Source organism: Pantherophis guttatus, chromosome 13 (genome assembly GCF_059756535.1).
Source record: "Pantherophis guttatus breed Tessera chromosome 13, ASM5975653v1, whole genome shotgun sequence".
Taxonomy (NCBI): Eukaryota; Metazoa; Chordata; class Lepidosauria; order Squamata; family Colubridae; genus Pantherophis; species Pantherophis guttatus.
The window spans coordinates 11,197,800-11,486,157 of NC_142075.1; the positions used below are offsets into that span (position 1 = coordinate 11,197,800).

General features: G+C 41.8%; 2 protein-coding genes across 2 annotated transcripts; both read left to right on the plus strand.

The window, feature by feature from the left end:
* Positions 1 to 22,064: 22,064 nt before the first annotated feature.
* ALDH1A3 (aldehyde dehydrogenase 1 family member A3) lies at positions 22,065 to 72,704 on the plus strand. The gene is made up of 13 exons (XM_060694811.2): positions 22,065 to 22,870; positions 34,417 to 34,521; positions 46,935 to 47,075; positions 48,663 to 48,792; positions 49,480 to 49,541; positions 55,708 to 55,836; positions 56,595 to 56,708; positions 61,333 to 61,435; positions 62,883 to 63,067; positions 64,600 to 64,764; positions 66,576 to 66,733; positions 68,042 to 68,116; positions 71,546 to 72,704. Exons 1-13 carry the CDS (start codon positions 22,769 to 22,771, stop codon positions 71,616 to 71,618), a joined length of 1,542 nt encoding a protein of 513 aa, XP_060550794.1. The 5' UTR covers positions 22,065 to 22,768; the 3' UTR covers positions 71,619 to 72,704.
* Positions 72,705 to 79,091: 6,387 nt separating this feature from the next.
* LRRK1 (leucine rich repeat kinase 1) lies at positions 79,092 to 177,822 on the plus strand. The gene is made up of 34 exons (XM_087878330.1): positions 79,092 to 79,365; positions 93,315 to 93,517; positions 97,980 to 98,143; positions 99,646 to 99,817; positions 101,586 to 101,765; positions 101,932 to 102,080; positions 104,027 to 104,253; positions 105,341 to 105,468; positions 107,027 to 107,190; positions 109,488 to 109,625; positions 111,922 to 112,034; positions 112,119 to 112,195; positions 115,720 to 115,849; positions 119,192 to 119,304; positions 121,064 to 121,278; positions 122,329 to 122,493; positions 124,972 to 125,144; positions 125,700 to 125,820; positions 126,966 to 127,125; positions 129,078 to 129,354; positions 134,738 to 134,909; positions 140,454 to 140,617; positions 144,768 to 144,907; positions 149,571 to 149,820; positions 152,425 to 152,591; positions 155,311 to 155,508; positions 156,289 to 156,566; positions 158,016 to 158,210; positions 159,951 to 160,099; positions 164,170 to 164,287; positions 166,317 to 166,433; positions 172,795 to 173,612; positions 174,978 to 175,079; positions 176,591 to 177,822. Exons 2-34 carry the CDS (start codon positions 93,451 to 93,453, stop codon positions 176,766 to 176,768), a joined length of 5,979 nt encoding a protein of 1,992 aa, XP_087734456.1. The 5' UTR covers positions 79,092 to 79,365; positions 93,315 to 93,450; the 3' UTR covers positions 176,769 to 177,822.
* The last annotated feature ends 110,536 nt before the right edge of the window (positions 177,823 to 288,358 follow it).

The window sequence follows — 288,358 nt, forward strand, 5'->3', positions numbered from 1 at the left end:
ATTCAGCCGGTTCGGATCAGTTCAGGTGAACCGGTAGCTGCAACAATCAGCTGAGAGCGAACCAGTGATCAACTGGGCCCACCCACCCGCTCCCGCGCTATACCGACCTATATTTCCTTTGTTTGAAGCCCAGCTGATAGGCGCGGGCAGAATGGATTGCCAATCCTCAGCTGTTTTACTCACCGGGGCTGCAGTAGAAGGTAAGTTTTGGAGCTGTTTTCAAATGCACTGCATGTGTGTGGAGCGTGTGTTTTGCACACGTACAAGCGAAGCGACCTCTCAGCGAACTGGTTGTTACACCAGTTGAATCCCACCATTGGGGCAGGACTGTCAAACTCAAGGCCCGGGGGCCGAATCCATCCAGCAGGGTGCTTAGATGTGGCCCGTGGGGCCACCCTGGAAACAGCGAAGGATTGGCCGCAGTGGCTCTGCCAGTGGCAGAGGGTTGCAGAAGGCAGTTGCAGATTCAAATGGAGCTCAGGGACCTGTTTTTGCTGGCAGAGCCCTCAGACCATCACAGGTGCCCTCAACACAAGTGATGTCAAGCTGGCCATGACCACCCTGGCCATGACCACCCTGCCTCCCCCCGAGGTCAAACACAACTCTGATGTGGCCCTCAGTGAAATTGAGTTTCACACCCCTGCTCTAGGATAACTCTGGATGGCTTACAAATTACATATACAGTTAAAATATAAAAAGTTAAAATCAGACATTAAAACCAAGGATATATGGCAGTGGTGAAATTCAAATTTTTTTACTACTGGTTCTGTAGGCATGGCTTGGTGGGCATGATGTGGCTTGGTGGGCGTGGCAAGGGAAAGATACTGCAAAATCCCCATTCCCTCCCCACTCCTGGGGGAAGGATACTGCAAAATCTCCATTCCCTCCCCACTCTGGGGCCAGCCAGAGGTGGTATTTGCCGGTTCTCCAAACTACTCAAACTTTCTGCTACCGGTTCTCCAGAACCTGTCAGAACCTGCTGGATTTCACCCCTGATATATGGGGAAAGCAGATTTTATTTTATAATATACAAAAATTCCAATTTCAATTGAACAGTGTGTTGTCTGAGTACAAATCATTTTAGGAAATAATAATAAAGTGTTTACAACAATATTCCTTGCATTAATATCAATTATATTAATAATAATATTATCAATAATAATATTAATACTAATACTAATCATCATCATCATCATCATCATCATCTTGTGGGACTTTAGGATTCAGACTGACAGGCACTTGGTCCACAACACACCTGACATAACAATAGTTGAAAAGAAAAAAGGATGGTTCATTGACATTGCAATACCTGGTGATGCACGGATTGAAGATAAACAGCAAGAAAAAATCACAAAGTACCGGGATTTGCAAATTGAAGTTGAGCGACTGTGGAAAAAGAAATCGTGTGTTGTCCCGATTGTAATTGGAGCCCTTGGAGCAATACCCAAAGGGCTACCCCACTATTTAGAAATTCTAAAATTGCCGGACTTGAACATTTTGACTCTACAAAAAACCACCTTACTCGGAACAGCTTACATCCTCCGACGATACCTTAACAGTTCCTAGGTCCTTGGTTAGGGCTCGAGCTGCTGAGCTATTAACCAGCCTCAAAGGCTGTGAATCTCACCAAAGATTTAATAATAATAATAATAATAATAATAATAATAATAATAATAATAATAATAATAATAATAATAATAATAATAATAATAATAATAATAATGTAACAGTAATACCCATTGTCATCGGGGCACTTGGTACCATGTCCAAGAATTTTACAAAACACATCAAGAAATTGCAGCTTCCTGCAAGCAGAACTGCAAAAAAACACGCTACTTGGAACATCACATATTTTAAGAAGATACTTGGTTGATACCTAGGACGTTGGCAGCAACCTGTACCAACCATTAGCACCAGTCAATGGTATTTGTGACACATTTTTAAATGTTCAGTTGACTGAGTTTCATGTTTAATGAATAAACGAGATCATCATCATCATCATCATCATCATCATCATCATCATCATCATCATCATCATCTTTGTTTAAGTTAACATATCTTCCTTATATCACTGATCCTTCCATATATTTCCCTGTTTCTAGTTCCTGTTTTTGTCAGTTAGTCAATGGTGGGATTCTACCGATGTAGCAACCGGTTCGCTTTGCGTGCACTTTCAGCGCACTTCGGGTGATCAGCAAGTGCACAGTACATTTGAAAACAGCACCTTCTACTGCAGCTCTGGTGAATAAAACAGCTGAGGTGGGGCAATCCGCTCGGCTGCCCCTATCAGCTGGGCTTAAAACAAAAGAAATATAGGTAGATTATAGCACAGGGGCGGGCAGGCGGGCCCAGCTGATTGTCGGAGCGAATCGGTTTGCTCTCAGCTGATCATCGGAGCGAATCGGTTTGCTCTCAGCTGATCGTCGGAGCGAATCGGTTTGCTCTCAGCTGATCATCGGAGCGAATCGGTTTGCTCTCAGCTGATCATCGGAGCGAATCGGTTTGCTCTCAGCTGATCATCGGAGCGAATCGGTTTGCTCTCAGCTGATCATCGGAGCGAATCGGTTTGCTCTCAGCTGATCGTCAGAGCTACCGGTACGCCTGAACTGGTCCGAACAAGCAGAATCCCACCCTTGCAGCTAGCCATTGATAAAATAAGTGCCAAGTCAAAAAAAAAAAAAATCAGTTTCTTTCATTTCCTAGGTTGACTCCCTCTTCTTTGTGGCAACACCTCAAATATTGTAACACTTACTATGAAAAGGTAGCTCAGTCTGCTGGGGCCATGTTTCTCAATCTGGAACCTGAAGATGTTTTAAACAGCTTCATGCTGACCGAAAATCAAAAGGGGTGTCTTTTATTCAGATCTGGCCACAGATGATTGTGAAGGTGCAAAGTGGAACTATTGGCACAAAAGCGACAGAGGTACCGTATTTTTCAGATTATAAAACGCTCCGGACTATAAGACGCACCTACCTTTTTTGATGAGGAAAACAAGAAAAAGAAATCTGCCTCTGCTTCCCAGCAATTTGCCTCCTTGCAGCAAACAGCAAACAGCCTTCTTTAGTTTCATTTTCAGCACAGTCTGATTAGCACAAGGAAAAAAAAATCTGCCTCCCAGCAATTTACCTCCTTGCAGCAAACAGCGGAGGCCCGCACGGCAATAGGCAGTGGCAATCCCTGCAGCCTGAAACAGCTGTGGGTCGGGAGGCCGATCCAACCGACAATCAACTGGTTGTGCTAATCAGGCTGTGCTGAAGCTGAAATGGGCTGTTTCTTCTTGCTGCTTGCTGCAAGGAGGTAAATTGCTGGGAGGCAGTGGTCAAAGGGTGGGGGTTTGCAGGTGAGCAGGGCTGTATAAGACACACCCAAATTTTCACCCTCTTTTGAGGGGGGAAAGTGCGTCTTATACTCCAAAAAGTACGGGTAAGTAAAGAAACAAGTATAGGGAGAGTCAGGCAGTGCCACTAAGAGTTGCTCAGCCTGAAGCACAGAGAACAAATCCTTAAACTGATTTTAAATTGGAATTTTTAATTACGGCCAGAATATTTAATTATTTTAAACAGTTTTTAGATTTTGTATGTCTTGTTTTTACTTTGGCTGTTCACCGCCCTGAGTCCTATATTGGAGAAGGGCGGTATAGAAATTTAAACAAACAAATAAATAAATAAATAAATGATGTTTTTATAAAATTAGGTTGCTTAAGACTGTGGATCTTGGAATTACTCTCTTTCTTTTTACAGTGCAATAATGCATCTGTTGTAGAGTGAGTGGCCTCTTTATAGGAACTAGATCCTATTTCCATGATTCCTTCCAAAAACATCTAACATCCTAATGATGCAATTCTGCAATATGACCTTTGGCCAGCTGCTTTAGCAATAACAATAACACTTAGACGTATATATTGCCCCATAGTGCTTTACAGCATTCTCTGGGAGGTTTACAATATAGAAGCATTATTTGCATTTTATCCCCAGCAATCTGGCTCCTCGTTTTACCAACCTCGGAAATGATGGAAGGCTGAGTCAACCTTGAGCCCCATCAGGATTGAACTCCTGACTGTGGGCAGAGTTTGCCTGCCATACTGCATTCTAACCACTGCACCATCAAGAGTAGCAGAAGCTTAATATGGGGTCCTCAATAGTCCGACTTTTGTTAATGACCTGTACTGAAAGAAGGAACTTAATACTAGAATCCAAATATTTCGGAACCAATTTCATATCATATACAGGAGTGGTCAAAATTGTAGAAGCCTTTTGGGAAACGTGTATTTTCTAAAATTAGCTAATAACACCACTTTTTTGGGGGGGGGAGTAGTACCATAAAATTATATATCAATGGAAAAATAATTGAATCAAGAATGTAATGCAATAGCTTTTATGAAGGATTTGCTATTAGAATAGCAGTTATGGTATAAAGAAGAAAAGTGAGACACATAGAAAAAAAATGAAATATACAAAAATGATCACCATAGAAAAAATGAGATATACAAAAATGATCACTATGTCAGTTAATACTTCGTTGGGTAACCTTTAGCATGAATTACAGCCTTACAACGTCTTCCCATGGAGTGAACCAAGTCTTTTAGTTCTGCAGCTGTTCTAATGTGAAACCAAGATTGAATGGTTGCTTCTATTAACTGGGTTTTATTGCTGGGTCGCTTCTGACTAACAAGTTTCTTCAGTTAGCTCCATAGATTTTCAATTGGGTGAAGGTCTGGGCTATTTCCCAGGCCATTCTAGTAGTGGAATAGGATTATCTTGAAGCTCCCCCCCCAAAAAAGTAGTATTATTGGCCATCAAACTTCAAAAATACACTTTTCCCAAAAGGCTTCCACAATTTTGGCCACTACTGTATAGTGCTATTCCCCAGGAAGTACCTGGTATTCCATGAGACACGAAGAAGTCTGAAAATATTTCATAATCTCACTAGCACCTTCTACGTTAGCTATGCAGGCAACAATAAGTTTGATGTTGTAGCTAATGAGCCATTACTCCTTGGCAGCAAATTCTGTAAATGGGACGTCCGCTCTTTCCCTCCAGCTCTTTCCTTAGAAGAGTGGTTGGCAAAGTGACTCAACTGATTGAGTTGACTCATTCCCATGACATTACTCTCTGGGTCAATGGCTCCCTTTTTGGTGTTCCCACAACACACTGACCAACCCTTCTCCTACTGACCCAATTAAGTATGTCATTGAAACAAGGCCACCGTAATTTTGCAAGAAATTAGATTCTTTTACCACCGCCGTCATCAATTTCAACTTTTTTTTTTTTCCTAAGGAGGCATGGAAGAAGTTGGTTAGGAGTATCATGTTTCTATGATCCATCCTTTTTCTTTTTGAATGTGCGTTGCTGTCATTTTATTGAAACAGAAGACCTTTAAAAATGTGGAGGATTTTCCTTTGTCTCCCTTTGGGTCCTACACAATACAGTATGTCTAGTTTTTTTTTTTTTAATTTGATTTGATTTATATGCCGCCCTTCTCCGGAGACTCAGGGCGGCTTACAATGCATTAAGCAATAGCCTTCATCCTTTTGTATATTTATACAAAGTCAGCTTATTGCCCCCACAAACTGGGTCCTCAATTTACCCACCTTAGAAAGGATGGAAGGCTGAGTCGACCTTGAGCCTGGTGAGAATTGAACTCGCAGTAATTGCAGGCAACTAGATGTTAAATGCTGCCTTGGGAGGCATTAGCCTCCTACGCCACTCAGGCTCCTTTTTTAGTTTAATGAAAAGAAGGACTAGGGGAGACATGATAGCAGTCTTCCAATATTTCAGTGGCTGCCACAAAGAAGAGGGAGTCCAGCTATTCTCCAAGGCTCCTGAGGGCAGGACAAGAAGCAATGGGTGGAAACTAATCAAGGAGAGAAGCAATTTAGAAGTAAGGAGAAATTTCCTGACATTGAAAACAATTAATCAGTGGAACAACTTGCCTGCAGAAGTTGTAAAGGCTCCAACACTGGAAGTTTTTAAGAAGATGTTGCATAACCATTTGCCTGAAGTGGTGTAAGGTTTCCTGCTTAAGCAGGGGGTTGGACTAGAAGACCTCTAAGGTCCCTTCCAACTCTGTTATTCTAATTTTAATTCTAATTCACTACATGAATAATATTCCGAATGGCAAAGATGGTGATTTGGGTTTTATAAGAAACAGGCACCTTGTAGAACTGAAAGTTTTTCAATCACTTTATTGAAAGTATTGCAAGGGGATCCAAGCTAAAACAACAGTACCAAGGACAGCAGGACGATGGTGAGATTTTCATTTGAAACACAATATATTGTCTATCTCTTTATCTGCCAGGACTTATTATTATTGTATAGTTTGTTTGTTTGTTTTATATGTAATATCTAGTATCAAGAAACTTGATGGTCCAGACCACAAAAAACAAAGAAGGAAGGAGATACATCCAGCTCAACTGTTAGATTTAAGGTTGAGGCTGGCAAAGATCACGGACTCCCAATTACTGTATTTTTCAGAGTATAAGACACACCTTTCCCCCCCCCCCAAAAAGAGGGTGAATATCTGGTTGTGTTTTATACTCCGAATGTAGCCCCACCCAGCTTCTCAAACGGAGGTTGCAGAGGATGAAAAAAGTATCAGAAATGAAGCTTCAGAAAAGAAGCCCGCACACAGAGTTTCAGAGGCTTTTTTCTGAAGCTGTTTCGGAGGCTTTCAGAGGCAGAAAACAAAGCTTTTTCTGAAGTGGAGTTTCAGAAGTTTCAGAGGCAGATAAAAAAGAAAAAAAAAGGCAAGGCACAGAGCTCACAACCAAGGAACCGGTTGCTAAAATTCACTTTTGGGAACAGCTGATTGGGGGTATTCCTGGAGGCCGATCCACCTGCCAATCATCTTTTTTCTTATTTTCCTCCCCAAAAACTAAGGTGCGTCTTATACTCCAGTGCATCTTATATGTCGGAAAATACAGTATTTAAAAATGCTAGCTACAAAATTATTGCCTGGTCCCCAAAGCAAACATCAAAAAGACACTTACAAAAAAAACAATATTTTGAGTAAACTGGAGATGATTTTACTGTAGAGAGGCTCTGGGTTTATATACCTCTTCTACACATTCAAAAAAAAAAATGATTAAGTTCAGAATTCTTTCATTCCAAGGCTGCCATCTTATGGCCCTTAAGAGAGAAAGAGGCCTGACCTCGGTAGGAAAAAAAATATATCTAGAAATGTTAGATTAGGAGAGTTGCTGCTGTAAATCCTGCTGGGCAACTCAACAGCTGCATAGTGATGTTGCCTTAATGACCTTGGATTGATGTCAGTGGAAGTTGTGTCCAGGATCTTTGCAACTATTGGCCGGACAATGCTTTATCTCTCTGTCTCTCTCTCTCTCTGTCTCTCTCTCTCTCTTTCTCTCTTTCTCTCTCTCTCTTTTTTTTTTTTTGCAGCATTTGATTTTTCTTGCCAGACCGCAAACTTCTCTTTAGGCTTACGAATGCAATTACTGGTAGTTACTAGAGGTGTGGGAAACTCTTTTTATTGGAAAGGGGGGAAAAAGCTGGAAATTTTTGCATCTAAATCTTTTCCATTTTTGTTAAGGGATTGGATGATGACCAGAGTTGTACATGCTGTTGAGCCTTGGGGAAATCAGGAGATTCAGGCAGTTCAAATGAGTATAAAGATGTATTGCAACGTTAAGCTCTCTACAAAAATCTGAGCTACTAATGGTCAAGGGAAATGAGCAGGAGATAAGAAAGGCATTCAAGGTGGGCTAGACTTAGACTTAGGGACTTAGACTTAAATTTAGGGATGCGGTGGCTCAGTGGCTACGATGCTGAGCTTGTCGATCAAAAGATCGGCAGTTCAGCAGTTCGAATCCCTAGTGCCGCATAACGGGGTGAGCTCCCGTTACTTGTCCCAGCTTCTGCCAACCTAGCGTTTCAAAAGCACATAAAAAATGCAAGTAGAAAAATAGGGACCACCTTTGGTGGTAAGGAAACAGCATTCCATGCGCCTTTGGCATTGAGTCATGCCGGCCACATGACCATGGAGACGTCTTCGGACAGCGCTGGCTCTTCGGCTTAGAAACGGAGATAATTTTATAATCCGGAGCGTCTTATTCTCTGAAAAATACGGTAGTTATGAGCCTGTTTATCCAATTTCATCCTGTGAATTAATTCCCCTTCCTGGCCGCATACCATTTTGTTTTTCAAAGGTTTTAATCATCTTGCTTGCTAATGAATTTCTGGAAGTTGGAAAGTTAGCACATTCCCTTGTGCTTTCTAAGATTTTATTAATTTTCTATTGCTTACATCTTGTTAGTGCTTAATAAACATCATGTTGTCTGGGTTTATGCAATTGTTTAACAATACAGATTACATTCTTAATCTCCACCTCTTTTTTCCAATCCCTGGTAAAATAAAGTCTGTATTTGATCATCTGTGTCTTCTTTCTGTTTGATTTTCAATATAAATCTGTCCATTTCTGCACGGTCTAATATCTTAATTATCTCTTCATCTTGAGATGTTTCTTCATCTTTCTAATATGGTGCGAAGATAATCCTTGCTGCTGTTAAAACATGAAATATTAAATACATACTTCTCTTATCAAATTTTTCTGATATCATCCCTAATAAAAACAGTTCACGTTTAAAATCTCCATGTTTCCCTATTATCTTTTCTATCCATCTATGTATTTTTGCCCCCAATTTTTTTTTTGTTTTAGCACAAGTCCACCCCATATGATAAAATGTGCCCGTCTTTTGATTACATTTCCAACATTTGCTAGACGTATTTTTAAACATTTTAAGCTCACCTAGCAGGTGGTACATGCCATCTGTAAAACATTTTACATCAATTTTCTTTATAAGAAGTTGCCATTGTTAATCTATAGTTCCATTCCCATAAATTTTGCCCTTTCTCTAATTCTACATTATAGCCAAGGTTTTTTTCCCCCCGTTGTACCACTGTGTCTTTTATTTGTTCATCCTCCGTTTTTAAATTTAGCAGAAATTAATTACTTTCTTAATTAATTTTTCACCAGAGTTCAACAGCGTCTTATCAAACGGTGTTGGTCCTTTATAGAAACCATACATTTTCATATCTAGATTGAGTTTGCATTCTGTCTCCTTCAACCTATGAGCCATCAATCAGCTGACTAGACTTTCTTCTCCGTGAGTCTAATTCTGTTTTAGTCAGAATTAGTGGTCATCTCTACGTCTATAAAAGCTAACAATGAACAAACCTTCAGAATCACTTTCTATTTCACTCCTTTTTTTTTTTAAGCCCTTTTCATTCCATTTATGGAAACATTTGCCAGTTTTGGTTAGGGTAGAACAATCTCCCGCTCTCCCCATCGGCTAAAAGAAGGAATTTCTGAAGTTATGTGCTGTGTGAACAAAGGGGGGGTGGGGAGAGAATTTCCTTCCAGTAAAACACATGTAGGATTTCACTTTTTGTCATCTTCCTTTCCAAATGGGAAACTCCTACATTTTTTAAACGTTTCCTCAGAGTGAAAGTATTTTCACGCTGCAGAAATTCAGCTTATCAGGCATACAAAATGTTTTCTCAGACAACTATAAGGATGATCCCATTTGCATACCCTCATTCACTAAAGAATCCTATGGTGGCTCATCAAACATTCCATTCCATTCCAAAACACCCACTGCGAAAGATTAAAAACCCGACACCTTAAACATCAGCAAATGAATCACGACAATCCACAGACTCCTTATTTTTTTTTTTTTTTTAAATGGGGTGCCGGAGAGGATTTTCAAATGCTCTTCACTGAGCAGCACCCCAAAGCAAGCGTTTTATTTGCCAAAACCCATTCTCCCATAATGAGCAAGCGTCTGCTACCTATTTTCCATTGTGCTCAACTTTTACAAGACTTTTGTTTTTTTTCCCCTCTTCTCCTCTCCGCACCCCCTCTACCCTCATGGCACATAGTCCAGGGCAACACCAAACACCCCCCCCCCTTTCTCCAAAGACTCTGAGCTGTCCCTCGTTAGGGGAAGTGTTAGGAAGTAGCTGAAGTGAGAAATGAGGCTGCAAAAGCTCGTTGTCCTAATTAAACTTTGTCAAGGAGAGTGACAAGACGCATCAGAAAGGAAACAATGTGAACAGTGTTTGGGAATCAGCCTTAAGCTGGGAAAAGGCTTTTGTCCCCAGACAAAAGCACTTGTTTGCATGTATTAATGTCCATTAAACTTCATTGGGTCCAGGTGCAGTTCCCCTTCTCCTCCCTCGGGTCTTTCTTCAACCACTCCAAGTCAATCCACTCCCTCTACCAGCACCGAAGATACTTGAAGCTGGACTGGGGAAGAGGCTGGGTGGGAAGAGGCAGGAGAATTAGAATAGAATAGAATAGAATAGAATAGAATAGAATAGAATAGAATAGAATAGAATAGAATAGAATAGAATAGAATAGAATAAATAATAAATATATTTCTATACCGCCCTTCTCCCGAAGGACTCAGGGCGGTGTACAGCCTATTAAAAAACACAAAGACAAACATCAGTTAAAAATAATTAAAATTATTACATAATTCGGCTGAAATTTAAAACCCCAAACATTTAAAACACCCAATTTAAAAATCATTAAATTGATAGCCCGGCTTGACGGAACAGCAGGGTCTTGAGGGCACAGCGAAATACCCGGAGGTCGGAGATCTTGCGCATTTCCGGGGGCAGTTCATTCCACAGGGCTGGGGCTCCCAAAGAGAAGGCCCTCCCCCTGGGTGTCGCCAGCCGACAGAACTTGGCAGATGGCACCCTGAGGAGACCCTCTCTGTGGGAGCGAACTGGCCGGTGGGAGGCTGTTTGTGGGAGAAGTTGGTCTCGAAGGTACCCGGGTCCTATGCCATGGAGCGCTTTAAAGGTGGTGACCAACACCTTGAATCACACCCAGAAGACCACTGGGAGCCAGTGCAGCTCGCGCAGGAGGGGTTGCACCCATAACAAATAGAATAGAATAGAATGGAATGGAATGGAATGGAATGGAATGGAATGGAATAGAATAGAATAGAATAGAATAGAATAGAATAGAATAGAATAGAATAGAATAGAATAGAATAGAATAGAATAGAATAGAATAGAATAGAATAATAAAATAGAATAGAATTTTTTTATTGGCCAATATTTGGCCAATAATATTTTTGATTGGACACACAAGGAATTTGTCTTTGGTGCATATGCTCTCAGTGTACATACAGTGGTTCAAACGTGTAAGGAGTGGATCAAAGCTGAGTAGAAGGGATGGTCCACAGCACCATTCCATTTAGGGCTGTAAAGGTCAACACTTTGACTTGAACCTGGACAGTGGTGGGATTCAAAAATTTTTTACTAGCAGTTCTGTGGGCATGGCTTGATGGGCGTGGCATCGCTTCATGGGTGTGGCTTGGTGGGCATGGCATCACCTCATGGGTGTGGCTTGGTGGGCGTGACAGGGGAAGGATACTGTAAAATCTCCATTCCCTCCCCACTCCAGGGGAAGGTTACTGCAAAATCCCCATTTCTTCCCAATCAGCTGGGACTCGGGAGGCAGAGAATAGATGGGGGTGGGGCCAATCAGAAGTGGTATTTACCGGTTCTTTGAACTACTCAAAATTTCCGCTACCGGTTCTCCAGAACTGGTCAGAACCTGCTGAAATCCACCTCTGCACCTGGAGATGAAAAGGCAGCCAGTTCAGAGCCCGGAGCACTGGTGTCACGTGCTTATGTTGGCATGTATTCACCGACAACCGGTCTCTTACATTTTGGACTAATTGATGCTTCCAGATGGTCTTCGGAACACAATATGTTTGAGTGCCTTAATAATATAATCCCACATCAGGCAAAACAAACTTGGATTGATGCATACTGAAAGGGAGGGATTTTTGTCAGCACCCAGTCACCTTGGTTGACCGATAGCATCCCAGCAGGGTCAATGGCAGCCCTGCCACCTCTCACAACTGCCCTCTCTCATTAAATCTTGGGGGGGTTTCTATTTTCCTTGAACCTGCTGTGCACTGGAGGAATGCTGAAATGAGGACGTTGTGGGAAATTCCCAATTAATCCTCGGATTGAACTCTGAACTGCTTCTGTAAATAAACAGTGATGGGGTTGTGCTAGCTGTATAAGGGAGAGATTTCTCAGATATGAAGATACCGGAGTGCAAAATCTAACCCAATGAAAAATGGACTTTCTGTTGAATATTTTTATTTTTATTATTTTTGGGTACCCAGGTCATTGACTGTTGTTCCCTTGTGCTGCCAAACCCTAGGTAAACTGGGGTTAAATCAAGACTCCTGTTGACTGATGAGGGGCCCATTTCTCAGACTTCAATTACTTCTCTGGCTGTTTTTGTGCCTGCTCGTCCAACAATCTTAGTAGCAGCAAAATTGAATGTATATCATTGCTTATTGCAATGTGAGGCTTACAGTAAAGAATAGCAACAGCACTTAGACTTATATATCGCTTCATAGTGCTTTTGCAGCCCTCTCTAAGCGGTTTTACAGAGTCAGCATCTTGCCCCCACAATCTGGGTCCTCATATTACCCACCTTGGAAGGATGGAAGGCTGAGTCAACCTTGAATCGGTGAGATTTGAACTGCCGAATTGCAGCTAGCTGTCAGCTGAAGTAGCCTGCAGTACTGCATTCTAACCACTGCACCACCTCAGCTCTATTATAAAGGGCATCTCCTCTTTCTATTTCCTAAATACTTGGGAAATGTAGACATAAATCTCCCCAACTCAGATGACATCAAGGAGCCTGGATAGCTCAACAGACAGAGCACTGTAATTTAACACCAGCTGTCTACAATTAAAGTAAGATCGAATCTCGCCAGGCTCAAGGTTGACTCAGCCTTCCATCCTTTCTAAGGTAGGTAAATTGAGGACCCAGTTTGTGGGGGCAATAAGCTGATTTTGGATAAATATACAAAAGTATGAAGGCTATTGCTTAACGCATTGTAAGCCGCCCTGAGTCTCCGGAGAAGGATGGCATATAAATCGAACTAATAATAATAAATAATAATAATAATAATAGTACAACATGAAAGGTAGAAGGTTGCATTTACTTTTTTCTTTTTTTGCAGGACTATATTTGCACTCTTAGTTGTACTTACTAACTCCTAAGTAAATGCCAATAACTGTTTGAGAATTATACTTTCAGGGCTCAGAAGTTAACCAGGGTCAACCCTGATTACCGTATTTTTTGGAGTATAAGACGGACCTTTTTCTCTCCTAAAAGGGGGAAAAATTTAAGTACGTCTTATACACTGAATGTAGCCCTGCCCACCCACTGGCCCCCACCCTTTGGCCTCTGCCTTCCAGCAGTTACCTCCTTGCAGCAAGCAGCAAGAAGAAACAGCTCCTTTCAGCTTCAGCACAGCCTAATTAGCACAAGTTGATTGGATCAGCCTCCTGACTCTCAGCTGTTTTGCTCTCAGCTGTTTTGCCCCAGCCTCTGCTGCTTGCTGCAAGGAGGTAAATTGCTGAAGCAGATTTTTTTTTTCTTGTGCTAATCAAGCTATGCTGAAAATGAAAATGAAAGTAAAGCAGGCTGTTTGCTGCAATGAGGCAAAATTGCTGGGAGACAGAGGCAGATTTCTTTTTCTTCTTTTTCCTCACCCAAAAAAGGTAGGTGCATCTTATACTCCGAAAAATACGGTAGTTCTTGGACAAAATCCTCCAGGGAATGCCAACGTTATAGGCTAGACAGCAACGCTGAAAAAAGTGCTCCAGAAAGTGACGATATAGGTAGTCCTCAAGTAGTGACTGCCTCGTGCAGTGACCATTTTCAGTGATGACGTTGATGAAAAAAGCAACGTTATGATCGATCTTTGCATTTATGACTTTTGCGGGTCTGTAATACAAAGGAAAACTGAAGTTAGATCATATGCCTGGTCATGCAATTCAATTCAATTTATTACAGTCATAGACCAGAGACCAGAACAAATAAGAACGCTCAGTAAATATATACAATTAAAAATTCTAGTGTAAAATCATAAATAACAGCTAAAATCTATGATCAAATCCAGTCTGTCAATTATACATGGTCTAACTATACTAAAATTACAATCCATAAACTGTGACGCCCGGAGTCAGTTTAATACTAAAAGGGAAAGGAATAAGCAGGGTTTGACATATTCATTGTATAAAATAGCTATGGTGGATTAGATACATGTTTCTGATGAATCCCCAGTGGTCATGGTCATGGTTTCATTTAGTGACCACCTCACTTAATGACTGAGTGACTGGTCTCAATTGTGATCATTATATGAGGACCATCCGCACTAAATCTGGATGTCGGTCAAAACAAAATACATACAGATGTCTACGTAGACCCCAGAAACAGAACACCAACTGAATCTGGTACCAGCCAAAAGATCATAAAAAGGTAAAGGTTCCCCTCACACATATGTGCTAGTCGTTCCTGACTCTAGGGGGCGGTGCTCATCTCTGTTTCAAAGCCAAAGAGCCAGCGCTGTCCAAAGATGTCTCCGTGGTCATGTGACCGGCATGACTCAACGCCAAAGGCGCACGGAACGCTGTTACCTTCCCACCAAAGGTGGTCCCTATTTTTCTACTTGCATTTTTAACGTGCTTTCGAACTTTTAGGTTGACAGAAGCTGGGACAAGTCACAGGAGCTCACCCCGTTAAGCGGCACTAGAGATTCGAACCGCTGAACTTGGTTCAAGAGCCTTGGTAGCACAGAAGTCTAAGGCACCCTGTTATTAAGCTGGTTATTAAGACCAGCTGCCTGCAATGACTGCAGGTTCGAATCTCACCAAGGCTCAAGGTTGACTCAGCCTTCCATCCTTTCTAAGGTAGGTAAATTGAGGACCCAGTTGTGGGGGCAATAAGCTGACTTTGTATAAATATACAAAAGGATGAAGGCTATTGCTTAACGCATTGTAAGCTGCCCTGAGTCTCCGGAGAAGGGCGGCATATAAATCAAATTAAAAAAAAACAAAAAACTGCCGACCTTTCGATCGACAAGCTCAGCGTCTCAGCCACTGAGCCACCGTTTACTTGATCTCCAAAATAAAAGGGGCGGGGAGCAGGATTGACTTCAGTCTTACTTGGATGGAAACGCCCAGGAAAGTGCAAATTTAGCATAAAAGGTTAGAAAAACATCCTGCAAGACGAGGGCACCAGACATTTCAGTGTCATTGCTAGGAAAAGCACATGGATGTGTCCATATCCTGTCACCGGGAGGCACATTCAACCTTCAAAAGCCCCCTTTTTTTTAAATGGCAGAGACTTCAACTGTTAATCATGAATCATGTGCCCCTAATTGGACTTTTGAAAGAAGGAAGGACAATAGGCACCTTCTCAGAACCCATGGCTCATGGAGATGCATTGAAACAGAACCTGTCCCTTTGAAACTCCCAAGGAAAACTTGCCAACGTTTGCTAAATCTTGCAAGTTCTGCCTTTTGGATTTGAGGGGCTCTACATTTTTAGCTTCCTGACCACCTTCTGTTTTTCAAATGCAGCAAGAAAACGCAATCCCCTTGCTCTCTCTATAGCAGCCACTCCCCCCCCCCATGGATGGAACCCTTCTGACATTTTAAATTGTTCCTTGGCATCCCAAACGTTTATGATATAGCAATAGCACTTAGACTTATATACTGCTTTACAGTGCTTTTACAACCCTCTTTAAGCAGTTTAGCTGGCTCAGCTAAGGAACAGACATGAGTACCAGAGGTGGGTTTCAGCAGGTTTTGATCAGTTCTGGCGAACTGGTAGCGGAAATTTTGAGTAGTTTGGAGAACCGGTAGTAAAAATTCTGACTGGACCCACCAGTACCACCCACTAGAGTTAGACACAACTTGTGAGGGGAACCTTTTACCTTAATTTAACTAGTAGTACTGTGGAGGAGGAGGAGGAGGAGAAGAAGGAGAAGAAGGAGAAGGAGGAGAAGAAGGGGAAGGGGAAGAGGAGGAAGAAGAAGAAGAAGAAGAAGAAGAAGAAGAAGAAGAAGAAGAAGAAGAAGAAGAAGAAGAAGAAGAAGAAGAAGAAGAAGAAGAAGAAGAAGAAGAAGAAGAAGAAGAAGAATGATCCCTTGGGTAGTCTCATCAAGAGTTGGGGGTTGATACAGGTAGTCCTTGAACAGTTACAACAGTTCATTTAGGGACCGTTCAAAATTACAATAGCACTGAAAAAAGTGGCTTAGGACCGTTTTTCACACTTATGACTATTGTAGCATCCCCATAGTCACGTGATCAAAATTCAGGCGCTTCGCAGTTGACGCATATTTATGACATTTGCAGTGTTCCGGGGTCATACAATCCCCTTTTGTGACCGTCTGACAAGCAAGGTCAATGGTGAAGTCAGATTCATTTAACAACCATGTTACTAACTTAACGGTGGCGCAGTGGTTAGAGTGCAGTACTGCAAGCTACTTCTGCCGACTGCCTGCAATTTGGCAGTTCGAATCTCACCAGGCTCAAGGTTGACTCAGCCTTCCATCCTTCCGAGGTGGGTAAAATGAGGACCCAGATTGTTGGGGGGCAAGAGGCTGACTCTGTAAACCGCTTAGAGAGGGCACTGTAAAGCACTATAAAGCGGTACATAAGTCTAAGTGCTATTGCTATAACGCCAGGGACTCACTTAACAACTGTGGCAAGAAAGGGCATAAAATGGGGCAAAACTCACTTCACAAATGTTTCACTTAGCAACGTAAGTTTGGCGCTCAGTTGTGATCGTAATTTAAGGACTACCTGTATTAGCCAATTTGAGGAACCTTGGTACATAATAACGGTGTGGTTTGTAGGGAGAAGTTGCTGATAAACAAAATGACTGGAGCGCATCCCTCCTATTGTTTAAAAACCTTAAGGCAAGTGTCTTTAAGGAATAAAATTTCCATCTTTTTTTTTCCAGTCTACATATGGGTGGTAGAGGGACGCGGAGGCTCAGTGGCTAAGATGCTGAGCTTGTTGATTGAAAGGTTGGCAGTTCAGCGGTTCGAATCCCTAGTGCTGCATAATGGGGTGAGCTCCTGTTACTTGTCCGAGCTTCTGCCAACCTAGCTGTTTGAAAGCAGGTAAAAAATGCAAGTAGAAAAATAGGGACCGCCTTTGGTGGGAAGGTAACAGCGTTCCGTGTGCCTTTGGTGTTGAGTCATGCCGGCCACATGACCACGGAGACATCTTTGGACAGCGCTGGCTCTTTGGCTTTGAAATGGAGATAAGCACCGCCCCCTAGAGTCAGGAACGACTAACACATATGTGCGAGGGGAACCTTTACCTTTACCTTATGGGTGGAAGTCAACATGAGCTAAATTTGTGGTAGAGTTTATCAGAGCTCACCTCCAACATCTGTTTTCCATTCTAACCGCTGAACATAAGAAGAGCTGTTAAGTTTGACTTCTGAGCTGATGCAGAGTGTCTTTCGCATCCCTGCTGAGACGCGAAAGCAATAATTCCCCCAACTTCAAGCGAGAGCAACATGTGTGTCTCCAAGAGCTGAAATTAAGTGCTGAGAATCCTTCTCTTCGTCCAACTATAGAAAATGCTCTTTGGGTCTCTGCCCGATTTACTGTTCTCGGTTCCACCATCCAGCCAAAAGATTTTGTCGTATGCCTGTTTCGGATGGCAGGTTGTCTGAGATCTTTGTCTGGGTCAGAGGTCGGCAACCTTAAATGCTCCAAGAGTCATTTGGACCCCTTTCCCACAAAAAAGAAAACACCGGGAGCCACAAAACCCTGTTGACATCTAAAATGAAGATAACACTGCATATATCGTGTTTTTTTTACCTTTATACTATGTATAAAAAAACTATAGTGTGTTGCATTTATGAAATCAATGACCTGCTATAAGAGAAAACACATTTTTATTTCTGCATGCAACAAAAAACATTTTGAACTCCGAACAAAAAAAAGATGGGTCAAAAAACTCAATAAATCACGTGCCGGTGGGTGTCGCACATTGGCGTTTCTGATGTATATTTTGAGCGACAGAGAGCTGCAGCAGAAGGATGAAAGAGCCACATGTGGCTCCAGAGCTGCAGGTTGCAGACCCCAGACTCGGGGTCAATGCTTACATGGTGCTGGAACGAGGGGGAAGGTCTCCTCTTTTCATTTGTGGAAATCTTAGAGGGAAAGTGACTTTCAGCACTGAGGAGGGGCCTTCTGTCCAGATTCTAGAAAGCAGGATGTGTATTTTCTGCACCCTTCCCTTGTTCTTCTTGCCTTGTTTTCTTCTGATCACTCTGGTGAAAGTTAGTTCTGCCTCAGTTAAAATGTGTTTCTGACATCCAGCCCCCAGGCACTGCCTGAGTCACCTACCCGGAAAGCTGATTCCGGACAGATTCTTTAAGGACAAAGGTGGGTTTTTCACTTGAACATGTGCCAGAGTGAATGGATTGAATTTGGAGTTGGGGAAAACATACATTATTAAACATCATTTATGTATACATGGGAGTTTTAATTTGATGGCAAAAGAATTCCCTTCCCTCCCTCCCTTTTCCTTCCATTCTTCCTTCCTTTCTCTTTCCCTCCCTCTCTCTTTTCTTCCTTCCTTCCTTCCTCCCTCCCTCTCTCTCTTTTCCTTCTATTCTTTCGTCCCTCTTTCCTTCCTTCCTTCCCTCCCTCCCTTTTTCTTTTTTCCTTCCTTCCTTGCATCCTACCTTTCCTCCTCCCTCCCTCCCTTTTCCTTCCATTCTTCCTTGGTCTCTCTTTTCCTTCCTCTTTCCCTCTTTCCCTCTTTTTTTCTTCCTTCCTTCCTTCCTTCCTCCCTCTCTCCCTCTTTTCCTTCTATTCTTTCTTCGTCTCTCTTTCCCTCCCTCCCTTTTTCTTTTTTCCTTCCTTCCTTGCAGCCTACCTTTCCTCCTCCCTCCCTTTTCCTTCCATTCTTCCTTCCTCTCTTTTTCCCTCCCTTCCTCTTTTCTTTCTTTCTTTCTTCTTCCTCCCTTTTTTCTTTCTATTCTTCCTTTGTCCCTTCATCCCTTTTCTTTTTTTCCTTCCTTCCTTGCATCCTCCTTTCCTCCCTCCCTCCCTCTCTTTTCCTTCCATTCTTCCTTAGTCTCTCTTTTCCTTCCTCTTTCCCTCTTTCCCTTTTTTCCTTCCTTCCTTCCTTCCTTCCTTCCTTCCTTCCTTCCTTCCTTCCTTCCTTCCTTCCTTCCTCCCCTCCCTCCCTCCCTCCCTCCCTCCCCTCCCCTCAATCCAAGCAGGCTATTTTTATAGGGTCACAATTCTCACTAAGCCACAATTTGTTTCAAAGAAGTCTGACTTTTGAATCACGCTCGACTCCCGCTGACTACATGGACCCAGGCTGCTCACTTAGCAATGGAACAGACCGCAGCATCTACAGCAGTGATGGTGCCCGAATGATGAGCCTTGTGCAAGGACATGGTGATGCATAGGCCCCTTTATGTGTTGCATCATGATGCCATGATACATGTTTTATCATTCCATACCACTCAGCATGAATAGGGTTTCTTATCAACTTCTTCTGAATTGTTTCTTTTTTTAAACTTTCCAGTCTGGCTCATGGATTTTAATCTCCCATCCAAATATTAATCAAGCATGACCCTACTTAGCTTCCAAACCCAGACAAGGTATTTTCCTCTATAACTGGTTTATTGAATAACTCATATCTGGCTTGGTTCATATGGCAAAGTAATCTATTAAGGTAAAGGTAAAGGTTCCCCTTGCACATATGTGCTAATCGTTCCCGATTCTAGGGGGTGGTGCTCATCTCTGTTTCAAAGCCAAAGAGCCAGCACTGTCCGGAGACATCTCCGTGGTCATGTGGCCGGCGTGACTCAATGCCAAAGGCGCACAGAACTCTGTTACCTTCCCACCAAAGGTGGTTTCTATTTTTCTACTTGCATTTTTTACCTGCTTTCGAACTGCTAGGTTGGCAGAAGCTGGGACAAGTAATGGGAGTTCACCCCGTTACGTGGCACTAGGGATTCGAACCGCTGAACTGCCGACCTTTCAATCGACAAGCTCAGCGTCTCAGCCGCTGAGCCCCTGCATCCCTTTTACCAAAAAATGAAAAGGGCTCCCCAAAACTGGGCCAACGCTATTCTCTGGCTTGCACAGGCATTTTACGGTGTCCTCAAGAGAAGGGGAGATACAATGGACTGGGGGTGTGTGGGGGGGGTAAGGAAGGGAGGGGGGGCATGGGGAAATACTTGTAAAAAAATTTTTTTCTCTTTTTGTAAAACTCTAATAAAAAAAAGAGATAACCATTGTGCATATACTGTACCCACATACACGCACATATATGACAGAGAAACATCACAGTCTAATTCAAATATATACATATAAATAGCAAAATAAATAAATAAATAAATAAATAAATCCTGCGTGTTTACAAGACAAATGGCATAAGGAACAAAGCTGTTACAGAGTCTGGTAGTCCTGCTAGAAATACTTCGAAACCTCCTCCCAGAGGGGAGCAAGAGAAACGGGGGTTAATAAGCCCCACTGGCTAGCTAGACTGACATAATATTCCCCCACTCACAATCCAACACACACTGTAAGGCTTACTCGAGTGGGCAAAATCAGCCATCTAGTCCCCATTTAAAACCCAACCTTTGACCAAATAGGAATTTCTCTCTCCCCAGCTGGTCCCCCTAAAGCAGGGGTCTGCAACCTTAAACACCCAAAGAGCCATTTGGATCCGTTTCCCACAGAAAAGAAAACATCGGGAGCAGGAGTGAAATGCTCCTGGTTCAGACCGGATCAGCCGATCCGCTAGTGATGGCGGCGGGTGGTTCGGAGAACCGGTAGCAAAAATCCCTGGCCCCCTGCCCATGCCCACCCAATCGCCCGGTCGCCCGCTTGCCGCTTCTTTCCGGCTTGCTCGCTTTTCCCGCCCGAATGGTAAAGATAGGTTGTAAAAAATACTTTTAAAGGTTAAAAAAAAGGCTCTGAAGATCACAGCTGAGCCGCACGATCATCAGAGCCTTTTTGTTTTTTAACGGCCTTTTTTCGGCCGAATAGGTTGTAAAAAAAATGCTTTTAAAAGGAAAAAAAAAGATTGAGTGCCACAGCTGATCTCACACACACACACACACCAGCACGCTGTTCTACTTACCCCATGCCTCCTTTTGGTGTGCACTGCACCTCGCATTGGCGCGCAGTGCTCATGCGCATCCAGCGAACCGGTAGTAAACCGGTTCAGATTTCACCACTGATCGGGAGCCACAAAACCCTTCCTGTGCCTGACTATTTCTTGAGCGGCCACAAAACTAGCACATGTAGTTGAATTAAACGTTCTGTTTTCTTCTGAAACTTTTCTTTTCTTGGATTTATCCATGGTTGGCCTACCGGGGGTTGAAAAGCTCAATAAATCGTATGCCGATTGAGTAACAGGAAGCTGCAGCAGAGGGGTGAAAGAGCCACATGCGGCTCCAGAGCCGCAGGTTGCTGACCCCTGCCCTAAAGCAAGGGTGTCCAACCTTGGCAACTTTTAAGACTTGGGGACTTCAACTCTCAGAATTCCCCAGCCAGCCGGGCTGCATTGGCATTCTTAAGAGTTGGTGTCTACAAGTCTTAAAAGTTGCCAAAGTTGGACACTGGTGCCCTAGAGCCAAGGAGGCAGGAAGGCTAAAGCTGAGAGCGCAAACACAATGTGCCAGTGGTGAAATTATTATTTTTTACTACCGGTTCTGTGGGTGTGGCTTGATGGACGTGGCTTGGTGGGCATGGCAGGGGAAGGATACTGCAAAATCTCCATTTATTTATTCCATTTATTTATTTATTCAATTTATATGCCGCCCCTCTCCGAAGACCCAGGGCGGCTCCATATTCCCACCCCACTCCAGGGAAAGGATACTGCAAAATCTCCATTCCCACCCCACTCTGGGACCAGCCAGAGGTAGCATTTGCCGGTTTTCTGAACTACTCAAAATTTCCACTAGCGGTTCTTCAGAACCTGTCAGAACCTGCTGGATTTCATCCCCTGCAATGTGCCCAACACAGAGGAGGTGTTTGAGCGCTCCTTCCTCCATCCATCAGCCCTTGGCAGAAAATAGTTGTGCAGTGATGACTCCCCAGTTAAGTTTATGTTCCAGGAGAACCCTGGACCTTCCAAGGGCCGTTTTTGATTAGGAGTTAATCTGACGTGAGCTCATTCCTCCTCGCGAGGAGTCCGCCTATAGCTAGCCCCCCTCTCTCTCTTCCCACCCGGAGACTTGAACGCCGCGTTGTAACGCAGCTGATCTCCTCCGAGGTCTCTCTCTCTCTCTCTCTCTCTCTCTCTCCTGTTTTTTCGTTGGACGTCTGCGCGTTGCAGGCTTCTTTCTCTTCCCACCCCCCACCCCAAAACCCGTTGCAACGGAGAGGAAGAAGTGGGGTGGGTGGGAAGAAAGGGAAACCTTTAACTCTTTCCCATCCCTTCTTGGCCACCCCCAAGCCAGCTTTTGGCACAATCACCCGCATTGTTTGGGGAAGGGGAAGGAAGTGGAGGGAGGGAGGGAGGGAGGGATGGTGGGGGGGGGAGAGTCCAGGGAACCGCAGCTGGGGATCAACGGGACAGCTGCTCCGCTTGGAGTCACCAAGGGACTCCGCCTGGCCATGCCTTGCGCTCTTGCTCTCGCCTCTTCCGACAGCCTCCCGGAGCAGGAGCAGGCGCTGGCTCGCCATCCTCCGCTCACCTGCAGCTGCTGGTCCAGCGCGGCCAGGACTCGAGTGGGCGTGGATAGCAGCTGGCCAAGCCTCTAGCCCGGCCCTCCACCCGACTCCCCAGCCCCGGAGGCGAAGCGCTCTTAAAGGCAGAGCGCGGCGGGGCGCTTGACTTTCTCTTGCTCGGCGGCGCGTCTTGCGGGGCGCGCAAAAGCAAAAGCGGAGCAGCATCCGGAGAGAGGCTCTCGCGTGCGGGATGGCAGCGCTGAACGGAGCTCTGGAGAACGGGCAGACGGAGAAGGCGGCTCGCGGGGCCCTCCCGCATCCGATAAGGAACTTGGAGGTCCAGTTCACCAAGGTAGGGAGAGGGCTGGAATACGCGGGTCGTTGGGTTCGCACGACTCGCTCCACCTGAGCGGTCGCGTCTGGGTTTAAACTTAACCGGCTTGAATGGGGGGTGGGTGGGTGGGAGGGAAGCCTGTGGAGTCGATTCCTGGGGCTCGTGGGCTGCCCCACCGAATGCAGAGAATGGGTTCATCGTTAATTCAACAATCAGGTGAAGCGTGTTGTGTGAATGCGCACCTGTGGGGTTCCCCCCCCTTTAGAGTTGTGTTGCTTAACTATTAAGTAAAACTTTTTTTTTAAATGTAGAGTTTGGGAACTAGTTCTAGTTCTTATTAACGAACTAGTTAATTAACTAGTTATTAACTTATTCTTAACTAAACTAGGTCTTATTAACTAATTCTTAACTAAACTAGGTCTTATTAACGAACTAGTTAATTAACTAAACTTGTTATTAACTTGTTCTTAACTAAACTAGGTCTTATTAACGAACTAGTTAATTAACTAAACTAGTTGTTAACTTGTTCTTAACTAAACTAGGTCTTATTAACCCATTCTTAACTAAACTAGGTCTTATTAACTTATTAACTAAACTAGTTCTTATTAACTAACTGCTTCATTAAGAAACGCTTTCTAAGCGTTTGGAAAGCCAGTTTGGTTAAGGCGCCATGTTAAACACCAGGTGACCCTGAGTTCTAGTCCTGCCCATAGGCAGGAAAGCCAGCTGGGTGACTTTGGGCTAGGCACTCTTTCTCAGCCCAACCCCACCTCGCAGGGTTGTTGTTTTTGTAGGGAAAATAGGAGGAGGAAGGAGTATTAGGTATATGTGTTGCCTCGAGTTATTTACAAAGTAATAAAGGTGGGATTTTAAAAAACCTACTAATTTTTTTAAAAATAATTTTTAATTGAATAAATTAAAATTAAAATATCTAAAGGGAAAGTGGGAGAGGGAATGGATTCATTTGTTCCAGCTGCCTTTTGGGGGAGGCGAAGGGACGGCAATTATCCCCAAGGCATCACAACTAGCTAAGCCCTACCGAATTTTTATTCAAGGCAAAGAAACTCATTGGTTAATAGAGAATGTCAGAAGTCATTGCAGAGTGGGGGGGGGAGGATTTCCTCTCATTTATTCCACTGAGAATGTAAAAGGGGGGGGGGTGTGGAAGTTCCCAAACATATTATATAAAAAAAAGCTTATGTAGGGCTTTTAAAGATTTAATTTCATATCCATAAGTCATTTCCGGACATGAAACATGATGCAAGCTAAACATCTTACTATTAAGTTACTTTTTTATATAATAAGTTTGGGAGCCTCCGTTTTTGGGTTTGTTTGTTTGTTTGTTTGTTCTGTTCCACCTCTGCATCCCCAGTGGAGTTAAAGGAAGGGAAACCTCAGCGTTTTCTGCAAAAGAAATAAATAGGGTTGCAATATCATAGAAGCTTCGCTTTTAAAGAGGAGTTCATTCTTGACTTTTTTGGGGTTTTAGGCCGTGGTGGGATTCAGCCAGTTTGCACCAGTTCGGGAGAACCAGTTGTTAACTTTCTGAGCAGTTTGGCAAACTGGTTTTTGGAAGAAATTATTAGGGCAGAGAACCAGTTGTTAAATTACTTGAATCCCACCACTGGTTTTGGGCAGTGGCAAAAGAGGCTTCCTGGATTTTTTTTCTTTTTTTGCAGCCCTGAAGTCACTAAGGAAAGTGAAAACTTAAAGCAGCCTCTTTCGGGTGAGGATTTCCCAGGGGGGGTCTTCCTTAAACACCTGTCCACTGAGTTTTGCAGGTCCCCCCCCTTTTATATTCTTTTCCAGGAAGATGAATGGCATCCAGGTTTCGCTGTTCTTTTATAATCCTCCTATAGGGCATCACATTTTTTTATTTCTTTAAATTTATTTTCCACTTATCTCGCTGTGGCGCTACTCTAAGTGGCTTGCAGTAATAAACAAAAAAGGAAGAAAAATGAACAGGTGTGTAAACCGAAGTAGAATAACACAACAAGAAAGCAAATGATGACAAAGGAACGCAATGAGAAATGAGGTATCAATATGTTAACCCAAAAAGATGGAAGGAAAGAAGAGGAGGGGGAATAGGTAGAGTCTAACCATTGTTCCAGCAGTCACCTCCAGAGGTTGGAAGTTCTCCATTTAGACCTGAGGCCAATCAGCAGCGCTAGGTCTTTGGGGGTCTTATGAAAGGATGGTGGGAGGGCTTTCTTTTTTTTTCTTTTTTTGCACACTTCCAGAACACGCAAAGTGTCGCATTTGTGTGACCCAGGTAGCTTTCGCATGTTAAGAGGCTGTGAAGACGATGAGCAATTTTTTTTTTTTTGCAAGACTTCTAGTTCTCCACGATGTAGCAGTGCTGGGGGCTGATCTTAAAATGACTTGTTTCACACAGCTGCAAAGAACCACTCAAAACACATTTCAACTGGAGGCAAAGCGGGGGAGGGGGTTCCCCAGAATTATAGAGATATGATGACCTGACTTGGATAGCCCAAAATGCATCTTTTTTAAAAAGTCTTTAATGACAATAGAAATATTCCTGCTCAGTCTCACGTAATGTATGCATGTGAGAAAAAATAAAAAAAGGATCATAAAATGTGTAGCACTGTTAGTGAGAAATGAGAACTCATTGGAGGGCATGAGGATTGCAATTATTCTGTATAGCTGTTTTGGACATTGCATCCTGAAGACCGTTGTGTTAGGACAAAATGCCTTATTCCTATCATACAAATGAAGGAGAATATACGTATCCCAGGATAATGTTGCAGGAACCAATTTGATTCGGTCACCGAGAACCAGAGATTTAATTTTCTGAACTTTCAAACTTGTGCTGGAGCCCATTCCTGGAGAAATTTCTCTCTCACCCAGTATTCCTATTTCATACTTTGGGATTGACTGGATTGCGCTGTTTTTATCATCTGTACAGTGTTGTCCCGTGCTTTTTTTTTTTTAAAGTTTAACCAGCCTGTGATGGATGCTTACAGTTCCTGAGATATGCTGCCATCTTGGTTGTTTTAACAAAACAACGCATTGGGTCAAACGATTTTGGATTCGCTTTCTCTCCCACGTCTCTTCAAAAATTTGGACCATTTTAAAAAGTGGATTAGTTGGAACGGCTCCATTTCCTTTGGCCGGTTTCAATCTTTCTAATTTCATTTTTTTCCCCCTTTGCGGGGGTGGAAGAAGGTAGGAAGTCGGGGATGCGTTTGAAATTCAACTCTTCATATTTAAAAGATGAGGACTGTCCTCCTTCCCTCCCTTCGAGCAATGATCTGAAGTAAGAAAATAAAAACCTGAAAATGAACCTAGACTAATTACGAACAGATTAATCATATTTACATGACTGTTCATCTCATAAGATGTTACGTTTATGTTCACTACCCAGAGTTACAACTGGGAAGGTTGCAAAATCAATGGCTAAGCAGAGAAACTAGCAAAGTAAAACTATGCAAGAAAGAAATTAAGAGTTCAGTTAATGGCTTAAATGGAATATAATACATAATATAATATAAATCACATTTGTATAATGGATTTTCTCTCTATTTAGTGTAGCAGATTCTTACATTCTTCCTTTCTTTTTAAAATGTGCTTAAGGCTTTTTAGGTTTGGCTTTGAAATCCGATTGGTTTATTTGTACTGTTTTAGGCCACCTGACTACCAATTAACTCTGGGCAGCTTACAAATAATTTTTTTTAAAAAGACGAATATGATACAATGCAAACAATATAAACCAAAACTTCAATTATCGAATGTGTTGTATGCATGTTTGCATCTATTTGGAAACGATAAAAATACATCAAAAGGTGGCATTGCATGCAACGTTTGCATGCATCTTTTAACTATAGGATTTCCCTTAACAATTATGTCAAGAAAGCTGCCATATAAAAAGCTGCTTGGGTTTTAGATCTCCCTAGCATAGGTGTCTGTTCTTAACTACAAAGATGCCAATATAACGAAATAAGTGTTGTGAAGTCATAATACAAATATCCTTTTGTTATTTGCCGCGTAGTGGTTTTCATTTGGTCACGTCACTGCCTTAGACCCCATGGATGTACATTTATAATTATACAGAAATGTAGAATATGGAGTTTTGTAACAAAACCCGTTTATCCATAATTCTACACTTTCCATCAGCGGAGTAATGGTAAACTTCTCACCCACTGACTGGATGAATTTCTGTCTTGCAGGCTTGGGAAGAGACGGCGATGTTAATAAATGTACCTAACCTATTCATTCAAATTTTAGTTCAACATTGTTTAGTGCAGTTGCAGAGATTCTTAGTGTGAGAGAAAGAAACTGATTTTTCTCAGACTAAAATTTCCCTGCCCACATTCCAAAATAGAAGGAAAAAAGTCATTTTAAGATTAACTTTTATCAGATTTGGCTCGCTCCAGGGCTGTCGTTATGTGATTTCCAGTCTCTGAATTGTTTTTGCTAAGATGGCTCAATTAAGGATGCTTAGCGTAATAACGTTAACATTTCACTGGAGCTTGTGATTCTCACTTTGGCATCTGGAAAAACCCATGTGTTACTTGAACTTTTACTAGAATCTTTAAAAGGCTATTTATTTTGAAGTGGTTTGAACTGTTCTATATTTTAGAAATTGTAAGCCTTCCAGAATCACTTGGCTGAGATGGGTGGCTGCGGAAATTGAATGAATGAACGAATGAATAAAATACAGTAGTAATTGAAAATAAGGCACATATAGCATCTCTCCTTAGACACACAAACACATGCACACATGGTGTACATACATGCACCCAAACACAGAGACATGCACACTGTTTGTTAATCTGGTTAAAAACGAGAAAAGAAACTTATCTGATCCAAAGGGAGAATGTGGATTTATATCCCTGCTGCAGCAACAAAGTGGAAACAGATTATTAATCCATCATCCCTATTTTACACAATTAACGCAGCAAACCTTTTTGTATTATTACTCTCTTGCATTTTAGTATTGAATGACTATGGGCCTCACAGTTTAAGGATTGATATTATATTATAGTTGGGACGTGCTGTATTTTGTTCGGGTGCAACTGACCGATTAGATGCCAAATTGTGATTTTAATATGGATTTTATTTGTTATTTTAGTCTAGAATTTTTTAACTGGATATTCCTTAAGTGTTCTTAACTTGCTCTGGTCTTTGACTGTAATAAACATTGAGTTGACCTGACTATCCCTGCCACTAAATGAATTTAGTTAGAATGAATTAGTTAGAACTGTTCTTAATTGGAACTAGAAAAATAGGACGAAAGAGTATTATACATTTTTATGGCCTTGAGTTATTTGTATAAGAACAAAAGCTGAGATAAGACTCAAATAAACCTTGACTCATGGCAAAACAGAAACTGGCTTATGAATGGGAATGACTGCAGAGTAGGAAACCAAAGGTTTTGTGACATTATTTCCTCCTTAATCATCAGAGAGAAAATTTCTACGAGTTGTTAAGATTTAAAATTAACTTGATGGCACATAATCAATTGAAAATGTTTTGGAGCAGTCCGGAGATGTAGCTCGGGATGGTTTCAACTCAGAATCTGTTTTACATTTCCATACATTTAAGATGATGTGAGGTCAAAAGCGAATATTTAAGCAGTTATTTTGAGTTTTCTTTAACGACAAGTCTCTGTAAGATATGGATACCCTCCATGGTGGATATCGTCCCGTCAAATGTAATTGTTTTTGTATTCAAACAAGGATAACATTGGCATTCTGCCTATAAAAATCTAAGCAAATTCTAGCAATGCTAAGCGCATTCTCTGGTTTAAATGTCTGAAAAATTTCCAGATCTTCTTTAAAAGGGGAAAAAAGTTGCTAATTGGTGATGTTCTTCTTAATATAAGCTTTCTAATTTACTTTCCATGCGCTTAAACTGTTTTAATCATTACTGATAGTTGTCTGGACTCTAATAGGAGCAAGTTCTTCTAGACAAATAGGCAGATTTTTGTAAGAAACACTATTTTTTTTTCTGTCCCTATTTTTGAATGTAATGCAGAATCATGCTTTCCAAGGGTCCTACATGCTTTGCTAAAATGAAAGAAAGTTCTTTGAATTTGATGCCACTAAAGGCTCATACAAATCCATATATAAATCAATTTGCATAAATTCCTGATTGACCTCACCATATCGTTTATTTTCAAGCTGGTCAGAAGTAGTATTTTTTTTTTCTTTTATCATTTGCAGTTCTGCAGGTATGCTGCTGAATTTTGAAATGATCTAGCAAATTTCTTTTCTTTGGGATGGCTGTCTGCTTAATACAACCTGAATATGCTGTCTTAAATAGAAGTTTCATTCCTTTTAATTGCATTTTAGTCCAAATAACATTTAACAAATGAGGTTTTCCTCTGTGACCTGAATATCCTTAATTGAAAATATCAGATATCATTGTGTTTTGTATATTTCTTAATGTACAGTTTGCTTAAGGCGCCTGATTTAAGAGTTTGGAAAGTTTGCCAAATGTATATTGTTCCACAATCTAAACTCTTTCTCTGGGCTTTACAACAAAGAGTAAAATTCAAGCATGTAATATCACCAAGTACCTAAAATGCCCCAATGACAACAGTTGTGAGTCATTACAAAACATCCTTCGGCGTATTTCTGTCTTCAATTTTTTTTGTTTTTTCTGGATATTGTCAGAAACCAACTGAATTCCCAATAGGAAATAGGAAACCATTTCAAAGATCTAGTTCTACAATAGAAAAACAACACTTTTGAATTTTAGCGCTCTAGATTTACAGAAAACCGAATAGCTAAGTCTTCTCTTTGGTGTTTAAATTGGTCAGACCAACTCCTATAGAGAAATAAGGTCGTGCAAGTAACCAAGAGATGGGTCAAAACAGACATTATCATTAAAACTAACACTTATAATTTTTAAAACATCTACCTTTATTGTAAACGTTTTTACGATGGGGCTCAGTGGCTAAGACACTGAGCTTGTCGATCGAAAGGTTGGCAGTTCAGCGGTTCGAATCCCTAGTGCCGCGTAACAGGGTGAGCTCCCATTACTTGTCCCAGCTTCTGCCAACCTAACAGTTCGAAAGCACGTAAAAAATGCAAGTAGAAAAATAGGGACCACCTTTGATGGGAAGGGAACAGCGTTCCGTGCGCCTTTGGCGTTGACAGAGATTTCTTCGGACAGCACTGGCTCTTAGGTTTTGAAACGGAGATGAGCACCGCCCCCTAGAGTCGGGAACAACTAGCACATATGTGCGAGGGGAACCTTTACCTTTATCTTTAGTTTGAAATACCACCAACTGAATTAAAACTGAAAGGGACATGTGCTTCAGCCTGCAACATTAAATGCAACCTTCAGAAATCAATTATACCTTCTTATGGTCTATTGGGAGAACTGAGAATTTAATTGCTTAATGCATTGTAAGCCGCCCTGAGTCTCCAGAGAAGGGCGGCATATAAATATAAAAATAAAAATAAAAATAAATAAATAAATAAATAAATAAATAAATAAATAAATAAATAAATAAATAAATAAATTTGGGTAGCTAATCTTTACAGTTTTCTGACCTCTACCAGATTTTCATATTTATTTCTTTTTATATTTTCCATTTCAGAGCGCTCTCTAATCCTCACAACCTTTCTTTGGCATCCGATAATAACACCGTTATGAATTCGGAAAGGGGGTTTTAAAACTGTGAGCTTTGCAAAACAATTGGACCCCCGATGCAGAGCATTCAGAAAGTTTTTCAGGGGAAAAAAATCACCCCTCGCCCTCTAATTATGACCCACCTTTTAGTCAATAGAATCGGGTAAAATTCCATTGGGTGTGCAACTGTTACTTTGGCTCTGACGTTTGATTTATGTCCATGTTTGTTAATGTCCATAAGGGACATGGTGGCTCAGTGGCTAAGATGCTGAGCTTGTTGATCAGAAAGGTCGGTAGTTCGGCAGTTTGAATCCCTAGTGCCGCATAATGGGTTGAGCTCCTGTTACTTGTCCCAGCTTCTGCCAACCTAGCAGTTCGAAAGCACATAAAAAATGCAAGTAGAAAAATAGGACCACCTTTGGTGGGAAGGTAACAGCGTTCCATGCGCCTTTGGCATTGAGTCATGCCGGTCTACCACCACACTGCCTTTTAACACTGATCAGCTCTAGGGCAGCCCTTTGAAGCCCTGTGGCAAGAGTTTAAACAGTTTTTTTCCTTCTAGCCCATCAACTGGGATTCAGGAGGCAGCAATAGATTGGGGGTGGGGCCAAATAAAAGGTAAGAATAACGCGGGCGGGGCAGCTCCTGAACAATGCGTGTGCATTGCATTTTGGAGATTTGCGCGCATGCAGTTTGGGCACTTGGTCCGGAAAATGTTAGCCATCACTATAGGTTCTATAGTGAACCTATCCTATACCCTATAACCTATAGGGTATAGGTTCTCCTGCATGAGCAGGGGGCTGGACTAGAAGACCTCCAAGGTCCCTTCCAGCTCATTCATTTTATTCTATTCTAAATTGCTGCAAGGGATTGTAAAGACCACCTGTATTCTGCAACCTGTAATTCTCCAGACATGTTTATGTAGGTTTCCTTTAAATTATAAGACCACCCTTTAAAACAAAATTCTTCCCCCCTTCCCCACCATGGTGATTTACAGGCCCTTTAACTTTCCAAACACACCAGCATGTCAGCTACAGAACATACACATCAAAATGCCATAATGATAGTAATTAAATCTACTACTGGGCCACAAAAACCAGTTAAAACTAATTAGCAGGCTCAATGGCAACGAAGAGAAATAACATCCAAAGTCCTGGGAACCACTTCTTGTTTTTACCTGCAAGGAAAGATGATTGAGTGGATCCCAGTTCGGCCCCTGAAGTTAAGCACCATGGCTGAACAAAGCTTTTTCCTGGGGGATTTTTTGGTCCAATCCACCTCACAGGGTTGTTGTTGTTGTTGTGGGGAAACTAGGAGGAAAAAGGTGTTTCGGATAGATTCGCCACCTTGAGTTCTTTGTAAAAATAATAATTTTGTAAAAATAACAAAGGCAGGATACAAATGGTCACCCCTTGCTTTTCCTCTTGGAAGGGTTATAAACACTTAATATTAATTATCATTAATAATAAGCCTAAACTGGGCACTAATTTAATCAAAAGCAAGATTTTACTTATCGTTACCCAACTTCTCCATTTGACTTCAAAATGGAACTTTTATTTATTTATTTATTTAATTGGTCAAACGTGTACAAGATAGCAGGTATGAATACGACCGTAGACATGAAGGAAGGAAACGAATACAGATACATGGGGATAAGTAGGACTGTTTGGATTGTTTGTATTAAAATAAAATTAATTAAAAAAAAAGAAGAAGTTACAATTAGTACAAAATACGGTAGCCAGATTACCTGGAGCATGGAATATAGACTGTGAGATGTTGGAACATAGACAGTTCTGCTGACTTCTTGACTTATTTGCTTTGTACTTATTGCAGTAAGCCCCAAGTTAAAATCTGAAAGGTACAACGTATTATATGAATCTGTTTGGAGACTACATTCATATGAGATCCTATTGTGTGTTCCACTTGAAGAGAAAGAGCTGGCGTAGAATTCAGGATGAACCATTTAATGTAGCCACTCTGTTTGTCTCTAAAGATAAAGGTAAAGATTCCTCCTTGTACATATTTGCTAGTCGTTCCCAATTTGAGGGGGCGGTGTTCATCTCTGTTTCAAAGCCGAAGAGCCAGCGCTGTCCGAAAATGTCTCCGTGGTCATGTGGCCGGCATGACTAAACGCCAAAGGTGCATGGAACGCTGTTACCTTCCCACCAAAGGTGGTCCCTATTTTTCTACTTGCATTTTTTACGTGCTTTCGAATTGCTAGGTTGACAGAAGCTGAGACAAGTAACAGGAGCCACCCTGTTTCACAGTGCTAGGGATTTGAACCACTGAATTGCCAACCTTTCGATCAACAAGCTCAGCTTCTTAGTCACTGGGCCACCACGTTCCTTCTGTCTCTAGGAAGAGACAATTAGTTCTTTGGTTTTTAGGTAGATGGCAAAATTGTATTGTTCTTTCTTCCTTTTTAGACCCCCTTCCTTGTTCTGTTTAATATCTCCATGGCCTTGTTTTCTTTCTTTTGATTTGCCCATTTTATTGTAAAGAGCTATCACTAATGGAAGGGTTAAAAAAAAAAGTAAAGGAATCCTTGTGGATTTTACTCTGCTAGTCATTTATGGGGGCAGTGGTCATCCCTGTTTCAAGGCCATTGAGCCAGCACTGTCGGAAGACATTTCCATGGTCATGTGGCCAGCATGATGTCATGGAGCACTGTTTCCTTCCCACCAAAGTGGTACCTATTTATCTACTCGCATTTGCATGCTTTCAAACTGCTAAATTGGCAGGAGCTGTGGCAAGTGACGGGAGCTCGTCCATTGTGTGGCGCTTGGGTCTCGAACCTTGGCTGTTGGCTCTCAAGCCAACAAGCCCAGTGTCTGAATTGCTGTCCCAATGGAAGGGGGCAAATCCATATTGCATTAACTGAGCAGTGATATCCATCGCAGCAAAATAACAGAGTAATCCCTTGGAATTTGATAATCATGGATATGGAATTGTATTGTGAATCAGCCTCCTGGACTGAAATTCAATGTGATTTACTTTTTCTGTTGGAACTGCATCGATAAATATTGGTGTGTTTGCCACATCCATTATTACTCCTTCCCACTGTGATGTGCAGCTGATGGCTGGAAGTTTCACTATTTTAACCCACCTTGTTTCTGAGCTCCTCCGTATTCTATTATTGTTGTGGCTCCGTTACCTGAGCCTGTGTCATCGGCAGGAGAGGACTCCGAGATGAAGGAGAGGAGTTAGCAAGGCCTCCCTCTCCAGGACCCTCCTCTCTGGCAATGTCTTCGGTGTCCGCCGAAGGTCAAGAGATAGGGCCGGGGCCAAGCACGTCCACGCAGCCACAGATGGACAGTGATGAGGGTAATGAGTCTTGGCTGGATCCACATCAGCGTCGCAGAGATAAGCGCGTGCAACAGAAGAAAAGGCGTGCCCGAGATTAGGCTGAGTCATTGGACCACACCCCACAGGATATAAAAGGGAGTGTGGTGGCCAGTCAAACCTTGTGACGAACAAAGCTGAAAGCTTCCATGCCATTCTGCATTGCCGGACTTTTTGCTATAGACTTTGCTGGATTATCTCTTGACTTGATTGACTCCGTAATTATTGAGCTGTTTCTTTTGATGTACCAGGAGTGGGGAGAAGTTATCTCTCCTCTTCGTAAATAATAAACTCTTGGCAGGCAGCCACTAGGTTGTTGCCAAGTTCTGTTATCATAAGGAAAAGGATTTTGCCGGCTGGTTTGGTCTTTAACTCTTGAACGTCTGTTGGTGTGTGTGCGTGTGGTTGGGGACAGAACAATGATGTCCGTTGGGAAGTAAGTGCCTGCATCTCACTGTTACAGCAAACCTGTGTCTTATTTTGATGGGGTGAATATGATACGCTACTCCTGAATATGATAAATATTAGAGCTATGCAGGCAACAAAGGAGACAAGCCAAACCAGGGATACAGTAGCCTTATCAATCCTTCTTCTGATCTGTTTGTTTTCTCTCTCTTTAGATATTTATTAACAATGAGTGGCATGAGTCGAAAAGTGGAAAGAAATTCCCTACGTTTAACCCCTCGACAGCTGAGAAGATCTGTGAAATTGAAGAAGGTGACAAGGTCTGTCTTTCCACATTCTTTAATTCATTTGTCTTAGTCAACGAGCAAAAGTTCTAAAAGTTGGAGATGATTTGGTGGGGGGCGGAAAATACGGGGAAGTGACTTTCCATTAGTTGCTCTAATCAGTTGGAAGGGACATGCTCAGCAGTGACATTCATTTTTTTCCCTACCGGTTCTGTGGGCGTGGCTTGGTGGTGGGGGTCCTGTGAGTGGGCGTGGCCAACTCAGTGTCACTCATAGCCATGCTCACTCAGTCACATGACCACCCACCAAGCCACGCCCACAGAACCCGGTAGGAAAAAATGTGTGTATGGGCACGAGAAGGGCTCATAGTAAATGCTGTGGCAGAGAGAAGCCAAACTTTTCTCCCTCCATTCACAGCGGAGCTGCTGCTCCCTTTATGGTCCCCCCCTGGCCCGCTTCCTTCCGGAGACTACCTTAAAGGGACAGGCTACAGCAGCCAGAAGAGGTGAGCGGCAGGTGGGCGTGGGTGGGGCCAACCAGGAGTGATTTTTACCAGTTCGACGAACTAATTCAAATCATCCCTACCTGTTCGCCCGAACTGGTTTGATCTGGTTGAATTTTACCCCTGGAGATGTTGCTTTATACCTGCTCTGCTGTCGTTCAACCGAAAGGATAAATTTCACCTTTTGGGGGGAGGGAGATGTGCTTCCAAATGACCAAAATGACCAAAATGTCAAATCAAGCCAGAGCCAAAGAGCAAGTGCCAAGTGCCTGGATTTTGATCATGTGACCATGGGAATGCTGCAATAGTCATAAGTGCGAAGACCAAACATACAAAAGTAAAGATTAGGTGAAACCTGACTCAAAAACTGTTAATTGTGAGAGGGACCTTGGAGTCCTAGTAGACGATCACTTAAATATGAGCCAGCAGTGTGTGGCGGCAGCCAAAAAGGCTAATATAATCCTTGGTTGTATAAACAGAGGCATAGAATCAAAATCACGTGAAGTATGAGTACCGCTTTATAAACCCTTAGTAAGACCACACCTGGAATACTGCATCCAGTTTTGGTCGCCACGTTACAAAAAAGATGTTGAGATTTTGGGGGGGGAAATGTGCAGAGAAGAGCAGCTAGGATGATTAAGGGTCTGGAGACTAAAACATATGAAGAACGGTTGCAGGATTTGGGTTGGCTAGTCTAGAGAAAAGAAGGACTGGGGGAAAATGATAGCAGAATTTCAGTATTTGAAGCGCTGCCACAAAGAGGAGGGGGGTCAATTTATTTTCCAAAGCACCTGAGGGCAGGACAAGAAACCATGGATAGAAACTAATCAAGGAGAGAAGCAACCTGGAATTGCAGAGAAACTTCCTAACAGTGAGGACAATTGACCAGTGGAACAGCTTGCCTCCAGAACTTGTGGATGCTCCATCACTGGAGGATTTTAAGAAGAGTCTAGACAGTCACTTGCTGAAATGGTATAGGACAGTGATGGCTAACCTTTTCCGGATCAAGTGCCCAAAGCGAGCGTGTGCGCGAATGCATGTACACCCATGTGAACCCCCCAAATGCAATGCATGCCCCCCGTACGTGCCCTCGTGCATTCACCCCAGCTCCCACACATGCACATGTGGCCCCCACACATGCACACACAGCCCCCATGCATGCGCCCCACCCCCTGCGCATGTGCAGCAGAGATCCCAAGACTCGAAGGCCGGTGGGAAGCCAGCACGCATGCACAGCAGAGCTGAACTGGGCAACGGCTCGAGTGCCCACAGAGAGGGCGCTGCGTGCCACCTCTGGCACATGTGCCATAGGTTCTCCATCATGGGTATAGGATCTCCTGCTTGAGGAGGGGGCTGGACTACAAGACCTCCAAGATCCCTTCCAGCTCGATTCTGATTCTGACTAGTCATAAGTCACCACACCGCTGTCGTTAACTTTGAATGGTTGCTAAACAATGGTTGAAAATCAAGGACTCCTTGTCAGCCTCATGGCTGAGGTAAATGTTGTGACCCAGGCCCACTCAGTTAATATTAAACAGATTTTATTAAAACAGCTGAGAATTAACTCATGCTCAGCTTATTCCAAATTAAATGAAAGCAAAGTTTTCAAAACTCCTTCAGTTTATCTCTGACCTTAGGATAATTAGGCAAACTGCCAAAGGCTTTTCTTGGTGACAGTTCAGGAACAGAAGACGCTGACAAGAAAGAAATACAGCCAAACATGAAGCAAATCTATCAAAGTTGTTTTCCGGCAAAGAGGCCAAGAGCCGTTGCTGGTCTTTTAAGCCTTATGGGAGGGGCCAATCATCTCTTGGCCTTACTCCTGAGTCGTCCTTTTTTCTTTAGCTGCTCTTGCCTTCTTGCAGCTCTTCTCATGAATGCACTAGGAACAGGCTCCTCCTGTTCCTCTGCCTCTCTGCTGTCAGCCTCTGCTGTCAGAGGAGACTCCGGAGTCCGCACATCACTCCCCGATGGCCCTGGCCCCATCTCTGCCTCCTACGCAGAGCCCTCATCCCAGCCTTCCCCAGCCTCCAGGACTGGCCCATGTTCTACCTCAGCCTCATTGCTGTCCGACTCCGCTGCCAGCTCTTCAGGCTGCTGGCAGACCACAACACTAAGATATTTGCTGACTTACATCAAACCGGTTACATTATGGCTTGTTATCCAGCCACCTATAGGTATATTTTTTTTTAAAAAAATGCTACTTTTATCTACCTATTATTTCTCTTCCCCCACCCACTTCTATGCAGTCCTCTCTTCCTTCATCTTCAGTCTCTTTAACTTTGTGCATTTCAATCCAGGGCTTGGCATGGAATTATGAAAAGCCATAATCCTGTAATTGAAGAGACGTGAGCTCATTTTGAAACATTGCAACTCTGAGGTGGCTTTCTCCTCTATGGGGTGATTATGTTAGCTGGCTCCCTTGCTTCTCAAGCCGTCATTAGAGTAAAAACAGATGATCTCTCTTTGTCTCTGGCTGCAAATCTTGAGCCCCGAGGGTTGTATGCGAGAGAGCTCTGTGTGTCTCATGCTATGATACCCTACTTGCTTTTCTCCCTCTCCGCCCCAAATGGATTGTAAAGTATTTTGACCAGTAAGATGAGTTCTTGGAGAGTTATTTGCTCCTTCCTGTCAGCCGTCTCCCCGTTAGAACTCATACAAGATCATTTTGGGATTTGCAAAGTAGAGCCCCACAACAGATGCAATATAACACAACAACAGAGTTGGAAGGGACTTTGGAGGTCTATACCAGGGGTCAGCAACCCACAGCTCTGAAGCCGCATGTGGTTCTTTCATCCCTCTGCTGCAGCTCCCTGTTACTGGTCTGCTCCACAATTGATAGGGCTTTTGGTTAGGACAGGTAGAGCAAAAAGGACACTGTGCTAGGAGGAGACTCTATGGTGGGGGAAACTGACCTCCAGTTAGCAGAGGAAAAAGGATGCTGCGCTAGGAGGAGACTCTATGGTGGGGGAAACTGACCTCCAGTTAGCAGAGGAAAAAGGATGCTGCGCTAGGAGGAGACTCTATGGTGGGGGAAACTGACCTCCAGTTAGCAGAGGAAAAAGGATGCTGCGCTAGGAGGAGACTATGATGGGGAAACCGGACTTCAGGTTCTGGAAGCCCCCAGAATTGAATGGGGGCTTCCAGTTAGGACCTTTGTGACTCTTTGAGTGTTTAAGGTTGCTGACCCCTGACCACTGAGCCATAGTGGCGCAGTGGTTAGAATGTAGTACTGCAAGCTATTTCTGCTGACTGCCAGCTGCCTGCAATTTGGCAGTTCAAACTCAGCCTTCCCTCCTTCCGAAGTCGGTAAAATGAGGACCCAGATTGTTGTGGGTAATATGCTGACTCTGTAAACCGCTTACAGAGGGCTGTAAAGCACTGTAAAGCGGTATTTAAGTCTAAGTGCTATTGCTATTTCAGACAAATAGCTGTCCAGTCTCTTCTTAAAAATCTCCAGTGATGGAGGCACCCACAACCTCTGGAGGCAAGCCGCACTGCTGAATAATTGTTCTGTTAGGAAATTGCTCTTTAGTTCTAGGTTGGTTCTTTCCTTGATTGTTTCTTCCTTGAACTGAATTCCTGATTAGAATTCTTTCCCTTTTGCCAGTCCATTGTGTCTGTAATTTTCACACATCTAGATCAGAGGTGGGTTTCAGCAGGTTCTGATCAATTCTGGAGAACCGGTAGAGGAAATTTTGAGTAGTTCGGAGAACCGGCAAATACCACCTCTGACTGGCCCCGCCCCCATCTATCCTCTGCCTCCTGATTGGGAGGAAATGGGGATTTTGCAGTAACCTTCCCCTGGATTGGGGAGGGAATGGAGATTTTACAGTATCCTTCCCCTGCCACGCCCACCAAGCCACGCCCACAGAACTGGTAGTAAAAAAATTTGAAACCCACCACTGATTTAGATGCATGCACATTCTTGTCACACTCGGACCCAAACTTTCTCTTGGATTAAATCTGCCATCGAGTTTACCTGCCATAACTTGGATTGCGTGAATTCTACTCTGGAACTGAATTGGGCTGGAGAAACCAGTTCCATGAAAGGTGCTTGAATTAATGCAGCACAGGATCTGTAATGTGGACCAGATCAATCCAGAATGATCCCAAGCAGAGTCTTACAATTACGGGAAAAAGAATCCATGGATTACAAATATCCCCAGGTTCTTTTTATAGCAGGCACATTCAGTACTGGTTTAGTGCAAAAAGCACAATGAATTTATTATTTCAGCTTCCTTTTGTGAAAGTTGTAAATTGTCGTTGGGGCCGTGCAGGGCTTTTTTTTTTTTATTATTATTAAATAAATGTTGCCCAAGGTTTTAAAATAGATTCAAAGGTTGGCCAGCTTCTCTTGCCATCAAAGGAAATAGAGGAGAAAGGTGAATTTCCTGTGCGAAGATCTCTCCCCTTGTCTCAACAGTTGGAGAAAAAAATGTTACAAAACTGGTTTTATAACTTTAAAGTGTTCCTACCCGTAAGAAGTGCAGTACCATTAGACTGGAACACACAATTGTGGCAGATAGATAGATAGATAGATAGATAGATAGATAGATAGATAGATAGATAGATAGATAGATAGATAGATATCAAATTTATATTTTGCTGATAAAAAAATAAAGGGAGACTAGTATAGATCTATTTCAAGCTTTTTAGCTTTCATCAGCTAGCCGTACCCTTACTCAGATTTGAACTTGGGCTTCCTGCATGTTAGGCAGTTGAATTAACCTTCTGAGCCACAAGTTCTTCTCTCTTTACCAGCTTGAGCCAGGGGAAAGATTAAGTGTTTTTCTATCGAGACACCTGGTCTACCCCAACATGTGGGAGGGGGCATTCTGCTCCCTTTCACCTTTCAGCTCCAAAACAGGAGCCCTCAAGCAGTCGCATTCACAACAAACTATTTTATACCAAATTTATATTTTGCTGATAAAGAAATAAAGGGAGAGCTGAAAAGTGAAAGGGAGCAGAATGCTCCCTCCCACATGTTGGGGTAGACCAGGTGTCTAGATAGAAAAACACTTTATATATATATATAACATCAGAAGGGAGGGTTGGGGTATACATCAGTCCAGAGGTGGTATTCAGCTGGTTCAGACCGGTTCGCCTGAACTGGTAGAAATCGCGGGTGCCCCCTCCCCCAGTTCTATGCCGTCCTATTTAGGCATGTTTTTGAGGCTGGGTGCATGTGTGGAAGGTGTGCATGAGAGCAAAGCGCATACACAGAAGGCACATGCGCAGCAAACTGGTGGTAACAAAATGTGAAACCCACCGCTGCATTAGTCATTAAGGAAGGGAGAAGAAAATCCTAGTGTTGTGCTGATTTTGATCCATAAGCAAACCTTTAACTGAATTTCACTGAAGTAGATGATTCAGCCATAACTTGGTATAGAAGAACAGGAGGAATAGAATAGAATAGAATAGAATAGAATAGAATAGAATAGAATGGAATGGAATGGAATGGAATGGAATGGAATGGAATGGAATGGAATGGAGTGGAGTGGAGTGGAGTGGAGTGGAGTGGAGTGGAGTGGAATGGAAAGGAATAGGAATAGGAATAGGAATAGGAATAGGAATAGGAATAGGAATAGGAATAGGAATAGGAATTAATTAGAATTAGAATTTTTTTATTGGCCAAGTGTGATTGGACACACAAGGAATTTGTCTTTGGTGCATATGCTCTTGGAGTACATAAAAGAAAAGATACACTCGTCAAGAATCATAAGGTACAACACTTAATGATAGTCATAGAGTACAAATAACCAATCAGGAAACAATATCAATATAAATTGTAAGGATGCCAACAACAAGGTTACAGTCATAAGTGGGAGGAGATGAGTGATGGGAACAATGAGAATATTAATAGTAATGCAGACTTAGTAAATAGTTTGACAGTGTTGAGGGAATTATTTGTTTAACAGAGTGATGGCGTTTGGGAAAAAACTGTTCTTGTGTCTAGTTGTTCTGGTGTGCAGTGCTCTATAGCGTTGTTTTGAGGGTAGGAGTTGAAACAGTTTATGTCCAGGATGCGAAGGGTCTGTAAATATTTTCCCAGCCCTCTTTTTGACTCGTGCAGTATACAGATCCTCCATGGAAGGCAGGTTGGTAGCCATTGTTTTTTTCTGCAGTTCTAATTCTCCTCTGAAGTCTGTGTCTGTCTTGTTGGGTTGCAGAGCCAAACCAGACAGTTATAGAGGTGCAGATGACAGACTCAATAATTCCTCTGTAGAACTGAATCAGCAGCTCCTTGGGCAGTTTGAGCTTCCTGAGTTGGCTCAGAAAGAACATTCTTTGTTGTGCTTTTTTGATGACGTTTTTGATGTTAGCTGTCCATTTTAGATCTTGCGATATGGTAGAACCTAGAAATTTGAAGGTCTCTACTATTATGTGATGTCACCTATTCTTGTCATTGTCTAATGGGAAAGAATTGGGAAAACTACAGTTAGAGAGAGCCAGTTGGGTGTACTGGTTAAAGCTGCTGGACTAAGAGCAGAGAACCCAGAGTTTTAGTTCTCCAAAGCTCCACAGAGCCCATCTGGGTAATTTTAGAAGGACACATTTTAGCATTTGGGGGTATGTATCATTTGTGCCATTGGTCATTACAGAAGGGAGTGAGAATATAAGTGTGTGCTGATCTCAGTCCGTAAGCAAACCTTTAGCTAAATTTCATTGAAACGGTATATGATTCAGCCACAACTTGATATAGAAGAACTTGCTCTCTGGAGGAGAATTGAGAAAGCTACAGAAAACTCTTAACTGTAATTTTCCCAATTCTCCCCCATTGGACAATAAAAAGAAGAGAGTCAGCTTGGTGTAGTGATTAAAGCTGCTGCACTAAGATAGCACTAGCACTTAGACTTACATACCACTTCACGGTGCTTCACTGCCCTCTCTAAGCGGTTTACAGAGTCAGCCTCTTGCCCCCAACCATCTGGGTCCTCATTTTACCCAACTTGGAAGGATGGAAGGCTGAGTCAACCTTGAGCCGGTCAGGATTGAACTGCTGGCAGTGGGCAGAGTTAGCTGCAATATTGCATTCTAACCTCTGCACTACTGAGGGAGGGAGGGAGGGAGGGAGGGAGGGAGGGAGGGAGGAAGGAAGGAAGGAAGGAAGGAAGGAAGGAAGGAAGGAAGGAAGGAAGGAAGGAAGGAAGGAAGGAAGGAAGGAAAATAGCAATAGCACTTAGACTTGTATACCGCTTCACAGTGCTTTACATACCTCTGTAAGCGATTTACAGAGTCAGCATCTTGCCCCCAGCAATGTGGGTCCTCATTTTACCGACCTCAGAAAGATGGGAGGCTGAACTCAACCTTGAGTCGGTGAGAATCGAACTGCTCGCAGTAGGCAGAATTAGCCTGCAATATTGCATTCTAACCACTGTACCACCACAGGCTCTTTTTAGCCCCGAGTTCTAGTTCTCCATTAGACACAAATGCCAGCTGGGTAATTTTAGGGCAGTCACATACTCTTAGCTCTAATCTGGGATGTCAGAAAACATCCTGGAAGATGCTAATGGTCAACTTACTTCTGAAATATTGCTGGGAGTCATGATTGACTTGAAGGACCATAACAGGGAGAGCTAAAACAAGACTGCCAACTCTTGACTCTTGGCTCTTGGCTGCCTGCTGCTCAAGATTTTTGTATGCATTTTCTTAATAAAATTACATTCATTGTGCCTCACCCATGTTTTATTGAATAAGGCACAGCTGGCTGGTTTTAAGCCATCATGCCCAAGATCTCAAAATGTGCAAAGCTTGAACAGAACAGAACAATCAATGGTTCCAGGTTTGTAATAATACTTTCATTTTATGCCATATTAGAGAGGGCAAAGGAAAGGGAAACTGTTTCACATCATCCCCATGATATAAGGATGGGCTAGTCCAACTGGACGTCCTGCCTGATTAAATATTTGACATTGGTCCAAAACTATTATTTAGCTAGTTTTGATGCTTTGCAGATAGTTCTGATGACACTTCAATGGTCCAATCTAACACAGCTTCATATGGGACCCTTAGTATTTATGATGCAAAGAAAGTACAGTAGTGGCCAAAATTGTGGAAACCTTTTGGGAAAAGTGTATTTTCTAAAACTAGCTAATAACACCACTTTTTGGGGGGAGAGTAGTACCATAAAATTATATATCAATGGAAAGATAATTTAATCAAGAATGTAATGCAGTAGCTTTGATGAAAGATTTGCTCTTAGAATAGCAGTTACAGTTACAGTTAAAGAAGAAAAGTGAAATACGTAGAAAAAACGAGATATACAAAAATTATCACGTCGGTTAGTAGTTGGGTAACTTTTAGCATGAATTACAGCCTTACAATGTCTTCCTATGGAGTGAACCAAGTCTTTTAGTTCTGCAGCTGTTCTAATATGAAACCAAGATTGAATGATTGCTTCTATTAACTGGGTTTTATTGTTGGGTCGCTTCTGACTAATACGTTTCTTGTCGCCTCCATAGATTTTCAATTGTGTTAAGGTCTGGGCTATTCCCAGGCCATTCCAGGAGTGGAATGGGATTATCTTGAAACGCCAAAAAAAAAAAAAAAAAGAAAAGAAAAGAAAAAGAAAGAAAGAAAGAAAAGAAAAGAAAAAAGAAGTGGTGTTATTAGCCACTCAAAAATACACTTTTCCCAAAAGATTTCCACAATTTTGGCCACTGCTGTACATTGGAATAAAATCCACATAACCCAAAAAAATTCTGTATCTTTTGGCTAAAATCGCACTATTCCTGGATCAAAATCTGAACTAACTATGGTGGGATTTTATAAGACTATATCACATTCAGAATGATTTACTCTGTATAGAGTACAATAGATGAGGTGTTCAATTGTGACTGGTTGTGCTGGTGTTACAAATGAGTTGGATAATCCTAGACCAGTGATGGCTAATCTTTTTGCCATCATGTGCCAGGAGGGGAGGACGGGGGGGGGGTGTCGCAGCTCCCCCCACTCCTGGCACACAATGGCCTGGTAGGCCGTTTTTCTTTCTCAAAGGAGAAGGCAAAAACGGTCTTCACCACCACCCCCAGGAGGTCCTCCGGAGGCCGAAAACGACCCATTTGACAACTTCCGGTGGGATCGGAAGGCCTGTTTTTTTGCTGTCCCCAGCCTCCAGGGCCTCTCTAGGAATCTGGGGAGGGTGAAAACAGCCTTTCTCACCACACTGGAGGTCCTCCGCAGGCCAAAAACAGCCCATTTGACCAGAAGTTGTCAAACGGGCCGTTTTCGGGAAACAGCCTGTTTTCCTACTTCTGGTGGCCCCAGAAGATCCGAAAATCAGCTGGCCCGGAGCTGAGCGCACGTGCCCACTGATATGGCTACGCGTGCCACCTGTGGTACGCATGCCATAGGTTCTCCATCACGGTCCTAGACTGTCCAAACTGGAACATGGATTTATTTGAAAACATCTTCTGAAAGATATTTTCCCTATCTTGAACGTATGCATGATGTTTTGCCTTGTGATGGATAACAATTGGAATGGATTTAATTCTTCTTTCTTCCTGACCTTGAATTTTAGCTGCCCTTTGATGCCTTTGTATTACAAAATCTCTGTAACGCAACACTGATTAAGCATTGGGTGGATTCAGATTGGAATTTCAGCCTTGCCCATTGAATTTCCTTGTTCTCAATATTCTTGTAACTGAAAGAGTTTTATGTGAGCCCGGATTGACCTTTCCATTGGAAAAGCTTCAGCCAAGTATTTCCACTTGCGTAAATAAATGTGCGTATCTCAGATCACATGGAGGAGGGTTTTCAGAGAATTGTGTAGCCTGAATTCATGCCCCTGTCCTAATATAGTAAAGTAAAATATGATATAGTAAAAGCCGTGGTGGCACAGCAGTTAGAATGCAGTACTGCAGGCTACTTCTGCTGACTGCCAGCTGCCAGCAGTTCGATCCTGACCAGCTCAAGGTTGACTCAGCCTTCCATCCTTTCCAGGTCAGTAAAATGAGGACCCAGATTGTTGAGGGCAATAGGCTGACTCTGTAAACAGCTTAGAAAGGGCCGTAAGGCTCTGTGAAGCGGTATATAAATCTAAGTGCTATTGCTATTGCTATACCAGAGCCTGGCTAGACTGAGAGGGTGCTCCAGTTTATCTGGAGCCTATCAGATTTGAGAAAGTCTAGTATCACATCATAGTGTTCATTGGGCTTGGTTGAATCTATGGGGCTGGAGTTCAATCTAACAATCTAATCAACGAGAGAAGCAACCTAGAACTAAGAAGAAATTTCCTGATAGTTAAAACAATTAATCAGTGGATCGACTTGCCTCCAGAAGTTGTGAATGCTCCAACACTGGAAGTTTTTAAGATGAAATTGGACAACCATTTGTCTGAAATGGTATAGGGTTTCCTGCCTAAGCAGGGGGTTGGACTAGAAGACCTCCAAGGTCCCTTCCAGATTCTATTTGATTTGATTTGATTCTACTCTACTCTACTCTACTCTACTCTACTCTACTCTACTCTACTCTACTCTACTCTACTCTACTCTACTCTACTCTATTCTATTCTATTCTATTCTATATTCTACTCCACTCCACTCCACTCTACAATGTGCATCATTGCCAGATTCTAAGCATTTTAAAACCATAGTTTGAACAGATTGTAGCAGCTAAGGTAAGATCTAACTGTTAGCCTCACTGGAATGATTTGCAGAAAGTGCTAAGTAGCGCTGTGGCTTTCCAAGTAGTCCCTGACTTATGACTTCAATTGGGAGAAGAATTTATGCTGCCAAGTAAGGCCGTTGTTAAGTGAGTTCTGCCTGATTTTACAACCTTTTTGCTACAGTTGTTAAGCAAATCCAGCCTCCCCTATTTGATTATTATTGAAAGCCAACTGGGAGAGTGGCAAGTGACAATCATATTCTTTCTAACCAAAATTCTACTGGTTGTCTGGACTTTCTTTTAAATAAGTATTTATTTGTGAGTGTTACTCTGTTGTACCATTGACACCAGAAACCATTACTCTGTTCCTAAAGAAAGAATAGAAATATGATAATTCTTGTGATTGTTGACTGTTGAGCATACTTGACCTAGTCTAGTCTAGTCTAGTCCAGTCCAGTCCATGTTTCTTCCCTCCAGGAAAAATTGTACCCATTTATATTTTAGTGTATTAATCACTTGATGTGATGGTTGACTGTTGAGCATACTTGACCTATTCTATTCTATTCTAGTCTATTCTATTCTAGTCTATTCTATTCTAGTCTATTCTATTCTAGTCTATTCTAGTCTAGTCTAGTCTAGTCTAGTCTAGTCTAGTCTAGTCTAGTCCAGTCCAGTCCAGTCCAGTCCAGTCCAGTCCAGTCCAGTCCATGTTCAGGGTTTCTTCCCTCCAGGAAAAAATTGTACCCATTTATATTTCAGTGGTATTAATCACTTGATGTGATTGTTGACTGTTGAGCATACATGACCTATTCTATTCTATTCTATTCTATTCTATTCTATTCTATTCTATTCTATTCTATTCTATTCTATTCTATTCTATTCTATTCTATTCTAGTCCTAGTCTAGTCTAGTCTAGTCTAGTCTAGTCTAGTCTAGTCTAGTCTAGTCTAGTCTAGTCTAGTCTAGTCTAGTCCAGTCCAGTCCAGTCCAGTCCAGTCCAGTCCATGTTTCTTCCCTCCAGGAAAAATTGTACCCATTTATATTTTAGTGTATTAATCACTTGATGTGATGGTTGACTGTTGAGCATACTTGACCTATTCTATTCTATTCTATTCTATTCTATTCTATTCTATTCTATTCTATTCTAGTCTAGTCTAGTCTAGTCTAGTCTAGTCTAGTCTAGTCTAGTCTAGTCTAGTCTAGTCCAGTCCAGTCCAGTCCAGTCCAGTCCAGTCCATGTTCAGGGTTTCTTCCCTCCAGGAAAAATTGTACCCATTTATATTTCAGTGGTATTAATCACTTGATGTTTTCCTCTCTTCTTTCTTACCTTTACCTGTAGCCCGATATTGATAAAGCAGTAGAAGCAGCAAAAACAGCTTTCCAAAGTGGATCTGTGTGGAGACAAATGGATGCGGCCAACCGCGGGAGACTTCTGAATAAACTGGCCGACCTGATCGAGCGAGACAGGGAGGTGTTGGCAGTAAGTGAAGCTGGTGCATCAGCATGCCTGAAGGATCAACCAAGAAGGGTTGGGGTATCCCATTTAACCCTGAGCTTTTTGCTCCATTATTGGCCTATCAATTTGTGGGGGCATTTAGAAAGAGAAGGAAATTAAAAAGAGGCTGGAAAGTTACTCTTCTTTGCTTCCATCATGTAGACAAGAGAGCAGAATTTAGTAATAAGCAGGAGGGTCAATTGAAACAGGTAGGTGTAGAATCTGGCTTTGCCTTTCCTGCCATAAAAAGCCTTGGTAGTACAGTGGTCTAAGGCACCCTGTTATTAAGCTGGTTATTAAGACCAGCTGCCTGCAATTACTGCAGGTTCGAATCTCGCCAAGGCTCAAGGTTGACTCAGCCTTCCATCCTTTCTAAGGTAGGTAAATTGAGGACCCAGTTTGTGGGGGCAATAAGCTGACTTTGTATAAATATACAAAAGGATGAAGGCTATTGCTGAGCACATTGTAAGCCGCCCTGAGTCTCCGGAGAAGGGCGGCATATAAGTCAAATTAAAAAAAAAAATTAAAAATAAAGAAGAGACGCCCAGTAAAATCTACAGAAGGTCCTTGTTATTGCCATAAATGTCATCTTCAGTCCCAAAGGTGCTTTTTCAAGAGGTAGCTGGATTTTCTGGGTTTTCTTTGAAGACGTTTCGCTTCTCATCCAAGAAGCTTCTTCAGCTCTGACTGATGACCCCACACCATCCAGTCAGAGCTGAAACAGCTTCTTGGATGAGAAGCGAAACATCTTCAAAGAAAAAACAGAAAGTCCATTTGCCTCTTGGACAACCATGACCTGGATGATTTTCATCTTCAGTTTTGCAGAACAAAATGCAGGAAACAAATTAACAGAAAACATGTGTAGTCCTCGGTGCTCTCTAGCTTGGTTGTTTGCAGATGTTTCATTACCCGACTTGATAACCTCACTAATATGATTGTGGGGTTTACTCCCTGTTGATATATATAGTAGTTTACCCTGCCACTCTGCTGGGACTGTGGTTTTCTCCTCAGTAGTTCCTTAACTTAGGTTCTTTTTGTTTTGTTTTCTGATGGATTGTTTGTCTGGTGTTAATCCCTGCTTATCTGGGTGTTGGCTGCTGCAGGGGATGTGTTTTGGTCCTTTTTGTTTCCTTCTTAGCTTTTTTGCTGTCTCATGGTGTGTAAATATGGTATTATTTCTATAAAATGACTGCCAGCAAATAGCCAAACCCAGAAAGCACCGAGGATTCCATAGTTCGATCCTGAACCACATATATTTTCTTCTGTTGGTAATAGAAAGCATGCATGTGGGAGCCTTCAGCACCTCAAGCAAGTGTAATTTCCAAGTTTTCCCATTCAGGACTCTTGAGCAAAACCAATACAACTGGGATTGATTGACCCTCCAGGAAGAGTTTGAGAGGACTGGAAAGGATTTGCAGATAGGGTCCCTCCAACCTACTTGGTTGACCAACTGATTCTTGCCATCCTGTTGTTCCCACTAAAGATTTGGTTGGGAAAATATGTTCCCGGTAGAGATTGGCATGAAGTGTAAGCTTCAAATACAACGTTCTTGTTACCTTTTTTTGCTCTCAGACCCTGGAAACTTTGGACACAGGGAAACCGTTCCTCCAGGCTTTCTTCGTTGACCTTGAAGGTTGCATAAAAACCCTGAGATACTACGCTGGATGGGCAGATAAAATCCAAGGCAAGAATATTCCTGTGGGTAAGTTGCACCTGATATCTCCTCTGCTGACTTTCTTACCTTATGTCTGCTGAGTAAAATTAACTTGAATCTATAAACTGGAGAGAAGTTATGAAAACCCAATAATAGCAGTAGTAGTAGATCACCGTAGATGGGGACTACAACCAAGAAATTAAAAGATGCTTGCTCCTGGGGAGGAAAGTTATCCATTTCAGCACATTCTAATATTTTTTTTATTACAATTTCATCTGTAAGAATCTCCTCATTTTTCCATTGTTGTGCAAACACAATTCCAGCTACTCTCATTGAAGAGAGAAAGAATCAGTCACTGAGTCTTAAACAATTTAAAATAAATGTGTTTTTTTTTTCTTCCACTGTTCCTATATGACTAAAGTGTTTGCCAGGAAAAGTATGTGTGGAAAGTCAGAGGCAAAATATCCAAGCTGCATGATTCTTAAGTCTTGATAGTCAACTTCTGTTTGGAGTTTCCTCTGTTGTTTTTTTTTAAAGGTTTTGCCATCTCTTGTTACTGCGTGAGAACGTACTCTAAATAGGCAAGTCAGTTATAGTTGGCAAACGCTAATGTTTGTTTCTGCTGAGCCTTTAGGAAAAGTTTTCCAGCCACCCTGTTTGTCTCCGTCCCCTAGTATGATTCATATCAAAATCATCCTTGCTTGATAACATATCGTGTTCTCAAACCTTTTGCAGATGAAAACTACATCTGTTTCACCAGGCATGAGCCAGTGGGAGTTTGTGGAGCCATAACACCAGTGAGTAAGACATTTTGGATTCTAGTTTCTGTGTGGGCCTGAGAGTGGAGAGAAAAAAAAAATTATCTAGATCCGTGATGGCGAATCTGTGGCACATGTGTTACTTGTGGCATGCAGAGCCATATCTGTGGGCACGCAAGTGTTGCCCTAGTTCAGCTCCAGTGCGCATGTGTGTGCCGGCCAGCTGATTTTTGGGCCTTCCGGGCCCACAGGAAGTCAGGAAATGGGCCGTTTCCAGCCTCCAGGGGGGAGGCTGTTTTTGCCCTCCCCAGTCTCCTAGAAAGCCTCTAGAGCCTGGGGAGGGTGAAAAATGGGCGTACCTGGCCCACCGTGCCATCGCGTGCCAAAAGCGGGGGGGAGCCCGGGGGGGTGTCACACGCGCATGCATGGAGGGGTGGGGCGCATTGAATTAAGGGTGTGGGCACACGCGAGAGAGACCTCCCCCTGCACTCCCCCTGCTTTTGGCACGTGACGGCAAAAAGGTTAGCCATCACTGATCTAGATGGTCTCTAAAATCCCCTTCTTTCCTTGGATAATTAAGGTCAAGAAAAGGATTCTAGAGTACTTAGAAATCAGAGGTGTCCATGAACTCACCAAGAGTTGAGTGTGATTTCAGGGAAACTTGACTTTTGAAGACCACTTCTACAATGTCTGATTTACCCCAAGAATTTGGCGTCTCTAAGGTTGAACCGTTCCTCTGCTAAATGTTACCCAGTGACTGCCCAAATATTAAGAGGGCATTCGGAGTTGCAATAGTTGCAGTTGCAATAAAATGCAAGTATTTCTCTCTCTGGGCACAATGAGAATATATCTGCTGAATATAACTCCACACTGGCAACAAGAAGGGCATTTGGCCAATAAACACTCAGCTCCATTCAGTTGCCCAGACTCCACCTTGCAAGGGATTATGGGAGTTGTTAAAAGATGATGATTCGGAGTTGCAATGGCACTTTGTGGCCTATAAAATGTCATTTGGCCATCATAAAATGTCTCACTGCACATAAACCATTTCCACATGACCGCATTTGGGTGCTTGGCAACCAGCTCATATTTAAGACTGGTTGCAGTGTCCCACAGTCATGTAAGAATGATTGGCAATTTTTTTTTAATGCTTTCTGGTGGGTTTCGCCAGTTTCAGGCAAAAAATGCCCCTTTGTAAGAATGGTTTCAGCTTATGAACATGTGATAAACTACCTTGACTTACGACGATCACGATTTACGACCTAAATTTCAGTCCCAATGGCACTTGCAAATCGAGGGCTACCTGTAGCAGGATTGCTATCCGAAGGCAGCAGGGGATTCAGAATTGCTCTTTGTGCCCTGGGTATTTATGCAGCAACGCGAAAGAGCCATCGCTCGCTTTATTCTGCTTTAGTGAAGAAATCCTAGTGATTTCTGGTTTCAAGCCACGTTAGGCTTCTGAAGGTGGAGGACATCACCTTCACTTCAGCCAGCTTTAGAAGATCTGATCCTGGGATGGCGAAAACTCCATTGGAGGAGAACATCTTAGCAGTGGATTGTCCATGTGCGTGTTGGAAGAAATGTCCATCTGGGTTCAGTTCCAAGTGGGGAGAAAGACACTGGAAACATGGAGGCTGATTGGAAAGATGGTTTATGGGTGAACGGGACCTCATGGGTTTGAAGTCCTGGGTAGCTGACCACATGGAGTGGAGAGCGAGTGTTATTTATACCCTCTCTTGGGCTTTGAACTTGAGCTTCCTGTTCTATGTTTTCTATTGGCTGTCAGACTCTATGGGCTCTATGGGGGCTATGCAGGGGTCACAGCTGAGGTTGTCTGAATTAATGTTGGTTGAACCTTGCTGGGTGATGCAATGAAGGGCAATTCCTATTGTGGCTGAATGGCTTTGCCCTGAAGGATAATCCCATCATCCTGGAGCTGAAGGTCTTTTGTTTTGTAGATAGGTTGGCCCAGTTTTTTGTCTTGTAGATAAGCTGGCACCAAAATATCTGCTAGGGGGGCAGAGAGCTGGGGCTGAGTTTCTGTCTCCAGGAGCATGTTACTCAATTTCTCATCCAGGGAAATCTAATATTCTGCCTTTTTAATATTTCCTATAAACATTTCATTCTTCTAGGAAGAGGGGTGGCTGCTAACTTTCTACATGCGCTATTTCCCCCCTAATTTACAAATCCCAGGATCTAGGTTCAGCCACCGTGCTAAGAGAAAAACAAGCGATGTCTCATTTCACCCAGTCTGTATTTAGAGTAATTTAAACAGACCTCCTCCCAGAACAAACTGCTATTTTGGAGTTGCAATAGACTCGTCGTAGTTGGAGTTCTCCTCTTCCTTGGTGGGGGAAAGTTCCTTTATCCAGATCTGATGGAAATTATACAAAATATGCAGGGGGGGGGCTTCAAAAATTTTAGCAAGGGGTTCTCTGCCAAGTTGCTGGGTGGGCGTGGCCATGGTGGGCATGGCCTAGTCAGCCTCCTGCACCATAGCAGGGCGGGTGTTTTTGCCCTCCCCAGGCTCTGGAGGCTTTTTTCGAGCCTCTGGGAGGGCGAAAATGGCCTCCCCAGGCTCCGGAGGCCCTCTTGAGGCCAGAAATGGCCCCGTTTCTGGCCTTCCTGAACTTCTGGTAGGCCTGTTTTTCACCCTTCCTGAGCCTCTGTGCACGCCTTGCACTTACCTGCATCCAAAACGGGCCACGTGGGGAGGGGCAGGGTGGGTGGGGCCAGCCAAGAGTGGGATTTGGGGGTTCTCACAACTGCAGAGAATCTTAGCTAGAGGTTCTCTCGAACCCTTGCGAACCCTCAGCAGCCCACCCCTGAAAATATGTCCTAAATCCAGAGGGCCTTGGCCCTCCCTTCTGCACAATGAAAACTCCCAGTTAATTATGCCACAGCGGGAATCTTGGGGTTGGTTGCGGTGCTCCTCTGTAGTTTATTTTACATAATGGTTAATCCCAGCGTATCATGGGCCATTCTGTTGATTACCCTGCAGGGGAAGATTGCCGCTAGCAATTACCTCTCCTTAATCTACAGCAGGTATTTTCGTTGGCAGAAAATGATTTGTAACTAGGCTGAGAATGTTTACACAGCTGTCAGAATAAAATACCACCCTGGGATATTTCCTTACCACTGCTGGGATTTAGCCAGCATCGCATGAAACTTTGACGAGATACGGCATCTGATGTCTCCAGGAAAATAAAAACAAGGCCCATTTTATCTAGGGGAAAAAAGAGATTCCACCGATAGGAGAAGTTTAGAAGATGTTACGGACAATCCGGTACATTCAGAGCAGTTTACGATGTCCGAATGGGAATGCTGGCACACATGGCCATGGGGATGCTACAAAGATTGTAAGTGTGAAAAATGGTGCTAAGTCACTTTTTTCAGTGCCTATGTAACTTTGAACACTCACTAAAAGAGCTGTTGTAAGTCGAGGACTACCTATGATGTAAACTTTTATCAAAGAGTGACTCCCTAGTGATCCACCCACCCAACAGAAAAGATAAACCCTCTGTGAGTGTTTTTTAAATTGTCAGCTTGAACTTCATCTTCAGCTCTCTTGTATGGTCAACATACTTATTTTATTAATGTAGAATTAAAATGTATTGGCCAAGTATGATTGGACACACAAGGAATTTGTCTTTGGTGCATAGGCTCTCGGTGTACATAAAAAGACAAGATACATTCATCAAGAATCATACAGTACAACACTTAATGATAGTCATAGGGTACAAATAAGTAATCAAATCATACTAGGAAACAATATCAATCGTGAGGATACAAGGAACAAAGTTACAGTCATACTGTCATAAGTGAGTGGAGATGGGTGATAGGAACGATGAAAAGATTAATAGTAATTTTAATGCAGACTTAGTGAATAGTTTGACAGTGTTGAGGGAATTATTTGTTTAGCAGAGAGATGGCGTTCGGGGAAAAAACTGTCCTTGTGTCTAGTTGTTCTGGTGTGCAGTGCTCCATAGCATCGTTTTGAGGGTAGGAGTTGAAACAGTTTATGTCCAGGATGCGATATCTGTAGATATTTTCACAGCCCTCTTTTTGACTCGTGCAGTATACAGGTCCTCAATGAAAGGCAGGTTGGTAGCCATTGTGTTTTCTGCAGTTCTAATTATCCTCTGAAGTCTGTGTCTGTGTCTGTGTCTGTGTCTGTGTCTGTGTCTGTGTCTGCCTTGTTGGGTTGCAGAACCAAACCAGACAGTTATAGAGGTGCAGATAACAGACTCAATAGTTCCTCTGTAGAACTGGATCAGCACCTCCATGGGCAGTTTGAGCTTCCTGAGTTGCCGCAGAAAGAACATTCTTTGTTGTGCTTTTTTGATGACGTTTTTGATTTTAGGTGTCCATTTTAGGTCCTGAGATATGATAGAACCTAGAAATTTGAAGATCTCTACTATTGATACTGTGTTGTCTAGTATTGTAAGAGGTGGTAGTATGGGAAGGTTTCTTCTAAAATCCACCACCATTTCTATGGTTTTGAGTGTATTTAGTTCAAGATTGTTCTGGTTGCACCACAAGGCTAGTTGTTCAACCTCCCGTCTGCATGCAGAGTCATCGTTGTCTTGAATGAGACCAATCACTGTTGTATCATCTGCAAACTTCAGTAGTTTAACAGATCAATCATTTGAGATGCACTCATTGGTATATAGAGAGAAGTGGAGAGAGCACACATCCTTGGGGTGCCCCTGTGCTAATTGTACAGGTATTCTATGTGATTCTACTTAGCTTCACCTGCTGTTTCCTGTCTGTTAGGAATATGTATTAATTAAATGTATGCTGCAATCATGGGATCGTTAATGGCCTGCAAAATAAGCTAATAGAATTAAAACTCAGAGACAAAACACAGCATTAGAGCCCCAAACTCTGTCTTCGACATTTTCTAGGAGGTAGATAACATTGGAGACAGCCATATCTCCAGTGGGAAGGAACCCCAAATTTGGCCCATCATCAGAAAACGATGCTACATTTCTCTATCTCCCAGAAAAGGGGCAGTCAGCTATTTCTCTGGGCATGATCGGAGTGGTCCCTGGGGAAATGCGGTCTTGCAAGTAACTTGCACAAATCCACACAAATGTCTCTGGCTGTGTGTGTGGACACACACTGGCTGTGTTTAAGCAAAGCGCAATTCAATCACTGCCGTTTGGAAATGACTTGGCCAACACATGCGGGACTGATCTTATTTTTAGACCTTTTTGGCTCTTCTCATCGTTTTCTTCTGTGTGCATGTGCCAGCACATAGCTGACTTTACCTGATTTTTTTTAAAAAAGAAAGAAAGCTGGATTGGATCTGGTTTAGTATTCGAGTGGGAGATCAAGGTTAAAAAAATAAAATAAGGTAATTACAGAAATTTTTATAATGCTGTCGGGAAAACCGCACGGCTATGTCCAGGTAGTCACCTTTATGTCTTGACAACGGTAACTCTTCCCTGTTTTTAAAAAATCTTTTTAAAAGGGAACTTTTTGAAAAGGGGTCTACGAGCCGAAATTTAGCAGCCGTCAGTTGTTTCTCCTCCGGTCATAGCTAAAAAATTGGTGTACGCAGCCCCACAGCGACACTTAGAGATGGGATAAAGTATTGCACCATGATAAAAAGGATGTGCTCCTGTTAGAACCTGTAGGTCCTGTTCTTCAAAGGAAAACGGATAAATTCCACATTCTATGTCATTAGAAGCATGGATATTAAACTGTAGAATATTTAATTTAAGTAGTAAATACTATTGAATATGGTGGTTATTTAACTGAGTGGTGTGGTGACGTAGACGGGAAGATGCTCTCTCCTCCCACTTGGAAGGTTGAGAGTTCAGTCCTAGGTAGTGGCAGATGTTTATTTCCTAAGACGTAAAGAAAAAAATATCTGCTGCGAACTCCATGTAGGCATCAGGAAAGGCATCCGGCCAATAAATGCTCAACTCCATCCAGTTGCCCCGACTCTACACCAAATTGAGGGTCATAAAAATGGGAGTTTATGATGGTTATTTAATGGACAGATTTAGTTTTATCTGGGAGTAACCATACTGTAGTTCTCCAGCTCTTTAGGAAGAGCATCAAAAAGGGAACTGGAAGAATGACAGGGATGTCCTTCTTACCATCTCTGGGTCACTGTTGTTTGTTTCTGTACTGGAGACAAATTCCTTGTGTGTCTAACCACACTTGGTCAAATACTTGGTCTTCTTTCTTTCAGTGGAATTTTCCTTTGCTGATGCTGATCTGGAAGATGGCCCCAGCTTTGTGTTGTGGCAACACCTTAGTTGTGAAACCTGCTGAGCAAACACCCCTCACCTCCCTCCATCTGGGCTCTTTAGTCAAGGAGGTAAGTGCCACGAATAAATCTAAGAGTTAGAGCTGGGGGGTTAGAGGAGGGACCCTCCCTAGTTTTTTCTGGAAGGTTAAAGGAAAGGAGAAATACTTTGAGACCAGCAAAACGAATATCAGGTAGTGATATTTTGAGGTAGTGCAGACAAGAACCAAAACCGTGAATACTTCTAACACCACCTTTTACTGTAAGGCAAAGGTAAAGGTTCCCCTCGCACATATGTGCTAGTCGTTCCTGACTCTAGGGGGAGATGCTCATCTCCGTTTCAAAGCCGAAGAGCCAGCGCTGTCCGAAGACGTCTCTGCGGTCATGTGGCCAGCATGACTCAATGCCAAAGGCGCATGGAACGCTGTTCCCTTCCCACCAAAGGTGGTTGGTCCCTATTTTTCTACTTGCATTTTTCACGTGCTTTCGAACTGCTAGGTTGGTAGTAACAAATTTTACATTTCACCACTGAAGCAAACCCTGTTCCCTTCTAGCATTGATGATGTTATCTAGCTTGGTAATCAAACGTCTGTAAGAAAACCGTTAGGTTCAGAGAGCTGCAAGGATTCAACAGACCCTTCTGAGTTTATTAACAATCTTGAGTTCCAGATAACCCAATGCAGAATTTCAAAAACGTTATAGTAGTTTTAGCAAATAGGTCTGTCGCAACTTCCCCTTTGTTTCTGCCCCTTTCTTAACAGTTCATTTTAGAGAAATGCTGGTTTTTTTTCCCCCCTCCTTGCAACTCAAAACATGTTATTCCTTTTTAGGCAGGATTCCCCCCAGGGGTACTGAACATCGTGCCAGGATATGGACCTACGGCAGGAGCTGCTCTTTCCTTGCATCCCAAGGTTGACAAAATAGCATTCACAGGCTCAACAGAGGTCAGTGATGGAAATGTTTACGTACAGTGTAGTTCCACGTCTCTTTTGCTCCTCCACAATCCATTACTTGGATTGGACCCATTACTATTAAAAAAGTTGTTGAGAAATAACCGAACAACAGATAGAGATGAGGCCAGAAACATTTTTACTAGGAATGAGTTCCCAGGGTCACATGAAAAAGAAATACAATATTTAATTATCCATATTATCACAGCAGCAAGAATAATCTACGCTCAGAATTGGAAAAATAATAATATACCATCCGAAGATAACTTGATTAGAAAAGTTTTAGAATGTGCGGAGATGGACAAATTAACAAAGGAGGACACAAGAAAAAGAGGAAACAGAATATTACTTAGTGTGGGAGAAATGGTACGAACGGCTGGAAGGGAGAGATAAAAGGCAAGGAAAAATTAAATAATGGTCGAAATAGGAGTAGGAGTATAATAGCAAATATGAGGAAACATAAATTGTAGAAATGAAATTGTGTACAAGGGTATTTATATGTATATATGTAAATAAATAAATTAATATTAGAAGTATATGTACAAAAGAGATAGTAGAATAAGGGAGAAAAAAATGTATATGTAAGAAATTCTTGACTGACGCGAAATTGTTTGAAAGGGAAAAGTGTTAAAGCTTTCTTTTTGTTTTTAAAAAATGTTTAATAATTAAAAAAAAAAGATGCTGAGACTCTAGAAAGAGTGCAGAGAAGAGCAACCAGGATGATTAGGGGACTGGAGGTTAAAACATACGATGAACGGTTGCAGGAACTGGGTATGGCTAGTCTAGTGAAGAGAAGGAGCAGGGGACACATGATAGCAGTCTTCCAATATTTGAGGGGCTGCCACAGAGAGGAGGGGGTCAAGCTATTCTCCAAAGCACCCGAAGGCCAGACAAGGAATAATGGATGAAAACTGAACAAGGAGAGATTCAACCTGGAAATAAGGAGAAATTTTCTGTCCGTGAGAACAATCAACCCATGGAACAGAAGTTGCCTTCAGAAGTTGTGGGAGCTTCATCCCTGCAAGTTTTCAAGAAGAGATTGGACTGCCATCTGTCAGAAATGGTGTGGGGTCTCCTGCTTGGGTGGGGGGGGTTGGACTAGATGACCTCCAAGACCCCTTCCAACTCTTGTTAATCTGGAAACTTAAATCTACAAAATACTTCATTTTCCAGGAGAGCCACAAAGAAAATTCCCAGGCATATTTGCAAGTATTTCCAGATAGTCGGTACAGATGGTTGCAATACAGATTCCTCACTTTTTTGTGTTTTAAGTATTATAAAGAAATGACGAAGGTGAGAAATAAATCAGGTCTGTTGCTGTTAAAGAATAGGAAATCAGAAACCCCCAGGGGTCTGCTGTCCGTCGACAGAAATTCTACCTTATGGCTGTTTTGCATCAGGAGAGCCCATTTGGTCCATTCTTTCACCCTTTATGGAAATAATCTTTCCAAAATGTTTGGCATTGGATGCAGGAAGAGGTTATTTGCTCGTCAAGTTTCTGCTTAACTGAATTCACCTGTAGGTAATGCTGATAGAGCTGCTGATCCAGTTCTACAGAGGAACTATTGAGTCTGTCATCTGCACCTCTATAACTCTCTGGTTCGGTTCTGCAACCCAACAAGACAGACACCGACTTCAGAGGATAATTAGAACTGCAGAAAAAACAATGGCCACCAACCTGCCTTCCACTGAGGACCTATATACTGCATAAGTCAAAAAGAGGGCTGTGAAAATATTTACAGACCCCTCGCATCCTGGACATAAATTGTTTCAACTCCTACCCTCAAAATGACGCTATAGAGCACTGCACACCAGAACAACTAGACACAAGAACAGTTTTTCCCCCGAATGCCATCACTCTGCTAAACAAATAATTCCCTCAACACCGTCAAACTATTCACTAAGTCTGTAATACTATTAATCTTCTCATCGCTCCTATCCCTCATCTCTTCCCACTTGTGACTGCATGACTGCAACTTGTTGCTTATATCCTTGTGATTTATATTGATATTGATTGTTTCCTGGTATGATTCGATTGCTTATTGCACCGTATGACTGTCACTGGGTATTGTGCCTTGTGATTCCTGACGAATGTATTTTATTCTCCTTATGTACACCGAGAGTGTATGCACCAAAGACAAATTCCTTGTGTGTCCAATCACACTTGGCCAATAAAGAATTCTATTCTGTTCTATAAGCTGACACGTGTGTGTGGTTTGATTCAAGTTAACCTAGGCTCTGAAGAAGGGTGGACTCTCAAATGTCCTTTCCAGAAACCTCATCCACTCTCCGCTGACAGTGTTTGGAGTTGAGGATTTAATGTCCTTGCCAGCCTCCTGTCAGTTCTCATCTGTTACGGTCTTTCTGGCACGCTCGAGATCCCTGCCTGTAATTATGAGAAATTGCTGTCAGCACCAAAGGGTCTGGCAAATGCCTTTCGGTTGGGAATCTTGGCATGTAGCAGCACCATCTATTGGCTGAAACTTGGATTGTTGCAAAAGAGGCTTTGTTTCTTCCCCCCCCCTCCCAGTTTCTGGGGTGTTAATTGTGAGGGTTTCCCAAGGTAATTATTAGACAATGTCCAGGATCTGACTGAGAGGCCAGTGATGGGATTAATGGTCTAATACAAATATCTGAGTTGACATGGACATGTTTGGACCTAGGGTGGCTAAGGATATTTGCAAAGTGTTCTTCCTTCCTTCCTGCCTTCCTCCCTCCCTCTCTCCCGTCCTTCCTTCCTCCCTCTCTCCCTTCCTCCCTTCCTTTCTCCCTTCCTCCCTCCCTCCCTCCCTTCCTCTCTCCCTTCCTCTCTCTCTTCCTTCCTTCCTCCCTCTCTCCCTTCCTCCCTTCCTTTCTCCCTTCCTCCCTCCCTCCCTCCCTTCCTCTCTCCCTTCCTCTCTCTCTTCCTTCCTTCCTCCCTCTCTCCCTTCCTCCCTTCCTTTCTCCCTTCCTCCCTCCCTCCCTCCCTCTCTCCCTTCCTCCCTCCCTCCCTCCCTCCCTTCCTCTCTCCCTTCCTTCCTTCCTCCCTCTCTCCCATCCTCCCTTCCTTCCTCTCTCCCTTCCTCCCTCCTTTCCTTCCTCCCTCTCTCCCTTCCTTCCACCCTTCCTCCCTCTCTCCCTTCCTTCCTCCCTCCCTCCCTTCCTTCCTCTCTCCCTTCCTTCCTCCCTCTCTCCCTTCCTCCCTCCTTTCCTTCCTCCCTCTCTCCCTTCCTTCCACCCTTCCTCCCTCTCTCCCTTCCTTCCTCCCTCCCTCCCTTCCTTCCTCTCTCCCTTCCTTCCTCCCTCCCTCCCTTCCTCCCTCTCTCCCTTCCTTCCTCCCTCCCTGCCTCCCTTCCTCCCTTCCTTCTCTGGGACGTCTACCTTTCTCCCATGTGGGAATCTGTTCCTGCTTAATATTTTTGAGACTTTCATCAGCCAGCTAGCTGGGCTCATCCACCATGGAACATACAATCAAATATTCCAAAAGGGCTGCATGCCATTTCTGCTGGACTTCATTAAAAAAAACAAAAAAAAAAAACATTGAAACTGTGAGCATAGGAGCATATGAGGAAGACAATGCGTTTTTTCTTCGGGAATGTTTTTTGTTCCTTTTACATATACAGAATGTATAAGATGAATGACTGAATTATAGCGCGGTTTTAATGGTTTATAAATTATAGGAGGGAGGCATGTTAGGCTATGATGTAAAAAAAAATCCCTTCCTTCCTTCCTTCCTTCCTTCCTGCCTTCCTTCCTTTCTTTCTCTTTCCTTGCTTGCTTGCTTCCTTCCTTCTTTTTCTTTCTTTCTCTTTCCTTCCTTCCTTCCTTCCTTCTTTCTTTCTTTCTCTTTCCTTCCTTCCTTCCTTCTTTCTTTCTTTCTCTTTCCTTCCTTCCTTCCTTCCTTCCTTCCTTCCTTCTTTCTTTCTTTCTCTTTCCTTGCTTCCTTCTTCCTCTTTCTTTCTTCTTTCTTTCTTTCTTTCTTTCTTTCTTTCTTTCTTTCTTTCTTTCTTTCTTTCTTTCTCTTTCCTTGCTTCCTTTCTTTTTTTCTTTCTTCTTGTAAATAACATTTATATGAAAAGAATTTTTAAAAGAGGAAGTACAATACCATCCTGGTCCAATGGTTGCCCAGTTTCTTCTTGAAAGCCTCCAGTGACGGAGGACCCACAACTCCTGGAGGCAAGCTATTCCGTTGATTAATTGTTCACCATCAGAAAATTTCTCCTGATTTTCAGGTTGGATCTCTCTTTAACACTCTTCCACCTGTTGTTTCTTGTCCTGCCCCTTTGGAAAATAAGTCAATCCCCTCTTCCCCGTGACAGTCTCTCACGTACTGGAAGACAATCAGCATACCCCCACCCACCCCATTCCCAAATCCTTCTCTTCAAGAGGTTGAAAAACTCTGAATAGTTTTCAGGTTGATTCTGCCTAATATTAGAAAACGAACATAGACTTCGTCAGACATAAATACCAATATTTGGGGGATGTCGGCTGTTTTTGGAAAACAGTCTTAGCAAATTCCTAATTAGTGCTTTCTCTGACTGAACAAACTATTCGGAACAAGGTTTTCTCCTCTTTTTTTGGGCAGAGGCTAGGAATCTCACATTCCCTCCCCCCCTTTTTTCCTTTTTCTTTGCCACAGGTTGGAAAGCTGATCAAAGAAGCCGCTTCGAAAAGCAATCTCAAGAGGGTGACTCTGGAGCTGGGTGGGAAAAATCCTTGCATTGTCTGCGCAGATGCTGACTGTGAGTGGGATCCGGTTGGGAAATTTCTGTTACCCCTAGTCTATGTTTCTCCTGGTCTTTCAAGATAGCATACAGAAGAAGAAGGGGGAAAGAGGAGGAGAAGGGGGTAAGAAAGGGAGGAAGAAGAGAGGAGAGGGGAAAGAGGAGAGGAAGTAGAAAAGGGAAGGAGAGGAGGAATGAGGAAAGTAGAAAGAGAGAGAAGAGGAGAGAGAAGGGAAGAAGAAAAGGAAAAGGTTGTATTAAAATAAAGGAAGGAGATGGTAGAAGAGCAGACCCGCACAACTAATTAGCAAATGGAAGTTAAAGAATAAGATGAATGAATAATGATTAATGATGGACAAAAGACTGTACATTTGAATATGTTGATACAAAATTAAAATATAAAACTTTTTTTTTAAAAAAAGATAGCATGCAGAAGCTGTGGAGTTGTATTGTTGGGGTGGGGAGGAGTTAATAGTGGGGACAGGTGAATGATGATTATTTAGACTCTGTCTATCTGTCTACCCACCCACCCACTTATATTATCTATCTATCTATCTTATCTATCTATCTATCCATCCATCCATCCATCCGTCCATCCATCCAATCCATCCTTCCTTCCTTCCTTCCTTCCTTCCTTCCATCCATTATTCCTTCCTTCCTTCCTTCCTTCCTTCCTTCCTTCCTTCCTTCCTTCCATCCTTCCTTCCTTCCATCCATTCTTCCTTCCTTCCTTCCTTCCTTCCTTCCATCCATCCATCCATCCATCTATCCTTCCTTCCTTCCATCCTTCCTTCCTTCCTTCCTTCCTTCCTTCCTTCCTTCCTTCCTTCCTTCCATTCTTCCTTCCTTCCTTCCTTCCTTCCATCCATCTATCCTTCCTTCCTTCCATCCATCCTTCCTTCCTTCCTTCCTTCCTTCCTTCCTTCCTTCCTTCCATCCATTCTTCCTTCCTTCCTTCCTTCCATCCATCCATCCATCCATCTATCCTTCCTTCCTTCCATCCATCCATCCTTCCTTCCTTCCTTCCTTCCATCCATTCTTCCTTCCTTCCTTCCTTCCTTCCATCCATCCATCCATCCATCCATCCATCCATCTATCCTTCCTTCCTTCCATCCATCCATCCTTCCTTCCTTCCTTCCTTCCATCCATCCATCTATCCTTCCTTCCTTCCTTCCTTCCTTCCATCCATCCATCCATCCATCCATCCATCCATCCATCTATCCTTCCTTCCTTCCATCCATCCTTCCTTCCTTCCTTCCTTCCTTCCTTCCTTCCTTCCTTCCTTCTTTCCTTCCATCCATTCTTCCTTCCTTCCTTCCTTCCTTCCTTCCTTCCTTCCATCCATTCTTCCTTCCTTCCTTCCTTCCTTCCTTCCTTCCTTCCTTCCTTCCTTCCATCCATCCACCCACTCGCCCACCCGCCTGTGTTAATATTTTTCACCTCTTTCTCTCTGACATCTTTCCAGTGGACTTAGCTGTGGACTGTGCCCACCAGGGTGTCTTCTTTAACCAAGGTCAATGCTGCACAGCGGCTTCGCGTGTTTTTGTGGAAGAGCAGATATATCCAGAATTTGTCAAACGCAGTGTGGAATATGCAAAGAAGCGACTCGTGGGAGACCCATTTGATTTCCAGACGGAGCAGGGACCACAGGTATTATATTACCTTTGCAGAACTGTCTATTTTATCCCAGGCCTTTGGTGCAGTTTGTTAACTTATCCATTGTGTTTACAATGTGGTCATACATAAATAAAGCAGAACTTCTTAACCAGAGGAAATATAGAAATATCTGCTGAGATAGAAGGCTGTAGGTTCAAGCCATAGGGACTAGTATATTGGTCTGCTTGTTTATAAATTCATTTCTGTCTGTGAAAACGTGTGACTTTAACACTCTTTGTGTTTGTCTCATTTATTTATTCATCCAATTTATATAGCCACACATTTTTTTTGAACATTTTTTTTTATTTTTAAACAAACATACATAAAACCATCTTCAATTGCAAACAGTGTGTTGGTTGCTTACAAGTCTTTTGTGCATCATTCACCAATTCATAGCTTTACAATTTACAGTTTACCTAAATTCTCATATCATTGACCTAATAAATATCTATATATTATTATCCTCATTAATCATTTATTTGACTATGGCTATTTCTTCCCTCATTATTATTTAAGATATTCTAAGATTTGAGTTAATTTTTATTATAACATTCATTTCATCCTCCTGAACCTATCCAGTAATAATACCTCTTTATGTTATATTTCACATAGTTCTACAATTTTGTATTGTGAAGATCTCTACCATATTTCAATTCCATATTTTTTTATCTAACCATTGATAAAATAGGTCCCATATCTTATAGTATTGTTTGTCTTCTTGTTCTCTAATTTCAAATGTCAATTTACTCATTTCAGCACATTCCATTATTTTCTTAATAACTTCATCCTGCATTGGTATTTTCTCATTTTTCCAATTTTTAGCAAACACAATCCTTGCCGCTGTTAATACATTCATTATATAGCCACACATTGTAAAACATGATTCTGGGTGATGTCCATTGTTTTTATTAAAGTTTTTAAACAATCCAAGGAAGAAATAGATTCTGGAAAAGTAATTGTATCTGGACTAGACTGAAACAAATATTTTTTTCCCTGTTGTATACATATAAAAACATTGTAAAAATGTTTTTACAAACAACTCAGGGTAATGAACATATCCAACATACCTTCCTTCCTTCCTCCTATTTGCCTCATAACAACCACCCTGTGAGGTGAGTTGGACTGAGAGAAAGGAGCTGGCCATGAACAGCCATCTTTCACCGCAAAAACAGGACTAGAACTCACCATCTCCTGGTGATAGGCCCCCAGAGTCATCCAGCTTACTTTCATGGCTAAGGCAGAACTAAAACTCACCTTCTCCTGATGTTTGGTGCTCAAAGTCACCCAGCTGGCTTTCATGGCTAAGGTGGAACTAGAATTCACAATCTCCTAGTTTCTAGCCCAGTTTCTAGACCAAACTGGCTCTCTTAAATAATTTTTAAATGTTAGATGTGTTATGTTTTCCACGAGGAAGACTCTTAAAGCATGGATGAGAAATAAGCCCCACATTGATCTGTGTGTCACACTGTTAGCATCCATTTCTAGTTCTCGTAAGAGCAGTGCAACTTGTGTTTTTATTTGGATAGATCGATCAGCAGCAGTTTGACAAGATCTTGGACCTGATCGAAAGCGGGAAGAAAGAAGGTGCCAAGTTGGAGTGTGGCGGTTTAGCGATGGGCGATTGTGGCCTGTTCATCAAACCCACCATTTTTTCAGAAGTCACCGACAATATGCGAATTGCCAAAGAGGAGGTATTCATTTATCTGCTAAACAAATTTATGTAACCTCCCAACTCACACACAGAGACAAGGGCAGTGGTGGGATTCAAATAAGTTAATAACCGGTTCTCTGCCCTAATGACCGGCTGGATGGGCGTGGCCATGGTGGGCGTGGCCAGGGGTGTGACAGGCAGCACTCAGCCTCCTGCAGCCCCCTGGGACCAAAAACGGGCCACAGGTGGGGGACGCATAGCCTCCCCCGCACCCCATTTTGGGCCTAGTAGGCCTCCCTGCAGCCTCCTGGGACCAAAAACAGGCCACAGGTGTGGGATGCGCAGCATCCCCCATGCCCCGTTTTGGGCCTAGTAGGCCTCCCTGCACTTACTTGGGAGCCAAAATGGGGCCCGGGACTTCTGGAAGAAGCGGGAAGGGGCAGAGCCAGCCAGCAATTTAACTACCGGTTTGCCCAAACTGGCCCGAGCCAGCTGAATCCCACCACTGGACACGGGTGATTGTAGATGTATATGAACCACTTTTGTTCATAATCGTGTCCATTCCACCCTTTATAAAAAATAAAGAGGCACGTGGATCAAAGTAAAACATTAGGTGTTCCTCACCGGGTGCTCTCCAAAATGTTTTGGGACTTCAGTTCACAGAATTTTGTCCTGTTACGACAACACAACTGAAGGACGCCAAATGGGAATGCCACACAATGTTTGGACAAATGGTTGCAGAAGTTGACGGAGTTGGCTGAAATGGCAAAATTGACCATTCTGGTTAAAGAAAAGAGCATAAGTACTTTTGTTTCCAAATGGAAACCACTTCTGAACTTTGTGCTTGAAGTGGAAAAAAATGAAACTTTGATTTTGGGTTTTACCGATTAGATTGATAGATCCTTATAGAAATGGCTTGTTCGTATTATTATGAAGAAAGAAAAAGTTGTGATTTGATGTTAATGCTTTATTTGACTGCAACAGACGGAGTCAGGAGTCCATGTTTCTTTTTCTCTTATCCTCCCTCACTTCTTGTTCTGACCTAGGCTCACTTAGTCATTACAGGACACAATTAGTCTCAAACAAAACTATTTTATTATAACAGCTGAGAATTACTTCATTCCAACCTTAGTCCAAATTAATTCCAAAACAAGTCCTTCAGAAAAAGTCCTTCAGGCTTATCACAAACCTTTATCTTCTTTGGCACCCTGCCAAACGCCTTTCTTGGCAAAGCCCCACGAAGTTCAGAAACAAGAGACGCCGACTGGAAAACAGATTTAGCAACGTGGCTTTCCTACAAAGAGCCCAAGAGCCTTTCCTGCTCTTTTAAGTCTTATGGGAGGGGCTAATCATCTCCTGGCCTTACTCCCGAGTCATCCTTTTTGCTTTAGCTGCTCTTGCCTTCTGGCAGCTCTGCGCATGTGTGCACTAGGAACAGGCTCCTTCTGTTCCTCTGCCTCTCTGCTGTCCAACTCTGGAGGCTCCGGAGTCCGCACATCATTCCCAGATGGCCCTGGCCCCATCTCTGCCTCTGATGCAGAGCCCTTGTCCGGGCCTTCCCCAGACTCCAGGACTGGCCCATGGTCCTCCCCAACCTCCACACTGTCTGACTCCGCTGCTAGCTCCGCAGGCTGCTGGCGGACCACAACACTTCTCTTCCCCCTCTTCCTCCCCACCGTTTTCCTATTTACTTTTGTATTTCGTATCTTATTTTATCTTATAACCCAATAAAAATATTAAACACAGGAAATGCAGCACGATGTGATTGCTGAATATCCTGGTATAAAAGGCGGGTGCTTTAGGTAATTCAATTGATTCATCTTCTGATGGCCATGATTTTGATGTCAACAGATTTTTGGACCCGTGCAGCCCATAACAAAGTTTAAAAGCCTAGAAGAAGTCATACAGAGAGCCAATAATACAGAATACGGACTCACAGCAGCGGTGTTTACAAAGAACTTGGATAGAGCGTTGACATTAGCATCAGCGCTACAATCGGGCACTGTCTGGTGAGGTGCTAATTTTGTTTTCTTTCATGCAGAAAGTCACTTCGTTGAGTAATTGCACTTCAATCTTCAGTTTGCAGGCATTGTAGACAAAGTACTGTATACCGTATTTTTCGGAGTATAAGATGCCCCGGAGTATAAGACGCAGCTTAGTTTTTGGGGAGGAAAATAGGAGGAAAAAAATCTGCCTACCAGGTATTCATCTAGCTAGCGTCCTTAGTCTAGTCAGCTTCAGCACATTAGTTTGCTGGTTTTTAATCCCCTGCTTGTGGATAAAAAACAGCTTCTAAGGCACAGCTGAGAGGAAGAAGCAATGAGAAAAGCAGGCAAAGCACGGGGGAGATCGCTTGGCTTGGCTAGCGCCTAGTTAGGGCTGAAAAAAAGCTTCTAAAGAACAGCTGAGAGTCGGAGCAAAGCATGGAGATCGCTTTGCTCACTAGCGCCTCCTTAAAGCACAGTGGAGAATCGAGGGAGCAGGCAAAGCTGGGAAGATCGCTCGCTAGTGCCTTGTTAGCGCCTCATTAGGGCTGAAAAAAAGCTTCGAAAAAGCTACATTCGGAGTATAAGACGCACCCAAATTTTCAGCCTCTTTTAGGGGGGGAAAAGGTGTGTCTTATACTCAAAAAAATACAGTAATTGCACTTCAATCTTCGGTTTGCAGGCATTGTAGACAAAGTCTAAGTCTAAGTCCCCTCCTCTGACCTTATCTTCTGACCTTAGAGTACATTAAGCTGTTTTTCATTTGCCTAGTTAATGCATGAAATAATACTAGTTAATACTTTATAAAGGAATAGGGACGTCGTGTTAACGCAACATAGCAAGTCAGGGGTGTCAAACACAAGGCCTGTGGGCCGGATCCAGCCTATGATGTCAGATCTGTCCCGTGGGGCTGTCCTGGAAAATGTAAGGGGCCAATCCACATGGCTTCGGCCCAGTCTACCCAATGCGCTGTTGGCCCAGTCTACCTAATGCGAAGAGGAAACATGCCAGCAGTTTGGGGAGTGGCATCAAGCAGGCCACACCCATCCTGTCGGCCACACCCAGTGAGTGGCATCAAACTGGCCACACCCCACACAGTCAACCATGTCCCCCCGGGCCCCCTCCGAGGTCAGCCATAGCCCTGATGCGGCCCTCAATGAAATTGAGTTTGATACCCCCGCGCTAAATCACTCTGTGGCTTGTTTGGCTGCGTCTATGTTGCCAGCTGTGGTTCCTTCAGAGAAACCTAGTTAAGCACACCAAGGCTTAGCTCAGAGTGTAAGCTCTTCCCAAACAGTAGAGCTGTATTATTCCTCTCTTTGTTTTCCACAGGATCAATTGCTACAACTCCTTCTTTGCACAAGCTCCCTTCGGTGGTTTTAAAATGTCAGGAAATGGCAGAGAACTGTAAGTCTGGTTTTTGTTTTTGAAGAAAATTAAGCTTGCAGAGTGGCAGGAACAAGAATCTAATTTTCTTCTGTCTTGGCTTGGAGGGTTTTGTTTGTTGCCTTGCCTGGACTTCTGGTGTTCCTTATTCCCCCCCTGTGCCTCTGGATCTTGCAGTTTGGATGAGCCGTTCATATCTTCCCAAAGAATGCCAATTATTTCTCTTTAAACCTGTACTTAGGCCATATTCCTGTGATCCTTAGGGTGGTATTTCTTTTTTATTTGTATCCCATCCTTCATTTCACCAAGATAATATACAGAAAAATAATCGCTCCTAAAGATATAGTTTGATTAAACCAGTTTGATTAAGGCACCAGGTTAGAGACTGTGAAATCAACTGGGGGACCTGGAGCCAGTCCCTTTCTCTCAGCTCTAGGAAAGAGACTGTAAGGTCCAGCTATATGCTTAAGCTCTCAGTGAACCAAAAAGAAAGACTTAAACGGAGGCTTGAGTAAGAATCAACATTTAATCTTTGATCAAAGACAAAAGGCTGGGTAAAACCATTCCAAACACATACAAAGAGATATGTATGTGGGAGGGTTCACATCTTCAGAGAAGATGTAACCACTTTTATACCTTTAAAGCACCAGTTCGGTCCCCAACTCTGTCCCCTGATTTATGTTTGTGTATTCTTTGTTGCCCTGCAAAGGAATCTAAACTTCCAATTAGTCTTATCGTAAGCATTTATTTGTTTACTTAATTGGCTACTTAGCCCCTGGCTCTGGAAGACCAGATCTTATCCAGATCAGGCATAAATTAGGACTGAGGTGTAGTTTATCCCTTTGTTGATGGCTAGTTTCAACTGAGATATGTACCATGCTTTTAGATGGCACAGAAAGAGATTGATATGAGTTCAGGTCAAATGGCAGGGACCTACGTTTGACAAATACCAGATACATTTTAGAGGCCTAATGACAATATGTTTGTACCAGGAGATACAAATAGAAAGGAATAATATATGTGATACAAATACAAAAGCACAATATATATGTCACAGGAACCTAACGATTACAGAATAACAAGCTTTTACTAAATCTAGTATATCAGTATTTTATATTCTATCTTTATTATTGTTTCCCTACAAGACAATGGCAAACCACTTCTCAAATTTGCCAAGAAAACTAAAGGGGTTCTCTAGACAGGAGACAGGCTTCAACAAAACTCAAGACTGATTTGAACTCTCTCTCTCCCTCTCCCTCTCCCCCTCTCCCCCTCTCTCCCTCTCCCTCCCTCCCTCCAGAGCTAGGATTCACTTACTACGAGTTTGCAAATGGTAAACTCAGGCTTCCGTGCATGCTCTTTGTTCACACTCACACGCCTTCCGCACATGCACACAGCCTCCAAAACATGGCGAAATAGGACGGCATTACTTCCAGGCGGGTGGGTGGAGCCTACCACAGTCAGCGCTACCAGTTTGGACAGAACCGACTGAATCCCACCACTGCCCTCCCACTCTCTCTCTTACACACACACACACACATTATTTACAGCAATAAAGGCAGGAAATAAACATATTATCATATTATTCACTGTAATACACCAGTTTAAAATATCCAGGCAAATAAGATTTTCACCCGCTGTTCTCCAAATAACTAATAAACAAAAAAGGCTCTTGTCACCGTGTAAGGAACCAACAATACACGGAGAAAAAAGTTGTTGTTGTTTTTTTTTAATTTGATTTATATGCCGCCCTTCTCCGAAGACTCAGGGCGGCTTACAATGTGCTCAGCAATAGCCTTCATACTTTTTGTATATTTATACAAAGTCAGCTTATTGCCCCCACAAACTGGGTCCTCATTTCACCTACCTTAGAAAGGATGGAAGGCTGAGTCAACCTTGAGCCTTGGAGAGATTCGAACCAGCAGTAAATTGCAGGCAGCTGTGTTAATAACAGGGTGCCTTAAACCCCTGTACTACCAAGGCTCTTAAAGTAATTGCCCCAAATTGGACCCTTCCAGATTTGTGAATTGGGATGGTTGAATTTCCTTGTGAGCCATAACCCTTGCCAAGAATTCTGGGAGTTGACATCCCCACATCTGGGCAACATCAGGGGAAAACCAAGGAGAAGGAAGTTAATTTAGTGAGGCACATGTTCACACAGGTGGACTCTGAGACAGATAGGAATTTTAAAGATAATCATATTTGGAGCTGGATGCACAAGCCAAGGTAAGCCTTCATGTAATTTATGTACATGCATCTGAGTGGTGGGTTTCAATTTTTTTTTACTACCAGTTCTGTGGGTGTGGCTTGGTGGACGTGGCATGGCTTGGTGGGTGTGGCAGGGGAAGGTTACTGCAAAATCTCCATTTCCTCCCGATCAGCTGGGACTTGGGAGGCAGAGAATAGATGGGGGTGGGGCCAGTCAGAATTTTTACTACCGGTTCTCCGAACTATTCAAATTTTCCACTATCGGTTCTCCAGAACTGGTCAGAACCTCCTGAAACCCCCCTCTGACGCACCTCAGTGTCAGAGAATAGACCTTTGTGATTCCATCCTGTTCTGGGATGAAAAGTCAGATTTATAGTTAGATTTTCAAGAACACAACCATTATTTGACCCTCAGGTTTCTGAAAACAAAAGGAGTTAAAATATGACACCAAGACAGTTTATTTTCCTCTTTGGTTCTTAAGGATTGTCATCCAAATCCCATTTGCCTTTTCATGTCATTTCTTTAAATATATCTATCTAGCTACCTACCTATCTCTTTCTTTCTATCTATCTATCTATCTATCTATCTATCTATCTATCTATCTATCTATCTATCTATCTATCTATCTATATTTCAAAATACAAACATTCCATCTTTCCTTAAACACTGTGTCGTCTGGGTTCAAATATCTCTATGTGCCAACCTTCAACATTTACAACATCATTCACTTAATATCATTCTCTAATCTTAAAATTATACTATGTTAATCAGTTAAACATTGTAAGCCTGTTCATTTTTCCTCTTAACGTGTCTTCAAGTGAAAATACAATAACACTAACATTACACATAATTATCCTCCTCATCCTAATACTAACAATTATCATCTTATTTATATCTCTATCAACATATTTTCTTTTCTTCTTTAATCTTCTTCTTTTATTTCCAGTTTCCCTTCTAACCATTGATAAAAAACTTCCCATTTCATACAATATTCAGTTTGTTCCTTCTCTTTGATTGCCAATGTTAATCTGTTCATTTCTGCACATTCTAATATTTTCCTAATCACCTTCTCCTCAGTAGGAATCTCTTCACTTTTCCAATGTCATTTCTGAAAAGTTTACCATCTCATGAATGGCATTTAAGCTTACGTTAAACAGGTGCGGGTGGGAAGTAAACAGAGAGCGGCTTTTTGGCGTGCTGAAGCACTTGTATCTTAAACTCAATATTTTTGTTCTTCCACAGAGGAGAATATGCTCTCTCAGAGTACACAGAAGTGAAGACGGTCACCATTAAAGTGTCCCAGAAGACTTGTTGAGCTACGGATGTGCATGGAGGCTAAAATAAACTCTGACACTCTGAATGTTGACACATAACACGGATTGAGGGGCACATGCTAGAATTGGAAAGGGGGAAATTGCCCATTTTCCTTCCTTTAAAAAAGGAAACCAAACAATCTTTTTTTTTTTTTTTAAAGAAGGTTTTGTTGAGCTGGTCCTTCTAACTCAAAAATTAATTATCTGGTTTTCTGAAACAGATGTAGTCTGCAAGATCTTTCTTCCAGTCTGGTTATCTTCCAGATGGGTTAGGACCTTGATTTCCCATAAATCCTAGTCTTTGGTGGTTGTAGCACTAGGAACTCGGGGAACCGAAGCCGAAAACATCTGGAAGAATCAGACGAAGAATGAAAGACCATTGTGTGAAAGTATTTTCAGGTAGCCAAACTCCAGTCAATCCAAAGAGATACTGAGGTTAGGGAAGGGATTTGCAGATAGGAGTCCTGAAGCCGTTCAACATTTTCATATTTCTTCACTTAGGACAGTTTTCCAAATCTCTCAAGAAAATACTTTCATCCAAGTGTTGGAAGGCTAGATGAAGGCAGTTTCTACTTGCAATTTTTTTCCTTGTCTCTTAGTCTTATAGTCCACATTACTTAGGATTGCATTTTTGCAATTTAGTAATTCGTTTTTGGGGGTTTCTGGCAAATATTTCACTATTGGCAAATACTAAGGTGTTTTTGAAATGTTTCACGAATACAAATAAGGAAGGATCCCAGATGCTCTTGGGAGTTTCTTGTCCATTAACTTTTTCCCCAAGTTCTTGCACAGACATTTTTTCCCCTTCTGGATGGTGTACAAAAGCATTATAAGACAGCTACAGTAATTGCCTCTCTCTTGTGCATTGAATGATCACTGTCTACAGTGCAATCTGGAATCATTGGTTTATTTTTCTAGAGACACTCTTTTTGAAATAAATATATTCCTCATTGTGATTTCAAGCTTATTCAATGTCTTGTAATTATTGACGGTAACCGTATTTTATTATGGTTTTGTACACACTGAATTTTTCTTTTCTTTTCTTTTTTTTTACTTTGGAAATTAAAATCTTAGGCACTATTGTAAAGTACAACCTCGTAGAGTCTTTATATTATTTCATTGCATGTTAGTGCTGTCTTTTGGTATGAAGTATCATTAAATGTTTAAATATAAATAAATATAAATATATATTTATAAATTAGAATGCAATTAATCTAATGTATATTTTATTGCTGATTGTACATGGAAATAATTTGCTTATTTTAAAAGTTATCTCTTGTAATAGTAGCACTACAGTTAATAAAATATAATTTCTACGATCCCACTTGCTCGTACTTGAGGGGAAATTCCATATACTGCAAAATAGTTTTTTTTTTAAAAAAAAAGAATATTTAAACAATAATTAAAAAACAACGATACAAACTAAACTCAGAAAGGAAAAGAAAAAAATATAGAAAGTCTTGACCCTGCCTAGTTCTCTTAAGGATAAAAGCAAGAAGAGAGAGAGTGATTCAGATTTCCAAGATTCTGTTACTGTATCTCTAAGGAAAAGTAATAGTAGCTTTCATAACTTTTGTTTCCCAGTCTGATCTCTTGATATCACTCCTGCAAGTCTGACTGTGCACTCTTGCAAGACTCTCAATGCAGCTGTGGTGAGTGGAGGGCTATATAAGAGGGGAAGGGAAGGGAAGGGAAGGGAAGGAAGGAAGGAAGGAAGGAAGGAAGGAAGGAAGAAGACAGAAAAAGAAAAAGGAAAAAGGAAGGAAGGAAAAAGACAGAAAAGGAGAAAAAAGGAAGGAAGGGAGACAAAGGGGGAAAGAAAGAAAGAGAGAGAAAAGGAGGGAAGGAAGGAAGCAAGCAAGGAAGGAAAGGCAAAAGGAGAAAAATAAAGTAAAGGAAGGGAAGGAAGGAAGGAAGGAAAAAGACAGAAAAGGAGAAAGAAAAAGGAGAAAGGAAGGAAGGAAAAAGACAGAAAAGGAGAAAAAAGGAAGGAAGGGAGACAAAAGGGATAAAGAAAGGGAGGGAGGGAAGGAAGCAAGGAAGGAAAAAGACAGAAAAGGAGAAAGAAATAAAGAAAAAAGTAAAGAAAAGGGAAGGGGGAAAGGAAAAGAAAAAGAAAAAAGAGAAAGAAAAGGCTGTTATACATAAATGGGCAGTTCCAACTGCCCATCTATGTACCAACTGGTATAATATTTAACAATTTGTTTTATTAGATTTCCATCCCAGCTTACTTCCAAGAACTCAGGGTGACTAACATCCCAACATCCCATGATTTCATTTATTCACAAATCCCGCGAGACTTCTTGTGTGAATATAACTTTCCCAGCATTATCCAATGGGTTTCTCTGGCTGTGGGTGTTCTTGTTCCTGGTCTAATAATGGATCCCTCAAGAGTGGATCACAATTCCCTGGGGAAGAGGGGAGGTGTCTTTTTCTTTGTTAAAGCTTGAACCACCTTATTTCCAGGCAAGATAGGATGACTGTCAAAACTCACACCTGCTGGCCAGGAATTGGGCAAGTCCCACAATTCTATTGTCAAGTATTTGCAAGTATTTGCAAGCCATTGGCACGTGTGTCCTACAGACACCAGTGGAGGCAGAGAGTGTCTCCACCCCTATGTGGAAAGGAGGGGCTTACCCTGAGTATAAAACCCCCTCCAACCTTTTCCACCTTGCTCTCTCCATCTCTGTCTTTTCATGTTTGTTCCTCATGAGACTTGATCTCTGTTGTACATAGTTAATATGATTTATCATATGAATAAATACGTTTAAGACATTTATTTATGCATCTGCCTCTGAACTCTTCTATGCTCCTGGGTGTTTCTACGATCCCAACTCCACATCTATTGACATGTTAGGGGCTTACATCATTTGCAAAGTTCAAGGAGTGCAATACCATCCCACCTCTTCTGATTGCACACTTAATAATGCAGGCTCTGCTTCTTCCCTCCTAAGGCTGAATTGAAGACCTTTTCCAACCTCTCAGCATGAGGAATAGAATAGAAATAATTAGAATAGAATAGAATAGAATAGAATAGAATAGAATAGAATAGAATAGAATAGAATAGAATAGAATAGAATAGAATAGAATAGAATAGAATAGAATAGGAGTTGGAAGGGACCTTGGAGGTCTTCTAGTCCAATCCCCTGCTTAGGCAGGAAACCTTACACCACTTCAGACAAAAGGTTATCCAACTTCTTAAAAACTTCCAGTGTTGGAGCATTCACAGCTTCTGGAGGCAAGTTGTTCCACTGATTAATTGTTCTGACTCTCAGGAAATTTCTCCTTATTTCTAGGGTGGATCTCTCCTTGGTTAGTTTCCACCCATTGCTTCTTGTTCTGCCCTCAGGTGCTTTGGAGAATAGCTTGATTCCCTCTTCTTTGTGGCAACCCCTGAGATATTGAAACAAAGCTATCATGTTTCCCCTAATCCTTCTTTTCATTAAACTAGACATACCCAAGTCCTGCAACTGTTCTTCATATGTTTTAGCCCCCTAATCATCTTTGTTGCTCTTCTCTGCACTCTTTCTAGAGTCTCCACATCTTTTTTACATTGTGGCGACCAAAACTGGATGCAGGATTCCAAGTGTGGTCTTACCAAGGCATTATAAAGTGGTATGAACACTTCACGTAATCTTGATTCTATCCCTCTGTCTAGGACTGTGTTGGCTTTTTTTGGCAGCTGCTGCACACTGCTGGCTCATATTTAAATGGTTGTCCACTAGGACTCCGAGATCCCTCTCACAGTCGCAATTTGGGTGGGTCAGTGCTCTACTATGATCTCATAATAACAGTTGCTTATTTAGAGAATAATTTAGACACGATGATAGATTTGGGAGATGCATTTGAATTGTTTGAAAACACTGCATGAGACTGATGGCCTTCAAATATCCAGCATCTGGTTTGCAAAGATGTATAGCCTCCAGATATGTTGGTTTGCCTTAGGTCTCCTGACTAGTAGTAGTAGTAGTAGATCACGCCCATCTGGGAGTGATGCACAGACTCCAGAGCTTCCAGAGTCAGACAGCAGAGAGGCAGAGGAACAGGGGGAGCCTGTTCCTAGTATGTGCATGCGCAGAGCTGCCAGAAGGCACAAACAGTTAAAACAAAAGGGACAACTCGGGAGTAAGGCCTGGAGATGATTGACCCCTCCCATAAGGCTTAAAAGAGGAGCAAAGGCACGTGGGCCCTTTGCAGGAAAGCAACATTGTTAATTCTGTTCCCAGTCGGCATCTCTGTTTGATTCTGGACTCCGTGTGGCTTTGCCGAGTAGGTCTTTGTCAGAGTGTCAAGGGAGATAAAGGTTGGTGATTATCCCGAAGGATTGCTCCTGAAGGACTTTTTGCAACTAATTGGGACTCAGCTGTGAATGAATGTAATTCACAGCTGTTGCAATAAAAGAGGTTTTTGGGACTACTCCTGTGTTTTAATGACTCAGGAAGCCTAGGTCACAATAGTAGTAGACCCATCCTCCTCCTTGGTTTGTCTAATCCAACCCAAGGGCATCCAGATATATTGGGATGGCTTCTTCTTCTTCTTGCGCCATATCCGTCATCCGACATTGGCGATCATGTTGGCGATCCTATTTTTATCGACAGCCTCACGAAAAAGGGCTGCTGAGTTTTGTCCAAACCAGTCCCTTAGATTTTGAAGCCATGATCTTCTTCTTCTTCTTCTGCCTGGACCTTGTTTGCCTTCAAACTTTCCTTGGAGAATTAAGTGAGGTATGCCGTATTTTTCTGGGTGTCCCATCACATGTCCAAAATATTCTAACTTTCACTTTTTTATGGTTTTGATGATTTTCCTTGGCATTCTCAGGCTTGGGAAAAGGTGTGGGGCATTAAAACAGCTCAACATGATCCCTTGTATGTCTTAAGAATCAGAACTTGACATTTCAGTTGTTAAACAGTTGCCAAGTTGATGCCCACTCAAGATTTCCAAAGCTCCAGGGTACATTTTCCTGGGGCAGCCATCTGCAGCAGCCAGCATCTGTTAACTGTCAAGAGCAGCAGTGTGGTAAATGACTTAATGCTAGAAGAAGTAACTGCAGTGGTGAATTTGATTTGCTCGCCACTTGTAATAACGCCTGCATTTACTGTAGTTACTGTAGCAACATTCTCCACAATTCTCACTTCTCTTGCTTTGATGGCAAACAAGGCATTGCAAATAAGAACATGATTGATTCACGTTGACTGAAAGGTTTTTTTTTATTGATTTACATTGAGACAACATAGTTATGCTTCCCTTGCCAGGAATTAAATTCATTTATTTATTTTTTTGTACAGTGTCCTGATTTGGAGATCTGCAAAGCCTCCGATTTGAGGTCTGCAAATTTTCTTGAAATTATATTGACAAATTGCTCTACTTGCAGAGTAAGTGGTAACACTATCCCAGTTTTGAAAAGTTGCTTACAACCTTCATTAGTGCTTCTTTTATATGTATGTGTATAGATATATGTATGAGGACGCGGTGGCTCAGTGGCTAAGACGCTGAGCTTGTCGATCGAAAGGTTGGCCGTTCAGTGGTTTGAATCCCTAGTGCCGCGTAACAGGGTGAGCTCCCATTACTTATCCCAGCTTCTGCCAACCTAGCAGTTCAAAAGCACGTAAAAAATGCAAGTAGAAAAATAGGGACCACTTTTGGTGGGAAGGGAACAGTGTTCCGTGCGCCTTTGGCGTTGAGTCATGCTGGCCACATGACCATGGAGACGTCTTCGGACAGTGCTGGCTCTTCGGCTTAGAAACGGAGATGAGCACCGCCCCCTAGAGTCAGGAACGACTAGCACATATGTGCAAGGGGAACCTTTACCTTATATGTGTGTGTGTGTGTGTATGTATGTATGGGAGCCAGAGAAAACTGGACCGTTAACACGCATTCAGGCTGCAGCTAGTATAATGAAGCATGACCCACAGCTTCTAAACTGATAATAAAGGCCCGAAGATGACAAGGTAAGAGCTTGTCGAAATGTTGCCTAACCTTAAAGTGTTGGTTAGGATTTCAGCCAGAGTTTTTGAAAGACCTTAAAAAGGTTTTTGTTTGGGAATTTAGAGGATTCTGAGCTGGGATCTTAGCCAGGATTTTAAACATTTTAACTAACAAACTTATAATGATGCGGGAAAACACCCGAGATTTTAACTTGTGTGTGTGTGTGTGTGTTTGTGTATGTGTATGTGTATATGTATATGTATGTATATTTGTTTTCACAGATTTTCACGGGTACAGGTATGCGTATTCGGGTCTTTTCCCGTGTAAGATTGAGAGTAGCCAAGATACTCTCAATCTTACACGGGAAAAGACCTGAATACACCAAGACAGACAGACAGACAGACAGACAGACGTACATACATACATATACATATACATATACATATACATATACATATACATACACACACACACACACACACACACACACACACACACACACACACACACACACATATATATATATATATATATATATATATATATATATATATATATATATGCACACACATGTGCACACACATATTAATTATATGTTATATCTTATATGTTATATATCACCAAATGCTTTCCGTGTCTGATCATATATTCTTGTGAATATGAATCCACCCTGGTTGGGGAAGCCACACACATGCCAAATTCTTGCTGGGATTCTTAAATTTTAGAGGGGCGGCTTTTTTTTTTTTATTAACCTTATGAGTAATCCTGGAGGAACCCTGCTCTGTACAAGATCTCCAGCTGTGCAAATTCTCCCAGCATGGGGGGGGGGAATGACCCTCGGGGGATGGAGAAATCAATGTTGCCCGAAAGATTCCTTCGCCAAACCAAGAAACAACCCCGAAGGCCAAGAGCGCGCGGATGCTAAGAAAGAACAGAAGAAACGGAGTTGGAAGGGACTTTAGAGGTCCTCTAGCCCAACCCCGTGCTCAAGCAGGAAAGTCGGAAGTGATGCGGGGGGGGGCAGCCAAACCAATGGATGGGATGGAGAAAAAGATGGGACGGGGAGGGCGCTTGGTGGTAGTGATGGGGTGTGTGTGTGTGGGGGGGGAAACCTTGGTAGTACAGTGGTTTAAAGCACCCTGTTATTAACACAGCTGCCTGCAATTACTGCAGGTTCGAATCTCGCCAGGCTCAAGGTTGACTCAGCCTTCCATCCTTTCAAAGGTAGGTAAAATGACCCAGATTGTGGGGGCAATAAGCTGACTTTGTATAAATATTGTATAAATATACAAAAGGATGAAGGCTATTGCTTAGCGCCTTGTAAGCCGCCCTGAGTCTCCGGAGAAGGGCGGCATATAAATCAATTAAAAAAAAAAAAAGAACCTTCCTGGCGCGCGCGCTCAGGCTCCTCTCCCCGATCCAGCTGAGTTGCGCCGCCCGCGCTCCCCTTCCGCAGAACTTCCACAGCTGCGTCCGCCCGTCCTCGCCTTGCGCCGCCCTAGAAGCCGGAGGCGGCCACTCAGACTCGCCTTGCCGAGCCGGAAGACCCCACCCCCGGCCGGGCAATCGAGGAAGTGGCGGGGCTGCTCTAGCAGGGAAGCCGAACGCGCCTCCTTCTCCTTCTCCTTCTCCTCCTCCGGGTTTGGCTCCGTTTCCCCAGCGCGCAAGCAGGGACGGGCATCCCACCGGGGGATGTCCCGCGCCCTCGGTCCTTCTGCGCCCTCCCCGGTTTCTTCCTCTTCCTCAAGTCCCAAGACGTGGAGGGCGCGCCGAGGTTCCCCCGCGAGCCTTGCCCAGATGGAGGGCGCGGGGAGCGAGGCCCCGGTAAGTGCGCGCAGGCTGGAAGCTTCGTGGCGCGCGTGTTGGTAACCAAGCCCGAACGATTGCGCTCGGTGGAGGCGTCTCTAGGGACCGAGCGCAGCCCAGGAAGACCAAGAGGAAGAGTGGGGGGGGTGGGGAATAAGCGGGGGGGGCACAGGCTTGCCACTGGCGTCCGGGGCATCTGGGCGAGGCTGGCTTGCCCGTTGCCAAAAAGTTGCAGCCTGTGGGTGCTGTCCAACATTCGCTGCTTCGGCCAAGGCAGGCTTGGCTTTGCCCCGATCCAGACCATCACCCTGCAGCCAAGAGCCGCTTTTCTGGATCTGCTGCTGCTAATCGCTTGCTCGTTAGAGGGATCTTCAAGATTCTGGGGGACCTGAAGGCAGGTGAAGTCAGCTCTGCCCTCTCTGCCTTAGTACAGGTCTCCTCCTCCTTGATGACTTCCAAGGTCCCTCTTCCAAAACTCTGTTACTGTTACTTTTTATTTTTTTTAAATATTTTTAAACAAAACATAAAACAATTGTAAATTGGTTTTAAAAAATGGGATTTTAAATTTGGGGTTTTATAACTGAGCCTCTTATTTAATCATGTTAATTATTTTTAAATTTTGTCTGTCTTTGTGCTTTTGAATCAGGCTGTACACCGCCCTGAGTCCTTCGGGAGAAGGGCGGTATAGAAAATAAATAAATAAATAAATAAATAAATAAATAAATAAATAAATAAATAAATAAATAAATAAATAAACAAACCATCATCCATAACAATTGCAGAAAGTGTGTCGATCGGTTACAATTCTTTTGTGCTTAATCCCATGTCCAGAATTTACAAGTTATTGAATTTCTCTCATTTGTCAATTTATTATCTCTCTCTGTGTTATTGTTCTCATTTAACATTTATTTAACAATGGCATTTATCCCATTAAAAAAAAAAAACGTTTTTACTGTTACTTTTAAGGGGGTTGGGAGACGTCACTTTCTCTTCCTCTCCAGCTCGCTTTCACGTACACCCCCCCTCCCTTTCGGCAGCTGCAAATGGGCAGGCAACGGCAGGTTCAGAGCAGATTAACAGAGTTGGAAGGTACCTTGGAGGTCATGTAGTCCAACCCGCACCCCCCCCCGCCGCCGCCCAAGCAGGAGACCCTACCGACCCCGTTTCTGATTTAGGTTCTAGCCCTTTGGGGAAACCCTTCGCCTAAAACCTCTCTCCAACGTGCTGACTTGACAGGCGCTCTTTTGAGATTGGAAAGTTCCACTGGGACGAAATCGGACCTTTTGGGAAAGCGGCCAGTTTGTGGGAAAGCGGACGCGCTTCTGTTTTTTTTTTTTTCTTTTTTTATCTGCGAGGTCGGGCATATGCTGCCTGTTGCCATTTTCCAGTCCAAGAAAACCTTTTAGATTTGCAGAATTTGCATTTTTTAAAAAAGATTTTTTTTAAAATTTTTAAACAAACGTACATAAAACCATCTTCAATTGCAAACAGTGTGTCGGTTGGTTACAAGTCTTTTGTGCATCCTTCACCAAATTCATAGCCTACAATTTACAGTTTACCTAGATTCTCATATCATCGACCTAAAATAAATAAATAAATAAATAAATAAATAAATAAATAAATAAATAAATAAATAAATAAATACATAAATAAAATCCCCATTCCCTCCCCACTCCAGGGGAAGGATACTATAAAATCTCCATTCCCACCCCACACCAGGGGAAGGATACTGCAAAATCCCCATTCCCTCCCCACTCCAGGGAAAGGATACTGCAAAATCTCAGCTTCCACCCCACTCCAGGGGAAGGATATTGCAAAATCCCCATTCCCTCCTCACTCTAGGGGAAGGATACTGCAAAATCTCAGTTTTCACCCCACTCCAGGGGAAGGATACTGCAAAATCCCCATTCCCTCCTCATTCTAGGGGAAGGATACTGCAAAATCTCAGTTTCCACCCCACTCCAGGGGAAGGATACTGCAAAATCCGCATTCCCTTCCCACTCCAGGGAAAGGATACTGCAAAATCTCCATTCCCACCCCACTCTGGGACCAGCCAGAGGCGGTATTTGCTGGTTCTCCAAACTACTCAAAATTTCCGTTGCCGGTTCGCCAGAACCTGTCAGAACCTGCTGGATTTCACCCCTGCTTGGAGGTCTTCTAGTCCAACCCCTTGCTTGAGCAGGAGGCCATATATCAGTGGCCCCCAACCTTTTGGGCACCAGGGATTGGTTCTGTGGAGAGAGGTTTTTCTGTGGACCAGAGGGGGTGTGGATTTGTCTAACTGCCTGCCATCCCGTGGATGGGACTTTGCTTGTGTTGAATGGCCCGGTTTCTGACATGCCATGGCCTAGTGCTGGTCCATGGCCTGGGGGTTGGGGGCTCCTACCCTATTCCATTTCAGACAAATGTCTCTCCAGTGTCTTCTTAAAAGCCTCCAGTGATGTAGCACCCACAACTTCTGAAGGCATGCTGTTCCATTCATTAATTGTCCTCACTGTCAGGAAGTTTCTCCTTAGTTCCAGGTTGCTTCTCTCCTTGATTAGTTTCCATCCATTGTTTCTTCTCTTGCCTTCTGGTGCTTTGGAAAATGGGTTGACTCCCTCCTCTTTGTGGTAGCTTCTCAAATATTGGAACACTGCTGGGGGGGAGGAGACAAAGAAATGTCAGGAACAGTGGAAGCTTAAGTCTGGTTAACCCCCTGGTTAATGTATTGTGTCTGCTTTTTGCTTCTTTTTTTTTTATTTGATTTATATGCCGCCCTTCTCCGGAGACTCAGGGCGGCTTACAATGCGTTAAGCAATAGCCTTCATACTTTTGTATATTTATACAAAGTCAGCTTATTGCCCCCACAACTAGGTCCTCAATTTACCTACCTTAGAAAGGATGGAAGGCTGAGTCAACCTTGAGCCTTGGCAAGATTCGAACCTGCAGTAATTGCAGGCAGCTGGTCTTAATAACCAGCTTAATAACAGGGTGCCTTAGACCACTGTACTACCAAGGCTCTGCTTAATGATGGCACCCATATTTGGGTTGCAAAAATCCAGATGATCGCTAAAAAGCAGCAGCTTCTTGACTTCCTTCCTTCCCTCTTGTTGTTAATCTGATTTTTGCAGCCCAAATATAGTTCTACCTTAGTACATTGTGTCATCCCAACAGTGTAGTTTCGTTGAATCACAGTTGGAACATCATTGTTTACGAGATGTCCAAATCACACTTAAGTAGCTCTATTGAGTAAACTATGGGCTTGAGTGGGTTTTAGCAAGTCATGATTTTTTTAAAAATCTCATAGATTCCTGCAGGCCTACTCCATGTATGATTTAAGACCATCAATAACTTCCAAATGTTATTTGCAAAAACTATGTTTGTTTGCTGCTTCTCAACCCTGGAAAAAATGCCTGTTCTCCAGAAACCTTGTTTCATTGCTTTAAATTCCAGGGTTTCAGGATTTCCCAGCAGATTTGTAACTGTAAAATATATTGCAAATTCCTTCTTGACATGCTATGTTTCTTTGTATAAGGAGCTGCTTCAGGGATAGGTAGATGTTGTGGTCCACCAGCAGCCCGCGGAGCTAGCAGCGGGGTTGGACAGTGAGGAGCAGTGCTGTGGAGTCGGAGTCAGAGTCGGAGGAGTCGGAGTCGGAGGAAATTTTGGGTACCTGGAGTCGGAGTCGGAGTCGGCAAACAATGCACCGACTCCGACTCCTACTAAATTTAGATTGGAATTAAAAAAAAGCAAGTTTAAATGTCCCAATTCACAAAAAAGTGAATACATTCGCATATTAATACAGAGGAGTCGGGGAGTCGGAGTCGGAGTCGGAGTCGGAAGTACAAAAAACTGAGGAGTCGGAGTCGGAACATTTATCTCCTGACTCCACAGCCTTGGTGAGGAGGCTGGGGAGGACAATGGGCCAGTCCTGGAGTCAGGGGAAGGCCTGGACGAGGGCTCTGCGTCGGAGGCAGAGAGGGGGCCAGGGTCATTTGGGAGTGATGCGCGGACTCCGGAGCCTCCAGAGGCAGATAGCAGAGAGGCAGAGGAACAGGAGGAGCCTGTTCCTAGTGCATGTGTGCGCAGAGCTGCCAGAAGGTAAGAGCAGCTAAAGTATAAAGAACGACTTGGGAGTAAGGCCAGGAGATGATTGGCCCCTCCCATAAGGCTTAAAAGAGCAGCAAAGGCTCTTGGGCTCTTTGTAGGAAAGCAACATTGCTATCTCTGTTTTCCAGTCGGCGTCTCTTGTTTCTGAACTTTGTGGGGCTTTGCCAAGAAAGGTGTTTGGCAGGGTGCCAAAGAAGATAAAGGTTTGTGATAAGCCGAAGGACTTTTTCTGAAGGATTTGTTTTGGAATTAATTTGGACTAAGCTGGGAATGAAGTAATTCCCAGATGTTATAATAAAATAGGTTTGTTTAAGACTAATTATGTCTGCTAATGCCTAATTGAGCCTAGGTCGCAACAGTAGCTGTATAAAAACGCACATCTAATTCTAAAATAGTACAGTCCAGGAAGTTGTATTTTTGCATGTTCAAAAATAATTTGAAATATTGATGTTTTCTCTGATTGTGTTTACATATTTCCACGATGTATTTCCATTGTAAGACAAATAATTGTTTTTCCTCCTCTTGGCAAGATTTTGGTTTAAAATAATGTCTGCGTTTTTAAAGTATAGTTATTAGCTATCCGACTGTTGTGCATTGCAGAATAGTCTCAGAACAAATGAAGCAGAATAACAGAGTTGGCAGAGACCTTGGAGGTCTTTTAGTCCAACCCACTCCTCGCGCAGGAGACCCTATACCCATGATGGCGAACCTATGGCACACGTGCCACAGGTGGCATGCTAAGCCATATCGGTGGGCACGCCAGCTGATTTTTAGGCCCACCAGAAGTCAGGAATCGGGCAGTTTCCGGCCTCCAGAGGGCTCCAGGAGGGTGGGGAAGGCTGTTTTCGCCCTCCCCAGACTCCTAGAAAGCCTCTGGAACCTGGGGAGGGTGAAAAACAGGCCTACCATGCCATCATGTGCCAAAAGTGGGGGGAGTGCATGGGGGATTGCATGAGCATGCGCGGGGGGGCAGGGTGCATTGAATTATCGGTGTGGCACACGTGTGCGGGACCCCCCCCCACACTCCGCCCCGCTTTTGGCATGCGATGGCAAAAAGGTTAGCCATCACTGCCCTATACCTATCAACTCGTAAAGCATTCCTGGTCTGCTCTCGAGTTGCCATAAGCAGGCAGTGTGTGTGTGTGTGTGTGGGAACTGACGGAGCAGCACAGCAGCCACAATCAGAAGCACATTCCACACATACCTTTCTCAAGGCTGTATCTCAGGTTACCCGGAGAGGCGTGATCTTTATAGCCCACAAAAGTGCTCTGTTGGAGAATGTGATTTAGGACACACCCTGGGAGGAGGGGGGGGAGGAAAACAGGGTCATAGTTGGGCCGTAAATTATGTGGGGCAGAGCTGACTTCACTTGGGTAGTGCTGACATGTTGCTCCTAATAAATAACTGGATTTCTTTTGAAACTTGGCTCAAGGCTCATGGCTTAATTAGGGCATCCGTCGGAACCCTGACAGCACTATTCCAGAAAAATGGCTGCTCTTAAAAACCTCCAGTGATGAAGCACCCACAACCTCTGAAGGGAAGGTGTTCCACTGATTAATTGTTTCTGTCAGGAAAATTTCTCCTTTCGTTCTACGTTGCTTCTCTCTTTGATTAGTTTCCATCCATTGTTTCCTTGTCAGTTCCTGCAAATTGCAATGCCTGCAAATTTGAATTGCAGGAAAATATTACTTCTGACTTTCTTCAAGGCAGGTTATTTTGAAGATCTAAGAACTCTCCCAAGAAATCCTGGCTGAATTCTATAAAATAGTTTGCTAGGGAAAAAAAACAAAACCTTACTCTGATATAAACATATCCAGTGTTTTTACTCTGGGCATGAAAGGGTGTTTTGTGCACAGTAATATACTTTGTCTTCCCGTAAAATGGTAAACTCATTTCTGACCCAATCCCTTTAAGGCAAAATTTAGGCTATGACTGGAAAGAAGAAGCAGACCAATCAGAAAGAAGAGGGAAGATCCCAGCATTGGCATATTTGGAGGAACTGAGTTTTTAGAAGTATGCTTTTTAAAAAAAAATGCAAAGAGCAAAAGCAAAACAATTTAACTCAAAAACAATCCAGAGAGGGTTGAGCTTGTACAGAGTATCGGCTGACAAAACCAAGACATGATGGAAAGCAAGCTAGAACTTTAGAAAGGAACAATTCGGTAGTAAAAGAAAGAAATAGTAAAATGTTTGGTCCTCTAACTTGGATCTAGACTAGTCAAGCTGGAAACAAATTCTATCTTTAGCTGCTGTCAAAGAATAAAAGTATTTTTTTTTCCTTCCAGAAGAGTTGAAACAAAGATCTCTTTCATAATACAAAATACTTTTGTATTACTTTTACTTTTACTTTTACTATATTTACTCCTGTCCCCTTGTAACCCTGCCTTGACTTCTGATCACGTGGAGTGGCACCCCTTATCATGGCTCAGTGGTTAAAGATGCTGAGCTTGTCACCTGGAGAGCTGACAGCCCGGGTTCGAGACCCAAGCACTACACGATGGCATGAGCTCCCATTCTTTGCCCCAGCTCCTGCCCACCTAGCAGTTCGAAAACAGGCAAATGTGAGGAGATAAATAGGTACCACTTCGGGAAGGTAACAATGTTCTGTGAACCTTTGATATATAGTCATGCTGGCCACATGAACACGGATGCATCTTTGGACAACCCTGGTTCCCCTTGGCCAAGAAATGGAGATGAACACCATGCAGGGGTGGAATTCAACCTGTTCAGACCAATTCGGGTGAACCGGATGTTAATTTTAATCTGGTTCGCTGAACCGTTAGTTGCAAGGATGGGCTGGCCCCGTCCATCCTGCCCCTCCCCTCCCAGGAGTCTCCAGGTGGCCCAGTTTGGATGCCAGGTAAGTGCAGGGCCCATGTGGAGGCTCTGGGAGGGCAAAAAACGGGCCTACTGGAAGTGCGGAAATGGCCCCATTTTCAGCCTCGGGAGGACCACCAGAGCAGGGGGAGGCCATTTTCGCCCTCCCTGAGGCTCAAAGAAAGCCTCCAGAGCCTGGGGAGGGCAAAAACACCCCCAGTGCAGGGCCATGCCTCTATGGCCACACCCACCCAGCAACTGGGCAGAGAACCGGTTGCTAAAATTTTTCAATCCCACCCCTGACATCATGCCCTAGAATTGGGGAACCGACAAGGAACTGACGGGAAAACCTTTACCTTCATCTTATCAAAGCTACAGTTGGACTTTGAGAAGGATTTAATATTTGCCTGGAAATTCTCTCTGCCAGTTCCAGGCCGTGCCACCTGGAAGTGATTGAACCATCTGTGAGTCACAGATATTAAAGTTATAGTTCAACTTGTGACTGAATGTATAAAGGAGATAAACAACAGGTATATATTTTATCAAGGGCTGTACGTTTGTGGACTGACTGCTTTTTCAAACTTGATACCCTTTGATTGCTGAGATAATAATTAAGCTTGTTGTAAACTTTGACAAACAGAATGGTGTTGGTAAAAATTCTCCTATTCTGGGAAATGTACAGAAAGAAACTGGGATGTAACTTTACCTGTAAGTTGCATTCACCAACTTTATTATTTTGCACGGCGTAACAGGATACAGCATTAGTACATAAAAATTCAGAAAAATAGTGCATCAAATGTGCATCAAAATATAAAATACCACAACAGTGAATTATTTCAAAAACATAGAGTATGAGTTGATAATTAAAATTATGAATAGAATTAAATTACTGTATGTACTAGTCACTAGAATGATTAAACCTATGGCCGGATCTCTAGATTGTTTAGCCATTGGACAGCACTACCATGGAGATGATGTTTTTCATGCAGGGGACATTTTGAGGAGGCCAAATTTGCCAGATTGATTCATGCTGATCAAACTAAACCAAGTTTGTTTTTGACAGCGAATTATTCAATAAACCAGAAGGGCTGACTTTGCCAAACTCAGAACCAAAAATCTGGCTTACCATAAAATGTGAATCCAGGCATCACATGGTATTCTCTCTGTTATCTGTGGCCTTTATTTGCAAAAAGGTGATGATGAAACAGACTTACTCTATACTTCTGTTGTATGGATTATGAGTAACAACTCAAGTGTATATAAATGGTGTGACCCAGGCCCACATAGTTAATATTAAATGCAAAACAGTTCCAAAAAACAGATTTTATTAAAACAGCTGAGAATTAACTCATTCTCAGCATATTCCAAATTAAATGAAAGCAAAGTCCTCAAAACACCAGTCTTCAGTTTATCACCTGACCTTGGGATAATTAGGCAAACTGCCAAAGGCTTTTCTTGGCAACAGTTCAGGAACAGAAGATGCTGACAAGAAAGAAATACAGCCAAACACGAAGCAAATCTCTCAAACGGTTGTTTTCCGGCAAAGAGGCCAAGAGCCGTTGCTGGTCTTTTAAGCCTTATGGGAGGGGCCAATCATCTCTTGGCCCTACTCCCGAGTCGTCCTCTTTGCTGTAGCTGCTCCTGCCTTCTGGCAGCTCTTCTCATGCATGCACTAGGAACAGGCTCCTCCTGTTCCTCTGCCTCTCTACTGTCAGCCTCTGGAGGCTCCGGAGTCCGCGCATCACTCCCAGATGGCCCTGGCCCCATCTCTGCCTCCGACACAGAGCCCTCATCCAGGCCTTCCCCAGCCTCCAGGACTGGCCCATGTTCTTCCTCAGCCTCATCGCTGTCCGACTCTGCTGCCAGCTCCGCAGGCTGCTGGCGGACCACAACAATAAACAGAGGAATCTCTCACATTTATTTTTCATTGTTGTAATACAGGTAGTCCTTGACTTATGACCACAATTGAGCCCAAAACTTCTGTTGTTAAGCGAGACATTTGTTAAGTGGGCTTTGCCCCATTTTACGACCTTTTTGCTACAGTTGTTAAGTGAATCACGGCAGTTGATAAGTTAGTTACACGGTTGTTAAGTGAATCTGGCTTCCCCGTTGACTTTGTCAAAGGGTTACAAAAAGTGATCACACGACCATGGGAACACGGCAACAGTCGTAAGTATGAACCAATTGCCAAGCATCTGAATTTTGATCACATGATCAGAGGGATCAGACATGGGTTTCAGCAGGTTCTGACCAGTTCTGGAGAACCGGTAGCAGAAAGTTTGATTAGTTCGGAGAACCGGTAGTAGAAATTCTGACTGGCCCCACCCCCATCTATTCTCTGCCTCCCAAGTCCCAGCTGATTGGGAGGAAATGGGGATTTTGCAGTAACCCTCCCCTGGATTGGGGACGGAATGGAGATTTTACAGTATCCTTCCCCTGGTGTGGGGTGGGAATGGAGATTTTACAGTATCCTTCCCCTGGAGTGAGGTAGGAATGGAGATTTTATAGCATCCTTCCCCTGCCATGCCCACCATGCCACACCCACCAAGCAACACCCATAGAACTGGTAGTAAAAATTTTTGAAACCGACCACTGATGGGGATGCTACAAAGGTTGTAAGTGTGAAAAATGGTCCAAAGTCACTTTTTTCAGTACTATTGTAACTTTGGACAGTCAGTAAATGAACTGTTGTACGTCAAGGACTACCCGGTAATCTGAACTCATAAACACATGACTATTAATGCGCTAAACATCTTTAGTCAACCCCGTCTTGTAGTAAAGAACAGCAGATTTTGTCTATGGAGATTCTCAGTCATCCGGGTCATGGCTGTCCCAAAGGTGCTTTTTCAAAAGGCAACTGGACTTTCTGGTTTTTCCTTGAAGACGTTTCACCTCTCATCCAAGAAGCTTCTTCAGTTCTTCCACTTCCGAACTGAAGAAGTTTCTTGGATGAGAGGCGAAACATCTTCAAGGAAAAACCAGAAAGTCCAGTTGCCTTTTGAAAAAGCACCTTTGGGACGACAGCAGATTTTGTAGCTGTAATATTGCAGCTGCATTTTCTCAAATCCTCTTTTGCTTAATAAAACAAAAATGAAAAGTTGTTTTGTGACTTACTGATTGCTCTTATTAATCATGGCATCCAAGGTTGATTGCAGTCCTGGGCTGGATTAACAGAGGGATAGAATCAAGATCACGTGAAGTGTTTGTTTGTTTTTTTAATTGAAAAAGTTTTTCAAATACAGATTTTTCCCCCTTTTCCCCCCCCTCCTCCCTAACCCCCCCTCCCCCTCCCCTCCCCCTGTGGCTTCTCCAAAATAAAACCCAAATTAATAACAGATTATATAATACTTTACCATCCTTTTTACTCCACTCCAAGATCACGTGAAGTGTTAATACCACTTTATAAGGCCTTGGTAAGGCCACACTTGGAATACTGCATTCAGTTTTGGTCGCCACGATGTAAAAAAAGATGTGGAGACTCTAGAAAGAGTGCAGAGAAGAGCAACAAAGACGATTAGGGGGCTGGAGGCTAAAACATCTGAAGAACGGTTGCTGGAACTGGGTATGTCTAGTTTAATGAAAAGAAGGACTAGGGGAGACAGGATAGCAGTGTTCCAATATCTCAGGGGCTGCCACAAAGAAGAACGGATCAATCTATTCTCCAAAGCACCTGAGGGCAGGACAAGAAGCAATGGGTGGAAACTAATCAAGGAGAGAAGCAACTTAGAACTAAGGAGAAATTTCCTGACAGAACAATTAACAGATAGAACAACTTGCCTCCAGAAGTTGTGAATGCTCAACATTGGAAGTTTTTAAGAAGAGATTGGACAATCATTTGTCTGAAATGATATAAGGCTTCTTGCCTGAGCAGGAGGTTGAGCTAGAAGACCTCCAAGGCCCCTTCCAACTCTGTTATTCTGTTATTCTTTTTCTACGGATTGTCTCAGTTATGTTTTAATCATGTATTGTCCTGGGTGAAGAATCTTGAATTCAAGGACAGGCTACAGGGAATGTGCTGCAAGGAATTGCTGAGTAGGTAGGTAGATATATCTAGAATTTCTGCCCTAGCAATTGAGAACTAAGGTAGTTTTTCTATCTCAGGAATTCTCAATTCAGTGATGATGATGTATTATATTTCTATCTGGTCTTTTCTGTGATATTTTAAGACTTTTATGGGGCTGACCTTTAACTTTATCATGTGGTAGGTTAATTTTATCATTTGGAAGTTCTGGAGGCCACCAAGCGAAGCCTTCTGGTTCCCAAAATTCAGGTCTGATGGCCATGGTCCACATATGACATGGGTGGGAGGCCCCTTATGCAAAGTGGATATGACTTTCTGTTTTTTTCCCTCCTTTGAATTGAAGGGGGAGAGTTTAAAGGGGTTTCTTTGTATTCTGAACTACTGCACAGTAACCTTACTTAAGGCTTATACGAACACTCTGTGACTGTTTATGGATCTCCAAATGGCAGGAAACTGCCGTCAGTGTTGAACTGTTGTGGTTAAAGGTTCTTTGGGAGCCTCTGAAAAATAATTTGAGAGCCACAGATCACCCTGTTTTACCCAAAACCAAGAAAAGAAAAAAAAAATATCTGGGTTACCAGACACATCATCTTGTAGTGGTCCTACAGAGAATAATTTTGAGTCCTTTTTAAGGTTGGTATTTGATGCGTCTTCCCTGCAGAGGTTCTTGGTCTGGCAAGGCTGTTTGAAAAACCATGAGCTGCATAATCTTTGAGCCTCTAAGCAATTATTCTTTTTTGTTTGATGAAGTGTGCTGGCATTTGCATAACGAAAGGGGAACTTCAGAAGCGGAGCTCTTGAAGAGGGTGGCAAAGATTTGACGTTTTATTGGTTATCTGCAAAATGAGCCTCTCAGGCCACCCGTCCAGTGCTGTAGATTCTCCGTACTTTGCTAAAAGGACCAATGCTTTTAAGCTTGAAGAGCAGATTTAGATAAGACCCAGTCTTTTCTTGACTTGAGCTTAAACAGAAACGGTTCATGTGATTGATGTTCTGAACTATTCTTTCCTATTAAAACTGTAGTGTTTGATTAACATTATCAGCGGCATATAAGGAAAACCAGTTGAAGATGTTTTATAGATGGCATTTACCACCGACAAGAATCGCAAAGATGTTCCCAAATAATGATCCAACATGTTGGAAGTGTAAGAAAACCCATGGAACCTATTACCATCTATGGTGGACATGCCCAGCGGTGAAAGAATTCTGGACAAATATAAAAAAAAAATGGTTAGAAAAAATAACAGGACAAATAATAGAAAGAAAACCGGAAACATTTTTTATTAGGAATATTTACGAGAACATATACCAAAGAAATAAAATATCTGATTTTACACATCATAACAGCGGCCCAAATAATATACGTACAAAAATGGAAACAGGAAGAAACACCAACGGATTAAGAAGTGATTAAAAAAAAAGTTTTAGAATGTGCTGAGATGGACAAATTAACAAAAGAAATTAAAGAAAAAGAAGAGACAGATTACTATACAATTTGGAATAAATGGTAGGAATGGCTTGAGAGCAGAAATAAAAAATAACATAAATAGGGGAGAATATAAAATGTAAAATAAGTATGCAACAAATATATATATGTATATTTATATATATATATAATGTATATACATTAGTTAATTGTTTTAAGGAGGGGGAAAAAAAGCATTAATGGTTTTTTCAGGTATCTGAAACAAATATATAGAAAAGTATAAAATTAAGGCTATTAGGATTAGAAAATGTATTGTAATCAATCAAAAAAGGGACAATGAAGGAAATGAAACAATATGAGAGACATGGGGGGTGGGAATTACAGTGGAAAGCAGACCACGAAGAAACGTTTGTTAAAAAGAGGATATATTTATATGTTGTATGTTATGTATTTGTCATAATGTGTATTAATAAAACAATAAAACTTTAAAAAAAACTGTAGTGTTTGAAATTTCTTATGCAATAGATCAGAATATCTAGCTTAATTTATCTTGTTGTTTCCTTTCTCCAGCATAATTCTTAGCTTTTGATTTTTTTTATATAGATTCCATGCGATTTCTAGGAATAGGGGGCTAAAACACTTCAGGGAAAATGTAATATATTTAAACCTTATGTTCCTGAATTACAAATTTACATATACTAGAAGTCTTAAAATTATTTCAGCAGCTAGAGAGTACAAAACCCATATAGTAATTCAGGAAAATCCATTCATTACAGTGTATTAATATTTATACAACACACTAAACTTTCCATTAAGAGTTTCAGAAAACTGGGGCTAAAACACTTTTTTGTTAGTTGCATAGTCATGTCCAACCCATGGACAACATTTCTCCAGGCCTTCCTGTCCTCTCCCCATCCTCTGGAGTCCATTTAAGCTCATGCCGACTGCTTCAGTGACTCCATCCAGCCACCTCATTCGCTGTCATCCCCTTCTTCTTCTTTTGCCCTCAATCGTTCCCAGCATTAGGCTCTTCTCCAGAGAGTCCTTCCTTCTCATTAGGAGGCCAAAGTATTTGAGTTTCCTCTTCAGAATCTGGCCTTCTAAAGAGCAGTCAAGGTTGATCTCCTCTAGGACTGACCGGTTTGACCACTTGCAGTCCAAGGGACTCACAGGAGTCTTCTCCAGCACCAGAGTTCAAAGGTCTCAATTCTTTGGCACTCAGCTTTCCTTATGGTCCAACTTTCACAGCCATATATTGCAACTGGGAAAACCATAGCCTTTGACTATACACACTTTTGTTGCCAGGGTGATGTCTCTGCTTTTTAGTATGCTGTGTAGATTTGCCACAGCTTTCCTCCCCTAGAGCAAGCATCTTTTAATTTCTTGGCCGCAGTCCCCATCTGCAGTGATCTTGGAGCCCAGGAAAATAAAATCTTTAAATAAAACACTTTAGAGAAAGTCCAATATATTTATTCCTGAAATAAACTAGATTTGAATTTTTTTTTTTAAAAAGAACACCTTAATCCTCACTATTACTGTTTTCTGATGATTTGTTTAATAAAGGAAAATTAATTTGGATTACTCTGTTTTACTCTTCTTTTTTTTAAACAGCCATTCCCTTCTGAGCTGTGATGTATAGCCTGGGTGCTTTGAAAATGGATATGCTAGCCTGGCTTTGCAGACGATGTTTCAGATATTAGATGTGTTGGAGTGTTGATGGTTTAAAACTTTCTGCCAAGCGCCGAGAATGTATTGGTGTGTCGGGAGACAGGAATCTGCAGAAAATGGCGAGAATCCCAGACAGGAGCAAGAAGGTAAGCATCAAATTAGCATGCCTGTTTTTTTTTTTTTACTTCTCCATTAGTCAATGGAGGGTTTGGTCAAGTGGCATGAATCCTTACATGGACCAGTGTGAAGAAGGATGGGGTAGATGGACATGGAGTTCTCTACTTGTGTTCTTCTCCATCACATCATCCTTCTTTTTCCAATTCAAGGAAGATACTTACTGACTATTGGCAAAACACACTCAACCAAGTGAGTGTAAGAGCTAGCAGCTGCATTCGCAACTGATGCAAGACTTGACTGCTATTTATTGTGCTTGGATTTTGGGGGTCATTATTCTATTGTGCCAAATCCAACTTTTTTGATGGTTCATGGTTGATGGACTGCAGAAACTCAGCTCAGAAACTTCATACACATTTATTTATTTGTTAGTTTGTCAAACATGTACAAGATAGCAGGTATAAGTGTGAACCTAGACATGAACGAAGAAACTGAATACAAATAAATGGGACACTAGGACAGGGAGGGTAGCCACGCTGGTGCACTTATGCATGCCCCCTTTACGGACCTCTTAGAAATGCGGTGAGGTCCATGGTAGACAGTTTAAGGTTGAAGCGGTGGGGATTTGAGGATGTAACAATGGAGTTGGGTAGAGCATTCCAGGCATTGACCACTCTGTTGCTGAAGTCGTATTTTCTGCAATGGAGTTTGAAGCAGTTTACCTTGAGTTTGTATCGATTGTTTGCCCATGTAATTATTGTGGTTGAAGCTGAAGAGGTTGTTGACAGGTAAGACATTGTAGCAGACAAATTTTGTGTACTATACTTAGATCAGACCGCAGGCGGAACAGTTCCAGATTGTCCAAGTCCAAATTTTAAGCCTGGTGCCATAAGATATTCTATTGTGAGTAGAGGAGTGGAGGACTCTTCTCGTGAAATACCTCTGGACCCACTCAATCGTATTAATGTCCAATATACAGTGTGGATTCCAGGCAGACAAGCTGTATTCAAGAATTGGTCTGGGAAAGGTTCTGTATGCTCTAGTTAGCAATACAATGTTACCGGAGAAGCTTAAAAAAATTAGGTTAACAACTCTTCATGCCCTTTTGGCAATGCTGTTACAATGAGTTGTGGGAATATATATGTTGTGCAGTGGTGAAATCCAATTTTTTTTACTACCAGTTCTGTGGGCGTGGCTTTGTGGGCGTGGCAGGGGAAGGATACTGCAAAATCCCCATTCCCTCCCCACTCCCGGGGGAAAATCTCCATTCCCACCCCAATCTGGGGCCAGCCAGAGGTGGTATTTGCTGGTTCTCCGAACTACTCAAAATTTCCGCTACCAGTTCTCCAGAACCTGTCAGAACCTGCTGGATTTCACCCCTGATGTTGTGGGAATATATACAGGAGCAGGAAAAATTATTCCGTCCCATATTGGCAAAAGGTTCGTGGTTTTCCCCACACACATTCAGGTGGCTTAGTGGCTAAGACACTGAGCTTGTTGATCAGAAAGGTCGACAATCCCTAGTACAGGTCTCCTGCATGAGCAGGGGGTTGGACTAGTTAACCTCCAAGGTCCCTTCCAACTCTGTTACTGTTACAAGGTAGTCCTGTCACTAAGGAAAATGAAACCGTTTCCTCAAGTAGCAGATTTGGATATTAGATTAGCAGACTTTCTTCATTTGCTTAATTTGCTCCGCTACAGATGCAGAGAAGTGTGTCTCTGGGGTTTTCTGTGCCACACGCCTAAGTAACTTGTGATTACTTAGACATACTTAGATCCCCTTAGGCTCCAAAATGTCTTGAGTCATGTTCTTGCAGGTATCTGTTGATGGAGATCTGGGGTGACATCTTACCTAGTGAACAGTCTGGAAAGGCTGCAGAGCTTTCCAAAGTGAAGCTAGATCTGTCAAGTTGTGATTGGAGTGTGTGTTTTTTTGTTTTTTTAAAAAGTAATATTTATTAAAGTTCCAAAGATTAAAATACACAGTACAAAAAGAAACATAATACATAACACAAAAAGCAAGAAATATAAACAACCAAAAACCATCATATCAAAATTTCAATACTAATAACAACTTTTCTGCATCTAGCCCAGGGGTCTGCAAACTTAAACACTCAAAGAGCCATTTGGACCCATTTCCCACAAAAAAGAAAACACCGGGAGCCACAAAACCCTTCCAGTGCCTGACTATTTCTTGATCGGCCACAAAACTAGCCTATGTAGTTGAATTAAATGTTCTGGTTTTCTTCTGAAACTTTTCTTTACTTGGATTTATTCATGGTTGGTGGACTGTCCGAAGACGTCTCCGTGGTCATGTGGCCAGCATGATTCAACGCCAAAGACGCATGGAATGCTATTACCTTCCCACCAAAAGTGGTCCCTATTTTTCTACTTGCATTTTTTACGTGCTTTCGAACTGCTAGGTTGGCAGAAGCTGGGACAAGTAACGGGAGCTCATCCCGTTACGCCGCACTAGAGATTCGAACCGCTGAACTGCCAACCTTTCGATTGACAAGCTCAGTGTCTTAATCACTGAGCCACTACTTTTATAGATAAACCTAAAGTCTGCTTTACTTTGGAGCTCCTTGAGATACCCCTGTATGACAGTTGTCCTTTTAGCAATGAATGGAAGTAAATAAGTAATGACAGTACTTTTTACAATTCCTATAGTTGTAAAACTCTTGGTTTCCTGATCTGGTCTGTCTTGATAGGCTAAGACAGTAGCTTTGTTTGGTTAGGAATCACCCCATGGAAAGTACCATTGGTAAGAAAATATAAGGAAGTTGTTTTGTTCCTTTCATTTCAAATATATACACATATATACATATTTATACATTGCTAGGACTTCCCTCTCTTTCCTTTGATTTGCCACATTCATGCTGATTAGTTTGGTTAGGGTTTTTTAATTGCTTTTTTTTTTTTTGAAAGATTCAAAGCAGAATGAAAGTTGGCAGACAGGATATAAAATATGCGGTCTGTATAGATAGCATGTAATAAACTTTTAGTGCTTTGAACTGAAGCCTTGTTCCTGGTTACAGGTAAGTCCTTAACGACCACAAAATTGAGCGCCAAATTTCTGTTACTAAACGAGACAGTTTTTAAATGAGTTTGGCATTTTACGATCTTCTTTTTTTTTTTTTTTGCCATAGCTTTGTTCCTTATGCCATCCGTCTTGTAAATTCGCAAGATTCTTTTTTCCCCCCACCATGTATATGTCTACATTTGAACTAGACTGTGATGTTTCTCTGGGTCATTTATGTGTGGATATGTGGGTATATGCAATTGTTATTTTTTGAGAGCTAAATGCAACGAAATTCATTTTAATGTATGCTGATTAGTGTACATTTAAAATGACAAAGATTCTATTCTATTCTATTCTATTCTATTCTATTCTATTCTATTCTATTCTATTCTACTCTACTCTACTCTACTCTACTCTACTCTACTCTACTCTACTCTACTCTACTCCACTCCACTCCACTCCACTCCACTCCACTCCACTCCACTCCACTCCACTCCACTCCACTCCACTCCATTCTTATTCTATTCTACCCATACCCATACCCATACCCATACCCATACCCTCCCCTACCCTTATTCTATTCTATTCTATTCTATTCTATTCTATTCTATTCTATTCTATTCTATTCTATTCTATTCTATTCTATTCTATTCTATTCTATTCTATTCTATTCTACTCTACTCTACTCTACTCTACTCTACTCTACTCTACTCCACTCCACTCCACTCCACTCCACTCCACTCCACTCCACTCCACTCCACTCCACTCCATTCTTATTCTATTCTACCCATACCCATACCCATACCCATACCCATACCCTCCCCTACCCTTATTCTATTCTATTCTATTCTATTCTATTCTATTCTATTCTATTCTATTCTATTCTATTCTATTCTATTCTATTCTATTCTATTCTATTCTACTCTACTCTACTCTACTCTACTCTACTCTACTCTACTCTACTCCACTCCACTCCACTCCACTCCACTCCACTCCACTCCACTCCACTCCACTCCACTCCACTCCATTCTTATTCTATTCTACCCATACCCATACCCTACCCTACCCTTATTCTATTCTGTTCTGTTCCGTTCCGTTCCATTCAATTCCATTCCGTTTTTAAATGAATCTGTAGTTGATAAGCTAACGTTAAGTGAATTTGGCTTCCCCATTGACTTTGCTGGTGAGAAGATCGCAAAAGTGACCTCAGGACTCCAGGACACTGTAGCCGTCATAAATATGAGCTACTTGCCAAGTGTCTCTAATTTTAATCAGATGGGGACGGTGCAACGGTCGTAAGTGTGAAAAAAGCTCATCAGTCACTTTTTGCAGTGCCATTCTAACTTCGAACGGTTGCTAAATGAATTGTTGTAAGTCAAGGACTCTCTATACTCGTGCCTGACAGTTCTTGCCTATTGTTTGTCTTGTTGTCATTCGTGTTAAATGGTCTCTCTTTTACCCTTGATGTACAGAAATGCCGGACATGGGTGGCCAGCAGTCCACGATGGAGTCTTTTTCCCCTGGCCAAACCTTTGCGAACGAGACCATTCAGAGTCTCTACCGAAGTGGAGACTTTGAGGCTGCTCTACAGCTGGTCCAAGCAGCCAGCAGGAGGAATCTCTCTCAAGAGGAGAAGGTGAGGATCCAGGAGCTGACACATCTTCACCTGGCCTCTGAAAGTTTGAAGATGAGGTCAAACGAACCTGCCAATTCACACTTTTTCCAGGGATGGGCTTCAAAAATTTTAGGAGGGATTTATTTATTTATTTATTTCTATTTATTAGTTCAATTTATATGCCACCCTCCTCTGAAGACTCAGGGCGGCTTACAATGCACTTACAGCAATAGTCTTCATTCTTTTGTTCTCTGCCCAGTTGCTGGGTGGGTGTGGCCATGATGGGTGTGGCCTAGTTGGCCTCCTGCACCACGACAGGGGGGCATTTTTACCCTCCCCAGGCTCCGGAGTCTTTCCTCGAGCCTCTGGGAGGCCCTCCGGAGGGTGGAAACTTCCCGAACTTCTGGTAAGCCCATTTTTCACCCTCCCCAAGCCTCCACATGCACCTTGCACTTACCTGCGTCCAAAACACATTGCGTGGAGACCCCTGGGAGGGGAGGGGAGGGGTGGGAAGGGCCAGCCAGGAATGGGATTTGGGGGTTCTACTGCACAGAATCTTAACTAGAGGTTCTCCTGAACCCCTGCGAGCCCGTAGAAACCCACCCCTGACTTTTTCCATATGCCATACAATTTTGTAGAATCTTGAAGTTTGACTCTGTACACTCGAGGGGAAGGAGACACAGAATCAGGGATGGGATACCGAGTAGGAATATCTGCTCATAGAACAGTCAGAATTGATTTCCGTTAGGCTTCAGAGACAGTGGTGGTGCAGTGGTTAGAAGACAGTATTGACAAAAAGATATTAACCGCAACTAGAATTGTATTTGCACAACAATGGAAAAATGATGAGATTCCGTCTGCGGGGAATGTAATTAAGAAAATATGAGAATGCGCAGAAATGGATAGATTAACACTCACTATTAAGGATAAAGAAGAAACTGAATATTTTTTATATGGGATATATTCTATCCATGGCTAGCTAGACAATAGCAACAGAAGTTAGAAAGGAGGAAATATAAAAAGAGGAAATATTAATGTGGAGAGTTTTATTATGATCACAAACCAGCATTACTCCTAGGAGAATAGGGGATTAAAAATGGGCTTTAGACCAGGAGTGGGCTCTACTTACCTTTATTACCAGTTTGCAACGGGATCACTCACGCGCACACCTTGCTTCTGCGCATGCACAGATCGCTTCTGATGATGTCAGAGTCAGTGGGCGGAGCCTCCTGCCGGTTTTACTACCGGTTCTATAGAACCGGTCTAAACCAGGGTCCCCCAATATAGCCAACCCTCAAAGGATCAATGGGACTATCCAATGGTTGGTGCTGTTATTACTGTTAGGTGTATTATTGCTGTAGCACCATTAGCACTAAATGACAGTATTTATTAAATTATTTGCATATAATAAATGTTAGCAGTTGATGAGAAAATTGAAGCTTTATGGAGGAGCTGAAGATTTTGAGGACTTCTGATCTTAAAATTAAACTTTTTTTTTTTAATGCTTCCCTTTCTCAAATCAGGGACACCTGTTGAGCCTTTCAACCATCTATGGGGACCTGCACGCCGTGAGATACCTGCTAAAGGAGACAAGCATGACCATAAACCTCGAACCCAGTGATGATAACCCAGCAGTGATAGCTGCGTATTTTGGACATAAGGACATAGCACAAGAATTGCTAGATTCTTTTCTTGGTAGGTTGAATTTCTAGCCAGTGGTGGGTTGTTCCCGGTTCGCACCAGTTCGCAAGAACTGGTAGTAAAAATTTGTAGTAGTTCAGAGAACCGGTAATAACATTGGCTGGCCACGCCCCCGAACCGGTCCCTGGCCCGGTCGCCGCTCGCTTACCCCGCCCACCTCATCAGAGGCTTTTTAAAAAAACTTTTAAAAGCATTTTTTCTACAAACTCTTCGGCCAAAAAAATGCTTTTAAAAGTTAAAAAAAAAAAGCCTCTGATGATCGCGCAGCTCAGCTGGGATTGTCAGAGGCTTTTAAAAGTATTTTTTTCTGCAACCTCTTTGGCCGAAGAGGTTGTAGGAAAAAAAAATGCCTTTAAAAGCCTCTGACGATCGCAGCTGAGTTGCCTGATTGTCAGAGGCTTTTAAAAGCATTTTTTTTCTGCAACCTCTTAAGGTTGTAGAAAAAATGCTTTTAAAAGTGAAAAAAAAAAAAAGTTGGTCACGCCCACCCAGTCACATTACCCCCCACCAAGCCACGCCCACAAAATAAGCCATGCCCACAGAACCGGTAGTAAAACATTTTAGAACCCACCCCTGTTTCTAGCCCTTCTCCTCCCGTACACTTTTACCAACGTCAGGTAGTCCTCCACTTACAACAGTTCGTTTAGTGACCGTTCCAAGTTACAACGGCACTGAAAAAAGTCACTTCTGACCAGTTTTCGCACTTACGACCGTAGTAGCATCCCCATGTTCATGTGATCAAAATTCAGACGCTTGGCAATTCAGACTCATATTTATGACAGTTGCAGGGTCCCTAGTCAGGTGATCCCCCTTCTGTGACCTTCTGACCAGCAAAGTCCATGGGGAAGCCATAGTTCACTTAAGAAACAGTTTGACGAATTAACAACTGCAGCAATTCACTCAACCACCGTGGCAAGGAAAGTTGTAAAATGGGAGGAAAAACTCACTTAACAATTTTTTCACTTAGCAACCTCAGTTTGGGGCTCAAATGTGGTCTTAAGATGAGGACTACCTGCTTATGGAAGAAGCTGCCAAGATGTGTTCAACAAACCGTGCTTTTGGTTTTACGAGTTATAGCAGCGCATTTCCACAAGAGTGGTGCGGTGGTCTAGAGGTGGAGCTCTCGCCTCACAATCAGGAGGCTGTGAGTTTGATCCTAAGTAGAGAGGCAGATATTTCTCTCTCTGAGCACACTGAGAATGTATCTGCTGCAGAGGCGGGTTTCAGCAGGTTCTGACCAGTTCTGGAGAACCAGTAGCGGAACTTTTGAGTAGTTCGGAAAACCGGTAGTAAAAATTCTGACTGCCCACCCCCCCTCCCCTCACATCTATTCTCTGCCTCCCAAGTCCCAGCTGATCAGGAGGAAATGGGGATTTTGCAGTAACCTTCCCCTGGAAAAAAACAGTGGTAAAAAATTTTGAAACCCATCTCTGATCTGCTGAACTAAACTCCTCATTGGCAACAGGGAGGACATCCAGCCAATAAACACTCAGCTCCATTCAGTTGCCCTGACTCCACCCCACAAAGGATTATTAAAAGTAGACGATGAACAGCGCATTCGCACAACATGCTAAGCCAAAACCAGTCCGGAAAAATTCACATTGATATTTAAGTGCATTGTCTGATACCTACCTCCTCTTGATGATGTTCTCTCTCGGTGGCAAGGAAGGTCGTAAGGTTTTCATGCCAGTCTTCACATGTTGTCTTTGCCAAGGGTGGGGTCGGGTTTATAACATTGGTCCATGAATGCTCGTTTCAATAGGTGCAACGAATATCTCACAACTGCTGAATTGGATGTTGGTGGTGGCTTGCCAACAAGGCCATCTAGAGATGGTTAAGCTCTTAGTGCTGGCATACAGAGCGGATCCTGACAGCTACGCCGTGAGAAAGAATGAGTTCCCTGTCCTTCTTCGATTGCCACTTTATGCCGCCATGCAAGAAGGTGGGTGATGGTTTGTTCTTTCTGGGACAATTTTTCCTTTTCTGGAGGAAATGGATTCTCCAAACGACTTTGGAGAATTTCGGAACTGAGATTTTTAAAAAAAGGTCTTGGAAAACTGGTATGTTAATTGCTTAACATAGCTTCGACCCTTATCTGTGTTTGCTAGGCCATGACGATATCGCGGCCTTTTTGCTGGAGAATGGTTCATTCTTTTGTTCCTACACACTAATGGATTGTCCCAAGGCGAGCAAACGGCTCCTTTGCAAACATTTCATTGAACCCGTTCCTTCGTCCAGGAATGTCCAGGCAAAACCAGTAAGTCGTGCTGGGGGGAGGGGAGGGCAAAAAAATTGTTTAACTATTGTAATTGTTATCTATTAGTTGTTCTGTCCCTGTCCCACACGCACACACACCAACAGATGTTCAAGAGTTAAAGACCAAACCAGCCAGCAAAATCCTTTTCCTTATGATAACGGCACTTGGCAACAACCTAGTGGCTGCCTGCCAAGAGTTTATTACTTACGAAGAGGAGAGATAACTTCTCCCCACTTCTGATACATCAAAAGAAACAGCTCAATAATTACAATCAAGTCCAGAGATAATGCAGCAAAGTCTATTAGCAAAAGTCCGGCAATGCAGAATGGCGTGGAAGCTTTCAGCTTTGTTTGTCACAAGGTTTGACTGGCCATCACGCTCCCTTTTATATCCTGTGGGGTGTGGTCCAGTGACTCAGCCTAATCTTGGGCACGCCTTTTCTTCTGTTGTGCGCGCTTATCTCTGCGACGCTGGCGTGGATCCAGCCAAGAATCATTACCCTCATCACTGTCCATCTGTGGCTGCGTGGACGTGCTTGGCCCCGGGCCTATCTCTTGCTCTTCGCGGACACCGAAGGCATTGCCAGAGAGGAGGGTCCTGGAGAGGGAGGCCTTGCCAACTCCTCTCCTTCACTCTCGGAGTCCTCTCCTGCCGATGACACAGGCTCAGGCAACGGAGCCACAACATTAGTAGCCATGGTGATGTGGTGGTTAGGATGCAGTATTGCAGGCTAACTCTGCCAACTGCCAGCAGTTCGATTCTGACCGGCTCAAAGTTGACTCAGCCTTCCATCCTTCTGAGGTCGGTCAAAAGAAGACCCAGATTGTTGGGGGTACTCTTTAAACCACTTAGAGAGGGCTGTAAAGCACTATGAAGCAGTATATAAGTCTAAGCGCTAAACTAATTTTTTAAAAATAAATTGTTTGTAAAGTTCAAAAACACAAATACATAGATGAAAAATGAACTATTGAATCTTGACTGCATTTTATTACTTTTTTATTTGTTATTTTTCTCCTGGTCTTTTCTGTCTTTTGATTTTATATTTATTGAAATAAATAAGCATACAATATATAATGACATGATATTTTATTTGCTATGAGGTTATTTTTATACAAATGTTTTATTTTTGCTTACTGTAATTCCTGATTATTACTCTAAGAATCTATTGATGGTGGCAGGCTAAAGTCAAATCAAATCAAATCAAATCAAATTAATACACTCATTCACACTTTGGCAGGAGTTGTGCTTCGTTGTACACTGCAACTTGGAAACTGTAATACCTGATTTCACCAAACATACTGAATTTTAAAAATTTACATTATGGTTTAATACTGTGAATAAACGGAGATGGAGAGTAAGCTGTGTGTTACTGGTTTAACATTTGCAAACCCAGAGAGATTTTTAAAAAAATATTCAGTGAATTGCAATATAGTGGGGAGGGGGAAAAAAAAGACAGCACAGCACAGCACCCTGGATGAGGCTAAAAAGAATTAATAGTTCAGCCCAGGCATGAAATCCAACAGGTTCTGACAGGTTCTGGAGAACCGGCAGCGGAAATTTTGAGTAGTTTGAAGAACCGGCAAATACCACCTCTGGCTGGCCCCAGAGTGGGTTGGGAATGGAGATTTTGCAATATCCTTCCACTGCCACACCCACCAAGCCACGCCCACAGAACCGATAGTAAAAAAATTTGGATTTCACCACTGGTTCAGCCTACTATTCATAGCCTGAATATGTTGTAAAGAAGTGAGTGCTTAGATTCAGCCGTATAGTAGTTTTCCTGTTTCATTTTTTTTTCCTGAAAGTCACTCTTACCTGCTTTGAATCAGAGTTGCTGATGATCAACATCTAATGAACCTGCTCTCTTTTATCTTCAGGGTCTTTCTGCTTTTCAATCAGAATTGTTGATGATCTCCATTAACTGTTCCTCATCTTTTTCTCTTCAGGGTCTTTCTGTGAACTGGTCAAAGCTCAGACTGCCTTGGGTGGATTTTGACTGGTTGATGGATCTTTCCCACCAAATAACGGAGCTGGACCTCTCTGCTAATCACCTGACCTCCCTGCCATCCATCATCCCTTGGGGTCTGATGAACCTTCAGAAACTGAACCTCTCCGACAACCGATTAAAACAGCTGCTTGACGTACAGTCCTCGGATGGGATCATCTGCACGAAGTAGGTGGACTGGATTCTTAGAGAAATTTACCTGGGAGGGATGGTGAATAGGGTGTCCTTTGAATCAGGCAAAGGTTGTAAGGCGACAGTGGTGACATCGCCAATGGACTGACCAAGATTGGATCCTGCAATACTACCCTGGGACATGTATATTTGCCTTCATCCCAGCCAGCAGACAGGTTTATTGTGTCTTCTGGTATTGAAGGCCATTTCTTTTGAGAAGGCTCACATTGACAAGAGCTAAATTCCATCTACCGGTTAAAAAAAAGAAAGAACATACAAAAAGAGATTTTCCTTCCTTGCTTTAAATCGTCTGTCTGTCTGTCTATCTTCTATCTATCTATCTATCTATCTATCTATCTATCTATCTATCTATCTATCTATCTATCTATCTATCTATCTATCATCTATCTATCTCTATCTATCTATCATCTCTATATATATCTGTCTATTTTTATCTCTCTCTTTTTCTATCTCTATCTCTATCTATCTATCTATCATCTCTATCTATCTATCTATCTATCTCTTTTTATTTATCTTTCTCTTTCTATCTCTTTCTATCTCTTTCTATCTATCTATATCTATCTATCTCTATCATCTATCTATCTATCTCTATCTCTATCTCTCTTTCTATCTCTTTCTATCTATATCTATCTATCCTATCTATCATCTCTCTCACTCTATCTATTTATTTCTCTCTCTTTTTCTATCTATCTATCTATCTATCTATCTATCTATCTATCTATCTATCTATCTATCTTTCTATCTATCTTTCTCTTTCTATCTCTTTCTATCTATCTCTATCTATCTATCTATTTCTATATCTATCTATCTATCTATCTATCTATCTATCTATCTATCTATCCTATCTATCATCTCTCTCACTCTATCTATTTATTTCTATCTCTCTCTTTCTCTCTCTTTCTATCTCTATCTATATATCCATCTATCTATCTATCTATCTATCTATCTATCTATCTATCTATCTATCTATCTATCTATCTATCTATCTATCTATCTCCCTCTCTCTCCCTATCTCTCCCCCCCTTCTCTCTATTTTCCACTTACTTTTTTTTTTAATACACAGGTTACTCGAGATTGACATATCTAACAACAGATTCCTAGGTCTTCCTTCTGGTTTATTGCACCTTTCTAGACTCCAAAGACTCGTTGCTGCCAAAAATTATTTGGAAAGACTATTTGATGAGGAGAATGGTGAGTGATATCTTCAAAATTCAACCGTTTATTTTGGATGGAATTGAAATAAAACACGTTCTTTCCTTCTTGACTTCCCTATCCTTTAACTTATGGTGACCTTCTTTATGTTCAGATACTACATCTTCTCAAATCACTGGAAGTTATTAACTCTTCCTTCTTTTCATATCCTGAAACACGTTCAGTGTGCCTTCTGGCCATCCATCAACACACACATACACAAACTCCACTCTTCATTTCTTTTGGAAAGCCCTAAGCCATAAATGGGACGTGGTGGCTCGGTAGCTATGATGCTGAGCTTGTCAATCGAAAGGTCGGTAGTTCAGTGGTTCGAATCCCTAGTGCCGCATAACGGGGTGAGCTCACGTTACTTAGGGGTTATCTCAGGGGCTGCCACAAAGAAGAGGGAGTCAAACTATTCTCCAAAGCACCTGAGGGTAGAACAAGAAGCAATGGGTGGGAACTAATCAAGGAGAGAAGCAACTTAGAACTAAGGAGAAATTTCCTGACAGTGAAAACAATTAATCAGTGGAACAGCTTGCCTTCAGAAGTTGTGAAGGCTCCAACACTGGAAGTTTTTAAGAAGATGTTGGATAACCATTTGTCTGAAGTGGTGTAGGGTTTCCTGGTTGGGCAGGGGGTTGGACTAGAAGACGTCCAAGGTCCCTTCCAACTCTGTTATTCTGTTCTGTTCTGTTCTGTTCTGTTCTGTTCTGTTCCGTTCCGTTCCGTTCCGTTCCGTTCCGTTCCGTTCCGTTCCATTCCATTCCATTCCATTCTATTCTTGTCCCAGCTTCTGCCAACCTAGCAGTTCGAAAGCACATAAAAAATGCAAGTAGAAAAATAGGGACCACCTTTGGTGGGAAGGTAACAGCGTTCCGTGTGCCTTTGGCGTTGAGTCATGCCGGCCACATGACCACGGAGACGTCTTTGGACAGCGCTGGCTCTTCGGCTTTGAAACGGAGATGAGCACCGCCCCCTAGATTCGGGAACGACTAGCACATATGTGCGAGGGGAACCTTTACCTTTAAGCCATAAATATTCAACTTAATATTCTTAACTTACAAATCATCTTTACACATCACAATGATTGGATGCATCTAATGTACAAAGTCCACATAGACTGCATGATGGCTCAGTGTAGTGTATGAATTTGGCCATTGTCATTCTGTGAAAATTAAATTGCCCCAGAAGAGCCTTGATAGTACAGTGGTCTAAGCACCCTGTTATTAACACAGATGCCTGCAATTACTGCTGGTTCGAATCTCTCCAAGGCTCAAGGTTGACTCAGCCTTCCATCCTTTCTAAGGTAGGTGAAATGAGGACCCAGTTTGTGGGGGCAATAAGCTGACTTTGTATAAAAATATACAAAAGTATGAAGGCTATTGCTTAACGCATTGTAAGCCGCCCTGAGTCTCCGGAGAAGGGCGGCATATAAATCAAATAAAAAAAAAAAGAGAGAACTAATTCAGAGAAAGAGTTCAAAAGTAAACCTAACTAGCAAAGATTCTCATATTTCTTGGTGAGATATTTTCTTTTGGATTTTTTATCCCCCCAGCAACCAACTGGATTGGATTAAGAAAACTGCAGGAATTAGATGTCTCAGACAACAGATTATCGGAGCTGCCTGTTTCCTTTCTGCACTGCTTGAAATCATTGCAAAGCCTCAACGCATCTAGCAATAACTTAAAAGTGTTTCCACTACCGTGGGCCTGTCCTTTGGTGAGTCTGGATAATCATCATGCTAGTTTTATTTTATTTATTTATTTATTTATTTATTTTATTTCTATACCGCCCTTTTCCCGAAGGACTCAGGGCGGTGTACAGCCTGATTAAAAGCACAAAGACAGACAAAATTTAAAAATTATTAAATAATAGGCCCAATTAATAAAACCCCAAATTTAAAATCCCATTTAAAACCAATTAAAATCTTTATATTGATAGCCCAGCCTGGCGGAACAACAAGGTTTTGAGGGCACAGCGAAATACACGGAGATCAGAGATTTTACGAATTTCTGGGGGCAGTTCATTCCAAAGGGCAGGGGCTCCCACAGAGAAGGCCCTCCCCCTGGGTGTCACCAGCCAACATAATTTGGCCGATGGCACCCTGAGGAGACCCTCTCTGTGGAAGCGGACTGGCCGGTGGGAGGCTACTGGTGGCAGAAGACGGTCTCGAAGGTATCCAGATCCAAGTTAAGTGATCTCGGTGTATTTTAGAATGCGTCATTTTTTAGAATGTGTGAGAATCACATTGGAAGACATCTCTGAGTAAGTTCAGGTGGTCCTCGACGTACGACCACAACTGAGCTCAAAATTTCCATGGCTAACCGAGGCTCTGGTTAAGTGAATTTTGTTCCATTTTATGACCTTTCCTTCCACAGTTGTTAAGTGAATCACTGCAATCCAGGGGTGAAATGCTCCCGGTTCGGACCGGATCGCCTGATCCGGTAGCGATGGCGGCAGGTGGTTCAGAGAACCGGTAGCAAAAATCCCTGCCCCCCCCCCATGCCCAGCTGAGCCGCACGATCATCAGAGGCTTTTTTTTTTTACTTTTAAAAACATTTTTTCTACAACCTCTTTGGCTGAAAAAATGCTTTTAAAAGTAAAAAAAAAAAGCCTCTGATGATTGCGCGGCTCAGCTGGGATCGTCAGAGGCTTTTAAAAGCATTTTTTTCTGCAACCTCTTGTAGAAAAAATGCTTTTAAAAGTAAAAAAATAAAGCCTCTGATGATCGCGCGGCTCAGCTGGGATCGTCAGAGGCTTTTAAAAGCATTTTTTCTACAACCTCTTCTGACGTAGAGATTGCAGAAAAAAATGCTTTTAAAGGCCTCTGACGATCCCAGCTGAGTTGCCTGATTGTCAGAGGCTTTTAAAAGCATTTTTTTCTGCAACCTCTTGTAGAAAAAATGCTTTTAAAAGTAAAACAAAAAAACAAAGTTGCCCACACCCACTCAGTCATATTACCCCACCACCACCAAGCCACGCCCACAGAACCGGTAGTAACAAATTTTACATTTCACCACTGCTGCAATCATTAAGTTAGTGACATGGTTGTTAAGTGAATCTGGCTTCCGCATTGACTTTGCTTGTCAGAAGACTGCGCCAAACATCTGAATTTTGATCATGTGACCATGGGGACGCTGTAACGGTTGTATGAAACATGGTCATAATTTGTTTTTTTTTTCAGTGCTGTTGTAACTTTGAATGGTCACTAAATAAATTGTTGTAAATCAAGGACTACCTGTATAAGTGAAAAAAATTCTCCATGAAATTTCGCCAGAAATGGTTTCTTTCTTTCAAACCTGTCCTCACTTTCTTAACAACTAGAAATGTTGTATTTAAGTTTGTGTGTGTACAATGAAGAAACTTGACATTCTTTGATGTAGCTCAAACATGCATCTCCATCATAGAATAGAATAGAATAGAGTAGAGTAGAGTAGAGTAGAGTAGAGTAGAGTAGAGTAGAGTAGAGTAGAGTAGAATAGAATAGAATAGAATAAAATAGAGTAGAGTAGAGTAGAGTAGAGTAGAGTAGAGTAGAGTAGAATAGAATAGAATAGAATAGAATAGAATAGAATAGAATAGAATAGAATAGAATAGAATAGAATAGAATAGAATAGAATAGAATAGAATAGAATTCTTTATTGTCCAAGTGTGATTGGACACACAAGGAATTTGTCTTGGTGCATAGGCTCTCAGTGTACATAAAAGAAAAGATACGTTCATCAAGAATCATAAGGTACAACACTTAATGATAGTCATAGGGTACAAATAAGCAATCAGGAAACAATATCAATATAAATCGTAATGAATCAACCAACAAAATTACAGTCATACAGTCATAAGTGGGAGGAGATGGCTGGTGGGAACGATGAGAAGATTAATAGTAGTGCAGACTTAGTAAATAAGTAAATCATTAGAACTCATATATATTTTCACAAGCTTATTAGATTCATACTTGTGTAAAAGCTGAGACTTTTGATGATGGACAAATACAAACTTTTCCCTTATATTTTCAGAAATCTTGCAAAGTAGCTAGAAATATGCTGGACTCTCTGCCTGATACTTTGGCAGTGTTTTGGAAAAACCATCTCAAGGAAGTAGATTTTTCCGACAATTCCCTGAAAGATCTTCCACAGGGCCTCTTCCAGCTTGAAGTAAGTAGATTGTTCCTGCCTTTTGGTAGGAACACTTCATTTAATCTGTAAAATAAATTAGGACGGTTTGCTTTATATTATTTGCAACCTCAGGTCAGCAGGAGTGTCAGGCCTTGCTTCTCCTCTTCTCCCAAGAAAGTATAGACTCTTAAAACGTGGTATTTCCAAAGGAACCTTTTATTGAAAAGAAGTGATAGCAGGACAGGCAAAGCAGACTACTTCTGTGGGCGTGGTCTGGTGGTGGTGGGGTAAATGTGACTGGGTGGGCGTGGCCATTTTTTTTTTACTTTTAAAACCATTTTTTCGGCAAAGAGGTTGTAAAAAAAATGCTTTCAAAAGGCTCTGACGATCCCGGCTGAGTTGCCTGATTGGCAGAGGCTTTTTACAAAAGAGGCTCTGCCAATCAGGCAACTCAGCTTGGATCGTCACAGGCATTTAAAAGAAAAAAAGGGCTTTTTTTTCTTTTAAAAGCCTTTGACGATCCCAGCTGAGCCACACGATCATCAGAGGCTTTTTTTTTTTACTTTTAAAAGCATTTTTTGCCCGAAGAGGTTGTAGAAAAAATGCTTTTAAAAGTAAAAAAAAAGCCTCTGATGATTGTGCGGCTCAGCTGGGCATTGGGGGGGGGCAGGGATTTTTGCTACCGGTTCTCTGAACCACGCGCCTCCATGCCGGTGTTGTGGCCCCGCCCTCTGAGCCTATCGCATCGGAGGAAGAAAACTCCGAACATGAGGAAGAGGAGTCAGCCAGGCCTCCCTCTCCAGGCCCCTCCCCTCTGGCACTGTCTCAGGTGCCGGCCGAGGGAGAGGAGATTAGCCAGGAGCCAGGTGTCTGGGATGAGAGCAAAGGAGAGCCGTCATTCCTGGATGCACGCCAACGAAGGCGTGATAAACGGTTGCAGCAGTTAAGGAGGCGTGCTAGGGATTAGAACTGAGTCACTGGACCACACCCCAGAGACTATATAAGAGAGGGTGGTGGCTGGTAAAACTCTGTGACGAATAAAAATGAACTTTGGCTAGTCACTTGAACAACGTCTGAAGCTGCCGAAAGGGATATTGTTTTGCTGGACTATTTGCAATGCGTATGTAATTTTATGTTATCTGTTGCAGTAAAAGCTCTTGGCAGACGGTGATTATATTGCTGCCAAGTTTGAGATAACGACCTGTGTGCCTGCCAAGTACTTTCTTAACCCTCGGCTGGCTGTGTTTGTGTGTGTGTGTGGACGGGGACAGATCAGCCGGGAGCATTTCACCCCTGCATCAAACCTCAAAAATACACTTTCCCCAAAAGGTGTCCACAATTTTGGCCACTACTATACATTGAGATTCAAGCAAACTAGATTGCGAGTGTCTAATCCAGAGTCTTCAAATATTGAAAAGGAGGACATGTAGGAGGGCAGTTTTCAAGAGAGGACAGAATTTACAAAAGAAGGACTGTCCTCCCTAAAGGAGGACAAATGGTCACCTTACTATCATACATACTGTAGTTGTGACTTCAGGTTATGAAAATTGGCTTTCCTTTCATGGAAAGTGAAATACCCACATCTGAACACTAGGTGGTGCTCTTCTGTTACTTATTTATTCTCTTTGCCATTCCTCAGTAAGGTTATATTAATGCGGTGTGAAGGCAGCTGTAATTTTAAAAAAAATACACACATTTGTACCATTGCATAATTGTTCGATAGCAAGTCAGACCTCTGGTCTGGATCGTCTATGCATCTTTTCTCAGCATGACTTCCTTGCAGATGCGTCGCCTGCAACATCAGCCAACTGCTTTGAAAACTCTGGAAATGTTCATCCAGTGCTTCTAGAGAAGAAGGTGACAGCTGTCCAGGATTTCCTGCACAGGAGGAATTTCTAGCCTTAACTGGAAATGGAAAATATTGAACTTAGAATGTAGGCAGCGTGTTATTACGCTACTGTTCCACCTTGCATGGAGAAGCCTTGATTCCATTCATCTCCTCTTACTCTTTGCTGGAGCTTAGTCTGGTGTTACTTTCACTTTAGATCAGGGGTCTCCAACCTTGGCAACTTTACGACTTGTGGACTTCAACTCCCAGAATTCCTCAGCCAGCATGCGCAAACATGTGGCAAGAAAAGTCGTAAAGTGGAGGAAGACTCATTTAACTCTCACTTAGCAACATAAATTTTGGGCTCAATTGTGGTCATAAGAATTAGGACTACCTGTATGTGTCAAATTCTGCCTCATGCCACATCTGCCATCTTGCAGATTTTGAACAGTTCCTCTTTCCTGGGACGTTTACGCAAACCCCATCATTATCAATTTTCCCTTTCAGGTTCTGGTCTCCCTGAAAATTTCTGGAAATCAGATAGTCATGTTACCTTCTCCAGAGAAGTGGTCCTGCCAGTTGTTGAAATCTCTGGATCTCTCCAAGAATCAACTTGGAAAGTGAGTTTGGGGGGTTTCCTCTTAAGCCACATTTACAGAAGAAATCTTCCTGTTTGATTGGTCTCTCTTTACATTTGCTTGCAGAATTGAGGACGGGACCAAAACTAAATGGATTCCATTATTCACTACAAGGAACAGAACCTGCGTTGGCAGCGAGATAGGTAAGTGGGATAGGTCAGGGGTGAAATCTAATTACCTTCCTTACTGGTTCGGAAGCACATGTGCCGTGCAGACCTTCTACGCATGGCACAGATGGTAAAAAACACATGACTTCCTGGTTAAAACCAGGAAGTAATGACCACCTGGGCGGGTGGACAGGGCTTCGCTCCGCCATTGCTACCAGATCGCCAAACCACCGGCCAAGATCGCTACCAGACCGGGCGATCTGGTCTGATCAGGGAGCATTTCAACCCCTGGTACGGGTGTATTAGAGAGGCAGACAGATATGCAGGATGAAATGAAGAATGGAGTGGTAGGATATTCAAGTACATTTAAGATCCTTGATGGCTGCTTCTTTGATTGCACTTTCTAGCTGAGGCCGAGTATTTGCCTTTAAAGAGATCTGTGGAATCCTTGGTGCTCTCTGAGCTTGGCTGTTTTCTTGCAGACGTTTCATTACCCAGCTTGGTAACATCATCAGTACTAGAAAGGAATGAGGAGTGCAGAATGAAGGGGGAGGAGGAGGAGGAGGAGCTGTGGGTCCTTGGTGCTCTCTGAGCTTGGTTGTTTTCTTGCAAACATTTCATTACCCAACTAGGTAACATCATCAGTGCTAGAAGGGAGTGGGATTTGTTCTCTGTTTATGCTTATCCTGTCAGTGTTGGTGGGAACGTTCTTAGTGGTTCCTTGATTAGGCTGCTGTTTACTGTTTGTTTCTCTGAGCTGGCAGTTCCTCGATTAGGGTATTGTTTATGGTTGGTCTGGTATTAAGCCTAGTGTTAATCTCTGTTTATCTGAGGATGATCTGTCCCCGTCTACACACACACACAAACACAGCCAGCCGAGGGTTAAGAAAGTACTTGGCACGCACACAGGTCGTTATCTCAAACTTGACAGCAATATCAGCACAGTCTGCCAAGAGCTTTTACTGCAACAGATAACATAAAATTACATACGCATTGCAAATAGTCCAGCAAAACAATATCCCTTTCGGCAGCTTCAGACGTTGTTCAAGTGACTAGCCAAAGTTTGTTTTTGTTCGTCACGGAGTTTTACCAGCCACCACCCTCTCTTATATAGTCTCTGGGGTGTGGTCCAGTGATTCAGTTCTAATCCCTAGCACACCTCCTTAACTGCTGCAACCGTTTATCACGCCTTCATTGGCGTGCATCCAGGAATGACGGCTCTTCTTCTTTGCTCTCATCCGAGACACCTGGCTCCTGGCTAATCTCCTCTCCCTCGGCCGGCACCTGAGGCAGTGCCAGAGGGGAGGGGCCTGGAGAGGGAGGCCTGGCTGACTCCTCTCCCTCATGTTCGGAGCTTTCTTCCTCCGATGCGATAGGCTCAGAGGGCGGGGCCACAACAGAGTTTTAATTGCTGGTGAGGAAGTGTTTTGGTTTTTTAAATTCCTTTTTTGCTTTTCATCTCTCTTGAATGGTATGTAGATGGTATATAAAATGATCTGTAAAACCAGTGGTGAAATTAAAAAAATTCCCCTACCGGTTCTTGTTGGGTCATGTGACTGGGTGGGCGTGGCCAACTCGACATCACTCACATCGAGGGGCTCCTCACTGGCCCCTCCCCACCCAGTCACTCCTTGTCGCGAATGGCAGAAAAATGGGGAGGGGAATATTCCTTCCCTACCATCCTTCCCTCAGTCTGTGCTGAGATTGAGGAATGGATGACAGGCAGGAAAATCCCTTTCCCCATTTTCCTGCCTTTCACGAAAATGGTTCCATTCCAGCTGCTCCCCCCATCTCCCTCCCTCATGAGGACTACCTTAAAAGGGACAGGCTGTAGCAGCTCCGTTCTTAATGGAGGGAGAAAAATTAGCATTCTCTCTGCTGCATTTAACATTGAATTCTGTGGAATATCGAGCAGCCGGAAGAGTGAGCGGCAACCAGCCAGGCATGGGTGGGGCCAAGGAGGGGTGATTACTACCAGTTCGGCGAACTGATGTCTATAATCCCTAGCGATTTGCCCGAACCGGTTGGATTTCACCCCTGCTGTAAAACCAATAACACTTAGGCTTATATACCACTTCATAGTTCTTTAAGGCCCTCTCTAAGCAGTTTACAGAGTCAGCATCTTGCCCCCAAAAATCTGGGTCCTCATTTTACCACCTCGGAAGGATGCAGCCTTGAGCCGGTGAGAATCAAACTGCTGGCAGTTGGAAGAATACTAATTCGCAATACTGCATTCTAGAAGGAACGCAGTGGCTCAGTGGCTATGACGCTGAGTTTGTCGATCGAAAGGTTGGCAGTTCAGCGGTTTGAATCCCTAGTGCCACCTAACTATGGGTGAGCTCCCGTTACTTGTCCCAGCTTCTGCCAACCTAGCAGTTCGAAAGCACATAAAAAGTGCAAGTAGAAAAATAGGGACCATCTTTGGTGGGAAGGGAACAGTGCTCCGTGTGCCTTTGGCGTTGAGTCATGCCGGCCACATGACCACGGAGACGTCTTCGGACAGCGCTGGCTCTTTGGCTTTGAAATGGAGATGAGCACCGCCCCCTAGAGTCGGGAACAATTAACACATATGTGCGAGGGGAACCTTTTCCTTTTATCTTTACTGCATTCTAACCACTGCACCACCATGACTCAAAACCAATTGATACTGTATGTGAACAAGTCTTTCTGACCCACTTCAACCCCCCCCATATTAATTTGTAGTCTTCTGAGCCTCTTTATCCATTTCCCCAAATTAGTAGCCCCTGCCAATATTCATGGTGTTTTTCTTCTGCTTCCTTCTGGTTTATTTTCTTAAAATGCTATTTTCCTCCAGAGGGTCAGAGGATTGGAAAGGGTTTTCTTATTTTTATAATGTGTATTGAAATCCCCTTTTGATCTCCATCCCTTTTTCATCATGAGTTTTGTCCCCTGTCACCTTGTGGTCATGGGCAATTCTCTGCTGTAGGAAAAATGGGCCAAATGAATATTTAAATATTAATAAATAACAGATTGTGCTCCTGTCCCTTTCTTGAGACCTGTGATCGACAGCAGGCAAACAGGATCTGGAGCAGGGGGCTTTATCAGAGATGATATTTAGTAGGTTCTGACCAGTTCTGGAGAACTGGTAGCGGAAATTTTTAGTTTGGAGAACCGGTAAATACCACCTCTGACTGGCCCCGCCCCCATCTATTCTCTGCCTCCCGAGTCCCAGCTGTTCGGGAGGAAATGGAGATTTTGCAGTATTCTTCCCCTGGAGTGGGGGAAGAATGGGGATTTTGCAGTAACCTTCCCCTGGAGTGAGGAAGGAATGGAGATTTTGCAGTATTCTTCCTCTGGAGTGGGGGAGGAATGGGGATTTTGCAGTAACTTTTCCCTGGAGTGAGGAGGGAATGGAGATTTTACAATCTCCTTCCCCTGCCATGCCCACCAAGCCATGCCCACCAAGCCACGCCCACACACAATTTGAATCCCACCACTGGGCTTTATCCTATCAAATCTGATGGCTAGTTTGCAGACTGCGTGTATGCTGGATCTTCTCTTCCCTAACTTGTATTTGCCTTACTTTTTCCTTTCTCCAGAATATATCCTACAGTTTCCTGAATTCCTGGCCGAGACGTTGGAAGTCCTCTATCTGAATGACAACCAGCTAGACTCCGTCCCACAGTCTATTTGTCTTCTCAGAGGGCTGTCAGAACTCTACTTAGGAAAGTGAGTTGAGTTCTTCCCAACAGTTGTAGAGAGTATTTAATTCATTAATTTGGGAGAATATTTAATTCATTGGCTTGCTGAAACTCCGAAGGTTTCCTTTGATGAACTTGGCAGTTTCAGTGAAAAGATTGGGCGCTCCCAATCTTCTCCAAATATTTTTGAAGGTGTTTCCATAATTCCAAGAGAGTGTTGCCAAGATGTAGATGATATAGGAATTTTAGCTCAACACAGCTGGGAGACTGAAGACCCCAAGAATGGGGAAATACAGGATGAGATTCCCTATCTCCATCTCTGAATTTTATCTTTCATTGGGGTAGGAGATGGTTGAAGAAAAATATTCTATGATCGTTGTTTTCCTGGAAAGGAGGGTAAGATTAAAAAGAAATAAATGAACTCCTACGTTGGGTAAAAGTTTGTGATTTTTTTAAAGTTTCCCAAGATTATCATTTTGTTGAGAACTTGTGAAATTATTTTTAACAGCACTGCTGAGAAACACATAAAATGGAATTTAACAGAAGGCATTGTAACAGAATAACAAGAGTCGGAAGGGACCTTAGAGGTCTTCTAGTCCAACCCCCTGCTCAAGCAGGAGACCCTTACAGAATTACAGAATAACAGAGTTGTAAGGGACGTGGTGGCTCAGTGGCTAAGATGCTGAGCTTGTCGATCGCAAGGTCGGCAGTTCAGCAATTCGAATCCCTAGTGCCGCGTAACGGGGTGAGCTCCCGTGACTTGTCCCAGCTTCTGCCAACCTAGCAGTTCGAAAGCACGTAAAAAATGCAAGTAGAAAAATAGGGACCACCTTTGGTGGGAAGGAAACAGCATTAGTAATAGCGTTCCATGCGCCTTTTTTTTTTTTTTTAAATTTGATTTATATGCCGCCCTTCTCCGGAGTCCGGAGACTCAGGGTGGCTTACAATGTGCTAAGCAATAGCCTTCATCCTTTTGTATATTTATACAAAGTCAGCTTATTGCCCCCACAATCTGGGTCCTCAATTTACCTACCTTAGAAAGGATGGAAGGCTGAGTCAACCTTGAGCCTGGCGAGATTCGAACCTGCAGTAATTGCAGGCAGCTGGTCTTAATAACAGGGTGGTTTAGACCACTATACTACCAAGGCCTTTGGCGTTGAGTCATGCCGGTCACATGACTACGGAGACGTCTTTGGACAGCACTGGCGCTTCGGCTTTGTAACAGAGATGAGCACCTCCCCTTAGAGTCGGGAACGACTAGCACATATGTGCGAGGGGAATCTTTACCTTTTAAGGGACCTTATAGGCCATCTAGTCCAACCCCCCACTCAAGCAGGAGACCCTACACCATTTCTGCCAAATGGCAGTCCAATCTTTTGTGTGCTTCATCTTAGCTAACCAAAAAAGTGGAGAAACTTTATTTGTTCAAGAGACTTAGTTAAGAGCAACAAAGAGGATTAGGGGACTGGAGGCTAAAGCACATGAGGAGCAGTTGCAAGAATTGAATATCTCTAGTCTAGTGAAGATAAGGACTAGGGGAGACATGATAGCAGTGTTGCGATATCTAAGGGGCTGCAACAAAGAAGAGGGAGTCAAGCTATTCTCCAAAGCACCTGAAGGCAGGACAAGAAGCAATGGATGGAAGCATATCAAAAACAGAACCATCTTAGAACTAAGGAGAAATTTCCTGACAGTTAGAACAATTATATCGGGTTTCCAAACCCATTCAAAAAGAAATAGGCAAAGTCTATTTTCCAAAACAAATTTCTTTCATTTAGGTAGGCATCAAATTGGCAAATTAGTTTGTTGTAATTCCGGATCTCACACAAACGGGAATTACACCACATAATATTGTAAGTTAGAAACATCCCTCAAAAGTCACATTCTCCAATAAACACTCCATCCACATTTTCCGGTGTCTTCAAACTCCACCTTCCATTCTCACCAGGAGCAGCCTCTGTTCCCATGAGAAAGAAAGTCACCTAGCCAAAACAAATCCTCACTATCTATTCTCTCCTTCCACCCCACCTTAAGAATGTGGCGAGCCCAGAAACCCCCCTTACATAGTAAAGAGAAGGAATAAATGAGTATAATAGAGAGCTAAATAAAATGGCTAGACATATGTCAAATTCAGGCTCGACAAAATAATCAGTGGAACGACTTGCCTTCAGAGGTTGTAGGTGCTCCATCACCTGAGGTTTTTAAGAAGAGATTGGAGAACCATTGGTATGAAATGGTATAGGGCCATGATGGCGAACCTATGGCACGTGTGCCACAGGTGGCACGCATAGGCATATCAGTGGGCACGCGAGCTCAGCTCCGCCAGCTGATTTTCGGGTCTTCTGAATCCATCAGAAGTAGGGAAATGGGCTGTTTTCAGCCTCCGGAGAACCTCCAGGGGGATGGGGAAGGCTGTTTTCGCCCTCCCCAGATTTCTAGAGAAGCCCTGGAGCCAGGTGAAAAAGAAAAATGGGCCTCCTGGGCCATCGCATGCCAGGAGCACGGGGAGTGGGGGGATCGTATGTGCGGGGTCGGGGCGCATAGAATTATGGGTGTGGCCACACACACATGCGATCCCCCCCCACTCCCCACTCCTGGCACGTGATGGCGAAAAGGTTAGCCATCACTGGTATAGGGTTTCCTGCTTGAGCAGAGGGTTGCTTCCAACTCCGTTATTCTCTTCATTTTTCTTTCCCATTGAAATTTGATGATGGTTTTGCCTAAGCTAACAGTTTCCAAATATTCATTTGAAGGCTAGACTTGTTGCCAACTTGCACTTTGGTGTCGCCCTGGGCAAGGATGTGGATCAGTTGACAAGGATGTTGTCCTTTTCTTTTGGTTACCACCTTTAAAGCGCTCCATGGTTTAGGACCTGGTTATTTACGGGACCACCTACTACCACAAATAGCCTCCCACCGGCCGGTACGGTCTCATAGAGAGGGTCTCCTCCGGGTGCCATCAGCCAAGCAGTGTCGACTGGCGGCCCCCAGGGGGAGGGCCTTCTCTGTGGGGGCACCCACTATCTGGAACGAGCTCCCCCCGGAGATACGGAGGATCCCGGATCTGTGCACCTTCCGCCGTGCTCTTAAGACCCTCTTATTCCAGCAAGCCGGCCTGGCCTAATTTTTCTCCCCTTTCTTTTAAATTTTAAATTGAAATTTTAATTTGTTTTAAATTTATTGGGATTTTAATTGTCGTGGGCCAATATGATTTAATTTGGTTTTAAATTGTTTTTAACTTTTGTATTTCTGTATTTTATCTTGTGCCTGTTCACCACCCTGAGTCCTTCAGGAGTAGGGCGGTATACAAATTTAATAAAACTAAACTAAACTAAACTAACTAACTAAACTAAACTAAACTTTCTTCATAGTAACCCAGGCATCCAGGAGCTTCCTACTGAACTGGGACAACTGGTTAATCTTTGGCAGCTGGATATTGAGGATCTAAACATTGGCAATCTTCCAACGGAGATCAGAAAAGAGGGTGAGGTACTTCCCTTCCTGTAACTGATTCATCTCAGCTGTTCGAACGGGGAGAAAATCCAAACCAAGCCCTGATTTTATTTATTATTGAACGGTGGGCAATATGGAATGGCCTCTGTCCAGGTCGTGGTGGTTACGGAATAGAATTGCAGACTTCAGGTTTTTCCATGCGATTCAAATTCAGCTCGACCAGTTCCTTTGCAGGCCACCTTCTCTTTCAAACAGCAGCTCACAAGACAGCCATTTAATGGATTCTACTTTTCCACCCCACCCCACTCCTATGTTTCTGAGTAAGCGCTGTAGAAATGACAGGCCACATTTATTATTTTGCAGAAAGTCATAGTTTTTGACATCCCGCAACCAAGCGATGTCAGTTTTGTCACTTCCTGGCCTAAGGTTATATTTTTCAGAACGGTTGTTTCTGTTGCAACTTAATTTATTGGCAGCTCTGCAACACTCAAGACAAACCATAACTGGAAATTAAGGATCCTTGGCTCACATAAAAATCGGGCTTCTGGTTTTTACTCATTTTGAATGGGCCTATTATTGCTTGACGATGTCCATCGGTTGGTTTATTTTTTTGCAATATAGATCTTCCGTATTCAGCCCTAAGTTTAAATCGGGAGAACCCAAGATTTTTATTTATTTTTTTTAAAAAACTCCTATTGATTCATTTTGGAGTTTTTTTTTTCTTTAGTCATCATACTTCCCACACTTGCAAGGAATGGATGGGAGGGGAGAGAGGGAGAGAGAGGGAGAGAGAGGGAGAAGGAGAGGGAGAGAAAGGGAGAGGGAGGGAGAGAGAGGGAGAAGGAGAGGGAGAGAAAGGGAGAGGGAGGGAATGGGAGAGGGAGGGAGAAGGAATGGATGGGAGAGGGAGAGAGGGAGAGGGAGGGAGAAGGAAGGGAGAGGGAGGGAGAGGGAGAAGGAGGGAGAGAAAGGGAGAGGGAGGGAATGAGAGAAGGAGGGAGAAGGAATGGATGGGAGGGGAGAGAGGGAGAGGGAGAGAAAGGGAGAGGGAGGGAGAGGAAGGGGGAGGAAGAGAGAATGAGAGAACAATTTGGAAAAAACAGGGAAAATATTAAAGTGCTTCCAATAAAGGAGAATATTTGTAGCTCAGGTTTAAATGAGGAGTTCTTGGTGAGAGAGATGAAGATGATAAAGAGCCAAGGTGGCGCAGTGGTTAGTGTGTAGCACTGCAGGCTACTTTAGCTGACTGCTACCTGCAGTTTAGTAGTTCAAATCTCACCGGCTCAAGGTTGACTCAGCCTTCCATCTTTCCGAGGTCGGTAAAAATGAGGATCCAGATTACTGGAGGCAAGGGGCTGGCTCTGTAAACCACTTAGAGAGGGCTGTAAAAACACTATGAAGCGGTATATAAGTCTAAGTGATATTGCTAGATCCCCAGATAGCTCTAATTCAGGGCCCAGGTTGTTTGCTTAGAGAGGGCTTTGAAAATTAATCCAAGATGATTGGAGGTTGCTTGCCCTGCACAAAGTAATTAACTGTCATCTACCATTCCTGCCAACCCAGCAGTTCGAAAGCAGGCAAATGCAAGTAGATAAGTAGGTACCACTTTGGTGGGAAGGTAACAATGTTCCATGCTGGTCACATGACCACAGAAGTGTCTTCAGGCAACATTGGCTAACTTGGCTAAGAAATGGAGATGAGCACTGCCCCCTAGAGTTGAACACAGCTGGAAAGGGGAAGCCTTTGCCTTTACCATCTACCAATGATTTCTCCATCCCTTCCACCTGCAGGACCCAAGACCATTTTAGCCTACTTACGCGCTCAGCTACGCAAAGCAGAGAGATGTAATGTGATGAAAATGGTGGTGGTAGGTCCTCCCCGACAGGGAAAATCCACCTTGGTTGAGATCTTGCAGACAGGGAAATCTTATCTTTCAATGCCTGACAATGCCACTATCCGGACCACACGATGGGAGCTCCAGAGACCTGCTGGATTCAAATCCAAGGTAAATAGAAAAGAGAAACATCTGTTGTGTTGCCCACCAGCGGCCAGCAGAGCTGGCAGCAGATTCAGACAGCGAGGAGGTGTCATCATCGAATTCCAGAATCCATTATCTAATTTGTACCCTGCTCAGAATCTGCATGAAAAGGTCAAATCGGTAGAAGACGTTGGAGGTGAATGACTACTGAATTGATTCCCGCGTATTTCAAAATAGGGCTGTTGGCATCTACCCTTTGCTTTCCCTGTGGAGCCTTTCACACCGGGAGCTTTCAGTGGGATTCGAATTAGAACCTTTATTCTGGGTCATTGAATGCTTTGCAAATTTAGCAGCCGGTTAACTGGTTGGATGCAGGGATGGGCTTAAAAATTTTTAGCAAGGGGTTTGGGTGGGTGTGGCCTAATTGGCCTCCTGCACCATGGCAGGGAGGCGTTTTTGCCCTCCCCGGGCTCCAGGGGATTTCTTCGAGCCTCCGGGAGGGCGAAAACAGCCTTCCCAGGCTCTGGAGGCCCTCTGGAGTCTGGAAATGGATCGGTTTTTTGCCCTCCCCGAGCCTCCATGCATGCCCTGCACTTACCTGCATCCAAAACAGGCCACGTGGGGACTCCTGGGATGGGCAGGATGGGCAGGGTAGGGCCAGTCAGAAGTGGGATTTGGGGGTTCTCCGAACTGCACAGAATCTTAGCTAGAGGTTCTCCCGAATCCCTGTGAACCCCCAGCAGCCCACCCCTGATTGGATGGATGTAGAACAGGACCACGACGGCTCTTCTCTGTCGGAGCTGGCTTCCACTCTAAATCTTAACGCTGAAAATGTGTGGCTGCCTTAAAAGCAAGCAATCAAGTTACATTTCCTGTGTGGGAAGGGATCGTTCCCCTGTAACAAGTGCTCTTTCTTCAGTTTGAACATTAATGCCCATTGACGCCTAGGTGCCCTACATTATGGAGGTGTTGGAGGGCGCAAGCTCATTATGCATTCACCATTCTCTCTCTCTCGTTTAAATTAACTGCTATTGAGGGGCTATTCGGTCCCTTCAATGTAGCTCTTTGTCCACTTAGGTTGACGCCGTTGAGTTGAACGTCTGGGATATCGGAGGCCCCGCCAGCATGTCAACAGTCAACCAGTGCTTCTTCACAGATAAGGCATTGTACATTGTCATCTGGAACTTGGCACTGGGAGAAGAAGCTGTGGCGAATCTTCAGTTCTGGTTACTCAGTATTGAGGTAGGAGCAAAGCCGTAGAACGCCTGTGCCCCAGGGGATGTATAGAGAGGCTTAGACAAGTTTGGCAAACGCCATTGTTCATTTGGAATAGCTTCATGTTAAAATCCTTCAAGGTTGACATCTTTACATCAACTAGAACCCAACCGTCACCCCTATATGGCTCCGTATTTTGTCTGTTCCTAATGTTGACTCCAGGGGTAGTATTCACTTACCTTTGCTACCGGTTCGCAAAAGTGCTCGCGCATGCGCAGAGCGTCAAAAACGGGACGTGATGACATCCGGGCTGGTAGGCAGAGCCTCCCACAGCCGCCGCTACCGGTTTGCACGAACCGGATAGAACCGGCTAAATACCACCATTGGTTGACTCCAGAAACATGTTCATGAACATCTAGCTGAAGCTTCCTTCTCTATTACCCTCCAAATATATTACATTTCAGTTCCCATAATTCTTCAGAGTCAGGGTCCAAGCTGTTTTGTTGTTGAGATATCAACTAATTTTCTTTCACGATACAGGCAGAAAAACAGATAGGATGTGCAGGAGAAGTTTTGTTTTTTTTAAAAAATCCTCTTAATGAGATACCGGTATCTACCTCATCATGAAGCATTATGTCATGTCCTGTACATGATGTCTGAATGTAGGCCTTGTGGATTATTTGAAAAACTGGAGTTACTATGCCCGGGATTGCGAACCTATGGCACGCGTGCAAGAGGTGGCACGCAGCACCCTCTCTGGTGGCACGTGAGCTGTCACCCCAGTTCAGTTCTGCTGCGCATGCGCGCACGCCTCCCGCCAGCCAGCTGGTCTTCGAGTCTCTGCCGTAAATTCATGGGGGGCGGGGGGCATGCGGGGGGCGCACACGCATTGAATTTTGGGGGTTCGCGTGCTTGTGCTTTGGGCACTCGGTCCGGAAAAGGTTAGCTATCACTGTACTATGCCATTGGGTGATAAGCAAATGGTGGCAGTTATAGACACATGTATTTCCTAGTTTATCTCTGGTTTGCTTGTCTGCCCTACCTAAGACTTCCAGAGGGATGCCAGGCAAGACCAACTTTAAACAGAAGCATAGTTGGAAGGGATCTTGAGGGCTTCTAGTCCAACCCCCTGCTCAAGCAGGAGATCCTATAACAGTGATGGCTAACCTTTTTGCCGCCACATGCCAAAAGCGTGGGGAGCACTTGGGGATCATATGCGCATGTGCCCACACCTATAATGCAATGTCCCCCCACACGCCACGCCCCTGCGCATGCACATGTGGCCTCCCATGCTCCCCCCATGCATATGCCCGTGACCCCCCTGCACTCCCCCACCCTCACACATGTGTGCGCAACCTCCCATACTCCCTCCCTGCGCATGCGTACATAACCCCCCCACAAACCATTTGGGGCCTGGCAAGCCTCCCTGAAGCCTCCTGGGACCAAAAACGGGCCGCAGGGGGGCATGCCGCACCCCCACCCCCCGTGGCCCGTTTTGGCACTGGGGGTGCGCCACTCCCCCTGCGCTCTCCCCAAACCCCACGCATGCATGCAAGACCCCTCCCACATGCGCACACATCGCCCACATGTACCCCATGTGCCAAAGACCCCAAAATCAGCTGGCTGGCAGAAGGCACATGTGCATGCACGGTGGAGCGTAGCTGGGCGACACTTGCGTTCCCGCAGAGAGGAACCCATGTGCCACCTGTGGCAGGCGTGCCATAGTTTTGCCATCACGGCCCTATAACATTTGAGACAAATGGTTGTCTAGTTTCTTCTTAAAAGCCACCAGTGATGAAGCAAAGACAGGGGATTTCTCCTTAATTCTAGGTTGATTGTCTCCTTGATTAGTTTCTGTTCATTGCTTCTTGTCCTGCCTTCAGGTGCTTTGGCGAATAGCTTGACTCCCTCTTCTTTGTGGCAGCCTCTCAAATATTGGAACACTGCTATCATGTCACCACTAGCTCTTCTTTTCAGTAGACTAGGTCAAGGTAAAGATTCCCCTTGCACATATGTGCTAGTCATTCCCGACTCTAGGGGGCAGTGCTCATCTCCGTTTCAAAGCTGAAGAGCCAGCGCTGTCCGAAGACGTCTCCATGGTCATGTGGCCAGCATGACTCAACGCCAAAGGCGCACGGAATGCTGTTCCCTTCCCACCAAAGGTGGTCCCTGTTTTTCTACTTGCATTTTTTACATGCTTTCGAAACTGCTAGGTTGGCAGAAGCTGGGACAAGTCACAGGAGCTCACCCCATTACGCGGCACTAGGGATTTGAACCGCTGAACTGCCGACCTTTTGATCAACAAGTTCAGCATCTTAGCCACTGAGCCACCATGTCCCATTCGCTAGACTAGACATACCCAATTCCTGCCCCCGTTCTTCATATGAAGCAGTCATTGGCCAAATAGGAAATGTTTACCTGCAAGACCAAATCCAGTTCATTCTGACTCTCCCAACCAACTGTGGCTTCAATGAACCATAGCTTAATGCCACTCTCTCTTTCCAGGCCAAGGCTCCAAATTCAGTTGTGTTGGTGGTAGGGACGCATCTGGACCTCATTGAAACCAAATTCCGTGTCGAGAGGATTGCCACCCTAAGAGCCTACGTCCTGGCCCTCTGTCGATCTCCCTCAGGTTCAAGAGCCACAGGTTTTCCCGACATCACATTTAAGCATTTGCAGTAAGTTGGATATGGGTGCAAAACGACATCAGTGAAGGAAGCCAATTTTGCTAATAATAAGGAACAGGACTAGGTACTTAGCCAAATATTTTCCTTTCTGTTTTCAGCAATAACGCCACTGGTTAAGAGGCAAATGTAACAAGGAATGCTGAGTTAATCTTGGCTTACCTCAAAAAGCTAAGGACGGTCAGTCTTGATTCATCCATGGGTGAAATACCAGTAGGAAATCTAGGGGTAGATTATGAAATTAGAAGTGTCACTAAGAGCTGTGGTGGCGCAGTGGTTAGAATGTAGTATTGCAGGTTAACTCTGCCCACTGCCAGCAGTTCAATCCTGATCAACTTAAGGTTGACTCAGCCTCTCATCCTTACAAGGTGGGTAAAATGAGGATCCAGATTGTTGGGAGGGGCGAGCGATAGGCTGACTCTGTAAACCTCTCAGAGAGTACTGCAAAACACCATGAAGCAGTATATAAGTCTAAGTGCTATTGCTATTGCTATCCCCAATAACAATAGGGGTTACATGCGATTTTTCTCTTGCCATTTCTTTTTGCAGTGAACTCTCGTGCAGAACATTGGAAGGTCTGGATGGGTTGCGGCAGCTGATCTTCCACATCAGCACAAATATGAAGGATGTCGGAAATTCCATCAGTTCACAGAGGCTTGTTGGGAGACTGGTGTGTGATTTTCTATGGGGGAAGGGGCGGTTTCGGGGATTTCTCCGTTTTGTCATTTTTAAGAGACACGTAAGCCCTGCTGAGAAGTGATAATAAACATGGCACTGTTTAGTACACGTTAAGACTCCTTAAGCTGCAGTTGTGTGCCCAGAACATGCAGATGTTGGATGGTGGAACAAATTAGTCTGCACAATGTATATTTACTTTATGACTGGGTGTGACTTCTGAGTATGGCTCTAATTCCAACTCATTCGATCTCATCTTATATAGGAATAAATCTGAAAGAATTACAGGGTCAGGGAATAGCTTTTCTAGCCTTATCTCCTTAACCTTCTATGTCAAGTAGGGAGAAGGTTTGGCTTTCCGGAGCTTGGTGAACCACATCTTCTAGGGCAGTGATGGCTAATCTTTTTGCCATCATGTGCCGGGGGGGGGGGTCGCGCACGCGTGCGTAACCACACCCATAATTTTATGTGTCCCGCCCCTGCACATGTGCGCGCGATCCCCATTCCCCCCGCTTCTGGCACGCGATGGCCCGGTAGGCCTGTTTTTTTTTTCTCACCTGGCTCCAGGGCCTCTCTAGGAGTATGGGAAGGGTGAAAACGGCCCTCCCCACCCCCGGAGGTCCTCCAGAGGCTGAATATGCCCCGTTTGACATCTTCTGGTCCCACCAGAAGTTGTCAAATGGGGCGCTTTTGGCCTCCAGACGACCTCCGGGGAGGTGGGGAAGGCCGTTTTTGCCCTCCCAGACTCCTAGAGAGGCCCTGGAGGCTGGGGACAGCAAAAAACGGGCCTTCCGGTCCTACTGGAAGTTGTTAAATGGGCCATTTTCATGGAGCTGCTTGGAAAGAACCAGTTTGCCTAGACTAGTCAATGACCATCACCCATATCTTTGAGCAGTTGACTAGCCTACTTTATTAGCCTACACTTAATAAAGTATTCTTTACTTTTTGCATCCAGAACTAAGGCCTTTTTATTGGTTGATCCTGAATTCCAGTTAATGTATGGAAAGAAAAAAAAAAGACAGCCTTTTCATAACTGCAGACTCAATTTCATTCCTAGTCTCAGCGACCAGAATGTGCTACATAAAACTGAACAGATACTTTGCTTTGATGAAGAGATTGATTTGCACTATCATGTAACAGGTCCCGAGGAGCTATTTGAGCCTTCAAGTATCCATCACCATTGAGCAACAGAGGAGAAGCCAAAACGATAGCGTGCAATATCTCACCGACAAGGAAATACAAGGAATCATTGAGAAAACTCCAGCCAATGACATCAAGGATTATGAAGACATGCAGTCCGGTAGATATACATGGAATGATTTTATCAGAGGCTAGGTGTGCAGTATGGTTGGCAGCGTACAAGTAGATTCTGCTCACAGACTAAGCCTGCGTTTGCAAAGTTGTGGTGGCAAGCTTTTTCTGGTGTTCATGAAACCCAAAAATGTCAGCTGCGGTTGCATCATAGCTGCATTTTTCCCCGAGTGAAAGCAGCAAGGTTAGCCATTGTGTCATAAGAAATTCCTAGGGTGATTTGCATGGGGGTGTTTTTCAAGAAGGAATGGATATTATAAAAGACAGAGGGAATAACAATGAAGATATCCATTTATATATGCTTTTCCACCTGTCAGAAATTCAAGAGGGCCCACCGTTTAAGACAAAATACGAACAACCTCCTTGACAGAGTCGTTAATCACTGCAGTTGTTAAGTAAATCACATGGTTTAGGCAAGAAATCACATTTAGGCAAGAAAAACAAAATGCACAGATACAGTATATGTGGTGCCTTGCTCAATAGTAGTAACTGTGAGAGGAATCTTGGAGTCCTAGTGGACAACCACTTAAATATGAGCCAGCCGTGTGCAGCAGCTGCCAAAAAAGCCAACACAGTCCTAGGCTGCATAAACAGAGGGATAGAATTAAGATCACATGAAGTGTTAAGAAAAAACCTCTGATGATCGGGCGGCTCAGCTGGGCAAGTGTGGGGGGGGAGGGATTTTTGCTACCGGTTCTCCGAACCACCTGCCGTCATCGCTACTGAATTGGGCAATCCGGTCCGAACCGGGAACATTTCACCCCTGCCTGATTCCACCCCAATGCAAGGGATTACGGGGTCATTAAAAGACAAAAAACAAAACAAAAACAGTTGGGGGATGCTCCAACTGTCATAAATGGGAGAGGCCAGGAATAAGTCACTTTTGTCGTTGCCATGGTAATTTTAAACAATCGTTAAATGAATGGTTGTTAAGTCTAGGACCGCCTATGAATAAATTGCAAGTCGAAATGGACTATTAGCAATTCTCCGAGGAATGCATTTCAAAGTTTAGGAATTCATTTGGAAACAATGTGATTGGCTTTGGGCCAGATTGCAGTGTGGAGCTTTGTAGACGTCTTTTGTATTTTTTTCCCCCAGTAATGTGAATATTCTCCTGCTCTGTCTGCCACAGCATTGAAAGCTTAAGAGAATGCATTTATTTAAAGCAAAAAGAAAAGAAAATTGAAATGATATGGGATTATGATTTACTAAATAAGACTCATTTAAATTGGCTTTTATATAAATGGTACTGTTAAATAGACAGAATTTAGGGAAATAATTGTGAATTGTATTATGTTGTGTTATTTGAATTAAGAACTTTGTTTAAATGTTAAATTGGTATATTTTCAAGATTAGAGATAAGATTTAAATTTGATGAAGTAATAAATAAAGACTTAATGAATATTATATGAAGTAATAATAAAATGTAAGGAAGTTCTAGAAATGGAAATAAGATTTAGAAATATAAACATGTTTGAACTGTATTCTTAATAGTGAGTATTTGGGGTAAGAATTGTGAAATGTATTATGAGGTATTAATTGAATCAAGATTTAAGGTGGATTAATAGAAGGGTAATTGCTTTGATTAAGTGAATATGAGTTAGCTTTCTATAAGATGGTAATAGTTGAGATATGTGATAAGTGTTATGGCAAAAATAGAATATATAACATTCTGTTAAAGATGAACAAAAAGTTGAACAAATTTATGACCAGATCAATGCTCTGTTCTGAAAAGATGTTTTGTATGTTTATTTGTGTGCTTTAAAAAAAAAAAAAAAGAAAGAAATCTTAAGAGAATGAACGGAGCAGAAAGGTCCCTGGTACAGAGGAATTTAAAGATAGACTGCGGTTTCTGAATGGCAATCCAGAAAGAAGTGATGGGGGTAATTAAAAGCATTTGCACCATTAGCCTGACTGTGATATCTTCCTTTCCTCCCATAGCCATCAATTTCCTGATAGAAACTGGGACGCTGATGCATTTCCCAGACACAAGCCACGGGCTGAGGAACCTCTACTTCCTTGACCCGGTGTGGTTGTCTGAATGCCTGCAGAGGATCTTCAACATCAAAAGCTCAAAGTCGATCGCCAAGAACGGCGTGATCAAATCCGAGGACCTCCGGATGCTGATGGTCGGGACGGGGTTCACCAAGGAAACCGAAGAGCAGTATTTCCAATTCCTTGCCAAGTTTGAAATTGCATTACCGATAGCAAACAACAGGTACACTGGTAATTGTCGTCAGAATGGAGTGACTGGGATTAAGGGAACCCAAAAGGTCATGAAACAAAGTCAATTCGGATTCTCTTCTTTTCCTCCTCCTATGATTTGGCTATTTGCAGAGACACACCAGGCTTAGAAAGTACAAAAAGCCCTGTGCAATTATCCAGTGGCCAAAATTAAGTGGAAACCTTTTGGGAAAAGTGTATTTTTGATGGCTAATAACACCACTTTTTTTTTTTGGAGTTTCAAGATAATCCTATTCCACTGCTGGAATGGCCTGGGAATAGCCCAGACCTTCACCCAGTTGAAAATCTATGGAGCCGACTAAAGAAACTGGTTAGTCAGAAGCGACCCAGCAATAAAACCCAGTTAATAGAAGCCATCCTTCAATCTTGGTTTCACATTAGAACAGCTGCAGAACTAAAAGGCTTGGTTCACTCCATGAGAAGATGTTGTAAGGCAACAATTCATGCTAAAGGTTACCCAACTAAGAATTAACTGGCATGGTGATAATTTTTGTATATCTCGTTTTTTCTGTGCTGATAATTTTTGTATATCTCGGTTTTTTCTACGTGTTTCCCTTTTCTTCTTTATACTGTAACTGCTGTTCTAATAGCAAATCCTTCATAAAAGTTATTGCATTCCATTCTTAATTCAATTATCTTTCCATTGATATATAATTTTATCGTACTACTCCCAAAAAAGTGTTGTTATTAGCTAGTTGTAGAAAATACACTTTTCTCAAAAGGTTTCCACAATTTTGGCCACTACTGTACAGGTAGTCCTTGACTTACGACCAAAACTGAGCCCCAAATTTCTGCGGCTAAAGGAGACAAATGTTAAGGGAATTTGCCCTGTTTTATGACCTTTCTTGCCACGGCTGTTAAGTCAATCACTGCAGTTGTTCAGTGAGCAACACGGTTGCGAAGTGAACCTGAATTCCCTGTTGAGTGCTTGTCAGAAGGTCTCAAAAGGGGGATCGTGTGACCTCAGGACGCTGCAACCGTCATAAATATGAGTCAGTTGCCAAGTGTCTGAATTTGGATCACGTGATCACAGGGAAGCGGTTAGCCGTTGTAAGTGTGGGGGGAAAAAAAAAGGTCCTAAGTCACTTTTTCCAGTGGTGGTGTAACTTTGAACAATCGCTAAATTAACCGTTGTACGTCGAGGACTATCTCTGTGTGTATGGAGACAAAGTTAGGTGGAAACTTTCTCCAAACTCTTTCCAGAGAAGGAGAGATGCTCCAACAATTTCCCAAAACAAGGATTCAGCCTTAGGGGTGATACCGTGTTTCCACGAAAATAAGACCCTGTCTTATATTTTTTTGAACCCTGAAATAAACGCTTGGCCTTATTTTCAAGGAGGTCTTATTATTTTGGGGTGCGTGGAGCAAGACGGGGCTCCCCTTGCCATCTTACCTGATTTCCAGCTCTGTCTCCCTAATCCTAACCAGAGGAAATGGCAGGGATCGGATGCACATGCTTTTAAATATTTTCAGGGAGGGCTTATTTTCAGGGAGGGCTTATTTTCAGGGAGGGCTTATTTTAGCGCATGCGCTCAAAAGCCCGATTGAGCTTATTATCCGGGGAGCAGGGGTATAATCCAGCAGGTTCTGACAGGTTCTAGAGAACCGGTAGCGGAAATTTTGAGCAGTTCGGAGAACCGGCAAATACCACCTCTGACTGGCCCCAGAGTGGGGTGGGAATAGAGATTTTGCAATATCCTTTCCCCTGGAGTGGGATGGGAATGGAGATTTTGCAGTATCCTTCCCCTGCCACGCCTACCAAGCCACACCATGCCCACCAAGCCATGCCCACAGAACCTGTACTAAAAAAATTTGGATTTCACCACTGCCGGGGAGGTCTTATTTTTGGGAAAACAGGGTAGTAGCCCTGCAGTTGGGGGGGGGGAATCCCTCCATGGGAGAGTTATTTTTCCTTTGGAATTAATGGAAGGGTACAGAGATTGAAAGGATATTTGTATATGAAACACAGAACATCCCATGTTCTCCTTGGCCATCTTATCTGTACACAAATGCCATCCATTAAAATTCTCCCCTCCCGCCCCCCCCCAAAAAACTCTTTCATCTAATGGAATGAAAACTAAAAGAAGAATGCAAGGGATTTTTTTCTTCAAGACATTTGCATAGCCAAAATGTATTTCAGCTATGCTTTGTTGACCATCCCAGAGGCAGTCTGATAAATCATGTATTCATGGCTTATTCAGCCAGTTTCTGGATTGATTTTTCTTACATTTCACCTTCTTAGACCCAGAGGGGGCTAAAAGCACTGAGCCAACCTTGTGTTCTGAGCTCAAACATGACAAGCCTTTCTGGAGACCACTGTTGTGGTCCGCCAGCAGGAGTCTGGGGAGGAACATGGGCCAGTCCTGGAGTCTGGGGAAGGCCCCGACGAGGGCTCTGCATCAGAGGCAGAGATGGGGCCAGGGCCATCTGGGAGTGATGGGCGGACTCCGGAGCCCCCAGAGTTGGACAGCAGAGAGGCAGAGGAACAGGAGGAGCCTGTTCCTAGTGCACACATGCACAGAACTGCCAGAAGGCAAGAGCAGCTAAAGCAAAAAGGATGACTCGGGAGTAAGGCCAGGAGATGATTGGCCACTCCCATAAGGCTTAAAAGAGAAACAAAGGCACTTGGGCCTTTTGCAGGAAAGCAACGTTGCTAACGCTGTTTCCAGTCGGCATCTCTTGTTTGTTTCTGAACTTCATGGGGCTTTGCCAAGTAAGGCCTTTGGCAGGGTGTCAAAGAAGATAAAGGTTGGTGATTATCCCGAAGGACTTCTTCCGAAGGACTTGTTTCACAACTAATTGGGACTCAGCTGGGAATGAACATAATTCTCAGCTGTTACAATAAAATAGTGGGGTTTGGGGGACTAATTGTGTATTGTAGTGACTCAGTAAGCCTAGGTCACAACAACCACTGATAGAATATGTCACTATCGCAAAGGCCTATTTCCCTTCCCTTCCACCCAATTTATTACATCTGGCTATAGGGTGTGCCTTAAAGAAATCAAAATAAACTTTGCACATGAAGTTGACACGTTAGCAGGTCTTTCTGCCAAGAAGATAGGGTGTCAAGTCTTCGCATTCCCCCAGAAAGAATTTAGAGAGATTTGTGTTGGACTTGTCTTAAGGAAACAGATTCTTCGAAGCTGCCATCATGAGTTTCTCTGAATTATGAGTCAGAAGCTGCTCTAAATACCAGAAGCTGTTTAGTTTGGGACTTTAAGAAAAAAAAAAAACATTTTTCTTCTTCACATTTGTTCTCTCCTCCTCTTCCTCCTCCTCCTCCTCTTTTCTTGCCAAACCAATCATAGCAAGGAAGCACATCCGTTGTGTCTCCCTTTCCCACCCTTTTCAGAGCCTTTTTCTTCAAAGGCTGCTCTTTATTGACACTGTTACTATGATTAGCTCTTTAGGATGGAGGGATCATCGGCAATTAGTGTCTGGATTGTCAGACAAGCGCTTTGTGACCCTGTAGAAAAACAATTGTCTCTTTTCTCAGCCAAGAAACATATTTTGGAATCTTCTAACAGAGATAAATGCACTCCGTGCTAAGGAGCTCAAGTTTAAGGGTTATCCTGAGACCGTAGCTGACTTGCTCCTTTGTCTCAGTTCTCATACAGAGCCGAAAATGCATTATTCAGGACCACTGACCACACTTCATACCATGAGAGTGGCTGTTAATTATTCGGTATAATGTGTAATGTAATTTTCATCGGTATACCTTTTTCTGGAAGTGGTTCCTGGTCAGGGATGGGCTTCAAAAATTTTAGCAAGGGGTTCTCTGCCCGCTTGCTGGGTAGGCATGGCCATCGTGGGCATGGCCTAGTCAGCCTCCTGCACCATGGCGGCAAGGGGGGCATTTTTGCCCTCCCCGGGCCCCGGAGGCTTTCCTCGAGCTTCCGGGACGGTGAAAATGGCTTCCCCAGGCTCTGGAGGCCCATTTTCAGCCTTCCTGAACTTCCGGTAGGCCCGTTTTTCATTCTCCCCGAGGCGCTGCGCGCACCCTGCACTTACCTGAATCCAAAATGGGCCACGTGGGAACTCCAGGGAGGGGAGGGGTGGGGTGGGAGGGGCCAGCCAGGAGTGGGATTGCGGGGTTCTCCAAACTGCACAGAATCTTAGCTAGAGGATGTCCCAAACCCCTGAGAACCCCCAATAGCCCACCTTTGTTCCTGGTCTTAAAAGAAGTCAAGATCCTTCATTGTTTCATTGCTTTCATTCGTAAAATCAGGCTCTTCTTCTAGCATTCAATTATAATGTTTTTTTAAAAAAACATTATAACAATTACATTATGACAATTACAATTTTAAAAATATATCATGTTCTATATTTTTGCACTTAGACTTTCATAGGGAAACCAAGACAGGATATTTAATAGAAGCCCTTTTTATGTGTAAGACGCTGCAGTGACAAATCATCACAGCTATGGCTGGGACATGATAACACAACGGTTATAAAATATTGATTGTTCTTCAGATTGGAGCATAAAAAATAGACTTTACAACGCTGAGGTAAATAGGAGCTCCTGGAAACAGAACGTGTTTGGCGTGACTAATTCTTTGGTTGGTGTAGAGCAGTGGTTCTCAACTTTTTATTCACCATACTACAACGGTCATAAGTGTGAAAAAATGGTCCCTTTTTCCAGTGCTGTTTGTATCTATTCAAAGCTACAAATTGTTGCAAGTCGAGGGCTGCCTGTAGTGAGCCCAATATCAATTTCAATCCCTTCTAGTCAATTTCTAAAAGCGCAGAGAAAACTACCCAACTTGGTCTTCTCTGGCTTTGTAAACAGCAGGTACTTTCCTTGTGCGAAGTCACATTATTCGAAACACAATAAACACAGCAACCTACAAAATCCACAGTTGCCTTAATAAAACACAGTGTTATTATTAACACAGTTGCCTTAATAAAAAAAATGGTTGGGAAGAATCTAGATTTTTGGGTGGGTGGGGGATAGGAAAGAGGATGTTAGAATCAGTGGTGGAATTCAATTTTTTTTACTACAGGTTCTGTGGGTGTGGCTTGGTGGGCGTGGCAGGGGAAGGATACTGCAAAATCTTCATTCCCACTCCACTCCTGGGGGAAGGATACTGCAAAATCTCCATTCCCACTCCATTCTGGGGCCAGCCAGAGGTGGTATTTGCCGGTTCTCCAAACTACTCAAAATTTCCGCTACCGGTTCGTCAGAACCTGTTAGAACCTGCTGGATAGCACCCCTGGTTAGAACCTAAGTGTCTGAAAGTGAAGTATGCAACACAGCAATGGGATGTATTGGTTGATGTTTCATCCAGCAGAGGGTAATGAAGTTCTGCTTTCCAAAACTGCACCTTGTATAATCGGAATGTTTAATTGGGTTTCAGTTATCTCCTACCCCACCTGCTTCCTGCCAAGCCAGCCTTTGATGTTCACGGCTTACGGCACCAGACAACAAACACCATCCAAAGAGTATTCAAGATGAGCTTTGTCCCTGTTGGGTTTTGGCAACGGTTCATAGCCCGGATGCTGATCAGCCTTGCAGAGATGGATCTTCAGGTATGTGGATGAAAAGAACTTCAGCGGGTGATGAAACCACAACACGTCTTGGCAAATAAATGCACTTTTTCTCGGTTTACAATGGAATGAATTGTTTTATCTAACTTGGTTAAAGATTTTAAGAAGATAAAAGGGGATAGAAACGAATACAAAGGGAGAAAATGAGAAGGAACAAAAGAGCTCAAAGACAGAGCTAAGAGGAATGAAAGAGAAAATCTAAATCGAAAAAAAGGGGGGGAGATACAGGAGAAAGTAGCTTCCAATCTTCTTTACAGCAGTTATAAGCACAATTATAAAATATATAATTATAAATTTATCTCTCGCTCCGTGGTTGCAACTCAGCTCTCTTTGTCTATAATCTGTTCTGGTCGAGGATGGAATGTAAAGCATCAGCTGTGAAGATCTTACGATTTTATGATCTTATTATCATAATCTTATGAGTAGTTTATGATTGTTTTAGTCATAAACTAGATTTTAGTCTTTATTTTTATTGTGGCTTGTGTTTTATTGTTGTGAGCCACCCTGAGTCCATTGTGAGATTGGGCGGCATATAAGACGAATAAAATAAATAAATAAATAAATTGTTGTGGACCGAAGAAAGTATTGTGGCCCACCAGCTGCCAGCGGAGCTGGTGGCAGACTCAGACTCAGAGGAGGTTGGGGAGGAACTTGGGCCAGTGCTGGAGTCTGGGGAAGGCTCTGATGGATGCTCTGCGTTGGACGCAGAGATAGAACCAGGGCAGTCTGACATTTCCCAGCCACCGGAGAGGCAGCTGCCTTTGGAGGCTGAGATGAGTGAGGAGGAAGAACAGCTGGGGCCTGTTCCAGATACACATATGCACAGAGCAGTTAGGAGAGGAGAACAACAGAGGACAAGGAGTCGACTCGGGAAGCAAAGCACACATGGACACTGAATGGCCCCTCCCTGGCTGGGGAATAAATAGAAGGAAAGGGGAGTGGTGGTCGTAGGAGAGAACCATTCATATTTCTGAAGATTTTGTTCATTGTGTTTCGTGACACAAAGACTGCTTGCCAGAACTTACCGTATTTTTCGGAGTATAAGACGCACCTTTTCCCCCCCAAAAAAGAAGGTGAAAATCTGGGTGCGTTTTATACTCCGGATGTATAATAGCCCCACCCAGCTTCTCAAACAGAGGTTTCAGAGGCTGAAAAAAGCATCAGAAACGAAGCTTCAGAAAAAGAAGCCCCCAAACAGAGTTTCAGAGGCTTTTTTTTTTCTGAAGCTCTGTTTTGGAGGCTTTCAGAGGCGGGAAAAAAAAGTTTTTTTCTGAAGCAGAGTTTCAGAAGTTTCAAAGGCAGAAAAAAAAGCAAAAAAAAAAAAAAAGAAAGGCACAGAGCTCATAACCAAGGAACCTGTTGCTAAAATTCATCTCTGGGAACAGCTGATTGGGGGTATTCTGGGAGGCTGATCCACCCGCCAATCAGCTTTTTTCTTATTTTCCTCCCCCAAAAATAAGTTGCATCATATACTCCGGTGCATCTTATATGCCGAAAAGTACGGTAATTTGCAACCTTTCCTTTGGGAGCTCACAGCCTTGCAATTATCGCAAGGAACTGATAAGGTCTGTTACTGCAGTGAACTCCTTGAAGGACTATTGCCTGGACTTTTTGGTGGGTGAATGCAATTTATTTATTTATTTAATTAATTTTTATACCGCCCTTCTCCCGAAGGACTCAGGGCGGTGAACAGTTAAAATAACATACATATAAAATGTGAATATAAGATGATTAAGCCAATTTGGTTCATCGGTTAAGAATCTTCAGCATAAAGATTTAGAACAATTAGAAGAGATTTATGCCAGCTCGGCTTGGTGAAATAGAAAGGTCTTAACGGAAGTACAACGGAAAGTACGAAGATCTGGGATCATTCGTATCCCTGGGGGGTAACCTGTTCCAAAGGGTAGGTGCCCCCACAGAAAAGGCTCTTTCTCTGGGAACCACCAGTCGACATTGCTTTAGTGACGGCACCCTGAGGAGGCCCACCCTGTGGGAGCGTGCTGGTTGGTGGGAGGTTATTGGTTGCAGAAGGTGGTCTCGTAGGTACCCAGGTCCTAAGCCATGGAGCACTTTAAAGGTAAGAACCAACACCTTGAAGCGCACTCGGAAGACCACCGGGAGCCAGTGCAGCTCGCATAGGAGAGGTGTTACATGTGAGCACCATGTCGCTCCCAATATCACCCACACAGCTGCATTCTGGACCAGTTGGAGCCTCTGCGTGCACCTCAAGGGAAGCCCCATGTAGAGAGCATTACAGTAGTCCAGACGGGAAGTGATGAGGGCATGAGTGATTGTGCGTAAGGTGTCCTGATCTAGAAAGGGTCGCAACTGGCGAATCAGGCAAACCTGATAGAAAGCTCCCCTGGCCACGGCTGTCATATGCTCTTCTAAAGACAGCCGCGTGTCCAGGAGGACACCTAAGTTGCAAGCCCTCTCCGTGGGGGTCAATGACTCGCCCCCAATAGTCAATTAATTAATTGACTAATTAATTAATCAAGCAATTCAAGAGGTAAATAATGAGGGGCTTTTCATGACAAGGAGTCTGTTTCTTGCTTCTGCTAAGGCTGGGTCAGAACAGAAAGTTTAAAGTTATATTCATTAGTGGGGCCCAAAGTCAATTCGCCTCACAACTTCACTCAGCATCCTTGGAAAATGTACCTTTTTAATTATGCTCCAGAAGTGCCTTATCATGGGAACATAATATTAACGCCCTTGCATGGCAGAGATTGGGCATGTTGAATGTCGATCATCTCTGATTCTACAGAAGGACAGGGCAGCCTAAAACTGGGAGCAAAATGCCAAAAGGTCTTGGGACTTTGGAGATTCAGAATTCAGTATTGTAAAGGGATGGTTTTTGCTTGTGATGTCTGATAGCATTAAATCTAATTATAATCAGGACAACGTAGTAGTTTTCAGATATTGGCCGTTTTCTGGCATGAACCAAACCTATCTTAGAATTAGCTATAGGCTGAGTTCTCAGTGGCTCTGTTAAGTTGTCTGCAATCAGCCACAATTGTGAAGAAGAAATCTCTGGGAAATTAGAGTTGGTAGGATCACTTCTTAACAGTCTGCAACAATATTTTCCCATCTGTCTGTCTGTCTGTCTGTCTGTCCGTCCATCCATCCATCTTCTATCTATCTATCTATCTATCTATCTATCTATCTATCTATCTATCTATCTATCTATCTATCTTTTATCTATCATCTATTTATCTATGTATCTATCATCTGTCTATCTAATTTCTCTCGCTCTCTCATCTATCCATCTATCATCTATCTATCTATCTATCTATCTATCTATCTATCTATCTATCTATCTATCTATCTATCAATTTATTGTCCTCCCATCTTACCACAGGGTAACTGGGTGACTTACAATATTATTTGCCAAATGGTTGTAGTTGGGAAGTCCGAAATCAGGGTTTTCAGGAATAATGTTGGCAAGGAAGCCAAATTTCAGTTTGCTAATGGAGATGCCACTCATTAAAGTCCCTTACAAGATATATTGTTGTACCTACCACATTTTTTTTATTTTGGTCCAATCCCAAGGAGGGTATTTTGCTGGCATCAAGAACCCGCCAAAACCATCCTTCACAATTATAGAACAGAGTTTTCTTTTTTTTTCCTCTTCAAAAGAAAAATGATTCAAGCATGCCTGTAACCAGAGCGTGTGTGTTCTTCTGAAGACATAATAGAAATACATTTCTATTGCAGCACTAGTTAATTCTAAGCACTTGATTACATTGGCATTAACTTCATGGGCAATCTGTGTAATTAGCCACCCAATCTTGTTATCTTGTTATTATCTTGTCATCACTTCAAACTGTTCCGTTGATTTGTATCAACACTGGGAATAATTCTGCATGATTTCAGGGTCACAGTAGGCTCGTATAAACATACAATTTTGAAAAAAAAAGAAGAAGATTGAAAGTATTTCTCGGTAACACTGCAGGGTGTGTTCTTGGTATCACCCCAGAATTAAGGATGCAAAACACCGGTCTTTGGTGGCAAGGCGACTGACTTGACAAACTGCTGGGTAACAAGCAAAACATGCCACCAGTAGCAATATAGTTTCTCAAAACTGAAACAACCCAGTCTTTCTCTGTTCTCTGAGCCAGACAGACTTTATTTTGAGCATAGCCCTCAGTTCTGGAGAAGCTTCGGAAAAACTGAAATAGGTGTAGAGAAAAATGTGAAGATGGTCAGGAGATAATGTAGGAAGCATTGTATTATTGGAAGAGATTGAAGGACATGGTTATGATTAGCTTTCGGAAAGCAGGTGTCAGACCTGCCCCAATCTGATCCCTTAGGAAAGAAAGACCATCGACTCCATTTGTTTGAAATGAAAAGTTCTTTTACTAAAAGATGTTGGCTGCAGTAAAGTCAGGCTAGATCTTGGTTTCCCGCACGCAAAAAATTACAGAAAAGTTTCCCCTCATCTCAGCCCTCCCTCCATGACCAGTCCCTCTTTATCCAATCAGAACTTGCCAAATGTGTTGAAAACACTGACATGTTTTGGGGTAATTCATATTCTTTCTCAGGATGCTGAGAAAGGCCTTGGATGCTGATACAAATTGGTTCTGAATTTCTGTGGTCATTATCACCGGTCATTCCTCCCTCCCTATTTCCTATCATGTACACACATCATTTTATTGCCCATCTATCCTCCCTCCCACTTCTAACATTTGATGGGAGGTTTGACCCCCTATTCTTTGTGTCAGCCCCTAAAATACTGGAATAATCATGTCACCCCTAGTCCTTCTTTTCTCTAGACTGGCCTGCAACCATTTTTCATATGTTTTAATCTCCTGACCCTTAATCATTTTAAGTGTTTTTCTCTGGACTTATTCCAAAGTCTCAGCATATTTTTTATAATGTGGTGACCGAAACTGGATGCAGTATTTTAGGTGTGGCTTTACTAAGGTTTTATTACTTTTTTAAAAATATATTTTTTATTCTTTTTTAAAAAAATATACATCCTTTTTGTGTGTGGACAGAGTTGGTTCTGGGTATCATTCATGTTAATCCAATTCGCAGTAACAATATTAATAATCTCTATGACATTTGCCAAATTTAAGTAATCCTCATTATATTGTACATAAACAAAAAATGTCTCACTCCTCATCTTTAGCTCTATTTTCATCTATATCTTTCTTGTTCAATCTAAACATTTTTCTATTATGTATAGGCAAAATTGTTTCTGGGTATCATTTATATTAATCCATTTCACACTAACAATTTTAGTAATCTCTATCACATTTATCAAATTTAAGTAAATCCTCATATTATTTAAACATACATAAAAAATGCCTAACATATGTAAACTTCTAATCTTTCTATTATTTTTATTCATTCTATAAAATTTTATATTCTAATATTTCCCCTATTCTAATTTTATTTCTGCATCTTTCAGCTTACAATCAGGCTAAAGAGCAATTATTCCTATCCATCATCTATCATTTTATTTATTACTGATCTGGTACCATTCTTTTTGTAATATGTTCATTTATTTTCCCCCTCTTCTAGTTCTTTGAAAACAAGAGGGTGACCAAGAACAGAAATAAAAGTTCTGTCATCTACAGCTTTACGGGCACACAAAGAAACAGATGCAGCACATTCCGGGTTAAAAGAAATCACACCATTTATTGGCAAGAAGGATTGTTTGTCTCCTTTGACGGAGGCTATTTGAGGTAAATATTACAGAAGGTGGATCCAGTCCTGAGGCATTCCAAACCGAAAAGTAAGATGGAACTTTAAAAAAGTGCCTCTCATCGTTAACATTTCTCAGTAAGCAGAGATATGAGCTTAATTTTTTCACAATCATGGTTAGAGCCGGTACACAACTATATAAAATGGCTCAGGTCCTGTGTCATTGGCTGCTTAGTTTTAATTAAGTTGGCGAGCAATTCTATGCTGTTGGTTTTAACTCTATGGAGTTTAGTGGAGATTTCTCTCCAATAACTGTGAATACAACTGCAGCCTAAAAAGACCAAAATAAATGTGGATCCATTCAGTCTTAGGACTGAACATTTTTTTTACAGTAATCTTTGACTTATGACCATTTCCTTAACAACCATTCAAGGTTACAGCGGTGCTGAAAAATTGTGTTACCATTGTTCCTCGCACTTACGACCATTATAGTCTCCCTGCAATCACATGATCAAAATTTGGGAGCTTGACAACCTCTATGTATTTACACAACAGTTTACAAGTCCCTGAGTCATGGGATCGCCATTCCCAAGGGTTTCCAACAAGCAAAGCCAATGGGGGAAGTCAGATTTCCTTAAGGTGCCCGTAATTTTCTTAATGGGAAAAAAAGTCAAACATTTGGCATGACTCAATATGAACAATCATATTTCTTAGCGACATAAATTCCTGTCCCAGTTGTGGCCAAATATCAAGGACTATTTATTGTTATTGCTACTGTTTTGCTTGGGAAAAGGTGGAAATTAGAATTATGAGCCATGGTGGCACAGTGGTTAGAATGTGGTACTGCAGGCTACTTTTGCTGACTGCCAGTTGACTGCAGTTTGGCAGATCGAATCTCACCATGGACTCAGCCTTCCATCCTTCCGAGGTGGGTAAAATGAGGATCAAGATCAGTGGTGGGATTCAAATTTTTTACTACCGGTTCTGTGGGCATGGCTTGGTGGGCGTGGCTTGGTGGGGATGGCAGGGGAAGGATACTGCAAAATCTCCATTCCCTCCCAATCAGCTGGGACTCGGGAGGCAGAGAATAGATGGGGGTGGGGCCGGTCAGAGGTGGTATTTACCGGTTCTCCAAACTACTCAAAATTTCCGCTACCGGTTCTCCAGAACTTGTCAGAATCTGCTGAAACCCACCTCTGACCCAAATTGTTGGGGGCAAGAGGTCTGTAAACTGCTTAGAGAAGGCTGTAAAGCACTATAAAGCGGGATATAAGTTTAAGTGCTAATGCTAGTGCTATTTTCTCTGAAGACGATTCGAAGGTGCTTTTTGAAAAGGCAACTGGACTTTGTTTTTCCTTCAAAACGTTTTGCTCCTCATCCAAGAAGCTTCTTCAGTTCTGACTTCAGTTCTCTTCTCTGGAGATCCACCATAGCTAAATGATACGTATTTTTCTCAAGGCCATCTTCTCCATCTGCTTCTCCTCCTCCTCCTCTTCTTCGTAACATTTTCCTGAAGGCCAATTTTGGTCTTTGAAACTCATTATTCGAAACTCCCACATTTTAAAGTTATAGTTTGCAAAAAAGAAAAAAAAAAAAAATCCTCCTCAGATTTGGAAATGATGACAATCAAACATTTTTAAAGCCAGAAAGCTTGGAGGCCAAAGTAGATATTTGTATTCTCCTGCTCACACAACTTTAATCTTGCCGCAACTAGTGGCTCCGTAATGTTTTCCTTTGTTTTTTGTTCCTTGAGATCAACATTTTTTTTTTGAGTGATGAGTTCTATTCCGATGCCATAAACCAGGGGTGAAATGCTCCCGGTTCGGACCAGATCGCCCAATCCAGTAGCGATGGAGGCGGGTGGTTCGGAGAACTGGTAGCAAAAATCCCTCCCCCCCCCATGCCCAGCTGAGCCGCACAAACATCAGAGGCTTTTTTAAAAAAAATTTAAAAGCATTTTTTCTATAACCTCTTCGGCCGAAAAAATGCTTTTAAAAGTAAAAAAAAAAAAAAGCCTCTGACGATCGCATGGCTCAGCTGGCATCGTCAAATGCTTTTAAAAGCCTCTGACGATCCAAGCTGAGTTGCCTGATCAGCAGAGGCTTTTTTTCTTTTAAAAGCCTCTGACGATCCAAGCTGAGTTGCCTAATCAGCAGAGGCTTTTTTTCTTTTAAATACCTCTGACGATCCAAGCTGAGTTGCCTGATCAGCAGAGGCTTTTTTTCTTTTAAATACCTCTGACGATCCAAGCTGAGTTGCCTGATCAGCAGAGGCTTTTTTTCTTTTAAAAGCCTCTGACGATCCAAGCTGAGTTGCCTAATCAGCAGAGGCTTTTTTTCTTTTAAATGCCTCTGACGATCCAAGCTGAGTTGCCTGATCGTCAGAGGCTTTTAAAAGAAAAATAGCCTCTGCCGATCAGGCAAACTCAGCTGGAATCGTCAGAGCCTTTTGAAAGCATTTTTTTACAACCTCTTCACCAAAGAGGTTGTAGAAAAAATGGTTTTAAAAGTTAAAAAAAAAATTGGCCACACCCACCCAGTCACATTACCCTCCCCCACCAAGCCCACAGAAACGGTAGTAACAAATTTTAGATTTCACCACTGCCGTAAACACATTTCTCAAATTGTTTTCTCAAATCGTCTTAATCTTCAATAATGAATTGTTCCCCATAAGCGCTGCTTTGAGCCTGGTTCTGTTTGGAAGAAATTTGGAGTGTTTAGTAAAAGCAGAGTTAAATCCTGCAAGTTTGCAAAGGGTGCCTGCACCACCTTTCAGATGAGAACTTCCAACACACAAATGCAAATTTTTAAACTCCTTCAACCCTCACACAAGGAAGAGCAATTTCAGGATTCATGCTGTGCGTTCACACAGAGGGTTGTATTTATAACCTCCCACTGTTTAATTTCCAACTACCAGCCTTTTCCCTTTTCTGATTACAAAAAAGAACCCTGATGAACTGGGAATGAAAGTGGAGCATTCAATTCCTAGGAATAGAAGTGGTCCTTGACTTTTATGACCACAATTGAGCCCAAAATGTCTGCTGTTATGTGAGCTTTGCCCCATTTTACGGTTTTACTTGCCACTGTTGTTAAGAGAATTCACTGCAGTTGTTAAATTAGTAACACAGCTGTTAAGTAAATTTGGTTTCCCCATTGACTTTGCTTGTGTTGTGGCCCGTCAGCAGCCTGTGCAGATTGTAGCTGATTTTGACAATGAGGAGACTGGTGTGGTGCTGCGCCAGCAGCCTGTGCAGCTGGCGCTTGAGTTGGGCAGTGAGGAGGCTGGAGAAGATGTGGTGCCAGAGGCAGGGATTCAGCCAGGGCCTTCAGAACCTCCAGAAGCTCCTTTAAGTGAAGAGGACGAAGAGGAGGAGCCTCTTCTCGATGCACGGACACACAGAGCTGCCAAAAGGCAGGAGTGGCTCCTCAGGAGGAGGTCTCCTCGAGAGTAAGGCTTGGGGCTAATTGGCCACTCCCTTAGCCTATTTAAGGAAGAACGCCAACTGAAGCAATTTGCAGGGAACAACTTTAGTTCAATCTCCTTCGTGTCTGGATTCTCTGCAAAATTGTTTCTGGGCTTTCTGCCAACTCTAGTAAGACTGTGATTACCTTATCTTAGAATTCTGGTAGGCTGTTAAGACAGTTTTATTAACAGCCTTTGGTTGATAAAGACAAAGTTATTTAAGTAAAATAAGCTTTGTATAGAGTTTGTGTGTGCTGCGTTCTTTGGGGTCGGTAGCTGGGGCAGAACAGCTTGTTAGGCTCTGAGTCACTGCAACCGTCATAAATATGAGTCAGTTGCCATGCATTGATCACGTGACCATGGGGATGCTGCAACGGTCATAAGTGTGAAAAACAGCCGTAAGTCATTTTTTCCAGTGATGTTATAACTTTGAATGGTCACTCCACTGAACTGTTTGTAAGTTGAGGAGTGTTCAAGGAATGAAAGAGTAGGAGATAGGAAGTCTGTGAGAAACCTGGGCCTTCTGCTACATCCTTATGTACATCACCTTTTGCACTTGGATGAAAGATGTAGACCTAAGAAAAACGAATAAAAATAGGTAGGTAACGGTGGACAAAAGAGGTGTCTTAGCTGCTGAGTCTCAGTGGGGAAGCTGCTAGAAACGTACTCAATTCTCCTTCCATTCGATCAGTTTCTCAATCTTCTTTCTCTTCGCTTTGATTCCGGCAGCGTGGAGTCCTCTGACGTGAATTGGAAGAAGAAGAAAAGTGGTGGCATTAAAATCATCTGCCAGTCAGACGTGAGGGATTTTTCAGCCATGGCTTTCATCACTGATCATGTGAATTCTTTGATTGACCAATGGTTTCCTGGTAAGAATGATTTCCGCATTTTTAATCAGGGATGAAATTGACTTACCTTTCCCTACCAGCTCGCAAATGTGAGTGAGCGCGCCTTCTCCATGGAGGAGGGTAAAAAACGGGACGTGATGACGTCTGGGCAGATGGGCGGAGCCTCCCGCCGCTGGCACTACCGGATTGCATGATCTGGATAGATCTGGCTGAATTTCACCACTGATTTTAATGTGTGCCATACGACAATAAAGATTTGTCTTGTCTTGCCTTGCCTTGCCTTGCCTTGCCTTGCCTTGCCTTGCCTTGCCTTGCCTTGCCTTGCCTTGCCTTGCCTTGCCTTGCCTTGCCTTGCCTTGCCTTGCCTTGCCTTGTCCCGCCCCGCCCCGCCCCGCCCCACCCCGCCCTACCCTACCCTAATCTAACCTAACCTTACCTAACCTTACCTTACCTTACCTTATCATTTCGGCTAAAATGGGGATGAAGTGGCCTAAGCTTGAATTACTATGTTATCCTTAGGAATGTAGCACCCTGGATGATCACATTATAAGAACCAATTGTGTGATTTGTTCTGCTTTGGCTTATTGTGCTGTATGAATCCATCCCATTCATTCATTCAATTTATATGGCCGCCTATCCTCCATCTTAACAATGAGCTAAAAACATAAAATACAACAAAACAATGAGAACATATCGTTTCAGAGACGATTCATAGCTAAAAATCCCTACGGTAAAGTAATCACATAAACTATTTAAATGGTCTCACTTAATGTTCTAGCCCAACACCTGTGAGAAGAGCCAGGTGTTCAACAGATGTTATGGATACTATGTCATGAATATAAACCATACTTTGTGGTGTACAATACGGTGTGAATCCATTATTATTTATTTAAGAAACCGTAACTCAACATGGTTACGAGTTCAACCCCACGATCAGGTGGTCTGCTTCACGTATAATTTGTAAAGATTGCACTGGCCACTACAGAATGGTTTGTGAAAAATGCATAAATGTTTCCAACTTGTGTCGTCTTATAATTCATGTGATTGCTCACTTTAAAAGTTCACAAACTTGAGGATAATTTAATGCAAAGTGTGCGTGTGTGCGTGCGTGCCTCTGATCATGCACTCAAAAAGAACCAACGGGCTAAAAAAACCCATCCATAAATGCATTTTGAAGACGCACTTCCTCCCTTTCCCTGAAATGTCAGCTATGAAATATGCATGCCTCATTGCGAATCAAAGAATACTGTGTTTTTAATTTCAGAATGTTGTCTTTGTTCGAAAGCAGATTCAGATCATTTAACTTCCCCCAGTAAATGGATTCATTAACTAATCATCACGTTACTCCATTAATTAAGTTAACGCTTTGATCATTTCTGAAAAGTTGGTAAAGCATGAAAAAGAAGAAAGGAAAGGCATTATGAAAACGAAATTCAACTTCTGACCTGAATAAGTTTGGGATGTTTAAACTGATGAAGAAGCTAAAATACAGAACTAAGAGTTATTGATTTCATGATTCTGGCAACAGCCTGTTGAAAAAGAAAAAAAGAAAAGAAAAATATGCTGAGGACTATCTGTACTCAATCTTATCTCCTGGTTAGACCATCATGCCTACAGATAACCAGTTGCAAGGAGACATCAGCAATAGCAATAGCACTTATATACCCCTTCATAGTGCTTTACATCCTTTCTAAGTGATTTACAGAGTCAGTATATGCCCCCAACAATCTGAGTCCTCATTTTACCAACCTCGGAAGGAGGGAAGTAGTGGTGCTATTCACTTACCTTCACTACCAGTTTGCAAATGTGAACGCGTGTACGTGGTCGCTTCGCTTGTTCTTCTGCGAATGCGTGAGACCTTCTGCGACTGAGCAAGACCTTCTGCTCATGCGCAGACCAACAAAAACGTGAGGTGATGACGTCCGGGTGGGTGGGCGGACCCTCCCACCACCGCCGCTACCGGTTTTCCCGAACCAGTTAGAACCGGCAGAATATCACCACTGGATGGAAGACTGAGTCAACCTTGAGCTGGTCAGAATCGAATTGGCAACAAACAAGTAGCTGGTAATACTGCATTCTAACCACTGCGCCACCACATCTCATGTAGTAGTAGAGGAATATATATTCATCTGCTTGCAAAGCACCCCGTAAATATGTGCTACTGTAGCTACTATACTACACCCATTGAAGGACAGGATGGATCTTGGCTTGATCTATCAGAACTCTTCTTTGGTTCTACTGTCAAGGAGCACATCTAGAAGCCTGAAGTATCTGTCATCCTCAGAAGTCTTGAGGAAACTTCTTAGAGCCCTATCAAAAGTTACAAAGAACCGAGGTGGTGCAGTGGTTAGAGTGCAGTACTGCAGGCTACTTCAGCTGACTGCTAGCTGCAGTTCAGCAGTTCAAATCTCACGGGCTCAAAGTTGACTCAGCCTTCCATCCTTCCGAGATGGGTAAAATGAGGACCCAGATTGTTGGGGGCAATAGGCTGACTCTGTAAACTGCTTAGAGAGGGTTGCAAAAGCACTATGAAGCAGTATATAAGTCTAAGCGCTATTGCTATTGCTCCAACCAACTTTGTCTTCAGCTTTTAAGGGCCAGAAGGAGAAAATAATTGAATGAACTGTATTAACTAATTTAATACAATAAAACATCAGTAAAACTAAATCAAATTTTTATTTGAACCAGAAGACTTTGGGGAATATTGGGAAATATTTGGGGAATGTGCCGTGGTGGCACAGTGGTTAGAGTGCAGTACTGCAGGCAATTTCTGTTGGCTGCTGGCTGCCAGCAATTTGGCATTTTGAATCTCACCGGCTCAAGGTTGACTCAGCCTTCCATCCTTCCGAGGTTGGTAAAATGAGGACCCAAAATTGTTGGAGGCAATATGCTGACTCTGTAAACTGCTTAGAGAGGGCTGTAAAGCACTGTAAAGCGGTATATAAGTCACTCCTATAATGATGTGACTTATATACAATTTACATAATCTAGCATTCTATAATGCTATTGCAATTGCTATAGTGTCCCCGGCATGGCACATCAAGTGCAAATTATGGTTTATAACTTGAAAAAAGTTGCACAACTTGATTTTTTTTTTTAAAAAAAGGCCTAAAACGGATGATTTTGATAAATAGGTCCTCTAAGCTGTCATCCCTAACTATTCCCCACCAGTTTAACTTCCTAAGATGTAGACTTTCCTGCAAGGCAATGTGTTTTTAAGTAAGTAGTGTTTCTAGCAAGCTTCTCAAAGCCTGCAGGAGGAGAGTTTTCTTTGCAATGGCCTTTTCAGACCTTGAAAAGAATGGAGTAGAGTAGAATAGAGTAGAGTAGAGTAGAGTAGCGTAGCGTAGCGTAGGATAGGATAGGATAGGATAGGATAGGATAGGATAGGATAGATAGGATAGGATAGGATAGGATAGGATAGGATAGGATAGGATAGGATAGGATAGGATAGGATAGGATAGGATTCTTTATTGGCCAAGTGTGATTGGACACACAAGGAATTTGTCTTGGTGCATAAGCTCTTAGTGTACATAAAAAGACAAGATACATTCATCAAGAATCAGTAGGTACAACACTTATATACCACTTCACGGTGCTTTACAGCCTCCTCTAAGCGGTTTACAGAATCAGCCTATTTTCCCCAACAATTTGGGTCCTCATTTTACCGACCTCGGAAGGATGGAAGGCTGAGTCAACTTTGAGCCTGGTGAGATTTGAACTGGCAGCCGGCAGTCAGCAGAAGTAGCCTGCAGTTCTGCCTTCTAACTACTGCACCACTGTGGCTCTTATTTGATATCCATCAACTAATGCTCTGGGCAGTCCCTGGGAGTTTTATGGCCTTCAATTATCCATGAGTTGTATTTTTCAATTAATTGTGGAGAGTTTATGGAGAGAACTGTTCCATCAGCATGGTTGATACATGTTCCTGTTATGTCCTGATCATTCTTCGCCTCCTTGTCCAGTTCTGGATAACAATCACTTGAAAGAGATATCTCCAGTATGAATGTTTGTGTCCCAGAGATTGAGATTGAGGATGCGGTGGCTCAGTGGCTAAGATGCTGAACTTGTTGATCGAAAGGTCGGCAATTCAGCGGTTCGAATCCCTAGTGCCACATAATGGGGTGAGCTCCCGTTACTTGTCCCAGCTTCTGCCAACCTAGCAGTTCGAAAGCACGTAAAAAATGCAGGTAGAAAAATAGGGACCACCTTTGGTGGGAAGGTAACAGCGTTCCATGCACCTTTGGCGTTGAGTCATGCTGGCCACATGACCACGGAGACGTCTTCGGAGAGCGCTGGCTCTTCGGCTTTGAAATGGAGATGAGCATCTCCCCCTAGAGTTGGGAACTAGCACATATGTGCGAGGGGAACCTTTACCTTTTATCTTTACTGCATTCTAACCACTGCACCACCATGACTCAAAACCAATTGATACTGTATATGAACAAGTCTTTCTGACCCACTTGGACCCCCCCTAATATTAATTTGTAGTCTTCTGAGCCCATTTATCCATTTCCCCAAATTGGTAGCCCCTGCCAATATTCATGATATATTCAATATTCAGAATATTCAATATTCGGGAACAACTAGCACATATGTGTGAGGGGAACCTTTACCTTTACCTATGAAGGAGATGGATGGCTCAAAAGTTTGATATATAAATAAATAAATCATATTTTTCCAGCTCTCACTGCCACCGAGAGTGACGGGACTCTACTGATGGAGCAATATGTACCTTGCCCCGTCTGTTCAACCACAAAGCCCCAGGATGGAGAAGACAACCCTCAAAAAGAAGATGGACAGTATTTCAATATGGAAGACTGTTTTCTCACAGCTATTGAGCAGGACCACATCACCTGTGCCAAGCATCCAGATCTACCTGTCCCTTTACAGGAGCTGGTCCCTGAACTTTTCATGACGGACTTTCCAGCCAGGTAATAAGGAACTTTCATTCTTTCTCCCAAAATTATGGTGTCTGAGTTTCATTTCCTGGGGTTTCCTACATTTTTTTCCCAATCACCACAGGAATATATATTTGGGTCATGTTTGCAGCAAATTCCTTATATTTCTGCCTACCATAGTCTACCACAGCAAACTTTTCCAGCTTGGTGTTTTTCAGGTATGCTAAGAAATTCAACTTCCAGAATTTCCACCAGTAGAATCTGGGGAGCTGCATTTTCTATACAGTTAGAACAATTAATCAGTGGAAACTCCAGATGTTGTGGATGATCCATCACTGGAGGAGACTGGATAGCTGTTTGTCTGGAATGGTACAGGGTCTCCTGCCTGAGCAGGAGGTTCGACTGGAAGTCCACCAAGATCCCTTCCAACTCTTTTTGTCAGGGTTCCAAGTAACATACCCATAGCAAACAAAACTCTGAGGCGGTCCATTTCCTCAAAGAATAGGTTTATTGGATATGTCATATTGGCACAGGCTGGTGAAAACCGACTCTGAATATTCCCACAGTTTTCCACCTAATTAAAAGTAAACGTTTGTCACTTTCGCAAAATAATCAGTCACCTGGTCCAATCAGGATACTATCCAGTTGCTAGGTGACTCCAGTCCCCTCCTTCTGAGCACCTGCAGGAATGTCCTTGGCAGTGGTGGGTTTCAAATTTTTTTACTACTGGTTCTGTGGGTGTGGCTTGGTGGGTGTGGCATGGCTTGGTGGGTTTATTTATTTAGCGTATGGTTGGTCACACACAGTATTAAAACACTTCATTTTTACAGGTTAAAAACAATAAAAACAATTAAAAAAAACAGTAAGAAAACCTAAAAGGAAAACAGAAATAACATTTCAAAGTTTAATGTCGAGTTTGGAGATCCAGTCAGTAGCTGCCGTTGTTATGCTTGGTGGGTGTGGTTTGGTGGGCGTGGTAGGGGAAGGATACTGGAAAATCTCCATTCCCACCCCACTCCAGAGGAAGGTTACTGCAAAATCCCCATTTCCTCCCGATCAGCTGGGACTTGGGAGGCAGAGAATAGATGGGGGCGGGGCCAGTCAGAATTTTTACTACCGGTTCTCCGAACTACTCAAAATTTCCACTACCGGTTCTCCAGAACTGGTCAGAACCTGCTGAAACCCACCTCTGGTCCTTGGTTCCCAAGAGAAAGTATTTTGTTTTGACTACAACACCCCAACTATCTCTATTCCCGCCTCCCTATCCCTCGTCTCCCGTGTGTCAGCAGTGAAGTCTCAAAATGGCCTCAGTCAGGCCAGCGTTGACACTTTTATTCTGTTAATACATTGGGTGGTGTCAAGTTGACTTAGTTGTGGTTAACCCAGTTGACCTGGTTAAAGGGTATCTTGGTCACAGCTGTCCCACCTGTCCAAGTGGTAGGTGACCTCCTGAAATTGTTATCAAATTGCAGTTTGTAGCATGATAGGAGGTAAGTCAAAGAAACTTGACTATTGGTGACACCAAGTAACTCTTTTCTCGGCAGTTCAGAATTGACTTTTATTTCTTTCATGGATTTTTTTTTTAACTTTACAATCCAGCTGACAACCTGGGAATTCCTAGTGGTCTCCTATCCTAGTCCTTAGTCACATCTAACCCAGCTTGGTCTTTTTGGCATCCGCCCAGGTTAACTACCAGCTGCCGGATGAAAATGTTAACCACACAAAATGAACGGTGCTTTTAATCTCATCTAAATAGAAATGTGAATAGAATCTAAATAGAAATGTGAAAAGAGGCTTGGTAGCACAGTGGACTAAAGCACTGTTATTAACATCTGCTGCTTGCAATTACTGCAAGATCAAATCTCACCAGGCTCAAGGTTGACTCAGCCTTCCATCCTTTCTAAGGTAGGTAAAATGAGGACCCAGATTGTGGGGGCAATAAGCTGACTTTGTATAAATATACAAAAGTATGAAGGCTATTGCTTAACGCATTGTAAGCCACCCTGAGTCTCCGGAGAAGGGCGGCATATAAATTAAAGCAAAAAAAAAAAAAGTGAAATTAAATCTCGTGTTATTTCCATCCTAGCCCCACTCACTATTTTGGGGGAGGAGGGAAGAATCTTCTTCACATTAAAGTCCAAGTGTGAAGCTCAGCTGAGGAAAAAAATGTGCATCTTTGCTGTAAACAGACATGCTATACCCAGGAAAAGCTGGTGGGAAAGCTGTCATTCAAAAGCATCATCTTGCACATGTCAAAAAAAAAATATGTTTCCTTGGTTTTCTTATTTATTTTATTTGTTTGTTTGTAAAATTTATTGGCCACCTGTCTTACCTGAGTCTCCCATACCTGTGCTTTGAAGTGATGCTACCCATTAAAAAAAACAACAACACATTAGCTGCTGCCAATAAAACAGCCTGTCTATCAAAGATGGTAATTAAAAATGTGTTCTCTTCTTGATTATCTTCTAGTCAGCAGATGGCTGGAGAAAAAAAAGACTTGTCTTGGCCAGGGAAATGGGCACTGTCTGTTCGGGGAGATTAGGAAGAGGAGAAAACGAGCGATCTTAAATCTTGCATTGACCGGTATTGCTTAATAATCCCATTTCTCTCTTTTGCTTCATTTGGTATGCTTGGCAGGTTATTCTTGGAAAACAGCAAACTGGAATATGTAGAAAATGAAAACAGTATCCTCGGCCAAGGAGGAAGTGGAACGGTTATCTATCGGGCACAATATCAAGGGAAACCAGTAGCCATCAAGCGTTTTCAGATTAAAAAATATAAGACTTCTGCCAATTCAGCAGGAGGTAATGAAGCCAGTGTTGAGTGATGTGGAAGAGTGGCTCTTTACTCCTTCCACATCAATGATGGGTTTCAATTTTTTTTTACTACCGGTTCTGTGGGTGTGGCTTGGTGGGCATGGCATGGCTTGGTAGGCGTGGCTTGGTGGGCGTAGCAGAGGAAGGATACTGTAAAATCTCCATTCCCACCCCACTCCAGGGAAAGATACAGTAAAATCTCCATTCCCTCCCCAAGCCAGGGGAAGGTTACTACAAAATCCCCATTTCCTGCTGATCAGCTGGGACTCTGGAGGCAGAGAATAGATGGGGACGGGGCCAGTCAGAATTTTTACTGCTGGTTCTCCAAACTACTCAAAATTTCCGCTACCAGTTCTCCAGAACTGGTCAGAACCTGCTGAAATCCACCTCTGCATGACTTGGTGGGCATGGCTTGGTGGGCGTGGCAGAGGAAGGATACTGTAAAACTGAGGTGAAATCCAATTTTGTTTACGACCGGTTCTGTGGGTGTGGTTTGGTGGACGTGGTGTGGCTTGGTGGGCGTGGCAGGGGAAGGATACTGCAAAATCCCCATTCCCTCCCCACTCCTGGGAGAAGGATATTGCAAAATCTCCATTCCCACTCCACTCTGGGGCCAGGCAAAGGTGGTATTTGTTGGTTCTCTGAACCACTCAAAATTTCTGCTGCTGGTTCTCCAAACTGCTCAAAATTTCTGCTACCGGTTCTCCAGAATATGTCAGAACCTGCTGGATTTCACCCCGGCTATAAAATCTCCATTCCCACCTCACTCCAGGGGAAGGATACTGCAAAATCCCCATTTCCTCCCAATCAGCTGGGACTCGGGAGGCAGAGAATAGATGGGGGCAGGGCCAGTCAGAGATGGTATTTACCGGTTCTCTGAACTATTCAAAATTTCCGCTTCTAGTTCTCTAGAACTGGTCAAAACCTGCTGAATAGCACCTCTGTTCCACATGTAGGCAAATGTTACCCCTTTTCAGTATCAGCAGCACCTGTTTAAATGTAGCCTTTAGATCAAGGGTCTCCAACTTTGGGAACTTTAAGACTTGTGGACTTCAGCTCCCAGAATTCCTCAGCCAGTTGGAGACTCCTGCTTTAGAGCTTATCTGGAAACTATCTCCATTAATGGAACAAGAGGTAAGCGTTTTGGCTGCAGGAATCCAGTTTATGGAAGCAGACAAATCGGAATTAAAATCAGATAACCTCCAACTTGCTTCCTGCAGAAACCAGAAATAAGAAGAAAAATGTGGCGTGGAAGTGTGGATTGGGGGGTGGGGGGGAAACGGTTTTGAATGCAGAGAATTTGTGAAAGAATCTTAGAAACCTCCCGGGATGAAACAACAACAACTTTTGAAGGCAAGCTGTTCTACTGATTAAGAGTGAGAAGAATTAATTGGAACAGCTTGCCTCCAGAAGTTGTGGGTGCTCCATTATTGGAGGTTTTTAAGAAGAGACTGGACAGCCATCTGTCTGGAATATATAGCGTTTCTGGCTTGAGTAGGGGGTTGGACTAGAAGACCTCCAAGGTCCCTTCAACTGTATTCTGATTGATTGATTGACTGATTGATTGACTGATTGATGCTTCTGCTGGGCTGAAGCTTTCTTCTGCAGACCTCTCATGTGTTCTTACTTGGTTTCACAGAGACAATTGATGAAGTCATCTTGACTTACATCATACCTTCCTCCTCAGTTGCATATTAAAAGCATCTGAATTTAATTAAAATACAGAATGCAAGGCTCTGTTATATCTCAAATGAGTCACAGTAAAGTGGGCAATGGTTAGGAATTGACCACTGCTTGCAAATTAAAATTGGAATTGGAATTGGAATTGGAATTGGAATTGGAATTGGAATTAGAATTAGAATTAGAATTAGAATTAGAATAGAATAGAATAGAATAGAATAGAATAGAATAGAATAGAATAGAATAGAATAGAATAGAATAGAATAGAATAGAATTCTTTATTGGCCAAGTGTGATTGGACACACAAGGAATTTGTCTTCGGTGCATAAGCTCTCAGTGTACATAAAAGATATAAGTGAAAAAATCATGATCATAGTCATCATAAATACATTCATCATGAATCATAAGATACAACACGTAGTGATAATCATAGGATACCAAATAAGCAATCAAACCGTACTAGGAAAACTAAATAAAACAATATAAATCGTAAAGATACAAGCAACCAAGTTATAGTCAGAAGCAGAAAAAGAGACAGGTAATAGGAAGGATGCGAAGAATAATAGTAATACAGCCTTAGTACAAAGTTTGACAGTGTTGTCGGAATTAGTTACGGTATTTAGCAGAGTGGTGGCATGCGGGGAAAAAAACTGTCCTTGTGTCTAGTTGTTCTGGTGTGCAAATTCATCCTGCAGAAGTAACTCTTGGGGCCAGAGGCTTGCAAGAGGCATTTGGACATCCCTCAGGATTTCATGGCCTTGGGACAGTGGTTGGTTTCTACCAGTTCGCCCCAGTTCGGGCGAACCGGTAGTGGCGTTGGCGGGAGGCTCGGCCCACCTGCCCGGACATCATCACAGACGCTCTGCACATGCGCAGAAGGTTCTGTGTATGCGCAGAAGTGAAGTGTGCACAAGTGCACGTGCTCACAGTTCCGAACCAGTAGTGAAGGTAAGTGGAATCCACTACTGCCTTGGGATATGATCCAAGAAGGTGGACCTCATACACGTGTCTGTTCTTCTTTGCACAGACACCATGCTGAGGCATCTACGGGCGATGGATGCCATGAAGAGCTTCTCGGAGTTCCGTCAAGAGGCCAGCATTCTCCACTCACTGCAGTACCCTTGCGTGGTCTCCCTGATTGGGATCAGCATCCACCCACTCAGCTTGGCCTTAGAATTGGCTCCTTTGGGCAGCCTGACCACCGTTCTCTCAGAAAACTCTAAAGGTAAAAGAAAGATCTTCGGACCAGCTATGTCCACCATACTTGCCAGATTCTATCAATGTAGCTTTACAATAAAACAGATTAGCTCATCTGGTCATGATTACTATCTGATTTATCTGGTGAGGTCTTATCAATCTTGCAAGTCTGAAGGTACATCCTCCCGCCATCTCCTTTACAGCCCAAGAAACTAGGGAGAGTGTCTTCTGAACTTCTTGCCCCACCCATTATCCATCTGGAGGCTATACTGACTCTTATCTGAGTAGCAGAATCTATTCAGTAACATCTCTGAACTCCCAAGGCCTTACCCACATACCATTACACTATTAGAGGTGGATATTAGTGTAGCTGACAATCAGATTGTCAAGTTCGAAGTGTGCTTTTGCTGTTGCAACCATTATCACTTCTCAGCTTGCCAGCAAACCAGGGGGGAGGGAAGGGCGAGTTGGAATATAGGCTCCAGACATCAAGAAGACTAGCTGTGAGAGCCAAGGACACTTTGGCAGGTGTTTGCCCAAACCAAAGACTTTTTCTCATAACAATACAATGACATTCAATTGGACAATGTGACCTGCAGTAATAGGGGGAGGGAGGATCCTATACTTTAATTAGGTGGGTTTGCGAGGGAATTAGCTAGATCTGGTTTTGCCCTCATCAAGGCCGAAATGATGTACTCAATAAAGTTTGGCATTCAGAGATTGGATCATCTCAACCATGCTTGCTTTGGTTGGGTTTGTCAGTCGGAACATTGAGACAGATTATCTTTTCTCTTGTTGTTTCCTCTAGGAGCTTCCTTTGTACCTTTGGGACATATGCTGACCTTCAAGATCGCCTATCAGATTGCCGCAGGCCTGACCTACCTTCACAAGAAGAAAATCATTTTCTGTGACTTGAAATCTGACAACATCCTCGTGTGGTCTTTAGACGTGAAGGAAAGCATCAACATCAAACTATCTGACTATGGGATTTCTCGTCAGTCCTTCCACGAAGGAGCTTTGGGGGTGGAGGGCACCCCTGGCTATCAGGCTCCAGAGATACGACCTCGCATTGTCTACGATGAAAAGGTACATGCATAGAAGGTGCATTGGCAGGCTCTGCCATCTAGACTATAGTTCATGGCCCATCTATTAGCCAGAGTCAAGATTCTATTTCCCATCAACATGACAACAAGTGAAGCTACAGTAGTGGAAACCATTGGGAAAAGTGTATTTTTGAGGTTTGATGGCTTAATAACATCACTTTTTTTTTTTTTTTTGGAGTTTCAAGATAATCCTATTCCACTGCTGGAATGGAATATGCTGGAATGGAAATAGCCCAGACCTTAACCCAATTGAAAATCTATGGAGCCCACTAAAGAAACTTGTTAGTCAGAAGTGACCCAGCAATAAAACCCAGTTAATAGAAACAATCATTCGATCTTGGTTTCACATGATAACAGTTGCAGACCTAAAAGACTTGGTTCACTCCGTGGGAAGAGGTTGTAAGGCCGTAATTCATGCTAAAGGTTACCCAACTAAGGATTAACTGACATGGTGATAATTTTTGAATATCGCATTTTTTCTATGGTGATAATTTTTGTATAGCTCATGTTTTCTATGTGTTTCACTTTTCTTCTTTATACTATAACTGCTATTCTAATAACAAATCCTTCATAAAAGTTATTGCACTTCATTCTTGATTAAATTATCTTTCCATTGATATATAATTTTAGGGTACTATTCAAAAAAAAAAGTGTTGTTATTAGCTAGTTTTAGAAAATACACTTTCCCCAAAAGGTTTCCACAATTTTGGCCACTACTGTATATATAGGAGCTAGCTGTGAAGGCACAGTGGTTAGAATGCAGTACTGCAGGCTACCTCTGCTGCCTGCCGGCTGCCTGCAATTTGGCAGTTCAAATCCCACCAGGCTCAAGGTTGACTCAGCCTTCCATCCTTCCGAGGTGGGTAAAATGAGGACCCAGATTGTTGAGGGCAATATGTTGACTCTGTAAACCGCTTACAGAGGGCTGTAAAAGCACTGTGAAGCAGTATATAAGTCTAAGTGCTATTGCTATTGCTATATGTTCAATCTTTTTTTTGCAAGCGACTTTTTACAAGAAAATATTTCTTGTCCCTGACTTCAACGTTAGGACACACAGAAAAACAACAGTGTAGTTGGGTCTGACTTAGATCCCACTCAGTTTTGAATGAGATTTACATCCACTTCATGTTGAAATGTGGCCCAGTGCTTTTCCCCCAGTGTCTCTTAAATTTCCGTCTTAATGCTATTTTTCCCCCTCATTAGGCTTTTCTTCTTCTTTGCACTGATTGTTATTCCAGGCTTTGGAAATAAAAGGGAAGCCAAAAAGTGATGTATAAAGGAAGGGGCAAGCAACCTGTTGAAATACAACTCCCGCAATCACATGCTGATAGGATCAGGCAGCTCTGCAGAGTTGATACTCACTTCCTTGCCTTCCCCACTGCCGTGTCTCTGAATCTCAGTTTCTCTGTTTGTTCGTTCTGGTCTGGCTTAGGTGGACATGTTTTCATATGGAATGGTGTTGTATGAGCTGCTGTCGGGGCAACGCCCCGTCCTGGGACAACATCAGCTGCAAATTTCCAAGAAACTCTCCAAGGGGATTCGGCCCATCCTGGGCCCGGCAGAAGAAGTGCAGTTCCACCGATTGCAGGCTCTCATGATGGAGTGTTGGGATACCAAACCTGAAAAGGTACAAGAGAATTTTTGGTTGTTTAGGCAGCGATGTCTGATGTCTTTCTGAGCTTAAAGAAACTTAAAAGAATACAGCTAGTCCGTCTTAGGGACATGGTGGCTCAGTGGCTAAGACAGCTGAGCTTGTCGATCGAGAGGTCAGCAGTTCAGCGGTTTGAATCCCTAGTGCCGCGTAATGGGGTGAGCTCCCGTTACTTGTCCCAGCTTCTGCCAACCTAGCAGTTCGAAAGCACGTAAAAAATGCAAGTAGAAAAATAGAGACCACCTTTGGTGGGAAGGTAACAACGTTCCGTGCGCCTTTGGCATTTAGTCATGCCAGCCACATGACCACGGAGACGCCTTCGGACAGCGCTGACTCTTCGGCTTTGAAACAGAGATGAGCACCGCCCCCTAGAGTCGGGAACGACTAGCACATATGTTTTGGCCAGCATTCTATCTCTAATAGTGACCAATTGAATGCTCAGGGAAAACCCTCAAGAGAAGATGTGGTACATGGAATCACTCTGAACCTGAATGTTGGACTCCAAGATTCTTGGAGACCAAAAACGCAGGTAGTCCTTGACTTACAACAGTTTGTTTAGTGACTGAAGTTACAACGGCATTGAAAAAAAAATAATTTATGACCGCTTTTCACACTTATGACCATTGCAGCATCCCTGTGATCGTGTGATCAAAATTCAGATGCTTGGCAACTGACCCATATTTATGACGGTTGCACTACCCAAGTGATCACCTTTTGCGACCTTTTGACCAGCAAAAGTCAATGGGGAAGCCAGATTCACTTAACAACCATGTTGCTCACTTAATAACTCTCGGGATTCACTTAACAACTGTGGAAAGAAAGGTTGTAAAATGGGACAAAACTCACTGAACAAATGTTTCACTTAGCAACAGAAAGTTTGGGCTCAATTATGGTCATAAGTCGAGGACTACTTGTGGAATATAACAAGTCGGGGTCTCTAAAATTAGCCTTGCCCATGCATATTATCCATATACATCAGATAAAAATCCCATCTTCTCAGCCAACTATTTGGTCCATCTAAGTGAGACACTGCAATCATGGCTCAGGACATCTGCAAGGCATTGAGTTACAGAAACCTAATTTCAATCCATTTGTTGTTGGTTGTTGCTACAGCACTCATATTGTAAATTAACAAATGCCTCAGTCTTTCTATGGTGCTTGGTTGTGTCATAAGATGGAACCACATATCAGGCTGAATAGTGGCTTCTTTTGAAACTATGGTTTATTGGGCAAGCCACAGCCTAGATGGCTTAGTATTTTGGGTAAAATCCAGCCTGTAAATACAGACAGAATTCCAAATAGGGCTCAGTGGTCGTGCAGGGGTTAGAATGCAGTATTGCAGGCTACTTCTGCTGACTGCCAGCTGCCAGCAGTTCGATCCTCACTGGCTCAAGGTTGACTTAGCCTTCCATCCTTCCGAGGTGGGTAAAATGAGGATCCAGATTGTTGGGGGCAATAGGCTGACTCTGTGAAACTGCTTAGAGAAGGCTGTAAAGCACTGTGATGCAGTATATAAGTATATAAGACTCCGCCCTGAGTCTTATATACTTATATACCACATCACAGTGCAGCCACAATGCATCCTCATCCGCCGTGAGTCTTCGGAGTCTTCGGAGAGGGGTGGCATACAAATTTAATTAATAATAAATAAATAAAATAAGTGCTGCTATTGCTATATAAACTTCATTCTTCAAATTTAACCTTTCTTTCATACAGCGGCCCCTGGCCATTTCAGTTATAGGACAAATGAAAAGTCCTTCTTTTGCCACATTCATGTACTGCTTGCCCTGTGGGAAACAATCCGTCTTCTCTTCTCAAGGACAGGACCACACCGTAGTATTCTGGGATGAGAAGGAAGAGACAAGGTTTGTATTTTTTTTAAAAAAAAAACCCACAACCTTTTCTTGTGCTCTGCAATGTAAATAGATTATTTGCTCAATATTTCTCGAGCTGTGGATAATGATGCTTTCCTCAAATACTGTATGAAGGGTTTCTTTCTTCACCCTCTTTTCTTATCAGAAACACTCAGGGGTGGGCTTCAAACAGGATGTCCCAAACAGGAAAGAAGTCAATGGTCCATTTGGTCCTCATTAGTAGAAGAACATGGGAACACGGTGGCTCAGTGGCTAAGACGCTGAGCTTGTCGATGGAAAGGTCGGCAATTCAGCGGTTTGAATCCCTAGTGCCGTGTAACGGGGTGAGCTCCCATGACTTGTCCCAGCTTCTGCCAACCGAGCAGTTCGAAAGCACGTAAAAAATGCAAGTAGAAAAATAGGGACCACCTTTGATGGGAAGGGAACAGCGTTCCGTGCGCCTTTGATGTTTAGTCATGCCGGCCACATGACTATGGAGACGTCTTCGGAGAGCGCTGGCTCTTCGACTTTGAAGCGGAGATGAGCACCGCCCCCTAGAGTTGAGAATGACTAACACATATGTGTGAGGGGAACCTTTTCCTTTATCTTTACCTTTAGTAGAAGAACATGATCTACTGGGCCATTAGAAAAAGAACCATCTAGGTAGCCAGATGGTCTTGAAATAAACATTTTTCACAGTTTGAACCTTCCAAATTTGGCAACTTGAGCAGTGGTGGGTTGCCCCTGGTTCGCACCGGTTCTATAGAACCGGTAGTAAAACTGGAGGGAGGCTCCACCCACCGACCCGACGTCATCAAAATACTTCTGCGCATGCGCAGAAGAGCGCACACACACACGCGGCCCCATTGCGAACCGGTAGTAAAGGTAAGTAGAACCCACCCCTGAACTTGAGGTACCCATGCTTTCCTCAGAAGGGTTTCTTAACCTTCTATAAATTCATTACAAATTCCCTGAGATTATTTTGTGCTAACGAAATGACCATTTTATACAGGACTAAGGTAAATTGACCAGGTTGAAAATAACGGATTACTCATTTTCCACTGGTTTCAACAATCCCCATTCTTCATTATTTTGTGGTGCTTGCGTTTGTGTGTTTTCACGCAGGGCAACAAACCAAAAGTGCACATCTGATTCAAATCCTTAGCTGCATAATGTCTTTTTTTTTTTTGTCTCCGGTTCTTTTAAAGATGTCCAGTATTCAGCGATTAAATTTATGAGTTCTTTGTGGTTTTCCCCAGCAGACACAAACCGTATCATCTTGGGGTTAATGGAAAAACAAGCTCTTTGTTCCTCTTTGGAAAAGTTCTCCTCATAGATCGTTTGAAGTTGGGTCCACAAACATTATGGATAACCTAACTTAACTTCGCATTCGGTTACATACATAAATTGTGGACATGGAAGATGTGCAGCAGGACAAGAATCTAAGTTGGGGTAGTGCAGAGCTTCAGTGCACGACGTTAGATTTGCTGGGTGGGCCAAGTACCCTCAGTCGGGAAAACAAAACATTTGGTGTTCACAACAGGGGCAAAAAGAAAAAGAAAAAAGAAAAGACTGGATAGTTGCTTGTTTGAAATGGTATAGAGCAGGGCAGGGGTGCTATTCAGCAGGTTCTGACAGGTTCTGAAGAACCGGTAGCGGAAAATTTTGAGCAGTTCGGAGAACCGGCAAATACCACCTCTGGCTGGCCCCAGAGTGGGGAGGGAATGGGGATTTTGCAGTATCCTTCCCCCAGGAGTGGGGAGGGAATGGAGATTTTGCAGTATTCTTCCCCTGCCATGCCCACCAAGCCACGCCCACCAAGCCACACCACGCCCACCAAGCCACACCCACAGAACTGGTAGTAAAAAAAATTTGAATTCCACCACTGGAGCAGGGTGTCAAACTCAAGGCCCGGGGGCCTGATTTGGCCCGTGGGGTGCTTAGATCTGGCCCGCAGGGCTGCCATGGAATCAGCAAATGACCGGCCTACAGTGCCTCTGCCAGAAAAAATGGAGCTTGGGAGGGCTATGTGTAGCCCTCCCAAACTCCGTTTTCACTGACAGAGGGTTGCAGGAGGCTGTCGCAGCCGAAACAGAACTTGGGAGCTCCGTTTTCACTGGCAGAGTTCTCGGGCCACCACAGTTGCCCCGATATGAGGGATGTTGAGCTGGCAATGCCCACCCTGGCCACACCCATCCCAGCCCCCCAAGGTCAAACAGAACCCTGATGCGGCCCTCAATGAAATCAAGTTTGACACCCCTGGTATAGAGTCTCCTGCTTGACCTTTACCTTGTTAAATACATGTCCGCCCTCTTCTCTTCAAAATAAAGATTCTTATAGCAGGGAGAGGAATAATAAGAAATTAATAGTGACCATAGGGTCTGGTGTGGCATATTAGTTAGAACTGTGATGGCAAACCTATGGCACGCGTGCCACAGGTGGCATGTATAGCCATATCAGTGGACATGCGAGCTCAGCTCCGTGGGACCAGAAGTTGGCAAAAGGGCCCTTTTCAGCCTCCAAAGGACCTCCGGGGGTTTGGGGAAGGCCGTTTTTGCCCTCCCCAGTCTCCTAGAGAGGCTCTGGAGGCTGGGGACAGCAAAAGCAGGCCTTCCGGTCCCACCGGAAGTTGACAAACAGGCTGTTTCTGGCTTCTGGAGGATCTCCAGGCAGGTAGGGAAGGCCATTTTTCCCCTCCCCAGACTGCTAGAAAGGCTCTGGAGCCAGGTAAGAGAGAAAAATAGGCTTACTGGGCCATCGCGTGCCAGGAGCGGGGAGAGCGGGGGGGGGGTCACACATCCATCTGCGGGGGTGGGCACATAGAATTATGGATGGCAAAAAGGTTAGCCATCACTGGGTTAGAGTGTTGGGCCAGGATGGAGATAACCAAGTTTAAGTTCATCCTCAGCTGTTAAAGTACACTGAGTCATTTAGTTTTATGTATGGAAAAATGAGAGGAGACAATGCTTTGTAATCTCCTGGAAGATTTATTTATTTGTTGTTCTTATTAGTTGCGAAGTCGTGTCCGACCCATCGCGACCCCATGGACAACATTCCTCCAGGCCTTCCTGTCCTCTATCATCCTCTGGAGTCCATTTAAGCTCACGTCGACTGCTTCAGTGACTCCATCCAGTCACCTCATTCTCTGTCGTCCCCCTTCTTCTTTTGCCCTCAATCGTTCCCAGCATTAGGCTCTTCTCCAGGGAGTCCTTCCTTCTCATTAGGTGGCCAAAGTATTTCAGTTTCATCTTCAGGATCTGGTCTTCTACAGAGCAGTCAGGGTTGATCTCCTCTAGGACTGACCGGTTGGATCGCCTTGCAATCCAAAGGACTCTCAGGAGTCTTCTCCAGCACCAGAGTTCAAAGGCCTCAATTCTTTGATGCTCTTCCTTATGGTCCAACTTTCCCAACCATACATTGCAGAGGTGGGTTTCAGCAGGTTCTGACCAATTCTGGAGAACCGGTAGTGGAAAGTTTGAGTAGGTCAGAGAACCGGTAAATATCACCTCTGACTGGCCCCACCCTCATCTATTCTCTGCCTCCCGAGTCCCAGCTGATCGGGAGGAAATGGAGATTTTGCAGTATCCTTCCCCTGGAGTGGGGTGGGAATGGAGATTTTACAGTATCCTTCCCCTGCCACCCCCACCAAGCCACCCCTACAGACCCAGTAGTAAAACATTTTGAAACCCACCACTGATACATCGCAACTGGGAAAACCATAGCCTTGACTATACGCACTTTTGTTGGCAGGGTGATGTCTCTGCTTTTTAGTATGCAATTTTCAGCCAGCAATTTAACTACCGGTTCGCCTGAACTGTCCCGAACTAGCTCAATCCCACCACTGGTCATTTGATTCACACTAAGGTGCTATCCAGGGTGCACCACGAGGAGGCGAACTAGCATCACACCCCTCTCCTGGAAGAAAAGGCTAGGTAGTAATCTGATCGATAAAGTTTGATGAGATGTATTTTTTAGGAAAAAGATCCAAACCCATACAGAGTTGTGATTTTTATTTGCTTCTCATTGATGCTCTCTTGCTGTTGATGCTCCCTTTTGATTTAATTCCCCTTTCCTGATTTCAGGAACTACACTGTAGTAAATACGGAGAAAGGATTTGTAGAGGTTTCCAAAATGAGCTGTCCAGGAATGAAGCTATGCTGCCAGTTGAAACTTCAGGACTCTCTTTGGACTGCAACAGAGGTATGTCGCAACTGTTCTGAATTTGAACTCTTTTCTTCTCTGTAATAAGGGTTGGAGAGCTTCGGCCATGGAGAGCTTCGGCTGAAGAGGTTGTAGAAAAAAATGCTTTTAAAAGCCTCTGACAATCCCAGCTGAGCTGCGCGATCATCAGAGGCTTTTTTTTTACTTTTAAAAGCATTTTTTCGGCCAAAGAGGTTGTAGACAAAATGCTTTTAAAAATAAAAAAAAAGCCTCTGATGATTGCACAGCTCAGCTGGGCAATTGCGGGGGGGGGGGGCAGGGATTTTTGCTACCGGTTCTCTGAACCACCCGCCTCCATTGCTACCGGATCGGGTGATCCGATCCGAACTGGGAGCATTTCACCCCTGCATAGAACATAGAATCGTAAGGCTGGAAAGGACTTTGGAGGTCTTCCAGTCCAAACCCCCACTCAGGGCAGGAAACTTTATACCATCCCAGACTACTTGTCTAGTCTATTTCTTAAAACCTCCAGTGATGGAGCACCCATAGCTGCTGGAGGCAAGCTGTTCCATTAATTAATTGTTCTCACTGTTAGAAAATCTCTCCATATTTCTAGGTCGGATCCAGTGGTGGGCTTCAAAAATTTTAGCAAGGGGTTCTCTGCCTGGTTGCTGGGAGGGCGTGGCCATGGTGGGCGTAGCCTAGTCAGCGGCCTGCACCATGGGGGGGGGGGCGTTTTTGCCCTCCCCAGGCTCTGAAGGCGTGCCCTGCATTTACCTGCATCCAAAACAGGCCGCATGGGGACTCCTGGGAGGGGTGGGGTGGGGTGAGCGGGGCCAGCCAGGAGTGGGATTTGGGGGGTTCTCCGAACTGCACAGAATCTCAGCTAGAGGTTCTCCTGAACCCCTGAGAACAACCAGCAGCCCCACCCCTGGTTGGATCTCTCTTTAACAAGCTTCCACCCATTACTTCTTGTCCTTCCCTCTGGTGCTTTGGAAAATAAGTCAATCTCCTTTTCTCTGTGACAATACGATTGAAACGACTGCAACCGAGGTTTCAAATGAGTAGTTCACATTCCATGTCCCTTTTCTTCCTATATTCTCTTCTTAACAAGAGATGGTAAAGGAAAGCAAAAATGTTCCCTTTTCTTGGTGTTTCCAGATGACTTTGTTTATTCTATCAATGTCTTTGCCCCTTCCATGGAATGTTAAAAGTCCACCTTAACACCATCTCATTCCCTGGGTTTCCCCATCACAATTCGGTTTGTCAGTTCCAATTACAGAAAATAATTCTAAAAGTGCGCAAGGTGGAATGTTGCCTGATTCTTTCCACCGGTTAAAATGACCTCGTTACAGTTAACTAGTGCTGATATTTTCTCTTTAATCCTGATTTAGGAAGAGATTCTAAATGTCAGAAGACTTTATTTTTTCCTAAAAAATATCTTTTAATGTGATTTAAGAAATGGATTTAATGTAATTTTAAAAAATTGATTTAATGTAATTTTAAAAAATGGATTTAATGTAAGTTAAGCAATGGAAGAAAGGGACGTGGTGGCTCAGTGGCTAAGACGCTGAGCTTGTTGGTCGAAAGGTCGGCAGTTCAGCAGTTTGAATCCCTAGTGCTGCGTAATGGAGTGAACTCCTATTACTTGTCCCAGCTTCTGCCAATCTGCAGAACAATCTGCAGTTCGAAAGCATGTAAAAAATGTAAGTAGAAAAATAGGGACCACCTTTGGTGGGAAGGTAACAGCATTCCATGCGTCTTTGGCATTGAGTCATGCCGGCCATATGACCATGGAGATGCCTTCAGACAGCGCTGGCTCTTCGGCTTTGAAACAGAGATGAGCACCACCCCCTAGAGTCAGGAACGAATAGCACATATGTGTGAGGGGAACCTTTATCTTTACCTCAAGAAATGGATACACATAAGCTTTACCATTATATTTTTTTGTCAATATTGAAATACATAAGTCTCCCTTTTCCTTGCAAACTGTTACTCCATATTTTCATCCTTGGAAAAACGATAGTGTAAACACTATTTAAATCCGTTTTCTTTTGATCTCTTACAGGACCAAAAGATTTACATATATAGTTTACAAGGAATGTGTCCTCTGAAGACTCCACAGAAAGGCATAGACACTCCTGCTGTTGTCACCTGCTTTCTTGCAGTGCCCTTGATGAAAAAGGTAACGCAAAAGAGATTTCCAACACAAGGCATTCATAACTTCCAAGCACACCAAAAATTAAATTTGAATGTTGTTCTTTATTCTTGTCCTAGAATAGCTGAAGATACCCAGAACGGCTGTCGATCGAATGGCAGTATTAAAGCAATACCTCCACCTGCTGATAGGTTGAGGAATTAATTAAGCCCCCCTCTTTGAGTGCACGTATTCGGGCTAGTCATTTACCGTGTTTCCCCAAAAATAAGACCCTGTCTTATTTTTTTTAACCCCAAAATAAGGGTTTGGCCTTACTTTCGGGGAGGTCTTATTATTGTGGGGCGCGTGGAGCAAGACGGGGATCCTCTTGCCATCTTACATGATTTCCAACTCTGTCTCCCCAACACTAACCAAAGGAAATGGCGGGGACTGGCTGGACATGCGTTTAAATATTTTCAGGGGAGGGCTTATTTTCGGGGGAAGGTTTATTTTCAGGGGAAGGTTTATTTTCGGGGGAGGGCTTATTTTCGGGGGAAGGTTTATTTTCGGGGGAGGGCTTATTTTCGGGGAAACGCGGTATCTGAGACATAAATTTGAGGATTAAGTCAGGACAAGATTTGAGGGTGGTGCTAGTATGTTGGGGGTAGATGTGGGTATGACATAATGGAGCTGTAGACTACTAAGCTATTGTAACGTTGAAATGAATCCATAAGCCACACAGTAAGATTCTTTTAAGCGTATTTCTATGTATGATAATCAAGATTTTATTTGTTGGTTTGTTTGTTTATTTATATCCCACCTTTATTAGTACTCAAGGTGGCAAGTATATTCCCCCTCCTATTTTCTCCCTAACAACAACCCTGGTTGGGCTGAGAAAGGGGACTAGCCCAAGTCACTCAGCTGGCTTTCACGGCTAAGGTGGGACTTGAACTCACAATATCTTGCCTTCTGGTGCCTTAACCACTAGACCAAACTGCTTCTCTTTGCCCACGTGGATTACTTTTTACTCTTTGCTCACTTTGGCCAGATATTATTACTTTGACAAAGCCTCTAGTTTGCTGTTGCACCAACCAAGAGAAGAAACTAAATGCTATAACGCATCTCCTTCACAACAGAACAGAACAGAACAGAACAGAATAGAATAGAATAGAATTCTTTATTGGCCAAGTGTGATTGGACACACAAGGAATTTGTCTTTGGTGCATAGGCTCTCAATATACATAAAAGAAAAGATACATTCGTCAAGAATCATAAGGTACAACACTTAATGATAGTCATAGGGAAACAGTCAATATAAATCTTAAGGATACTGGAAAACAAGTATTACTTTGCAATGCTCAAACTTTGGTTGACATGATTATATAATAAAAAAGTTTCCCTTTGGATTGGTTACGTGGGTTTACTCAAACACTGAACTCTGCAATAAATCAATATCTAATAAAGGCTATCCTTATTGTTTTGCCACACTCTGGATTTGACAGTTACTATAAATCTTGATTAATGAAAAATATAATTCTTTTTTTAAAAAAAAAGTTTTTTATTTTTCTACAAACATATCGTTGTGTGAACAGCGTGGGACCAGAGTGTCTTACATTTTAGTACAAATAATACAATACTCTTCATATTTAATATAATTAACAATCTTATAAACTTTTAATAATAATACACATTTTGTTGAATTATAATCTTTCCTTAATTATTCAATATTTCAATACATTATTTTTTTTATGTCAGTCTCCATATTCTTGATATCACTCCTTTTACTACAAATCAGTGGAGAAATCCAAATTTTTTTTTACTACGGGTTCTGTGGGTGTGGCTTGGTAGGTGTGGTGTGGCTTGGTGGGCATGGCAGGGGAAGGATACTGCAAAATCTCCATTCCCACCCCAGTCTCAGGCCCGCCAGGTGGTATTTGCCGGTTCTCCGAACTACTCAAAATTCCCATTACCGGTTCTCCAGAACCTGTCAGAACCTGCTGAATTTCCCCCTTGCTACAAATACAATACCAATAATCATATTTGTTGTGTTTAAAAAACTTATATAGTTCCAGTGGTAGGATTCAGCCAGTTCGCACCACTTCGGGAGAAACGGTTGTTAACTTTCTGAGCAGTTTAGCAAACTGGCTGTTGGAAGAAATCATTAGGGCAGAGAACCGGTTGTTAAATTACCTGAATCCCACCACTGTATAGTTCTAATAGTAATACACAGATTTAGATTGAATTATAATCTACCATTATTTATCCCCTTTCTAATTTTTTTTGTTATGCCACTGTCATATTTAATTCACTGTCATATTTGACAGTGAAACATATCTCAAATTGCTACGGCTCAGACGTTGCATTCCCTCAGCTCTATAATACATGGCATGGCCAATCTTAGTTTTACCAAAATATCAGCAGAATCAAAATTTTATCATCATCATGTCATCACCATTTACTAATAGTAGCTACTTGGTTTTATGGTTTTATAATTTATGGTTTTTATAAGGCTGGGTTTTATTGTTGTGAGTTACCCAGCGTTGATGGTTTTTTTAAAGTTGGGCAACCATGCAATCTAAGTTAAGTGTCACTTTTCATACTGATTACCATATCTTCTATCTCAGTCAGTGACCTGATCTTCTGAATTTGCAGTGTCTGTCCCTCGGACCTTACTAAGCAAACAGAGGGATAGAATCAAGATCACGTGAAGTGTTACTAACACTTTATAATGCCTTGGTAAGGCCACACTTGGAATACTGCATTCAGTTTTGGTCACCATGATATAAAAAAGATGATGAGACTCTAGAAAGAGTGCAGAGAAGAGCAACAAAGATAATTAGGGGACTGGAGGCTAAAACATATGAAGAATGGTTGCAGGAACTGGGTATGTCTAGTTTAATGAAAAGAAGGACTGGGGTGACATGATAGCAGTCTTCCAATATCTCAAGGGCTGCCACAAAGAAGAGGGAGTCAAGCTATTCTCCAAAGCACCTGAGGGCAGGACAAGAAGCAATGGAGGGAAACTAATCAAGGAGAGAAGCAACCTAGAACTAAGGAGAACTTTCCTGACAGTGAGAACAATTAATCAGTGGAACAGCTTGCCTTCAGAAGATGTGAAATCTCCAAAATTGGAAGTTTTTAAGAAGATGTTGGATAACCGTTTGTCTGAAGTGGTGTAGGGTTTCCTGCCTAAGCAGGGGGTTCGACTAGAAGACCTCTAAGGTCCCTTCCAACTCTGTTATTCTATTCTATTCTAAACAGTCTATCCTGGTCTTTCTTTTGTTAGTTCAGCAACCATGAATAGAATTAGGAAAAGAAAAAGAAATTATAACAGTCCCGGTTTCATTTTTCCTTTATTCTCCCCCTCCAAAATTATTCTTAAAAGGCATTTTTGGAACAATATCTTACTTTCAAATGTCTTTGGAACTAAAAAAGTTTGATCAGCTGGACTTTGCTAGGAATGTTAAAGCTGTTTAAACACAGCTTTGTTTTCCTGTATGGATCATGCAGAGGTGGGTGGAATATGTGGAAATTCTGCCTCAAAGGTAATTATTTTTCCACTCCAGATCTTAACAACTGGGTATTTTCTTTCTCCTTTCTTCACCAGGAATTTGTCACAGAGGCTTTTATAGGGAGGCTCATGGATTATTTTTGTGATCCAAGAAGGGGTGGGCTTCAAAAATATTAGCAAGGGATTCTCTGCCCAGTTATTATTATTATTACTATTCATATTTCTATGCTGCCCACTCTCCGAGGACTCTGGGCGGCTTACACCAAAGACAGTATACTAAATAGCATATTGCCCCCAACAATCTGGGTCCTCATTTTACCCACCTCGGAAGGATGGAAGGCTGAGTCAACCTTGAGCCGGTGAGATTTGATCCGCTGATCTGCTGAACTAGCAGTCAACTGAAGTAGCTGCAGTACTACACTCTAACCACTGCGCTACCTTGGCTCTTGCTGGGTAGGCATGGCCTAGTCACCCTCCTGCACCACGGGGGCGGGGGGGACATTTTTGCCCTCCGCAGGCTCCGGAGGCTTCCCTCGAGCCTCCGGGAGGATGAAAACGGCCTCCCCAGGCTCTGGAGGCCCTCTGGAGGCCAGAAACAGGCCCGTTTCTAGCCTTCCCAAACTTCCAGTAGGCCCATTTTTTGCCCTCCCCGAACCTCTGCACGCGCCCTGCATTTACCTGCATCCAAAGCGGGTTGCGTGGGGACTCCTGGGAGGGGAGGGGCTGAGTGGGCGGGGCCAGCCAGGAGTGGTATTTGGGGGTTCTCAGGACTGCACAGAATCTTAGCTAGAGGTTCTCCCAAACCCCTGCGAACCTCCAGCAGCCCACCCCTGGATCCGAGCCTACTTTGTCCATCTTTTTTTCCACATTTTTTATTCATTTTATCTCCCTGGTGGATATTTTAAACTCCTTTTTTTTTTTTTTAGCAAGATAGCTTGTTCTCTCAAAAGAATTTTACATGAGTCAGTGAAACAGCAGGGGAGCCTTATTATTATTATTTTTTAATTTGATTTATATGCCGCCCTTCTCCGGAGACTCAGGGCGGTATACAATGCGTTAAGCAATAGCCTTCATCCTTTTGTATATTTATACAAAGTCAGCTTATTGCCCCCACAAACTGGGTCCTCATTTCACCTACCTTAGAAAGGATGGAAGGCTGAGTCAACCTTGAGCCTTGGCGAAATTCAAACCTGCAGTAATTGCAGGTTCTAATATATTTAAAGATATATTGAAATGATAGCACTGTAATGATTCCCAGAAAGATTAATTACTTGCCGTATGATACTTGGTCATAGCCTGATTGTACAAATATTCCATGAAAATGAAGATTGGTGAATTTCAAGCTTTCTTTTGGCTTTCGTTTCAATTGTTATCCCTTGGTGTGCATCTTCTTTTGTGTGCCACGCTCCAGATTTGTATGCCTTGTCCAAGGTTCATACAGTGAAATTTACTTTTAATAGATTGAGAGAGAGTGCCTATTCTTCCTGATTGTTTAATTGGAGACTATAGCATCTGCCAAGATATCCTTATGCAAATGACCTCATTGTGAGTCATCTGCATAATTACATTATTATAAAAATTATGTATATGCAAGGGAAATAGGTATTATTCCTTGCATCCTCAGGATTCTGAGTTGATAAAAAGACATGACATATATCAGATTCTTCACAAATGATGCCCTCCAGACTGGATTATAGATCTTTGAATTTTCTTCCCAGTGTATAAGGATGCTAGCAGATGGAAGGATACTGTTAGTCCTTGACTTATAACAGTTTGTTTAGTGACCATTTGAACTTACAACGGCATTGAAAAAAAAGTGACTTCTGACCAGTTTTCGCACTTACGACATAGTAGCATCCCCATGTTCATGTAATCAAAATTCAGATGCTTGGTAATTGACTCATATTTATGACAGTTGCAGGGTCCCTAGTCAGGTGATTCCCCCTTTCGCGACCTTCTGACTTGTGACCGTTTTTCACACTTATGACCGTTGCAGCAGCCCCATTGTCCCGTGATCAGAATTCAGATGCTTGGCAGCTGGCTCATATTTATGATGGCTGCAGGACAACGTTCCTCCAGGCCTTCCTGTCCTCTAACATCCTCTGGAGTCCATTTAAATTCAAACCTACTGCTTCAGTGACTCCATCCAGCCACCTCGTTCTCCTTCGTCCCTTCTTCTTTTGCCCTCAATCGTTCCCAGCATTAGGCTCTTCTGCAGGGAGTCCATCTCATTAGGTGGCCAAAGTATTTGAGTTTCCTCTTCAGGATCTGGCCTTCTAAAGAGCAGTCAGGGTTGATCTCCTCTAGGACTGACTGGTCAGATCGCCTTGCAGTCCAAGGGACTCACAGGAGTCTTCTCCAGCACCAGAGTTCAAAGGCCTCCATTCTTTGATGCTCAGCCTTCCTTGTGGTCCAACTTTCACAGCCAGACATTGCAACTGGGAAAACCATAGCCTTTGACTATACACACTTTTGTTGGCAGGGCGATGCCTTTCAGTGGTAGGTTTCAAAATTTTTTACTACTGGTTCTGTGGATGTGGCTTGGTGAGCGTGGCATGGCTTGGTGGATGTGGCTTGGGTGTGGCAGGGGAAGGATACTGTAAAATCTCCATTTCCTCCCCACTCCAAGGGAAGGTTACTGCAAAATCCCCATTTCTTCCCGATCAGCTGGGACTTGGGAGGCAGAGACTAGATGGGGGCAGGGCCAGTTAGAATTTTTACTACCGATTCTCTGAACTACTCAAAATTTCTGCTACCGGTTCTCCAGAACTGGTCAGAACCTGCTGAAACCCACCTCTGATGCCTCTGCTTTTTAGTAAGCTATCTAGATTTGCCATTTGCTCAAAACTATAGTTGCTTCAAAACCTTGATCTAGTATTTGTGTTTGTCTACCTTTAGAACTGCTACGTGGTCCTGGCTGGCTTATCTGATGGGCTGATTGCAGTTTTCCAAGTCACCAGTGGGGCCCTGGAGGACAATTGCTGCTATCTTTGCTCCCACACAGCGAACCGTTCCTTGTTCAAGATCAGCGATGACGACCCCCGCCAGAATCCTCATTCTGTGAAAGCCATGGAAATGGCTAACAGCGGGGCAGAAGTCTGGTACAGCAATGGCCCCGGTATCCTTATCATAGACTGCAAAGCCATGGAAATCACCAGGCGACTGGAGCCCTACAGTTCACCATCCATGGTGGTATCCATAGTGTGCAGCTCCGATTGCAACGGGGAAGAAGTGACGTGGTGTTTAGATGATACCACCAACTTCCTGGTGATGTACTACACCTCTACCTATCAGCTCTGTGCCCGATACTTCTGTGGGGATCGTAGCCCCCTGAGGGACATGTTCACGATTCAACAGCCTTCGACCTTGATTCCTACAACACTAACTGCAGACAGGGATGTGGTCCCTGAAAGCACCTCTTTGGCCAATGTGAGCATCCTTCAGAGCCGAGAACTTGGCACTCAAATACTAAACCATCAGGACTCCCTGACAGACTACTGCTCTATGTCCTCATACTCACCGTCATCTCCTAACAGGATGATGAGATTTCCCTCGAGCCTCCCAAGCTCCCCCGCAAGTTCTTCCAGCACACCTTTCTTGACTGACGGTGAAGAGCTCAACAAGCTTCAGGAGCCAAACTTCCCTTCGGAGAAGTCCGAAACATTTCTCCAAGCTGTGCGGATCTTACCTGTAAAAGATCTCTTGTGGATTCCCAGGTAAATTGGGTTGGGAGCCGCAGTGAGCACGGTTTCTTCAGAGCTCACTCAAATTGGGAGCTATTGCTAATTGTTTAGATGCTTCCCATGCTTCCAGATAAATCACCTTGGAAAATCATGGCAATCTCGTGAAAGTTTCCACACACAGCTTAATTCCATTTAGAGCCCTAGCAATTTCTGAAGTTCTCATATTCTCAGATAAATTGTGTTGGGGGAACCATAGGGAATGCATGAAATTTACTTGAAAGACTGCTTCTCTCCTTCCCTGGCTATTTAAAGATTTTATTATTATGGTGTTATTTTTTTCTCAGATTCCCATCTGACATTCTCGTAGATCAAGGAACAGAACAATACTAATGTTCAAGATTTCATGCCACAAAAAAATTTTTTTAAAAAAATGGCCAGGGGTCTAGATTAGACAAATTCTTTAAAAAGCTTATATGAACCTGAGGTTCTTTTTTCCCGATGTCTGCTGAATCCTGATGGTTGGAGAACGTTTATGAGGGGAAAAACCTATTCTTTCATGCCCTACTTTTGGGTTTTGTGTAAAGATCTACTTGCCCACTTTGGGGAATAATAGCTATAGCACTTAGACCAGGGGTCAGCAACCTGCAGCTCTGGAGCCGCATGTGGCTCTTTCACCCCTCTGCTGCGGCTCCCTGTCACTCAAAATATGCGTCACATCTGCCAATATGCGACACCTGCCGGCACACGATTTATTGAGCTTTTCAACCCCCAATAGGCCAACCATGGATAAATCCAAGGAAAGAAAAGTTTCAGAAGAAAACAGAACATTTAATTCAACTACATATGCTAGTTTTGTGGCTGCTCAAGAAATAGTCAGGCACGAGAAGGGTTTTGTGGCTCCCGGTGTTTTCTTTTCTGTGGGAAACTGGTCCAAATGACACTTTGAGTGTTTAAGGTTGCAGACCCCTGACTTAGACTTATATACCGCTTCATAGTGCTTTTACAGCCCTCTCTAAGCAGTTTACAGAGTCAGCCTCTTGCCCCCAACAATCTGGGTCCTCATTTTTACTGACCTCAGAAGATGGAAGGCTGAGACAACCTTGAGCCTGGTTAGATTTGAACTGCTGAACTGCAGCTAGCAGTCAGCTGAAGTAGCCTGCAGTGCTGAACTCTAACCACTGCGCCACCTCGCCTCCACAAGACGGTGGAGTAAATAAAGTCTAGATTTGATTTTTTCCATTATTAATGGCTGAATTAACACTTGGGGAAGAGAAAAAGTGAATCTATGAGTCTGGAAATCCCAGTTAAGATCTGCCTCTTTCCGTAAACTCTTCTCACTTACCTACTTTGCTTCCATTGTATCCCGAAGTCCATAATCAGCTTGTTTCTCCATTCTAGGCAAGGTGGTGATATCATTGTCATTGGCTTGGAGAAGGAAGCCATCTCTCAGCGGGGAAGAGTCATCGCTGTGCTGAAGGCTGCGGAGCTGGCCTCCTACGGGTAAGGGGGAATTGGAAAGAAAAATGATGCTGGGAGTGACTGGTCCCCAGTCAAAAGGTTAATTTTAGACAGGGAAAGGGAAAGGTTGCTCAGCAAGGATCATATCCTGCACCAAGACTAAATCTAAGCTGAAATTAACTTCATAACAAGTCGTGATAAAAGAAAATGTATCTATCTATTAGATGCGAAGTATCAGGACCACATGTTAAGCTCCAATTAGTCTGATGTATTGCTCATGCCTATACACAAGAATATAGTCATCTATCAGTCAGCACTAAATTGATGCTGGTAAAAGTCAACTGAATTCAAGAGGGGTTGGACTTAGAGTATTTGTGGGAACGTAATGACTCTAGGCCAGTGATGGCTAACCTTTTTGCCATCGTGTGCCTGGACCGGGGTGGGGTGGGGGTGTCGCGTGCATGCCCACACCCATAATTCTATGCGCCCTGCCCCCACGCATGCATGTGCGACCCCCCTACGCTCCTGGCATGCAACGGCACAGTAGGCCCATTTTATGCTCTCCCCAGCACCCAGAGCCTTTCTAGGAGTCTGGGGAGGGCAAAAATCGATGGTGGGACCGGAAGTTGGCAAATGGGCTGTTTTTGGCCTCCGGGGGGCCTCGGGTGGGGTGGGGATCAGGAAGGCCATTTTCACCCTCCCCAGACTCCTAGAAAGGCCCATGGTGACTCAAGGCGGCTTACAGAATATAAAACCACATTGAAACTAACATAAAGAATCAAATAAATAAATAAATATAGTACAATATAATAAAATCACCTCCCACGCCTCCCACCCCCCGCCTCGGCAACAACAGATCACCCGAGCCATTGAATAGGCTCCATCCCGCTCTGGGTTCCCCAGGCCCGCTGGCAGAACCAGGTCTTCAGCGCCTTCCAGAAGAGTATTAGAGTGGGGGCCATTCTGATCTCTGTGGGGAATGATGTTCCAGAGAGAGGGAACCACCACGAAGAAGGCCCTTCTTCTGGGTTCCACCAGGTATATCTCCCTAAGGGATGGGATCTGCAACATTCCCTGCCTCTGGTAGATGTGACCAGCAAGAGACGGTCCTTCAGATCAGTGGTGGGTTTCAAACATTTTTACTACTGGTTCTGTGAGTGGGGCTTGGTGTGCGTGACATGGCTTGGTGGATGTGGCAGGAGAAGGATACTGTAAAATCTCCATTCCCATCCCACTCCAGGGGAAAGATACTGTAAAACCCCCATTTCCTCTTGATCAACTGGGATTCAGGAGGCAGAGAATAGATGGGGTGGGGCCAGTTAGAATTTTTACTACCGGTTCTCCAAACTACTCAAAATTTCCGCTACCGGTTCTCCAGAACTCGTCAGAACCTGCTGAAACCCACCACTGCTTCAGATAAATGGTCATAAATCGCTTTTTTCAGTGCCGTCATAACATTGAACATTCACTAAATGAATTGTTGTACGTGGAGGACTGCCTGTTCTACCAAGAAATTTTCTTTGGTAAATCAATCCGTGTTTTTTATTTTTCAGGTCACTGGTTGATGCTGCCGTTTTGGCCAAAGACCGGGTTGTGTGTTGCTTCCGAAATGAGTCGATGGAATGGTGCTTGGCTCTCTGGAGGAGTTGGGGAGCCAAAGACTTTGATCTTTTCTACCAATCGCATGAAGAATTAGGGAGACTTGAAATTTGCCTGCGGAAGAGAAGGTAGTGTCTATAGATCAGAAAACTGACACCCTTTGATGTCTTGAAGGCACCAAAACTTTTCTGAAAAGGGAGTGGCTGCTCCCCAGTTTCTGCTGCTAAGAGAAACCAAAGAGGCTCGTTCGGCATTTGGATTCCCAGCCACGTAACTATCAAACGAATGTTCACATCTTCTTCCAATCTGATGCAGGTGTAAACCAACCAACTCCATCTCTGCAGGTTCTTTGTGATGCTGTTGTTGTGACCCAGGCCCAAGTAAGTAGTAGGAAAATCAGTCAGTGAAAAAACAAACAAACTTTATTCAAACAGCTGAGAATTACTTCATTCCCAGCGTCGTTCAACTAAATTAAAGCAAATTCCTCCCAACACATATTCCTCAGTCCTATTGCAAACCTTGGTCCAGTTGGGCAAACTGCCAAAGGTCTTTCTTGGCAAACGTTCAGAAGTCACAGATACAAAAATAAATACAAGACGTAGACGAAGAAGACGAAGCTACCAACGTTGTTTTCCGGCAAAGCCCAAACGCCATTGCTGGCCTGTTTTAAGCCTTATGGGAGGGGCCAATCATTTCTTGGCCCTACTCCCAAACTGTCCTCTTTGCTTGAGCTGCTCTTGCCTTCTGGCAGCTCTTTTCATGCGTGCATTAAGAACACGCTCCTCCTGTTCCTCTGCCTCACTCCTATCAGTCTCTGGAGGCTCTTGAGTCCGCACCTCACTCCTCGATGGCCCTGGCCCCATCTCTGCCTCCGACGCAGAGCCCTCATCTGGGTCTTCCCCAGCCTCCAGGCCTGGCCCATGTTCTTCCTCAGCCTCATCGCTGTCCGACTCCGCTGCCAGCTCCGCAGGCTGCTGGTGGACCAGAACAGCCATTGTGTGTTGTAACCTGTTGCTAAACACAACACTTTGGACGTAGTTGTCTTCCAGGATAGAATATGATTGACAATTGCCTGTCAACTTTCGCTCTTGTGATAGACTGCGGGGCGGGGGGAGAAACGGGGAGGACGGGAATCCAGTTCTGGTTATAAATTGTGTCTGTATTAAATTCTTCAATTCTGACAGCATGAAAAGAACTAAACTAGGTGAAATGAGGTTGTATGAAGAATGTCTGATTCTGGCGGAAAGGGCCTTTCTTAGTCTTCTATGTTAAACCCAACAAGTTTCAGAATATGCTTATATTCTAGGTCCGTGATGGCGAACCTATGGCACGCGTGCCGGAAGTGGCATGCAGAGCCATCTCTCCAGGTACACGAGCCATCGTCTGTTGCTCTTCCGGGTTCTGGCATGCCAGCCAGCTGGTCTTCACGCACGTGGAGCACTGGAAACAGGAAGAGCAGCTGCCCAGTGCACATGCGCGCACCAGAAAGATGATCTTCCGGTTTCCAGCATGCACATGCACACCAGCCAGCTGGTCTTCGCGCATGCATACGCACCAGAAACTGGAAGACCAGGTAACCGGTGCGCATGCGTGCCCTGGAAACCGGAAGATCATCTTCCCGGGGTGCACATGCGCCCCGGTCAGCTGCTCACTTGTGCGTACGCCTAAAATTTGGCCAACACTGTTCTAGGTTCACTCTTCCACGTTAAACCCAGTGCGCTTGAGAATGTCATTATAAAACATGGAAACTCTCAATTCCATCACAGAAGCAAAGTTTCCACAAAGTTTTGAGGCTGGCCCCAAATGAATGCAAGCTGACTTTAAATCATTTAGGGACCAGGGATTAAATTGCGACGAATGTGTGTCTGTGTGTGTGTGGTTATCACTTTATCAACATCATCATCAATTAAGAGCCGTGGTGGTACAATGGTTAGAATGCAATATGGCAGGCTAACTCACTGCTCACTGCCAGGAGTACCGGCTCATGATTGACTCCATCCTTCCCAAGTCAATAAAATGAGGACCCAGATTCTTGGGGGCAGTAGGCTGACTCTGTAAACCACTTAGAGAGGGCTGTGAAGCACTGTGAAGCAGTATATAAATGCTATTGATAGCTTCCTTCCTTCCTTCCTTCCTTCCTTCCTTCCTTCCTTCCTTCTTCCTTCCTTCCTTCCTTCCTGTGGTTAGAATGCAGTATTGCAGGCAAACTCTGCTCACAACCATGGGTTCAATCCTGACCGGCTCAAGGTTGACTCAGCCTTCCATCCTTCCAAGGTCGGTAAAAATGAGGACCCAGATTGTTGGGGGCAAAAGGCTGACTCTGTAAACCGCTTAGAAAGGGCTGTAAAGCAGTATATACGTCTAAGTGCTATTGCTATCATTTTAGCCTTATCGGAGCCAATCAGCACACAAAAGAAGTATATCACATTAATATTTTTATTGAATGTATTGACAATTGGAAGAAGGTTTTATGAGATCATTTTTCCAACAGAAGGAAACTAGAAAATGCATTCTGATCTAATTGCGGGTTGTTTGTTATACATTCGTTCTTATTGCTATTGCGTTTTTACTATTAACCTCTTAAGAGTCCGTAACTCACCATTCTTAGTTAACTCTCAACTCCTATTTTGACTGGGCAGAAAAAGGAACTTTCATACTCAACTGCTCTGTTACAACATTAGCATAAACCTGTTTTCATGCATGTTTTTTCACCTGACTTTTTCCCCAATTCCTTATATGGCTATAGAAGCTTAGGAAGAAACATGGGGCAGATAGATCAATTTTTTTCTTCAGACAATTCCTGGTAATATTTTCCTCCTCAACTGTGTCTATTAAAAGCATTAATTAAAAAAATCTCTTTTGCTAAATTGTAGGAAGCAAGCTAAACAGGCCTCATCATGAGTGCCCTTATTTTCCTGACAGATAGAACAATTAATCACTTGCCTCCAGAAGTTGTAAATGCTCCAACACTGGAAGTTTTTAAGAAGAGATTGGATAAGCATTTGTCTGAAGTGGTGTAGGGTTTCCTGCCTAAGCAGGGAGTTGGACTAGAAGACCTCAGAGGTCCCTTCCAACTCTGCTATTCTATTCTATTCTATTCTATTCTATTCTATTCTATTCTATTCTATTCTATTCTATTCTATTCTATTCTATTCTATTCTATTCTTATTCTTATTCTTATTCTTATTCTGGTCTATTCTATTCTATTCTATTCTTATTCTGGTCTATTCTATTCTATTCTTATTCTTATTCTTATTCTGGTCTATTCTATTCTATTCTATTCTTCTTCTGGTCTATTCTATTCTATTCTTCTTCTGGTCTATTCTATTCTATTCTATTCTATTCTATTCTATTCTATTCTATTCTATTCTTATTATTCTGTTCTATTCTATTCTATTCTATTCTATTCTATTCTATTCTATTCTATTCTATTCTATTCTATTATTATTCTGTTTTATTCCATTCTATTCTTATTCTGGTCTATTCTATTCTATTCTATTCTATTCTATTCTATTCTATTCTATTCTATTCTATTCTATTCTATTCTATTCTATTCTATTCTTACCATAACTGTAATCCAGAGTTGGGACAAGCAACGGCCTTTCAGATTGTTAAACTATCATTCCCAGTTCAAAAACATTTGGTGAGAAATGGTTACCGAGGCAGAGAGTACGATGCAGGGCTGCCATTTTTGTGAAGTAGCCCTGAGCATTATTCATACTATGTATTTGCACTAACCCTTGGTATCCTTCTCCAACCAGAAATAGAGATAGTTGCTGGCTTTATACATATTAACATATGTTATGTTACTCTTTGAAATATGTTTATATAAATGCCACCAAGGCTGTGCTGTGGCAAATATAGAAGGAACCCTTTTGTAAATGCATGGATAGATGATTTTTGTTTTAAAAAAAAACATCCTAATTTTACAAAATGTTTATGCGTTGTCTGTGTTTTGAAACTTTTTAATTTATTCATTACATTCATTTGCTGCTCATTTTGCGGTTCAAGGCGGCTACTGGGGGGCGAGTCCTTGCTGAAAATTGGGAGTTGTCTACAATATGTACATCAGTTGGGATCTAATTCTTTAAATTTAGAAGCAAGCTGCTTTTCAGTGACCTTATTCCAGAACAACGTATTTCTCAAAATAAAGCAGTTTGCCCAAGAATTACAGGACGCAACTCAGACACTTAGTTGGCAGGTGATAGTTACATCTGTCGAAGGTGTCATGGTGCCTTAAGATTTTTCACAGGAAGCTGAAATAAGCTTGGTTTGGAAGCAAAGGAGTCTTGCCATATTTTGTACATTTACACAGTGAACAAGTACAAAATTAGTAAATAAGATAATTTACAATTCCAGCAGCTTTAGTGGCTGGTGTGAGTGGTGCTGGAGTGATAAAATAAATAGCATAACTGCTAAATTGAATTCGTTTTAAACCTAGTTCTTATTTTCTTTGCAATGTTTACAGACTGCCTAAAAATTGTAGAGACTCTAGGAGGTAAAGAACAATTTTAAAAAACGTTCCGTTGGAAAGTCAAATGGCTGCTGAGAATCTTCATCCAGTCAACAATTAATTAAAAAGAGTCATTTTAAGGCTTTTGGAAACATCAGAAGGGGAGGGACCCTGGATTTTTTCAGGGGCATTAACGTTCCTCAGTTTGGGGCCACCACTAAGAAGGCCTTGTCTCCATCTTCTCTCTCTCTCTTTTTTAATTTGTTTAAATTTAAACATTACAGGGGTTTTGTTGCTTAGGCAATGTTCTGTAAGCCTGGTCTATTTTGTAGCTGACAAATTCAGCCTATAATGAGAATCTGTATTGAACTAAGTCAGGGGTCGGCAACCTTAAATACTTAAAGAGCCTCAAAGGTCCTAACCGGAAGCCCCCATTTGATTCTGGAGCTGACCGGAAGTCCAATTCCCCCACCATAGAGTCTCCTCCTAGCACAGCGTCCTTTTTCCTCTGCCGACTGGAAGTCGGTTCCCCCACCATAGAGTCTCCTAGCGCGGCATCCTTTTCCCTCTACCTGTCCTAACCAAAAGCCCTATCAATTGTGGAGCTGACCAGCAACAGGGAGCTGCAGCAGAGGGATGAAAGAGCCACATGCGGCTCCAGAGCTGCAGGTTGCTGACTCCTGAACTAAGTTAACACATAGGATTTTAGGACTCATGATAAGCTAAACCATCAATCTTAAAACATCTTTTTTTTTTCAAAAGCTGTTACTTCTGGAGCATAAAGATGAACTGCTTTGACCACTCTGCCTTAAACCAGTGCCATCCAGATGTGTAAAGGATTACAAAATCCAGATGTCCTAGTCCTCTCTGGAGCACCAGTTTGGAGATAATTGCTTAAGTTAATAATGCCCCTAAATCAAGACACTAGAGGGAGTCTGATCCACAGAGTAATGAAAAAACTCCATAATTGCATTAGCAGCTGGGACTACAGCCAAGAAATTAAAAGACGCTTGCTCCTGGGGAGGAAAGCTATGGCAAATCTAGACAGCATATTAAAAAGTAGAGACATCACCCTGGCAACAAAAGTGTGTATAGTCAAAGGCTATGGTTTTCCCAGTTGCAATGTATGGTTGGGAAAGTTGGACCATAAGAAAGGCTGAGTGTCAAAGCATTGAGGCCTTTGAACTATGGTGCTGGAGAAGACTCCTGCGAGTCCCTTGGACTGCAAGGCCATCAAACCGGTCAGTCCTAGAGGAGATCAACCCTGACTGCTCTTTAGAAGGCCAGATCCTGAAGAGGAAACTCAAATATTTTGGCCACCTAATGAGAAGGAAGGACTCACTGGAGAAGAGCCTAATGCTGGGAATGATTGAGGGCAAAAGAAGAAGGGGATGACAGAGAATGAGGTGGCTGGATGGAGTCACTGAAGCAGTCGACGTGAGCTTAAATGGACTCCAGAGGATGGTAGAGGACAGGAAGGCCTGAAGGAACATTGTGCATGGGGTCGCAATAGGTCAGACATGACTTCGCAAGTAACAACACCACCTACAGAACAACTGAGAGAAGACAACCGGATGAAACACTGCAAGCCTTTTTTGCCCTCAATTGTAGCATCAGAACTTGACCGATGAAATTTCTAAGCCAACTTTAATGCTGTGGCTTTGTTTTAGTGCGGTATGAACCCACTTTCAGTGATTTATTCCAGAAATCATGGCTTAACATTAGGGTATGAATTCAGCACCTCTCAAACTGCCCTAAAATATTTCTGCCTTGGAGACATCAGGGTTTCCCCATCCACAGGCACCTAAACTGAATTGTTTCAAGAATTATATAATAGCTATTAATATGAAGACATCATGAGTTTGACCTCCAGTTGAAAATGTTATCTTTTGCTAGCATTGCAGGAAATACTTTGCCCCGTGAATTTCCTCACTCTGTAATAAATGCAGGCATCAGGCTCAAAATTGGGAAACTGTGAGTTCTAGTCTCTCCTTAAGGCATAAAATCATCTGGGTGTCCATGGGCCAGTCACTCTCTCTTAGCCCTAGGAAGCAAGCAATGGCAAACTACTTCCAAAATCTTGCCAAGAAAACTCCAGGCAGTCACCAGGGGTAAAAAATTGACTTAAAAGTGCACCAAAACAAAAAAAAATGAAAGCCGTTTTTTTTAAAATGTTCTGTCGGAACTTTAACCAGAAACTTCCCATATTGAACAGGAGAAATTGAATAAGTCAAAATTGAAATCTAGGAATCCTGTCCTTAAATTGATTGAGAATTCATCATATTTGTCTTGGTCCTTTTTGGAAAAATACTGCTGTTCTCTGCTGAACACAGTTTCCGAATGTTTCCACATCTCTAAATCAAAAAGTTGGAAATTAAGCTGTTCAGAAGTTTAAGGAGAGGAAATGGAACAATGTGGCCCACAGACTTCACACAGCTGATGAAGAGCTTATATCCTCCTATCCCTGCAGCTACCTGCAGTAGCAAAGTTGGAAAAAAGCATCTCTTGAAGATTATTAGAAGGCTGCCAAAACAGCCCATCAGGGGTTCTCAGTGGAAGGCAGAATTTTATGTTCAAAATTATGATGCAATAACAAGGTTACTTTTGGCTCCTCCAGTGTACACAAGCACATGTTCTTGGGAATATCATAACATTTCAAAATGCATAACCCAGTCGAAAGCTCTTGGTGACATTCCCTTTATCCTTCTGCGTTTCTCAGTATCCCAGGCACACCAAAAAGAAAATTGCTTCCATGCATCAAATATTTATTTATTTAATTTATTTATTTTGTCAAACATGAACAAGACAACAGGTATAAGCTAATATTAATTGGAGAGTGAGCTTAACTCTCGGTTAGTCATGTTTGTTGTTTCATTTTAGTCCTGTGTTTATGGGTTTCTATATTTCGCTTCCTATATTGCTTTTCAATCATTATTGTGTGTTAATTTTATTGTAAATATTTAACAAAGATTATTTTATATATAAAAAAAGACAACAGGTATAAGTATAAACATGGACATGAACGAGGGAAATGAATACAAATAAATGGGGACAGTAGGACAGGGACGGTAGGCACGCTGGTGCGCTTATGCATGCCCCCTTTACGGACCTCTTAGGAATGGGGTGAGGTCCACGGTAGACAGTTTGAGTTTGAATCTGTGGGGGTTTGAGGCGGTAACAACGGAGTTGGGTAGAGCATTCCAGGCGTTGACCACTCTGTTGCTGAAGTCGTATTTTCGGCAATTGAGTTTGGAGCGGTTTACCTTGAGTTTTATTTATTGTTTGCCCGAGTATTATTGAGGTTGAAGCTGAAGTAGTCATTGACAGGTAGGATGTTGTAGCAGACAATTTTGTGTAATATGCTTAGGTCAGACTGTAGGCGGTGTAGTTCCAGGTTGTCCAGGTTGTCCAGGTTGTCCAGGTTGTCCAGGCCCAGTGTTGAGCCTAGTGACATAAGGGATTCTATTGTGAGCAGAGGAGTGGAGTACTCTTCTCATGAAATACCTCTGGACTCGCTCAATTGTATTAATGTCTGATATACAGTATGGATTCCAGGCAGACAAGCTGTATTCAAGAATTGGTCTGGCAAATCTCCCAATACTATTCCAAGTGTGTCTTTTCAGAAGCAAGTCTTGCTATATTCAGTGGAATTGACTCTCAGATATCCCGAGGGAAGAAACCTGCCTTGTTCAGTTGTTAGGTGAATTATAAATCTCAGCAACTCTGGCCACCATGATAATTGATGCGGAGGCGCTGAGAACTATAGTTCAGCAACAATTAGAAGCTCACAGATCCTTCATCCCTATGTATGGAGTCCGAAGCCTTAATTGCAGCAGAGTTTGTGATTGTTTGCTATGCTGGGAAGTGAAGAAGTCAACCTATTCTCCCAAGCGCCTGAGGGCAGAACAAGAAGCAAAGGATGGAAACTAAATGAGGAAAGAATCAGAGGTGAAATCCAGCAGGTTCTGACAGGTTCTGGAGAACCGGTAGTGGAAATTTTGAGCAGTTCGGAGAACCGGTAGCGGAAATTTTGAGTAATTTGGAGAACCGGCAAATACCACCTCTGGCTGGCCCCAGAGTGGGGTGGGAATGGAGATTTTGCAGTATTCTTCCCCTGGAGTGGGGTGGGAATGGAGATTTTGCAGTATCCTTTTCCTGGAGTGGAGTGAGAATAGAGATTTTGCAGTATCCTTCCCCTGCCACGCCCACCAAGCTATACCACGCCCACCAAGGCATGCCCACAGAACCGGTAATAAAATAATTTGGATTTCACCACTGAAAAGAACCAACATAGAATTAAGGAGAACTTTCCCGACAGAACAATTAACCAATGGAACGACTTGCCTCCAGAAGTTGTGAATGCTCCAACATTGGAGGTTTTTTTTAAAGAAGAGACTGGACAGCCACTTGTCTGGAATGGTGTAGGATTTCCTGCTTGAAAAGGGGGTATGACTAGGCAAATATTTATTTATTTATTATTATTTATTAATTCAATTTGTATGCTTCCCCTCTCCGAAGACTCAGGGCGACTTTCAAACATACAGGAGCTCTTTGTAACCTGGCATCTGCTTAGTCTCTTTGGCTATTTCAAACAAAACAAAATGCTAAATATTAGGGAAAATAGTGAGTGTACTTTAGGGTTTTGGCTCTATGATTTCAAGTCCAAAGCTCTAAGGCACACATTCTACAACTCGGGAGGTATTTGTTGCTCTGGCTGGTGAGTTGCTTGAGTTGGAATGTCAACACATCTAGATAATGTGAAGTAAAAGAAGACCTAAAGATTGGAACACCTAGACTTGAGAAACCGAGGAGTTGTTTTATTTTTTAGGTAGTAATAGCAATAGCACTTAGACTTATATACCGCTTTACAGTGCTTTACAGCCCTCCCTAAGTGCTTTACAGTGTCAACATATTGCTCCCAACAATCTGTCTCCTCATTTTACCCACCTCGGAAGGAGGGAAGGCTGAGTCAACTTTGAGCTGGTGAGGATCGAACTCCTGGCAGTGGGCAGAGTCAGCCTGCAATACTGCATTCTAAGCACTGTGCCACCATGACTTTGTACAATGAAGCCTATAAGGGAGCACAGTATGAAATAGTCAAAAGATATTACATTTCTATCTCCCGAAAAGTCTACAGTGCTGGGGAAAGTTGGACAGACGCAGAATCAGGAGGAGAACCAGTGACAAAGTGGATGGACTTAATCACAGTAGCGTTGGGTGGATTTTTAGAAGACCTGAAGGTGTCAACTCGCAAAGCATCTCTGACCTGCTCTTAAGTTGCCATAAACACAGGGGCGGGATGGGAAACCAACAAAACGGCACGGCAGCCAAAGACAGATGCACATTCCAGACTTATCTCTCTCAAGGCTGTATCCCAGGGTTATCAACAGCAGTGAGAGGGGAGTGCTCTCTACAACCCGCGAAATTGCTCTGTTGGCGAATGTGATTGATGACACACCCGAGGGGGGGGGGAGAACAGGTTCATGATTGGGGCATAAATTACGTAGGATCAAAGCTGGCTTCACTTGGGAACGTGCTGACATGAAGTTCCTAATAAAGAACTGGATTTCTTTTGAAGCTTGGCTCGAGGCTCATGATTTAATTAGGGCATCCATCGGAACCCTGACAGAAGGATCAGATTGGACACTATCTCTCTATGTGTTTGCTAAGAGTTGACACAATTTGATGGCAATCAGTCAGTCAACTGCTGAATTTCCCTTTAGCTCAGATCAAGATACACGTGGTCCTTGGCTTACAACAGTTCATTTAATGACCATTCAAAGGTACAGCAGCACTGAAAAAAGTGACTTATGGCCATTTTTCACCCTTGCAGCCTCCACATGTTCATGTGATTTCCATTCAGATGCTTGGCAACTGATTCATATTTATGACGACTGCAGTGTCCCAGGGGTCACGTCATCCTTTTCTGCAATCTTTTGACAAGTCAACGGGGAAGCCTGATTCACTTAACAACCGTGTTACTAACTTAACAACTGCAGTTGTAGTCATATGTTGAGGATTACCTGTAATAGGTAACCAAGGTTGACTCAGCCTTCTATTCTTCCAAGGTGAGTAAAATGAGGACCCAGATTGTTGGGGGCAATATGCTGACTCTGTAAACCACTTAGAGAGTCCTTCCTTCCTTCCTTCCTTCCTTCCTTCCTTCCTTCCTTCCTTCCTTCCTTCCTTCCTTCCTTCCTTCCTCCCTCCCTCCCTCCCTCCCTCCCTCCCTCCCTCCCTGTGGTTAGAATGTAGTATTGCAGGCTACTTCTGTTGACCACCGGCTGCTTGCAATTTGGCAGTTCGAATCTCACTAGGCTCAAGGTTGACTCAGCCTTCCATCCTTCCGAGGTGAGTAAAATGAGGACCCAAATTATTGGGTGCAATAGGCTGACTCTGTAAACTGCTTAGAGAGGGCTGTAAAAGCACTGTAAAGTGCTATATAAGTCTAAGTGCTATTGCTATCTTCCTTCCTTCCTTCCTTCCTTCCTTCCTTCCTTCCTTCCTTCCTTCCTTCCTTCCTTCCTTCCTCCCTCCCTCCCTCCCTCCCTCCCCGTGGTTAGAATGCAGTATTGCAGGCTACGTCTGTTGACTGCTGGCTGCCTGCAATTTGGCAGTTCGATTCTCACCAGGCTCAAGGTTGAATCAGCCTTCCATCTTTTCGAGGTGAGTAAAATGAGGACCCAGATTGTTGGGGGCAAGAGGCTGACTCTGTAAACCGCTTAGAGAGGGCTGGAAAGCACTGTAAAGCAGTATATAAGTCTAATTGCTATTGCTATTGTGAGTGATTGTTAGTGTGGGTGATCCTTATTAATACCTTTCTTTCAAGAAATGTTACATTAAACCTTAGTTCCCATTCATGTGAATATATACTTTCGAAATTGTTATCTTAGCAGAGTGAACATATAATCTTTAAAAAAAAAAAAAACTGGCAAGAGAATCAGTTCAGACCACACTGGGCTATAAGACGATTGGTAAAGGCTCAAGCTGGGATTATTGAAACTTCCTGCTCTTCCTACTCTTGTGTAACACACAGGCTTCCTGTCTACCTCCTTTTCACTGCTGGAGATTTATTTGCCTTTTACCCTTTTGCTGTCGTCCTTTTCTTAATGAAAGCCCTCCTGTTCTGCAGATGATTACGGAAACCCAAAGTTAATTAAAAGCATTTATATCCAATCTTTTCGCAAGTGCTCAGTGATGCAAGCTCCATGGGACAGGGAAGAGCTGATTAACTAAATCACCATTTCTTTCCACCCCTTCACTTTGTATAATTAATGTTTATAATCTTTCATTATACAGGGTTTTTTTTTTTTTTTTTTCTTCCAGACTTTGGGATTTTCTGTTTGAAGAACCAGAAGTTCCTTTTTTTGTCTCAACTCTCCAGGCTTTCTGGCATGAAGGAGACGCAACTGTCTGTTTCTGTAGATTAGCCCTTGGAAAAACAATCAGTAAGAAATTAAATGACCCTTTCTATTAGTATTATCGTTGTTATTGTTTTGGTGGGGTTAGCATCCCCATCATCATCCCCGTCGATTTTTATTCTTCCAGATTGGAATGATCAAACACAATGCAAGAGATAATGAAAACGTAATCACATTAATAGTTTGTTGTTGGGTTGTTGTTGTTTTTTGTGTGGGGGGGAAACGAAGCAGAACATGAAGTTAAAATGAAGCATGAAGCCAGAGAAAGACGCCGTAAAAGCAGGATTTAAGGCATCCGTTTCCAGCCATTTGCCCAAAAGGTTTCTAGAGAAACAGCGGGCGAAATCCTGCAAGGTGTTCTCTAAATGAGACAAAGAGCTCCTGGCCTAGCTTGAAACTTAAATGGCTTCGCTTTGGATTTTCATCCTGGCTATTTGCCACACATCACTTTTCCCCCCCAAGCCACAACATCAGAGGTGAGTTTCAGCAGGTTCTAGCGAACTGGTAGCGGAAATTTTGAGTAGTTCGGAGAACCGGTAGTAAAAATTCTGACTGGCCCTGCCCCCATCTATTCTCTGCCTCCCGAGTCCCAGCTGATCGGGAGGAAATGGGGATTTTGCAGTAACCTTCCCCTGGAGTGGGGAGGGAATGGAGATTTTACAATATCCTTCCCCATGTAGCTTAGTGGCTACATGTTCCAATCATTATGGTTTTGCAATCCATGATTTAATATGTATAACCTTAGCCATTTTGGCTACTTAAGCAGACTTTATGTGATGTAGGAACTCTGTGATATATATGCTAACCAATATTGCAAGGTCCTTGGTGCCCTCTGAGTTTGTTTGTTGTCTTGCAGATGTTTTACTACCCTAACTAGGTAACATCATCAGTGTTAGGTAACCTCACGAAGGTGTTAAGTGTTAAGTTAAATTAGCAACACGGTGGTTTAAGTGAATCTAGTTTCCTCGTTGACTTTGCTGGGCAAAAGGTCGCAAAAGAAGGTCGATCACATGACCCTGGGACACTGCCATCGTCATAAATATGAGTCAGTTGCCAAGCGTCTGAAGTTGGATCCTGTGACCATTGGGGATGCCGCTAGAGTCATCCGGAGAAAAATGGTCGTAGGTCACTTTTTTCCAACGCTGTCATAACTTTGAATGGCTCATTCCATGAACTGTTGTAAATTGAGCACTATCTGTACAACCTGGCCCTGCAGAACTGAACATGGGCGACCGACTCTTAGAGCTACTTAAATGGCTTGGTCCAGACAGGTGATTCTCCTCTTCCTCTCTCTCTCTCTCTCTCTCTCTCTCTCTCTCTCTCTCTCTCTCTCTCTCTCTCTCTCTCTCTCTCTCTCTCTCATACACACACACAAATACACACTCCTCAGAGGAGAGGAGAAAGAAGAAAGAGAAAAGGAGAGGAAGAAAAGGGAGGGGAAAGAGGAGCAGAGGAGAAGGTTAGAAGGTGGGAAGAAGAGAGGAGTGGGGGAAAAGAAGGGGAAGTAGGAAAGAGAAGGAGAGGAAGAACGAAGGAAGTAGGAGGAGAAAGAGCAAGGAAGAGAGGGGGAGGAGAAGAAGAAAGGTTGGAGTGAAGGTAAAAGGTAAAAGAGCAGCCCCGAAAAAGTAAAAATGAAAAATGAAAGTTAAAAGAAAAGATGAATGAAAAATGATGGAAATGACTGTATGTGTAAATCAGTGGTGGGTTCCTCCCAGTTTGGCCTGGTTCAGCTGAACCGGTAGCGGTGACGATATGATGTCACCAAACCGGTTCTCTTTGTCCCGCCCACCCCCGCGTTATTCCTACCTTTTATTTCTTCTTTTTTATCCCAGCTGATAGGTGCGGCAGAGTGGATTGCCGCACCTCAGCTGGGCAGATTCCTAACACGCTTGCGGGGAGCACAAGTTTGGGACACATGCGAGCGAAATGAGCTTACGCGTGGCGATTGCGCGCGAAGCGCGTGCACAAAGAGAACTGGTAGTAAAGCCGGTTGGAACCCACCACTGGTGTAAATGTGTTTATGAGAAATAAAAATAAAAAACTTTTTTTTTATTGAAAAAGTTTTACAATTACATTTTCTCCCCAATTTCCCCCCTAACCCTCCCTGACCCCCCCTAGCCCTCCCCTCCCCCCCGGACTTCCACAAAATATAATCCAAATCCAAATCCCCTTTTTATAAAACTTGAACCCCTCCACCCCCTGAATATTTTTCACATCTTCACAAAATTCAATTATTCTATCCCTATATAATACTTTCAGTTAAAAGCTATCTGATATTTCCTAGTTTGATATTTATTCTGCACATAATCTATCCACTTTTTCCACTCCCATGCATAAGTCTCTTGTGTCCAATCTTTTAAATATGCTGAAATCTTCGCCATCTCTGCAAAGCTGGCCATCTTCAAAATCCATTCTTCAATAGTGGGCATAGCTTCATTTTTCCAATATTGACCTATCAGTAATCTCGCTGCTGTTATCATATACAATATCAGCTTTACTTCACCCAATGTAAAACCCTTAACTATACGCAATAAAAACAATTGTGGAGAAAACTGAATTTTTTTCTTCAAAACATTCTGCATATAAAAAACTTTTTTGGAAAACAAACAAACAAACACATACACACCCCTCTTGGCATCAGCCCCTTCAGCACCTCCAAATGGAAAATTATCCCACGCCTCCTCCATCCCTCCATGGCGTGCCTCGTTCCACAGGATACAGCCCCAGGCTCCCAAGCTCTCTTTTTTCATTTCCTGCTCCTTGTTCTTTATCACAGGTTGGGCCAGCTGAAAAGCCCTTCCAGAGTGGCTTTCATTTCAAGCCAGAGATTTCCTGGCAGCTGGACCCCAACAACGGCTGCTTCCCATGAATGATGAGAAACGCTGAGGGGCGACAGCTAAGCATTGCCCGAGGTCCCATTCCTTCACTCCTGCGAATGGCACGCAACCCCCTGTTTTTTAACACACACGCGCGCACACACCAACAGCCACTTCCTCCCTCTCCCACTCCTCTCCCCCCCACACCCCCGTTGCCGGCAGATGTTTCAGAGAAGAGCCTTTGTCAGCCTGGCATATGGCTTGGCTCTCCGAGAGATGTCAAATGGTTAACTGGCTTCTCTGAAGGCAACACCAGCTCTTTGTGCTGTGGGTGGCGGCCGGAATGCGGTCGGTCTCGGGAGGCTGTTTGGAAGAGTTCCACATGGGCCCAAATTCACCGTTTATGCTAAGAAGTTGGATCGGTGCCTTCCAGTTTTGAAGCCTTTTCATTGGGAATAATGAAGGATGGGAGATGGGAATTGTGGACATTAGTCAGGCACCCAGTCTAAAACTCAAAAACTCACCCCCAACTCTGTTCATTTTTTTCCCCTCCAATTGGTGGGAGAGAAGAATTCCTCCGCCTTGCATGGTTTAAGGTTCCCTTCCCATTTTGGAGAAAAGGTGCAATTTTTTTTTATAGACTACAATGGTTAGATTTGCACGGTATACCGAGCCAACGTGAAATAAAACGTAAGAATTCTGCAATGCATGATCTTAAAGGAAGCTTGTCTCAGCTTTCCCCTACATGGGGTGCCTTCAGGATGTATTGGAACATGTTGGTTGGCAACGGAGATTCCCCCGGGCCTCGAATTCTGCTAGTTGTAGCATCAAAACATCTGGAAGGTACCAAATGTGGGAAGAAAGCCATTAGAAAATTTCCCTAGAAAATAAGGAAGTGATTTTCTACGGTCTTCACATTGGTCCATCTAGCATTGTGGGGACTTCCCAAAGGACCTCGAAATACTAAATGCAATTCATTTAAATAAATGTAACTTCCCATATAGTGGAAGAATGTCCCTGATTTTGCATATATATATACTGATGGGGGTTTGAATTGACTGTAACTAACCAGGAAAATGTTATGATGGATAACTCAACAAAGATGTTAAGTCAATGGGTGATAATTGGGAGGGGGAGCATATAGAATAGAATAGAATTCTTTCTTGGCCAAGTGTGATGGACACACAAGGAATTTGTCTTTGGTGCATAGGCTCTCAGTGTACATAAAAAGACAAGATACATTCGTCAAGAATCATAAGGTGCAACACTTAATGAGATTCCATGCTACACATCATTAGGAAAGATATAAAAAATAATACTGCCAAGAATGAAAGAACCTTAATGCAAAACTAATTATGTATTGTGGAAAAAAAATTACTTTTTGTTGTTTGTTCTGAATCTTCTTCCAAACTGTTTCACTGGATGATTCTTGATTGGACAGAAAATGTATACATCTGGAATATTTTGTACAGTTTTGATCACAACTCTCAAAAAAGGACATGGAAAAGTTGCAAATAAAAAACAACCGAAATAATGAACAGACGGTCTAGGGATAACTGGATAGCAGTCTTCTAATATCTCAGGGACTGCCACAAAGAAGAGGGAGTCAACCTATTCTACAAACCACCTAAGGGCAGGACAAGAAGCAATGGGTGGAAACTAATCAAGGAGAGATCTAACCCAGAACTAAGAAGAAATTTCCTGACAGTGAGAACAATTAACCAGTGAAACCTTCAGCAGTTGTGGGTGCTCCATCACTGGAGGCTTTTAAGAAGAACTGGACAGCCACCTGTCTGGAATAGTATAGTCCATTGTCTGCCTCTGCTTTTCTTTTCTTTTAATAGAAATAGAAATAGAATAACAGAGTTGGAAGGGACCTTGGAGGTCTTCCAGTCCAACCCCCTGCCTAGGCAGGAAACCCTACACCTACACTTCAGACTTCAGACAAATGGGTATCCAACATCTTCTTAAAAACTTCCAGTGTTGGAGCATTCACAACTTCTGGAGGCAAGTTGTTCCACGGATTAACTGTTCTAACTGTCAGGAATTTCTCCTTAGTTCTAGGTTGCTTCTCTCCTTGATTAGTTTCCACCCATTGCTTCTTGTCCTGCCCTCAGGTGCTTTGGAGAATAGCTTGACTCCCTCTTCTTTGTGGCAGCCCCTCAGATATTGGAACACTGCTATGATATCATAGAATAGTTTTTTTAGTATTTAATGTTAATATATTTCCAAATGAAATCCATGCGTCCAGGGGAAAAGCACATGGGAGACAGAGATATATGACAAAGGTTTTCACAGTCAATACACACAGCTCCATTCACAGGAGAAAACAATGACCACAACAGGAATTGCCTGCATGTGTTCTAGGCCTGGCCTAAGCACATCATGTTTAGATAAGCGATAGCGCATGTTGCCGACATGATGATGGGGTTTTTTTGGCTGATTGTTTATCCTCCAAAGGTTTTAGGGGCTTCTGAATCAGGCATTATGATTGAACTGGGCTAAAAGTTGGTTGTTGTTTTTTTAGAGGAAAAAAGACTTAAAATTAATGCAATGCTTAATCTTACATCAGATCTGGTTCTAGTTAAGAAAGAACATCTGCAACGGAAAGGCAGTCAGCGATATTCTAAATTCTGAAAAGCATACCTAGGAGACAGAGGGAGACATGGTCCCTAACGAGCAAGTAGGCACCAGGTAATTATTATTTTTTTTAAAAAAAAAAAAGATGTCCCTTGTAAAATATTGTTTTAATTCATCATGAAAAGTACCAGGAAATGGGAGCTTTTCCAGTTAGAAAAGGTTAGTCATTCGGCTGCAAAGAGAGCCCTCTGTAAAAGACTCAAAAGCAGTTGCTTCCGTATTTATACATTTCTGAGCTGTGTCTTCATATTGGAAACCTGTTCCAGTGGTGTAACTTCTCCAAAATTCAAATGAAAAATAACTTCCATGGTAGGTGTGTGTTGTGTGTGTGTGTGTATGTGTGTGTGTGTGTGTGTGTGTGTTTAAATCAGGAGTGTCCAACCTTGACAACTTTAAGACTTGGGGACTTCAACTCCCGTGTTGGCTAGGGAATTCTGAGAATTGAAGTCCGCAAATCTTAATGTTGCCAAGGTTAGACACCCCTGGTTTAAACCATCTATATCAGGAGTGAAATTCAGCAGGTCCTGAGAGGTTCTGGAGAACCGGTAGCGGAAATTTTGAGTAGTTCAGACAACTGGCAAATACCACCTCTGGCTGGCCCCAGAGTGGAGTGGGAATGGAGATTTTGCAATATCCTTCCCCCAGGAGTGGGGTGAGAATGGAGATTTTGCAGTATCCTTCCCCTGCCACCAAGCCACGCCCACCAGACCACACCATGCCCACCAGGCCATGCCCACAGAACCGGTAGTAAAAAAAATTGGATTTCACCACTGATCTATATGGCTGCCTATCTGACTATCATGACTCTGGACAGTTGCTAAACCTTGATGGAAGGGGAAACTGCCAAACCCCACAGATTATTTTACAGGGCTTCTTTATGTCAAAAACTGGGTTTGAATGAAACTCAGAATTTGGGGGTTTCTGGAGCTACCACTTTCCTCAGTGTGTGTATGGATGCCACTTTAACCTGTCAAACGGACCCTTTTAATGAATACCCTGCATCAAAAATGCTGATTCCAGAGCATTTTGCAATTAAGGAGAAAAATCATTTGGAGGAAAAAAAGGGGTAGGATCAAAAAAAAAACCCCACAACACGGCAATTCCAACAGGAATGAATCTACAAAATGTATAACTGACAGCCCGCGGTTAGAAAGTTTTATGTTTTTTTGCTGTTAATTGCAAATGGTTTGCATCAAAGAGGGCCACTTTAAAAGAAAACAGGGTCCTTTTAAATTGTCGCCGAAGAGAGTCTAGCTGCAGGACCGATCCATCAATGAAGCAGGAGCCCCAATGCATTTCATAATATTTTTCCCTGTTCTAAGTGGAAACTGGAAACAGCTGCGGCATGCAAAACAGCACATGTAAAGAGGGCTAAAGTTGATCCTAGGGTCATATGGGGATTGTCCAGGGATGAAATTTGTTACTACCGGTTCTGTGGGCGTGGCTTGGTGGGGGGGAGTAATGTGACTGGGTGGGCGTGGCCAACTTTTTTTAAAAAATACTTTTCAAAGTATTTTTTCTAATGCTTTGAAAAGCCTCTCTGCCGATCAGGCAACTCAGCTGGGATCGTCAGAGGCTTTTCAAAACATTTTTTTAACCACCTCTTCGGCAGACGAGGTTGCAGAAAAAAAATGCTTTGAAAAGCCTCTGACGATCCCAGCTGAGCCGCGCAATCATCAGAGGCTTTTTTTTTTTTTTTACTTTTAAAAGCATTTTTTTTTCGTCGGAAGAGGTTGTAGAAAAAATGCTTTTAAAAGTAAAAAAAGAAAAAGCCTCTGATGATCGTGCGGCTCAGCTGGGCATGGTGGGGGGGGGCAGGGATTTTTGCTACCGGTTCTCCGAACCACCCGCCTCCATCGCTACCGGATCGGGCGATCCAGTCCGAACCGGGAGCATTTCACCCTTGGGATTGTCTCACCCTAGAAAGAGTGCAAAGAAGAGCAACAAAGATGATTTGGGGTCTAGAGGTCAACCCATTCGGTAAACGATTATGGGAACTAGGAATGTCTCTTCTAACAAAGAGGATGGATGTCCTCCTTCCAAGTCATGAACTCCAGGATCTCAGGACTCTTGATACTTTGTTCAGATTCAAGAAATCCTTTATTGAGTACATCATATCGGCAGTTAGAAAGGTGAAGCTACTGTGTTTCCCCCAAAATAAGACCCTATCTTATATTTTTTTGAACCCCGAAATAAGCGCTTGGCCTTATTTTCAGGGAGGTCTTATTATTTTGGGGCGTGTGGAGCAAGATGGGGCTCCTCTTGCCATCTTACCTGATTTCCACTCTGCATTTAAATATTTTTGAGGAGGGCTTATTTTCAGGGGGTGGTTTATTTTATCGCATGTGCTCAAAAGCCCGATTGGGCTTATTATCAGGGGATGTCTTATTTTCAGGGAAACAGGGTACCTCTAAATTATTCCCACGCTTAGGGATAGTTCAAAGAATGAGACCTCCCACCCCCATGTCTCTCAGGTCAGGTAACAGATTAACAGAGTTGGAAGGGACCTTGTAGGTCATTTAGTCTAATCCCCCACCCAAGCAGGAGACCCTACACCATTTCTGACAAATGGCAGTCCAATCTCTTCTTGAAAGTCTCAAGTGGTGAAGCTCCTACAACTTCCGAAGGCAACTTCTCTTCCATGGGTTGATGGTTCTCACTGTCAGAAAGTTCCTCCTCATTTCTAGGTTGAATCTCTCCTTGGTCAGTTTCCATCCATTATTCCTTGTCTGGCCTTCGGGTGCTTTGGAAAATAGCTTGTCCCCCTCCTCTCTGTGGCAGCCCCTCAAGTATTGGAAGATGGCTACCATGTCTCTCCTGGTCCTTCTCTTCACTAGACTAGCCATGCCCAGTTCATGTAACCATTCTTCATATGTTCTAGTCTAGTCTAGTCTAGTCTAGTCTAGTCTAGTCTAGTCTAGTCTAGTCTAGAATAGAATAGAATAGAATAGAATAGAATAGAATAGAATAGAATAGAATAGAATAGAATAGAACCCGCCCAAGCAGGAGACCCTACACCATTTCTGACAAATGGCAGTCCAATCTTTTCTTGAAAGTCTCAAGGTATGAAGCTCCCACAACTTCCGAAGGCAACTTCTGTTCCACGGGTTGATGGTTCTCACTGTCAGAAAATTTCTCCTCATTTCCAGGTTAAACATGAGCCAATTAGTCCAGATGTACCAGTAGGTTCCCACCCAACTTCGACAGGTGTCCGTTGACATAACCTTGGTTCTCAGGCCGGCTGCTAGATGTTATGTCTTGCCAGCTGAGGCACATTCCTGAGTTTCCCCCCCTCCACATTCCTCCACATTCCTGAGTCCCCCCCACTCCATGCTTTCCCTCCTCTCCCCGGAACGGCAACCAAGAAATGAAGCAGAAGTAAGCATGGTTTCAGATGAAGTCATTTTGAGGTTGACAATGACATGACAATTGTCTTCCAGTATTTGAGGGCTGTTACGTTGCGGGAGAAAGACTTTCAACAATGGTCATGTGCCCTTCGTTACATGTGTGTATTTTTCCTGCACCAGCTGAATTACAATCTAAATGCAAAGAACGAGTCCTTCCCCCCCCCAATATGTCATTGTCATAATTGTTGGCCTCCTAGCTGAATAAAAAAAATGCAAATACATCCATCTTCTCTGGTTTGGCTGTTCTCGCTGCAGTGTGTAATAAATCATTCTATTGATATTCTTCCCACTTAACTCTAACTTCTAGATGTAAAGAAATAAATTCTCACAGCTACTGCCATTGGCACTCAGATGGTTTCTCCTCTGCATGGCTGGCCAGTTTCTTCCTTTAACATTTTAAAAAGGAGCCCCCTTTTTCCCTTCATTTCCAGAGGTTTTGCCCGTAAGGCAGGGGTGAAATGTTCCCGGTTCAGACCGGATCGCCTGATCCGGTAGTGATGGTGGTGGGTGGATCGGAGAACCGGTAGCAAAAATCCCTGCTCCCTCCCACGCCCAGCTGAGCCACGCGATCATCAGAGGGGTTTTTTTTAAAACTTTTAAAAGCATTTTTTCTAAAACCTCTTTGGCTGAAGAGGTTGTAGAAAAAATGCTTTTAAAAGGCTCTGACGATCAGGCAATTGAGCTGGGCTCGTCAGAGCCTTTTAAGAGCATTTTTTCTACAACCTCTTCGGCCGAAGTGATTGGGGAAAAATGCTTTTAAAAGCCTCTGACGATCCCAGCTAAATTGCCTGATCGTCAGAGCCTTTTAAAAGCATTTTTTTCTACAATCTCTTCGGCTGAAGAGGTTGTAGAAAAAATGCTTTTAAAAGTAAAAAAAAAAAAAAGTTGGCCACGCCCACCCAGTCACATTACCCCTCATCAAGCCACGCCCACAGAACTGGTAGTAACAGATTTTACATCCCACCCCTGCCGTAAAGCGTGGCAGAAATGCGCTTTGCCTTTGGAAAGCAAAGAAGATTATTTTTGCCTTCTCTTCGGCTGTGGTTTCCACGACTGAATTTGGTTGCATCTGTCTTAATTCTTTGGAATTAAGGACAAAGGTTTTCCAAACTAAATGCGAAACTCTTCCTGGCTGCCGATGGTGGAAAGTCTGGGCTTCCTTTTCAGATCAAATCAAATAAGACTTTGTCTAACCAAGTATCTCGTTCTGAACCAACTAAATGCCTGAAATATTTATTATTTTAGTACGAAGTGTTAATGCTGTTGGGCTTCTAAATACGGAGGTTCCACTCAGCTATAACAAGGTTTAATAATACTATGGAAAGAGTCATTCTCATTATGGTGTAGAGATTTGTGAAAAGATATAAGTTTCAGTAGGGGAGAAAATATGTGGCTTAGAGTTGAGTGATTGGATTCTTGATATTTTCTCCTCTTTGCAGACATCTCATCAACATGGTCCTCTTTGGTTGGAATTGACAGTTCTGTAGAAAGACCTTGTCCCAATGCTTGAAGATGAGGAATTTATTAAACTCCACAAACAGTGTGTTTAATAATGTCTCTCCTTGCGTTGCATTAAAAATAGCAATTTTGGGTACCAGCCTCAGACGTATCCGTAAATTGTGGATCTATAATCCAGGATTAACTTGATTTCTATTATTTTGTTTAGATACTTGCTATGTATAAACCAGAAAATGGTGCCATTTATATTTTGCTCATTACTATTTATATGGTTTGGGTGGCAGGGGAAGGATACTGCAAAATCTCCATTCCCACCCCGCTCCAGGGGAAGGACACTGCAAAATCTCCATTCCCTCCCCACTCCTGGGGGAAGGATACTGCAAAATCTCCATTCCCTCCCCATTCCTGGGAGAAGGATATTGCAAAATCTCCATTCTCACCCCACTCTGGGGCCAGCCAGCAGTGGTATTTGCCAGTTCTCCAAACTGCTCAAAATTTCTGCTACCGGTTCTCCAGAACCTGTCAGAACCTGCTGGATTTCACCCGTGTAATACACCAATTTCTAATATTTTGCTTACTATAACAACTCTTAACATAATCAGTTGCAACCTAGCAGTCACATTCACACAATAAACCAAGTTGGATTAATTAAGCTGTTTATTAAACTTCATTAAATTTAGAAAACATAAGTTGAGTTCTCTACAGCTTAGCATGTTAATGCCAACATCATGATTTGATTAGCTTGTGGTCCAACATATTGCAAGAACTAAGAAAGAGTGTTAATTCATAGTATTTAATTAGAGATGTGTGAAGGCAGTCAGGGTTTACTCCAGAGAGAGAATGCTGCTTGCAGTTTTGAAGATCTGATGATAACTTCCTGGCAATTTTCAGGCAATCTGTGTCTGTTGGGTGGTAGGTGTCAGCTTTCTTCCCCAACCTGGTGTTCTCCAGATGTGGTGGGACTACAAATTCCCAGAATTTGGTCCTACTGGCTGAGAATTATGGGAGTTCCAGTAATATTTGGATGATACTAGGTTGGGAAAGGCATGGCAGCTTCTGGTGCTTTCTGTATATAAATTCTTCAGTTTAAGGAGTAGCATCAACTGGAAATTGATGATGAAGAAGGAGTAGGAGTAGGAGTAGGAGTAGGAGTAGGAGTAGGAGGAGAAGGAGAAGAAGAAGAAGGAGAAGGAGAAGGAGAAGGAGAAGGAGAAGGAGAAGGAGAAGGAGAAGCAGAAGCAGCAGCAGCAGCAGCAGCAGCAGCAGCAGCAGAAGAAGAAGAAGAAGAAGAAGAAGAAGAAGAAGAAGAAGAAGAAGAAGAAGAAGAAGAAGAAGAAGAAGAAGAAGAAGAAGAAGAAGAAGAGGAGTCTCATCAAGAGGGTTGATACAGGTAGTCGGAGGGTTGATACAGGTAGTCGGGGGGTTGGGGGTTGATACAGGTAGTCCTTAACTTACAACAGTTCATTTAGGGACCATTCAAAATTACAATAGCACTGAAAAAAGTGACAGAAGAAGAAGAAGAAGAAGAAGAAGGAGAAGGAGAAGGAGAAGGAGAAGGAGAAGGAGAAGGAGAAGGAGAAGAAGGAGAAGGAGAAGGAGAAGGAGAAGGAGAAGGAGAAGGAGAAGGAGAAGGAGAAGGAGAAGGACAAGGAGAAGGAGAAGTAAAAGAAGAAGAAGATGATGATTTATATTTCTACTCTCACATTTCAACTCAGGATGGGTTAAAAAGACATAAAAACACAATATGAAAGATATAAAAATAATAAAAAAGAAAAATAATAAAATAACCCCCATGCCAGTGACAGCACAAATTCATACAAGCCATTTAATGGACTCCATCCCGCTCTGGGTTCCTCAGGCCCACTGGCAGAACCATGCCTTCAGGGCCTTCCAAAAGAGTGTCAGAGTGGGGGCCAGTCTAATCTCTGGGGGGTGGGGGTAATGATGTTCCAGAAAGAAGGAGCCACCACAGAGAAGGCTCTTCTTCTGGGTCCCTCCAAATGTATCTCCTTAGGGGACGGGACCCACAACATGGTCTGCAATGATGAAAGAATTTGCACAAAGGCCACAATGCCTGGGCCCTTTCCCTTCCTTATAAAGGTGTGAAGAACTTGTCCACTGCCGAAAAAGAGCTTCCTCATTTCAAGTTCTCCACATCAAACAGAGGAATTATTACATAAATTATTATTATATTAATAATAATGTAATTATTATTATTACATAAAATTATAAATTTATAAATTATTACATAAACTACATACAGAGGAATTATTGAGTCTGTCATCTGCACCTCCATAACTGTTTGGTTCGGTTCTGCAACCCAACAAGACAGACACAGACTTCAGAGGATAATTAGAAATGCAGAAAAAACAATGGCCACCAACCTGCCTTCCATTGAGGACCTGTATACTGCACGAGTCAAAAAGAGGGCTGTGAAAATATCTACAGACCCCTCGCACCCTGGACATAAACTGTTTCAATTCCTACCCTCAAAACGACGCTATAGAGCACTGCACACCAGAATAACTAGACACAAAGACAGTTTTTCCCTGAATGCCATCACTCTGCTTAACAACTAATTCCCACAACACTGTCAAATCATTTACTAAGACTGTATTACTTTTATCCTTCTCTTCCTTACTATCTATCTCTTCCCACTTATTACTATAACCATGTTGCTTGTATCTTTCAATTTATACTGTTTCTACTTGTTTCCTAATATGATTTGATAGTTTATTAGTAACCTTAACTACCTCTAAGTATCTTTTTATTCTTGATGGATGTATTTTATTCTCCTTATGTACACTGAGAGCATAAACACCAAAGACAAATTCTTTGTGTGTCCAATCACATTTGGCCACTAAAGAATTCTCTTCTCTTCTCTTCTCTTCTCTTCTCTTCTCTTCTCTTCTCTTCTCTTCTCTTCTCTTCTATTCTATTCTATTCTATTCTATTCTATTCTATTCTATCCCATCGAAGTTGGGTAGCTGCTGCTGTCTCATCTTTGGAAGAGAACAATTCAAACGATTTCTACTGAGGAGCTCAAACCTCTTGCAACTGGGAGATTCCTGAAACTCAGAACTATTGATATTTGCTCAGTAGAATTTAAGGCACTTAATCCCCAGCATAAATTAAAGGTAAAAACAATGAACCAAGAGAACCTCACAACTTCACTACCAAAACTCCAGGCCTTGCTTCAGTCTGCTCGAGCGGTTGCAAATTTCCAGCAGGATATTTTAAGTGGAACAAATAAAGCAAAACCATTTGCTGCTGTAACGGCTCGAGAAGTAAAACATTTTAGAACAGGCAAATATATCTGCAGGGGAAGGTCAACAAAACCCAAGTTGCCACTATGACTATGCAATCAATGCTGAATCCCTTTTTAATGTGTGTTTCATGCGCAAAACATTTTAAAAAGGAACAGGCCAGGCCTTTATGACAGGGTCAAACTGCCGCCTTGAATTTATTTATTTTTTTAGCCCTGCCATAAATATTCCCTGGAACAGGGGAAGTTGATGGACCCATTCTCTATTGGGGGAAAAAAACACCAGGAAATTCTGGTTAACTACCAGAGAAATAACAAAGAGAAGATCTTAGTCATAGGAAACAAAAGAGCAGAGATTTCCAAATATACAGAAAAAGGATGGTTAAGCGTAATGTCATTTCAGAAGAAAGTCTGGTTCAAGGCAGCTGTATAGGAGTGCAACAGCCACAATACAGATGACAACTAGAAACAGCCAACAAATGTAAAAGCAAAAGTTGCCGGAAAGGAAAGGAAAGGAAAGGAAAGGAAAGGAAAGGAAAGGAAAGGAAAGGAAAGGAAAGGAAAGGAAAGGAAAGGAAAGGAAGAGAAAAGAAAGGAAAGGAAAGGAAAGGAAGGGAGAAGAAAAAGGAAAGGAAAGGAAAGGAAAGGAAAGGAAAGGAAAGGAAAGGAAAGGAAACCAAACCAAACCAAACCAAACCAAACCAAACCAAACCAAACCAAACCAAACCAAACCAAACCAAACCAAACCAGTTCTGGAGAACCAGTAGCAGAAATTTTGAGTAGTTCGGAGAACCGGTAGTAAAAATTCTGACTGGCCCCGCCCCCATCTATTCTCTGCCTCCCAAGTTCCCGCTGATCAGGAGGAAATGGAGATTTTGCAATAACCTTCCCCTGGAGTGGGTGGGAATAGAGATTTTACAGTATCCTTCTCCTGCCACGCCCACCAAGCCACGCCTACAGAACTGGTAGTAAAAACTTTTGAAACCCACCACTGCTTGGCTCATCTTGGCTGATAAACAAGTCCTGCAATTTATAAATGGGTTGAATAATTTATACCTAGTTTGGCAAGAATGTGCTATGACACCATTCACGGTTTTCAGTTATAATAGGGTGTTTGTACAACTGCTTATTATATTGAATCAGGGTTTTCTGAATTAATCTGAATTAATAAAGAACGGTTGCAGGAACTGGGCATGTCTAGTTTAATGAAAAGAAGGACTAGGGGAGACATGATAGCAGTGTTCCAGTATCTCAGGGGCTGCCACAAAGAAGGGGGAGTCAAGCTATTCTCCAAAGCACCTGAGGGCAGGACAAGAAGCAATGGGTGGAAACTAATCAAGGAGAGAAGCAACTTAGAACTAAGGAGAAATTTCCTGGCAGTGAGAACAATTAACCAGTGGAACAACTTGCCTCCAGAAGTTGTGGATGCTCCAACACTGGGAATTTTTAAGAAGAGATTGGACAATGATTTGTGTGAAATGGTAGGGTTTCCTGCCTGTTAGAAGAAATATCCTTCTGGGTTCAGCTCCAAGTGGGGAAAAAGACACTGGAAACATGGAGACTGCTTGGAAAGATGGTTTAATGGTGGACAGGATCACATGACTTGAGTTCCTGAACAGGAAAAGGGGACGAGACGCAGTGAGTCCCCGGGTTTTATGCCCTCTCTGGCTTTGAACTTCCTGGGGCCCAGAAAGAGTATCCTGATTGGTTGTCCGACTCCCAGGGGGTGGGGGTCTTAGCTAGCCTTGCTGGCTGATGTAATCTTCCCAGGTGTCATGTGGTGAGTTTCTGTTGCTAGATGGGTCCTGTTGTGTTAGTTTCTGTTGCTAGATGGGTCCTATTGTATTGCAGATGATGGTCCATTAACAAAGGTGTGGAGAGGGATAGGGTTTCTGCCTCTGGCCCATTGATAATAGGGGGGGAGGCAGGAAGGTGGGAGCTGCTTTGTCTTTAAAACATGTTTCTCCATTTCTCATACAGGGAAACATAATATTCTGCCTTTTTAATATTTCCTAAAATATTTCATTTTTCTAAGAGAGGGGTTAGATGCTAACTTCCTACACTGCCGAAGCAGGGGGTTGGACTAGAAGATCTCCAAGGCCCCTTCCAACTCTGTTATTCTATTCTAAATCCAGTTACCTCATAGCGCCCTGACTATAAATGCTTCACCAGATAAAAGCTAAAACCAATCACATTGATTTTTGCAGACTGGATTAGCTTTGTTTATTTTAACCTGGGTTAGACTTTGATGTGGTTTAGTGTATTTATGGTTCAGTTAACTGTGCAAACCAAACAAAATGGGTTAATTTAGTAACTAGATAATGCATATTGCCTATAAAAAGCCACTGAACAATTAACTTCCTGAGTTTATAAAACATACTAAGCCACAAAAGTCGTCAACTCTATTTTAAGTTGTAGGAATTCACGGATGGATTCACACAATAAACAAAGCCAGAATTGAAGATGACAGTATATTGGCTAGTGATAGAAGAGAATATTTATAGCTCAGGGTTGAACTGTGGGATCCTTGGTGCTCTCTGAACTTGGTGGTTTTCTTGCAGCAGTGATGGCGTTACCTAGTTTGGTAATGAAAGGTCTGCAAGAAAACCACCAAGCTCAGAGAGCACCAATGTTGTGGAATGATGAGACCAAACAACATTCCTGGGTCAGCCAGAGACAGTTTTATTGCGCAAGGTTCAGAGCCAGTTTTGTACCTGAAGCTTTGAACAAGGAGAGAACTCTGATACAATTGGTTTTATACATTTCTAAGACAAAGGATTCAGTGAGATCATACATTTTCCATATATGGTTAACATGAGATCATACATCCGATTTTCCCTATATGGTTACATACATTGGATAATATGTTCATCTAATTACTTAAACCATTAATCTTAGTTTATAAAATTATCTTAGCCACACAACTTTTCCTTAAGTGCTTGTAGTTGTTAATGGGAGAGTTACTGCTATCCTTGGGTAAGTTTATTGGATTAAGTAACTCTTTGTAACATATAGGTCTTTGTGTCATTCACAGTGAGGTCACTCAGATGTTTTCCATATGGCGGTCCTTTCGTCACATCTAGGTCTCAGAAGATATATTACCACTTAATGAGGTTTAACTGTTTGTTAATATAATCTCCAACAAGCACTTTCCTCTCTTATAATAACGTGAATAGAGAGGTTCTCTCAGAGTTCATGTATCTAAGCACGTCTTCCCCTTATAATAATGTGAATAGAGAGGGTCCTCCAGAGCCCATATATCTGACTCTGTATGATTCCTTTTTTATTCACATTATTTCTTCTATCTACATTACCAAGGACCTTGCAATATTGGTTAGTAGTATATATATCACAGAGTTGCTACATCACATGAAGTCTGCTTAAGTAGCCAAAATGGCTCAGATTATACAGTACATATTAAATCATGGCTTGGAAACCATAACGAATGGGTCATGTAGCCACTAATCTAAAGACAAAGAATGGCTTCGTAAAATATAAGAATTTAGCTTACAGGTTCGAACTGGACTGTGAGAGAATCCGTAAGTATTGTCTGTGCAGTTTTTCAATTCTTTATTCCACAAAAGTCTTTAGAACCTTTTGACGGCACAAGAAAAGATGCTTCCTTAGTGGTTGGGAAAAGATGCAGCTGCTTCCAAGAGCTGCAGACGGAAGTTATATGGGCATCCCTGCATGTTTCAAAGGAGCTTTTTCAAATGGAGTCTGATCATCTCCAAAGGACTGGGAGTCATGAAGGTTGTGATAAATCATGTGTCAGTGTGTAATTATAGACACACCTTTATAAATCCTCAGTAAGACCTGGAATACTGCATCAAGTTTTGGTCACCACATTATTACCCCCCCCAAAAATGTTGAGGCTTTGGAAAAAGTGCAGAGAAGAGTAACTAGGATGATTAAAGGCCTGGAGACTAAAACATGCAAAGAACTCTTGCAGGAACTGGGTATGGGTAGTCTAGAGAAAAGAAGGACTAGGGGTGACATGATAGTGGCATTCCAGGGCTGCCACATAGAAGAAGGGGGTCAGCTTATTTTCCAAAGCACCAGAAGGCAAGACAAGACACAATGGATGGAAACTAATCAAGGAGAGAAGCAACCTGGAATTGAGGAGAAACTTCCTAACAGTGGGGACAATTAACCAGTGGAACAGCTTGCCTCCAGAACTTGTGGATGCTCCATCACTGGAGGTTCTTAAGATGAGATTGGACAGCCGTTTGTCCCGAATGCCATAGGGCAGTGATAGCTAACCATTTTGCCATCGCGTGCCAAAAGCGGGGGGGGGAAGCAGGGGGGGTGTCATGCGTGCACACGCCCATACCCATAATTCAATGCACCCCACCCCCCAATGCATGTGCATGTGACCCCCCCCCCCCGCATTCCCCCTGCTTTTGGCACACGATAGCATGGTGGACCCGGTAGGCCCATTTTTCGCTCTCCTCAGGCTCCAGAGCCTTTCTAGGAGCCTGGGGAGGGCAAAAACGGCCTTTCCCATCCTCCCGGAGGCCCTCCGAAGGCCAGAAACGGCCCATTTGCTGACTTCTGGTGGGCCCAGAAGGCCCGTTTTTCACTCTCCCCAGGTTCAGAGCCTTTCTAGGAGCCTGGGGGGGGGCGTGAAAATGGCTTCCCCCACCCCAGAGGTCCTCCTTTTCCCAACTTCCAGTCGTACTGGAGCTGAGCTAGGGCAACGCTTGTGTGCCCACCGATATGGCTCTGTGTGCCAACTGTGGCACGCGTGTCATAGGTTCGCCATCATAGCTATAGGGTCTCCTGCTTGAGCAGGGAGTTGGACTATAGTAGACCTCCAAAGTTCCTTCCCAGCTCTATTCTGATTGAAAAGGAAGAAATTAATGTGCTCAGACAGAAAAAGAAAAGATGCAAGGTAGAAATTGTTAGGATATGGTTTGAGCCTACACTATGCTGGTTGGTAACACAACAACAATATCCTTAACAGAAATAATTAAATTAAATTAAATTAAATTAAATTAAATATAATAAAATGAAATAATAAAATGAAATAAAATAATAAAATGAAATGAAATAAAATAATAAACGTAAGACCTCCAGGTCCCTTCCAACTCTATTCTGATTGGTTGACTGATTGATAAATATTTGCCCTAAGAAATCTCTGTCTGGTAGAACAGACTGTGACCAAATCTGCTAAATTTCAAAGGGCGTGAAGATTTTGAAATTCAGTTTGGATAAATGGCTTTCATAAAGGAATTAGATGTTGTGTCCTCTCCTGCTGATTTGGATCAGGGCCTGGATTGACATAGGAGAGAGAGAGAGTGGTTTCATTGCCTCTCCATTGGGATTAGAAGGTCAGTGAAGTGTTCCGGGTAGAAACAGACCTTCTTGGTAGAATCCTGGCTTCCACCGACAAGCCAGTATTAGTCACTTCGTTGTCTGCTGTTGTAAGATTGGAGAGAGGCGAGCATCTCCAGGCAGGCAGCCCAGCCTTCTTGTAACTCTCACCGCAGCTCAAGTCTCACAAAGCCAGCTGGCTTCCTTTTGGTTTATGTATTTACACACACTCACCCATGACTTAGCTCACCAAGGCTGATGTCATCAGAAGGCCTAACACTGCCTTATTCTTAGGGAGCTAAAAAAGGATAGAAGCAGCTTGTCTGCTTGCAAAGTAGGGAAGGCAGACAAATCTCATCTGTAGCCCAGAGGGGAACGCTGTCCATTCGCTAACCTTTCAACTGAGCAGAAGAGGGAGAGTGGTTTGAAGCTGGAATAGTCCATCCTTCTGGTCAACGGCTGCAGGGGTGGGCTTCAAAAATTTTAGCAAGGGGTTCTCTGCCCATTGCTGGGTGGTGTGGCCATGATGGGCGTGGCCTAGTCGGCCTCCTGCACTATAGCAGAGGGGGTGTTTTTGCCCTCCCCAGGCTCCGGAGGCTTTTCTTGAGCCTCCGGGAAGACAAAAACGGCCTCCCCAAGCTCTGGAGGCCCTCTGGAGGCCAGAAATGGGCCTGAGCCTCCACCCGCGCCCTGCACTTACCTGCATCCAAAATAGGCCATGTGGAGACTCCTGGGAGGGGTGGGACAGGGTGGGCGGGGCCAGCCAGGAGTGAGATTTGGGGGGTTCTTCGAATTCTATAGAATCTTAGCTAGAGGTTCTCCCAAACTCCTGCGAACCCCCAGCAGCCCCACCCCTGAACGGCCGGCCTTACTCTTTGGGAAAGTGAGACGGTCACCTCAAAGAGATTTGAGCAATAGGAAAGGAAACATGGAGGCCATCCTTGACTTACGACCACAATTGAGCCCAAACTTTATGTCTTTAAGTGAGACATTTGTTGAGTTTTTTGCCCTTTTTTACGACCTTTCTTGCTTAACACTTATTAAGTGAATCACTGCACTTGTTAAATTAGTAGCACGGTTGTCAAGTGCATCTGCTGGTCGGAAGGTCACAAAAGCTGATCACATGTCCATGGGGGCACTGCAACCGTCGTCAGTATAAGTCAGTTGCCAAGCGTCTGAATTTTGATCTCATTATTATGGGGATACTGTAATGGCTGTAAGCACTGTGAAAAACAGTCATAAGCCACTTTTTTCCAGTGATGTTGCAATTTTGAACGGTCATTAAATGGACCGGTGTAAGTCAAGGACATATTAGATATTTATTACTGGAAAGAACAGCAAGGTACTCGGGGGAATGCATCTTGATTTGAAGAGCTCAAGGTTGGCTCAAGGTTGGCTCAAGGTTGACTCAGCCTTCCATCCTTTCAAAGGTAGGTAAAATGAGGACCCAGATTGTGGGGGCAATAAGCTGACTTTGTATAAATATACAAAAGGATGAAGGCTATTGCTTAACGCATTGTAAGCCGCCCTGAGTCTCCGGAGAAGGGCGGCATATAAATTAAAGCAAAAAAGAAGAAGAAGAAGGAGGAGGAGGAGAAGGAGAAGGAGAAGGAGAAGGAGAAGAAGAAGAAGAAGAAGAAGAAGAAGAAGAAGAAGAAGAAGAAGAAGAAGAAGAAGAAGAAGAAGAAGAAGAAGAAGAAGAAGAAGAAGAAGAAGAAGAAGAAGAAGAAGAAGAAGAAGAAGAAGAAGAAGAAGAAGAAAGATCTTCCTAGTCCAGTCTACAGAACTGATCGAGTTTCATTCAAGCACATTGATTAAGCTCTTGATTTAGCGGGCCTTGATTTAACAGACTTCAGCTATACTGGTCCAGATTTCAGCCTCCCCAAATAACCAGCGAGTCCATTAAATCAAGCATTTGTGGTTTCAGGGAAAGTCAGGGAAGATCGGGGTAGGGTCCCAAGACTAGTGGGAAAGTACTGGAAGGATTGTGGTTCATACAGTCTGGTAAAAGGATGCTGGGAAGATTATAATGTGTAGAATTGAAGAGAGAATGTAATAACCAAAGGTTGGATGGGTATTTTATTTTATTTTTATTTATTTTATTTTATTTATTTACAGTTTGGAGGTCACCAACTTCCAGCAACTCTGGGAAGCTTACAGTTTAAAAACTAAAAAAAAAATGTTTAAAAACAAACAAAAATAACGAGCAGCCCAAGAATAAGGAAAAAATAAAATAACCATCCAACAGAAGCTCAAAGCCTGGGAGAATAGCCAGGCTTTTAATAAGTTCCTGAATGTCATTAGGGCGAGAGCACAAAAAGTACTTTGGTTTTAACTGACATTCTGTTTTAACAGACACCCCTTTCCCTCTAAATGACCCATTAAACTGAGGGTTTAGTATACTGATCACCGTTGATCCTGCTTATTATCATGCTCAGATAAGGTTGGCCACCTGCAGAAATATTGAAGGAGCTCAATATTTATCTGCACAATCAAGGGAGCAAAAAACTAGCCAGATGAAATCCTTGGCTAGAAAGTGACACCATCTTACCCCAATTATAAAAAAAAATGAAAACCACCCAGATGTTGGAGAGAATTCCCGGTATATTCAAACAAGAGGCTAAACCACAAAAAGTTATCATGTTGGTTAGTGATAGAATACTTGTAGCTCAGGATTAAAGTGAGGGGGGTCCTTCGTGCTTTCTGAGCTTGGTGGTTTTCTTGCAGATGTTTCATTACCCAACTAGATAACATCATCAGTGCTAGAAGGGAATGGGGTGTGCAGAGACAGGAGGAGGAGGAGGAGGAGGAGGAGGAGGAGGAGGAGGAGGAGGAGGAGGAGGAGGACTATGAGCTCCTTGGTGCTTTCTGAGCTTGGCTATTTTCCTGCAAATGTTTCGTTACCCAACTAGGTAACATCATCAGTACTAGAAGGGAGTGGAGTTTGCTCTGCATTCTAGCACATTTGATGTTACCTAGTTTAGGTAATGAAACACCTGCAAGAAAACAACCAAGCTCAGAGAGCACCAAGGACATCTAATTATCACAATTACTGTAGCGTTCATCATTCCAAGCACGTTGTGCGAATGCAGCTGCTAAATCTTGACCTGACTTGAGGTTTTCTGCAAATACAGCCAAGGAGTCTTATTTGTGACCATTTAAACATCCAGATCATATGACATTCCGCCATTCACTTTGGCTTGGCAAGTTGGCAGTGATTTTTATGTAATGTTCTCTAACTATTGGCTTTGCTCATTATTTTTTTGAACAAAAGCCCAACAATTAGACAGTATGGTCAAAACTCCAAATTGCCTATTTCATGGAACCACATGTAAGTAATTCCTTGACATAGAAAACAAAAAAAAAGAAAAGCAGTTCCTAGAATCAGAATGGAAGAAGAGAAAAATATAAAGCAAGGTTCTCTTTTTGTGTTCTCGGTTGTTCTTTATTATGTTTTTTTTCCCAAACTGTTTTATTTTTTGGGGGGGGGAGGAGCAAATCTTATCAGAAAAGCAGAATAACAGAGTTGGAAGGCACTTTGAAGGTCTTCTAGTCCAACCCCCTGCCCAGGCAGGAAACCCTACACCACTTCAGACAAATGGTTATCCAACATCTTCTTAAAAATTTCCAATGTTAGGGCATTCAGAACTTCTGCAGGCAAGTTGTTCCACTGATTAATTGTTCTAACTGTCAGGAAATTTCTCCTTAGTTCTAAGTTGCTTCTCTCCTTGATTAGTTTCCACCCGTTACTTCTTGTCCTGCCCTCAGGTGCTTTGGAGAGTAGCTTCACTCCCTCTTCTTTGTGGCAGCCCCTGAGATATTGGAAGACTGCTATCATGTCTCCCCTACTCCGTCTTTTCATTAGATAGACAATCTTTTATCTTTTTTATGTACAAGGTGAGATGGGCAGTATAGCATAAATAATGAATAAATAAATGCATAAATAAATGAGTACAGAATTCTGAGTAGCAACACTCTCTAAATGGTGAGTCAAAACCCAGTGAGACTATTCAATGCAAAATTTATTTCAATGGCATTTTAATCAAAATGTGTGGACTGAGTCAATTTTCTGACTGGAATGGGAAAGTCGGTTCAAATCATTGATTGATGCCTGCAACGGGGTTGCCTTCAACTTGATTTGGGGGTCTTGGATTCGTTTCTGCCTGAAAATAGGTTTTCCTTTTTCATCAAACCTCAATCATATCCGTCCCAGTTAATAGTTTGAGCCACTCTTGTCAATTTGCCAAATGAAGTTGACACTTGGAATGAGGATGTTCCCCAGTTCACACAGATTTATTAAGCACATTCTGACATCGTCCTCAGCCAACCTTCTTCCAATTCACTCTTTACCCACAAAAGCTTGGTTTCAGTGTTCAAACAGTAAAGAAAACAGAATATTGTTTTTCAAATCATTGTAGCGTCTCATCTTCAGTTCAGTGTCATTAAAAATGGCTGCCAAGAAATTCGTTCTACCAAGGTTCTTTATTTATGTCTTGTGGGAAAAATTAAGATTCCCCCCCCCTCTTCTTCTGATGTTCCTGACCCTGATATCCAGACTTATCCTCTTTTGGGGTAGTTATGGGGAGATTTTAAAAAAGGTAGGGCTTCAGTTGTGCAAGCATGGCTCCCATCTTGATTTTTTTTCAACTTCCTGCTGAAAAAAAAACCCTGTTCTTTTTCCAAGCTTAAGTTGCCTTCATACCTCACATTAAACCATAATTTATGACTTATTCCAGATTTCCCAACCTAGGCAACTTCCAGATGTGTGAACCTCATGAACCAGCAGCACTGACTGGAGTGAATAGATTATGGAAGCCATTTTGAACAGCTTTCTCCAACATTAAATCTTCCAAGATTAAAAACTTAGAATTCCCTCAAATCAAGTTGCAATCCCAGGACATCTGCACATCAGGCTGAGGGCAGTTGACTTAGAACATTAGCCTGAAAAATAGACTTCTGCCACTTGTTAAATTATCTTGCTCTGATACTTTAAAAACAATTTGAGAGGGAACAAATTACTGAAATTGCACTAAAAATATAGAGAATTGAATGTTTAACTGGTAGTTAACCTTTAGGTAGAAAAAAAATCTACATTAACAGATTTTCTTCGTGACGATCTGTCCCTATCCTGTTGTGAAGACTGTCAGTCATCCAGGCAGAGGTGTCTGAAGGTTGCCTGAAGATTGAATCATTCCAACGGAAGCAATTTTTAGTAAATTAGTCCACTTGCAATGATTCAACCTTCACAAAACTTCAGACAACATTCAGACTCTTCCCTAACCTGTTCTTTCAAGTCTCCAGATCAGAGGTGGGTTTCAGCAGGTACTGACCCGTTCTGGAGAACCGGTAGTGGAAATTTTGAGCAGTTTGGAGAACCGGTAGTAAAAATTCTGACTGGCCCTGCCCCCATCTATTCTCTGCCTCCCAAGTCCCAGCTGATCGGGAGGAAATGGGGATTTTGTAGTAACCTTACCTTGGATTGGGGAGGGAATGGAGATTTTACAGTATCCTTCCCCTGGAGTGAGGTGGAAATAGAGATTTTACAGTATCCTTCCCCTGCCACGCCCACCAACCCATGCCATCCCACACCCACCAACCCATGCCCACAGAACTGGTAGTAAAAAATGTTGAAACCCACCACTGCTCCAGATGATGCACCCATTGTCATTATAACGGAGTCCATCTTCTTCTCTTTCCTTCCACCAATTCCCAGCATTAGAGCCTTTTCCAGAGAGTTAGGTCTTCACCGAATGTGTCCAAAGTAGAATAATTTGATCCTGGTCATTTGTGCCTCAAGTGAGAAAACTAAGTTGATTTGTTCCATGATCCATCAATTTGTTTTCTTGGCTGTCCATGGTATTGTCTTCTCCAACACCAATACTCTTCCTATCCTGCTTCTTCAAAACCCAACTTTTGTTACCATAGAGTATCACAGCGAATAGCAGGGCTTCCCCAATTTTGATGTTTGTAGGTGTAGAAACATTTGAATATCTTTTCCAAGACTTTAATGGCTATTCTACCTAGTGCTCGTCTGCAGCATATTTCTTGACTGATTGTCCCTGTACTGTTGATGATAGTTCTTAGGCAAGGCAGAAGCTACCTACCACTTGGCTATTTTTACTATGAATTCTGAGGCTGGGGTCATTAGATTTTAAGCAAAGTCTCTCTCAAATCAAACCTGATTCCTAGAGACTTCATAAACACATCCCTGAAGTTTTTGGCAGCCATACAGAAGTGTCTTGCCATTGTCTTCTTCTGACATGTTTTGACTTCTTCAATGGGCCTGTAATTTCCTTGAAGTCTCCTAGCAATGAAATAATTACCACATTTTTCAGAGTATAAGGTGCACCTTTTTCCCCCAAAAAAGAGGGTGAAAATCTGGGTGTGTCTTATACTCCTAATGTAGCCCCGCCTAGCTTCTCAAATGGACGTTTCAGAGGCTGAAAAAGGCATCAGAAAAGAAGCTTCAGAAAAGAAGCCCCAAACAGAGCTTCAGAGGCTTTTTTTTCTGAAGCTCTGTTTCGGAGGCTTTCAGAGGCAGAAAAAAAAGCTTTTTCTGAAACAGAGTTTCAGAAGTTTCAGAGGCAGGAAAAAAAGCAAAAAAAAAAAGTGAGGCACAAAGCTCACAACCAAAGAACCTGTTACTAAAATTCACCTCTGGGAACAGCTGATTGGGGGGTATTCCGGGAGGCCGAACTACCTGCCAATCAGCTTTTTTCTTATTTTCCTCCCCAAAAATTAAGGTGCGTCTTATACTCCGGTGCATCTTATACCCCGAAAAATACGGTAGATCTGACCTTGCTTAGCTTTTCCAAGATCAGCTGAGGTCAGCTAAATGCTGCCGTTTACTGGGAAATGTACATGTTTAGAACACACAGGGACTCAGACACAGGGAGAGATACACCACACATCTATATATAAGTAATTTGTTATAAAAAAAAAGTATATTTGCTGGAGATGAACTATCACTGCAGCTGTGATTTATTTTTTATTCATTAGAGAAGACACTGCCGAACAATTCCAAAAAAACCACAGTTCAGCTGTATTGAAAGCACAACATTTTTTCCTAGCTTCAGGATTGGAAATCATAACATTTCATCTAGAAGAAACGGTTCGAATTAAAATTTATTGTCAAGCTGAACTAGGAAAATTAATGATATCGCTGCAGCCAACCTGGAATCCATTTAAGAAAGATCATTTCCTTTCCCCCCCCCCAAGTGCTAGATTTTAGACGTCTGATTAGAATTTATTTGGGGGTGATGCATCCTCTCTTTTTTCCTGACATTTTTCAAGCGGGTTTTTTTTTGTGTGTGTAACGAAGTTTGACTACTGTTTATTATGTGTTCAAAACTTCTTAGCAAAGTATTAAAAAAGAAAATTAGGGGACTGGCGGCTAAAACATAGGAAGAACAGTTGCAGGAACTGGGTATGTCTAGTCTGATGAAAAGAAGGGCTAGGGGAGACATGATAGCAGTGTTCCAATATCTCAGGGGCTGCCACAAAGAAGAGGGAGTCCAGCTATTCTCCAAAGCACCTGAGGGCAGGACAAGAAGCAATGGGTGGAAACTAATCAAGGAGAGAAGCAACTTAAAACTAAGGAGACATTTCCTGACAGTGAAAACAATTAATCAGTGGAACAACTTGTCTCCAGAAGTTGTGAAGACTCCAACACTGGAAGTTTTTAAGAAGAGGTTGGATAACCATTTGTCTGAAGTGGTGTAGGGTTTCCTGCCTAAGCAGGTGGTTGGACTGGAAGACCTCCAAGGTCCCTTCCAACTCTGTTATTCTATTTCTATTTCTATTAAAAGAAAAGAAAAGCAGAGGCAGACAATGGACTTCTTTACTCTATAACAATAAAAAACTGTCATGGGAGGAGAAGGTTAGCGGTGCCATGTTGTTACTCCTTCAAAGCCTGGAGACTAAAACATATGAACTACGGTTGCAGGATTTGGATTTTTGGATAGTCTAGAGAAAAAAAGAATTAGGGGTGACATGATAGCAGTATTCTGAGGGGCTGCCACAAAGAAGAGGAGGTCAATTTATTCTTCAAAGAAACAGAGGGCAGGACAAGAAACAACAGTTGGAAACTAATCAAAGAAAGAAGCAACCTGGAATTAAGGAGAAACTTCCTAACAGTGAGGGCAATTAACCAGTGGAACAATTTGTCTTCAGAAATCGTGGGTGCTCCATCACTTGAGGCTTTTAAGAGACTGGACAGCCACTTGCCTGAAATGGTATAGGGCAGTGATAGCTAACCTTTTTGCCGTCGCGTGCCAAAAGCGGGGGGAGCACGGGGGGTCATGCCCGCACATGCCCACACCCATAATTCAATGTGCCCTGCCCCCCCTCTGTGCATGTGCGCACAACCCCCCATGCTCACCCTGCTTCTGGCACGCGATGGCACGGTGTGCCCGATAGGCCCGTTTTTCACCCTCCCCAGGCTCCAGAGGCTTTTTTGGAGTCTGGGGAGGGCGAAAACAGCCTTCCTCATCCCCCAGAGGCCATCCAGAGGCCAGAAACGGCCCATTTGCCGACCTCCTAGAAAACCTCTGGAGCCTGGGGAGAGTGAAAAACGGGCCTTCTCCACCCACCGGAGGCCCTACGCAGGCCAGAAACCGCCCATTTGCCAACTTCCGGTTGGACCATTTTTCGCTTCCCCAGGCTCCAGAGGCTTTCTAGGAGCCTGGGAAGGGCGAAAACGGCCTTCCCCACCCCCCCAGAGGCCCTCCAGAGGCTGGAAACAGCCTGTTTCCAACTTCCGGTGTACCCAGAAGGCCCAACAATCAGCTGGCCGGTGTGCGCATGTGCTCTGGAGCTGAGCTAGGGCATCGCTCGCTTGCTCACCGATATGGCTCCACGTGCCACCACGGGTATAGGGTCTCCTACTTTAGCAGGGGGTTGGACTAGAAGACCTACCAGCTGTACTGTATTGTGTTGTGTTGTATTGTGTTGTGTTGTGTTGTGTTGTGTTGTGTTGTGTTGTGTTGTGTTCTATTCTATTCTATTCCATTCTATTCCATTCATAACTAAAATAACTCAGAATTTGCCAACCCAATCCAGATTCACTAAACCAAGGAGCCTTTTAAAGGGGCTGCCTTCAAACAAAGCTATTGTGTTTCCCCAGCTGTTCCACACTTTCACAAACTGTTCTAATTGTCTGACTTCTCCCTTCAGCAAGGCCACATGTAAAGGGTTGGATCTAGGCCCAGAAGGAAATCCCTATTAAGGCCTAGTCCCAGAATATCATTAGAAGGTGTGAAGCCACACCAAGGGATCTTGGCGGCCATTTTTAAGGGCATGCCAATTCTGAATGCTTCCAGACTAGCTTTTAGAATCCACCCTACAAAATTCACAGAAATACTATGGCGTATTCAGACATCAAGTTTCATTTCTTTGTTGGTCTTCTGTTGATGGGGGCATGTTCCATCTTTATTTCTCCTCATAAAAATCCCAGAAAGAAGGACAACATTCTTGGATTGTTAGCAGGATAAATAAGAGGGTAGTCACAGGAAGTCAAAATTACCATTGGGCCAAAAATCTATTCTTCTCTATCCCCAAATTTTTCTTCCTCTCTGAAAGAGGATGGTTTTTTTACCTGAGTCCAGGTGGATGTCTTAACCACTGACGATTTTTAATTCCATTTGTAAAATTTACCTTGAACGATAAGCATCCCAGCAGGAGAATTGCAAAGATATACCAGGCAGTCCTTGTTTAGTGACCACAGTTGGGACTGCCAACTTAAATGATTAAATGAAGGGTTGCTAAGTGGAGCCACAATTGTGCTTACTATCCAACTTCCGCTTTCCTTTGTTTTACAAAACGGTGAAGGTTATAAATGTGAGGATTGGTTGTAAAGTTACTTTTTCATTACTGTTGTAACTGTGAATGGTTGCTAAATGAAACAGCCGCTAAACAAGAACTACCTGTATATGCCCTTTGTGGGGAAAATATGCACTTCATGTCTCTCAACCTCGGACCCTGGTTCTTCGCCTGGATGTTTGGTGGGACTTAAGAGGCAAAAGGTAACATCCAGGGGTGGGCTCCTGGGGATTCGGCAGGGTTCAGGCGATCCTCTAGCCAAGGATCGCTGGGGTTCAGCGAACCCCCAAATGCCACCCCTGGCTGGCCACGCCCACCCCACCCGCCCCAGCCGCCCATGCCTGCTCTTCCCAGGAGTCTCTACGCGGCTCATTCATCATTCCAGGTAAGTGAAGGGGCCGCGCAGAGGGTCTTGGAGGGCAAAAAACAGGCCTACCAGAGGTTCCAGAAGTCCAGAAAAGGGCCTGTTTCTGGCCTCCAGATCCCGGGGGAAGCTGTTTTCGCCCTCCCAGAGGCTCAAGGAAAGCCTCTGGGAGCCTGAGGAAGGCAAAATACGGGCCTCCCGGAAGTTCTGGAAGTTCGGAAATGGGCCTATTTCCAGCCTCTGGAGGGCTTCTGAACCCCAAAGGGGAAGCAGTTTTTGCCTCAAGGAAAGCCTCCGGTGCCTGGGGAGGGTGAAAAACAACCCCCCTTCCGCCGTGGTGCAGGCGGCCAACTAGGCCACTCCCACCATGGCCACGCCCACCCAACCCGTTGCTAAAGGATCTGAAGCCCACCTCTGATAACATTGATCCCGAAATACTAGGGAAATTCTCCCAGTTTTGTCTACGGGGGGCTGAGAATTATGGGAGCTGGAATCCCAATCCATCAAGTGAGGGTATTGTTGATGGATTGCCTATGTGCTCAGAGGTATCAAAACTAAGTCAAGAAGGAGAACCAGCTCTGAAAACATACAAATATCCACGACTTCAGCAAATCCAGGCTGATCAAGAGCCATTCACCAGAAGGCAAGTTTTGCTTCCAGGAGATTAAGCCGCTGAGCTTCACAAACATCGGTTTGTAGGTCAACTGTGACTAAGATAAGGATGTTTGAACAGGGAAACTTAGATGCTTTTTGAAAACACCTTTAAAACAATAGACTTAGGAAGTAGCAGAGTGTCCCCAGACTGAGGACAAGGAAGGACGGAGATGCTAAAGAAGAATCCTTGCAACATAAGAAATGGGTGGAGTAATTTGAATATGTCCTTTGTCTGGTTTATACAGTTGCGTTTGGCTGCATTAGGAGCAGCTAAGGGAAGAAAACCATGTAGTCATTTGGCAAAAAGTTAATATCTCTCCTCCCTGTCCCAATCATGGTCTCAAATTCCAGCTTTTGAGTACAACCAACCTTCAGAAGAGGGAGATCAAATTGTAGGTCTATCTCTCCCTCTCTTTCTCCCTCTCTCTTTCCCTCCTTCCCTTCTTCTCTCTCTCTCTCTCTCTCCTCCCTCCCTTCCTCCTTCTCTCTCTCTCCCTCCCTCCCTCCTTCTTGCTCTGTCTCTCTCCCTCCCCCTTCTCTCTCCCTCCCTCTTTTTCTCTCTCTCTCCCTCTCTCTCCCCCTCCCTCCCTCCTTCTCTCTATCTCTCCCTTTCTCTCTCCCTCCCTCCCTCCTTCTTTTTTACTCTCTCTCTCTCCCCCCCCCGCCAATATTCGTCCATCTAAAAAGAAAACTTAGGTGATCTCTATCAACAGGATTTGAAACACACACTTCCCTAGGTGTGTGTTTACAGTATTCCAGTGTTTGAGAGGTTGCCACAAAGAGGAGGGGGGTCAACTTATTTTCCAAAGCACCAGAAGGCAAGATAAGAAAGAATGGATGGAAACTAATCAAGGAGAGAAGCCACCTGGAATTGAGGAGAAACTTCCTAACAGTGAGAACAATTAACCAGTGGAACAGCTTTGCCTTCAGCAGTTGTGGGTGCTTCATCACTGGAGGTTTTTAAGAAGAGACTGGACAGCCACTTGTCTGAAATGATATAGAGCTGTGATGGTGAACCTATGGCACACGGGCCAGAGGTGGCACACAGAGCCCTCTCTGCTGGCATACGCACCGTCGCCCTAGGTCAAATCTCAATGGCATTTCTTTTGTGAGATTCTGTTTCCCTGCAAACACCAAAACAGAAGCTCACGAAAGAAAAAGATCTTACCTCTTGCTGCGCTGCTGGTGTTGGGATGCCCCACCTCCCGCCAGCCAGCTGGTCTTCGGGTCTCTGTTGCACATGCGTGCATGTCCATGCATGTGTGCGTGCATGTCCATGCATGCACACATTTGCGCACACATGTGCATCTTTCAGGTTGGGCATGCACCCACACACAGTTTGGGCACTCGGTGTCTAAAAGGTTCACCATCACTGGTATAGTGTCTCCTGCTTTAGCAGAGGGTTGGACTAGAAGATCTCTAAAGTTCCTTCCAGCTCTATTCTGATTGAAAAGGAAGAGATTAACATGCTCAAACAGAAAAAAAAAGATGCAAGGTAGAAATAAAATAAAATAATAAAAGAAAATAAAGAAAAGAATAAAAGAATAAAAGAAAAGAAAAGAAAATAATAAAATAAAATAAAATAAAATAAAATAAAATAATAAAATAAAATAAAATAATAAAATAAAATAAAATAGTCACCCAGTTGCAGAAGTGCTATTGACCTTCCAATTCATGAACAATGCTCTCAATTGAACATTGAAATAAAGCTGGGTCATTACAAAACTCTTGACATTTACCAAATCTTACATAATCTGCATGAAACACTTTTTCTTCATCGGTTTTAAATACTTAATTCACGTAAGCTGAGGCAATGATTTTAGTTTTCCTTGTCTACAAAGGAAAAAACTGTCCCCTCTTCCATAAGAGGAAATAGATTAAACAGTATTTTAGATAATCCTCAAAGTTACTGAAACTTCCTTCTCAAACATGCTTGGTTGAAGATGCCAAGAAGAATAGATCCCCTGATGTATAAACCACAACTGAGTTGTAAGCTTTGAGCACATCAAGAAATATTTGCAGATCAATTCAGATAACGCACATCCTGTTCTCTGTTTTCATTGTTGATGATTTTGTTGCTTCCAGCTCTCTCTCTCTCTCTCTCTCTCTCTCTCTCTCTCTTGGATAATCTCTTCTGGCAATGGCTTCCTTGGGTTCTTATGCTAGTGTGTAAGGATAGTATCTACGCACTTTATCTTTTGTTAACCTTTTAACCAATTAGCTTTGGGTTTTCCAACATCTGGGTCTTCTCCGTGAATAATGACTTCATAGGACACATTCAAAACATTTTAAGCTATGTAAGAATACATAGAATCCATTGGAGGACTTTTTTTTTTAAAAAAAAATAGCCTTTCTCCCTATTCACATTTTGTCTAGCTGTGGTCGATCTTTGCTTTCCACCGTGCCCTTCTTTCACTAAAAAGCCCACATTTACATTTTTAAAAAGTTTGTAAGATTTCTTTCTCTCTTTTTTTATTTTTTTATTTTTCAAAATACAAACATTCCATCTTTCCTTAAACAATGATTTGTCATCTAGTTTCAAATACCTCCTGAGCAGCTTTTTTTCTGACCGCGGCATCACGCGTTTTCTTCCTCGGGCACCAAAAACACTCGATTTTTAAAAACAGCAAATAATAACATTTTTAAGCATGGAATTCCACCCCGAAACTCATCCTAGCATCCGCTTTTACATTTAAGTCAAAAAAACTTTTTTGCTCATGAGCAACTTTTTTTCTGACCGCGGCATCACGCGTTTTCTTCCTCGAGCACCAAAAACACTCGATTTTTAAAAACAGCAAATAATAACATTTTTAAGCATGGAATTCCACCCCGAAACTCATCCTAGCATCCGCTTTTACATTTAAGTCAAAAAAACTTTTTTGCTCATGAGCAACTTTTTTTCTGACCGCGGCATCACGCGTTTTCTTCCTCGAGCACCAAAAACACTCGATTTTTAAAAACAGCAACTAATAACATTTTTAAGCATGGAATTCCACCCCGAAACTCATCCTAGCATCCACTTTTACATTTAAGTCAAAAGAATTTTTTTGCTCCTGACCAGCTTTTTTTCTGACCGCGGCATCACGCGTTTTCTTCCTCGGGCACCAAAAACACTCGATTTTTAAAAACAGCAACTAATAACATTTTTAAGCATGGAATTCCACCCCGAAACTCATTCTAGCATCCGCTTTTACATTTAAGTCAAAAAAACTTTTTTGCTCATGAGCAACTTTTTTTCTGACCGCGGCATCACGCGTTTTCTTCCTCGAGCACCAAAAACACTTGATTTTTAAAAACAGCAAATAATAACATTTTTAAGCATGGAATTCCACCCCAAAACTCATCCTAGCATCCGCTTTTACATTTAAGTCAAAAAAACTTTTTTGCTCATGAGCAACTTTTTTTCTGACCGCGGCATCACGCGTTTTTTTCCTTGGGCACCAAAAACACTCGATTTTTAAAAACAGCAACTAATAACATTTTTAAGCATGGAATTCCACCCCGAAACTCATCCTAGCATCCACTTTTACATTTAAGTCAAAAGAATTTTTTTCCTCCTGACCAGCTTTTTTTCTGACCGCGGCATCACGCGTTTTCTTCCTCGGGCACCAAAAACACTCGATTTTTAAAAACAGCAACTAATAACATTTTTAAGCATGGAATTCCACCCCGAAACTCATCCTAGCATCCGCTTTTACATTTAAGTCAAAAAAAATTTTTTGCTCGTGAGCAACATTTTTTCTGACCGCAGCATCACGCATTTTCTTCCTCGGGCACCAAAAACACTCGATTTTTAAAAACAGCAAATAATATCATTTTTAAGCATGGAATTCCACCCCGAACCTCATTATACAATCCACTTTTACATTTAAGTCAAAAGAATTTTTTTGCTCCTGAGCAGCTATTTTTCTGACCGCGGCATCACGCGTTTTCTTCCTCGGGCACCAAAAACACTCGATTTTTAAAAACAGCAAATAATAACATTTTTAAGCATGGAATTCCACCCCGAAACTCATCCTAGCATCCGCTTTTACATTTAAGTCAAAAAATTTTTTTTGCTCGTGACCAACATTTTTTCTGACCGCAGCATCATGCATTTTCTTCCTCGGGCACCAAAAACACTCGATTTTTAAAAACAGCAAATAATATCATTTTTAAGCATGGAATTCCACCCCGAACCTCATTATACAATCCACTTTTACATTTAAGTCAAAAGAATTTTTTTGCTCCTGAGCAGCTATTTTTCTGGCCGCGGCATCACGCGTTTTCTTCCTCGGGCACCAAAAACACTCGATTTTTAAAAACAGCAAATAATAACATTTTTAAGCATGGAATTCCACCCCGAAACTCATCCTAGCATCCGCTTTTACATTTAAGTCAAAAAAAATTTTTTGCTCGTGAGCAACATTTTTTCTGACCGCAGCATCACGCATTTTCTTCCTCGGGCACCAAAAACACTCGATTTTTAAAAACAGCAAATAATATCATTTTTAAGCATGGAATTCCACCCCGAACCTCATTATACAATCCACTTTTACATTTAAGTCAAAAGAATTTTTTTGCTCCTGAGCAGCTATTTTTCTGACCGCGGCATCACGCGTTTTCTTCCTCGGGCACCAAAAACACTCGATTTTTAAAAACAGCAAATAATAACATTTTTAAGCATGGAATTCCACCCCGAAACTCATCCTAGCATCCGCTTTTACATTTAAGTCAAAAAAACTTTTTTGCTCATGAGCAACTTTTTTTCTGACCGCGGCATCACGCGTTTTCTTCCTCGGGCACCAAAAACACTCGATTTTTAAAAACAGCAACTAATAACATTTTTAAGCATGGAATTCCACCCCGAAACTCATCCTAGCATCCGCTTTTACATTTAAGTCAAAAAAACTTTTTTGCTCATGAGCAACTTTTTTTCTGACCGCGGCATCACGCGTTTTTTTCCTTGGGCACCAAAAACACTCGATTTTTAAAAACAGCAACTAATAACATTTTTAAGCATGGAATTCCACCCCGAAACTCATCCTAGCATCCGCTTTTACACTTAAGTCAAAAGAATTTTTTTGCTCATGAGCAACTTTTTTTCTGACCGCGGCATCACGCGTTTTCTTCCTCGGGCACCGAAAACACTCGATTTTTAAAAACAGCAAATAATAACATTTTTAAGCATGGAATTCCACCCCGAAACTCATCCTAGCATCCACTTTTACATTTAAGTCAAAAGAATTTTTTTCCTCCTGACCAGCTTTTTTTCTGACCACGGCATCACGCGTTTTCTTCCTCGGGCACCAAAAACACTCGATTTTTAAAAACAGCAACTAATAACATTTTTAAGCATGGAATTCCACCCCGAAACTCATCCTAGCATCCGCTTTTACACTTAAGTCAAAAGAATTTTTTTGCTCATGAGCAACTTTTTTTCTGACCGCGGCATCACGCGTTTTTTTCCTTGGGCACCAAAAACACTCGATTTTTAAAAACAGCAACTAATAACATTTTTAAGCATGGAATTCCACCCCGAAACTCATCCTAGCATCCACTTTTACATTTAAGTCAAAAGAATTTTTTTCCTCCTGACCAGCTTTTTTTCTGACCGCGGCATCACGCGTTTTCTTCCTCGGGCACCAAAAACACTCGATTTTTAAAAACAGCAACTAATAACATTTTTAAGCATGGAATTCCACCCCGAAACTCATCCTAGCATCCGCTTTTACATTTAAGTCAAAAAAATTTTTTTGCTCGTGAGCAACATTTTTTCTGACCGCAGCATCACGCATTTTCTTCCTCGGGCACCAAAAACACTCGATTTTTAAAAACAGCAAATAATATCATTTTTAAGCATGGAATTCCACCCCGAACCTCATTATACAATCCACTTTTACATTTAAGTCAAAAGAATTTTTTTGCTCCTGAGCAGCTATTTTTCTGACAGCGGCATCACGCGTTTTCTTCCTCGGGCACCAAAAACACTCGATTTTTAAAAACAGCAAATAATAACATTTTTAAGCATGGAATTCCACCCCGAAACTCATCCTAGCATCCGCTTTTACATTTAAGTCAAAAAAATTTTTTTGCTCGTGAGCAACATTTTTTCTGACCGCAGCATCACGCATTTTCTTCCTCGGGCACCAAAAACACTCGATTTTTAAAAACAGCAAATAATAACATTTTTAAGCATGGAATTCCACCCCGAAACTCATCCTAGCATCCGCTTTTACATTTAAGTCAAAAAAAATTTTTTGCTCGTGAGCAACATTTTTTCTGACCGCAGCATCACGCATTTTCTTCCTCGGGCACCAAAAACACTCGATTTTTAAAAACAGCAAATAATATCATTTTTAAGCATGGAATTCCACCCCGAAACTCATCCTAGCATCCGCTTTTACATTTAAGTCAAAAAAATTTTTTTGCTCGTGAGCAACATTTTTTCTGACCGCAGCATCACGCATTTTCTTCCTCGGGCACCAAAAACACTCGATTTTTAAAAACAGCAAATAATATCATTTTTAAGCATGGAATTCCACCCCGAACCTCATTATACAATCCACTTTTACATTTAAGTCAAAAGAATTTTTTTGCTCCTGAGCAGCTATTTTTCTGACCGCGGCATCACGCGTTTTCTTCCTCGGGCACCAAAAACACTCGATTTTTAAAAACAGCAAATAATAACATTTTTAAGCATGGAATTCCACCCCGAAACTCATCCTAGCATCCGCTTTTACATTTAAGTCAAAAAAATTTTTTTGCTCGTGAGCAACATTTTTTCTGACCGCAGCATCACGCATTTTCTTCCTCGGGCACCAAAAACACTCGATTTTTAAAAACAGCAAATAATATCATTTTTAAGCATGGAATTCCACCCCGAACCTCATTATACAATCCACTTTTACATTTAAGTCAAAAGAATTTTTTTGCTCCTGAGCAGCTATTTTTCTGACCGCGGCATCACGCGTTTTCTTCCTCGGGCACCAAAAACACTCGATTTTTAAAAACAGCAAATAGTAACATTTTTAAGCATGGAATTCCACCCCGAAACTCATCCTAGCATCTGCTTTTACATTTAAGTCAAAAGAATTTTTTTGCTCCTGAGCAGCTATTTTTCTGACCGCGGCATCACGCGTTTTCTTCCTCGGGCACCAAAAACACTCGATTTTTAAAAACAGCAAATAGTAACATTTTTAAGCATGGAATTCCACCCCGAAACTCATCCTAGCATCTGCTTTTACATTTCAGTCAAAAGAATTTTTTTCCTCCTGAGCAGCTTTTTTTCTGACCGCGGCATCACGCGTTTTCTTCCTCGGGCACCAAAAACACTCGATTTTTAAAAACAGCAAATAATATCATTTTTAAGCATGGAATTCCACCCCGAACCTCATTATACAATCCACTTTTACATTTAAGTCAAAAGAATTTTTTTGCTCCTGAGCAGCTATTTTTCTGACCGCGGCATCACGCGTTTTCTTCCTCGGGCACCAAAAACACTCGATTTTTAAAAACAGCAAATAATAACATTTTTAAGCATGGAATTCCACCCCGAAACTCATCCTAGCATCTGCTTTTACATTTAAGTCAAAAGAATTTTTTTGCTCCTGAGCAGCTTTTTTTCTGACCGCGGCATCACGCGTTTTCTTCCTCGGGCACCAAAAACACTCGATTTTTAAAAACAGCAAATAATATCATTTTTAAGCATGGAATTCCACCCCGAAACTCATTATACAATCCACTTTTACATTTAAGTCAAAAGAATTTTTTTGCTCCTGAGCAGCTATTTTTCTGACCGCGGCATCACGCGTTTTTTTCCTCGGGCACCAAAAACACTCGATTTTTAAAAACAGCAAATAATAACATTTTTAAGCATGGAATTCCACCCCGAAACTCATTATACAATCCACTTTTACATTTAAGTCAAAAGAATTTTTTTGCTCCTGAGCAGCTATTTTTGTGACCGCGGCATCACGAGTTTTCTTCCTCGGGCACCAAAAACACTCGATTTTTAAAAACAGCAAATAATAACATTTTTAAGCATGGAATTCCACCCCGAAACTCATCCTAGCATCCGCTTTTACATTTAAGTCAAAAAAAATTTTTTGCTCGTGAGCAACATTTTTTCTGACCGCAGCATCACGCATTTTCTTCCTCGGGCACCAAACACACTCGATTTTGAAAAACAGCAACTAATAACATTTTTAAGCATGGAATTACACCCCAAAACTCATCCTAGCATCCGCTTTTACATTTAAGTCAAAAAAATTTTTTTGCTCCTGAGCAGTTATTTTTCTGACCGCGGCATCACGCGTTTTCTTCCTCGGGCACCAAAAACACTCGATTTTTAAAAACAGCAAATAATAACATTTTTAAGCATGGAATTCCACCCCGAACCTCATTATACAATCCACTTTTACATTTAAGTCAAAAGAATTTTTTTGCTCGTGAGCAACATTTTTTCTGACCGCAGCATCACGCATTTTCTTCCTCGGGCACCAAAAACACTCGATTTTTAAAAACAGCAAATAATATCATTTTTAAGCATGGAATTCCACCCCGAACCTCATTATACAATCCACTTTTACATTTAAGTCAAAAGAATTTTTTTGCTCCTGAGCAGCTATTTTTCTGACCGCGGCATCACGCGTTTTCTTCCTCGGGCACCAAAAACACTCGATTTTTAAAAACAGCAAATAATAACATTTTTAAGCATGGAATTCCACCCCGAAACTCATCCTAGCATCCGCTTTTACATTTAAGTCAAAAAAATTTTTTTTCTCGTGAGCAACATTTTTTCTGACCGCAGCATCACGCATTTTGTTCCTCGGGCACCAAAAACACTCGATTTTTAAAAACAGCAAATAATGTCATTTTTAAGCATGGAATTCCACCCCGAAACTCATCCTAGCATCCGCTTTTACATTTAAGTCAAAAAAAAAATTTTGCTCGTGAGCAACATTTTTTCTGACAGCAGCATCACGCATTTTCTTCCACGGGCACCAAAAACACTCGACTTTTAAAAACAGCAAATAATATCATTTTTAAGCATGGAATTCCACCCCGAACCTCATTATACAATCCACTTTTACATTTAAGTCAAAAGAATTTTTTTGCTCCTGAGCAGCTATTTTTCTGACCGCGGCATCAAGCGTTTTCTTCCTCGGGCACCAAAAACACTCGATTTTTAAAAACAGCAAATAATAACATTTTTAAGCATGGAATTCCACCCCGAATCTCATTATACAATCCACTTTTACATTTAAGTCAAAAAAAAAATTTTGCTCGTGAGCAACATTTTTTCTGACCGCAGCATTACGCATTTTCTTCCTCGGGCACCAAAAACACTCGATTTTTAAAAACAGCAAATAATATCATTTTTAAGCATGGAATTCCACCCCGAACCTCATTATACAATCCACTTTTACATTTAAGTCAAAAGAATTTTTTTGCTCCTGAGCAGCTATTTTTCTGACCGCGGCATCACGCGTTTTCTTCCTCGGGCACCAAAAACACTCGATTTTTAAAAACAGCAAATAATAACATTTTTAAGCATGGAATTCCACCCCGAAACTCATCCTAGCATCTGCTTTTACATTTAAGTCAAAAGAATTTTTTTGCTCCTGAGCAGCTATTTTTCTGACCGCGGCATCACGCGTTTTCTTCCTCGGGCACCGAAAACACTCGATTTTTAAAAACAGCAAATAATAACATTTTTAAGCATGGAATTCCACCCCGAAACTCATTCTAGCATCCGCTTTTACATTTAAGTCAAAAGAATTTTTTTACTCCTGAGCAGCTATTTTTCTGACCGCGGCATCACGCGTTTTCTTCCTCGGGCTCCGAAAACACTCGATTTTTAAAAACAGCAAATAATAACATTTTTAAGCATGGAATTCCACCCCGAAACTCATCCTAGCATCCGCTTTTACATTTAAGTCAAAAGAATTTTTTTGCTCCTGAGCAGCTATTTTTCTGATCGCGGCATCATGCGTTTTCTTCCACGGGCACCAAAAACACTCGATTTTTAAAAACAGCAAATAATAACATTTTTAAGCATGGAATTCCACCCCGAAACTCATCCTAGCATCCGCTTTTACATTTAACTCAAAAAAAATTTTTTTGCTCCTGAGCAGCTTTTTTTGTGACCGCGGCATCACGCGTTTTCTTCCTCGGGCACCAAAAACACTCGATTTTTAAAAACAGCAAATAATATCATTTTTAAGCATGGAATTCCACCCCGAAACTCATCCTAGCATCTGCTTTTACATTTAAGTCAAAAGAATTTTTTTGCTCCTGAGCAGCTATTTTTCTGACCGCGGCATCACGCGTTTTCTTCCTCGGGCACCAAAAACACTCGATTTTTAAAAACAGCAAATAATAACATTTTTAAGCATGGAATTCCACCCCGAAACTCATCCTAGCATCCGCTTTTACATTTAAGTCAAAAAAATTTTTTTGCTCGTGAGCAACATTTTTTCTGACCGCGGCTTCACGCGTTTTCTTCCTCGGGCACCGAAAACACTCGATTTTTAAAAACAGCAAATAATAACATTTTTAAGCATGGAATTCCACCCCGAAACTCATCCTAGCATCCGCTTTTACATTTAAGTCAAAAAAACTTTTTTGCTCCTGAGCAACTTTTTTTCTGACCGCGGCATCACGCGTTTTCTTCCTCGGGCACCAAAAACACTCGATTTTTAAAAACAGCAAATAATAACATTTTTAAGCATGGAATTCCACCCCGAAACTCATCCTAGCATCCGCTTTTACATTTAAGTCAAAAAAATTTTTTTGCTCGTGAGCAACATTTTTTCTGACCGCAGCATCACGCGTTTTCTTCCTCGGGCACCGAAAACACTCGATTTTTAAAAACAGCAAATAATAACATTTTTAAGCATGGAATTCCACCCCGAAACTCATCCTAGCATCCGCTTTTACATTTAAGTTAAAAAAAACTTTTTTGCTCCTGAGCAACTTTTTTTCTGACCGCGGCATCACGCGTTTTCTTCCTCGGGCACCGAAAACACTCGATTTTTAAAAACAGCAAATAATAACATTTTTAAGCATGGAATTCCACCCCGAAACTCATCCTAGCATCTGCTTTTACATTTAAGTCAAAAGAATTTTTTTGCTCCTGAGCAGCTATTTTTCTGACCGCGGCATCACGCGTTTTCTTCCTCGGGCACCGAAAACACTCGATTTTTAAAAACAGCAAATAATAACATTTTTAAGCATGGAATTCCACCCCGAAACTCATTCTAGCATCCGCTTTTACATTTAAGTCAAAAGAATTTTTTTACTCCTGAGCAGCTATTTTTCTGACCGCGGCATCACGCGTTTTCTTCCTCGGGCTCCGAAAACACTCGATTTTTAAAAACAGCAAATAATAACATTTTTAAGCATGGAATTCCACCCCGAAACTCATCCTAGCATCCGCTTTTACATTTAAGTCAAAAGAATTTTTTTGCTCCTGAGCAGCTATTTTTCTGATCGCGGCATCATGCGTTTTCTTCCACGGGCACCAAAAACACTCGATTTTTAAAAACAGCAAATAATAACATTTTTAAGCATGGAATTCCACCCCGAAACTCATCCTAGCATCCGCTTTTACATTTAAGTCAAAAGAATTTTTTTGCTCCTGAGCAGCTTTTTTTGTGACCGCGGCATCACGCGTTTTCTTCCTCGGGCACCAAAAACACTCGATTTTTAAAAACAGCAAATAATATCATTTTTAAGCATGGAATTCCACCCCGAACCTCATTATACAATCCACTTTTACATTTAAGTCAAAAGAATTTTTTTGCTCCTGAGCAGCTATTTTTCTGACCGCGGCATCACGCGTTTTCTTCCTCGGGCACCAAAAACACTCGATTTTTAAAAACAGCAAATAATAACATTTTTAAGCATGGAATTCCACCCCGAAACTCATCCTAGCATCCGCTTTTACATTTAAGTCAAAAAAAATTTTTTTCTCGTGAGCAACATTTTTTCTGACCGCAGCATCACGCATTTTGTTCCTCGGGCACCAAAAACACTCGATTTTTAAAAACAGCAAATAATATCATTTTTAAGCATGGAATTCCACCCCGAAACTCATCCTAGCATCCGCTTTTACATTTAAGTCAAAAAAAAATTTTTGCTCGTGAGCAACATTTTTTCTGACCGCAGCATCACGCATTTTCTTCCTCGGGCACCAAAAACACTCGACTTTTAAAAACAGCAAATAATATCATTTTTAAGCATGGAATTCCACCCCGAACCTCATTATACAATCCACTTTTACATTTAAGTCAAAAGAATTTTTTTGCTCCTGAGCAGCTATTTTTCTGACCGCGGCATCACGCGTTTTCTTCCTCGGGCACCAAAAACACTCGATTTTTAAAAACAGCAAATAATAACATTTTTAAGCATGGAATTCCACCCCGAAACTCATCCTAGCATCCGCTTTTACATTTAAGTCAAAAAAAATTTTTTGCTCGTGAGCAACATTTTTTCTGACCGCGGCATCACGCGTTTTCTTCCTCGGGCACCAAAAACACTCGATTTTTAAAAACAGCAAATAATAACATTTTTAAGCATGGAATTCCACCCCGAACCTCATTATACAATCCACTTTTACATTTAAGTCAAAAAAAAAATTTTGCTCGTGAGCAACATTTTTTCTGACCGCAGCATTACGCATTTTCTTCCTCGGGCACCAAAAACACTCGATTTTTAAAAACAGCAAATAATATCATTTTTAAGCATGGAATTCCACCCCGAACCTCATTATACAATCCACTTTTACATTTAAGTCAAAAGAATTTTTTGCTCCTGAGCAGCTATTTTTCTGACCGCGGCATCACGCGTTTTCTTCCTCGGGCACCAAAAACACTCGATTTTTAAAAACAGCAAATAATAACATTTTTAAGCATAGAATTCCACCCCGAAACTCATCCTAGCATCCGCTTTTACATTTAAGTCAAAAAAATTTTTTTGCTCGTGAGCAACATTTTTTCTGACCGCAGCATCACGCATTTTCTTCCTCGGGCACCAAAAACACTCGATTTTTAAAAACAGCAAATAATAACATTTTTAAGCATGGAATTCCACCCCGAAACTCATCCTAGCATCCGCTTTTACATTTAAGTTAAAAAAAACTTTTTTGCTCCTGAGCAACTTTTTTTCTGACCGCGGCATCACGCGTTTTCTTCCTCGGGCACCGAAAACACTCGATTTTTAAAAACAGCAAATAATAACATTTTTAAGCATGGAATTCCACCCCGAAACTCATCCTAGCATCTGCTTTTACATTTAAGTCAAAAGAATTTTTTTGCTCCTGAGCAGCTATTTTTCTGACCGCGGCATCACGCGTTTTCTTCCTCGGGCACCGAAAACACTCGATTTTTAAAAACAGCAAATAATAACATTTTTAAGCATGGAATTCCACCCCGAAACTCATTCTAGCATCCGCTTTTACATTTAAGTCAAAAGAATTTTTTTACTCCTGAGCAGCTATTTTTCTGACCGCGGCATCACGCGTTTTCTTCCTCGGGCTCCGAAAACACTCGATTTTTAAAAACAGCAAATAATAACATTTTTAAGCATGGAATTCCACCCCGAAACTCATCCTAGCATCCGCTTTTACATTTAAGTCAAAAGAATTTTTTTGCTCCTGAGCAGCTATTTTTCTGACCGCGGCATCACGCGTTTTCTTCCTCGGGCACCAAAAACACTCGATTTTTAAAAACAGCAAATAATATCATTTTTAAGCATGGAATTCCACCCCGAAACTCATCCTAGCATCTGCTTTTACATTTAAGTCAAAAGAATTTTTTTGCTCCTGAGCAGCTATTTTTCTGACCCCGGCATCACGCGTTTTCTTCCTCGGGCACCAAAAACACTCGATTTTTAAAAACAGCAAATAATAACATTTTTAAGCATGGAATTCCACCCCGAAACTCATCCTAGCATCCGCTTTTACATTTAAGTCAAAAAAATTTTTTTGCTCGTGAGCAACATTTTTTCTGACCGCGGCATCACGCGTTTTCTTCCTCGGGCACCGAAAACACTCGATTTTTAAAAACAGCAAATAATAACATTTTTAAGCATGGAATTCCACCCCGAAACTCATCCTAGCATCCGCTTTTACATTTAAGTCAAAAAAACTTTTTTGCTCCTGAGCAACTTTTTTTCTGACCGCGGCATCACGCGTTTTCTTCCTCGGGCACCGAAAACACTCGATTTTTAAAAACAGCAAATAATAACATTTTTAAGCATGGAATTCCACCCCGAAACTCATTCTAGCATCCGCTTTTACATTTAAGTCAAAAGAATTTTTTTACTCCTGAGCAGCTATTTTTCTGACCGCGGCATCACGCGTTTTCTTCCTCGGGCTCCGAAAACACTCGATTTTAAAAACAGCAAATAATAACATTTTTAAGCATGGAATTCCACCCCGAAACTCATCCTAGCATCCGCTTTTACATTTAACTCAAAAAAAATTTTTTTGCTCCTGAGCAGCTTTTTTTGTGACCGCGGCATCACGCGTTTTCTTCCTCGGGCACCAAAAACACTCGATTTTTAAAAACAGCAAATAATAACATTTTTAAGCATGGAATTCCACCCCGAAACTCATCCTAGCATCTGCTTTTACATTTAAGTCAAAAGAATTTTTTTGCTCCTGTGCAGCTTTTTTTGTGACCGCGGCATCACGCGTTTTCTTCCTCGGGCACCAAAAACACTCGATTTTTAAAAACAGCAAATAATAACATTTTTAAGCATGGAATTCCACCCCGAAACTCATCCTAGCATCCGCTTTTACATTTAAGTCAAAAAAAATTTTTTGGTCCTGAGCAACTTTTTTTCTGACCGCGGCATCACGCGTTTTCTTCCTTGGGCACCAAAAACACTCGATTTTTAAAAACAGCAACTAATAACATTTTTAAGCATGGAATTCCACCCCGAAACTCATCCTAGCATCCGCTTTTACATTTAAGTCAAAAGAATTTTTTTGCTCCTGAGCAGCTATTTTTCTGACCGCGGCATCACGCGTTTTCTTCCTCGGGCACCAAAAACACTCGATTTTTAAAAACAGCAAATAATAACATTTTTAAGCATGGAATTCCACCCCGAAACTCATCCTAGCATCCGCTTTTACATTTAAGTCAAAAGAATTTTTTTGCTCCTGAGCAGCTATTTTTCTGATCGCGGCATCATGCGTTTTCTTCCTCGGGCACCAAAAACACTCGATTTTTAAAAACAGCAAATAATAACATTTTTAAGCATGGAATTCCACCCCGAAACTCATCCTAGCATCCGCTTTTACATTTAACTCACAAAAAATTTTTTTGCTCCTGAGCAGCTTTTTTTGTGACCGCGGCATCACGCGTTTTCTTCCTCGGGCACCAAAAACACTCGATTTTTAAAAACAGCAAATAATAACATTTTTAAGCATGGAATTCCACCCCGAAACTCATCCTAGCATCTGCTTTTACATTTAAGTCAAAAGAATTTTTTTGCTCCTGAGCAGCTTTTTTTGTGACCGCGGCATCACGCGTTTTCTTCCTCGGGCACCAAAAACACTCGATTTTTAAAAACAGCAAATAATAACATTTTTAAGCATGGAATTCCACCCCGAAACTCATCCTAGCATCCGCTTTTACATTTAAGTCAAAAAAAATTTTTTGGTCCTGAGCAACTTTTTTTCTGACCGCGGCATCACGCGTTTTCTTCCTCGGGCACCGAAAACACTCGATTTTTAAAAACAGCAAATAATAACATTTTTAAGCATGGAATTCCACCCCGAAACTCATCCTAGCATCCGCTTTTACATTTAAGTCAAAAGAATTTTTTTACTCCTGAGCAGCTATTTTTCTGACCGCGGCATCACGCGTTTTCTTCCTCGGGCACCGAAAACACTCGATTTTTAAAAACAGCAAATAATAACATTTTTAAGCATGGAATTCCACCCCGAAACTCATCCTAGCATCCAGTTTTACATTTAAGTCAAAAAAATTTTTTTGCTCCTGAGCAGCTTTTTTTCTGACTGCGGCATCACGCGTTTTCTTCCTCGGGCACCAAAAACACTCGATTTTTAAAAACAGCAAATAATAACATTTTTAAGCATGGAATTCCACCCCGAAACTCATCCTAGCATCCGCTTTTACATTTAAGTCAAAAAAACTTTTTTGCTCCTGAGCAACTTTTTTTCTGACCGCGGCATCACGCGTTTTTTTCCTTGGGCACCAAAAACACTCGATTTTTAAAAACAGCAACTAATAACATTTTTAAGCATGGAATTCCACCCCGAAACTCATCCTAGCATCCGCTTTTACATTTAAGTCAAAAGAATTTTTTTGCTCCTGAGCAGCTATTTTTCTGACCGCGGCATCACGCGTTTTCTTCCTCGGGCACCAAAAACACTCGATTTTTAAAAACAGCAAATAATAACATTTTTAAGCATGGAATTCCACCCCGAAACTCATCCTAGCATCCGCTTTTACATTTAAGTCAAAAAAACTTTTTTGCTCCTGAGCAACTTTTTTTCTGACCACGGCATCACGCGTTTTTTTCCTTGGGCACCAAAAACACTCGATTTTTAAAAACAGCAACTAATAACATTTTTAAGCATGGAATTCCACCCCGAAACTCATCCTAGCATCCGCTTTTACATTTAAGTCAAAAGAATTTTTTTGCTCCTGAGCAGCTATTTTTCTGACCGCGGCATCACGCGTTTTCTTCCTCGGGCACCAAAAACACTCGATTTTTAAAAACAGCAAATAATAACATTTTTAAGCATGGAATTCCACCCCGAAACTCATCCTAGCATCTGCTTTTACATTTAAGTCAAAAGAATTTTTTTGCTCCTGAGCAGCTTTTTTTCTGACCGCGGCATCACGCGTTTTCTTCCTTGGGCACCAAAAACACTCGATTTTTAAAAACAGCAAATAATAACATTTTTAAGCATGGAATTCCACCCCGAAACTCATCCTAGCATCCGCTTTTACATTTAAGTCAAAAGAATTTTTTTGCTCCTGAGCAGCTATTTTTCTGACCGCGGCATCACGCGTTTTCTTCCTCGGGCACCAAAAACACTCGATTTTTAAAAACAGCAAATAATAACATTTTTAAGCATGGAATTCCACCCCGAAACTCATCCTAGCATCCGCTTTTACATTTAAGTCAAAAAAATTTTTTTGCTCGTGAGCAACTTTTTTTCTGACCGCGGCATCACGCGTTTTCTTCCTTGGGCACCAAAAACACTCGATTTTTAAAAACAGCAAATAATAACATTTTTAAGCATGGAATTCCACCCCGAAACTCATCCTAGCATCCACTTTTACATTTAAGTCAAAAAAATTTTTTTGCTCCTAAGCAACTTTTTTTCTGACCGCGGCATCACGCGTTTTCTTCCTCGGGCACCAAAAACACTCGATTTTTAAAAACAGCAAATAATAACATTTTTAAGCATGGAATTCCACCCCGAAACTCATCCTAGCATCCGCTTTTACATTTAACTCAAAAAAATTTTTTTTGCTCCTGAGCAGCTTTTTTTGTGACCGCGGCATCACGCGTTTTCTTCCTCGGGCACCAAAAACACTCGATTTTTAAAAACAGCAAATAATAACATTTTTAAGCATGGAATTCCACCCCGAAACTCATCCTAGCATCCACTTTTACATTTAAGTCAAAAAAATTTTTTTGCTCCTAAGCAACTTTTTTTCTGACCGCGGCATCACGCGTTTTCTTCCTCGGGCACCAAAAACACTCGATTTTTAAAAACAGCAAATAATAACATTTTTAAGCATGGAATTCCACCCCGAAACTCATCCTAGCATCCGCTTTTACATTTAACTCAAAAAAAATTTTTTTGCTCCTGAGCAGCTTTTTTTGTGACCGCGGCATCACGCGTTTTCTTCCTCGGGCACCAAAAACACTCGATTTTTAAAAACAGCAAATAATAACATTTTTAAGCATGGAATTCCACCCCGAAACTCATCCTAGCATCTGCTTTTACATTTAAGTCAAAAGAATTTTTTTGCTCCTGTGCAGCTTTTTTTGTGACCGCGGCATCACGCGTTTTCTTCCTCGGGCACCAAAAACACTCGATTTTTAAAAACAGCAAATAATAACATTTTTAAGCATGGAATTCCACCCCGAAACTCATCCTAGCATCCGCTTTTACATTTAAGTCAAAAAAAATTTTTTGGTCCTGAGCAACTTTTTTTCTGACCGCGGCATCACGCGTTTTCTTCCTTGGGCACCAAAAACACTCGATTTTTAAAAACAGCAACTAATAACATTTTTAAGCATGGAATTCCACCCCGAAACTCATCCTAGCATCCGCTTTTACATTTAAGTCAAAAGAATTTTTTTGCTCCTGAGCAGCTATTTTTCTGACCGCGGCATCACGCGTTTTCTTCCTCGGGCACCAAAAACACTCGATTTTTAAAAACAGCAAATAATAACATTTTTAAGCATGGAATTCCACCCCGAAACTCATCCTAGCATCCGCTTTTACATTTAAGTCAAAAGAATTTTTTTTGCTCCTGAGCAGCTATTTTTCTGATCGCGGCATCATGCGTTTTCTTCCTCGGGCACCAAAAACACTCGATTTTTAAAAACAGCAAATAATAACATTTTTAAGCATGGAATTCCACCCCGAAACTCATCCTAGCATCCGCTTTTACATTTAACTCAAAAAAAATTTTTTTGCTCCTGAGCAGCTTTTTTTGTGACCGCGGCATCACGCGTTTTCTTCCTCGGGCACCAAAAACACTCGATTTTTAAAAACAGCAAATAATAACATTTTTAAGCATGGAATTCCACCCCGAAACTCATCCTAGCATCTGCTTTTACATTTAAGTCAAAAGAATTTTTTTGCTCCTGAGCAGCTTTTTTTGTGACCGCGGCATCACGCGTTTTCTTCCTCGGGCACCAAAAACACTCGATTTTTAAAAACAGCAAATAATAACATTTTTAAGCATGGAATTCCACCCCGAAACTCATCCTAGCATCCGCTTTTACATTTAAGTCAAAAAAAATTTTTTGGTCCTGAGCAACTTTTTTTCTGACCGCGGCATCACGCGTTTTCTTCCTCGGGCACCGAAAACACTCGATTTTTAAAAACAGCAAATAATAACATTTTTAAGCATGGAATTCCACCCCGAAACTCATCCTAGCATCTGCTTTTACATTTAAGTCAAAAGAATTTTTTTGCTCCTGAGCAGCTTTTTTTGTGACCGCGGCGTCACGCGTTTTCTTCCTCGGGCACCGAAAACACTCGATTTTTAAAAACAGCAAATAATAACATTTTTAAGCATGGAATTCCACCCCGAAACTCATCCTAGCATCCGCTTTTACATTTAAGTCAAAAGAATTTTTTTACTCCTGAGCAGCTATTTTTCTGACCGCGGCATCACGCGTTTTCTTCCTCGGGCACCGAAAACACTCGATTTTTAAAAACAGCAAATAATAACATTTTTAAGCATGGAATTCCACCCCGAAACTCATCCTAGCATCCAGTTTTACATTTAAGTCAAAAAAATTTTTTTGCTCCTGAGCAGCTTTTTTTGTGACCGCGGCATCACGCGTTTTCTTCCTCGGGCACCAAAAACACTCGATTTTTAAAAACAGCAAATAATAACATTTTTAAGCATGGAATTCCACCCCGAAACTCATCCTAGCATCCGCTTTTACATTTAAGTCAAAAAAACTTTTTTGCTCCTGAGCAACTTTTTTTCTGACCGCGGCATCACGCGTTTTTTTCCTTGGGCACCAAAAACACTCGATTTTTAAAAACAGCAACTAATAACATTTTTAAGCATGGAATTCCACCCCGAAACTCATCCTAGCATCCGCTTTTACATTTAAGTCAAAAGAATTTTTTTGCTCCTGAGCAGCTATTTTTCTGACCGCGGCATCACGCGTTTTCTTCCTCGGGCACCAAAAACACTCGATTTTTAAAAACAGCAAATAATAACATTTTTAAGCATGGAATTCCACCCCGAAACTCATCCTAGCATCCGCTTTTACATTTAAGTCAAAAAAACTTTTTTGCTCCTGAGCAACTTTTTTTCTGACCACGGCATCACGCGTTTTTTTCCTTGGGCACCAAAAACACTCGATTTTTAAAAACAGCAACTAATAACATTTTTAAGCATGGAATTCCACCCCGAAACTCATCCTAGCATCCGCTTTTACATTTAAGTCAAAAGAATTTTTTTGCTCCTGAGCAGCTATTTTTCTGACCGCGGCATCACGCGTTTTCTTCCTCGGGCACCAAAAACACTCGATTTTTAAAAACAGCAAATAATATCATTTTTAAGCATGGAATTCCACCCCGAAACTCATCCTAGCATCCGCTTTTACATTTAAGTCAAAAGAATTTTTTTGCTCCTGAGCAGCTTTTTTTGTGACCGCGGCATCACGCGTTTTCTTCCTCGGGCACCAAAAACACTCGATTTTTAAAAACAGCAAATAATAACATTTTTAAGCATGGAATTCCACCCCGAAACTCATCCTAGCATCTGCTTTTACATTTAAGTCAAAAGAATTTTTTTGCTCCTGAGCAGCTATTTTTCTGACCGCGGCATCACGCGTTTTCTTCCTCGGGCACCAAAAACACTCGATTTTTAAAAACAGCAAATAATAACATTTTTAAGCATGGAATTCCACCCCGAAACTCATCCTAGCATCTGCTTTTACATTTAAGTCAAAAGAATTTTTTTGCTCCTGAGCAGCTTTTTTTCTGACCGCGGCATCACGCGTTTTCTTCCTCGGGCACCAAAAACACTCGATTTTTAAAAACAGCAAATAATAACATTTTTAAGCATGGAATTCCACCCCGAAACTCATCCTAGCATCCGCTTTTACATTTAAGTCAAAAAAATTTTTTTGCTCGTGAGCAACTTTTTTTCTGACCGCGGCATCACGCGTTTTCTTCCTTGGGCACCAAAAACACTCGATTTTTAAAAACAGCAAATAATAACATTTTTAAGCATGGAATTCCACCCCGAAACTCATCCTAGCATCCGCTTTTACATTTAAGTCAAAAAAAATTTTTTGGTCCTGAGCAACTTTTTTTCTGACCGCGGCATCACGCGTTTTCTTCCTTGGGCACCAAAAACACTCGATTTTTAAAAACAGCAACTAATAACATTTTTAAGCATGGAATTCCAACCCGAAACTCATCCTAGCATCCGCTTTTACATTTAAGTCAAAAGAATTTTTTTGCTCCTGAGCAGCTATTTTTCTGACCGCGGCATCACGCGTTTTCTTCCTCGGGCACCAAAAACACTCGATTTTTAAAAACAGCAAATAATAACATTTTTAAGCATGGAATTCCACCCCGAAACTCATCCTAGCATCCGCTTTTACATTTAAGTCAAAAGAATTTTTTTGCTCCTGAGCAGCTATTTTTCTGATCGCGGCATCATGCGTTTTCTTCCTCGGGCACCAAAAACACTCGATTTTTAAAAACAGCAAATAATAACATTTTTAAGCATGGAATTCCACCCCGAAACTCATCCTAGCATCCGCTTTTACATTTAACTCAAAAAAAATTTTTTTGCTCCTGAGCAGCTTTTTTTGTGACCGCGGCATCACGCGTTTTCTTCCTCGGGCACCAAAAACACTCGATTTTTAAAAACAGCAAATAATAACATTTTTAAGCATGGAATTCCACCCCGAAACTCATCCTAGCATCTGCTTTTACATTTAAGTCAAAAGAATTTTTTTGCTCCTGAGCAGCTTTTTTTGTGACCGCGGCATCACGCGTTTTCTTCCTCGGGCACCAAAAACACTCGATTTTTAAAAACAGGAAATAATAACATTTTTAAGCATGGAATTCCACCCCGAAACTCATCCTAGCATCCGCTTTTACATTTAAGTCAAAAAAAATTTTTTGGTCCTGAGCAACTTTTTTTCTGACCGCGGCATCACGCGTTTTCTTCCTCGGGCACCGAAAACACTCGATTTTTAAAAACAGCAAATAATAACATTTTTAAGCATGGAATTCCACCCCGAAACTCATCCTAGCATCTGCTTTTACATTTAAGTCAAAAGAATTTTTTTGCTCCTGAGCAGCTTTTTTTGTGACCGCGGCGTCACGCGTTTTCTTCCTCGGGCACCAAAAACACTCGATTTTTAAAAACAGCAAATAATAACATTTTTAAGCATGGAATTCCACCCCGAAACTCATCCTAGCATCTGCTTTTACATTTAAGTCAAAAGAATTTTTTTGCTCCTGAGCAGCTATTTTTCTGACCGCGGCATCACGCGTTTTCTTCCTCGGGCACCAAAAACACTCGATTTTTAAAAACAGCAAATAATAACATTTTTAAGCATGGAATTCCACCCCGAAACTCATCCTAGCATCTGCTTTTACATTTAAGTCAAAAGAATTTTTTTGCTCCTGAGCAGCTTTTTTTCTGACCGCGGCATCACGCGTTTTCTTCCTCGGGCACCAAAAACACTCGATTTTTAAAAACAGCAAATAATAACATTTTTAAGCATGGAATTCCACCCCGAAACTCATCCTAGCATCCGCTTTTACATTTAAGTCAAAAAAATTTTTTTGCTCGTGAGCAACTTTTTTTCTGACCGCGGCATCACGCGTTTTCTTCCTCGGGCACCAAAAACACTCGATTTTTAAAAACAGCAAATAATAACATTTTTAAGCATGGAATTCCACCCCGAAACTCATCCTAGCATCCGCTTTTACATTTAAGTCAAAAAAACTTTTTTGCTCCTGAGCAACTTTTTTTCTGACCGCGGCATCACGCGTTTTCTTCCTTGGGCACCAAAAACACTCGATTTTTAAAAACAGCAACTAATAACATTTTTAAGCATGGAATTCCAACCCGAAACTCATCCTAGCATCCGCTTTTACATTTAAGTCAAAAGAATTTTTTTGCTCCTGAGCAGCTATTTTTCTGACCGCGGCATCACGCGTTTTCTTCCTCGGGCACCAAAAACACTCGATTTTTAAAAACAGCAAATAATAACATTTTTAAGCATGGAATTCCACCCCGAAACTCATCCTAGCATCCGCTTTTACATTTAAGTCAAAAGAATTTTTTTGCTCCTGAGCAGCTATTTTTCTGATCGCGGCATCATGCGTTTTCTTCCTCGGGCACCAAAAACACTCGATTTTTAAAAACAGCAAATAATAACATTTTTAAGCATGGAATTCCACCCCGAAACTCATCCTAGCATCCGCTTTTACATTTAACTCAAAAAAAATTTTTTTGCTCCTGAGCAGCTTTTTTTGTGACCGCGGCATCACGCGTTTTCTTCCTCGGGCACCAAAAACACTCGATTTTTAAAAACAGCAAATAATAACATTTTTAAGCATGGAATTCCACCCCGAAACTCATCCTAGCATCTGCTTTTACATTTAAGTCAAAAGAATTTTTTTGCTCCTGAGCAGCTTTTTTTGTGACCGCGGCATCACGCGTTTTCTTCCTCGGGCACCAAAAACACTCGATTTTTAAAAACAGGAAATAATAACATTTTTAAGCATGGAATTCCACCCCGAAACTCATCCTAGCATCCGCTTTTACATTTAAGTCAAAAAAATTTTTTTGGTCCTGAGCAACTTTTTTTCTGACCGCGGCATCACGCGTTTTCTTCCTCGGGCACCGAAAACACTCGATTTTTAAAAACAGCAAATAATAACATTTTTAAGCATGGAATTCCACCCCGAAACTCATCCTAGCATCTGCTTTTACATTTAAGTCAAAAGAATTTTTTTGCTCCTGAGCAGCTTTTTTTGTGACCGCGGCGTCACGCGTTTTCTTCCTCGGGCACCGAAAACACTCGATTTTTAAAAACAGCAAATAATAACATTTTTAAGCATGGAATTCCACCCCGAAACTCATCCTAGCATCCGCTTTTACATTTAAGTCAAAAGAATTTTTTTACTCCTGAGCAGCTATTTTTCTGACCGCGGCATCACGCGTTTTCTTCCTCGGGCACCGAAAACACTCGATTTTTAAAAACAGCAAATAATAACATTTTTAAGCATGGAATTCCACCCCGAAACTCATCCTAGCATCCAGTTTTACATTTAAGTCAAAAAAATTTTTTTGCTCCTGAGCAGCTTTTTTTGTGACCGCGGCATCACGCGTTTTCTTCCTCGGGCACCAAAAACACTCGATTTTTAAAAACAGCAAATAATAACATTTTTAAGCATGGAATTCCACCCCGAAACTCATCCTAGCATCCGCTTTTACATTTAAGTCAAAAAAACTTTTTTGCTCCTGAGCAACTTTTTTTCTGACCGCGGCATCACGCGTTTTTTTCCTTGGGCACCAAAAACACTCGATTTTTAAAAACAGCAACTAATAACATTTTTAAGCATGGAATTCCACCCCGAAACTCATCCTAGCATCCGCTTTTACATTTAAGTCAAAAGAATTTTTTTGCTCCTGAGCAGCTATTTTTCTGACCGCGGCATCACGCGTTTTCTTCCTCGGGCACCAAAAACACTCGATTTTTAAAAACAGCAAATAATAACATTTTTAAGCATGGAATTCCACCCCGAAACTCATCCTAGCATCCGCTTTTACATTTAAGTCAAAAAAACTTTTTTGCTCCTGAGCAACTTTTTTTCTGACCACGGCATCACGCGTTTTTTTCCTTGGGCACCAAAAACACTCGATTTTTAAAAACAGCAACTAATAACATTTTTAAGCATGGAATTCCACCCCGAAACTCATCCTAGCATCCGCTTTTACATTTCAGTCAAAAGAATTTTTTTGCTCCTGAGCAGCTATTTTTCTGACCGCGGCATCACGCGTTTTCTTCCTCGGGCACCAAAAACACTCGATTTTTAAAAACAGCAAATAATAACATTTTTAAGCATGGAATTCCACCCCGAAACTCATCCTAGCATCTGCTTTTACATTTAAGTCAAAAGAATTTTTTTGCTCCTGAGCAGCTTTTTTTCTGACCGCGGCATCACGCGTTTTCTTCCTCGGGCACCAAAAACACTCGATTTTTAAAAACAGCAACTAATAACATTTTTAAGCATGGAATTCCACCCCGAAACTCATCCTAGCATCCGCTTTTACATTTAAGTCAAAAGAATTTTTTTGCTCCTGAGCAGCTATTTTTCTGACCGCGGCATCACGCGTTTTCTTCCTCGGGCACCAAAAACACTCGATTTTTAAAAACAGCAAATAATAACATTTTTAAGCATGGAATTCCACCCCGAAACTCATCCTAGCATCCGCTTTTACATTTAAGTCAAAAAAACTTTTTTGCTCCTGAGCAACTTTTTTTCTGACCACGGCATCACGCGTTTTTTTCCTTGGGCACCAAAAACACTCGATTTTTAAAAACAGCAACTAATAACATTTTTAAGCATGGAATTCCACCCCGAAACTCATCCTAGCATCCGCTTTTACATTTAAGTCAAAAGAATTTTTTTGCTCCTGAGCAGCTATTTTTCTGACCGCGGCATCACGCGTTTTCTTCCTCGGGCACCAAAAACACTCGATTTTTAAAAACAGCAAATAATAACATTTTTAAGCATGGAATTCCACCCCGAAACTCATCCTAGCATCTGCTTTTACATTTAAGTCAAAAGAATTTTTTTGCTCCTGAGCAGCTTTTTTTCTGACCGCGGCATCACGCGTTTTCTTCCTCGGGCACCAAAAACACTCGATTTTTAAAAACAGCAAATAATATCATTTTTAAGCATGGAATTCCACCCCGAACCTCATTATACAATCCACTTTTACATTTAAGTAAAAAGAATTTTTTTGCTCCTGAGGAGCTATTTTTCTGACCGCGGCATCACGCGTTTTCTTCCTCAGGCACCAAAAACACTCGATTTTTAAAAACAGCAAATAATAACATTTTTAAGCATGGAATTCCACCCCGAAACTCATCCTAGCATCCGCTTTTACATTTAAGTCAAAAAAACTTTTTTGCTCCTGAGCAACTTTTTTTCTGACCACGGCATCACGCGTTTTTTTCCTTGGGCACCAAAAACACTCGATTTTTAAAAACAGCAACTAATAACATTTTTAAGCATGGAATTCCACCCCGAAACTCATCCTAGCATCCGCTTTTACATTTAAGTCAAAAGAATTTTTTTGCTCCTGAGCAGCTATTTTTCTGACCGCGGCATCACGCGTTTTCTTCCTCGGGCACCAAAAACACTCGATTTTTAAAAACAGCAAATAATAACATTTTTAAGCATGGAATTCCACCCCGAAACTCATCCTAGCATCTGCTTTTACATTTAAGTCAAAAGAATTTTTTTGCTCCTGAGCAGCTTTTTTTCTGACCGCGGCATCACGCGTTTTCTTCCTCGGGCACCAAAAACACTCGATTTTTAAAAACAGCAAATAATATCATTTTTAAGCATGGAATTCCACCCCGAACCTCATTATACAATCCACTTTTACATTTAAGTAAAAAGAATTTTTTTGCTCCTGAGGAGCTATTTTTCTGACCGCGGCATCACGCGTTTTCTTCCTCAGGCACCAAAAACACTCGATTTTTAAAAACAGCAAATAATAACATTTTTAAGCATGGAATTCCACCCCGAAACTCATCCTAGCATCCGCTTTTACATTTAAGTCAAAAAAATTTTTTTGCTCGTGAGCAACATTTTTTCTGACCGCAGCATCACGCATTTTCTTCCTCGGGCACCAAAAACACTCGATTTTTAAAAACAGCAAATAATATCATTTTTAAGCATGGAATTCCACCCCGAACCTCATTATACAATCCACTTTTACATTTAAGTCAAAAGAATTTTTTTGCTCCTGAGCAGCTATTTTTCTGACCGCGGCATCACGCGTTTTCTTCCTCGGGCACCAAAAACACTCGATTTTTAAAAACAGCAAATAATAACATTTTTAAGCATGGAATTCCACCCCGAAACTCATCCTAGCATCCGCTTTTACATTTAAGTCAAAAAAACTTTTTTGCTCGTGAGCAACATTTTCTCTGACCGCAGCATCACGCATTTTCTTCCTCGGGCACCAAAAACACTCGATTTTTAAAAACAGCAAATAATATCATTTTTAAGCATGGAATTCCACCCCGAACCTCATTATACAATCCACTTTTACATTTAAGTCAAAAGAATTTTTTTGCTCCTGAGCAGCTATTTTTCTGACCGCGGCATCACGCGTTTTCTTCCTCGGGCACCAAAAACACTTGATTTTTAAAAACAGCAAATAATAACATTTTTAAGCATGGAATTCCACCCCGAAACTCATCCTAGCATCCGCTTTTACATTTAAGTCAAAAAAACTTTTTTGCTCATGAGCCACTTTTTTTCTGACCGCGGCATCACGCATTTTCTTCCTCGGGCACCAAAAACACTCGATTTTTAAAAACAGCAAATAATATCATTTTTAAGCATGGAATTCCACCCCGAACCTCATTATACAATCCACTTTTACATTTAAGTCAAAAGAATTTTTTTGCTCCTGAGCAGCTATTTTTCTGACCGCGGCATCACGAGTTTTCTTCCTCGGGCACCAAAAACACTCGATTTTTAAAAACAGCAAATAATAACATTTTTAAGCATGGAATTCCACCCCGAAACTCATCCTAGCATCTGCTTTTACATTTAAGTCAAAAGAATTTTTTTGCTCCTGAGCAGCTTTTTTTCTGACCGCGGCATCACGCGTTTTCTTCCTCGGGCACCAAAAACACTCGATTTTTAAAAACAGCAAATAATAACATTTTTAAGCATGGAATTCCACCCCGAAACTCATCCTAGCATCCGCTTTTACATTTAAGTCAAAAAAATTTTTTTGCTCGTGAGCAACATTTTTTCTGACCGCAGCATCACACATTTTCTTCCTCGGGCACCAAAAACACTCGATTTTTAAAAACAGCAAATAATATCATTTTTAAGCATGGAATTCCACCCCGAACCTCATTATACAATCCACTTTTACATTTAAGTCAAAAGAATTTTTTTGCTCCTGAGGAGCTATTTTTCTGACCGCGGCATCACGCGTTTTCTTCCTCAGGCACCAAAAACACTCGATTTTTAAAAACAGCAAATAATAACATTTTTAAGCATGGAATTCCACCCCGAAACTCATCCTAGCATCCGCTTTTACATTTAAGTCAAAAAAATTTTTTTGCTCGTGAGCAACATTTTTTCTGACCGCAGCATCACGCATTTTCTTCCTCGGGCACCAAAAACACTCGATTTTTAAAAACAGCAAATAATATCATTTTTAAGCATGGAATTCCACCCCGAACCTCATTATACAATCCACTTTTACATTTAAGTCAAAAGAATTTTTTTGCTCCTGAGCAGCTATTTTTCTGACCGCGGCATCACGCGTTTTCTTCCTCGGGCACCAAAAACACTCGATTTTTAAAAACAGCAAATAATAACATTTTTAAGCATGGAATTCCACCCCGAAACTCATCCTAGCATCCGCTTTTACATTTAAGTCAAAAAAACTTTTTTGCTCGTGAGCAACATTTTCTCTGACCGCAGCATCACGCATTTTCTTCCTCGGGCACCAAAAACACTCGATTTTTAAAAACAGCAAATAATATCATTTTTAAGCATGGAATTCCACCCCGAACCTCATTATACAATCCACTTTTACATTTAAGTCAAAAGAATTTTTTTGCTCCTGAGCAGCTATTTTTCTGACCGCGGCATCACGCGTTTTCTTCCTCGGGCACCAAAAACACTCGATTTTTAAAAACAGCAAATAATAACATTTTTAAGCATGGAATTCCACCCCGAAACTCATCCTAGCATCCGCTTTTACATTTAAGTCAAAAAAACTTTTTTGCTCATGAGCAACTTTTTTTCTGACCGCGGCATCACGCATTTTCTTCCTCGGGCACCAAAAACACTCGATTTTTAAAAACAGCAAATAATAACATTTTTAAGCATGGAATTCCACCCCGAAACTCATCCTAGCATCCGCTTTTACATTTAAGTCAAAAAATTTTTTTTGCTCGTGAGCAACATTTTTTCTGACCGCAGCATCACGCGTTTTCTTCCTCGGGCACCAAAAACACTCGATTTTTAAAAACAGCAAATAATATCATTTTTAAGCATGGAATTCCACCCCGAAACTCATCCTAGCATCCGCTTTTACATTTAAGTCAAAAAAATTTTTTTGCTCGTGAGCAACATTTTTTCTGACCGCAGCATCACGCATTTTCTTCCTCGGGCACCAAAAACACTCGATTTTTAAAAACAGCAAATAATATCATTTTTAAGCATGGAATTCCACCCCGAACCTCATTATACAATCCACTTTTACATTTAAGTCAAAAGAATTTTTTTGCTCCTGAGCAGCTTTTTTTCTGACCGTGGCATCACGCGTTTTCTTCCTCGGGCACCAAAAACACTCGATTTTTAAAAACAGCAACTAATAACATTTTTAAGCATGGAATTCCACCCCGAAACTCATCCTAGCATCCGCTTTTACATTTAAGTCAAAAAAATTTTTTTGCTCGTGAGCAACAATTTTTCTGACCGCAGCATCACGCATTTTCTTCCTCGGGCACCAAAAACACTCGATTTTTAAAAACAGCAAATAATATCATTTTTAAGCATGGAATTCCACCCCGAACCTCATTATACAATCCACTTTTACATTTAAGTCAAAAGAATTTTTTTGCTCCTGAGCAGCTTTTTTTCTGACCGTGGCATTACGCGTTTTCTTCCTCGGGCACCAAAAACACTCGATTTTGAAAAACAGCAACTAATAACATTTTTAAGCATGGAATTCCACCCCGAAACTCATCCTAGCATCCGCTTTTACATTTAAGTCAAAAAAAATTTTTTGCTCGTGAGCAACATTTTTTCTGACCGCAGCATCACGCATTTTCTTCCTCGGGCACCAAAAACACTCGATTTTTAAAAACAGCAAATAATATCATTTTTAAGCATGGAATTCCACCCCGAACCTCATTATACAATCCACTTTTACATTTAAGTCAAAAGAATTTTTTTGCTCCTGAGCAGCTATTTTTCTGACCGCGGCATTACGCGTTTTCTTCCTCGGGCACCAAAAACACTCTATTTTTAAAAACAGCAAATAATAACATTTTTAAGCATGGAATTCCACCCCGAAACTCATCCTAGCATCCGCTTTTACATTTAACTCAAAAAAAATTTTTTTGCTCCTGAGCAGCTTTTTTTGTGACCGCGGCATCACGCGTTTTCTTCCTCGGGCACCAAAAACACTCGATTTTTAAAAACAGCAAATAATAACATTTTTAAGCATGGAATTCCACCCCGAAACTCATCCTAGCATCCGCTTTTACATTTAAGTCAAAAAAACTTTTTTGCTCCTGAGCAACTTTTTTTCTGACCGCGGCATCACGCGTTTTTTTCCTTGGGCACCAAAAACACTCGATTTTTAAAAACAGCAACTAATAACATTTTTAAGCATGGAATTCCACCCCGAAACTCATCCTAGCATCCGCTTTTACATTTAAGTCAAAAGAATTTTTTTGCTCCTGAGCAGCTATTTTTCTGACCGCGGCATCACGCGTTTTCTTCTTCGGGCACCAAAAACACTCGATTTTTAAAAACAGCAAATAATAACATTTTTAAGCATGGAATTCCACCCCGAAACTCATCCTAGCATCCGCTTTTACATTTAAGTCAAAAAAACTTTTTTGCTCCTGAGCAACTTTTTTTCTGACCGCGGCATCACGCGTTTTTTTCCTTGGGCACCAAAAACACTCGATTTTTAAAAACAGCAACTAATAACATTTTTAAGCATGGAATTCCACCCCGAAACTCATCCTAGCATCCGCTTTTACATTTAAGTCAAAAGAATTTTTTTGCTCCTGAGCAGCTATTTTTCTGACCGCGGCATCACGCGTTTTCTTCCTCGGGCACCAAAAACACTCGATTTTTAAAAACAGCAACTAATAACATTTTTAAGCATGGAATTCCACCCCGAAACTCATCCTAGCATCCGCTTTTACATTTAAGTCAAAAAAAATTTTTTGCTCGTGAGCAACAATTTTTCTGACCGCAGCATCACGCATTTTCTTCCTCGGGCACCAAAAACACTCGATTTTTAAAAACAGCAAATAATATCATTTTTAAGCATGGAATTCCACCCCGAACCTCATTATACAATCCACTTTTACATTTAAGTCAAAAGAATTTTTTTGCTCCTGAGCAGCTTTTTTTCTGACCGTGGCATTACGCGTTTTCTTCCTCGGGCACCAAAAACACTCGATTTTGGAAAACAGCAACTAATAACATTTTTAAGCATGGAATTCCACCCCGAAACTCATCCTAGCATCCGCTTTTACATTTAAGTCAAAAAAAATTTTTTGCTCGTGAGCAACATTTTTTCTGACCGCAGCATCACGCATTTTCTTCCTCGGGCACCAAAAACACTCGATTTTTAAAAACAGCAAATAATATCATTTTTAAGCATGGAATTCCACCCCGAACCTCATTATACAATCCACTTTTACATTTAAGTCAAAAGAATTTTTTTGCTCCTGAGCAGCTATTTTTCTGACCGCGGCATTACGCGTTTTCTTCCTCGGGCACCAAAAACACTCTATTTTTAAAAACAGCAAATAATAACATTTTTAAGCATGGAATTCCACCCCGAAACTCATCCTAGCATCCGCTTTTACATTTAACTCAAAAAAAATTTTTTTGCTCGTGAGCAGCTTTTTTTGTGACCGCGGCATCACGCGTTTTCTTCCTCGGGCACCAAAAACACTCGATTTTTAAAAACAGCAAATAATAACATTTTTAAGCATGGAATTCCACCCCGAAACTCATCCTAGCATCCGCTTTTACATTTAAGTCAAAAAAACTTTTTTGCTCCTGAGCAACTTTTTTTCTGACCGCGGCATCACGCGTTTTTTTCCTTGGGCACCAAAAACACTCGATTTTTAAAAACAGCAACTAATAACATTTTTAAGCATGGAAGTCCACCCCGAAACTCATCCTAGCATCCGCTTTTACATTTAAGTCAAAAGAATTTTTTTGCTCCTGAGCAGCTATTTTTCTGACCGCGGCATCACGCGTTTTCTTCCTCGGGCACCAAAAACACTCGATTTTTAAAAACAGCAAATAATAACATTTTTAAGCATGGAATTCCACCCCGAAACTCATCCTAGCATCCGCTTTTACATTTAAGTCAAAAAAACTTTTTTGCTCCTGAGCAACTTTTTTTCTGACCGCGGCATCACGCGTTTTTTTCCTTGGGCACCAAAAACACTCGATTTTTAAAAACAGCAACTAATAACATTTTTAAGCATGGAATTCCACCCCGAAACTCATCCTAGCATCCGCTTTTACATTTAAGTCAAAAGAATTTTTTTGCTCCTGAGCAGCTATTTTTCTGACCGCGGCATCACGCGTTTTCTTCCTCGGGCACCAAAAACACTCGATTTTTAAAAACAGCAAATAATAACATTTTTAAGCATGGAATTCCACCCCGAAACTCATCCTAGCATCCGCTTTTACATTTAAGTCAAAAAATTTTTTTTGCTGGTGAGCAACATTTTTTCTGACCGCAGCATCACGCATTTTCTTCCTCGGGCACCAAAAACACTCGATTTTTAAAAACAGCAAATAATATCATTTTTAAGCATGGAATTCCACCCCGAAACTCATCCTAGCATCCGCTTTTACATTTAAGTCAAAAGAATTTTTTTGCTCCTGAGCAGCTATTTTTCTGACCGCGGCATCACGCGTTTTCTTCCTCGGGCACCAAAAACACTCGATTTTTAAAAACAGCAAATAATATCATTTTTAAGCATGGAATTCCACCCCGAACCTCATTATACAATCCACTTTTACATTTAAGTCAAAAAAATTTTTTTGCTCGTGAGCAACATTTTTTCTGACCGCAGCATCACGCGTTTTCTTCCTCGGGCACCAAAAACACTCGATTTTTAAAAACAGCAAATAATATCATTTTTAAGCATGGAATTCCACCCCGAAACTCATCCTAGCATCTGCTTTTACATTTAAGTCAAAAGAATTTTTTTGCTCCTGAGCAGCTTTTTTTCTGACCACGGCATCACGCGTTTTCTTCCTCGGGCACCAAAAACACTCGATTTTTAAAAACAGCAACTAATAACATTTTTAAGCATGGAATTCCACCCCGAAACTCATCCTAGCATCCGCTTTTACATTTAAGTCAAAAAAAATTTTTTGCTCGTGAGCAACAATTTTTCTGACCGCGGCATCACGAGTTTTCTTCCTCGGGCACCAAAAACACTCGATTTTTAAAAACAGCAAATAATATCATTTTTAAGCATGGAATTCCACCCCGAACCTCATTATACAATCCACTTTTACATTTAAGTCAAAAGAATTTTTTTGCTCCTGAGCAGCTATTTTTCTGACCGCGGCATCACGCGTTTTCTTCCTCGGGCACCAAAAACACTCGATTTTTAAAAACAGCAAATAATAACATTTTTAAGCATGGAATTCCACCCCGAAACTCATCCTAGCATCCGCTTTTACATTTAAGTCAAAAGAATTTTTTTGCTCCTGACCAGCATTTTTTCTGACCGCGGCATCACGCGTTTTCTTCCTCGGGCACCAAAAACACTCGATTTTGAAAAACAGCAACTAATAACATTTTTAAGCATGGAATTCCACCCCGAAACTCATCCTAGCATCCGCTTTTACATTTAAGTCAAAAAAATTTTTTTGCTCGTGAGCAACAATTTTTCTGACCGCAGCATCACGCATTTTCTTCCTCCGGCACCAAAAACACTCGATTTTTAAAAACAGCAAATAATATCATTTTTAAGCATGGAATTCCACCCCGAACCTCATTATACAATCCACTTTTACATTTAAGTCAAAAGAATTTTTTTGCTCCTGAGCAGCTATTTTTCTGACCGCGGCATCACGCGTTTTCTTCCTCGGGCACCAAAAACACTCGATTTTTAAAAACAGCAAATAATAACATTTTTAAGCATGGAATTCCACCCTGAAACTCATCCTAGCATCCGCTTTTACATTTAAGTCAAAAGCATTTTTTTGCTCCTGACCAGCATTTTTTCTGACCGCGGCATCACGCGTTTTCTTCCTTGGGCACCAAAAACACTCGATTTTTAAAAACAGCAACTAATAACATTTTTAAGCATGGAATTCCACCCCGAAACTCATCCTAGCATCCGCTTTTACATTTAAGTCAAAAGAATTTTTTTACTCCTGAGCAGCTATTTTTCTGACCGCGGCATCACGCGTTTTCTTCCTCGGGCACCGAAAACACTCGATTTTTAAAAACAGCAAATAATAACATTTTTAAGCATGGAATTCCACCCCGAAACTCATCCTAGCATCCACTTTTACATTTAAGTCAAAAAAATTTTTTTGCTCCTAAGCAACTTTTTTTCTGACCGCGGCATCACGCGTTTTCTTCCTCTGGCACTAAAAACACTTGATTTTTAAAAACAGCAAATAATATCATTTTTAAGCATGGAATTCCACCCCGAAACTCATTATACAATCCACTTTTACATTTAAGTCAAAAGAATTTTTTTGCTTCTGAGCAGCTATTTTTCTGACCGCGGCATCACGCGTTTTCTTCCTCGGGCACCAAAAACACTCGATTTTTAAAAACAGCAAATAATAATATTTTTAAGCATGGAATTCCACCCCGAAACTCATCCTAGCATCCGCTTTTACATTTAAGTCAAAAGAATTTTTTTGCTCCTGAGCAGCTATTTTTCTGACCGCGGCATCACGCGTTTTCTTCCTCGGGCACCAAAAACACTCGATTTTTAAAAACAGCAAATAATAACATTTTTAAGCATGGAATTCCACCCCGAAACTCATCCTAGCATCTGCTTTTACATTTAAGTCAAAAGAATTTTTTTGCTCCTGAGCAGCTTTTTTTCTGACCGCGGCATCACGCGTTTTCTTCCTCGGGCACCAAAAACACTCGATTTTTAAAAACAGCAAATAATATCATTTTTAAGCATGGAATTCCACCCCGAAACTCATACTTGCATCCGCTTTTACATTTAACTCAAAAAAAATTTTTTTGCTCCTGAGCAGCTTTTTTTGTGACCGCGGCATCACGCGTTTTCTTCCTCGGGCACCAAAACCACTCGATTTTTAAAAACAGCAAATAATAACATTTTTAAGCATGGAATTCCACCCCGAAACTCATCCTAGCATCCGCTTTTACATTTAAGTCAAAAAAACTTTTTTGCTCATGAGCAACTTTTTTTCTGACCGCGGCATCACGCGTTTTTTTCCTTGGGCACCAAAAACACTCGATTTTTAAAAACAGCAACTAATAACATTTTTAAGCATGGAATTCCACCCCGAAACTCATCCTAGCATCCGCTTTTACATTTAAGTCAAAAGAATTTTTTTGCTCCTGAGCAGCTTTTTTTCTGACCGCGGCATCACGCGTTTTCTTCCTCGGGCACCAAAAACACTCGATTTTTAAAAACAGCAAATAATATCATTTTTAAGCATGGAATTCCACCCCGAACCTCATTATACAATCCACTTTTACATTTAAGTCAAAAGAATTTTTTTGCTCCTGAGCAGCTATTTTTCTGACCGCGGCATCACGCGTTTTCTTCCTCGGGCACCAAAAACACTCGATTTTTAAAAACAGCAAATAATAACATTTTTAAGCATGGAATTCCACCCCGAAACTCATCCTAGCATCCGCTTTTACATTTAAGTCAAAAGAATTTTTTTGCTCCTGACCAGCATTTTTTCTGACCGCGGCATCACGCGTTTTCTTCCTCGGGCACCAAAAACACTCGATTTTGAAAAACAGCAACTAATAACATTTTTAAGCATGGAATTCCACCCCGAAACTCATCCTAGCATCCGCTTTTACATTTAAGTCAAAAAAATTTTTTTGCTCGTGAGCAACAATTTTTCTGACCGCAGCATCACGCATTTTCTTCCTCCGGCACCAAAAACACTCGATTTTTAAAAACAGCAAATAATATCATTTTTAAGCATGGAATTCCACCCCGAACCTCATTATACAATCCACTTTTACATTTAAGTCAAAAGAATTTTTTTGCTCCTGAGCAGCTATTTTTCTGACCGCGGCATCACGCGTTTTCTTCCTCGGGCACCAAAAACACTCGATTTTTAAAAACAGCAAATAATAACATTTTTAAGCATGGAATTCAACCCTGAAACTCATCCTAGCATCCGCTTTTACATTTAAGTCAAAAGCATTTTTTTGCTCCTGACCAGCATTTTTTCTGATCGCGGCATCACGCGTTTTCTTCCTCGGGCACCAAAAACACTCGATTTTTAAAAACAGCAAATAATATCATTTTTAATCATGGAATTCCACCCCGAAACTCATCCTAGGATCCACTTTTACATTTAAGTCAAAAAAAATTTTTTGCTCGTGAGCAACTTTTTTTCTGACCGCGGCATCACGCTTTTTCTTCCTCGGGCACCAAAAACACTCGATTTTTAAAAACAGCAAATAATAACATTTTTAAGCATGGAATTCCACCCCGAAACTCATTATACAATCCACTTTTACATTTAAGTCAAAAGAATTTTTTTGCTCCTGAGCAGCTATTTTTCTGACCGCGGCATCACGCGTTTTCTTCCTCGGGCACCAAAAACACTCGATTTTTAAAAACAGCAAATAATAACATTTTTAAGCATGGAATTCCACCCCGAAATTCATCCTAGGATCCACTTTTACATTGAAGTCAAAAAAAATTTTTTGCTCGTGAGCAACTTTTTTTCTGACCGCGGCATCACGCGTTTTCTTCCTCGGGCACCAAAAACACTCGATTTTTAAAAACAGCAAATAATAACATTTTTAAGCATGGAATTCCACCCCGAAACTCATCCTAGGATCCGCTTTTACATTTAAGTCAAAAGAATTTTTTTGCTCCTGAGCAGCTTTTTTTCTGACCGCGGCATCACGCGTTTTCTTCCTCGGGCACCAAAAACACTCGATTTTTAAAAACAGCAACTAATAACATTTTTAAGCATGGAATTCCACCCCGAAACTCATCCTAGCATCTGCTTTTACATTTAAGTCAAAAGAATTTTTTTGCTCCTGAGCCGCTTTTTTTCTGACCACGGCATCACGCGTTTTCTTCCTCGGGCACCAAAAACACTCGATTTTTAAAAACAGCAACTAATAACATTTTTAAGCATGGAATTCCACCCCGAAACTCATCCTAGCATCCGCTTTTACATTTAAGTCAAAAAAAATTTTTTGCTCGTGAGCAACAATTTTTCTGACCGCAGCATCACGCATTTTCTTCCTCGGGCACCAAAAACACTCGATTTTTAAAAACAGCAAATAATATCATTTTTAAGCATGGAATTCCACCCCGAACCTCATTATACAATCCACTTTTACATTTAAGTCAAAATAATTTTTTTGCTCGTGAGCAACAATTTTTCTGACCGCAGCATCACGCATTTTCTTCCTCCGGCACCAAAAACACTCGATTTTTAAAAACAGCAAATAATATCATTTTTAAGCATGGAATTCCACCCCGAACCTCATTATACAATCCACTTTTACATTTAAGTCAAAAGAATTTTTTTGCTCCTGAGCAGCTATTTTTCTGACCACGGCATCACGCGTTTTCTTCCTCGGGCACCAAAACCACTCGATTTTTAAAAACAGCAAATAATAACATTTTTAAGCATGGAATTCCACCCTGAAACTCATCCTAGCATCCGCTTTTACATTTAAGTCAAAAGCATTTTTTTGCTCCTGACCAGCATTTTTTCTGACCGCGGCATCACGCGTTTTCTTCCTTGGGCACCAAAAACACTCGATTTTTAAAAACAGCAACTAATAACATTTTTAAGCATGGAATTCCACCCCGAAACTCATCCTAGCATCCGCTTTTACATTTAAGTCAAAAGAATTTTTTTACTCCTGAGCAGCTATTTTTCTGACCGCGGCATCACGCGTTTTCTTCCTCGGGCACCGAAAACACTCGATTTTTAAAAACAGCAAATAATAACATTTTTAAGCATGGAATTCCACCCCGAAACTCATCCTAGCATCCACTTTTACATTTAAGTCAAAAAAATTTTTTTGCTCCTAAGCAACTTTTTTTCTGACCGCGGCATCACGCGTTTTCTTCCTCTGGCACTAAAAACACTCGATTTTTAAAAACAGCAAATAATATCATTTTTAAGCATGGAATTCCACCCCGAAACTCATTATACAATCCACTTTTACATTTAAGTCAAAAGAATTTTTTTGCTTCTGAGCAGCTATTTTTCTGACCGCGGCATCACGCGTTTTCTTCCTCGGGCACCAAAAACACTCGATTTTTAAAAACAGCAAATAATAATATTTTTAAGCATGGAATTCCACCCCGAAACTCATCCTAGCATCCGCTTTTACATTTAAGTCAAAAGAATTTTTTTGCTCCTGAGCAGCTATTTTTCTGACCGCGGCATCACGCGTTTTCTTCCTCGGGCACCAAAAACACTCGATTTTTAAAAACAGCAAATAATAACATTTTTAAGCATGGAATTCCACCCCGAAACTCATCCTAGCATCTGCTTTTACATTTAAGTCAAAAGAATTTTTTTGCTCCTGAGCAGCTTTTTTTCTGACCGCGGCATCACGCGTTTTCTTCCTCGGGCACCAAAAACACTCGATTTTTAAAAACAGCAAATAATATCATTTTTAAGCATGGAATTCCACCCCGAAACTCATACTTGCATCCGCTTTTACATTTAACTCAAAAAAAATTTTTTTGCTCCTGAGCAGCTTTTTTTGTGACCGCGGCATCACGCGTTTTCTTCCTCGGGCACCAAAACCACTCGATTTTTAAAAACAGCAAATAATAACATTTTTAAGCATGGAATTCCACCCCGAAACTCATCCTAGCATCCGCTTTTACATTTAAGTCAAAAAAACTTTTTTGCTCATGAGCAACTTTTTTTCTGACCGCGGCATCACGCGTTTTTTTCCTTGGGCACCAAAAACACTCGATTTTTAAAAACAGCAACTAATAACATTTTTAAGCATGGAATTCCACCCCGAAACTCATCCTAGCATCCGCTTTTACATTTAAGTCAAAAGAATTTTTTTGCTCCTGAGCAGCTTTTTTTCTGACCGCGGCATCACGCGTTTTCTTCCTCGGGCACCAAAAACACTCGATTTTTAAAAACAGCAAATAATATCATTTTTAAGCATGGAATTCCACCCCGAACCTCATTATACAATCCACTTTTACATTTAAGTCAAAAGAATTTTTTTGCTCCTGAGCAGCTATTTTTCTGACCGCGGCATCACGCGTTTTCTTCCTCGGGCACCAAAAACACTCGATTTTTAAAAACAGCAAATAATAACATTTTTAAGCATGGAATTCCACCCCGAAACTCATCCTAGCATCCGCTTTTACATTTAAGTCAAAAGAATTTTTTTGCTCCTGACCAGCATTTTTTCTGACCGCGGCATCACGCGTTTTCTTCCTCGGGCACCAAAAACACTCGATTTTGAAAAACAGCAACTAATAACATTTTTAAGCATGGAATTCCACCCCGAAACTCATCCTAGCATCCGCTTTTACATTTAAGTCAAAAAAATTTTTTTGCTCGTGAGCAACAATTTTTCTGACCGCAGCATCACGCATTTTCTTCCTCCGGCACCAAAAACACTCGATTTTTAAAAACAGCAAATAATATCATTTTTAAGCATGGAATTCCACCCCGAACCTCATTATACAATCCACTTTTACATTTAAGTCAAAAGAATTTTTTTGCTCCTGAGCAGCTATTTTTCTGACCGCGGCATCACGCGTTTTCTTCCTCGGGCACCAAAAACACTCGATTTTTAAAAACAGCAAATAATAACATTTTTAAGCATGGAATTCAACCCTGAAACTCATCCTAGCATCCGCTTTTACATTTAAGTCAAAAGCATTTTTTTGCTCCTGACCAGCATTTTTTCTGATCGCGGCATCACGCGTTTTCTTCCTCGGGCACCAAAAACACTCGATTTTTAAAAACAGCAAATAATATCATTTTTAATCATGGAATTCCACCCCGAAACTCATCCTAGGATCCACTTTTACATTTAAGTCAAAAAAAATTTTTTGCTCGTGAGCAACTTTTTTTCTGACCGCGGCATCACGCTTTTTCTTCCTCGGGCACCAAAAACACTCGATTTTTAAAAACAGCAAATAATATCATTTTTAAGCATGGAATTCCACCCCGAAACTCATTATACAATCCACTTTTACATTTAAGTCAAAAGAATTTTTTTGCTCCTGAGCAGCTATTTTTCTGACCGCGGCATCACGCGTTTTCTTCCTCGGGCACCAAAAACACTCGATTTTTAAAAACAGCAAATAATAACATTTTTAAGCATGGAATTCCACCCCGAAACTCATCCTAGGATCCACTTTTACATTGAAGTCAAAAAAAATTTTTTGCTCGTGAGCAACTTTTTTTCTGACCGCGGCATCACGCGTTTTCTTCCTCGGGCACCAAAAACACTCGATTTTTAAAAACAGCAAATAATAACATTTTTAAGCATGGAATTCCACCCCGAAACTCATCCTAGGATCCGCTTTTACATTTAAGTCAAAAGAATTTTTTTGCTCCTGAGCAGCTTTTTTTCTGACCGCGGCATCACGCGTTTTCTTCCTCGGGCACCAAAAACACTCGATTTTTAAAAACAGCAACTAATAACATTTTTAAGCATGGAATTCCACCCCGAAACTCATCCTAGCATCTGCTTTTACATTTAAGTCAAAAGAATTTTTTTGCTCCTGAGCCGCTTTTTTTCTGACCACGGCATCACGCGTTTTCTTCCTCGGGCACCAAAAACACTCGATTTTTAAAAACAGCAACTAATAACATTTTTAAGCATGGAATTCCACCCCGAAACTCATCCTAGCATCCGCTTTTACATTTAAGTCAAAAAAAATTTTTTGCTCGTGAGCAACAATTTTTCTGACCGCAGCATCACGCATTTTCTTCCTCGGGCACCAAAAACACTCGATTTTTAAAAACAGCAAATAATATCATTTTTAAGCATGGAATTCCACCCCGAACCTCATTATACAATCCACTTTTACATTTAAGTCAAAATAATTTTTTTGCTCGTGAGCAACAATTTTTCTGACCGCAGCATCACGCATTTTCTTCCTCCGGCACCAAAAACACTCGATTTTTAAAAACAGCAAATAATATCATTTTTAAGCATGGAATTCCACCCCGAACCTCATTATACAATCCACTTTTACATTTAAGTCAAAAGAATTTTTTTGCTCCTGAGCAGCTATTTTTCTGACCGCGGCATCACGCGTTTTCTTCCTCGGGCACCAAAACCACTCGATTTTTAAAAACAGCAAATAATAACATTTTTAAGCATGGAATTCCACCCTGAAACTCATCCTAGCATCCGCTTTTACATTTAAGTCAAAAGCATTTTTTTGCTCCTGACCAGCATTTTTTCTGACCGCGGCATCACGCGTTTTCTTCCTTGGGCACCAAAAACACTCGATTTTTAAAAACAGCAACTAATAACATTTTTAAGCATGGAATTCCACCCCGAAACTCATCCTAGCATCCGCTTTTACATTTAAGTCAAAAGAATTTTTTTACTCCTGAGCAGCTATTTTTCTGACCGCGGCATCACGCGTTTTCTTCCTCGGGCACCGAAAACACTCGATTTTTAAAAACAGCAAATAATAACATTTTTAAGCATGGAATTCCACCCCGAAACTCATCCTAGCATCCACTTTTACATTTAAGTCAAAAAAATTTTTTTGCTCCTAAGCAACTTTTTTTCTGACCGCGGCATCACGCGTTTTCTTCCTCTGGCACTAAAAACACTCGATTTTTAAAAACAGCAAATAATATCATTTTTAAGCATGGAATTCCACCCCGAAACTCATTATACAATCCACTTTTACATTTAAGTCAAAAGAATTTTTTTGCTTCTGAGCAGCTATTTTTCTGACCGCGGCATCACGCGTTTTCTTCCTCGGGCACCAAAAACACTCGATTTTTAAAAACAGCAAATAATAATATTTTTAAGCATGGAATTCCACCCCGAAACTCATCCTAGCATCCGCTTTTACATTTAAGTCAAAAGAATTTTTTTGCTCCTGAGCAGCTATTTTTCTGACCGCGGCATCACGCGTTTTCTTCCTCGGGCACCAAAAACACTCGATTTTTAAAAACAGCAAATAATAACATTTTTAAGCATGGAATTCCACCCCGAAACTCATCCTAGCATCTGCTTTTACATTTAAGTCAAAAGAATTTTTTTGCTCCTGAGCAGCTTTTTTTCTGACCGCGGCATCACGCGTTTTCTTCCTCGGGCACCAAAAACACTCGATTTTTAAAAACAGCAAATAATATCATTTTTAAGCATGGAATTCCACCCCGAAACTCATACTTGCATCCGCTTTTACATTTAACTCAAAAAAAATTTTTTTGCTCCTGAGCAGCTTTTTTTGTGACCGCGGCATCACGCGTTTTCTTCCTCGGGCACCAAAACCACTCGATTTTTAAAAACAGCAAATAATAACATTTTTAAGCATGGAATTCCACCCCGAAACTCATCCTAGCATCCGCTTTTACATTTAAGTCAAAAAAACTTTTTTGCTCATGAGCAACTTTTTTTCTGACCGCGGCATCACGCGTTTTTTTCCTTGGGCACCAAAAACACTCGATTTTTAAAAACAGCAACTAATAACATTTTTAAGCATGGAATTCCACCCCGAAACTCATCCTAGCATCCGCTTTTACATTTAAGTCAAAAGAATTTTTTTGCTCCTGAGCAGCTTTTTTTCTGACCGCGGCATCACGCGTTTTCTTCCTCGGGCACCAAAAACACTCGATTTTTAAAAACAGCAAATAATATCATTTTTAAGCATGGAATTCCACCCCGAACCTCATTATACAATCCACTTTTACATTTAAGTCAAAAGAATTTTTTTGCTCCTGAGCAGCTATTTTTCTGACCGCGGCATCACGCGTTTTCTTCCTCGGGCACCAAAAACACTCGATTTTTAAAAACAGCAAATAATAACATTTTTAAGCATGGAATTCCACCCCGAAACTCATCCTAGCATCCGCTTTTACATTTAAGTCAAAAGAATTTTTTTGCTCCTGACCAGCATTTTTTCTGACCGCGGCATCACGCGTTTTCTTCCTCGGGCACCAAAAACACTCGATTTTGAAAAACAGCAACTAATAACATTTTTAAGCATGGAATTCCACCCCGAAACTCATCCTAGCATCCGCTTTTACATTTAAGTCAAAAAAATTTTTTTGCTCGTGAGCAACAATTTTTCTGACCGCAGCATCACGCATTTTCTTCCTCCGGCACCAAAAACACTCGATTTTTAAAAACAGCAAATAATATCATTTTTAAGCATGGAATTCCACCCCGAACCTCATTATACAATCCACTTTTACATTTAAGTCAAAAGAATTTTTTTGCTCCTGAGCAGCTATTTTTCTGACCGCGGCATCACGCGTTTTCTTCCTCGGGCACCAAAAACACTCGATTTTTAAAAACAGCAAATAATAACATTTTTAAGCATGGAATTCAACCCTGAAACTCATCCTAGCATCCGCTTTTACATTTAAGTCAAAAGCATTTTTTTGCTCCTGACCAGCATTTTTTCTGACCGCGGCATCACGCGTTTTCTTCCTTGGGCACCAAAAACACTCGATTTTTAAAAACAGCAACTAATAACATTTTTAAGCATGGAATTCCACCCCGAAACTCATCCTAGCATCCGCTTTTACATTTAAGTCAAAAGAATTTTTTTACTCCTGAGCAGCTATTTTTCTGACCGCGGCATCATGCGTTTTCTTCCTCGGGCACCGAAAACACTCGATTTTTAAAAACAGCAAATAATAACATTTTTAAGCATGGAATTCCACCCCGAAACTCATCCTAGCATCCACTTTTACATTTAAGTCAAAAAAATTTTTTTGCTCCTAAGCAACTTTTTTTCTGACCGCGGCATCACGCGTTTTCTTCCTCTGGCACTAAAAACACTCGATTTTTAAAAACAGCAAATAATATCATTTTTAAGCATGGAATTCCACCCCGAAACTCATTATACAATCCACTTTTACATTTAAGTCAAAAGAATTTTTTTGCTTCTGAGCAGCTATTTTTCTGACCGCGGCATCACGCGTTTTCTTCCTCGGGCACCAAAAACACTCGATTTTTAAAAACAGCAAATAATAATATTTTTAAGCATGGAATTCCACCCCGAAACTCATCCTAGCATCCGCTTTTACATTTAAGTCAAAAGAATTTTTTTGCTCCTGAGCAGCTATTTTTCTGACCGCGGCATCACGCGTTTTCTTCCTCGGGCACCAAAAACACTCGATTTTTAAAAACAGCAAATAATATCATTTTTAAGCATGGAATTCCACCCCGAAACTCATACTTGCATCCGCTTTTACATTTAACTCAAAAAAAAATTTTTTGCTCCTGAGCAGCTTTTTTTGTGACCGCGGCATCACGCGTTTTCTTCCTCGGGCACCAAAACCACTCGATTTTTAAAAACAGCAAATAATAACATTTTTAAGCATGGAATTCCACCCCGAAACCCATCCTAGCATCCGCTTTTACATTTAAGTCAAAAAAACTTTTTTGCTCATGAGCAACTTTTTTTCTGACCGCGGCATCACGCGTTTTTTTCCTTGGGCACCAAAAACACTCGATTTTTAAAAACAGCAACTAATAACATTTTTAAGCATGGAATTCCACCCCGAAACTCATCCTAGCATCCGCTTTTACATTTAAGTCAAAAGAATTTTTTTGCTCCTGAGCAGCTTTTTTTCTGACCGCGGCATCACGCGTTTTCTTCCTCGGGCACCAAAAACACTCGATTTTTAAAAACAGCAACTAATAACATTTTTAAGCATGGAATTCCACCCCGAAACTCATCCTAGCATCTGCTTTTACATTTAAGTCAAAATAATTTTTTTGCTCCTGAGCAGCTTTTTTTCTGACCGCGGCATCACGCGTTTTCTTCCTCGGGCACCAAAAACACTCGATTTTTAAAAACAGCAAATAATAACATTTTTAAGCATGGAATTCCACCCCGAAACTCATCCTAGCATCCGCTTTTACATTTAACTCAAAAAAAATTTTTTTGCTCCTGAGCAACTTTTTTTCTGACCGCGGCATCACGCGTTTTCTTCCTCGGGCACCAAAAACACTCGATTTTTAAAAACAGCAAATAATAACATTTTTAAGCATGGAATTCCACCCCGAAACTCATCCTAGCATCCGCTTTTACATTTAAGTCAAAAGCATTTTTTTACTCCTGAGCAGCTATTTTTCTGACCGCGGCATCACGCGTTTTCTTCCTCGGGCACCAAAAACACTCGATTTTTAAAAACAGCAAATAATAACATTTTTAAGCATGGAATTCCACCCCGAAACTCATCCTAGGATCCACTTTTACATTTAACTCAAAAAAAATTTTTTTGCTCCTGAGCAGCTTTTTTTCTGACCGCGGCATCACGCGTTTTCTTCCACGGGCACCAAAAACACTCGATTTTTAAAAACAGCAAATAATAACATTTTTAAGCATGGAATTCCACCCTGAAACTCATCCTAGCATCCGCTTTTACATTTAAGTCAAAAGCATTTTTTTGCTCCTGACCAGCATTTTTTCTGACCGCGGCATCACGCGTTTTCTTCCTTGGGCACCAAAAACACTCGATTTTTAAAAACAGCAACTAATAACATTTTTAAGCATGGAATTCCACCCCGAAACTCATCCTAGCATCCGCTTTTACATTTAAGTCAAAAGAATTTTTTTACTCCTGAGCAGCTATTTTTCTGACCGCGGCATCACGCGTTTTCTTCCTCGGGCACCGAAAACACTCGATTTTTAAAAACAGCAAATAATAACATTTTTAAGCATGGAATTCCACCCCGAAACTCATCCTAGCATCCACTTTTACATTTAAGTCAAAAAAAATTTTTTGCTCCTAAGCAACTTTTTTTCTGACCGCGGCATCACGCGTTTTCTTCCTCTGGCACTAAAAACACTCGATTTTTAAAAACAGCAAATAATATCATTTTTAAGCATGGAATTCCACCCCGAAACTCATTATACAATCCACTTTTACATTTAAGTCAAAAGAATTTTTTTGCTTCTGAGCAGCTATTTTTCTGACCGCGGCATCACGCGTTTTCTTCCTCGGGCACCAAAAACACTCGATTTTTAAAAACAGCAAATAATAATATTTTTAAGCATGGAATTCCACCCCGAAACTCATCCTAGCATCCGCTTTTACATTTAAGTCAAAAGAATTTTTTTGCTCCTGAGCAGCTATTTTTCTGACCGCGGCATCACGCGTTTTCTTCCTCGGGCACCAAAAACACTCGATTTTTAAAAACAGCAAATAATAACATTTTTAAGCATGGAATTCCACCCCGAAACTCATCCTAGCATCTGCTTTTACATTTAAGTCAAAAGAATTTTTTTGCTCCTGAGCAGCTTTTTTTCTGACCGCGGCATCACGCGTTTTCTTCCTCGGGCACCAAAAACACTCGATTTTTAAAAACAGCAAATAATATCATTTTTAAGCATGGAATTCCACCCCGAAACTCATACTTGCATCCGCTTTTACATTTAACTCAAAAAAAATTTTTTTGCTCCTGAGCAGCTTTTTTTGTGACCGCGGCATCACGCGTTTTCTTCCTCGGGCACCAAAACCACTCGATTTTTAAAAACAGCAAATAATAACATTTTTAAGCATGGAATTCCACCCCGAAACTCATCCTAGCATCTGCTTTTACATTTAAGTCAAAAAAACTTTTTTGCTCATGAGCAACTTTTTTTCTGACCGCGGCATCACGCGTTTTCTTCCTCGGGCACCAAAAACACTCGATTTTTAAAAACAGCAAATAATAACATTTTTAAGCATGGAATTCCACCCCGAAACTCATCCTAGCATCCGCTTTTACATTTAAGTCAAAAGAATTTTTTTGCTCCTGAGCAGCTTTTTTTCTGACCGCGGCATCACGCGTTTTTTTCCTTGGGCACCAAAAACACTCGATTTTTAAAAACAGCAACTAATAACATTTTTAAGCATGGAATTCCACCCCGAAACTCATCCTAGCATCCACTTTTACATTTAAGTCAAAAGAATTTTTTTGCTCCTGAGCAGCTATTTTTCTGACCGCGGCATCACGCGTTTTCTTCCTCGGGCACCAAAAACACTCGATTTTTAAAAACAGCAAATAATAACATTTTTAAGCATGGAATTCCACCCCGAAACTCATCCTAGCATCTGCTTTTACATTTAAGTCAAAAGAATTTTTTTGCTCCTGAGCAGCTATTTTTCTGACCGCGGCATCACGCGTTTTCTTCCTCGGGCACCAAAAACACTCGATTTTTAAAAACAGCAAATAATAACATTTTTAAGCATGGAATTCCATCCCGAAACTCATCCTAGCATCCGCTTTTACATTTAAGTCAAAAAAACTTTTTTGCTCCTGAGCAACTTTTTTTCTGACCGCGGCATCACGCGTTTTCTTCCTCGGGCACCAAAAACACTCGATTTTTAAAAACAGCAAATAATAACATTTTTAAGCATGGAATTCCACCCCGAAACTCATCCTAGCATCTGCTTTTACATTTAAGTCAAAAGAATTTTTTTGCTCCTTAGCAGCTATTTTTCTGACCGCGGCATCACGCGTTTTCTTCCTCGGGCACCAAAAACACTCGATTTTTAAAAACAGCAAATAATAACATTTTTAAGCATGGAATTCCACCCCGAAACTCATCCTAGCATCTGCTTTTACATTTAAGTCAAAATAATTTTTTTGCTCCTGAGCAGCTTTTTTTCTGACCGCGGCATCACGCGTTTTCTTCCTCGGGCACCAAAAACACTCGATTTTTAAAAACAGCAAATAATAACATTTTTAAGCATGGAATTCCACCCCGAAACTCATCCTAGCATCCGCTTTTACATTTAACTCAAAAAAATTTTTTTTGCTCCTGAGCAGCTTTTTTTGTGACCGCGGCATCACGCGTTTTCTTCCTCGGGCACCAAAAACACTCGATTTTTAAAAACAGCAAATAATAACATTTTTAAGCATGGAATTCCACCCCGAAACTCATCCTAGCATCCGCTTTTACATTTAAGTCAAAAAAACTTTTTTGCTCCTGAGCAACTTTTTTTCTGACCGTGGCATCACGCGTTTTCTTCCTCGGGCACCAAAAACACTCGATTTTTAAAAACAGCAAATAATAACATTTTTAAGCATGGAATTCCACCCCGAAACTCATCCTAGCATCCGCTTTTACATTTAAGTCAAAAGAATTTTTTTGCTCCTGAGCAGCTTTTTTTCTGACCGGGGCATCACGCGTTTTCTTCCTCGCGCACCAAAAACACTCAATTTTTAAAAACAGCAAATAATAACATTTTTAAGCATGGAATTCCACCCCGAAATTCATTATAGAATCCACTTTTACATTTAAGTCAAAAAAAATTTTTTGCTCCTAAGCAACTTTTTTTCTGACCGCGGCATCACGCGTTTTCTTCCTCGGGCACCAAAAACACTCGATTTTTAAAAACAGCAAATAATAACATTTTTAAGCATGGAATTCCACCCCGAAACTCATCCTAGGATCCACTTTTACATTTAAGTCAAAAAAAATTTTTTGCTCGTGAGCAACTTTTTTTCTGACCGCGGCATCACGCGTTTTCTTCCTCGGGCACCAAAAACACTCGATTTTTAAAAACAGCAAATAATATCATTTTTAAGCATGGAATTCCACCCCGAAACTCATCCTAGCATCCGCTTTTACATTTAACTCAAAAAATTTTTTTTTGCTCCTGAGCAGCTTTTTTTCTGACCGCGGCATCACGCGTTTGCTTCCTCGGGCACCAAAAACACTCGATTTTTAAAAACAGCAAATAATATCATTTTTAAGCATGGAATTCCACCCCGAAACTCATCCTAGCATCTGTTTTTACATTTAAGTCAAAAAAATTTTTTTGCTCCTAAGCAACTTTTTTTCTGACCGCGGCATCACGCGTTTTCTTCCTCGGGCACCAAAAACACTCGATTTTTAAAAACAGCAAATAATAACATTTTTAAGCATGGAATTCCACCCCGAAACTCATCCTAGCATCTGCTTTTACATTTAAGTCAAAAGAATTTTTTTGCTCCTGAGCAGCTATTTTTCTGACCGCGGCATCACGCGTTTTCTTCCTCGGGCACCAAAAACACTCGATTTTTAAAAACAGCAAATAATAACATTTTTAAGCATGGAATTCCACCCCGAAACTCATCCTAGCATCCGCTTTTACATTTAAGTCAAAAAAACTTTTTTGCTCCTGAGCAACTTTTTTTCTGACCGCGGCATCACGCGTTTTCTTCCTCGGGCACCAAAAACACTCGATTTTTAAAAACAGCAAATAATAACATTTTTAAGCATGGAATTCCACCCCGAAACTCATCCTAGCATCTGCTTTTACATTTAAGTCAAAAGAATTTTTTTGCTCCTGAGCAGCTTTTTTTCTGACCGCGGCATCACGCGTTTTCTTCCTCGGGCACCAAAAACACTCGATTTTTAAAAACAGCAAATAATAACATTTTTAAGCATGGAATTCCACCCCGAAACTCATCCTAGCATCCGCTTTTACATTTAACTCAAAAAAATTTTTTTTGCTCCTGAGCAGCTTTTTTTGTGACCGCGGCATCACGCGTTTTCTTCCTCGGGCACCAAAAACACTCGATTTTTAAAAACAGCAAATAATAACATTTTTAAGCATGGAATTCCACCCCGAAACTCATTATACAATCCACTTTTACATTTAAGTCAAAAGAATTTTTTTGCTCCTGACCAACTTTTTTTCTGACCGCGGCATCACGCGTTTTCTTCCTCGGGCACCAAAAACACTCGATTTTTAAAAACAGCAAATAATAACATTTTTAAGCATGGAATTCCACCCCGAAACTCATCCTAGCATCTGCTTTTACATTTAAGTCAAAAGAATTTTTTTGCTCCTGAGCAGCTATTTTTCTGACCGCGGCATCACGCGTTTTCTTCCTCGGGCACCAAAAACACTCGATTTTTAAAAACAGCAAATAATAACATTTTTAAGCATGGAATTCCACCCCGAAACTCATCCTAGCATCCGCTTTTACATTTAAGTCAAAAGAATTTTTTTACTCCTGAGCAGCTATTTTTCTGACCGCGGCATCACGCGTTTTCTTCCTCGGGCACCGAAAACACTCGATTTTTAAAAACAGCAAATAATAACATTTTTAAGCATGGAATTCCACCCCGAAACTCATCCTAGCATCCACTTTTACATTTAAGTCAAAAAAAATTTTTTGCTCCTAAGCAACTTTTTTTCTGACCGCGGCATCACGCGTTTTCTTCCTCTGGCACTAAAAACACTCGATTTTTAAAAACAGCAAATAATATCATTTTTAAGCATGGAATTCCACCCCAAAACTCATTATACAATCCACTTTTACATTTAAGTCAAAAGAATTTTTTTGCTCCTGAGCAGCTATTTTTCTGACCGCGGCATCACGCGTTTTCTTCCTCGGGCACCAAAAACACTCGATTTTTAAAAACAGCAAATAATAATATTTTTAAGCATGGAATTCCACCCCGAAACTCATCCTAGCATCCGCTTTTACATTTAAGTCAAAAGAATTTTTTTGCTCCTGAGCAGCTATTTTTCTGACCGCGGCATCACGCGTTTTCTTCCTCGGGCACCAAAAACACTCGATTTTTAAAAACAGCAAATAATAACATTTTTAAGCATGGAATTCCACCCCGAAACTCATCCTAGCATCTGCTTTTACATTTAAGTCAAAAGAATTTTTTTGCTCCTGAGCAGCTTTTTTTCTGACCGCGGCATCACGCGTTTTCTTCCTCGGGCACCAAAAACACTCGATTTTTAAAAACAGCAAATAATATCATTTTTAAGCATGGAATTCCACCCCGAAACTCATACTTGCATCCGCTTTTACATTTAACTCAAAAAAATTTTTTTTGCTCCTGAGCAGCTTTTTTTGTGACCGCGGCATCACGCGTTTTCTTCCTCGGGCACCAAAACCACTCGATTTTTAAAAACAGCAAATAATAACATTTTTAAGCATGGAATTCCACCCCGAAACTCATCCTAGCATCCGCTTTTACATTTAAGTCAAAAAAACTTTTTTGCTCATGAGCAACTTTTTTTCTGACCGCGGCATCACGCGTTTTTTTCCTTGGGCACCAAAAACACTCGATTTTTAAAAACAGCAACTAATAACATTTTTAAGCATGGAATTCCACCCCGAAACTCATCCTAGCATCCGCTTTTACATTTAAGTCAAAAGAATTTTTTTGCTCCTGAGCAGCTTTTTTTCTGACCGCGGCATCACGCGTTTTCTTCCTCGGGCACCAAAAACACTCGATTTTTAAAAACAGCAAATAATAACATTTTTAAGCATGGAATTCCAACCCGAAACTCATCCTAGCATCCGCTTTTACATTTAAGTCAAAAGAATTTTTTTACTCCTGAGCAGCTATTTTTCTGACCGCGGCATCACGCGTTTTCTTCCTCGGGCACCAAAAACACTCGATTTTTAAAAACAGCAAATAATAACATTTTTAAGCATGGAATTCCACCCCGAAACTCATCCTAGCATCCGCTTTTACATTTAAGTCAAAAGAATTTTTTTACTCCTGAGCAGCTATTTTTCTGACCGCGGCATCACGCGTTTTCTTCCTCGGGCACCAAAAACACTCGATTTTTAAAAACAGCAAATAATAACATTTTTAAGCATGGAATTCCACCCCGAAACTCATCCTAGGATCCACTTTTACATTTAACTCAAAAAAAATTTTTTTGCTCCTGAGCAGCTTTTTTTCTGACCGCGGCATCACGCGTTTTCTTCCATGGGCACCAAAAACACTCGATTTTTAAAAACAGCAAATAATAACATTTTTAAGCATGGAATTCCACCCCGAAACTCATCCTAGGATCCACTTTTACATTTAAGTCAAAAGAATTTTTTTGCTCCTGAGCAGCTTTTTTTCTGACCGCGGCATCACGCGTTTTCTTCCTCGGGCACCAAAAACACTCGATTTTTAAAAACAGCAAATAATATCATTTTTAAGCATGGAATTCCACCCCGAAACTCATCCTAGCATCCGCTTTTACATTTAACTCAAAAAAAAATTTTTTGCTCCTGAGCAGCTTTTTTTGTGACCGCGGCATCACGCGTTTTCTTCCTCGGGCACCAAAAACACTCGATTTTTAAAAACAGCAAATAATAACATTTTTAAGCATGGAATTCCACCCCGAAACTCATCCTAGCATCCGCTTTTACATTTAAGTCAAAAAAACTTTTTTGCTCCTGAGCAACTTTTTTTCTGACCGCGGCATCGCGCGTTTTTTTCCTTGGGCACCAAAAACACTCGATTTTTAAAAACAGCAACTAATAACATTTTTAAGCATGGAATTCCACCCCGAAACTCATCCTAGCATCCACTTTTACATTTAAGTCAAAAGAATTTTTTTGCTCCTGAGCAGCTATTTTTCTGACCGCGGCATCACGCGTTTTCTTCCTCGGGCACCAAAAACACTCGATTTTTAAAAACAGCAAATAATAACATTTTTAAGCATGGAATTCCACCCCGAAACTCATCCTAGCATCTGCTTTTACATTTAAGTCAAAAGAATTTTTTTGCTCCTGAGCAGCTATTTTTCTGACCGCGGCATCACGCGTTTTCTTCCTCGGGCACCAAAAACACTCGATTTTTAAAAACAGCAAATAATAATATTTTTAAGCATGGAATTCCACCCCGAAACTCATCCTAGCATCCGCTTTTACATTTAAGTCAAAAGAATTTTTTTGCTCCTGAGCAGCTATTTTTCTGACCGCGGCATCACGCGTTTTCTTCCTCGGGCACCAAAAACACTCGATTTTTAAAAACAGCAAATAATAACATTTTTAAGCATGGAATTCCACCCCGAAACTCATCCTAGCATCTGCTTTTACATTTAAGTCAAAAGAATTTTTTTGCTCCTGAGCAGCTTTTTTTCTGACCGCGGCATCACGCGTTTTCTTCCTCGGGCACCAAAAACACTCGATTTTTAAAAACAGCAAATAATATCATTTTTAAGCATGGAATTCCACCCCGAAACTCATAGTTGCATCCGCTTTTACATTTAATTCAAAAAAAATTTTTTTGCTCCTGAGCAGCTTTTTTTGTGACCGCGGCATCACGCGTTTTCTTCCTCGGGCACCAAAACCACTCGATTTTTAAAAACAGCAAATAATAACATTTTTAAGCATGGAATTCCACCCCGAAACTCATCCTAGCATCCGCTTTTACATTTAAGTCAAAAAAACTTTTTTGCTCATGAGCAACTTTTTTTCTGACCGCGGCATCACGCGTTTTTTTCCTTGGGCACCAAAAACACTCGATTTTTAAAAACAGCAACTAATAACATTTTTAAGCATGGAATTCCACCCCGAAACTCATCCTAGCATCCGCTTTTACATTTAAGTCAAAAGAATTTTTTTGCTCCTGAGCAGCTTTTTTTCTGACCGCGGCATCACGCGTTTTCTTCCTCGGGCACCAAAAACACTCGATTTTTAAAAACAGCAACTAATAACATTTTTAAGCATGGAATTCCACCCCGAAACTCATCCTAGCATCTGCTTTTACATTTAAGTCAAAATAATTTTTTTGCTCCTGAGCAGCTTTTTTTCTGACCGCGGCATCACGCGTTTTCTTCCTCGGGCACAAAAAACACTCGATTTTTAAAAACAGCAAATAATAACATTTTTAAGCATGGAATTCCACCCCGAAACTCATCCTAGCATCCGCTTTTACATTTAACTCAAAAAAAATTTTTTTGCTCCTGAGCAACTTTTTTTCTGACCGCGGCATCACGCGTTTTCTTCCTCGGGCACCAAAAACACTCGATTTTTAAAAACAGCAAATAATAACATTTTTAAGCATGGAATTCCACCCCGAAACTCATCCTAGCATCCGCTTTTACATTTAAGTCAAAAGAATTTTTTTACTCCTGAGCAGCTATTTTTCTGACCGCGGCATCACGCGTTTTCTTCCTCGGGCACCAAAAACACTCGATTTTTAAAAACAGCAAATAATAACATTTTTAAGCATGGAATTCCACCCCGAAACTCATCCTAGCATCCGCTTTTACATTTAAGTCAAAAGAATTTTTTTACTCCTGAGCAGCTATTTTTCTGACCGCGGCATCACGCGTTTTCTTCCTCGGGCACCAAAAACACTCGATTTTTAAAAACAGCAAATAATAACATTTTTAAGCATGGAATTCCACCCCGAAACTCATCCTAGGATCCACTTTTACATTTAACTCAAAAAAAATTTTTTTGCTCCTGAGCAGCTTTTTTTCTGACCGCGGCATCACGCGTTTTCTTCCACGGGCACCAAAAACACTCGATTTTTAAAAACAGCAAATAATAACATTTTTAAGCATGGAATTCCACCCCGAAACTCATCCTAGGATCCACTTTTACATTTAAGTCAAAAGAATTTTTTTGCTCCTGAGCAGCTTTTTTTCTGACCGCGGCATCACGCGTTTTCTTCCTCGGGCACCAAAAACACTCGATTTTTAAAAACAGCAAATAATATCATTTTTAAGCATGGAATTCCACCCCGAAACTCATTATACAATCCACTTTTACATTTAAGTCAAAAGAATTTTTTTGCTCCTGAGCAGCTATTTTTCTGACCGCGGCATCACGCGTTTTCTTCCTCGGGCACCAAAAACACTCGATTTTTAAAAACAGCAAATAATAACATTTTTAAGCATGGAATTCCACCCCGAAACTCATCCTAGCATCCGCTTTTACATTTAACTCAAAAAAAATTTTTTTGCTCCTGAGCAGCTTTTTTTGTGACCGCGGCATCACGCGTTTTCTTCCTCGGGCACCAAAAACACTCGATTTTTAAAAACAGCAAATAATAACATTTTTAAGCATGGAATTCCACCCCGAAACTCATCCTAGCATCCGCTTTTACATTTAAGTCAAAAAAACTTTTTTGCTCCTGAGCAACTTTTTTTCTGACCGCGGCATCGCGCGTTTTTTTCCTTGGGCACCAAAAACACTCGATTTTTAAAAACAGCAACTAATAACATTTTTAAGCATGGAATTCCACCCCGAAACTCATCCTAGCATCCACTTTTACATTTAAGTCAAAAGAATTTTTTTGCTCCTGAGCAGCTATTTTTCTGACCGCGGCATCACGCGTTTTCTTCCTCGGGCACCAAAAACACTCGATTTTTAAAAACAGCAAATAATAACATTTTTAAGCATGGAATTCCACCCCGAAACTCATCCTAGCATCTGCTTTTACATTTAAGTCAAAAGAATTTTTTTGCTCCTGAGCAGCTATTTTTCTGACCGCGGCATCACGCGTTTTCTTCCTCGGGCACCAAAAACACTCGATTTTTAAAAACAGCAAATAATAACATTTTTAAGCATGGAATTCCACCCCGAAACTCATCCTAGCATCCGCTTTTACATTTAAGTCAAAAAAACTTTTTTGCTGCTGAGCAACTTTTTTTCTGACCGCGGCATCACGCGTTTTCTTCCTCGGGCACCAAAAACACTCGATTTTTAAAAACAGCAAATAATAACATTTTTAAGCATGGAATTCCACCCCGAAACTCATCCTAGCATCTGCTTTTACATTTAAGTCAAAAGAATTTTTTTGCTCCTTTGCAGCTATTTTTCTGACCGCGGCATCACGCGTTTTCTTCCTCGGGCACCAAAAACACTCGATTTTTAAAAACAGCAAATAATAACATTTTTAAGCATGGAATTCCACCCCGAAACTCATCCTAGCATCTGCTTTTACATTTAAGTCAAAATAATTTTTTTGCTCCTGAGCAGCTTTTTTTCTGACCGCGGCATCACGCGTTTTCTTCCTCGGGCACCAAAAACACTCGATTTTTAAAAACAGCAACTAATAACATTTTTAAGCATGGAATTCCACCCCGAAACTCATCCTAGCATCCACTTTTACATTTAAGTCAAAAGAATTTTTTTGCTCCTGAGCAGCTATTTTTCTAACCGCGGCATCACGCGTTTTCTTCCTCGGGCAACAAAAACACTCGATTTTTAAAAACAGCAAATAATAACATTTTTAAGCATGGAATTCCACCCCGAAACTCATCCTAGCATCCGCTTTTACATTTAAGTCAAAAAAACTTTTTTGCTCCTGAGCAACTTTTTTTCTGACCGCGGCATCACGCGTTTTCTTCCTCGGGCACCAAAAACACTCGATTTTTAAAAACAGCAAATAATAACATTTTTAAGCATGGAATTCCACCCCGAAACTCATCCTAGCATCTGCTTTTACATTTAAGTCAAAAGAATTTTTTTGCTCCTTAGCAGCTATTTTTCTGACCGCGGCAATCACGCGTTTTCTTCCTCGGGCACCAAAAACACTCGATTTTTAAAAACAGCAAATAATAACATTTTTAAGCATGGAATTCCACCCCGAAACTCATCCTAGCATCTGCTTTTACATTTAAGTCAAAATAATTTTTTTGCTCCTGAGCAGCTTTTTTTCTGACCGCGGCATCATGCGTTTTCTTCCTCGGGCACCAAAAACACTCGATTTTTAAAAACAGCAAATAATAACATTTTTAAGCATGGAATTCCACCCCGAAACTCATCCTAGCATCCGCTTTTACATTTAACTCAAAAAAATTTTTTTTGCTCCTGAGCAGCTTTTTTTGTGACCGCGGCATCACGCGTTTTCTTCCTCGGGCACCAAAAACACTCGATTTTTAAAAACAGCAAATAATAACATTTTTAAGCATGGAATTCCACCCCGAAACTCATCCTAGCATCCGCTTTTACATTTAAGTCAAAAAAACTTTTTTGCTCCTGAGCAACTTTTTTTCTGACCGCGGCATCACGCGTTTTTTTCCTTGGGCACCAAAAACACTCGATTTTTAAAAACAGCAACTAATAACATTTTTAAGCATGGAATTCCACCCCGAAACTCATCCTAGCATCCGCTTTTACATTTAAGTCAAAAGAATTTTTTTGCTCCTGAGCAGCTATTTTTCTGACCGCGGCATCACGCGTTTTCTTCCTCGGGCACCAAAAACACTCGATTTTTAAAAACAGCAAATAATAACATTTTTAAGCATGGAATTCCACCGCGAAACTCATCCTAGCATCTGCTTTCACATTTAAGTCAAAAGAATTTTTTTGCTCCTGAGCAGCTTTTTTTCTGACCGGGGCATCACGCGTTTTCTTCCTCGGGCACCAAAAACACTCGATTTTTAAAAACAGCAAATAATATCATTTTTAAGCATGGAATTCCACCCCGAAACTCATTATACAATCCACTTTTACATTTAAGTCAAAAAAATTTTTTTGCTCCTAAGCAACTTTTTTTCTGACCGCGGCATCACGCGTTTTCTTCCTCGGGCACCAAAAACACTCGATTTTTAAAAACAGCAAATAATAACATTTTTAAGCATGGAATTCCACCCCGAAATTCATTATACAATCCACTTTTACATTTAAGTCAAAAAAAATTTTTTGCTCGTGAGCAACTTTTTTTCTGACAGCGGCATCACGCGTTTTCTTCCTCGGGCACCAAAAACACTCGATTTTTAAAAACAGCAAATAATATCATTTTTAAGCATGGAATTCCACCCCGAAACTCATCCTAGCATCTGTTTTTACATTTAAGTCAAAAAAAATTTTTTGCTCCTAAGCAACTTTTTTTCTGACCGCGGCATCACGCGTTTTCTTCCTCGGGCACCAAAAACACTCGATTTTTAAAAACAGCAAATAATATCATTTTTAAGCATGGAATTCCACCCCGAAACTCATTATACAATCCACTTTTACATTTAAGTCAAAAGAATTTTTTTGCTCCTGACCAACTTTTTTTCTGACCGCGGCATCACGCGTTTTCTTCCTCGGGCACCAAAAACACTCGATTTTTAAAAACAGCAAATAATAACATTTTTAAGCATGGAATTCCACCCCGAAACTCATCCTAGCATCTGCTTTTACATTTAAGTCAAAAGAATTTTTTTGCTCCTGAGCAGCTATTTTTCTGACCGCGGCATCACGCGTTTTCTTCCTCAGGCACCAAAAACACTCGATTTTTAAAAACAGCAAATAATATCATTTTTAAGCATGGAATTCCACCCCGAAACTCATCCTAGCATCCGCTTTTACATTTAACTCAAACAAATTTTTTTTGCTCCTTAGCAACTTTTTTTCTGACCGCGGCATCACGCGTTTTCTTCCTTGGGCACCAAAAACACTCGAATTTTAAAAACAGCAAATAATATCATTTTTAAGCATGGAATTCCACCCCGAAACTCGTTATACAATCCACTTTTACATTTAAGTCAAAAGAATTTTTTTGCTCCTGAGCAGCTATTTTTCTGACCGCGGCATCACGCGTTTTCTTCCTCGGGCACCAAAAACACTCGATTTTTAAAAACAGCAAATAATATCATTTTTAAGCATGGAATTCCACCCCGAAACTCATCCTAGCATCCGCTTTTACATTTAACTCAAAAAAAATTTTTTGCTCGTGAGCAACATTTTTTCTGACCGCAGCATCACGCATTTTCTTCCTCGGGCACCAAAAACACTCGATTTTTAAAAACAGCAAATAATATCATTTTTAAGCATGGAATTCCACCCCGAACCTCATTATACAATCCACTTTTACATTTAAGTCAAAAGAATTTTTTTGCTCCTGAGCAGCTATTTTTCTGACCGCGGCATCACGCGTTTTCTTCCTCGGGCACCAAAAACACTCGATTTTTAAAAACAGCAAATAATAATATTTTTAAGCATGGAATTCCACCCCGAAACTCATCCTAGCATCCGCTTTTACATTTAAGTCAAAAGAATTTTTTTGCTCCTGACCAGCATTTTTTCTGACCGCGGCATCACGCGTTTTTTTCCTCGGGCACCAAAAACACTCGATTTTTAAAAACAGCAACTAATAACATTTTTAAGCATGGAATTCAACCCTGAAACTCATCCTAGCATCCGCTTTTACATTTAAGTCAAAAGAATTTTTTTGCTCCTGAGCAGCTATTTTTCTGACCGCGGCATCACGCGTTTTCTTCCTCGGGCACCAAAAACACTCGATTTTTAAAAACAGCAACTAATAACATTTTTAAGCATGGAATTCCACCCCAAAACTCATCCTAGCATCTGCTTTTACATTTAAGTCAAAAGAATTTTTTTGCTCCTGAGCAGCTTTTTTTCTGACCGCGGCATCACGCGTTTTCTTCCTCGGGCACCAAAAACACTCGATTTTTAAAAACAGCAAATAATATCATTTTTAAGCATGGAATTCCACCCCGAAACTCATACTTGCATCCGCTTTTACATTTAACTCAAAAAAAATTTTTTTGCTCCTGAGCAGCTTTTTTTGTGACCGCGGCATCACGCGTTTTCTTCCTCGGGCACCAAAACCACTCGATTTTTAAAAACAGCAAATAATAACATTTTTAAGCATGGAATTCCACCCCGAAACTCATCCTAGCATCCGCTTTTACATTTAAGTCAAAAAAACTTTTTTGCTCATGAGCAACTTTTTTTCTGACCGCGGCATCACGCGTTTTTTTCCTTGGGCACCAAAAACACTCGATTTTTAAAAACAGCAACTAATAATATTTTTAAGCATGGAATTCCACCCCGAAACTCATCCTAGCATCCGCTTTTACATTTAAGTCAAAAGAATTTTTTTGCTCCTGAGCAGCTTTTTTTCTGACCGCGGCATCACGCGTTTTCTTCCTCGGGCACCAAAAACACTCGATTTTTAAAAACAGCAACTAATAACATTTTTAAGCATGGAATTCCACCCCAAAACTCATCCTAGCATCTGCTTTTACATTTAAGTCAAAAGAATTTTTTTGCTCCTGAGCAGCTTTTTTTCTGACCGCGGCATCACGCGTTTTCTTCCTCGGGCACCAAAAACACTCGATTTTTAAAAACAGCAAATAATATCATTTTTAAGCATGGAATTCCACCCCGAAACTCATACTTGCATCCGCTTTTACATTTAACTCAAAAAAAATTTTTTTGCTCCTGAGCAGCTTTTTTTGTGACCGCGGCATCACGCGTTTTCTTCCTCGGGCACCAAAACCACTCGATTTTTAAAAACAGCAAATAATAACATTTTTAAGCATGGAATTCCACCCCGAAACTCATCCTAGCATCCGCTTTTACATTTAAGTCAAAAAAACTTTTTTGCTCATGAGCAACTTTTTTTCTGACCGCGGCATCACGCGTTTTTTTCCTTGGGCACCAAAAACACTCGATTTTTAAAAACAGCAACTAATAATATTTTTAAGCATGGAATTCCACCCCGAAACTCATCCTAGCATCCGCTTTTACATTTAAGTCAAAAGAATTTTTTTGCTCCTGAGCAGCTTTTTTTCTGACCGCGGCATCACGCGTTTTCTTCCTCGGGCACCAAAAACACTCGATTTTTAAAAACAGCAAATAATATCATTTTTAAGCATGGAATTCCACCCCGAAACTCATTATACAATCCACTTTTACATTTAAGTCAAAAGAATTTTTTTGCTCCTGAGCAGCTATTTTTCTGACCGCGGCATCACGCGTTTTCTTCCTCGGGCACCAAAAACACTCGATTTTTAAAAACAGCAAATAATAACATTTTTAAGCATGGAATTCCACCCCGAAACTCATCCTAGCATCCGCTTTTACATTTAACTCAAAAAAAATTTTTTTGCTCCTGAGCAGCTTTTTTTGTGACCGCAGCATCACGCGTTTTCTTCCTCGGGCACCAAAAACACTCGATTTTTAAAAACAGCAAATAATAACATTTTTAAGCATGGAATTCCACCCCGAAACTCATCCTAGCATCCGCTTTTACATTTAAGTCAAAAAAACTTTTTTGCTCCTGAGCAACTTTTTTTCTGACCGCGGAATCGCGCGTTTTTTTCCTTGGGCACCAAAAACACTCGATTTTTAAAAACAGCAACTAATAACATTTTTAAGCATGGAATTCCACCCCGAAACTCATCCTAGCATCCACTTTTACATTTAAGTCAAAAGAATTTTTTTCCTCCTGAGCAGCTATTTTTCTGACCGCGGCATCACGCGTTTTCTTCCTCGGGCACCAAAAACACTCGATTTTTAAAAACAGCAAATAATAACATTTTTAAGCATGGAATTCCACCCCGAAACTCATCCTAGCATCTGCTTTTACATTTAAGTCAAAAGAATTTTTTTGCTCCTGAGCAGCTATTTTTCTGACCGCGGCATCACGCGTTTTCTTCCTCGGGCACCAAAAACACTCGATTTTTAAAAACAGCAAATAATAACATTTTTAAGCATGGAATTCCACCCCGAAACTCATCCTAGCATCCGCTTTTACATTTAAGTCAAAAAAACTTTTTTGCTCCTGAGCAACTTTTTTTCTGACCGCGGCATCACGCGTTTTCTTCCTCGGGCACCAAAAACACTCGATTTTTAAAAACAGCAAATAATAACATTTTTAAGCATGGAATTCAACCCCGAAACTCATCCTAGCATCTGCTTTTACATTTAAGTCAAAAGAATTTTTTTGCTCCTGAGCAGCTATTTTTCTGACCGCGGCATCACGCGTTTTCTTCCTCGGGCACCAAAAACACTCGATTTTTAAAAACAGCAAATAATAACATTTTTAAGCATGGAATTCCACCCCGAAACTCATCCTAGCATCTGCTTTTACATTTAAGTCAAAATAATTTTTTTGCTCCTGAGCAGCTTTTTTTCTGACCGCGGCATCACGCGTTTTCTTCCTCGGGCACCAAAAACACTCGATTTTTAAAAACAGCAAATAATAACATTTTTAAGCATGGAATTCCACCCCGAAACTCATCCTAGCATCCGCTTTTACATTTAAGTCAAAAAAACTTTTTTGCTCCTGAGCAACTTTTTTTCTGACCGCGGCATCACGCGTTTTTTTCCTTGGGCACCAAAAACACTCGATTTTTAAAAACAGCAACTAATAACATTTTTAAGCATGGAATTCCACCCCGAAACTCATCCTAGCATCCGCTTTTACATTTAAGTCAAAAGAATTTTTTTGCTCCTGAGCAGCTATTTTTCTGACCGCGGCATCACGCGTTTTCTTCCTCGGGCACCAAAAACACTCGATTTTTAAAAACAGCAAATAATAACATTTTTAAGCATGGAATTCCACCCCGAAACTCATCCTAGCATCTGCTTTTACATTTAAGTCAAAAGAATTTTTTTGCTCCTGAGCAGCTTTTTTTCTGACCGGGGCATCACGCGTTTTCTTCCTCGGGCACCAAAAACACTCGATTTTTAAAAACAGCAAATAATAACATTTTTAAGCATGGAATTCCACCCCGAAATTCATTATACAATCCACTTTTACATTTAAGTCAAAAAAAATTTTTTGCTCCTAAGCAACTTTTTTTCTGACCGCGGCATCACGCGTTTTCTTCCTCGGGCACCAAAAACACTCGATTTTTAAAAACAGCAAATAATAACATTTTTAAGCATGGAATTCCACCCCGAAACTCATCCTAGGATCCACTTTTACATTTAAGTCAAAAAAAATTTTTTGCTCGTGAGCAACTTTTTTTCTGACCGCGGCATCACGCGTTTTCTTCCTCGGGCACCAAAAACACTCGATTTTTAAAAACAGCAAATAATATCATTTTTAAGCATGGAATTCCACCCCGAAACTCATTATACAATCCACTTTTACATTTAAGTCAAAAGAATTTTTTTGCTCCTGACCAACTTTTTTTCTGACCGCGGCATCACGCGTTTTCTTCCTCGGGCACCAAAAACACTCGATTTTTAAAAACAGCAAATAATAACATTTTTAAGCATGGAATTCCACCCCGAAACTCGTCCTAGCTTCTGCTTTTACATTTAAGTCAAAAGAATTTTTTTGCTCCTGAGCAGCTATTTTTCTGACCGCGGCATCACGCGTTTTTTTCCTTGGGCACCAAAAACACTCGATTTTTAAAAACAGCAACTAATAACATTTTTAAGCATGGAATTCCACCCCGAAACTCATCCTAGCATCCGCTTTTACATTTAAGTCAAAAAAACTTTTTTGCTCCTGAGCAACTTTTTTTCTGACCGCGGCATCACGCGTTTTTTTCCTTGGGCACCAAAAACACTCGATTTTTAAAAACAGCAACTAATAACATTTTTAAGCATGGAATTCCACCCCGAAACTCATCCTAGCATCCGCTTTTACATTTAAGTCAAAAGAATTTTTTTGCTCCTGAGCAGCTATTTTTCTGACCGCGGCATCACGCGTTTTCTTCCTCGGGCACCAAAAACACTCGATTTTTAAAAACAGCAAATAATAACATTTTTAAGCATGGAATTCCACCCCGAAACTCATCCTAGCATCCGCTTTTACATTTAAGTCAAAAAAACTTTTTTGCTCCTGAGCAACTTTTTTTCTGACCGCGGCATCACGCGTTTTTTTCCTTGGGCACCAAAAACACTCGATTTTTAAAAACAGCAACTAATAACATTTTTAAGCATGGAATTCCACCCCGAAACTCATCCTAGCATCCGCTTTTACATTTAAGTCAAAAGAATTTTTTTGCTCCTGAGCAGCTATTTTTCTGACCGCGGCATCACGCGTTTTCTTCCTCGGGCACCAAAAACACTCGATTTTTAAAAACAGCAAATAATAACATTTTTAAGCATGGAATTCCACCGCGAAACTCATCCTAGCATCTGCTTTCACATTTAAGTCAAAAGAATTTTTTTGCTCCTGAGCAGCTTTTTTTCTGACCGGGGCATCACGCGTTTTCTTCCTCGGGCACCAAAAACACTCGATTTTTAAAAACAGCAAATAATATCATTTTTAAGCATGGAATTCCACCCCGAAACTCATTATACAATCCACTTTTACATTTAAGTCAAAAAAATTTTTTTGCTCCTAAGCAACTTTTTTTCTGACCGCGGCATCACGCGTTTTCTTCCTCGGGCACCAAAAACACTCGATTTTTAAAAACAGCAAATAATAACATTTTTAAGCATGGAATTCCACCCCGAAATTCATTATACAATCCACTTTTACATTTAAGTCAAAAAAAATTTTTTGCTCGTGAGCAACTTTTTTTCTGACAGCGGCATCACGCGTTTTCTTCCTCGGGCACCAAAAACACTCGATTTTTAAAAACAGCAAATAATATCATTTTTAAGCATGGAATTCCACCCCGAAACTCATCCTAGCATCTGTTTTTACATTTAAGTCAAAAAAAATTTTTTGCTCCTAAGCAACTTTTTTTCTGACCGCGGCATCACGCGTTTTCTTCCTCGGGCACCAAAAACACTCGATTTTTAAAAACAGCAAATAATATCATTTTTAAGCATGGAATTCCACCCCGAAACTCATTATACAATCCACTTTTACATTTAAGTCAAAAGAATTTTTTTGCTCCTGACCAACTTTTTTTCTGACCGCGGCATCACGCGTTTTCTTCCTCGGGCACCAAAAACACTCGATTTTTAAAAACAGCAAATAATAACATTTTTAAGCATGGAATTCCACCCCGAAACTCATCCTAGCATCTGCTTTTACATTTAAGTCAAAAGAATTTTTTTGCTCCTGAGCAGCTATTTTTCTGACCGCGGCATCACGCGTTTTCTTCCTCAGGCACCAAAAACACTCGATTTTTAAAAACAGCAAATAATATCATTTTTAAGCATGGAATTCCACCCCGAAACTCATCCTAGCATCCGCTTTTACATTTAACTCAAACAAATTTTTTTTGCTCCTTAGCAACTTTTTTTCTGACCGCGGCATCACGCGTTTTCTTCCTTGGGCACCAAAAACACTCGAATTTTAAAAACAGCAAATAATATCATTTTTAAGCATGGAATTCCACCCCGAAACTCGTTATACAATCCACTTTTACATTTAAGTCAAAAGAATTTTTTTGCTCCTGAGCAGCTATTTTTCTGACCGCGGCATCACGCGTTTTCTTCCTCGGGCACCAAAAACACTCGATTTTTAAAAACAGCAAATAATAACATTTTTAAGCTTGGAATTCCACCCCAAAACTCATCCTAGCATCTGCTTTTACATTTAAGTCAAAAGAATTTTTTTGCTCCTGAGCAGCTATTTTTCTGACCGCGGCATCACGCGTTTTCTTCCTCGGGCACCAAAAACACTCGATTTTTAAATACAGCAAATAATATCATTTTTAAGCATGGAATTCCACCCCGAAACTCATCCTAGCATCTGTTTTTACATTTAAGTCAAAAAAAATTTTTTGCTCCTAAGCAACTTTTTTTCTGACCGCGGCATCACGCGTTTTCTTCCTCGGGCACCAAAAACACTCGAATTTTAAAAACAGCAAATAATATCATTTTTAAGCATGGAATTCCACCCCGAAACTCGTTATACAATCCACTTTTACATTTAAGTCAAAAGAATTTTTTTGCTCCTGAGCAGCTATTTTTCTGACCGCGGCATCACGCGTTTTCTTCCTCGGGCACCAAAAACACTCGATTTTTAAAAACAGCAAATAATATCATTTTTAAGCATGGAATTCCACCCCGAAACTCATCCTAGCATCCGCTTTTACATTTAACTCAAAAAAAATTTTTTGCTTGTGAGCAACATTTTTTCTGACCGCAGCATCACGCATTTTCTTCCTCGGGCACCAAAAACACTCGATTTTTAAAAACAGCAAATAATAACATTTTTAAGCATGGAATTCCACCCCGAACCTCATTATACAATCCACTTTTACATTTAAGTCAAAAAAAATTTTTTGCTCGTGAGCAACTTTTTTTCTGACCGCGGCATCACGCGTTTTCTTCCTCGGGCACCAAAAACACTCGATTTTTAAAAACAGCAAATAATATCATTTTTAAGCATGGAATTCCACCCCGAAACTCATTATACAATCCACTTTTACATTTAAGTCAAAAGAATTTTTTTGCTCCTGACCAACTTTTTTTCTGACCGCGGCATCACGCGTTTTCTTCCTCGGGCACCAAAAACACTCGATTTTTAAAAACAGCAAATAATAACATTTTTAAGCATGGAATTCCACCCCGAAACTCGTCCTAGCTTCTGCTTTTACATTTAAGTCAAAAGAATTTTTTTGCTCCTGAGCAGCTATTTTTCTGACCGCGGCATCACGCGTTTTTTTCCTTGGGCACCAAAAACACTCGATTTTTAAAAACAGCAACTAATAACATTTTTAAGCATGGAATTCCACCCCGAAACTCATCCTAGCATCCGCTTTTACATTTAAGTCAAAAAAACTTTTTTGCTCCTGAGCAACTTTTTTTCTGACCGCGGCATCACGCGTTTTTTTCCTTGGGCACCAAAAACACTCGATTTTTAAAAACAGCAACTAATAACATTTTTAAGCATGGAATTCCACCCCGAAACTCATCCTAGCATCCGCTTTTACATTTAAGTCAAAAGAATTTTTTTGCTCCTGAGCAGCTATTTTTCTGACCGCGGCATCACGCGTTTTCTTCCTCGGGCACCAAAAACACTCGATTTTTAAAAACAGCAAATAATAACATTTTTAAGCATGGAATTCCACCCCGAAACTCATCCTAGCATCCGCTTTTACATTTAAGTCAAAAAAACTTTTTTGCTCCTGAGCAACTTTTTTTCTGACCGCGGCATCACGCGTTTTTTTCCTTGGGCACCAAAAACACTCGATTTTTAAAAACAGCAACTAATAACATTTTTAAGCATGGAATTCCACCCCGAAACTCATCCTAGCATCCGCTTTTACATTTAAGTCAAAAGAATTTTTTTGCTCCTGAGCAGCTATTTTTCTGACCGCGGCATCACGCGTTTTCTTCCTCGGGCACCAAAAACACTCGATTTTTAAATACAGCAAATAATATCATTTTTAAGCATGGAATTCCACCCCGAAACTCATCCTAGCATCTGTTTTTACATTTAAGTCAAAAAAAATTTTTTGCTCCTAAGCAACTTTTTTTCTGACCGCGGCATCACGCGTTTTCTTCCTCGGGCACCAAAAACACTCGAATTTTAAAAACAGCAAATAATATCATTTTTAAGCATGGAATTCCACCCCGAAACTCGTTATACAATCCACTTTTACATTTAAGTCAAAAGAATTTTTTTGCTCCTGAGCAGCTATTTTTCTGACCGCGGCATCACGCGTTTTCTTCCTCGGGCACCAAAAACACTCGATTTTTAAAAACAGCAAATAATATCATTTTTAAGCATGGAATTCCACCCCGAAACTCATCCTAGCATCCGCTTTTACATTTAACTCAAAAAAAATTTTTTGCTTGTGAGCAACATTTTTTCTGACCGCAGCATCACGCATTTTCTTCCTCGGGCACCAAAAACACTCGATTTTTAAAAACAGCAAATAATAACATTTTTAAGCATGGAATTCCACCCCGAACCTCATTATACAATCCACTTTTACATTTAAGTCAAAAAAAATTTTTTGCTCGTGAGCAACTTTTTTTCTGACCGCGGCATCACGCGTTTTCTTCCTCGGGCACCAAAAACACTCGATTTTTAAAAACAGCAAATAATATCATTTTTAAGCATGGAATTCCACCCCGAAACTCATTATACAATCCACTTTTACATTTAAGTCAAAAGAATTTTTTTGCTCCTGACCAACTTTTTTTCTGACCGCGGCATCACGCGTTTTCTTCCTCGGGCACCAAAAACACTCGATTTTTAAAAACAGCAAATAATAACATTTTTAAGCATGGAATTCCACCCCGAAACTCGTCCTAGCTTCTGCTTTTACATTTAAGTCAAAAGAATTTTTTTGCTCCTGAGCAGCTATTTTTCTGACCGCGGCATCACGCGTTTTTTTCCTTGGGCACCAAAAACACTCGATTTTTAAAAACAGCAACTAATAACATTTTTAAGCATGGAATTCCACCCCGAAACTCATCCTAGCATCCGCTTTTACATTTAAGTCAAAAAAACTTTTTTGCTCCTGAGCAACTTTTTTTCTGACCGCGGCATCACGCGTTTTTTTCCTTGGGCACCAAAAACACTCGATTTTTAAAAACAGCAACTAATAACATTTTTAAGCATGGAATTCCACCCCGAAACTCATCCTAGCATCCGCTTTTACATTTAAGTCAAAAGAATTTTTTTGCTCCTGAGCAGCTATTTTTCTGACCGCGGCATCACGCGTTTTCTTCCTCGGGCACCAAAAACACTCGATTTTTAAAAACAGCAAATAATAACATTTTTAAGCATGGAATTCCACCCCGAAACTCATCCTAGCATCCGCTTTTACATTTAAGTCAAAAAAACTTTTTTGCTCCTGAGCAACTTTTTTTCTGACCGCGGCATCACGCGTTTTTTTCCTTGGGCACCAAAAACACTCGATTTTTAAAAACAGCAACTAATAACATTTTTAAGCATGGAATTCCACCCCGAAACTCATCCTAGCATCCGCTTTTACATTTAAGTCAAAAGAATTTTTTTGCTCCTGAGCAGCTATTTTTCTGACCGCGGCATCACGCGTTTTCTTCCTCGGGCACCAAAAACACTCGATTTTTAAAAACAGCAAATAATAACATTTTTAAGCATGGAATTCCACCGCGAAACTCATCCTAGCATCTGCTTTCACATTTAAGTCAAAAGAATTTTTTTGCTCCTGAGCAGCTTTTTTTCTGACCGGGGCATCACGCGTTTTCTTCCTCGGGCACCAAAAACACTCGATTTTTAAAAACAGCAAATAATATCATTTTTAAGCATGGAATTCCACCCCGAAACTCATTATACAATCCACTTTTACATTTAAGTCAAAAAAATTTTTTTGCTCCTAAGCAACTTTTTTTCTGACCGCGGCATCACGCGTTTTCTTCCTCGGGCACCAAAAACACTCGATTTTTAAAAACAGCAAATAATAACATTTTTAAGCATGGAATTCCACCCCGAAATTCATTATACAATCCACTTTTACATTTAAGTCAAAAAAAATTTTTTGCTCGTGAGCAACTTTTTTTCTGACCGCGGCATCACGCGTTTTTTTCCTTGGGCACCAAAAACACTCGATTTTTAAAAACAGCAACTAATAATATTTTTAAGCATGGAATTCCACCCCGAAACTCATCCTAGCATCCGCTTTTACATTTAAGTCAAAAGAATTTTTTTGCTCCTGAGCAGCTTTTTTTCTGACCGCGGCATCACGCGTTTTCTTCCTCGGGCACCAAAAACACTCGATTTTTAAAAACAGCAAATAATATCATTTTTAAGCATGGAATTCCACCCCGAAACTCATTATACAATCCACTTTTACATTTAAGTCAAAAGAATTTTTTTGCTCCTGAGCAGCTATTTTTCTGACCGCGGCATCACGCGTTTTCTTCCTCGGGCACCAAAAACACTCGATTTTTAAAAACAGCAAATAATAACATTTTTAAGCATGGAATTCCACCCCGAAACTCATCCTAGCATCCGCTTTTACATTTAACTCAAAAAAAATTTTTTTGCTCCTGAGCAGCTTTTTTTGTGACCGCGGCATCACGCGTTTTCTTCCTCGGGCACCAAAAACACTCGATTTTTAAAAACAGCAAATAATAACATTTTTAAGCATGGAATTCCACCCCGAAACTCATCCTAGCATCCGCTTTTACATTTAAGTCAAAAAAACTTTTTTGCTCCTGAGCAACTTTTTTTCTGACCGCGGAATCGCGCGTTTTTTTCCTTGGGCACCAAAAACACTCGATTTTTAAAAACAGCAACTAATAACATTTTTAAGCATGGAATTCCACCCCGAAACTCATCCTAGCATCCACTTTTACATTTAAGTCAAAAGAATTTTTTTCCTCCTGAGCAGCTATTTTTCTGACCGCGGCATCACGCGTTTTCTTCCTCGGGCACCAAAAACACTCGATTTTTAAAAACAGCAAATAATAACATTTTTAAGCATGGAATTCCACCCCGAAACTCATCCTAGCATCTGCTTTTACATTTAAGTCAAAAGAATTTTTTTGCTCCTGAGCAGCTATTTTTCTGACCGCGGCATCACGCGTTTTCTTCCTCGGGCACCAAAAACACTCGATTTTTAAAAACAGCAAATAATAACATTTTTAAGCATGGAATTCCACCCCGAAACTCATCCTAGCATCCGCTTTTACATTTAAGTCAAAAAA

Coding starts and splice junctions, on each gene's coding strand:
- ALDH1A3 (XM_060694811.2), top strand. CDS start 22,769: ATGGCAGCGCTGAACGGAGCTCTGGAGAACGGGCAGACGGAGAAGGCG. Junction 22,871..34,416: donor TGGAGGTCCAGTTCACCAAG/GTAGGGAGAGGG, acceptor CTCTCTCTTTAG/ATATTTATTAACAATGAGTG. Junction 48,793..49,479: donor AGGCAAGAATATTCCTGTGG/GTAAGTTGCACC, acceptor AACCTTTTGCAG/ATGAAAACTACATCTGTTTC.
- LRRK1 (XM_087878330.1), top strand. CDS start 93,451: ATGTATTGGTGTGTCGGGAGACAGGAATCTGCAGAAAATGGCGAGAAT. Junction 115,850..119,191: donor TCAGAACTCTACTTAGGAAA/GTGAGTTGAGTT, acceptor CTTTCTTCATAG/TAACCCAGGCATCCAGGAGC. Junction 164,288..166,316: donor CTCTTTGGACTGCAACAGAG/GTATGTCGCAAC, acceptor GATCTCTTACAG/GACCAAAAGATTTACATATA.